This window comes from Danio rerio, chromosome 6 (assembly GCF_049306965.1).
Source record: "Danio rerio strain Tuebingen ecotype United States chromosome 6, GRCz12tu, whole genome shotgun sequence".
Taxonomy (NCBI): Eukaryota; Metazoa; Chordata; class Actinopteri; order Cypriniformes; family Danionidae; genus Danio; species Danio rerio.
The window spans coordinates 47,283,763-47,572,120 of record NC_133181.1 but is presented as its reverse complement, the minus strand read 5'-3'; the positions used below and the strand labels follow the sequence as shown (position 1 = coordinate 47,572,120).

The window sequence follows — 288,358 nt, the reverse complement described above, 5'->3', positions numbered from 1 at the left end:
ATCAATTAAAATGGTCATACTTGTTTATTCTTACATGGTCCATTATGTAGTGTACGATTAAAATGGGAAAACATTTAAATGAAGAGTGCAAAAAGTACACTAGTTTCTAAGTGCCATCTTAAAGGGGTAGTCCACTACCATATTATATTTTAAACTTTAGTTCATGTGTAATGTAGCTGTGTGAACATAAATAACATCTCTGAATGCAGGGAGAGAATGCAAAGAAGGACATTGACTTTTTACAAAGTTAGCTTAGCAAAGCCTACAGCAAACAAAGTTTAAGGACAAAAAAAAAAAAAAAAAAAAAAAAAAAAACAAGTTAATGAGATCACAAATACTTCAGGTTACACGCATTACCAGGGCAGCAAATGTGGTGTGGCAAGAGGCGCTGTATTGTTATCATATAGAAAAGTAAAATGCTATCTAAACGCTGCTATTTTTACAGAGCTTGTTCTGTTTCTGTATTTGGGCTTCCAAAGGACACGATAGAAAGAAAGATGGGGAGATGGGCTTACATTTTTTTATGTCCCAGAGAGTTAAAAAAAATATATATAGCTCTAGCATTTGACAAAGAGCAGCTTTCAGAATCTCTCTCAGTTCAGTTCTGGATTCAGCTAAAAACTCCTCAAAGAAGGAGCAACTCCTACCATAATAGACAAAGCTGTGGATTGTGAGCCACAACCTGTAAGTATTTTTAAAATGAATCCATTACATGCATATTGTCTAGCTTTAATGGTATGTTGTAGCATGGATGTAAACAAGGATGTAAACAACAGGAAATGCTGTTTGGCAGTGTTAACAATTTAGCTATGAATTCAGATTTATCCGTCAAACCATTGTAAACACTCACAAGCTTCACCAGCACTGCAGCGTCTCTTTATGCGGCTGTTTTCCCTGCGTTCTATATCTCAAATAACAAATTCGCAAAGGTAAAGTCAACTAATTGTTCTTTACAGTCCATGCTAATAAATTTTACTTTTCTTTGTCTAATTGAAAGCTTTTAATTTTTGATTACCTATTGTTGCATTATAAACGGTCATATTTTGGTTTAGGGGTCTCCAACAACAGGCTGATATGCATGCAAGCTAAAAAAAAAAAAAAAAAAAAAAAAAAAAAAACTTTCATTGACTTATAATATGCATATATTTTTACCTATTATTGAAATGACTCCCATGATCTGCGTCCCTCCTTTGTGTGATGCTAATCTGATTGCTCTGATGACTTAGTCTGTTGTGATTAGTCAACTGGGTTCTGCGCGAGATGGAAAGAAACGACCACCACGTTTATGTAGTAGTGGTAGCCAGAGTGCAGAGTATATGTGGGAGGCCAATGCAGGAGTGCAGTCTTTGCTGATCCTTCCTTTAATATCAAACTGCTGGCAAATCCCACGTTGCAGTGTAGGTTATTGTATCAATCATCAAAGAAATGACAGGAACAAACACAGCACTTGGTTTATTGTGGTATTGTTGTGAAGATGAATCTCTGGTCATTTCTCAGTGATGGTAATCTTTGTGTCATGATCAATCCCATGATCCCCTGCACTCCTCTAGTGTTTGAAGGGAAAGGTGCGTTCATGTTTTACCAAAAAGGCACCGCATATTTGATGTAAATAAATACGTAAACAAATATTTGACGTAAATAAATCGGATACTTCTGTATTTTTTGTTTTATTTTTATTTTTTATCAAAAACACTATAGTGAAACATCAGTTACATATCTGATATGGGGCACATAATTATGCAAATAATCAGTTATATATTTATAATATCAGTTATAAAACTAACACTTTAATGCACACATTAATAAAGATCTATGGATAAATATTTGACTGTTTTGCCTTTCTTAGAATGGCTTAACTTGTAGTGCTGTAAAAAAATAAATAAATAAAAAATAAAAATGGGGGACATTTTTTAAGGTACTTTGTGACATGTTTCCATATGGAAACAACATCCAATAGTGGATCCAACTAACAATTTTCAAATTTAGATCTTTCCTCGTAATTAAAATATGTTGCTGTTTGAAATTATGTAATTTGTGTTGGAGTATTATAAGCTATAACACAGAACTTTTAAAGAAACACCTTATACATACTTTCCATCAACTGATATTACAACAGCTTTCATTTATTCTATTCTTTTTTTGCTGAATATTATTGAAAACAATCATAATATTGTATTATCATGTATACAACATACATTAAATATAAATATTTTCTCCTGTAAATATTTTAACAAATAAATAAATAAAAAATCTAATACATCCAAATGCATCAGAACAATGTAGCTACTAGCTAACAATGTTTATGAGCAATTCCAGCGTTATGAATGTGACTTTTGCAGTAAAATCTTGAAACATAAATTCATGTAGAAGGTATATGTTTACATTATATTGAAACATCTGTTAATTTTTTTCCAAAACAACTAATCACAAAGTAATGGGAGCAGAATAATATCAATCTCTAAACATACTTTATATTTTAAATGAGGGAAATTAACATTCGTTATGGATGTAATGAAAAAAGTCTGAGTTTACAGTACACATCATGCTTTGTAGAAATTCTGTGAAGTAAACTTCACCACCCAAAAGAAATAATGCTAATCAAAAGGATAAGAGTCGGCTCACTATAGAACAAAAATGTTTGATTTTATTTTATTTGACATATTTAGGAGGAAACGCTCCGTTATTGATGTGATGTCTCTCCGTTATAGATGTGACAGATGTGAAATTGGCACTTGTGTGATTTTAGTAAATCCAATATAATCGCTTGAAAACATTGACAGAGACCGTTTAGAGTATTTTAAAAGCACTGTAAAATACTTGTCTATTCAAAAGAAAAAAGAAAAAAAAAACGCAGAATCAGTTTCGATATTTTGGCAAAAGCGTAATTTTTTGAAGGCATTTTCGCAAGGATTTACAACAAAAAATGATACTACAATATTATGCCCAAGTCTTGTATGCCTCTCTAACTCCATCACTGCTCTTATTAAATGTCCAATCTACATTATCAGAACCCAACCCGTCATTAAATCCCATCTCATCCTCACTTTTATCTGCTGGAAGAGCCAGTTCTATTTTACCATTGTATTATTACCATTAAACCTTGATTTTATCCAAAATGCAAATGCCATTAACATACAACTAATCAACACTATATGGCATTCATGTTGATATTGTTACAACTTAAAAGATCACAACTGACCTTGCTAGCTAGCTAACCTATTGCAATATTGTACATTCCATTAATGCACAGTTTTGTAATTTGGCAACACAAACATTTGATCGATTTACAAAAAAACTAAATTGGTAAAAACTTTGAGTTGTGGATGTGTCATCATAGCTTACTAGGTGATGTCTCAGATTTTTTTGTGGATCTGACCTGAGTTGATCCTTTGTTTTTATTGTTTTTATTTGCATTCAGCAGCTAAAAAAGAAAGACACTGCATGTCATGTGGCACATCATTGGCTAAACTAAACTAAACTCTTCTCTTTCCAAAAAATCTGAACATTGGTCTTAAAGAAAAAGTGGCAGGGAAATGAACATAAATATCATATTGCCATATTGCAACACCATATGGGTTAAAAAATGTATATGTTGATCTGATGCCAGTGTTTCAAGCTTTTCATTCCATTCAATGTGCATGTTATTGAAATAATAAAATAAAATGTTATTTTACCATATGTTGAATAAAATAGCCTGTAGTGTTTTCATTGATTTCACTAAATTTCTCCATCTACACCTGCTTTTTCTCTCTAGTGTACGGGCTATTGAAACACCAGCTGTGTCAAATGTCAAATTTACGGAGGCATAACTTCTATGAAGAATCCCATATTGGCCTCTCGCTATGGCAGTAAGCAAATTAGAAGTGTGAACAGGGATTTAATTTGTTTTACAACCCAGCGGTGACATGGGACATTTGGGTCATAAGCAAAGACTAAGTGAATGGTGCGATGCTAACTGCATCTGGGAATGTTGACCTTGGAAAAGAAACTAAGAAGCATTGGAAAATCCGAGAGCAAATAACGATAAAAAGAAGCAAACAGCAGATGGCTGTCAATCCGCTGTGTATACTTTTGTTTCCAAATATGCTGTGGAACTTAATTTGCAGCATTTGTCATAAAACCTTCAAGCTGCTGCATCAGAAGTCCAACTACAAACACAACACCACCACCATAAAAGCAGCAAACAGAACAATGTTTGTTCTTTTATTGCTATAGGCTCACTCCGGGGATGGGACGAATATTAGAAGACTGGTTGAAATAATATTCTGTGATGGTGGACTTTGAACCAGCACAATTTCACAATCCTCCTCTGAGACCGAGGAGAATCAGGTTTTTGATTTATAAATTTTATTTATTTATTTATTTATTTATTTATTTATTTATTTATTTATTTATTTATTTATTTATTTATTTATTTATTTATTTATTTATTTATTTATTTATTTATGATACTCATATGATTATTTATTCATCTGATTGTAATATTTATGTTATATTTATGTATATTTTATATGATTGGTATATTGATTTATTTATTCATATATTTTATTTTTATTTGATATTTATTTATATGATTCGTTCATCTGATTGTGATATTTATTTATTTATTTATTTATTTATTTATTTATTTATTTATCATATTTATTATGCCATGATGACAGTAAATGATTTTTGATTAGATAGTTTTAAGACACTTCTATGCAGCTTAAAGTGGCAGGTTAGGGTAATCAGGCAAGTTATTGTATAATGATGGTTGGTTCTTTAGACTATCGAAAAAACAAAGCTTAAAGGAGCTAATAATTTTGTACTTAAAATGGTGTTTAAAAAAAATGAAAACTGCTGTTATTCTAGCCAAAATAAAACAAATAAGACTTTCTCCAAAAGAAAATAAAAAATATTATCAAACATAATTTAGGAAATATTTAAAAAAGAAAAAATTAATTCAAAGTGGGGGCTAATAATTCTGAAATAAATAGCACAATCTAGCACAATCATTGCAATAAATAAATAAATAAATAAATAAATAAATAAATAAATGTGACGCAGTAAATAAATAACGCAATAAATAAATAAATAAAAAAAAAAAAATATATATATATATATATATATATATATATATATATATATCATTCATTCAACTTTTTATGATTGTGATATTTACTTATCTTTATGATTGTGATGTTTATTTATTTATTTATTTATTCATTCATTCATTTTCTTTTTGGCTTTGCATTCCAGCATATGTTTTTTTTTTTTTTTTTTGCAGTGGATGCCCTTCCAGCTGCAACTCATCTCTGGTAAACATCCACACACACAATTTAGCCTACTCAGCCATATCACTCTGCAGCCCAAGACCAGTTAATCACTGAAGCTAACCAGGGCTGAGCCTGGTCAATACCTGTATGGGAGACCACATGGGAAAACTAGGTTGCTGTTGGAAGTGGTGTTAGTGAGGCCAATAGGGGGCGCTCAACCTGCAGTCTGTGTGAGTCCTAATGTCCCAGTGAAAGTGAAGGGGACACTATACTGTCTGTGGATGCCGTCTTTCACATGAGACTTTAAACTGAGGTCCTGACTCTCTGTGGTCATTAAAAATCCCATAGCACTTTGGACTGTGAGGGAGACTGGAGCATCTGGAGGAATCTCGCACATACACAGGGAGAACATGCAAGCTCCACAAAGAAATGAAAAAACCGACCCAGCCGAGGCTCGAACCAGCCACCTTCTTGCTGTGAGGCGACAGGACTACCTACTGCACAACTGCGTCACATTTATTTATTTATTTATTTATTTATTTATTTATTTATTTATTTATTTATTTATTTATTTATTGCAATGATTGTGCTAGATTGTGCTATTTATTTCTAAGATTATGATATTTATCCAATTATTTATTTTGTATGATTGTGATAATTATTTATTTATATGATTGCGATGTTTATTTATTCATTTCATTGTAATGTTTATTTATTTATTTATTTATTCATTCATTTATCTGTTTGTTTTATGATTGCGATATTAAATTATTAATGTATTAATATAATTGTGATATTTATTAATTTATTTATATGATTGTGATGTTCATTTACTTACTTATTCACATAATTGTGATATTTATGTATTTATTTATATAAGTGATGATTTTTATTTATTTTAATTTTTAAATATATTATACAAGTAACATTGAAATAAACATTGCATTTTGTCTGACTCAAATTAGATTTATTTTTGTATCTGTAGGGTCTATAGTAATGCAAATCTCTAGGCAATAAATCCTATGATTAAAAAGTCTTTGCATCTGATTATTGATTTGTAAGACACATTTGTTGTGTTGCTGTTCAGTGCTTTAAATGCAAATCATCCCATGTGGAACATGTTGCTTTAAAAACTCACAATCTCAATGACGGCAGGAATTTCTTAAACAACTCAATGTTCCCGTTCACTAGAGCTCTAGTTTTGAAAAAACAAGCTTAGCGTTATGATGTATGATAGAGGCGGCCGGGTTCTGCTCGTCGCCACATCAGAAACTGTGACGAATGAGCCTCGGGCTGGTGATTGGAAAGCAAAGTCGATAGTGCTACCGCTGCCATGGCTTTATCCACATGACCCATCCCTCGGTCAACGCCTATTCATCTTATTCACGCCATGATGAAACTGCTGAAACATAAAGGATATATTGTGGTTTAGCTCATATGGGCAAACGCCAGCAGACGGACAGCCCATTTATTCTCTTACTGTCTTCTAGGACCACAATCAACACTCTGAACCCCTAACCCTGAAATAGGAAACCAAAAGCCATTTTCAAGTGAATCTCATGCTATGAGAACTGATGAGTGGAAATTTTGCCGTTATTTCACAGTTAGAAAATAAATGCAATTGGCACACCACCTTTGATAGAGGTGCAATTTCCTGTAAGGACTTGGGAATAACCAAACTTCACAGACGAATCGATAAAATTGAAATATGACTTTTTTTTGTCATTTTCAGGCTCATTAGGCTGTATAAAATCACATTAGAGAGGCAGCAGCTCATGACTAGATCAATGGGATCAGTGTTGGAATTGGTTTCAGGTGTTGCATCATGTTTTTAGAAGCAAACTCCATTATACATCTTATTATTTTGTTATACTAAATTGAACTTTTCTTTAATTTTTATTATTATTATTTTTTATAAAATACAGTGTATATGATTATATTATAGATGTCTCAGTCAAATTTATATATATATATATATATATATATATATATATATATATATATATATATATATATATGTGTATGTATGTACAGTATGTATGCATGTATGTATATATGTATGTATGTATGTAAAACTAATTCCTCATACCTTGCTACTATCCTTCAAACTATTACGTTTTACCCATTGGTCAGTGTTATTACTGAATCAATAACTTTTTGTTTGATAATTAGTTGTTTCATACAATATAACCGCGGTATATAATATATATATATATAAATATACACACACACATACATACATTACATACATACATATATATATACACATACATACATACATAAATACATAGGTGTCAAAATTAATTGTTTCTTCAGTGCACCGCGATACAGACGCAGACAATTCGGTATCGGTTCAGTAATAATCATAACCGGTTATTATGTACGGACGTCATTTATCTCCTATGCGCTCTGTCGCGAGGGAGGCGAGCGCGAGTATTTACAACACTCAGGCAACTCAGGGCAGGCCCGTGGCATAGGCACCATAGGCATATGCTAAGGGCGCTGTACATCCAGGGGGTGCCAGAAATGAGCGCGGTTCAGTAGGTTTTGTTTTCAATTTTCCTGACACACATTCAGTTACAGACGGCAATAACTCAAAAACCTCTTACCCTAAAAAGATCTAAAGTGTGTTTCCTACAAAAAGACAAAGCTGGTTATGTTTCACAGCTGTCTTTTTTTTTTTTTTTTTTTTCGCTCGACATTACGAGCACTGCTCCGTTTAAGCCCTTGCAATATGTGTTTAGCCGGTAGAGCTCGCGCTGAGAGGATCTCAGTAAGGGACCGTCGGGAACGTGCTTCTTTTTTTTTCATTTTTCTGCTCTGCTTAGCGCTAGCTCTCCCTGTTGCGAGGGCTTAAGTGTGTGTGTGTGTGTGTTCGTGTGTGTGTGTGTTTGGTGCTGTCTATTTTTGTGTATGTGTTTGAATGAGAGACAGTGTGGTGCTGTGTGTCTATACAGACAGCTTATTATTTTTTATTTAAATTATATATATATATATATATATATATATATATATATATATATATATATATATATATATATATATATATATATATATATATATATATATATATATATAAAATTTAAATAAAAAAATGTATAACCACTCTGTATTTTAAGTTGTATGTGTTTGATTAAATATTCTTTTATTTTTTTTCTTACCTAAAAAAGTTTAATTACTGTAAAAGTGAATTTATGGAAAGTTATTGAGTAACATTTTCAACTATGGCTCCAGTAACTTAAAAAAAAAAAAAGCAACACTAAAAAGCAACAATACACAATGGAAGGAATATTTTCCATATTGAAATAAGTTTTTGTCCCAATTAACACCTGAAATATATACTTTAAAAAAAACGGCTTCTGTTTCTTGCAGCTGAACAACAGAAAACTGACAATGATCACATCAGACACACCTCATGTGCTTTATTCAGTGTTAAATTCTGATAATGTGTTTGAATGCCATTTACATGACATTTATTGCCATACTACTGAAAGCAGCAGCAGATAGTTCACCACAGATCTTGAAAATAAACTGTGTAAAATTGAAGTTTAGAACTGTCACTCCGAACTGTACATTTCATAAATGTTAAAGAGCTTTAATATTATGCAATAATTAGATTGTAAACCTTACGATTTTATTGGAGTACAGTGAGTGCACTATTCTTTGCTTTTGAATGGCTGTATTTAAATTTCTATCCTGCTCAATGTTTACGTTTGTAATATTTATATTATTTGCTAATTAACAAAAACTTTAAATCTGTTTCTCACTTTGGAGGCTGTCACTGTCTACCGGAGGTCACATTTTCAGTTACGGACGAATGTTTTGAAAGCCTTCATGACGGAATGAATCACACCAAGGCAACCATGCGTGCTGAAATTTAATTGATATTTATCAGATAAACAAGAATGTTCACTTGGCATGTTTCTTAAATATCTGCAAATATATCATGGTATTTCTATGAGTCAGAATTGTCCATACAGCACCTTTAAATATTTGTATGTTGGCACTTTAAAGTGCGCACTGTCTATCCCTAAAGGTTATGTGTTGTTTTATGTAGTTTATTTTCATTTGTATTATTATGTGTCGTGTATAGCACTTTGGTACACACCAGCTCATAATAGTAATAAACTGACTTGACTTAAAAAGATTATTAAAAAGATTACATCCTTGGGACATAATTTTAAAGGAGGCAGGAGATGATATAAAGTAGGTTTGCAAGTGCAAAAACAATATTTTATGAAAAAACGTTTTCTTTTCTTTATAAAATATAGCAGAAGGTCAAAGAAATTCCTGCGTAGTGGAGTGTGTTTTCTAAAATTATTATAATATATGAAGAAAAGCATTCCCGTCATCCATCAAAACTGGCCACATAACACTAATTATCTCTAAGGTGTGCTTCAGTTGACGAGTGATCAAGAATGTTTTCATCCAAGGAATTACTATTGTTCCCTTAAATGATGGTGTCATTTATCATGGCTTTCACACCCAATCATTCAGCCCAGAGCTATTTATATATTCTCATTCATTTCATTATTGTCCCAGGACTAGAAAACAGCATTCTAACACACAAAATAAAATAAAACTCGCAGTGTAATTCCTGCTCAAACATTTGCGGAAGGGCTTACATCGCAAAGAAGCAGTCGGATGTGCTCGACAACTATCAGCTCAGTAAATTATTTTCACAGAAGATTCTCTCGAGTTTATTATCTCTGATATGGATGCGGGATCACACGGTGAATGAAAGCTGACAGCTCTGAGGTGGAGACAAAGAGGTCTTGCTCAATCTTTAAATGTTTGCGATTTTGTGTAAATACCTGTAGGCCAAAGTATGTGACAGGTATTGTTAAAAGAGAGAGGTGACCTAGTTAATGCAGATTCGTTAAAGCAATAGCTCACCCAGAAATGACAAATCTCGTATAAGGCTCACTCATCCTTCATGACATCCCAAAACATGCATGAAATTTTTCTGGAGAACAGAAATTTGAGCTATTACATCTTAAAATGTTAGCAAAATCCCGTGTTTTGTCCTCACTTTTGACATTAAGCTAAAGAACCAATCAAAAACTACTGTAGCTGGTGACGTTGATGAAGTTTCTGCTGTTTTGACATCAGCTGCAGATGTGAATGAACATCGAAAGTAGTTCCTAGTACAAAAGAGTTGTTGAGACTCTCAGTGTTTGATTGTCTTTTTTTATACATGCAATTGTGCCGTGGAACTGTGTATAAATGCAATATCCCACTTGCAGCATTGCGATGTGGCTGTATATCGGCACTGGTGGGGCCATGCCTCCCACCAACACTTCCACCCAAAATTTCCTCAGACCTCCTAGCAGTATTTTTTTTTTTTCCTGGGTAATTCAGATAGGTCACCTTCAGCATGCAGTAAGGTAATAAAATAAAAATGGCAGAATTGTGGAAACGTGCATACATTTTTTTTTGGTTTTGATTCAAGTGCTGGTCAGTTTGTCAACTTGACAATCCCATTTTTCACTGCAGTAATATAATTGAAGGGAGATAAACTGAGGAATCATTTTTAGTTTAGTTCAAACAGATGCAAAGTTTTTCTTAGAGGACATAATTTGAATTTGTAACAGTCTGAATATTGCTAAATTTTACAATGACAATACTATTGCATCATACAGACTCTGGTGATTCACAATCCTAAAAATGATATTACAATTTTTTAAGATCTTTTGGTTTTTGAAAATCTGTTCAAATTCTGTAATTCAAGTAAATTGACATCAGCATCCCCCAGCTCAATTTTAAAATGTCCAACGTACTTGTCCAAGAGACAAAATATGCAATATTAATAATATTACAGATAAGTGGCACTTCTCTCAGATATTACACAGGGGCCCTGAAGTCCACATGACTCATTCATTACATTCAATGTCTTTCTGTTGGAAACACAGGGAGTCATTAAAAGAGAATTTGAATGTCAGCGCTCCAACCATTCTTTGTGTATTTATGAGAGAAGTTTTTTTAATATGTAAAACAATTTGTATGCTTTACACTTTAATGAAAGTGCTGATGCAGCACAGAATAAATGACTGAATGATTAATTTACTGATCTGACAGTGAAATTAGATTATTCATGGTGTTTTGCTGTCTAGTCTAGTCTAAAAATGTATATAACCACTGCATTGCATGAACAGTATGAACTTAAAATAGTGAGGTGGATATCATTTAATACAGGTAATGTTTAAAATTGTCCTCGGTGCAAGATCACACAATTTGAGACAATTCTATGCGTTCTGTCCCATTAAAGCAGGGGTCAATAAACTTGTTCCTGGACAGGCCGGTATCCTGCAGATTTTAGCTCCAACCCTAATCAAACATGCCTGAACAAGCTAATCAACGGCTTAGGTATACTTGAAACACCCAGGCAGGTGTTGAGGCAAGTTGGAGCTAAACCCTGCAGAGACACCGGCCCTCCAGGATCGAGATTGGTGACCCCTGCATTAAAGTCAACAGAACACTAGTGAACCCCAAGGGCAGGCTCATGTTTCAAGCTATAGTTAATAAATGTTTGCAGAAATCTTCAGATTCATAGCACAAAACCTGCAGGATTGAGGAGAATGTGCAGAACCCACAATACATAAACCAAATCCACTTCAAGAAACCTGCATTCTGCAATACAAGACTTTTTGCTTGTGTTTCAGGACAGCTGAAAGAACTAGAGATGTGCTGATTTGAAAATATTAACCATGTACAATTATTATTTTTTTTTAAACCTGGCAGAAAACAAAGAAAACTGTGGTCCAGGAAAATTTCTGTTTCAAGGGCTATCTAGCCCTTCTCTTTAGCCCTACGCCCTCTTGCTAAAGAGAATTGAGATACCCCTACCCCTTCACGTGAATGCACAAATGAGGTGTAAGGGGAAGGGCTAAGGGGTAGAATTGGGATTCTGCATATTTATCATTCCACTACATGTGTGGACAGTGGAAATGTCATGTTTTGCAGAACCATGGTGCTTTGTCATAAATAAGTACACTACACTGGACGAAATAGCTCTAAGCCTATACATTAGGGGAAGGGTTTCAAAATTTGCCCGTAAGAATTGGGACAGCACTATAGCACCTGCACACGTCATCATGTCATTGTGAGCTTTTGCTACATTTAAAATCGACGATCATGACTGCTGTAGTTATTCCAGTAGCGTTATTTTTTGGTGTTAATCTTCAGGAAATCACTGAAGGCATATATTATGTTATCATAATGATATCCGCTTGTTAAGTGTGACGTCACGCGGAGGGGCTCCCGGGTCCAAGCGCTCTTTTCAACTGAATAGGGAGATCCATGAAATGGTAATAATAAATGTTTACAAAGCAATTTAATACTTTCGAAAGTCACGATCGCAGTATATAGGTCCATGCCTAATATCCGATGGCCAGAAAGTGATTCATTGTTTTATAAATTGTTAACATGTTGGTATTTGTTATGCAGCAAGCCCAGAGATTGTTGTGTACACTATAACTTTATGTAAAATTAACTTTAATGTGTGATTTGAAAAAAAAGTGACCATAAACGAATGATTTCTCCACTCAAATGAATGGCGGCTTGGACCCGGAAACAGTACTACATATGTCAAACACGTCATCACTTAACAAGCGGATGATGCGACAATAAGATCATAACTGTACTGCTCATTTACACAGTGACCATATTCATCTATGTAAACATGCCAAAAACAACATTAACATTATAGCAGACGCTGTAACAAGCTCATTCCCAGCCACTAGACTTTTCTGACAGGGTATTCCAGTGTAATTGAAACAGAATGTTGTGGGAGTTATTATTAGGGATTACAGATAGCGAAATTTAGAAGCTTTCGTTTTAGCGTTTTTTTTTTTTTTTTTTTTTTTTTAAAGCATGACGTAAAACATACAAAAACAAACAAAAAAAATATTTCTTTTCAGGGCTATCTAGCCCTTGCTCTTATCCCTACGCCTTCAAGCTAAAGAAAACTAGGATACCTTACCGCTTCACGTGAACGTGCAAAACAAAGGGGTTGGGATAAGGGGAAGGGCTAAGTGGTAGAATTGGGATTGGGCCTTAAAGAGGCATGGGTTTGGATGGCAGAGGAGTGGAGAGGCTTCAATTTCTAAGCTATTATGCTATAGCATTCTGGCAGATCACATATCTCTAAACAGTTAAACAGCTGGCAATACATACATATGGGATCTGTACATTCAGCCCTAAAAAGCAAACAAATTACTAACTGCTTAACTCTTGACTGAATTTAGCTCATGAATTATTCTCTCTAATCTCAACAGAATAGACTATCCATTGTTATTTTACATTCGCATTTTTCATCTAATATTCTTTTAGTAATTATCTATATGTGAATATGCAGACTCAAACAGTATAACATTTTTGTGATAAAATACATAACTTACATAGGTTGGCATGCTCCTACATTTTGCATGGATTTTTTATTTATTTATTTTTTTTTTTTAAGGTGGGAGCACTAGTGCTACCAAATCAAAACCTAATTTTGAGTTCTGCTTTGAACTAATTTACATCGAACTGTACAATGTATTTCAATTCCAAGATAAGTTCAGTCGTGGGCTTGAGATCAAGACTTAAACTATTTTTTGTGCAGGCCTTTCATTGCTCCATGGCGAGATAAAGGTCATTTGCTGCACTAATCCTCGCATTGTCTGGGATTAGTTCTTTATCCTGTGTAAAATTGCTTTCTCTGTGGTAAAGAGGAGCTCACCGGATCCTGACAAGAGAGCCTGCCCTTGAGCTTTACAAGTTTGGCCTTGACTTTAATCTGGCTAGTTAAAAGATCAAGAAGGAAATCACAGCCTTGACTGAAACTGTGTGATCTGGCAAAGAAGAAGAGCATTTCAATAATTTTAAATGATTGCCGTCACATCATTTTAAGAATATGAATCAAAGCATCAAAGGAATGGGTACAATACTGCACAAATGAAAACACTTCATCATTTATGGAAGTCAGCTTCTGCCACTGAATAAAGAAAAAAAGGTGACTGCCTGATAATGCACAATTTGCTCCTTGCAAATACATGCTTATGTCCCACAATTCTGACTTTTCTGTCTGTGTTTGACTCTGGACCACAAAATGTTATGTTGCATGGGTATATTTTTAGCAATAGCCAAAAATACATTTTGGATTTTTTTTTCAATAATTGATTTTTCTTTTAAGCCAAAAATCTTTATAATTCATTCATTCATTTTCTTTTCGACTTAGTCCCTTTATTAATCCGGGGTAGCCACAGCGGAATGAGCCGCAGCACAATTTTACGCAGCAGATGCCCTTCCAGCTGCAACCCATCTCTGGGGAACATTCACACACACACTCATACACTACTGACAATTTAGCCCTATTCACCTGTACAGCATGTCTTTGGACTGTGGGAGAAACCGGAGCACCCGGAGGAAACCCACTCGAACGCGGTGAGAACATGCAAACTCCACACTGACCCAGCTGAGGCTCAAACCAGCGATCTTCTTGCTGTGAGGCGACAGCACTACCTACTGCGCCACTGCATCACCCTAAATCATTATAATAATCAATAAAAAACATGGAAATAGTCTACTTTAAATATCAAGAGGTTTTGATTGGTAACAGGTATTGCTGAGAACTAAATTTGGATAACTTTATAGGCAATTATAAGTTTTATATATTTATTTTTCTAATTCTCAGTTGCATATGTAACAGGATTAAACAAATAAAGGCATCGATCAAAAACACGGTAAAGCAAGACAATGGAAACCTGTTGCAATGTCTTTATAACAGATAACAAAATTTAGCAATAAGAGTTTCAAAGTGATCCGAATATATGTGTGTGTAATCAGTCATTAAGCAGCATCAGCTCTGAGAGTGTAATCAGTCAGGATCTGGAACCGGTTGTCTGTGTGGTCCATTATGAGGCAGGATTGTAGCTCATGTAAGTGTGAATGTTTTCCAGCGATCTCTGGTGTTTTAGATCCCTGGCGATTATGACAGTATCTCAGTCAAATATTATATTATCCTGCCATAAATAAATAAAAATAAATAAATAAACACACACACACACACACAAACACACATTTTTATACTCCACATACACACCAAAAGTGCACACACTTTTTTTATGCTGAATTGTCAGATTTTGTGTATTTGTAAAAATACATGCAACACTCAATTTTGATTTTGAAATCTGAAACATTGAAAGATATGAATCCAATTTTAAGGGAAAAAAATAAAAATCTTATTATTGCTAATTTATGGCTCACAGTTGTAACTTCTTAACAAGCAATTATATTTTATAAGATATATAAATATTATACGTGAGAATATTTAATTTGGGATTTTTCCCCTGATCTCTCAAAGTTGATTTAGATTGTTTTACCATTGTGAAAAAAAATCAGAAAAGAGTGAGTAAAAAGCATTATTTTATTATGTTATATGTTGTTATATGTTATGCTATATGTTATATATGGTGTGCTATGTTATATGTATTGTTTTATGTCATGTTATGTTACATGTTATGATATATGTTACATGTCATGTTACATGTTGTTATATGTTAAGTTACATGTTATATATTATGTTATATGTTATGTAAGATGTTAAGTTATATATGTTATGTTATACATGTTAAGCTATGTGTTAAATATGCTACATTATATATAAAATATCCACCTGTAGTTTGTTTGTGGTGAGCACACTGGCACTGTTGTCCTGTGGCTGCAGTCGCATCATCCAAATGGATGCTACATACTGGCGGTGGTGTGGAGATATTCCCCTCATGAAGCGATTTTGGTGGCCATACACAATAAAAGCGCTATATAAATACACATTATATTATATTATATTATATTATATTATATTATATTATATTATATTATATTATATTATATTATATTATATTATATTATATTATATTAGAAACAAGCTTCCTTATCCTTCTATCTTTCCAGTCCTGACTAATTTTGATAGTTTTATTTTTCTTTAAAAGATTAATTTTGAACAATGCATTATATTATTATATTGTATATTATATTATTATACTATAATTTTTAAAGATCATTTGAAGACAAGACCTTTCAAAATTGCTTTGAAGGAATTTATCTAAAACGTGTGCCACTCTTAAACTTAAAAAAAATACGTAACACATTCTCAATTTATCAAACCATCTAAATTGTAAAAAAGGAACAAAATGTACATTTTCATCATGGTCTGGAGTTTCAAGGCTCACAAATAACTTCAATAAAAGCCAACATTATCACTAATAAACACATACAAACAAAATCCTGACTAAAGATTGATATAAAAAGGATCTAATAAACAAGGTCAGTCTTTCTGCAGAATTGCTCGTTCAGATTTTCTTTCTTTTAAGTGCCATCAAAACACTAAATCAAAAAGGTAAGTATTCACTTTTCCATGTTTTCCTATTCCGCAAAGCCCTTATTATAATAAATCATGTGTCAGGTGAACAAGGCAGGATAAATCTTTGACATTTCATAGAGGTTTGGAAAAGCACAAACTTTGAAGGATTTTTGGTCTTGAGGGATTCCTTAATGAGTATCTGTTGATGCCACAACTGTCCTTAAAAGAAAATTACTATATCCTTGGGTTAAGGAAAACACATGGCAATTGCAGAGCCAGGTACTGTAGACCTAATTAAGATTTACTTGTTTTGGAACTATTTTATTCTATGTGACTTATAATAGCTTATCCTTTGACCTTGCATAAATTCTGTCACACAGGAATGAGTTATAAATTATAGGATATAGCAGCAGAGTTGGACTTATGCCAGGGAGTTGGAAAAAGGCATTTTAGGGTTCTTTCAATGTATTTAATTTTCTGAATGATTCATTTATTCAAATTTGCATTGGGGGAAAAAAAATAATGTTCTCATTTTTTTAATAACAGATTATTAACAATAAATTAATAAGAATTATTTTCAAAACCTTTATGACTTTTTTTGTCAAAATAAATCAGATATTTAGAAAGTATACTTAGTTTATTATTTATTTATATATTTTCTTATTTTGATTACCTCACTTGCAGATTATCCTTTTGCAGTGTAGAAATAAAATGGTCAAACTGGTTGTCATTGACATGCATAGGGAAAAAATTACTATGGAAGCCAATGGCTACCAGTTTCCAACATTCTTAAACAAATGTGTGTGTGCCTTCAACAGAAGAAAGAAACTTAAACTGGTTTGGAACAGGAGGAGGGTGAATAAATGACATAACTTTAAATGTCAAGTATACTACTTGGGTGTGTGAGAGTCCATTTACTAGTCCAATGAAGGAACTAACAGCATGCATGAAGGTTAAATGTGTGTAAGCCTTTCAGCACATGCGAAAATAAATATTTTTAGTTGCTAAAATTTATTTTAATTTGTTTCCAACTCCCAAATTTAATCTGACTCTAGTTTATAATAATTTACATTTAGATTCATCCAGTTCAAGCTGATCACCATACAGGTTGTGATTTGGTATAATTTAGATTAACCTAATAAATCTTTATTTTCAGTTAATGGTCCATCGTTTAACTGAAGTCGCTTAGAGTCAGTATGCTGGCCATTTTCATCTGCTCACAGACACATCCTCGCCAGTTCTGGTTCTTAGATAGAATATATTTCCTTTAACTAATATAAAGCCACCCCATGCCTGTACATACAAAGAAAGTTTGATTTAGCCACTAGATTATATCATACCAAGTCAGTGATTGTCAGAAATCAACACGTCTCTAATGCTGTGCCTATGCTCCATCCACTGAGCCTGATTGTATGAACAAATCCTGGTCGTAGGTTGTAAAAACATCAGCCTAAACAATTTATTAGTTACAATGATTTCAGGAAATATTAAACAAGAATTTTACATTTATTTGTCAGGTAAATATTTTCCATTCCAATTCAGATAATTAAACAAAATAAGTCAATTCAGAAATGTACAACTTCAAAGAGTTGATGTGAAGACCATTTTCCCTGGAGTGGAGCATCTGGGAAAAATCTTATCAAAGCCAAAACCCAGATCAGCAAGTAGACCAATTCAATGTGGTCATGTCCTTGGCCCATGAACATTTCCTGCTTGCAAACTATTTCATAACTGTAACAAGAGGCAATTCAATCATAACTTAATGTTACAACAGCTTTCATAACATTATTTATCATTATGTTGATCTTTTTGGATTCTCTGAACCTATAGAAATTAAGTGTAAAAAAGGAAATATGTTGGGACCATTGTTTTTGTTTACATCCCTCAAAATGGTCTATACAAGTAAAATATTACAGTGAAATTTAGACCAATCACACAGAGACATTTAAAATGACACCAAACATAAATATATATCCACAAGATACACCATATTGAAAGCTTAGACAATCTGTGTTATGTGAGTGAGCTGCTTTGGTGGAGAGGGTAAAGTCGAGGACAGAGAGGGGGGCTCAGGGTGGCGGTGTGGGACAGCTGAACAACTGGTTTCCAAGCTTGTCTTCTCAAATTAAAAAGTTTGTTTTAGTGCCTGAATATTCTTGTGGTCTTGCCTTGTTGATTTCCATAACAGTTCTCAGATTCTGATGGAGAGACTTAGCCATTCTTACAGGTTTAACATTGAACAATTCAATGCTACATGAACATTTAATGAAAAAAAAAAAAAAAAAAAAAAAAAAAAAACAACAGCCAAATAGATATTTAGGCATATTTTCAGCAATGAGTTCTAGCATATTCTAGTATGTAAATCCCATTATTCAAATCTAATCAATTTCTAGCTAATGATATCAAGTTCTAGCCTCAATCTAATAGCTTTTTTTTTTTCCACAGTGACATTCATCAAAATTCAAAAACCAAATGAATTGTGAACAGAAATTCATGTTGATTTTAAGTGAATGTATCGGCTTGTTTCAGATGGCTAAAACTGCTACTAAACCTTTAAATGTGCTATTACTGAAAAATAATGTTGGTTGCATAACATTGTGCACTTTGGAAAGATCACAGAAGTATTGTTAAAAGCTTGACTTTATTGAAAGCTTTTACTTTGATCGTTTCGCTCACAGTTCTCAGCACAATGCCAGATCCAATTTTCCCCAGAATGTCATATTTTAGTAGCCGAGCATCTGAGCAGGCCACATCTATACGTTCCTTTATTCTCCATCACTCCCAAAGAGAAAGACAGCTCCTGTCTGTACCAATTAGGCCTATCTGGGCAAGGCCATCTCATCTTTGAGATGCAAATATGAAAAGAATACCAGAGAGAAGTGATGTCTATTGCCGAGGCGCTTTCAAAAGTATAATTAGGGTGAGTATAGGTCTCGCTTTCAACAGGGAGAAAAAAAAAATGCAATTTCATTTTCAGCCACCCAGACCCAGTTATGGAAAATGACTCTACTTCCTTTTTCACAGTTTCAGTTTTTCCCCCTAGTTTCCCCTTGTGGTCATGAATTTAATTGTTTACTAGGAATCAATAACCAAGTCACAGCTGTTGCGAAGAATCACTAATGTGGGATGCTGTGTGTAAAAGAAAGGACCTTAAATAGTTAAAATATCAACACTTAATGTATCAAGTCTTAATGATTTTTTTTTTTTTTTTTTTGCTTAATTGTTTTATCATCAATCAACTTAAAGTTAAAAAAAAATAATAAGTTAATTGATTTGCGTTGGGATGACATGGAATGACAAGACTCCACACAACAGGAGTTGTGTGGAATCTTGCAATTATTATTATTTTTTTACAGTGAACAACATGAAAAATTATTTAAACCCTTCACCGCATAGTGTTGACATACATATGACAACATGATATTTATGTTCATTTCCCTGCCACTGTTTCTTTAAGACCAACGTTCTAAATTTTTTGTAGGAAAGAGAAGACCTTAGTGTAGCCAATGATGTGCTTTGGTTAAGTCACATGACATGCTATGTTTTTCTGTGGCGTGATTTCTGACAGACTGGCGTTTATTGTGAGTAGCTGCTGAATGCAAATATAAACGTCAATAAATGCAACGGATTAAATTATGTCAGATCCACAAAAATATCTGCGACATCACCTCCAGTAAGGTATGATGACACGAAATTGATAAAACTGTACATGTTCCCAAATGGCAACACTGTCCAATGGTGGAATGTGCAATATTGCAACAGGTTAGCTAGCTAGCAAGGTCAGCTGTGAACTTTTAAGTTGTAACAATATCAACATGAATGCTATACAATGTTGATTAGTCATATGTAGGGCCAGATGGTATCTGCAGAGGTTTTTTGCCATTTCTGCTGAGAAGTTTGGTAAAAATTTTCGTATTTCTGTGGAATTATTTTGGAAATATCATAGCTAAAACCTTAATATGTGAAATAAAAATAAAATCTTAACTTTTATTGATCATTTAAAATGCAAATTCAATTAGATTTACTTTAATTAGTAAAAGCAAGTCTTATATAATATATCTACTAAAATACAGAAAATATTACTGTACAAATTGCATTGTTCATAAATCAGATGAACATTTTCATGTTAGTCAATAATATTACTGTAATTAATTTAAAACGTAATAAATATAGATTTACACACGTGTCACCTTGGAATTATAAAGTCCTATCTGGTATTTTTGTCAAAATTAGTTATTGACATATTCTTATTAAATGACAAATGATTAAATGATATATTTATATTATGTAATGTTAACATCAAAAAGATAAAATCCAAAAAGGAGGCAAAAATTATGTTATTATTATTATCATTATTGTTTGTGTGTAAACATATCCAAAGAACTATTTACTTTCAGGTTTCTTTCCCAAAATGGCTCCCAAAAAGTAACATTATTTTATAATATCAACTTACATTTAAACATACAAAGACAAACCATGAAGTTGAACACATTTAGACTTGTGTGGATATTTTAACCATGCATCATTAGTTATTCCTTGAAAAATAGTTCTAGATAGTGGAAAAAATGTACAATACATTTATACTTTTTTTTTTCTTTTAACAATAACAATAAAACAAATCTACAGTCCAAGGAGCCGGTCACACAAAATGCATTTTTTTCCATTCCACTGCACAATTTTCCTATTGCTTTTGGTAAGTAAATTGACTTATTCGTTAAACAATTGTAATCACGTCTCTTGCAGAAGCTTGTGCATGCGATTTCTAAATATGAGGTACTTTTTTTTTTTTTTTTTTTTTAAAGTTACCTACCCATAAGCTTTTTTTCCCCAATTCAGCTATCCAGATCATTTTTCAAAGCAACATCGTTCTGTGTGAATGACTGCTAAAATGCAATTTCAAGTGCTGTATGCAAAACAGTGCAACCTTAAAAAATAAATACATGACACAAGCATGGCTGCACCATCACAATCAGCGAAGAGATCATATTTCATCAAGCATACTATCTAATAACCTTATATTAACCTATAAAAATTGAAAACGACTTCCATGATTGATTTTTGTACATGCCACAGATGTTGTCAAAACTTAAATTGAACATCTTTTAAACAGAGCCGAAAATCCTTTGAAAATAAGCAACTGCTAAATGCAGTGCAAACATGTCGGTTTCAACACAGCTGCAAAATCGGATGACAAAACAAACAAGCAAAACCATTTCCATTAAAACCCAATGTCAATATGCTAAAGTTACTCTCCATTCTACTACTTGATCTGCGCATTGAATGCAGACGTTTGCTCCCTGTAATCTTAATCAGAAGTCAAGCCATTTGCACAGTAAACAGGTGTGAGAGGTAGAAATGTGGCAGGGAGCCACGGAGTCACATCTCGCGTAATCAAATCTCATTACAGACGTGTATGGAATCCCACTGCGAGTCATGCAAATAAGGATGATTAATATTTAGCTATTTGTTGAGGAAATAATAAGGATGGTAAACACAATCATTCCAGAGTCAAGCATCAAACCACACACAAAATGAGCTTTGGTTGAGTGTCTTATGTGCGGAGAGAGCGCAATCGTGATTGAAATCAGGATCTGACTGCTTTGTTTTTTGTTTTTTTGTTTTTTTCCCTCTCTCCTTCAGCTTGTTTATGGAAGACCTGGGTTTAAAGGATTTAATGGTAAAAATTCTGAGACAACATAATTGCCTGCTTGATGAAACATCAATATTCTATGACTTTAAAATCAGCCATCAAAAAGTGGTTGAGATCATTTACGTAATTAGTTTATTTGCAGTGGTAAAGGCTATAAGCTCATCTTAACAGACAATGATTTTTCTGCCTTGCACGGCTCAAGCTGTACGGTCTATATTGTAATTTGATTGTGCACACTTTGGAGGACAACAAAACAATAACGAAGCATTCATCGACTATTAGTCTATTGGCGTTGTGTTTATTCATGCTCTTATGATCATTTGTATAACAGCAGCAACTGAATTGCAGTCAGATTTCAAACAAGTGTATGCCTGAAATAATGCGACGGTTAATATTGCACCCACTTTCTGATGTTATCACTCGATTGAATGGGAATTATCAGTGGTTATCAGTTGATAGATATGAGCCAGTAGGGGTCTTCTGTTTTTACATTACTGTGGCGGTTGGGTTGGGGTAGAGGTAGACATTAATAAATTACAATTAATAAGAAATGAAAAAAATTATATATATATATATATATATATATATATATATATATATATATATATATATATATTATATATATATATATATTATATATATATATATATATATATTATATATAATATATATATATATATATATATATATATATATATATATATATATATATATATATATATATATATATATATATATATATAATTTCATGGATAATCATACTAATAGAGAAGACTCCAGATCCAGATATGTTTTTTAAACAGTTGGGTTTAGGGTTGAAATAGTGGTACACATTAATAAAATACAATTAATAATATAAATGATTTTTGTTAACTTCTGGCCTCAGCCGTATGTGATTCTTCTGAGCCTACCAGTGGCCTATTTCTATCAGCTGATAATGCACAATAAAATGTTAACATTCAAATCGGCTCAATATTGTGAAAAAAAATAAAATAAAATAAATTTAAAAAAAAACTTCAACACTCATTTGTTAACATTAAATGTAATCTGCTGGAGTAAATAATTATATCTAAAAGTGAGCAATATTATCTTATATTTAGGGATGCAATAAAAGTAAAATTAATAATAAAAAAAACAATGAAAATGATTTAGAAAATGAATGGCACAATAAAATTAATGGGTTTCATAGTGCAGTGCTTCCTGCGTCTGGTGTGAAAGCTACTTCACTCTGTGCAAGGACTACAGATGGAGGGAAGGTGAAACCAGTGTGCTGAACATTGCTGGACTGTGTGGCATAGCAAAATCTTTTTTGGCTGTTTTTTGTTTTCCTTTCTGCCAAAAAATCCTTCTGCCTGAAAAGCCTGCAGAAAAGCATTGTCAATAGTGGTTTCATTGATGAAAATTTGGTGCATCTCTACTTGCGTCTTTTAATGTTTGTTAACAGAAGTAAAAAAACTATTCCGCCAACTATTCCAGAACATGTTTTACACAGTGGATGCCCTTCCAGCCACAAACCAGTACTGGAAAACACCCATACACGCTCATTTACACACTTCCTAGAGAACCCAGAGGAAACCCACACCAGCACGGGAGAACATGCAAACTCCGAACACAGAAATGCCAACTGGCCCAGCTGGGAGTCAAACCAGTGACCTTCTTTCTGTAATAATAATAATAATAATAATAATAATAATAATAATAATAATAATAATAATAATAATAATAATAAGCACTTTTCTAGACACTTATGTTTTTACACATTTTGGGGGTAATTTCCTCATCCACCACCAGTGTGCAGCATCCACCTGGATGAAGCTTTGGCAGCCATATTGCGCCAGACCACACACCAGCTGATTGGTGGAGAGGAGACAGAGTGATGAAGCCAATTATGGTATGGGGATGGTTGGGTGGCCATGATAGACAGAGGCCAGTTGGCAGATTTAACACCCTACTCTTTTTCGAAGGACATCCTGTACATTTTTAACGACCACAGAGAGTTGGGTCCTCGTTTTAACGTTTCATCCGAAAGATGGCGCTCACTGAACAGTCACTATACTGGGGCATTAGGACCATTAGGACCCACACAGACCACAGGTCGGGCGCCTCCTGCTGGTCTCACTAACACCACTTATGGTCGCAACTCAGCTTTTCCATGTGGTCTCCCATTCAGCTTAGCTTCAGTGGGTGAACATGTAAGAGTTGCAGAGAGCTAGCTGCCATTGACAGAGCTAACCACTGAGCCACCGTGGTTCAATGCGGATAAGTAAAAAATGATGCTGTTTGTTACTTCACAGTGCATTAACTAATGTTGACAAATAAAAATGTTGTAATATTTTTAATAAGTATAGGTTATTTTAACATCAAACAGGATAACTCCATCAAAACCTCAAAAATTATCAAATGCATGCTAGGAACATTTCAATTAAAAAAAAAAAAAAAAGACTTTACAAACCATTTAACATTTAATTTATTATTATTATTTAAAAAAAAAAAAACATTTCTTTTGGAAATGTTGAGAAAACAGCAAATACCAAGTCGTCATTTTTTTAAATCCAGATTTTTTAAATGTCTGACCCTGAACACTCAAAAATAGTTGTTGTTTAACACAGCAAAAAGAAAATACTGTATACTACTAACTTGGAGAACTGCATAAAAGCTATCCATAATCCACTGACTGATCTTACGGGCTGTAATAATAATAAAGAATGCATGAAATCAATAAAAAAGGCAATGTCTGTAGAATTTATCATTCCTTCTCCGCAGTGCTCCTCACACCTTGGATTATATCCATCATTGCAAATATAAACAAATTCAATACTCCATCAGCTGTTACTCTTTTCAGAGTCACAATTCATCACAGCTCTTGACATTATTGCCTGAGCCTCGCAGCCATATCCATTTGCTGGCCATTGTCCCTTACAGAGCGTCTCTGCCATGGCAATTAAATCCGTCTTGCTGCTGTTGCAGATTCCGCGTTCGAGTAAAGATGTCTGATGTACATTTGATAGTGAGGGCTCAGCAGTAAAGAGAGGATAAAGGGACTCCAGATCAAGCGTAAAATTACAGATGGTGGCCCCGAATACTTCAAGAGATGGTAAGTGACTGTCTTTCTACACTCGACCTGCGTCATACTTCATTAGCTTATCAATGAAATGTGCCTCAAACGTTGAAAGAACATAACATTTTGCATTTGGTTCTCATTAAAAGCTTGCTTGTTCATTATGTTTCTCTTTTTTGCTATTTATTAAGCTTTAATTTTGTTTACAAAATAACTTTAATCTATATCAGTTCTACAGTGCGATGTAAATACAATGTTAGATTTTAAAAAAGGCTTTGTGGGGGGCCTTATTTTATCTGTAATATATCAATTAAAGATGTAAAAATAAAAGGTGTAATGCTGAAAGTTGTTAAACTTTGGATTAAAAATGCTGTACACCTACTTATGATGCAAAAAAAAAAAAAAAAAAAACTATTCAAACATGAAATTGAACCGTTCTATCTATCTGTGTGAATAAATACACATTTAAAACTGCATCTGTCATTTCACTATGAAGGCATGACACACAGTTTATCTCCAGAGCTGCTCTTCTGGGTTGTTTCTCAAGTATTTTGGCGTTTTATGTAAAGAAAAAAAAAAAAAAAGTAAACAAACATTGCAGTATATTGGATATCACAGTGTGGTCATGAAAACGCATCAAAATAAAAGTTCATTTTTGTTTTAAGAAATATAAAACTGTTACACAGTATATGTACTCCAAAGATAATAAATACAACATTAATTTATTTATTTGTAAGAAATCAATCATCCAAATTATGTTGACTGAAATCTAAATAATCTAACAGGGTACTGTATATACACTGCTAGTGTTTCTTCCAATATCGATAAACTTCCGTTGAACGGTTAATCTGACTTTTTTTTTCTTAATTTTATACGGTTCCTTTTACAGCATCAATGTTGTACTGTTATTAAAATATAATCAGTTAAACAGACTTCAGCTATCTTTTAGCTGTTCAAGCCTTTTAATGTGTCGTCAGGATCAGCAGGCTAGCGAAGAAACTCTATTGAAAATACTGGGGTAAAATAAAATTTTCTTATTTTAAAGACACGGCGCAGAAAAACATGTAATTTAATGCAGTGCTTCTTGTACGTTCTCAGACCCACTTTATATTGTATATCCATCAGGCAGTGAAGATCGTTCAAAGAAAATAAAGCTTAAACGAAATGATTTTAAAATGGTGTACAGTTCACCAGAAATATTGAACTGGGTTAGTGAAAAATTAAAAGTCCTTCTGCATACTTTTGTATTCCATATTATGTTGGACTGAAGCAGTTTCAATTTACTAGAACTGCTTTGACACAATCTACATTGTAAAAGTGCTTTAGAAATAAAGATGAAATGGCATATTTGACCAATACTAAAACCAGAGTAAATAAAAATAATAATGATGCAATTCGTAGGAAGCATTTCTAACTGCTTTTGATAAGAAAAGAAAATTATTTAACATCATACACTTAATAATAATAATAATAATAATAATAATAATATGCTAAATATTACAAAGTGGTTCTTTGGCTTATAAGGGGACCACTTTTTGTGCTACATAGCAGCTTTATCTTAAAAATGGTGCCATGTAGCACTTAACTACACCAGAGAACCACTGAAGAACAATTACAGGCTCTTTATAAGAAATCTTTGTGATTAGGTCCTCACGATATAAAAGATTCTTCAGATTATAGATTTTCAGGCGCTGACAAGCATTTGTTCAACCAGATGTCACATTTTCAAACCTATAAACACAATTAGCACAGCATTAGCCTTTTGTGGCCATACCATTCACACGTCATGTTGTTTTCACCGACACATTTCCACAATTTCATTAACAGACAAGCTATATCCCTAACTAAATGATGGATTGTTTTTTTTTTTGTAGTTTTTTACAAATGTTGACACACCATCCCACAATAGCAAATACAATATTCCAAACCTTAGATACAGTAAAAATCTCTGCTTCTGCAGTTACATCAGTTCAAAAGCATTATCAAAAGTTTATCTCATCTGATAATAAACACACAATTGACACACAGCTGATTTATGTTGGATAAACTGGGCCAACCTTTGCGTAAATCTGGGCAAAAGCTGAGCAAAAGCTTTTTGCTGTTGTTTTTTTTTTTCTTGTTCAGAAAGCTTGTGTGTTTCATGAATATTTTGTTCACTGGAAGCAATACTGTAAAACCAAACACAATCTCACGGCAATTCGTAACTTTTTCATTTAATGGCTAATTCGAACAAATTCGTACGATCTAATTCGTACATTTCAGTACGATTTGCGTATCCCCCAATGACGGTTGGGTTTAGGGGTGGGGTTAGGTGCCACGCCTCCTTTTTAAAATCGTACATTTTCTTACGACTGAACTCGTACAAATTTGTACGAATTAGCCACTAAACTGCCAAAACGTAAAATACTTACGTTTTCTTGTGAGATCAGGCTGGTAAAACCTATTTTGTTCTATCATACTGTGTATTTGTACTGTATCTCCTTTAGTAAACGGTAAAGGAAAAAAAAAAAACTTATTTGCTTTTTAATGGAATGCTTTTGAATGTGAACATTACTGTAAATGTGGACATATATAGTATATATAGTATAATGAAACATTAAGTGTCAAAATGGTGGACTGCATGTTTTGTAAATAGTCTGTAAAACTGAAACAAAAGTCTCTGTTTTTGTAATGTCAACAATAATCAGTATTTTGAAACCTGGTGTACTTGGATTGACTTCATGTACATTGTGAACGTAAAACAAGTGCTATTCTTTGACAGAATCAGTTCATTTTGAGTCAAATTTCCAGTGTTTTGATAATGTAAGTGTGTTCAGAGATGCTCTATTGTGCTCTATTTTGAAGTGTTAGAATATATTTAACTAATTGTTTTTTTGGAAAGAAAATTATTCATTTGGCCAGTTGTGTTTTGTAGGTGTGAGTCTGTGTTAAGAGTTTTGTTTCTGAAAAAGTATCTGAAGTTTTGGTAAGTGCTTGTTAGCAAGTAAAAAAAAAAAAGAAAAAAAAAAGTCCATTACAGCTCTCTGTTGTTGAGCAAAGATGGTTCTTATATGACACTGCAGCACAATACTTCCATTTGGAAACTTTATTTTATTAAAAAAAAAAAAAAAAAAAAAAAAAAAAAAAACTAAAACCCTAAAGCCAAATTGGTCTATCAACACTAGTGCTAGTAAATCCAACAAATCCAAATCCAAAGAAACCTCCAATAAACGGAAGGAAAAGGACCACTCATAACCAAAAATGATAAATAAAATGATGCTAATTGTTATCATCCACAACTCTCCACAACAACACCAAATAACATAGTTTTTTTCAAATATATACATAAGTGCACACTTACTGTAGGTTTGGCGGCCAGCAGCTTTAAAAAAAACACTCAAGCTCTTTCAAGTCAAGTGGATTCTGATTGCCTGTCAGTGTTTTTATTGTTCATCAGCTGGAAGAAGACAAAAACACTGTCATTACACTTGAGGTGAGGACTATTTTACATTTAGAAAGATTTCTTTTTTTTTCTTTTTTTAAGTTTAGTCTTAGGTGTGAACAGGCCTGAACTCGACTTTAAATATATATTTTGTATAGAAGTCACTACATATTTACTAAAACATGGTTAATGGTTAAACGGTAATGGAGTGTTTTCTACTCTAACAGGTAATAGTTTTGTCATTTTAACATTGACATTTTTTGCCTGACATGGTGGACTTTGTAAATGGAAAAACAAAATGCTTTACTAGTGAAGAATGAGCCTGCTCCAATCGATCTTTACTTTCACTTTCTCTCTTTCGTGGATGAGGAAATAGTATTGCATGCACTGATATCCATTAGCCTACATAACTAATTGTGTTTGTTTCTAAATTCAGTTCTAAGTTCCAGCAAACAAATAAATGATCAATAATAACGAAGGGAGTTGTACCAAACACACACAGGACGGATGCGCCATATGGTCCAAAACCTGACAGGTGGTAAAAGCAAAGCTTGATTTTAAGTGGAGCAAATGGATTTGCTATTTAAACAACGTGGCGGAAAATGGTAAAATTAGGGTTGCGCTGTTCTGAAAATAGCAACACATCGGGGCAAATACATCTTGTGCCTTATTGCGCCTTGTATGATAGATAGAGCCCTATATTTTTCAAAGTTTGAAGTGACATTTATTAACATTTGTAATACGGTGTTTGAAAAAGACAGTTACACTGTGCCTACTACAACTATATTAGTACACGACTGATTAAAAACATCCACTTAGAAGTTCTGTAAAATAAAACACCCCATGTTCACATTTATCTCAACATGACATGCATATTCTTGTTCATTTAGTTTGACGTAAGAGCATTGAATCTCCCCCTTTCCCCAATTAAGACGCCATTTGTGACTGTTACCATGGCTGGAGGTCATGAACGTGAAGCATTTGACTTAATTTGCCACATTACGTTTGGCTCCTGAGACTACACAGGGTAATGTGGTAGCTTAGAGCCGTGTATGAAAAATGAAAAATGTCACAAAGCTAATGCGCCCGGACATGAAGCTAAAGCTGAGTCAGTTAACTTTTACACCTTGCCTTTGAAATCTGTTGGTGGAGGAATCACAGCTTATAAGATCTGTCCATCATAAAGAGGGATCAAAGAGGGCCCAACGTGGTACATGATATGAAATGTCGATAGCTCTTGTGCTGAGTATCCAAAGGGAAAGGGAGATAGAGAACGAGTGGATCAACGGTGCAGTCAGTAAGTGCATGGTTAAATGGTAATGGAGTGTTTTCTACTCAGACAGGTAATACTTTTGTCATTTTGACATTGACATTTTTTGCCTGAAGCTGACAGGTGATGTGCACTTTTTTTGCCGATGATTGTCCCATACTGAATGCTTGGCTAATGTGGAAACGCAGATCTATATAAACATGCTTTTGGCTTTGGCAGCAGCTTGACAGCACCAGGCTATAGTGACATTACCCTCAGGAATCCCTCAGGAGTTGGGTTTGCTGGAATACACAGACTACATTTTTGTAACTATAATAGGAAGTTTTAATAACTGACACAAAAGTTGTTTAGAGTTTCTTCTTTTGAATAATACTTCACGTAAGAAATATAAAGAATAATATCCACGGGCTACGTTCACAAAGTCTGTGAGAATGAAGTGAAGAGGGGGAATGAACAGAAAGTAAACTAGTTTAAAATAACAGAAAATAAAGCCTGTAAACATGGGGAAACACTTTTAAATAACCTGAAAATTTTGATCACGACTGAGAAATTGACTTCCGTTTTTTTTTTTCAGTAAAAAAAAAAAAAAAAAAAAAAAAAAATTTGATTTGTTTCTAAAATCAAAATTACCTTTTTTTCATTGAATCAAAATGGAGATTTTTTTTTTGTGGTCCATAAGCAAAAAATCAGTAAACTAGCGGTTTCCCATATTTTCTGATTCATGTTTTTATTATTTGTTATTTTCCTTGCTTATTTATATTTTTGATTTGCATTAATGAACCTTTATCTGTCTTCCAACAACTTTTAGGGCTCTTTATCTTCAATCTAGGCAAATGTATAAAGCGCATGGCGCAAAAGCATTAAGGGTGTGTCCTAATCCACTTTTGCTATTTTAAAGACGGAAAAATACACTTTATGCTGAGGTGCATGGTCTAACAGGGTTGTACTTATTCTCTTAATGAGTTAAAAGTGTGTTTTGAGCATAACATGCATTAAACCAATTAGAGTCTCATCTCACATTCCCTTTAAGAGTCAACTGTGTCGTGCCATGGTGCATTTGCTATTTACATGATGGCCTTTGTAAGTGGAAAAACTAAACGCTTCACTAGCGAAGAATAAGCCTGCTCCAATCGATCTTTACTTTCACTTTCTCTTTCTCTCTTTCATGGATAAGGAAATAGTGTTGTATGCACGGATTTCCATTAGCCTACATAATTAATTGTGTTTCTAAACCGTTTCTAAATTCAGTTCTAATTTTCAGCAAACAAATAAAGGTCCCTCTTTATATTAGGTGGCCCTAACTAATATGGTCTTAGGAATTAATAGTTTGTTACAATGTACTTATTGTGTAAATACATGTATTTACTATGTACTTATTCTTGATTAAATACATGTATGTAATTAAATCTGTATTTAACTTTTGTAATTACATTTGTAAATACACTGTTGACCATCCCTTACACCTTAACCCACCCTTAAACCTACCCATACCACCAAACCCATCCATAACCCAACCTCTATCCCAACTCAAAAGCACCACAAGTGTTCTCAAATACATTATAAACACAGTAAGTACATTGTATTTTTTTTTTTTTTTGATGTAAGTACAAAGTAGTTAAGGACACTTAATATAAAGTGGGACCCAAATGAATGAGCAATAATAACAAAGAGAGTTGTATCCAAACACACATAGGATGGATGCCCCATATGGTCCAAAACCAGACAGGTGGACAAAGATAAGCTTGCTTTTAAGTGGAGCAAATGGATTTGCTATTTAACCAATGTGGCTGAAAATGGTAAAATTAGGGTTGGGCTGGTCTGAAAATAGCAACACATCGGGGCAAATACGTCTTGTGCCTTATTGCGCTGTGTATGATAGATAGGGCCCTTAATATTTCAAAGTTTGAAGTGACATTTATTAACATTTTTAATACGGTGTTTGAAAAAAGACAGTTACACTGTGACTACTACAAATATATTAGTATACAACTGATTTTGAAACAAAACTACATTGTTTAAATACGGTTTAAAATTTTAAAATATATTGTTGGACATTTGTTTCTGAAACAGAATTATTTTCCATAGAGTAAAAATGTATTTGTATCGGTCTCAAGTTCCAGGACATTTAAATAAGTTTTAAAACTACTTTAGTGGTATATGAAGAAATTTAGCCTGAGTGCATGAAGGTTGCTGGTTTAATCCTCAGTTGGGCCAGTTGGCATTTCTGCATGGAGTTTGCATGTCCTCCCCATGTTTGTGTGGGTTTCTTCCAGGTGCTCCAGTTTCTCCCACAAGTCCAAAGACATAAGGTACAGGTGAATCGAATAAGCTAAATTGCCTATAGTGTATGTGTGTGAATGAGTGTGCATGGATGTTTCCCAATACGTTGTTGCAGCTGGAAGGGCATCTGCTGTGTTAAACATATGCTGGATAATTTGGCGGTTCATTCTGCTGTTTCGACCCCTAATAAATAAACAGACTAAGCCGAAAATAAAAGGAATGAATGAATGAAGAAATGTAATACAAGTTTTGTTATGTTTTGAAACTCTAAGACATTGATTGACTTCTTTATAGAAAGGAAAAACGTATTTGAATGTGTGAAGTTTCAGACAAGTTTCCAAAAATTATTGTCACTGATGGGACAAAGTCAGTTATAAATGACAGCAAGTAAAACAATGATTAAAGGACAGGTGTACAAAAGAAAGTACAAAATAATTTTAGCCTTAAATACTGTAGAAATAAATAGTAGTGATATTTTTTAGATGTGATTTCATAAATAGTCCCATAGAGGGTTAAAGTGAAATATTGTTAGGGTTGGTGTTATAGTATGGCAGTCTTTTAATAGACTGCCAAGAAATTGTATGTTATTTTACAGACTTATTTCTTTTTATATTATGTATTATACATTACGCAATTTCAAACTACTAAAATGTTAATAAAAGTCACTTAGTCAAACTAGAGTTCCATTTTCAACATCAGAAGTGACAGAGCGAGATCAAGGTCTCATAATGCAATCAACCGTAACTAAATGGAAAACACTTTTAAATCGTAAAATAGGGAAACTGTTAATTAACACTTTAGCACTTTACAGTACAACAGTCTATTGAAGTGGATCAGAAAGGGGTTTTCAAAATGTTCCTACCCAGCAGGTATCTTGATGCCAATAAACAATTTCAAAAATGCAAATTGATTTAACATCCACACATTAATGCCCCTTTGACCACCAAAATGACACAAACGTAAATATAATATATAAGAAAAGTTGTATTCATGTAAAAGCTGCAATTCTAAAATTACAAATTTATACAGATTTCGTCACCTTGGAACAATAAGGTTTTATCTGTGTTCTGAATGATGTTGAGATATTGAGCTTCAAAGATTTTGTATTCCATAGCAAACAGTATGTGTGTAACTTTTTTTTTTTTAATAAGAAGTCTTAATGTAAACAACTTATAAAAAAAACATACCATAATGTAAATAAGTTTTCATTAAATAAGAATGTCAATAACTCAATTTTGACAAAAATGTCAGATAGAACCTTAAAATTCTAAGGTGACGATTTGTGCATCACTACAATGCATATAAAATACCTTGTTGTCAAAAGACATCAAATTAACATCTAATATTGGCATCTGAATTCTTAGATGTCAATTTGATGTCATTTTGAAATAAAGTTAATCAATTGTCATTGAATATATTTGCATTTTTGACTGTTGTTTTGACATCAAGAAAAGAATGGATGATGTTCAATAGTTTTGGGACAACTTTAATGAAAGATTTTCATTTACTTCAAAATGCTGAATACTGATTCAGCTGAATTCACACTGAGAAGAGATGATCATTCCAAACTTGAAAAATAAATGATTTGTCATCAGATTTTCTGTCCAATCAAATGCTTTCAAGAACAGTGTCACGCCTCCTACAACATAAAGTGTTTTCACTTCCCAGCAAGCATTTTTTGTTTTTAAAAGGTGTGTAATAGACATCTAAATGTAGTCGTCTTGGCTAAATCAAGGCTAAATTTGGCCTGTCAGTGAAAATCTAATAGACGTCCAAGAATAGGCCAAAACTAGCCGTCAAATATACAGAAATGAATGACTACACATATAAAGTCTGTCTCATCTGTCTATTTAATGACTAGTCTAGTTTTGGACTACTTAGGCGTCTGTTAGATTTTTACTGACAGCCTAAGTTTAGCCTTGTTTTAGCCAAGATGTCTACATTTAGATGTCTATTAGACATCTTTTAAACACAAAATTGTTTGCTGGTTTACATCATGATTTTTTCAGATTCCAATTTGCACGGCCATGCTGAAGATACTCTGATATCAACAACACCATGAATCCTCCACTACCAAATACATTTTTCTGTTAATGTAATGTATGCTGTGCACAGTAAACCACAGAAAACTATTGTCATATTGAGAGGTATAAATAAGCCAGAACATGTGCAATATTTTGACCAATCAAATTTATTATGCTTCATTCAGTTTGATTTAGTACTCAAAATGTAGTCTGACTAATTAGTACAGGCCAAACATGAAATACTTGATCATTTGAGCTGCAGTAATCAGCAAAATATGCATGTTTGGTTCGGTTCAGTGGCAATATTTACATTCTGCTCTCCAACATGGCCGACAGATGACAGTTCGTGAAAACACTGTAAATAGATGCCAAATCTGCTGTTGAAATTGGTCACTTGTTTGCACACAATTACCATTTCAAATTGTATAAGGTAAACGCAACACATAGTCGACTATATAGGGCATAATCAATTCAGACAGTACTATGCTTTCCTCTGGGATGACTGAACTGCCGCAGTGCTCCCACAGACATGATAGCACAGAGCGAATCATGTGCACGAGTCGGCACAGACCAGATAATGTATCGTATCTTCAGGGCACCTTTAATGAACATGAAGTGTTCTCAATGACCACATGCTAAAGGTTCAGCAATTTGCATAAACGCCCATGGGCTATAAAAACTGTTCACACCTGTTTTTCTCCAGCCTTTAGTCACTATCAGCAAACATATGACATTCTCTAAAGACACACTCTCACCTAAACTCACGCACAGCAAGATCCTAAGCAATGCCAAGCGTGCTTTTTGTTAAAAATGCTTTAATTAGACATACAGTAATACAGACCTCTGATTAGCCATGCTTATCTCTGGTTTTGCGTCGAGAATTAGGCGCTTTTGCTATAGCACACAAATTTTTTTTTCTTCATTTTATGATGAAACTTAAATGTTTGTATAAATATTTACTATAAAACACACAATATCATTTCAAGATTATGATTTTTGTGCACAGTGAGTTGCCAATGTTGTTCATTCTCTCATTTTTTTGATTAACTCAGAATACGTCTCTATATAAAAACGTATTAATGAACCATAATAATTTAGTGTAATCATGATTTAGATATGTCTAAATGTTCCTGGGGTCAAATGTATTCATGCTGCCACAAAAGACCAACTTATCTTCTTACAGAAGTAACTTATTATCTTCATATGTGCAAATCAAAAGATTAAAAATAAAAAAAAAAAACACATGAGAAATACGGTACAGTATGTGAAACGTGGTGTTGGAACATTTCCATGTGAAACTCAAGTGATTTGTGAACAAATGTGGATGTGTGTGGAAACATTATCCCATACAGTAGGTATCACTATTATTATTATTAATTTGTTTCCAACATCATGTTTCCAAGGCATGCAATTCACATGTATTCAACATATTTCATATTCAATTCATCTTTTTTTTAATAGTGCTTTTATAGTGCTTAGATTGTGTCAAAGCAGCTTCACATAGAAGATGATCGTAAATTGAAACAGTGTAGTTCAGTTTTCAGAGTTTAAGGTTAGTTCAGTTTAGATTAGCTCATTTCAGTTCAATGTGTTTTAATATTCACTGCTGAGAGTCTAGACACTGAAGAGTAATCCATTGATGCTACAACTATGCAAGCCAGTGGCAACAGAGGCGAGAGAAAAAAAAAATCCTTACCTATGGGCGAAAGTGAAGAAAGAAAAGAAAGAAAAAAAAAAAAAAAAAACCTTGGGAGAAACCTGGCTCAGTTAGCACAACCATTTCTCATATGGCAAAATGTCTTGTGGAGAGCTGCAGTTTAGGCGCAGGAGGCTGGAAAACGCAGGACATCAGCAAAGACTCCCTAGAGTCTCATAGGAGTCAGTCTCAGGCTTTCTACTCCTCCATGACCACCACAGCAGTTGCTACGTCCTGGTCAAGGAATGTGGAAACCTTGGGATCATCTCTTCCCAGGTCTTGAATCACTTCAGTGGCACTGCATAATCTCTAGGAGCCTTAGGATGAGTATACCCAGATGGAAATGGAGAATAAAGAGAATAATTAGCGTAGCTGCTGTTTATAGTGTAAATAAACGAGATGCAAAAACCTGCATGGAGCACATTCATGCATCATACCGCTGTGATGCATTGAGTGTATGCTTTGCTAAAAAGATTTTTAATCTAGTTTTGAACTGTGAGAGTTTGTCTGAACCTTGGACATTATCAGGAAGGCTATTCCAGAGTTTAGGAGCCATTAATGAGAAGGCTCGACCTCCTTTACTCGACTGTAGTAACTGTTCTAGGTACTACAAGAAGCCCTGAGTTTTGAGATTTTAAAGAGTAGGTTGGACTGTAGCGAGACAGGATGTTGGTTAGATAAACAAGAGCTAGATCATTTACAGCTTTATAGATAAGTAGTACTATTTTATTGATTTTATTATTCATATGAGAAGTATCAATTCTCACTATTAACCAGTGACTTGTCATCTGGGTATTATTAAGGTATTGGCTGTTCAGTAGTACTTATAGCACATATTCTGAATTATCTTATTCTACCTTACCAATTCTAAAACTTTAACTTTACTACCAATCAATAAGCAATAAATTAGGAGTATAGCAAAAGTAATAGTTGTCCTTAAGCTTAGTCCCTTTTTTCATTAGGGTTTGCCTTATAATGAACCGCCAAATTATACAGCAGATGCCCTTTTACAGTTTTACACAGCGGATGCCCTTCCAGCTGCAGCTTAGTACTGGGAAACACCCATACACTCTCACATTTACACATACACTATGAACCATCAAGATTATTCAATTCACCTACAGCGCTTGTTTTTGGACTGTGGGGGAAACTGGAGCAACTAGAGGAAACCCACATCAACACAGGCAGAACATGCAAACTTCACAACTGACCCAGCCGGGGCTCAACCCAGCAACCTTCTTGCTGCGAGGCGACAGTGCAAACCACTGAGCCATCATGTTGTCACCCAGAAAATGGTTTAAGCAATAATAAGTAACTTAAAATAAAAAAAGAGGTTCTGTGAAGTGTTGGCTAGACGGTTTCAACAATGTATAGCTGAATTAGCTGATTTAATTCACTTAAGAGTTTTTGAAGCACGCTCGATAGACAGGATTTAAACTTTCATGTCTGAAACCTTAAAGGGGTGGTCCAGAGTGCATTTTTAAGGCTTGGTTGTGTTTATACGATGCAAAGCTTTGTGTGCTCATGCTTCATTTGTGTGTATATACATATATATAAATCATGTTATTTTATCATACATCTTAGTTTGATTATATGCTGCTATTCAGCTGACATAAAAACGACTGTCATATTTTCTAGTTCCTCTGAAAGACCCGTCCTCAAGAGGCTTTGATTAGTCAGCTAACAATGTGGCGACCCACGTATCAGCTCCACGTCACCAGGAAGCATCACACTTCTACACGGGATGTTACTTTTATTAACACTTACAGTAACCCCACATCAATCCTAAAGCCAACAGTCACAGTAATGTAAAAATATGAATTATTGTTATAAAGGGTTACAAAAGTAATGCTATATTGATGTGTGCATCTGCAGTTCCATCCCATCTAGACTTTGCCGTTGCATAAAAACTGTCAGACAGTCTAACTGTTAGCCATAGTGTGAGCCTGAATCAGACAGAAAAATGAAAAGGACACAGCTAAACCTCATGCCTGCTCTATAAAATAAGATTTGACAAGTGTCTTTCATAATAATTGGAGTTATAGGCATGTGCACAGTAAGTACTATGAAATGTTCACATATCTTTTGGCAGTTCTTTATTTGAGATGTAGAACACACATCAAGAGTCTGCATAGAAAGACGCTGCAGCGATGCTGAAGATTGCAATAGTGTCTGGATGCAGCCTTTATGATGCAAGCTGAGATTGAATCACTGAGCGATGCAATGTCAGACACAATGCACTTAAATGGAGCTAGTGACATCACTGTGATGGGTAGGGTTAGGTGAGCCCATTAAAAAGCACTGGATGCAGCCCAGATTGCACTGCACCAGGTCTGCAGCCAGATTTACAGCGATTTGATGGATAAATATATGTTTGTAGCTAAATTGTTAACGGTGCCAAACAGCATTTCCTTTTGTTTACATCCTCGCTACAACATACTAATAACGCTATAAACTGTGCATGCAGCTCGTCCTGATTTTGCCAACTAAGCCACAGCGCCTGATATTCAGAGATGTTTATGTTTACAAATCTACATTACACATGAACTACAGTTTAAAATCTGATATTGTAGTGGACCACCCATGTAAGATTGATTTGAAGAAGAAAGAAAAACAAACATCTGGAAGGTGGCCAGACAAAAAGAGATGGATTAAAACACCAGGTATAAAGTTGCCTCGCTTGTCTACTTGTGATCCGATCAAACAAAAACATCACATCAAGCGTAAACACCACATTACTGAATGAACTAGCAGCACTAACTGTGGTTTTTCATTCTTTATTCCCAGGAGCACCATATACTGTACTTTACTCCCCGATTACATTATTTACCCATGCATGTTTAATGTAAAAAAAATACTCATCTACTCACAGTCTAAAGAAAAACAGGCTTCAGTCCACACAATGGTGCAGTTAAAGCATCTGCCAGCAGGGGATTACGGTCACAGCTAACCAGTTCTAACTGTTCACAGCACATTCTTAAAATGTTCTTTGTTGGAGGTTGCCGTAAGGTAGACAGTGGGTGAAGGCATCCAGTTAGGTAATCTGAGATGATTACAATCCATTTTCAGAGCAATTTTCTCTACAATGGTTTTGTCGCATCTAATAGCATCATTTCACCATGAAGGTCAGAAACAGGATTTCCAACCTGTGAAACATTGTCCCAGACATAATGAAGCTGATGTGTGTCTGAGTGACAATGTCCTACTGCCTTCGTGCTGTAAATATTATATAGAAAATATCATTTGGTGACCCCAGGTGTCTTTAATTCTGTAGTCACTGGCTTGTAGCCTAAATAGGAACACATATGAACCATGTGGAAAGGCTACAGGGAAATGAAAATGTGGTGCCAAGATTTATGTCTGGTCTATAAAGTTTTGTGGGAAAGAAGAAAATCGCATATGTAACATGTTAAACAATAAGAAGAAACAATATCATAATGGATGAGTGCTAATCTTTCAATTTTGCAATTCAATTGTTATTTGGGTAAATGCTAAAGCTGTCAATCTGAGTGATAAACCCAATCTACGGATTTTTCCTGCCATTTCTTCTCAGGTCCATAGCCAGGTGGCTATGCGATCATAAATGGTAAAAATAACTCCTTGAAAAAGGCTTTCAGACTAAGCGGAATCCTGTGTTGGAGCCCAACATCCATTTCTGCAAGAACACATTCTGATGTAAGAGACCATCTTTCGCGACAGTATTGTTTTAAAATGGAGAAAACATTTTACAAGTATTTTTTATTAAAACAACCTTTTCTTAACAAAAACGACCAATAAAAAGCACCAAAAGCGGACCATATTAAAACTGATTTGAATACTATTGTTGTAATCCATTAATTTTTAAATGTACTTTACAAGAGAGACTAGAAAATTGTGAAGCTCTATTATTATTATTATTATTATTATTATTATTTTCATTTAATTTAAATTATCAAATTCTGACTGAGAAAATTGAATTTACTGGCCAGTTTGTTATTTGCCTAATAAATGACCAGAGGCCAGTTTTAATTTAAAACTTTAAAAGATTCCCTTTTTTTTGTTGTTGTTGTTTAATGATGTATGATGTTATAAACTTGCATAAAAAAATAAACAAATCTTTTTCAAAATTATTTATTCTAAATCTTTAGGAAATATTGTTGGTGTATCAAAAAGTGTGGTTACGATGACAACCATCAAGTTAATCCACAAACTAATCCAGTATTGTACTTAAAATGTCACTAAAATGCAGTACTTAATTATTATAAATAAATAGTAAATGTGGCTTATATCCGCAAAAAGTCCACTTTTTGAGAAAAGAAGAAACACCCCTTCCACCAGGCTGGCTACAGGCCTGCTCTTTGTTTTTGTTTATAAGCCCATTCCATACCTACTATGTATATATATATATATATATATATATATATATATATATATATATATATAAAATACAGTTCATGTAAAATGGTTAAGTTATAAATGCAGCCCAAAATGTCTTTACATATTATTGCTACACCTGTGGTGTTCAAAAGTGACCGCCATAAGAAATGAATGGGTATCCAGACTGTATTCAACCATCAGACACAAACTCACATATTTCAGACTGAGCAATCTCTTTTGCAGATACACATCTCTTTTACATGCTTTTGCCGATTCTCCAGCCTGATCTTACAAGAAAACATTTGATGTTTTGTCAGTCTCCATTCAGCCAATATAGCAGGAGTAATTTTAGCTTAGCATAAATTTTATTGGATTAGACTAATAGCATCTCACTCAAAAATGACCAAAGTATAACTAGTGCTAGTTCTGTTTCCAGACTCACCATCCAAACCCTCAGTCTCTATTACCTACACTAATCTAGTCCAATTGAAGGACTGAAAAGTCAAGTACACAGGAAAGTATACAGTTTTATTTGTGCTTTGCTGATTGATAAATCATTTAGATGAATTAAAATGTCAGTTTCTTTTTGGTCAGACCCTCTGATCATTATTTTAGCAAGCTGTCTATTGGTAATAAAACAAACTATTTAGATTTCTTTCAACTATTGTTCATTTCGTAATATATTTTTAGCACCTATTTGTATTTTCACTGCAGCTATTATAGGTCTAATTCTGTAAATTCATGTTAAACACTACTTTAAGACATTGTTCACAGCTAAAAAAAATGTTGAATAAAAATTTGGTGGTCAAAAATGTTTTTGTGCTAATTTAAGAGCAGTTAAAACAGAGTGGTCAATTTTGACTGCATGGGAACACTAAAGTAAGGGGTGGGATATGAACATGAGTCATGACACAAGAGTTAATTTATATACTTATAACAAACTGAAGTAATCAGTTTATGTTTTTAGCCCCGTCTTCTATTCATTTTCAAGCTGACTGTATTCTGACAGTTTTTAATAATGTTTATTATTTTTAAATGATTTTCTAAACACCGTGATCTACATTTCTGTTTTGATCTTAAATTTCTATCTGAGTTTAGTTATAATAATGGCAGGTGCTGCTTGGCTGTTGCAGGTATTGTGTACAGTCCTTGAAGCATGTGACCTGATATCTACAATCTTTGCTTCAGGGGTGCTCAATTTTGGAGACAATTTGTCTAGAGCAAATCACCTGAGCTATTAATTGCATGTGACAGATTACTCTATATTACAAGCGCTTGCAGCAGACAGGGGAAAATCAAAATAACTGCTTTACCACACTGGAAACAGCTCCATAAAAATCGGTCACTGGTGAAACATCTTTATAAAAACACCACATTCAATTTGTATTGCTTTTTCTTAAACTTAAACACAGATCTCTGTAATATAATCATTTTGCAATTGGTATGACTTTTTAAAATGCATATTTACAACATACAATATATCTGTATAACTAAACATACCAAAATGCTGTGTTGTGTGGCAAAATGGAATAGTTTTGGCTTCAGGTATGGTAAAAGTCTAAAAATCAATTAACAAAAATGAATCTAAAAATGAATTAACAAATTAAATTATTTCTTTTACATGAATAGTTTTATTTTAAAGCGCCCCTGTTATGCATTTAAAAGGTCATATTTTGGTTTTGGGGGTCTCCAACAACACTTATTTTCTTATAATATGCATTTATTTTTTACCTAATTATCCCAAGAACTCCCATATGATTTGCTCAGAGACTCATTTGTTCCCAAACTCCTTTGCGCAATGCTAATCTGCGCTGATTGGTCCGATGACCCAGTCTGTTGAGATTGGTCGACTGTGCTCAGTTTAAAACAGAGAGAAACACCAACCACAGTTTATCAACATTGTTGTAGTAGTCAAAGCACAGTGTATATGTGGGCCCAATGCAGGAGTGCATTAAAGCTAACACCAGCATATTCTTAACCATGACACACATTCAGTAATAATCCACAGTATCAAAAGCTGAATTATTTTGAAACCTGACTCCTGCGTGTGTAAGAACAGCTGATGGTGGCCATAGTGATAACAAACGGTAGAGGATCGTGAGCACACACATTTAAATCGGTAAAGAAAACGACATGTGTTGCATTTTCAATGTGGCTTTAGACACGATATGTGAATATAATTGGCAATTGAGTGGTACGGTACGATACGGTATGCTTTTATGGCCGTTTCCACTGTCAAAAGCCGCACCGTAACACTTTTTTGGCAACCATTCAAAAGGGTACCATACACGAGAAGCATGCAGCTGAACGCTGATTAGTAACAGATTTGTTACCAATTTGTCTTGTGGAGTTAACCAGAATGAAAACAAAGGAACCATCATGTTTTAAATACACAGCCATTACACCATGAAACTACAACAAGCCATGGATGACCCAAGCTTAAACAAACCTTGTCGTTGTCTTGATGTACAAACACAAATCCAAGAAAAACAAAATCTGCCGTGTCCTGTTGTTGTTTAACAAGTCCATCTAAAAGTGGAGTGGTTTCGCTTTGTAGAAGTTCAAGTATAACAAACTTCTTGAGCTGATGATAATAACATGCGCATGATTATTGAAGTTTCTCCGTCATCTGATCCATTCAGAAAGAAAAGGACAAATGTGAACAAGCAAAGGAGAAGCCCAACAAAACACAGGAGCAAACAGTTTCAGTAACCTGAATCCCAAAAAAGACAGCCATGTTTATCTTCGCCTTTTGGACTATTATGAACTCGGAATGACAGAATTACTCTCTAACAGAGCTTAAATGTGCTGGTGAAGGAACAGACACAGATGAAAGGGTTGCTCTGACTATGGGCTATGTTGAGTGTTGTTTTTGAACCTTAATAAGGACTAAATGTTTGTTGTGTGTAGTTTATCAGTGATTGGTAACATATCGGAGACTGTAAGGGTCTGTACAGTATGTGTTCATATACTTTATGTTGCATGGTACCAGTGAGTGGAAACGGGCCATTAAGGAGTTACCCAGATACAGTACAAGCCGCGAGCAATTAAGAGTAACAGAACACAATTCAATACATGATTTGCAAGCTAGGAGCCAAACATTTTAAAATCACACTTACTTACAATTGTGAAATGAAGGAAGAAAATGATCCATGAACTGTGTACTGAAAGTCCCATTCATCAACAGTCTTTTCTGATCCTGCCTTCAACAAATGGCCGACAAATTACTTGTTGCAGGGTAGATTATGGCATTAATCACCTTAACGTTCACTTATTAATGTGCACTCATCTTCAGTCATGATCAATTCCACCCAAACAGAAAGAACCTATATAAACATATGTTTTAATATAGGTTTTGAATATATGTGACATATATAAAATTGGCCATTTTCCTATATTACATGTACACATTTATGTACATATAGTATAGGAAAACGGCCAAGTCTAATCTTTTATTAAAAATCTAGGTTTTTAAACAAGGTGCACTTTCAGATTTAAACTTCAGTTGGACATTTTTATTCACTTAGAGCTGATTATTTATATACATAGAGAGAGAGATTTTGGTCCTTATTGACATGATAGCATCACACAGTTGCTGCAAATTTGTCGGCTGCACATCTATGATGCGAATCTCCCGTTCCACCACATTTCAAAGGTGCTCTATTGGATTAATGTCTGGTGACTGGGGGACCTGATAAAGGGATGGACATGGTCAGCAACAATACTCAGGTAGAAGTTGGACAGGTGTACATAGTAGTGGTGAGTGCATATAATTATATATTGAAAAAAAAAAAAAAAAAAAAAAACACCCGTGTATTCTGGGATTATGGTCTCCTTTCTCTGTTCAAGTGATGCTTTGGAATCGACCCAAAACCAGCATTTTCATATATTTTCAACGCTTTAAAATGTTGCCTCATAAGCAGTGCACTAAGTTTTAGAGCAGAACAAATGAGTTTCTGGCGTGAGGACTTCACACAGAACCTGAAGAGCCTGGGAGTTGCTTTTGAAATGTTGAAAGCGTATTTCTTCAAAGCGCAATAATACATTACAACACCCTGTTAAAATGACACTTTGCATTGAAAATACACCCACTCGGGGGTTGTTTCTCTTTATGACAGTGGACTATATGTTTTGGTTGCCTCACCACGGCACATTTATAACCCCCTAATACTTTTGACTGGGCCCACACGTTAATTGCAGGAATTAAGTAGTCTTGTCGCAGCCTCCAAATTCCCGTTTTGCTTCTTGAAAGGAGGAGGAGGGGGGCATCTGATTTATTGTTCAATAAAGCCAGGACCTGTTTTGCTCAATTAGCTCTATTTATCTGAGTAATGGTATTTTACTGGGTTTGCCCTTCCCTCTCTGTCGATGCAGTGAGCTATGCGTATGGCATCAGAGCTTGACTACATTTCCCTTGTGAATCAACAAGACCATATTAGAGAGATGTGGCTTACATAATGCTAAATATATTCTCCCTCTTATTTTCAAAGGCGACGTAATGAAATAATTTGCTAGTCATGTTGTCTAGTCATTTGTCAAACAGAAGCAGGTGTTTATTTGTATGCCGTGCAGCATAGCGGAAACAGGTTCATCATTATGAGGGATAGACACTGGTCGGAATAATGAAAGTATACATACACAACCAACATGAGAGCACTGCTAATCGACATAGCATTCATTTTCTATCATTTATTATTATTATTATTATTTTTTTTTTTTTTTTTTATCAGTTGGCTAGAAACAGGATTAATATTGAGTCCAGGTATTATGTTTAAATAGTAATTTACAGCTTTAGATAGACATAGCCCTACACTAAAAATAATATTTCATTTGATCATCAAGTGGCTGCAAACTATTTACATGGGATGCCCATGTTTAGCATTTATAAATTGTTTGCAATTTATTTTTATCCAAACAAATAATACATTTTGTAAAGCTAACAATCACTTTTATATTTATTATTATTATTATTATTATTATTATTATTATTAATAATAGTAATAATAATATTAATAATAATAATAATAATAATAATAAAAGATTTGTTAAATATTACAAAGCCACATCCGTGCAGGCACCCGACATCACACAGATGTAAAATTGACGTTGGATCAACGGCAAATACTTAGCTTTTGACAATGTATGGACGTCACATTTTGACATTAAAGTGACGTTGAGATTTAGTTACACAATTACACAACATAAAACCAACCAAAGATAAACGTCTACTGTTTTTAAACTTTGACATTGTATAAATGTCATGTCATGACATTAAATTGTTGGATTTTAGTTAGTTGATGCCACAGCCTAAAACCAACCAAATGTCAAGGTCAGATGACATCAGTATTAGATAGTGTTAGACAGCAAATGTACATAAAAGTTCAGTAACCTGACGTCACAACCGAAATAGAACTAAAGATCAACATTATATGACATTGTGTGACTGCTAAGATGACTTGTTTGATGTTTAGCACAGGCCACTGGACATACAAAAAACATGAACAATGATGCTTTCACTATATGCTTTCCATCCAAAACCCAACGCCAGACCGACGTCAATGTCCAGACTTTAGATTTTAGTCACTTTCCAACACAACCTTAAAATAACCAAATATCAACATCTAATGTTAAGGCTTGACTTTGTGTGGACAAACCAATATGACATCTATCAGAAGTTGGATTTTGGTTGTCATACCCAACAAATGTCTGTATTTGACGTCATTATAAAGTTGGTTTAAGATCACAAGCTATAACCAACACAAGCTATAATCAACCAAATATCAATGTCATTTCACTTCATTATTAGACATCAACATAACGTCCTTAGACTGAATTTTGGTCACCTGACTTTATGACCTAAATCTAACCATATATTAACAGCTTATGAAGTTGTGTGCTTGCTGGGTGATGATAAATCAAATTAACCTTTCTAGTAATCTCAACTTACTTCAAACAGACTACAAATATTTAGTAAAACTTTGCATTAAATTGTTGACATGGCTCATATATTTTTAGTATACATTAAATGTATAAATACATTTCAGTCTTTATTCCAATAACTAACAAGCACTTAACAATATTTTAGAGTATTTCTATACTCTTAACAAACCACCATCATAACCTAAATCTAACCATATATTAATGTCTTATGAATTTGTGTGTGGCGTCATATGGACCATTGGCTAAATAGATTATTTTATTCTTAAAAATACATTTAATTAAATGTGTACCAACTCTTCATTTTAAAATAGAGCACATCTTTCTCTGACTTTACCAAAACACTAGAATCTGACTCAAAATGAAATGATTCTGTCAAAGAATAACTCTTGTTTTCAATTCTCAAGGTACATGCAGCCAATCAAGTACATCAGGTTTCAAAATACTGGCTATAAGAGATGGGAAGTAACAAAGTACAAATACTTAGTTACTGTACTTAAGTAGATTTTTTTTTTCCTGGTATCAGTACCGTACTCCACTATTTATTTATCTGACAACTTTTTAGTTTTACTCCTTACATTTTTACACAAATCTGTACTGTCCACTACTTTTAAATCTGGCTCGTTACTTTTGTTTTATTGTGTTTTGTGGTGTGATCTATATTATTTCTTGTCATTGTGCAATTTGAACGCCTTTTTTGATTCAAAAGTAAATCGAAAAGTAATTATTTTGCTTTCATAATAATGTATCATTTGCAATCAGTTTCAAGCACTTTATCCAAAATCTAAGCAATTTTCAAACCTTAACAAAAAAATTAAAGTAGATTAAAGCATTTTCGAGGATTTCCAGAACACATTAGCACCCTGGAGACAAGTGATACTCCAAGTAAGCCTATTTCAATTTCAATATATATAAAATGCTTAATTTTGCCAAACAGAAGGAAATTCCTGTCTTTACAAAAAAATAGATGATTATGAGGTAGACTTTCGTGCTGATAACTTTCATTTGCAATCATACGCATCTGTTAAAATACAAGTCTAATATGCTTGGTGAGATCATGCATTCGTAATGGTATGAACAGTTATAGGGGTGGTCAAATGTATATTTATATGCTCTTTATGTCTTTTTTTAATTGTTAGTATCATTATTTAAGACACAAACATGCGGGATACTTTACATCATTTAACGAGCTGACCAGAGAGTTATTTTGTATAGATATTTGATGCATAGTGTAGTCATCACCATGAAACTAAAATAGTTATAGTAATGAATACTTCTTACTTTACTTTTACTTGAGTACAAAAGCGTAGTCAGGAGTTCAACTTTTACCAGAGTCATTTTAAACATTTGTACTTTTGCCATTTCTGCTGGTTAGTGTTGACATAACAAAAAATGCAGAGACTTTTATGTTTCAGTTTTACATAAAACATGCAATCCACCCTTTTGACAATACATTTCTTGGTTGGGAACTGTACGTCCACATGTACAGTAATGTTCACAATTCAAATGCATTTCAGTAAAAAGCAGATACTTTTTTTTCTTTACTAATTACAACAGGAGGTAAAGTAGAAACACAGTATGATAGAATAAAATATGTTTTACAATATAGCTTACAGTGAACAAAATATTCATGAAACACACAAGAGCTTTCTGAACAAGAAAAAAAAAAAAAAAAAAACAGCAAAAAGCCCAGATAAAAAGGGGATCGAAATTTAAAAAAAAAAAAAAAAAAACTGATTCTAATCTCTGTGATCTTAAGGGTTAGGAAAACTAGTTTTTATCAACATCACTCCTCAGAGTCCTCCTTTTACTGTATAAGTGTAAATGTAATAGAAAAAAATAATCCAGACTGGAATGAGCTGTGGTTGGCCCATTTTACCCAACATAAATTATTCAATGTTTGTGTATTATCAGCTGAGAGATATTTTGATATTATATTGTTTTTGAACTCATATAATTACAGAAGCAGAGGTTTCATACTGTATCCATGATTTTGATTTTTTTTTTTTTGTGGGATGGTGTGTGTTAACATTCGTAAATACTACAAAAACAATCCATTTTGTTGGGAGGTATAGCTTGTCTGTTTAAAAAAAAAAAAAAAAAAAAAAAAAAAAAAGGTCAAGCATTATGGAAATGAGTTCACTGACTGCATATTGTGTAAAAAGAAAATTACATAAAATGTGTGATAGCCACAAAAGACTGACGCTGTGCTAATTGTTTTTAGAGGTTTGAAAATGTGACAACCTGTAGGACAAATGCTTGTTAGGAACTGGAAAAAACTGTAGTAAAATAACTGACTTGTAGGTAATCATCCGAGTCCGAGAGAGGTGCCAACTTGCTTAACATTTCAGAGTGAAGTAAACAGCGATCTGATTAACACACATTGTGTTGTGTTTATCATTATTGTTGTTATTTTTACTTCTTCCCTATTGTTTTACACACCATTAAAAACACACACGATGTGTTAAAATATCCATAACACAAAAAAAAAATGTGTTGTTAATTAACACATCATGTATAAAAGGCCAAACTTCAGCTGCTGAAAACTTCCTCCTTCAACCTTTTATGGTCTTCTTTACACACTTTCGGTTCAGTCTTTCCTCAGATTGATGATAAACACATCCAATTTCCCATCAGAACCAAATAAAGTAAACTTTGTTAAAATAATGAACATGAATAAATCGTTGATCCATAGGCGGAGGTGACGTACTACAAGTTTTACGTTTATATTAGTTTTATACCTTTAAAACACAAATTTTTTTCACTGTTTTGGGGCACACTATTATAGATATCTTAAAATTAACAATACTAATTCTAACATCTACACCTATTATATTAATTTCACGGGATCTTAAATTACTAAAATAGATAGCAGGCAGTAATCGGCCCGAGCTCGGCTGCCCTCCGGCGCCTCCGGCTCCGACTCGGCATCGGCGAGTGTTATCCGGGCCGAGTGCGGCCCGCAGCTCGCTCGCGCACATGCGGTTGTGATGCGGCTGTAAAGCACTGGCCCGATTCCGGTCAACCATATCCGGCCCGAGTCTGTCTGTAGAGTCCTGGCCGCTTCTGGCAAGGACTCGGCTGATGGCAACCGATTAAGTTCTTATTTTATCTAGTAATCTGTTAGCTCCACGTTTAATGATAATTTGAGAAAATATTCATGGTACATAGCAAAAAAAAAAAAAAAAAAGAATATTTAGTGTGGATGGTCGCAATGTTTAGACGCAAACAAAACAGTATTATTTATAAATAGATTATACATGTCATCTAGAGAAAAACTATGTAAAATTCGCTTATTTTTGAGATAGCACGCTCCTATGCTGACTGTTTTTTTAAAGCAGAAGTTGGTTTCATAATAAACACATGCGTGACTAAACTCATGATCCAAACTCCAATCCAGACGGTGGCGGTAATGCTCCAAAAAGCTGGTTGTCAACCACCATGCCACGAAGATCACAAGAAGAAAAAGTTTGGATTTTCAAAGAATTCTCGTGGATTCCGGTCAGAAAGGTAAGCTTTTTACTGCTTGTGTACTGTATAATTAGCGAATTTAGAGCTTAAAACATTTCCACGGTGTTTGGTTGTAACAGCATTTAGTAATTTAAAACAGTTTGATACGAAATGTAACTTGCTTTAAGAAACACGACTGGAGCTAATGTATGCTAACGCTAACAGTAACAAACACGTCTGAAAGTTCCTTTTCCTTTTACACAATGTTAGATTGTAACGTGTGTAGTAACTGAAAACTATTTTAATTATTTTAAAGAAACATGAAACGAATTTGTGTGTATGCTAACTTTGCGTTAAAGAAAGTTTCTGTAGACGAATCCATTAACTAACATGGCAACGTGTTTTTTTCCTGATTTAACATTATAAAGTACCGTGGATGTTGAAAAAATCATTGTACAGGCGTATACTTATCCAACAGTATTAATTCTGTGATTATGTGTAAATAAAAACTAATCGTTTTGGATTAATAAAATATTATTGTTTATCTTGTTTATGCAGTTAGTCACGAAAATGATCGAAACTCGACTGTTTAACTTACTATTCTCTTTAAATTATCCAAGAGAAATATATTAGTGTGCACTTTAATTCATATGTGTTAGCCTATGTGAATCAATTATATCTTTTGTTCAAGCTGTAATGGTCAGTTAATGTAAAACTGAACGTCTTAAAGCAGATTTTGATGTTTTTTTTTTTTTTTTGTTTTTTATGTTATTGACAGTGATAAATTCTGATTTAAATGAATGGGTAACAATATTTGTTGGTTAAGTCTCATTGTTCTTGTTTAACAAAGGTTAGTGAGATCATTTTGCAGTACATCACGACCAAAGAAGTCAATGGCACACTCTTTTGAACGTGAATAGGCATGTTATAGTTGTGTGCTAAAAGTCCATTATAAGCTGTAAACTGCTGATACATTTTCAACATAGATTGAGCTTTTCAGACTTTACATTACTAATTGCTTCACAAACAGCTGAAATGGTTTATTGTTATTGGCTATCATCATCAAACATTTTTCACAATGGTAGGTTAATCTTCATGGTAACAGAATAATGCATGTGCTTGGCCATCTTACAAATCTATGTCTCAGATTCATAAGGCTGTCACTCTGCATGAATCTCCGAATAAATCTTGTGCAACCTTCAGTGTACTGATTATTTACACTATAGGTATTATATGCATTAATTAACTTTGATAGTATTTCAGGATTTGAACTTTTCTTTACGGGAGGTTAACAACAATGTGATGTTTTATTATAGATGCATATGAGGAAGCTCGACTCAAACATCCACACGCAACTGTGATTTCTGACTGGTAGACAGATGAGGATGATGATCGCCTGTCATACATCTAAAGACAGAACAGGTTTGTTTGCAATTATTTTAAACACATACTGTCAACATTATGTCATTGATCTATTACAACCTGTGAGTTTTGCCCTGGCACTATACTAAAGTGATGTTTTGTTTTGTAAATGTATCTGATTAAGGGACAGTATAGACACATCTATACCGTGATGAAGAAAAATTACTTGGAACAAAGAGGCTGGATAAAAGGCAGGTATGAAGATTTCAGAAATCAATGCAGCACCACAAGTCACATCACCATCAATGACTATGGCAGAAATCTTAAGACCACCATCAAGATGCACAGATACTGTACATTCCAGTACACCAGGCGTGTCCAAACTACGGCCCGCGGGCCATCTGCAGCCCGCGAGGCTTTTTATAAATATCAATAGAATCTGGCCCGCTATACAAAAATGAACGTAATTCAATAAATAACCATCGGGTGTCGCTATTACATGCATTCAATTAAGCAGCAGTTCTTGTTATGATCTATATATCTATCTATCTATCTGTCTGTCTGTCTATCTGTCTGTCTGTCTGTCTGTCTGTCTGTCTGTCTATCTATCTATCTATCTATCTATCTACACACAGTTGAAGTCTGAATTATTAGCCCCTCATTGATTTATTTCTTCTAGCTAGAATAAAAAGCGGTTTAAATTTTTTTATGAACCATTTTAAGGTCAAAATTATTAGCCCCTTAAGTCTTCAGAACAAACCATTGTTATAAAATAACTTGCCTAATTACTTTAACTTGACTAGTTAACTTGATTAACCTAGTTGAGCCTTTAAATGTCACTTTAAGCTGTATAGAAGTGTCTTAAAAATATCTAGTCAAATATTATTTACTATCATCATGGCAAAGATAAAATAAATCAGTTATTAGAAATGAGTTACTAAAACTAATATGTTTAGAAATGTGTGGAAAAAAATGTTTAACTCTCTGTTAAACAGAAATTGGGGAAAAAATTAACGGTGGCTAATAATTTAGGGGGGCTAACAATTCTGACTTCAACTGTATTTATATATATATATATATATATATATATATACATATATATATATATATATATATATATATACATACATATATATATATATATATATATATATATACATATATATATACATACATATATATATATATATATATATATATATATATATATATATATATATATATATATATATACACACACACACACGTGTCTGTGTGATGTATGTAAAATTTGGCCCGCGACAACGTTTGTTTTTTTGCATCTGGCCCTCGGCCCAAAAAGTTTGGACACTCCTGCAGTACACCTATGAACATTTACAGTCTTTGTTCTAGTGCAGTTTGAGATCAAGACAGAACTTATTGCATCTCGTGATGTCTTTGTAAGAATTGAAGACATCACTAAATTTGTTAAGGTTTAATGCAGCTAGAAAGTAAAGATCAACTAGAGAATATCAGCAGTGTCTAACCCACTGTTGTATTTACAGAAGTTGTATGAGAATAAGCTACAGGTTGATTTATACTAATCTGTTATTTTTCTTTTTTAGCACGACTGACTGAAGTTTTAAAATCATGCAACGTCATAAAGCAGCAGCTGGGCCTGATTCTCACAAAACCAAAACAGACGTGATGAAATTCCAGATGTAAACACATTTGACCTTGCTTTGGCCAATTTGATTTGGAAAAGCTTGAAAATCAACTAAAGGAGCAGCCTGAACAAATGAAGAAACTGGTAAGTTCAAGCTCTTGCTAATTTCAAAGTGTTTTAAGTTTATTAGGGGGTCAAGCGCGTAGCGCTGAAACCCTATTGTATTTGTTAGGATTTTTATTATTATTATTATTCTGCCGAAGTCACTATTGCCCAGACCAAACCGTAAGGCCGAGAGAGCTGAAACTTGGCCAGATCGTAGTACCCCGGTACACTACATTCTCACCAAAGATCAGCCAAATCGGACCATAGGTGGCGCTATGGCGCCAAAAACCAAGATTTTGGACATTTTTGACCGCTATACGTTCACCGTTTGTCGTAGACTCAAAAACTTTACATTTTTTCAATCCTTGAGTTAGCCCCAACAAAAGTGCACAGCTGCACTTTTTGCTCTACGACGCTCCGTTTTCCCGCTACATCGCAATTTGTCCGAAACCTACTTTTGCGAACTAGTCCTAGGTTTTTCACTCAATCTAAACCAAACCAGCTCTCAAATGTTCTCTGGACACTGAATATCAATAATTATCAAAAAAAAGTTGACATTTTTATTCTGACGCGAAACAGTGCACAACAATGTTCAATGCTAATTGAAGCTAAATGCTAATTGGAGCTATAACTTTTGAACAGAATGAGATATCATCACCAAACTTGGTACACACATGTATAAGCTCAATTTGAGGTGACACTGCAAAACCCGCAGACTTTGGCCACATGGTGGCGCTATAAAGCTTAAAAACCATAAAATGACCCTAACCTTACAACTGTTAGTCCGATCAGCTTGAAATTTGGCATGCAGTGTCTTTGACCAATTTGCCATGACATATTATAAGGACATTGGCACATCTCAAAAAACATGGCCGCCATTGGCCAATAAAGATTGAGCAGCCATTTAACAAGGTTAACGATCAGCGATCGGAACGAAACTCGCTGGGTATGTTCGACTCACGGTCCTAGAGGTCTGTAAGAATTTTGAAAGAAATCGGCCACTAGGGGGCGATTTTACGCATTTTTAAGGTGTAATGGGTTGTGTATCACACAACCTTTTGCGTAACCACACAAACTACATATCATATGATAGGCCTGCTCATACCGAACAGTTTGACACTCAAACCACTGCTGTCACTTACACCGTTCGTTAAATATTCATCAATATAGGAAAAACCTACTTTTGCGAACTAGTCCCTGGTTTTTAGTTCAATCGCAACGAAACCAGTGTTGTTAGAATCTCTGGACTGTGTAGATCAATAATTATCAAAAAAAAGTTGAACTTTTCACTTTGGCTTGCTGTAACAGGCTAATTTACAAAAGGGGCGTGTCCACATGAACCTACATGCCTGTAAACCAATAAGGAAAGCCCAAAACAACACAGAAATTGGTGAGCACATGTTGCATATCAACGAGATGAAACTTGCAAAATTTTGTGAAGATCAAACCATAGGTGGCGCTATAATAGCAAAAATAGTCTTTAAATAATGCTGAACCGCTTAAAAATAAAGTAAATTTGCTTCATTTACATACTATTTCACAAAAAACGCCTAATCTACATATCATATGATAGGTCTGCTCATACTGAACAGTTTGAGACCAAAACCACTGCTGTCACTCAAACTGTTCATTAAAAAACCATCAATATAAACAAAACCTACTTTTGCGAACTAGTCTCTGGTTTTTAACTCAATCGCAACGAAACCAGTGTTGTATGAACCTCTGGACTGAGTAGATCAATAATTATCAAAAAAAAGTTGAACTTTCCATTTTACATAGCTGTAACAGGCTCATTTACAAAAGGGGCGTGTCTACACGAACCTAAATGCCTGTAAACCAATAAGAAAAACCCAAAACATCACAGAAATTAGTGAGCAGATGTGGCAAATCAATGTGAATAAACATGCAAAATCTTGTGGAGATTGGGCAATAGGTGGCGCTATATTAGTGGAAATGGTCCTAAAAACATGCTAAAATGGCTTACAAATGCAGTAAATGTGCTTCATTTACACACTTATCACTGAAATGATTTACAAGTTAATTTTTTTGCCCATCTTGGATGTTTAAAGGTCTCATAAACACATATTTTCAATATTCTATCATTTTAGCCACTATAACACAGACTTTTAACTGTCACCTACCATTTCTAACCACTAGATGTCACAACAAGACCACTTATTTATTGTTCATAACATTTGCATACCTTTGTTGTTTTACATTTTTTGAGTTTAAAGTCAGGGAAATTGCATTTAGGATCATTCTGAATCACATTTTGACCTGATGTAAACACTGTTATGTATTAAACATCTAATTTGGTCCCAGTTAACCTCTTCATAATAATTCTAATTGGCAAAACTGGTTCTATAATTAAACACCTTGTTTTAAAACATATGTAAAGAAAATCACAACTGTGGCTTCTAGATGGCAGTAACAGACCACTTATTGTTTATTTTACTGCTCTGTAGCAAAGAATGTAATGTAATGTTATGTAATGCATTCTGAATCCCAAACTGACATGGCATGAACACAGTTAATCCATTTAAGATCAAATTTAGTCAAAGCTTTTCAAACTTTTTACTCTGTAGATTTTTAATTATTTTAATAAAATACAAATTTTTCATTTTATATAGTTAGAACATGCTCAATCATAGAAGGGATATGTTTATGCACACCTAAATGGCTGTAATCACATAAATAAATTACACCGTGGCCACTAGATGGCAGTAGGAGATCATTAATAGCTTATTCACTGCTCTTTTGTCATTTTTATTAAGAAGAGCTAAAATAGCCATAACTCCTGAAGGAATTAAAATATCTTCACCAAACTTTTTACACATATGCAAGAGGTCAGTCTAAGGTCATAGCATAAAACTCGTAGAAAATGGCCACATGATGGCGCTATACATTGTAAAATCACTATCTGAGTAACCATTTATCTGATTAACTTAAAATTTGACATGTCGTGTCTTTGTCTAAGGTGCCATGACTCGATCTACACATTATATCATAGGGCTGCTTATACTGGTCACTTTGACATAAAAGCGGTCACTCGAAATGTTCATTAAAAATTTGTCAATATGTAAAAATCGAAGTTGCTTCTCTGGAGTGTTTAATCAAACATTTGTTAGCTCAATCTATGAACTCGCTGCTTATACTGGACACTTTGACATAAAAGCGGTCACTCAAAATGTTCATAAAAAATTTGTCAATATGTAAAAACCTAAATTGCTTTTCTGGAGTTTTTGATCAAACATTTGTTAGCTCAATCTATAAACTCTAACACACTAATCGTACATTTTATTGTCGAATAAACTACTTGCAGGCTTCCTAACTGCTATATAACCTTACCCTGCTAAACTGCTTGACCCCCGTTAATTGCTGCTTGCAGCTATATTTTGTTTTTTTTATTGTTTTTTTGCTTCGTAGGTAGCCTACTTTTTTTTCTAATTTTTTCTTTTTTTTTTTACATTTGTACTTGTTCACTACTAATTATCTGTTTATCTTTTAATCACAGATGTAGTGAGGACAAATGTCCATACCACGCCACTGATAAAGAAGTGGAAAAATGCATTACAAGGTAGCTACAACTTGCCCCTGACAGGGATGGAGGAAGAAAGAAGAGAAAGCTAATGTGTCAAATGTCTACATCACTATTTTGTTTTATTTTTTAAACAACATTTTAAGTGTATTAGGATGTTCCCTGATACTTGAACAATTTGTTTCTTTCATTTGCATTTATATATATATATATATATGTATATGTATATATATGTGTGTGTGTATATATGTATGGTATGTATGTATGTATGTATGTGTGTGCGCCAAATTCTGAAGAAACATCTTGATACATTTTTAATAAACGTAATACAAATAAAATTATAAATATAAAATTGCACAAGACGTGTATATATATGAAATGTATAATCATCTCACTCATGTCTTGCTGTTTGTGCAATTGATTTTGTTCAAGTTTATTTAAAAATAAGTTTGACTTTATACTTCTGCAATTATATATATATATATATATATATATATATATATATATATATATATATGTTTGTTTATTATTATTTTTATGTTTTATTAAAAAATGTTTCAAGATGTTTCTTCAGAATTCTGCAGTACTTTTTACAAGTTTGACTTGGATATTTTACGGATTGTCATTGGTATTTTTAAGATGTTTCTTGTTATATCTTAAATTGGTTTCTATATTTAAGTTTATATAAAATTTAGCTATTTGTACCAATTTTTAATTCAAGTCTATTGGGAAAACAGGGTTGTTTTAAAAACATCTGTGTTTGTGTGTAATTTTTAGATTTTTTGTTTAAATCTTTCTGTGTGTCTTTATTGTGTTGTTTTTATATTGATATTCTTGTGCACTACAAAATTATTTATAAAATTTTAGTACTATTTTTTTTTTGCAATCAATAAACGTTTAACATTTATTTATTTTGTCATTTGTCTGATTATTTTCGTTACAGAATATGTATGCAGTTTGCACTTTATTCAAAGGTTAAACACAGTGCTTACACTTTGTGTTTACATTATAGCCTGTGTTTGCTGTTGTATAAATTCAAATGGTTGTAATACCATATATCAAGTACCAATGTAATACCAAAAGGTTTTATAAGGTTTATAAATACGGAGTCGCGCCAGCTCCGGGCCGCAGCGCACATTACCCTCGCGCCGATTCCGGCGCGGATGCGCAGCGTCGGCTCGCTTACGGCCGCCGCATCTGGCCCGCTTGATTCGGGCCGGAATCGGGCAGTGAGTCCACAGGCATCCGGCCCGAGTCCGGCAGCCGGAGTTGGGCCGAGGGGTAAGTCTCCGGCAGGCTACAATCTAGCCGGAACTGGCCCGAGTGTATTTTGCTATCTGGGGAACTGTCCACACAGCATGCTAAATGTTGAAACACTGTATGCCAAGATTCTTACCTGTTTTAGAGTTCAACTTCTTGAGCTATTCCAGCTGAAGTGTTTAAGATTGTGTGCATAATCCAGTCCTCTTGGGTTTGAATGAGTGTTCCTGTAAAGATTCAGTACTCTAACAATCACAGATTTGGACAAGCAACTTTTCTTGCTATGGCAGGAAGGTTCATCCCTTGGCTCTTTATCTGGACAACCTGCTGTCAGGGGGTTTCAGTAACTTTAGAACAGCTCGACAACTTGGAAAAGTTCAGTTGCCATGAACAGAGTTTGTCAGATAATTAAGAAAATTTGCATCAGGTGGCAGATTCACAGGATGTTCTCTAATTTAGATCAGCGATCTCTTTCAAATAACTCATTTAAAAGGCACTGTCATTCAGAACACAAGTCATGAAATAAACTTAAAACTGCTCAAATGAAACTACAGCAATTACCTTGACATGTAGACTGTTTATTTGATGCCATTAAATTTAGGTCTACATTATTTTAAGCTTTCTTCAGATCGATTTAAACTGTAAAGTGACGCAATTCCGATGTTTTTTCTCGCCCATGTATAGTACGTGTAAGCAGGAAAAATACATGTATTCCGATTTACTCAAATCAGTTTTAGGCCTTGTTCATACGTGGGAATTTCTCCGATATGAATCGGATCCGTGCCCCCGTGTCAGCCGTGTAAGCAGGTAGATCAGATTTTTCACCTGTACGTCGCGCTTCATTGAAAACTATAGCTGTCAACTCTGACGCTTTCATTTCGGAACAGACTTCAGCAGAGTCCCAAACTTTAAATCTTATACACAAGGTCTGAAAAAGATGTTATATTCTAACCTAGCACAAGTACTTAAGCGTTGTAAGGAGAGAGAGAGAGAGAGAGAGAGAGAGGGAGAGAGAAAGAGAGAGAAAGAGAGAGAGAGAAACATCCGCCACGTAGGGGAGAGCGGGCACAAAATCACTTTTTGGTTTCGGCCAAATAATAAACAAAGTTATGGGGTACAAACCCTTTGTCTTTCACTATCAACACACGCGCCTCTCCTACAAATGAGCACTGGCTGTATGGTCACCGGACTTAAGGTTTCTGTGCAGTATTGCCAAAAATGCCAGGAGTGTAAATGTTACATTTTACCCCACATACGGGGCAAGTTGTAACAGTCAGAGGGTTAGTTGTAACACATGCCTAAAAAGGCAAATTTTACACAATTAATTTTAATCCACTTTACTTTAAATAGTAGCTAGCCTATATATCCTCAGTTCTTAGCTCAATTATTTTATTTATTTTGTTTATTAATTTTCTGGATAAACACATTTGGATTTATTTGGGCTATTATCCATTATTATAAAAATGCATTTATTTGTAGTATAAGCATTATTTTTTTTCTGTCTATTAAAAACATTTTTTCTAATAAAAACATTTTATTTAAAAAGTTTTTAACATTACACTCAAAATTCAAAAAAATAGTTTTGTGTGGCTTACTAACCCTGCTGTGTCATGTTTTCCTCAAAACTGGCTAGCAGTCACTGTGTTTTTTTTACATCTTTCTAAATGGTTCCATCTTTTAGCCTAGAAGACATTGATCATAACAATATAACATTTTACTTATGCTTTCTTTAAAATAAAAAAAAATATTAACTATAATAAAAAATAATTGTATGTTACAAAAACGGTTTCCCCTATGTTTTTCCATCCAAATTTCTCCAAACTTTTTCAATAATTGGCAGGAAGACGTCTGCCAACACTGTGGTGAAAACCTCGGAAGCATGTCATGGTCAAATCTGAGCAAATACCTTAAAACTCTGTTACATTTAACCCTGCGTTACCAATATAAACTAAAATCGTATAAAAATTGCATAACGTGCATAAATCACGTCGTTGACATTACATGAAGATGCCTACTGGTTTAAAAAAGTCCTAGATTCAAAGAAGAGGGACAAATGAGAACTTTTAATACAGGAATGGAGAAAAGAGCACTTTAATTAGGCTATCAGCTGTCAGTCAGCGCCCACTCTTTTTTCCTGGTCATTGTGCCTTTGCTGTGTGCAGTGCAAACGCAGACAATCAGATAAGAGTGACTTTTAAAAGATGATGTAAACAGGTCATCAAAAATATTAGATAGGCTACAGTCACAAAATTGCAATTGACCGTCAAGATTTGCTGTGTAAATGCAGCCTAAGAGGATGTTAAAAATGAAGTTTGATCAATTTACACTTTGTAGTGTTGACATTCTCACTGTGGTTTGTTAATTCAGGTAGACTATTGTTTAACACAATGAAATAAAGAGTCAAGTGTCTCAACGAACACAAGTGACCACAAGAAGCATCACTTTTCTTCGGTTCACGGGAAATGCATGTTAATAGCAGTTGGAAACAGGGCCATATAGACTTCAGTTGGTCCCAAGAGCCTTTCAATCTGATGGTCACAACACAACTGTCTTTAAGGTTTCTTGGAGCCATCATTAGTTGAAACCTCAAATGGGAAACTGACAATGTCTTCGTGAGTAAAAAGGTTGCAGAGCCTGAGACAGCTGAGGAAGTTCAACTTGCCCCAGGCGCTTCTCAAGTTCGATTTTCACCTCATCATACGCATCTGGTAGGCGTCAGTCACGCCATGTGTTCCGGAAAAAAGTCTTGGGTTGCAGTCTGCTCCTGCTTTTATAACCTAAAGTATATGAATTATGAGCTTGCAAACTGGTTATGGAGATTATCAGTGTATACATTTACATAAACATTAGTGGTATAATTATGTACTATTTTTTAAATAAGGTTACATTATACGATTAAAGTCTTTATATGACTTTTATATGACTTTTCTTAACTTTTTAAAAGATTGAACACCTATGAATTAAACTCCAGTTGTTGTTTTGGCAACTCACCCTGGTCTTGTCTCAGTGTCTCAGATCTTCCAATAGTGAATAGGAACCAGAATAAAGCTTATTGTGAGTATTTTTCAAAGAAAATGCTGACATTGACTGTTTGATGGTGGCTCAGTGGTTAGCACAATTACCCCACAGCAAGAAGGTCGCTGGTTCAAGTCCCGACTGGGCCAGTTGGCATTTCTGTATGGAATATGCATGTTCTCCCCATGTTTGTGTGGGTTTCCTCCAGGTGCTTCGGTTTCGCCCATAGTCCAAAGACATGCACTATAAGTAAATTGAATAAGCTAAATTGGCCGTATGATGCATGTGAGAGTGTGTGGGTGTCTGTTTTCTCATTCAATTGTGCATTACATTATCTTTAACACAAAAAGATATTTTGAAGAATGTTGGAAACATTCAGTAACCATTGACTTTATTTTCATCTCGTACAGAAAACCACTTTTGAAAACCACTATTGACGATGGATCTTTTTTAGCCAAGAAATGTATAAATGAACTTGGTACTATTTTTACATCTTCATTTAGTCAAAATTTGTAAAGGTCCATTATCCTATGAAAGTTCAGTTCATGCAAAACAAAAATCATGACTTAGTCAAAATGATGATTTATTTAATTAAAATTACGAGATAAAATATAAAAAAATTTAACTTTGAAACTGTCTAAATCATGAATTAAATTAAAATGTAAATGTCAAAAAAATAGTCAAAATTACAAAATATAAATGTTGATTAAAAAGTCAAAATCTAATTTAAAAGTCTGAATTAGGATTTATTAAATCACAATTCCAAGATAAAAGGTCTAAATTATGGTTTATTTGTAAAAAAAAAAAAAAAAAATTAACTTGACTTCAATAATTTTTTTTTTTTTTTTAACTATTTAAGGCATGATTTTGTTTCTTACCTGGCACAAATTGGCTTCCATGGTCAAAAAATGATTTAAATGATTTTAAAGTTGAAATTAGGATTTACTTAATCAAAATTCCAAGATAAAATGTCTAAATTATGGTTTATTAGTCAGCTTTTTCACTTACTAAGTCATAATTTGGACTATCTTGTAATTTTGACTTCAGTCATGTTTTTTTTTTTTTTTTTTTTTTACTTTTTAAGGCATGATTTTGTTTCTTACTTGGCACAAATCGGCTTCCATAATTGCCAGTATAAAGATAACAATTCTAAATTATGACTTAAAAGTCCAAATTAGGATTTACTAAATCCCCATTCTAAGATGAAAAAAGTCTAAATGAGGGTTTATTAGTAAAAAAATTGACTAATTAAGTCATCATTTTGACTTTTTATGCCACAATTTTTTCTTACCTGCAGAAATCGGCTTCCATAATGGCCACTATTTTAACAAAATCTAACAACAAAAATGCACATACAGTAGTTCCAAATGCACAGCTTTCTTAGCAAAATTTTTCAAATATTTGTATATATTTATTTTTTATATAATTATTCATATGGGTATATATCTGATGCAAATTCAAAGTATGTGTAACCTTGGGTGAATAAGCCTTCATTTTTATAAAACCTTAATACCCTTATGCCAGATGCACAGGCTTCAACACTGCCGTAAATAACACTGAACTTTCAGCCATCTTTGACATTAATTTGATGCTTTCGCTTTTATTTTAGGTATCACATTTTAAAGCACAAGAAAATATGCATTGCTAAGCTTCAGCACGTAATGAAGACAGAGAAGACAGAAAATCCAATCAATACACTGTCTGTGTGAGTCCCGCACTGTGGCCTCGTCTTCACTTAACGTTTCTCTCTAGCTACATGAAAGAAATAGAAATTAATTAAATACACAAATATTTTAGCCTCTGTAGGTCAGGCTGCTGTACAGACTGCTAATTGTTGTTGAAAACCAAACGGCTGTTGATTGGATGCTTTTTTATCTAATGTCTTTGTGTAATGCAAACCTCATTACAGAAAATGTAGACATGCGCTTGCATCTGTATGCGTTAGTTTCCAGAAACGAAATAAATGCTAACAGGGGACAAAGCAATTATAATTCCGTATGCGTCGTTTGAAAGATAGTGGTAATTAAATTCAGCTCACATCGAAAAATGTGAGAATTTGAGGAGTGCGAAATGTGAAGTTGTGAATCATGCAGATAGTGTATAAAGAGATGCAGATCTCCCGCTGTTTACTGTAAAGCCAAAAGCATAAGTACCCAGCTAAGGGTTGGATAGAGAAAATAAAATGCTAATTTCTTTGACAGTTTTTACAAACAGTTGACGGAATCCTAAGAATAGATACTATGAAAAATCTGATCCAATCCACCATTTGAAGAGTCGTTCAAGAATAACAGGGAGGTATGATAAATAAAAAAGTAGTATATACACACAGTATAAATAACTGAACTTCTAGTTGATTATTTGGTATCAAAAAGGGCTTATATGAAAGGCAAAGGCCTCTAGATTATGCTTATTTTACCAAAAAAAAAAAAAAAGAAATTACAAAGAAAGCAGGACTCACAGAGTTTATCAAGATTCTTTGGATTCATCTTCAATGCCTACCCCTTCATCTGACCCCAGACATGCTCTATAATGTTCACATCTCATTACTGGGCTGGCCAATCCTGGAACACCTTGACCTTCTTTGCTTTAAGGAACTTCCTCTTTTGTGATTTAATGCAATGGGCAGCACAAAGGTTTTGATTCCTCAGGCTGTTAATGTTGCCATCCACTCTGCAGATCTCTCGCACTTCATTTAATTCATTAGCAGGTGCTACCTAGATATCATTAGATCATGTTGATGTCCAACAAACAATACTTATTGTATCCCTCTCTCTCTTTCAAAAAAATAAAAAATAAATAATAAATAAATCATACATATTTATATTTTATTAATTATTGATTATAATATATTTATTATTAAAATAACTGTAAAACCCACTGTCCTTAAACTAAGCTGAAGTGGCTTCAAATACAGCAGGAGAAAATATCTCCATCATCTACTTATCTGTTTGTCTTTCTGTCTATCCATCCATCTATTTCTGTTTATCCATCATCTATCTATCCGTCTGCCTGTCTATCTATCTGTCTGTTTTTTTACCTGTCTATCATCTATCTATCTGTTCGTCGAACTGTCTGTCCCTGTCCGTTTATCAGTTCATCATCTATCTATCTATCTATCTATCTATCTATCTATCTATCTATCTATCTATCTATCTATCTATCTATCTATCTATCTATCTATCTATCTATCTATCTATCTATCTATCTATCTATCTATCTATCTATCTATCTATCTATCTATCTATCTATCTATCTATCTATCCATCCATTCAGCTGTCCGTTCGTTTGTCTTTCTATTTGTCTGTCATGTTTTTATCCATGCATCTGTCTGTCTGTTTATCTGTCCATTAAATATCTATCTGTTTGTCGATCCATCTGTCCTTCTGTCTGTTTATCAGTCTATCATCTGTCTATATGTCCATCATTCTGTCTATCTACATTAACCTGTTTATCGGTCTATCTATCGGTCCATCTGTCCATCTATCTGTTTGTTTGGTAATCTGTCCGTCTTCTATTATTCCATCTATCCATTGTCCATCCATCCATTCGTCCATACTCTATATCTGTTTTTCTGTCTATTATTTATCTATTATCGTCCATCCATCCCTCATTCCATCCATTCACCTATCTATCTATCTGTTTTTTGTGTCTATCATCTATCTGTCCATTCATCAGTCTGTCTGTGTCTGTCTATTTGTCAGTCAATCTATTTATTTGTCAATCATCTATCCATCCATTCATCCGTCTGTCATTCTATCTGTCTGCCATCTATCTGTTTGTCTTTTCATCCATATATCTGTATGTCTGTCCTCCATCCATCCATCCATCCATCCATCCATCCATCCATCCATCCATCCATCCATCCATCCATCCATCCATCCATCCATCTATCTATCTATCCATCCATCCATCTATCTATCTATCTATCTATCTATCTATCTATCTATCTATCTATCTATCTATCTATCTATCTATCTATCTATCTATCTATCTATCTATCTATCTATCTATCTATCTATCTATCTATCTATCTATCTATCTATCTATCTATCTATCTATCTATCTATCTATCTACCTACTATCTATCTATCTATCTATCTATCTATCTATCTATCTATCTATCTATCTATCTATCTATCTATCTATCTATCTATCTGTCTGTCTGTCTGTCTGTCTGTCTGTCTGTCTGTCTGTCTGTCTGTCTGTCTGTCTGTCTGTCTGTCTGTCTGTCTGTCTGTCTGTCTGTCTGTCTATCTATCTATCTATCTATCTATCTATCTGTGTATTCATTCATCTCCTTGCTCGTCTGCCTATTTACAGTATGAATCCATCAAAGCTGCAGACAGCGTGACTTTATTCCTCCACTGAGGCAGATCTTTGAGCTTTCTAATACAGTATCAGCTTTTTATTTAGTGGAATTCATCTATTGTGTCCTCGGGCTGCCCACTCAGTGAAAAAAAAAAAGAAAAAAAAAGCGTTGCATTATTGATATGTCGGTGTTGCTGCAAGATGCGCGGTGTGTATATGCTGAACACATCATAACGCTCTTTCTTTCAGAGTGGCTGACCCCTCTGTTCTTTACTCTCATTGTCTCATTTCCAGCTGCTCCACCACTTTCGCTGAGGTTATTTCCCTGACAGAGCACATCCGTGTTCTTACAGCCAAATACATAGATTTCCTCTGGGATGAAAGCTTATTGAGCACATTGTCTGATATGCTTGGTATAACCATATTCCAGGAATATAGTGGAATCTATGGAGCGTAGCTCTCAGACAGATGTACTATTTTATAGATCTTTACTTACGATATATCTTTTCACAGACTCTGCCTGCAGTATCCAATACTTTTAGCTGCTTTAACTCCAGTGTTTTGTAAAGTCCTTGTCATCCGCAGTCTGCTTTTACCTTAATGTATCCAGCGGTAGGCCTTGAGCTGTGTAAAATGTTTCCCGCACTACAATAGGACGCATGCATTTAGGCATTAATCAGCACTGAAGACTCAAGACGCACGAATAAGCCAGAATGCTGCATTCAGCAAACCCAGGAGGAAGAAAGAAATGATACAATTTAATGTCAAATCTGCACACAGACCTCTTTCAACATGCAAACAGAATTCACAGAACATTGTACAGAATCTGGCTTTGACTCTATATGTGGAGCCATTGCAAAAAAACATACAGAATTGTTCAAACAAGACTTGTTGGCTTTCAGAACTGTCCGTTTGTGAAGAGAAATATTTCAAAGGATGCCAATGTGGAATTTGTAGAATTCCAACCCTGTATCACGGAATCCATGAGAATGGGGTATATGCACAGCTAGTGTTTCCAGCCAGACATTCTCAGTTTCATAATGTTCCTTTTACAGCATCAATGTTATAATGTAATTCAAATACATTCAGTTAAATAGACTTATGCCGAGTTCAGACTGCAAGAGTTTAGCCCAGATTTTTTGCCGACAGGTTTTGAGAAATCGCAGACAAATGCCTGAAATCAAAAGTGAATCGTTGCTCATTCATGTGAGTAACAATCACACAGTATGAACTATCAAAGACGCGATCTGAGAGAATCCCAGATGAGTCGCTGACACCCTTGAGATATTTGGCGTGCTAAATATTTGGGTCTGTCGGCGATTCAAATCATGCTGTGTGAAATGTGTTCTGATTGAAAATAACATTTGCGATTACCTGCAGCCAATGAGAGAGCTGCATCCGCTAGTATGGGTATCAGCAGGGAGAAGTTAAAAGCGCTCAATCTCAGTTTATTTGGATCCAAGAAAAGGAGGAAAACTATGGAAATTTGGCAGGAGCACACGCATCTGTTTGACATGTCATCTGAGCAACACCACAACTGGATCGATAAAGAATAAAATGTTGAGGAGAAATAAGTACATTTGCTACCCCACTAAAGGCATATGGTTGATAACCCAAGATACACTACGTGTTGTAGTTAAATCAATAGAGCATAATCATGCAACAGAACTCAAGAAGAAACAAAGCTTGAAAGAATAAATTACGTGGTTGTTTTAAACGACAGGCTTCAGCTACTGTTTAAACTCGTCTTTCTCCAACCAGGAGTACTTACATTTTCTCATTTTGCCGTCTGTTTCGCTCTATGGTTTCGCTACATGTGGAGAGCATCACCTTCCCGTATTTGTTGCAAATTACGTGACATCACTCGAACGGAGGAGCTTGGCCGGACATACCCCGGCCTGAACCAATCGCGTGGATCGAGCCATAAATATATTATACTTTTTGGAATCAAACACTTTGGACAATGCTTGAGCTAATTTATAAAACCTCGTAAAAGTGTGATTAAGACTTTTTAAATACCTTTTAAGCTTTAATTTTCTCTTAATTGATTAATCAACTTTTAATACATTTTAGGACCTCGCGGACATCCTTTTCCATGTCACTTCTCTTGTGTGTTTGATTGTGAGACAAAGTTTGGACAAAGTCAACGGCGATTCTTCCTACTGTAAAGTCATGCAGTGTGAAACCCCCTGTCGCCAATCCATCCTAAAATGTAAACACATCACTAACAGAATGCTACCCTAGATAGTCATGCAGTATGAAAACATCTGTGACACGCCATCAGTATCAGCAGGCTAATGCAGAAACTCAATTGAAAATACAAAAATTAATTGTACATATTTTAAAGACATGGAAAGGGAAAATGAAATTAAATGCAGTGCTTCTTTTTTCGATCTGAGACCCTCTTCACATTGTATATCTATCAGGCAGTGAGGATCACTGATTTCTAACGAAACCAGATCTTAAACGTGGCGATTTTATAAAGGAAAGACAGTTCACCGGAAACACTGAGGCTGGCTGGCTGAAATTAAAACTCCATGTGCACATACCCCATTGTTATATCTTACTTACCAGATTCAAAGTCATTATAAGGCAATTGAGGCATTTTTTTTTCTTTAAATGTATGAACATTAGGTGTCTTTTTGATAAAATACTGTATTATACTGTATGTAAAGGGTTAAAACAGCAGCAGATGCACTGTAGGGTTTATGTGGTGCTGAATATGGCTATTAAGCTTGTTAGTATAGCTCAATGTGAAACTGTTCATCAAAGCATTTTACACTAATTGTAAACCCTTACATCGCCTTACGCTTTCTTTCATTTTTTTTGGATTTTAACAGAACTTATGATTATTTAAGCAACAACTCCTTTTGTACACATAATAACCCACATTTAATGAACGCACAGTATACAGTGTCTGAAATATAAAATGTCAATAATATTTGCCTGGAATGAAAAATAAAAATACAAAGTTCATATACCCTGACAGAAAAACTGGCTTGGCTACATGATGACGTTGAAAGCAGAACTTTCCCGGCAGTCATCAATGATTTGCAAAGATTTAATACAAAAACACCTCACAAAAGTATACACAACTGACATGATTGATCAGTAACAGCACGCAGAAAAAAATGGAAACAACTAAGCCCTGTAAAAAATGATGTGAGTATGACTGAGGATTTGACAATAACACATTAATTGCAAAAATGTCCTTCGGGTGCTGTTACGCCACACTTTTATTCCCTCCGCTTCCTTTTGACTGACCTTTTGTGAGAGCTTGTCCAACAAATAAATTGTCCGTGGTCCATTACGCTGTGCTCTGATTGTTTCCCTTGATTTCCATGGAGGCCCTGTCCTTGCGTCCAGAGTATTCTCCGATAAAAGAGCCGTCCTCGTTGAAGTGAGCGTCCTCATCACAGTAGTCCACCATGCTGTCTCCGCTGTCTCCTCCTTTCAAGTCGCCATTCAATGAATGCTGGCTGCTTTTCAGCGGTTTCTCATCATTATCACTGTGTCAAGGAGAGAAACATGACTGAGTTTGGCCATCTTTGTTCTTGTTAGATTTGCTCGCTCTAAAGCTAATACAAAACCTTCTAGTGGATTTAGAGGATCTAGATAATTATTCACACATTTGGAATTTGTCACACTCATCCAAATCATTTTCTGTCATTATGTACTCACTTGCATCTGAACATGTGTGGTTTTATTGTTTTCTATGAAGGGCAGAATGAAAATGAGAAACACATTTTTGAAAAATATGTGCCTGTAAATTTACAAACACTGAGCAATCTCATACAGTAGTGCATACTTGCATTATAATACTTAATACTGTTCACAAATGATGGGTCAGTAAGATGTTTGTAACAAAATTAATGCAATTATCAATGCAATTATTATATAGGTTAATTTGAAGTCAGAATTATTAGCCCACCTGTCTATTTTTCCCCAATTAGTTTAACAGAGGGAAACACATTTCCAAACATAATAGTTTTAATAACTCATTTCTAATAACTGATTTATTTTATCTTTGTCATGATGACAGTAAATAATATTTGACTGGATATTTTTCAAGACACTTTTATACAGCTTAAACTGACATTTCAAGGCTTTACTAGGTTAAGTTATTGTATAATGATGGTTTGTTCTGTAGACTATTGAAAATATATATAGCTTAAAGGGGTTAATAATTTTGACCTTAAAATGGCTTTTATATTGAATGGCATATTAAAGTAATTTGGAGATAACTACCCCAGGTCTACGGCCCTTCAGGACTGAGTTTAGACATCCCTGGCCTATTGCATTTGTAAAAGTTTCCCTTTCAGATTCAAAATTTATGAGAACCTGTTATTTAAATTAATCATGCTGTAACCAATTTACCAAGATTAATTTACTCTTGTTTAGAATGCATCTAACTCATCATCATTGCTTTTTTTCTAAACATTAGGAAAATATGCTTATATGGCCATATATATATATATATATATATATATATATATATATATATATATATATATATATATATATATATATATATATATATATATATATATATATATATATATATACTAATATATTAATATTTACTAAACTATCTGTAACAGGCCAAGGATTTTTATTTTTTTTACAGTATTTTCAATAATATCTTTTTTTTTTTCTTTTGGAGAAAGTCTTATTTGTTGTATTTCACTCATTCATCCATTCATTCATTTTCTTCTCAGCTTAGTCCCTTTAATAATCCAGGGACGCCACACCGGAATGAACCGCCAATTTATCCAGCATGTTTTTACACAGCGGATACCCCTCCAGCCGCAGCCCATCTCTGGGAAGCATCCACACACACACACTCATTCACACTCATACACTACGGACAATTTAGCCCACCCAATTCACCTGTACCGCATGTCTTTAGACTGTGGGGAAAACAAGAGCACCCGGAGGAAACCCACGCAAATGCAGCGAGAACATGCAAACTCTACACAGAAATGCCAACTGGCGCAGCCGAAGCTCGAACCAGCGACATTCTTGCAGTGAGGCGACAGCACTACCACTATTTCGCCACTGCGTTGCCTTGTTGTATTTCAGCTAGAATAAAAAGTTTTTAAAAGCCATTTTGAGGTCAAAATTATTTTATCACACAAAAAAGATAATTTCTAAAAACGTGAGGCGCACCAAACGAAGCTTGGTGCGCTTTTTATGTCAACGACTGAATCAGCTGCGTACTGTGCCAGAGTGTTGCAGTTGATATTAATTTAATTTTAAAATATAATAATATTGTAATATTCAAGATTTTTGAGTCATACAGCACTGTTTAACTCAAAACAGCAACCACCATCATCAAAAGTCTCCGTAGTTGTCTTGACAACACAAACACTGCTTTCATTTGATTGTAGAATGAAAAACGCGACTGACGCAACACCCTTTTTCTGCTCAGAGTTGACTTTTTTTATCGGCGAGCGCTCAGTGTGCAACGGAAAAAACGTGATGCGCAGCAGGAGGTTAAAATGAGAGACATGCAGGGAGCATAAGCAGTGCACGAAATGCTCGCGGCCATTTGTAAATCTTTCAAAAAAGGTGTCTCACCAGGCAAAAAACGTGTTCGGAGTGATTGACCCCTTAAGCTATATATATATATATATATATATATATATATATATATATATATATATATATATATATATATATATATATATCGATTGTCTACAGAACTAACCATCATTATCCAATAACATACTTAATTACCCTAACCTGCCTATACCTAATTAACCTAGTTAAGTCTTTAAATGTCACTTTAAGCTGTATAGAAGTGTCTTGAACAATTTCTAGTCAAATCTCTTTTAATGTCATCACTTATCATCAAAGATAAAATAAATCAGTTATTAGAAATTAATTATTAAAAGTATTATGTCAAGAAATGTGTTTTTTCAGAAATTGGGGAAAAATAAAAAAGGGGGGCTAAGAATTCAAGGGGGCTAAAATTCTGACTTCAACACTATATATATATAAAAAACTGTCACTCCCATCAGTGCTTACCAAAGACAATACTCTCATGTTAATTTGCCCTGTTTAGTAAATCTGGGTCATAATACACTAAAGAGACTGTATTTAGCTCTTTATTATGCCAACAATTCAAATCTTGTTTACACCAAATGTAAGACCTAATGCCATTTTGCAGTCAATTATGTTAATTTCGGCGAAGGGACTAATTTTCAGCAAGTAATGACTTGGTCTTTTCACACAAATCTGCTTTTTGTCTTCAAAGACGCTGAACGCCATACATGTTCCCGTTGACACAAGGGTGAGTGAATAATCACAGAACTGTCATTATTGTGCGGATAACTCATTTAAAAGAGAAATCTCTCCAACATGAATCATTCCTGTTTCAAACACACAGTGCATGAAACCACCAGCCTCAACCCTGATGGAAAGGCTAATATTAGAGAAATATTCAAACTTGGGAGCATCTGAACATGCATTATCTTCACTCAAACGGTGACGCTCATGCATTCAGACACTGTTTGACTGCATAAAACAAGCTTTGTGTTTCAAACAGCGCAAGCACATCCAGAGTTCGACCTCATTTATCACTGAGCCGTCTTGGAGGATCAGCACAAAATATTTCAGATTTATAATTGTCAGTACAAACACTGGTCTCAATGAGATTATGAATTGGATCAGCGAATGATTAATGAAGCAAGAAATGCGTTTATTGTTGGCCTGAAGATAAGCGTCTTTCAGCTGTTTACTCGGGACTTATTGTTCGCTCGATCTCATTTTCATATTTTTACAGCGACGCCATTGTTTCTAATGGGCTACATGTGTACTAGCTACTCACAAAGCACCACGTGAAACAGGAACACATCAATGGCATTGATGTGTGAACAACATTGGTTTTGTTGTTATTGTTTAGCACATACGTGTGGTGGTTACTTTAGCTCGCTGCACGTCCACAGCTCGGGCTGGTTTGGTGCTGGCTTTCAAACCAAAGGAAAGAATGCAAAAATTAAAAGGAAACAGTGTCATTCGGCCACTATTTGAGCTGTGAGGGGTAAATGTTGGCTGTGGTTTTTAAATACCTGTATTCACAGAAGGTGTCATCATTTATGCCCTGGGACTCCAGGTCGGGGTGGAGGTCTTCCTTCTCTTTTACTGAAAACACACACACACACATTTTTTTCCAAAATTTATTATCATTCATTAATTTATTAATTTTCCTTTAGGCTTAATCTATTATTTATCAGGTGTCACCACAGCGGAACGAACCGCCAACTACTTCAGTATATGTTTTACATAGCAGATGCCCTTCCAGCCGCAGCCAAGTCCTGGGAAATATATATATATGTGTGTATATATGTTTGCTTGTTTTTTTTTGTTTTGTTTTTTTTTGTTATTAAATGATTATAAAGTATTTATTACAATATCAATGCTGAAAAATGTCTTTTTTGAAATATTTATTTAGATTGCTATGGTATTTTTTTTCTTTTTTGTATTTACTGTCTTTACTGAACACTTTCTACAGTAATTACTGTTCTTTAACTCTGTAAGTAACATATAGAACATATATTTTAGGGCAAGCCTATAACTGCTTTTCATGCCAGCTGCTTCATTGGCTTTCTTCATTAGTTTAGATTATTATACTGCTTCAGCAGACACATTCATATTAACACATGTAAATGAACACATTTGGCTCGTGCTGTTTCTGTACAGTAATTATAAAACATTCACAATTGTAGAGGTCACAGTGGTTTAGGAGATTCAGTGAAAAACACAACAATATTGCTGGGTAAAACCTTAAATCAAACCCAATTTACAGCACCCAACTAGCATGTGCACAATGTTCTAAATATAAATACACTAATGCATACCATGTGTTAAAGAGATGATCGAGGTGTGAAATTGATATGCACTGATTTTCCTTCTTACTTTCAGTGCTTTTTGTTGAACTTCTTAAATCTTTTGGCTTTTTCATTTTTTAAAATCAGGTGGGGCATACTGAGTAGCTCCTCCTCTTTTTAAAAATGATTGATAATGTTTTTATTTCCTACCACATTTTGGCTAACCTGAGTTCTTGAGCTTAAGCACATCTTACTCACGCCAGCCACAGTCTATAGACAATAGACAATACCAATGCACATAGACATACATATAGACAAACCAATGCAAATCACCACAGAAAATGAACCTATATGACCTAAATGATCTATCTATCTATCTATCTATCTATCTATCTATCTATCTATCTATCTATCTATCTATCTATCTATCTATCTATCTATCTATCTATCTATCTATCTATCTATCTATCTATCTATCTATCTATCTATCTATCTATCTATCTATCTATCTATCTATCTATCTATCTGTCCATCAATCAAACTATCTATCTATCTATCTATCTATCTATCTATCTATCTATCTATCTATCTATCTATCTATCTATCTATCTATCTATCTATCTATCTATCTATCTATCTATCTATCTATCTATCTATCTATCTATCTGTCCATCAATCAAACTATCTATCTATCTATCTATCTATCTATCTATCTATCTATCTATCTATCTATCTATCTATCTATCTATCTATCTATCTATCTATCTATCTATCTATCTATCTATCTATCTATCTATCTATCTATCTATCTATCTATCTATCTATCTATCTATCCATCCGTCAGTCAATCCGTCCGTCCATCCATCCGTCCGTCCGACCATCCATCCATCCATCCATCCATCCATCCATCCATCCATCCATCCATCCATGCCCATCCATCCGTCAGTCCATCAGTCCGTCCGTCCGTCCGTCCGTCCGTCTATCTGTCTATCTATCTATCTATCTATCTATCTATCTATCTATCTATCTATCTATCTATCTATCTATCTATCTATCTATCTATCTATCTATCTATCTATCTATCTATCTATCTATCTATCTATCTATCTATCTATCTGTCCATCAATCAAACTATCTATCTATCTATCTATCTATCTATCTATCTATCTATCTATCTATCTATCTATCTATCTATCTATCTATCTATCTATCTATCTATCTATCCATCCGTCAGTCAATCCGTCCGTCCATCCATCCGTCCGTCCGACCATCCATCCATCCATCCATCCATCCATCCATCCATCCATCCATCCATCCATCCATCCATCCATCCATCCATGCCCATCCATCCGTCAGTCCATCAGTCCGTCCGTCCGTCCGTCCGTCCGTCCGTCCGTCTATCTGTCTATCTATCTATCTATCTATCTATCTATCTATCTATCTATCTATCTATCTATCTATCTATCTATCTATCTATCTATCTATCTATCTATCTATCTATCTATCTATCTATCTATCTATCTATTCATCCATCCACCCATCCATCCATCCATGTCCATCCATCCATCCATCCATCCATCCAAGTCTATGTATTCGTCCATCCATCCATCCATCCATCCATCCACCCAACTAACTATCTATCCATCCATCCATGTCAATCCATCCATCTATCCATCCATCCATCCATCCATCCATCCATCCATCCATCCATCCATCCATCCATCCATCCATCCATCCATCTAAAACCAAATTCAAATCCAACACAAATTAAGGTGTTTATCATGTCATTTGCATGTATTTCAATGTGTCAGATTTCTACAGTATGGGAGTGCACAGTGATGTCATATAACATCTTTTTGAATTTTACATGCACTAAATGCAAATTGTGACATTGTTTTGGGACACACTAGCTTATAGAAAAAAATAATTAAAATGTTGACACTATTACCCAAAAATGCGAGAGGGTGCTCGCTGCAGAGCCATTTGAGCAGAGCTGAGCTCCAGCGAGGGGGAGCATGAGCTCTCGTTCTGCCTCCTGTAAGCTGTTTTAATGCGTACACCAACCCCACCCCTAACCCTACCCCCAGTGACATCACTCGTAGAAGAAGTGCAAAAAAGGTGGAGCTCAAGCTTAAGCTCCCCCTCGCTGGAGCTCAGCTCGCCCAAATGGCTCTGCAGCGAGCACCACTTGAAAAATGCTGACCTCTTTAAAAGAAATTCTCAAGTTCTCATTCATAAAAGAACTCTGCATGTTTCCAAAGCAGCTGATGTGTCTCATTGTGTAGTAGGAATACCTGAGTATTTGCCGCCTTTGTTTCGGTTGACAAAGCACGCTATGAGCACAATGAGGGTGAGAAGCGCTATGGCACACATGAGTCCGATGAACCATCCCTGGTTTGAGATGCTTCCATGAATGCTGGCCAGACCTGTAAAAGACAAATCAACCCTTAATTTGACACTTCATTCAATGATTCAATGTTGACATCCACCGAGAACATCTGACACTAAATGAGAGATACCAGGCAAACTCTCAAATGGAAATGTTCCCATATTAATATTAAAATGCCAGACTGCATGTCTAATTAATCGACAGCAGAGGCTGATAAAGCATAATTCTTTTATAAAGTCCACCGAACACATGCTCTGGGATGGACACGAAGCACACCACGCATGATAATTTGATCACAGGATGCTGTTTGCACTCTTGATGAGAAAGAAGAGACAAGAAGAAGATTTCAGTTTGTATGTCTGTCATCTCGGAGACTATATGTTCTCCTCACCTTTGGCCCTGGTCCTGATAACGTCTTCGAAAATACTAGAATTATCAACCCAGCTTTTTGTCATAAGACGCACTGTGTATTCGGTTCCAGGTTCGAGCCCTTCAATGATGTGGAAAGTCTTAGAAGAGTTTAGCATGTCGGATATCTTCCAGTTACCTTCACCTACACAGGATGTACATAGTGGGTGAAGGGGTGTTAGTAGACTACAAAATCTCTACAATAAATATGGGTCAAAGACATTTTGTTTTAGTTTACAAAAGAGATTTTACATACTGTATGTGTAATTCATATAATTCATACATGCATGTACTGTACCAAATGTCAAAACATAGATTAAATAATTGTTTAACAAGCTTTAGATAATTTATTATCTTACATTTAAATGTGACCTCTTTAATTGATATCTGATATCCCGAAGACAAAAAATGAAATGTCATTCAGTCTAATGATAGTTTATACACTAAAATGTATTCAAATATCAATAAATATAAACATATATAGAGTAATTTTTTTCTTTTCTTTTCAATTCTTCATACTTGGCCATTAGCCATCAAACCACTTGTTTTTTTTTTTTTTGGTACTTGGTTTTGGTGTGACAGAAATACAATTTAAAATACAGTAAATCGCAAATACAGTAAATTTTTTTACATGAATGCATGTATATTTATATAAAACATTAAAGTTAACATTTAGCATTTAACAAGCTTTCTATGTATATAAAAACACTTTTATAAAATTAATTTAACATAAAAATGTCTTTGACCCATACAGAGAAGTACCATACTGTTTATCTAAATTTAACTGAGAGTTACTAATTTGTTAGAGTAAAATAACAATAAAAATGTTTTATACATTTTAATAAACCCCTTGACAGCCTATTAATTAGGGCTGGGCAATATATGTGTCTGGTTCTCGAATCTGATTGGCTGATAGCTGTGCAATATTCTATAATAACAGCACTCGTACAGCCTCCTTACCCTTCAGTATTACTCCACCCACATAGAGTGACAGCAGATCAATAAACTCACTACAGTTTGACAAATGTTGCAGCTGTTGGAAAACATAATGTACTTTTGAGGGTTTTTAGATGAGAATGTAGTTGTTTAGATTACAATTATGCAGTTTATTTAAATGGATAGTCCCTACTTGAAATATTTATAACTTCAGAGATCGGCGGCCATCAGCCCGTTACCGCCCCATTCACACGGGGCTTCAGCGTCAACGCTTGACTGAAGGCGTGTCTGAAGTTGGGGCTGAAGTGTTCGTCATAGAAGCGTCAGCCAATGAAATTCAGTCAGCAATAGGCCACTGTCTGAGCTGGTGTATTTGCATACAGAGATCTGATTGGCTGACGCTTCCGTCGGCACTTAAAAATTTGAACTAGTCTTTAGGAAATATCTCTAAACTGATGACATTTCATGCCGTTCATCATTATAATCTTAAAGCGTGAGCAAAATGACCTGTTTTTACTTTAGACATTACGCTAGAGAATCCTTTAAACATTAGCTCTAAAGTGACGTGTCAAAAAGCATTGATTTCTGCTGTTCTGACGGTCAACTGCAGATGTGAATGAATGATGGAAGAAAGTAGTTTCTCTAACAAAAGGATTTTTGAGACTCTCAGTGTTTGATTTCTTTTTGTATATACACGATTATGCTGTCGAACTGTTGTATAAACACAATATACACACTGTATATTGTCACTGGTGGGATATATAAATATATATATTTAAATGTGCTACATTACATAATCTGACTTTTCATTCTATGCATTATAAATAGGTAGTTGGAAAAATACCAACAAATGTAGGTTGGTCTATCTTAATTTATTTTTTAATATTTTACTATTTGTAAAAAGTTTACAGTTCATATTTAGAAATACCAGTAGGATTTGCATTAAATCTATATTCACTGAATCTAATCAAGAATTGACAACCAAATCAAGGATCTAATTTATTTAAAGTAAAAGCTCATGAAACTGAATCGAACAGAATCGAAATATATCTAAATTAATACCCAGCCCTACGAATACTAAATTATTATGTATAATACAAATTTTAATATTTATATGTCTTAATATTCGTAACTTAAAAAAATGCTGGGTAGTTTCAACTCAAATGTGGGTAAAATTGTCTGTAGTTTACCCAAGTTTGAGCTGAAACAACTTAGCATATTTTATTTTAAATCAAAATATCTATTAATAAATGTAAAGAAAACACTAATCAAATCAATAATTGTTAACTGTCTTATGTTAAATTCACTTTAAACACTAAACAAATACTACAGAGAATTTCGATATAATACTGCACCTCAAGGCTTTATTTACAAGAACAAGCATGGAGAACAGTAAGAAGAGCTTACGGTTGTTCATAAAGGCAACATATAACTCTGACTCCGTCTGTTCTGTGCCTGGAATCCAGCTGATATTTGCATAGTTGTGACTAACTGAGGTGCTAATATTCAACACCGCTGAGAGAAGAGAGAAATGACAGAGGGTTAGTACTGTAAATGACATGAGAAAGGGTTGCTTGTTAGACTTGAAAGGGAAAGAATGTCTTTTTTCTATTCACTGTAACATATGGAGGTTCCAAGAGAGTACTTCAATGAAATGTGGCGTAGTTACATATTTTCTCATTTGTGATGGAGATGAAATGTGCACAAATGAAATGGGAGACACTATTCTAACTATAGGTGCAAAATTGTTCTTTTCATGCTCATGGTGACATTCGATTGGTGCAAAAGCTTTCTCCACAAGATGGAATATTGCAACATTATGTTGTATCAATCAATCAATCAATCAATCAATCAATCAATCAATCAATCAATCAATCAATCAATCAATCAATCAGCAGCAAGCTAATCCTTGTAGATTGCTGGTAAACACGAAGATCGATATAGAACTACAAATCTGCCATTCGGGGAATTCAAGAGGATCCTAAACCCCTGACTATTTAGAGGATTTCGGAGGCACCCCTAGCCATATGGGGGGTTTGGGAGGATCTGGCGTCCCTGGCCATTCAGGAGGATCTGGCAGCCCTGGTAGTAACAGAGGATCTGGCAGCTCTGGCAGTAACGGATTTTCCATCACTGCCAGATCTCCGAGACCCCAGATCCTCCCGAATCCACCGAATGACCAGGGGCGCCAGATCCTCCTGAATCCCCCAATTGGTCAGGAGCGCCAGTTCCTCCCAAAGCCTCTGAATAGCCAGAGGCGCTATTTCCTCCAGAATCCCCTGAATGGAGGATGCCAGAACCTCCCAAATTCCCCGAATGGCGGATTTGTTGTTCTATATCGATCTGCGTGTTTACCACCAATCTACAAGGAGATTGCTGATGATTGTGACACAATCAAATATCATTATAGAAAAACCACATGAGCTTCAAATTTGCAATAACATGTTTGCAAAAAAACATGCAAAACAAAAATTTAAAAAGATATCACTTTTTCATAACTCATTCTATGTGTGAAGCTCATATGGTCGTGTTACAAAACTATATTATAATAAAATGTTTAAATATAATGTTATATAATCTAATATATACATTTGATTTGTTTTAAAAAAATCTATGTACATATATATCAGATGTACATCAGTGAAGAAGAAAACCTAGAGCTTTTACACAAATTCAAACAAGTAATTACCGGTTTAACAGAGACAAGGACATTTTTTTTTACTACTAAGGAGCTTGTAATTACTGTAATTTTGCCAGCTTTACACATTAAATGTGTTTTGACTGGCTTGAATTTTGTTACGACGCACACCAATTTCACTTTGAGTGTGGTCAGACTAATTACTTGTCATCAGAAACCTGAGAGTCGCGGCTGGATAGGACACAGCATTCAGAAATTAACGTGATGGGATGTCACAAACAAATGGCGGATGTTCAGATACTGGAATGGAGAGCGATTTAATTTCCATCAGAAACATAGCTGCGAGTCTTCTGTAATTAAATGACTAATTAACGACCTGAAATAATGATGTGCTCGTTACACTGGGCGAAAGAAGAAATAATAAGAGATAATTTTAGACGGTGTCGCAGAGTAATAATTACGCAGTCGCCGAGTTCTGAAAGAGCTGAACACAACCAACGCGCCTTTCTATTCAGGAAGCCAAAAGTATTCGACTTGGACAATTGCTACCTACACGGCATGCCACCGGAGCTGTATCAATCACAGATAACTTGTGTTTTCATCACCTTCAGGTGTAGCAATTAGGCAGACTGTTGTCTGCTGTCAAAACTCATTACCACACATCTCAATCACACAACTCCTCTCCCTTTGGGCAAAAACATGCAAATGGAACACATTTATTCTCAGGCTCTTTTCAGGAATCCATCTGCACCCAAGGACCGAGTCTGTCCTGCCCAGCGCTGCATGCTTGAATGACATCCTCTAATCGGGATGCCTTTCCATCCACCCTGTTATTCTAGAAATTGCGTTAATCATTGGTGCGGTGTGACACCTTTGCTTGACACAGAAATGACGCTATAAATATTGAGCGAGCTGGCTGGAGGTTTGTCAGTCTGCATCTGCCTCCACAGCGGGAGGGAGAAAAGCTCACGCTACGTGTGTCCTGCAAGACTGCTCTCAAAAGCGGAGGAATGAAGGTGTTGAATTTAAACGGCTTCCTCTTATTCACTTAGCAGCCGTTTAGAACTGTTCCTCTGTGCTTCAATAAGGCACGACAAATCAGATTTTGACACTTGGCCACATACACATTACTGTTTGGGGTCAGTAAAATTGTTTTATAAAATGTCCTTTTTGTAATACCTTTACAAAAAAGTAACCTTGAAGTGTAATAAATTGAGTTTATTTAAAGGTGCAGCAGGTGACTGATTCAGTAACATTTTTGTTAAGCTGGTTGAAAGTCTCCTCACATTCCAATAGTAATGGTTAAAGTAAATGATCTAAATGTGTTTATATGCAATTTTATATTCTGGGTAAGGCAAAAGACAAAAAAAAAAAAATAAATAAAATAAATAAATATATTATATATATATATATATATATATATATATATATATATATATATATATATATATATATATATATATATATATATATATATATCTTTCAATTAAAATTTGTCAGGCTGAAAATTCCTATAATTCTGATAAGTAGCCCAAACTGTCTGTAAAGAAATGTAGATTTGTTCATCTGCACACCTGTTTACGCAGAGCTGTCATTTGCATGTGCAGCATTTTTTTCAACACCTTTCTAAACATAATAGTTTTAATAACTCATCTCTAGTAACTGATTTATTTTATTTTATCTTTGCCATGATGACAGTAAATAATATTTGACTAGATATTTTTCAAGACACCTCTTTAAGACACCTTAACTAGGTTAATTAGGTTAACTAGGCAGGTTAGGGTAATTAGGCAAGTTGCTGTATAACAATGGTTTGTTCTGTAGACTATCAAAAAAAAAAATAGCTTAAAGGGGCTAATAATTTTGACGTTAAAATGGCTCATAAAAAATAAAACTGCTTTTATTCTAGCTGAAATAAAACAAAAAATTATTTTTACAGAAGAAAAAAATGTGTTAAACATCATTTGGGAAAAAATAAAAAAAAAAAATAAAAAAAAAGGGCGGCGAATAATTCTGACTTTAACTGTACATATAGGTTATGTGTATTAGATAGCCTACTCTGCAAATAATACTTCATATGAATGCCATCCTTGTGAATTCATATACATATGAACTGAAAAAAGTAAGAATATTGTTTTATTCAACCACCAAATTATCACATTAGAAAGACTTCTGTAGAATTTTGTAATAGTGACACTAAGCTTTGTTGACACAAGAATCAATTGCACTTTCATATGTAGAGAAACTTCTATATTACAACATGTACTGTATTTTTGAACACATAAAATAAGATTATAAAAACATTTAAAAGTCTTACTGACCCCAAACTTTTGAACAGTTCTGCAGAGCACATTGCTTGACCAAAGCAAATTCAACATGGGAATAAATGTGTTTCCATTAACAACATAATTGACTAGAACACAGGCATAAAAAAAAGCCCATTTTGTTCCTCATTTGCTCATTCAGACTTCTTGTTATGTGGTTTAGTACCTATAGAAGAAAGAGTAGCATTAGCCACAGGGGAAACAGTGGTTTTTCTTGGAGGAAATCGTGAGCTGGATTTTCCTGGAAAAAAAAATACATTTTTGTAATTTATTCTTTTTAAAGGAGCTGAACTATTTCTAGGAAAGTGATGAGACTAAGCAAGAGTTAGCTCTACTAAATAAGAGGGTGCTATACATGTAGGTGAAAAATAAAAACTGCCTTTGTTAGCTCAACCATAATGCAGCATTATACAAGAAGGAATTGGGATGGAATTGAGCTAGATTAAATGGAATAAATCAATTAGTTACAGCTATGACTATGAAGCAGATGACAGTTTAATAATGAGATTGATCTAATTTAGCAACTATATGCTAAATCTATGCTCTCAGCAATGCTCACGCAAGGATATAGGGCAAAGAAAAGCATTATGCGGCTACAGTATATGAAAATGAAATGATTACCCCATTATGAACACATGCATTTTGAAGATAGAGCTCTATAATATGGCTAGAATTGTATCCTCTATTCTAGTGCTAGCTAGCTCTAATGCTAAAGAAAACAAGACTTCATACTGATGTTGAAAGAGGCCACATCTGTTGAAGCTGGCAAAACAAAAGCAATAAAGCAGTGAAAAAGACATATTGCAAGGAACGATGGGAAGACACTGAAATCATGACAACTTTAGTTCATAAGACAGCTTGTTTATAAGACAGCAGTGCCTTTTACCCAAGCATTAAAGCGAGTATGCAATAGCAAGAAACCTGGGAAATTTCATTTCAAAATATGATGTAATATTTTTAAATGCCTCACTAGAGATGTGTAGGTATTACAGAAGGGATGAAAAGTCAAGTTTTTTATGATGCCAGCATGGTATTGGATTAAAAAAATATATATAAAAATTATTTTGAAAATTATATATTTATGCATTTAACATCATAGGTAGGTGCTGTTGAAGCCCCATTTTCAGTTTAACAGAGAGATTTTTTTCAACACATTTCTAAAGATCATAGTTTTAATAACTCATATCTAATAACTAATTGATTTTGTCTTTGCCATGATGACAATAAAAAAATATTTGACTAGATATTTTTCAAGACACTTCTATACAGTTTAAAGTGTCATTTAAAGGCTTAACTAGGTTAATTAGGTTAACTAGGCAGGTTAGAGTAATTAGGCAAGTTGTTGTATAATAATGGTTTGTTCTGTAGATATGAAAAAAATGCTAAAAGGGGCTAATAATTTTGAACATAAAATGTTTTTTTTTTTTTTTTTTTTTTTTTTTATTGACTCATTTTACATGCCAAAATAAAAACAATAAGACTATTATCAGACATACTGTAAAAATCTCTTTGCTCTGTTAAACATCATTTGGAAAATATTTAAAAAGAAAAAAATAATTCTGACTTCAACTTTAATACCAATGTACTGTACATTTAGGAATACAATGGATTCACTATTGTTAATAATTTTCCACTACATTTACATTTAGTCGTAAAGCAGACGTTTTGTCCAACACGACTCTACAATTGAGGAGGTATTCAGCAATTTAACAAGATAAGGCAATACATACAAGAAGTGCTATTTATTTAAAGTAACTTGTTTGTGCTCAGAAAATTTAGTGCTAGTAAGAGAGGGAGAGAGAGAAAGAGAAAGAGAAAAAAGTGCTTATATATATAGTCAGTCACCCCCTGGTTTCACTGGGGTTCGTGACATAAAATTTAAGTAAAAACTACAATACTTTAAAAGGAAAACATTAACCTTCTCCAATGTCCTCTTTTCCCTAACTGTTCTTCAAATCAACTCATTTTCTTTGACACATACTGCTCACGTTTAAGTCTACAGCAGCCGATTGTTTCCTATTGACATATAAAGATATCTCGCCTCGCATCAGAGCACTCATTTATTTTCTTGACTGTTTCCTATTACTCTGCGAATATTGGTACCATGCCTTGGGATTTTCATCTCGATCATATTTCTTCCGTAAATACAACTTCCTATACGAACCCTCAGTGAAACGGAAATAAACAGCACTTTATCAACAATCTGCTAACCGCCGATGATAAGCACAGCTCCGTGAACCATTAATCACGACAAATGTGCTGTAAATTCACGCTTGCGTGGTTTTACTTTTAATACATATATATTTTTTGGAGGGTGATGCTGATTACCAACTTATTTCCACGTCTGTAAATAATAACAATACGACATTTCCATCCCCAAAAGGCAACGTATTATTTCTTCTTCCTTTTTCGCAAGCCAGCTTTTACGCTCAAATCAATAAGCGCTTGCTCTTCCTAGACAATGATGAATGCAGCCCGGTCGCACACTGTTATGATATTGTTTAGCTATAAAGAAATGCTTAGATGGGCATATGAAAAGCTTGGTGAGATGGGAGGTCGAAATAATGTCCCCTGCATTCGCCGGGTCGATGCCCATAACAACAGCAGCTTGGTCATCCATGCCAAAGAGGCAGATTCCCCAGAGAGACCCACCCCGAAGCAGCTGATGCCCATCTGTACTCACTGGCTTCAGGGACGGTGGTGCGCTCCTCGCTGACCGCAGGACCGCAGCCCACCCGCGTGCAACACCGAAGGTAAAATTTGTATTTGCTCAGGGCTTCCAGGTTTTCGAGGTGCTGCTTATTGCTGTCGGCGGAGATGTTGAGTGTCATCAGAGGGCCTAGTTCCTCTGTGTTGTTTACTAAACAGGAGAAGGAAAAAGAGGATATGTCAATGCAGAGAATGGTCTTCAAAATGAATGTTCTAAACCTAACTTTTAACCATTTTTTTTTTTTGAAAATCTGAATTTCCACACTGAAAAAAACGTTAGTCAAGTTAAAAAGCTGTGGATTGTGAGCCTGTAAGTATCTTTATTTGTTAAAATTGATCAAATGCATGAACAGTTACTAGCATTAACGGTATGTTGTAGTGAGGACGTAAAACAAGAATGTAAACAACGGGAAATGCTGTTTGGCACCACAAACAATTTAGCTGCAAATTCAGATTTATCAGTCAAACCAATATAAACACCCACAGTCGTCAACAGCCCTGCAGTGTTTCTCTATGCGGTCACTTTTCTTCTGGAGAAAGTTTTTTATTTTATTTTATTTTTTTATTTATTTTGGATAGAATAAAAGCAGTTTTTTATTTATTTATTTTTTTAAACATTTTAAGGTCAATATTATTAGCCCCTTTAAGCTATATATTTTTTCAATAGTCTACAGAACAAACCATTGTTTTACAATAACTTGCCTAATTACCCTTACCTGCCTAGTTAACCTAATTAATCTACTGTAGTTAAGCCTTTAAATGTCACTTTAAACTGTATAGAGGTGTCTTATCTAGTTAAAAATGAGAAATGAGTTTTGAGAAATGAGTTATTAAAACTATTATGTTTAGAAATGTGTTGAAATCTCCGTTTAAATTTGGAAAAAAATAAACAGAATATACACACACATATATATATATATATATATATATATATATATATATATATATATATATATATATATATATATATATATATATATATATATATATATATATATATATATATATATGTGTGTGTGTGTGTGTGTGTGTGTGTGTGTGTGTGTGCGTGCGTGCGTGCGTGCGTGCGTGCGTGCGTGTGTGTGTTTTACCAAACAATTACAAATAAATTATAGGTTAATTATAACTAAGATGCTGCAGATATACTTTTTTCATTATTAGTTAAATATGCATACATATACACTGAAGTTTTTATGTCATGTGTAATTTCTGCAAACCAATACAATTTATTTGATAAAAAATATTTTCAAAATAGAATATAAATATTTAGTCTAGAATAGAAAAACAGACATATTTTAAGATGCATACATTTGACATGGTGCATTTATATTCTTAGAAATAAATCTTCCAAACAATACAATACTTTTTTTGTTCCCTGATAACCTTTTTTTTGTGTGTGTGTGTGATGAACTTTTTGATATATTTAGATTAGCCAGTCTGACAAAATGACATGTTGTGGAATGCGAATCTTATAATAGTGTGACTAAACTCTGCAAACTCAACGCCTCCTTCTTTATCACTGCCTGTTTAGCTCCGCCCACCGATTCATGCATAAGTAAAGAAATAACAAGGTCAATGCAGATTCTGCTGTAAAGGCACAATTCAAAGCAGGATTTTCAGAAAAGTTGAAACTAAAAGATGATGCTGTGCTGACAATATTGGATCTGACAGAAATGTTGTACCAAACAAGAGCTTTTTTTTTTTTTTTTTTGTAACGTATTCACTATTGCTTTGCTTGTTATTACTGATTGATATATACTCAGTATATATGCAGAATTCTGTTAAATTGAAATATACAGATGGTAAAAGGAAGAGAACAATGTGCAGGAAAGTGACGTGTTCATCATGTGTTATGGTTGGTCGCTCAGCTGGACGGGTAAAGGGAAGGCCGTGTCATTGAAATGTCAGACGTGTTTAGTCAGCCAGAGGTCATATACACTTTTTTTTCTTCCTAACACAGACTGACAGTCTGCACTAGGAATGTCACAATACACAAGTTTCAGTAGTGGATGACAATAAGCTTGTCACAACACTATGACTTATCATGCAATTTATGTTGTTTAGATGTGTTTTCGCACAGATGGCATATTGTGGTTATTGGGTGTTACCATATACGGGAAGCGCATCCACTGCGTAAAAACTTGGTGGATAAGTTGGCGGTTCATTCCGCTGTGGCGACCCCGGATTGATGGAGGGACTAAGCCGACAAGAAAATGAATATATATCCAAGAATTTTTTTTTTTCCGTTTGGACATTTTTAATAATGTCCAAGTATTTTTTATTGTTATTTAATATGAAAATAAAATAAATAAATAAAGTAGCCAATATATTTCATAATACATACATTTTGTTAATAAATGTTAAATAAAAATAAACCAAACCACTGGATTTTTTCGATGGAAATATAATTTGTGAAATTGCAATTAACTGTAAAAAAAACTGTTTTAATTTTATTATATTTTTAAAATACTATTTATGCCTGTGATAGTAAATCAGAAATATTTTAGAAGTCATTACTCCTAAAATAAGTTTTCAGTGCCATACAACCATTTTTGGTTCAGTTAACAATAATTTAAGCAATTATTTGTAAACAGTTAGCAAGAACTACATGAAGATAATTTATTTGGAAATATCTGTTAAATATTGTGACACAATTTTTAATTTTATTTACTTGTATTTTATTTGTATTTTTAAATTAAATTAAATTAAATTAAATTAAATTAAATTAAATTAAATTAAATTAAATTAAATTAAATTAAATTATCTTCAGCTTAATCACTTTATTCATCCGGGGTCGCCATAGCAGAATGAACGCCAACTTATCCAGCATATATTTTACGCATATGGTTAACACAGTACTGGGAAAGACTCATACACTCTTATTTACACACCCACTACGGCCAATTCACCTATCCCGCATGTCTTTTGACTTCGAAGCACCCGGAGTAAACCCACGCAAATTTTTATTTTATTTTATTTTATTTTATTTTATTTTATTTTATTTTATTTTATTTTATTTTATTTTATTTTATTTTATTTTAATATCACAAAAAAGTGCTTGCATTAATGACCCTGGTAAGAACTCCATTTGCTATTTGTATGCACATAGATTACACCAAGGCTTAATTTAAATGTTATAAACAATCATGTAGACATGAACGAAAGTTTGCATTTAAAGATGGCATTGAAATACATAACAAAAATCCATGTCACTGATTAAAACACATGTTTTGTGCATGCCATTTAAACGGCTTTAAAAAGTAAGTCTGCAACCTGTGCCGTTTCCCCTTTCCTCCCAGTAATTCTCCACTAAGTCTGTCAAATAAAAATAAACTATGTGCAAATTGTTAACTGTATGCAATTTCAGCGTAGTTGGATCTGGCTGCAGGCCATCTGTGCAGCGGCTCTTTAATCCCAGTTGCTATTTTCCATTCGACGGGTACAGCTGTGTGCTCTCGCGCCAGCATTTTACACACCACTTTCTTCAAGGGGACTTCAATGAGCACACTTCAAAGGAGGCACAATGGTTCTAGCAAGCTCTCCTGATGAAAATGTCGCTTCTTTTAATACGCAACCTGACACTTGGCCTCAATGATCAGCCGCAGCATCAAACACAATTAGCTGACGAGGCCTTGTGGACTGTATGCATCATAATCACCTCCGTCACCATTCCTGCTGGGATATGGTTGCGTGTTGAGTGGTTTGTGTGTTCAGTCTGGTGTTTTACTGTGATACGGTGCATGTCAAACAGCATCGGGTGTGTGCAAGAAATTTTATTCCATTGTTTTATGCTATATATTGATTTATACCATTGTTTCCTAAGCTGAAGCAAGTGAGCACTTTGATAGGTTTATTTATTTATTTATTTATTTATTTATTTATTTATTTAACAAACATTTATTTATTTATTTGCTTGTTTATTTATTTATTTATTTGTTTGTTTGTTTGTTTGTTTGTTAAATAAATAAATAAATAAATAAATAAATAAATAAATAAATAAATAAATAAATAAATAAATAAATAAATAAATAAATATTATTTTATTTGCTTACTTGTATTTTAATTGATTTTTAAATTATCAGACCTTTGAATGTGCTAATATTTGTAAAATCTTTGAATAATTAACTTAAATTCACAGGCAAAGCAACTGAACATTCATTAGGTCATAAAAGGTTTGACTGACATTGACATTCAGGAATACATGGTTTAGACAAAGATAAATAAAAACTAAACTAACTTTCTAAAAACTAAAAAACTTTCAGAAATATGTAAAAATATTTATTTATTTATTTATTTATTTATACAATACATTTATTAATTAATCAATTAATAAAATATAATTATATTTTTTTTTTCTGTATTTCAAGTGATAATTAAATGATTATATAATATATATTTAATATATATATTGTTTCAGGGACTTCAAGGTATTTTATATAGAGAAAAAGCTTTAAAAAAGAATTACTATATATATATATATATATATATATATATATATATATATATATATATATATATATATATATATATAATTATTCATTAGCTTATCAATATTATTTATTTATTTATTTATTTTTTATTTATTTATTTATCTCTGTAATATTTATGTTTATTTAATACAACAATAAAACAATACAACAATACACATAAGTTTCCTATTTTCATGGTCTTCTACAATTACACCTACGTTTATCTTAAATATTAAAATCTACAGCCTGAATAAAAATATCTCTCACTATTTACTTAAACGCTTCACAATGTTTCCCATTCCCCTAAAGTGTGTGACTTAACTATTAATACGATGTGCATTGTTAACCGACTACATTTCTGTAATCAGTGGTCCTACTCACTGTAAATCCCAATTAAAACCAAAGCATAGCCTAATGGCATGCACTAAACAAATAGCGGTTTAATTCACTAGTGTGCTTTCAGTTTGGTATAACAGGACCTGTATAATAAAAAATACGCAAATTGACTGAGGCAACTTAAACCAGTCAAAGTAATTGTTTTCCATAAATCATTTAGCAAATATACAACTGTGTCTTATTGAGGTCCTGTGCAGTTATTTTCATAATACTGGAGTCTCTGCTCCATATAAGATGCAGCTGCCGAGCATAAAGTAGGTGGCACAACAATATCTCCTAGTGGTGAGATGTAGACATGACTTGATGTAATGAGAAGTGAACCCTAAAAGAGCTTTTGGATGTTTTTGTATGTAAAATCCTCATCTGTATTATGGGGAACATGCTGGTACAAAGCAATATGATTTTATCTGTGCCATGATAAAATAATTTCCTATCCACCTTTTTTTCTGCATATGACTACTGCGTTTCAAATTATGGGATGCATTTCCAGTTATGGAATTTCTATTTGAAAGAACTGAAATAAATCAGTTTAATATATATATATATATATATATATATATATATATATATATATATATATATATATATATATATATATATAAGGTTGTGCTGCAAATAATCCATATACATAGTGAACGAATTTAAAGAGTGATGTGCTTTATTTGTATCCATGATGGAAATAATGTTATAAATAATGTTATGCTTAGAATTTTAACATTACAGGTTTCGTCAAGTCAAATTTAAGACTTTAAGACCGTTTTAAGACACTTATGAATGAACCTTCAGACTTATACAGAGTTACAAGCACATTTTCTTTTTTTCTAATAGCCCTGTTTGTTTATCGGAAAGGATAAAAACTATAATAAACTAAATATATGCACATGCGACAGTCTATATAAATATAAACAGTCTATATCCAGGTCAATTACTTATTTTGTATTTAAACAATGCAACAAACAAGCAAACAACCCCTAGTTTTACTTATTTTTGTCAACAACTTTTCTTAAAAAAATAAAAAAATAAACTCTTTAGGAACTAAAATAAACTAAATGTATGCACATACGACAGTCTATATATCCAGGTCAGTGTCCAAATTCCATTATGAATACAATAGACTTATAAAGGGCTAAATACTAAAGATTTTATTTTTATTTATTATTATTGTTTTTTTAATGTCCCAGTTTGTCTAGCGGAAAAGATAATTTAAAAAAAAGCTTTTTTCTTACCCAGATATTTTAAATAATGTGTCATACAAACCCTAGTTGTTTACATTTTTTATTTAACATAACTTTTCTAACAAAAAAAAAAAAAAAAAAAACTCTTTAATAAACTAAATGTATGCACATTCGACAATCTATATATTCAGGTCAGTGTTCTCAACCTATAAATTCTATTATGAAAAAAAATGTCACACTTATACAGGGATAAACGCTAAGGATTTTATTTTCTAATAGCTTACTTTGTCTATCAGAAAAGATAAGAAATGTAATTACGTATTTCTTAGCCACATACCCTAAATAACATGTCAAACAAACAAACCAACCGTAGTTTTATACACATTTTTTTTTAACTTTTCTTAAAAAAAAAAAAAAAACGCTTTAAAACTATAATTAACTTAATGAATGCACATTCAACAATCGATATATCCAGCTCAGTGTCCTCAACCTATAAATGCATGAAAAGCTTTCCAGCAAATGTTATAATAAGGTAGATGATTAAAACATATTGGTTAGAAAGCTATTATAATATTAGTAATAATTAGAGTTTTGCTAAATTTTTCTTGAGATGGATTGTTGGAGACTGGATGAGTGTTTGTCTGACTGATTAGCTTTACATAGACATAGAAAAATCAAGACTCTTTTAAGATAATATAAATAAGACTATATAATATATCAGTGAATTTAAGACTTTTTGAAACCTAAAATTCTGTTTTTGAAATTTTAAAGACCCCAATGGACCCCTAAAATTAGTATTGCAAGTATATCTGTGGCAAAAGTTCACTGTTTTATACCTGTAGATTTTTTTCTATACTCTACAATGCAGTATTATTTAACATGTCCGTAATATTGCAGGAGGTAAGACTCATTGTGAGTCCTTCAGTCTATTAAAAAAGTAAACAGTTAATGGACTAACCACTGGACCTGTTATTATTCTTCTTCTTCTTCTTATTATTATTATTAATATTAATATTATTATTATTAGTAGTAGTAGTAGTAGTAGTAGTAGTAGTAGTAGTAGTAGTAGTATGAGTATTATTGCTGTTATCATTATTTAAAAAAAAAAAAAAAAAAAAAAAAACACTTCACTGATTGTTTACAGTTTAACTAAAGCTACTCCCATATTTTAAGGAAAGCATCATGGGCATATGAAAAAGAGTTACAGTCTGGCCCTTTAAGTGACATGACCTAAAAACAAATCCAGTGGGTTGTGGTTTTATTCTAGAATAACTATAATGACTAGTAATGCCGCTGTGTCATGGGCCACTCCAGAAATGCATATCAGGAAAGCTGTTTACTCAAGCCCAGACGCATAACCCTTACAGTAAGACGTAGAAATTTATGGTGAAGGTTATGAACAAAATGGAAATGCAATGTTCACATACTTAGCTGATATTGGAGGATGTAGCCAATTAGGACTCCATTTGCGTCAACTGGAGGAGACCAGGTCAAGGTGACCTTGTGCTTCTGGATGTTTGTAGCACTGAAAGCAGCTGCTTGACCAGGAACTGCAGGTAGACAGAGAAAAAAAAAGAGTTGACAGGTATTTTAATAATTTAAAGAACCCTTTCGTGCACACAAATGAAGATAACAGTGCTATGGTGTCTTGCATTCATCTATTCTTTAAAAAAAAAAAAAGCACCAGCGTTAATAAACAACAAAAGTTTTAGAGTCAAAAAATTTTAATATTTTGATGAAATGCTTCAATATATACATATATATATATATATATATATATATATATATATATATATATATATATATATATATATATATATATATATATATATATATATATATATATATATATATATATATATATATATTCAGAATAATTTAACTTATGCAGCATTCAAACACTATAATGTCTCATTTGTAATGATTCTGACTTTGATATTAAACAAAAATGCTGGATATCAAAAACAAATGCTGGATAAGCTTGCGGTTCATTCTGCAGTGGCGACCCCTGATGAATAAAGGGAGTAAGCCGAAGGAGTATGAATAAATGAAATGAAACCAAATTAACAGCATGCCAAGACGTCTTTTATTTACACACAAATATGGACATCTCACAAATGTAGCGTACATACATAAAAATGGGTATATATATATATGATTAAAAGTATCTAAAAGTAACTTGAGTAATTTTTTTTTAATCTGACACTTTTTTAATCTTACTTGAGTAACTTTTAAGATGGCTACTTTTCACTTTTACTTGAGTAAAAAAAAAAATCAAGTGCACTGAAAAAAACATTATGTCTGCAAAATTGCTGCAAACAATTTATTCAATCATTCATTTTCTTTTCGGCTTAGTCCCTTTATTAATCCGGGATCACCACAGCGGAATGAACCATCAACTTATCCAGCTCATGATTTACGCAGTGGATGCCCACTCATTCACACTCATACACTACGGACAATTTAGCCTACCCAATTCACCTCTACCGCATGTCTTTGGACTGTGGGGGAAACCGGAGCACCCAGAGGAAACCCATGCGAATGCGGGGAGAACATGCAAACTCCACACAGAAACGCCAACTGACCCATCCGAGGTTCAAACCAGCGACCTTCTTGCTGTGAGGCGACAGCACTACCTACTAAGCCACTGTGTCACCGCAAACAAACAATTTATGTTGGTTGAATTTAAACAAATGAAATTGAGTAATGTTCAACTTAATTTGTGTGTTTAAATTCAGCCCCAAAAATTGTTTACAACCACTTAAAAAAAACAAAAAATATGTATATATATATTAAAGAAGTAGTCCACTACGATATCATACTTTAAACTTTAGTTGATGTGTAATGTTGCTTAGTGAACATAAAGAACATCTCTGTATGTAAGATGCTCAAACTTCAATGCAAAGGGAGAAACTGGCTTTTACAGAGTTAGCTTAGCAAAGCCTACAGCGAACGAATTTGGGGACTACAAAAAAATACATACAGGCTAATGAGATCGCAAACATTCCAGGTTACACACTTTCACTGCACACACACCTCGCTCAGCAAAGGAGCATGGCCATAGACGCGTTAGTAGAGAAAGCAAAATGCAGTCCAAACGCTGCTATTTCTATGGATCTTGTTCTGTTTCACTATTTGTCCATCCAAGGGATGTGACACAAACAGAAAAGGGCTTACATTTTAATTTAATTATGTTCCAGAATATTATAAAAAAGATAAAGCTCTCTGTGCAAAGCATTTTACAAAGGATAGCTTCCACCAATGGTCACAGTTAAGAGTTGGATTCAGCCTACGATAAAGAAGCTGTGGATTGTGAGCCACAACCTGTAAGTGCTTCTTTTTGTTAAAATGTATATCTTACATGGATAGTTTCCAGCATTCATTGCAGGCTATGTTGTAGTAGGGACGTAAACAAGGATATAAACAATGAGAAACGCGGTCTGTTAAACATATATGTATCTGTTTTCCCCATGTAAACATTTGCAATCGTCACCAGCGACTGCAATGTATCTGTATGCGTCAGCAATCCATGAGTTTTACTTTTGAAATAATGGAGTATATTATGTACAGACATCCCAAGTCTCCCCAAAGCGCTGCCACCACCACTTCCTCTACCTTATTTACTACATAAGGGAGCAGCACTTCAGTCAAGACAGCAGCAATGCATTGTTGGGCACGTGTATTACTTTTACGGTAATTTAGTCAACCGTTTTACTCAAAAAAAAAAAAAAAAAAAAAACACATCATATCATTTATTCATTTTTCTGCAACATGTTTCATTATTTATTTATTTACAAAAGTGTGTTGCTTTCAGAATAGGGTTGTCCGTGTTTTCAGTATATTTTCATTAATTTGTTCAGCATAAACATACTGTTTATAAATACCTTAAGTGTGTTTTAACTTGTCCAAGCCTTACTACAGTACAATGTCATTAAGACTGCATTTTTATGACGTGGTTAAACCTCAGATAGTGAACGAAAACCCAAAGTAGACTGTTTTACCTGCTATCTATTAGAAACGAGACTTATTATAATGCACCATTTCCTATTTACACTAGAATGGGATGCTGAAATGAAATGCTGATGGCTTGACCACATTCTTCCTCTAACCAACGAACAGAAAAAAAACCAAAAAAAACATACTATTCAGAAACATCTAGCAAGATTGTGTTTGCTTGGGTTCAGCTGTGTTATCTTCATTTTCTGTGTCTGACTCAGACTCAAACTGATACAGCCTCACTGACATTATTTACAGTCTATGGCAAGCCATTTTAGCATTTAAACCTTTGTTCTGACAATGGATAAATATAATACGGCAAGGGGTATTTAATGGTAAAACGGTTTACCATTACAGTCTGACAGACAGCGCGCAAGAGAGGCATGACGTTTTCTGGTGACGTGAAGCCGATCTGTCAATCACAACACATTAGGTTTGCTGACTAATCAGAGCCCTCTGAGGGCGGGCCTTATAAGGAAGATAAGATAAGTAAACAAATAATGTGATTTTTTACAAATGAATTACGAACACACATTGTTTTGCACCCCATAAACACAATCAAACCTTAAAAAAAACATTGTGAACCACCCCTTTAAATCCAAGGAATCATCTTTGAATCATTTTCTTCAGTGTACTTGTATTTTTACTAAAGGATACATTTCGGATACTTCACCCAGCTTTGGTTTTTAAAGAAAAAACTTGATGTTGAGTATAATTTCTGAAAACAAGACTAGAAAATGCTTTTTGATTTAAGAATTTTGAGATATTCGGACTAGAAACAACCCAAACAAGGTGAACAGAATACAAAAAAAAAAAAAAACACAGATCCATTGTAGACTATAAACCTTGTACCTGCAGTTCTTATAAATTATACACTAAAGAAAGAGGAAAACCTTACAAAGCATCTCATGGCCTCTTAAAGTAGACACATTGTCCTCACTCACCTCCCTCAGGGGTTTTGAAGTTGACCGAATGACTGCCAGGACCGTTTCCTCTGCTGTTAAAGGCCATGACAATGAGGCTGTATTCGGAGAACGGCTTAAGACCTGTGACCACCGCATGGTTCCTCTCGCCTGAGAATGTCAATGTGTGCTTGTCGCCGTGTGTTTTCTTTGAGTCCAGCAGACTACGAAGCCTCCACCAGCTCACCTACAAGTACATGAGATTAGATTAGTCAAAAAGAACGGCGATTAATACATGTGGATAGTTCTGGCAGCTTACTGAGTAACAAGAGGAGCTTCAAGGTCATAAAAAAAGGGGTCGTTGGCATTTCAACCATGGCTAAAAAGTGAAAGGCATGTTGAATTACCCTGTAGCCACCCAGATGTCCATGTATTTTGTCCTTGTGAACATGTTCCCATCTGACCTTCACCATAGTGTTGTTCAACACTTCTACGGCTACATCATCTGGAGCTGCTGAGGGGACTATGGGATGAAAAACATGCAAATATTAGAAAAAGCTTTGTATGAAATACACTGTTCCTACATCAAGATAATGTGGGTGAATTAGATATCAGATATGTTCATAAAACAAGGAGCAAGAAATGCTGTGGGTAATCATGAAGGGAACAAATTGATTGGGGTAATAGTTGTTTATGTGGAGTTGTGGACTATAATATTGTTTTTATGCTTATCAAACACTTCCAAAATTGCCTACAACAGCCATTTACCATACATCACACAATCTATGTATAAACAACACTAAACATTCACAAGTTATAGACACTTGCTAATGGAGAGAGATTTAATTATAATGGGAAAAAAACAGTGTTGGGGAAACTACAATTGAACTGTACATTTTCAAGAAAAGCTACAGTACATTAAATTAGATATACTATTTAACTTACAAGTTCATATATACTTTTAAATAAGATTCCAGACTTTTTAAATAAGGTTCATGGGATTCAAGACTTAGATCCAATTTGTACACATAATGCACCATTTTAAATGTTACAATAAAGTAGATTTCAGTCTTTTAGATGCCATTGCAATGTTATCATTCTTGAGTGGAAGACTTCCATCCTTAAATTTAAAAGTGTTTATACATATTTAACTCCAGAATGGAGTATATGCACACAGACTTTTAATTTCAGCCAGCCAGCCTCAGCACTTCTGGTCAACTGACTTTCCATTATAAAATTGCCATGTTTAAGGTCTGATTTCTTTAAATATCAGTGATCTTTACTGCCAGACAGTTATACAATATGAATTGGGTCTTCGACCGGACAAGAAACACTGCATTAAATGCCATTGCCCCACGCCATGTCTTTAACATATGGCAGTTTATTTCATCCCAGTATTTTCAATGGAGTTTCTGTGCTCGCCTGCTGATTCTGATGGCACAAGCAGTTACACAGTCTTTCATCTCGTTTTACACTTGAACTACTAAATGAATCCTTAAGTCTATTTAACTGAGTGTATTGTAATCACATTACAACATCGATGCTGTAAAAGGAACCTTATGAAATTGAAAATAGTCACATTAAGCTTTCACTGGAAGTTTATTATTGGCTGAAAAACACTGGCTGTGCATAGCCTACTGCTTCACAAATTCAACCTAAACATTCTAGATCAATGCGTAAAATGTAATACAGAGATATGCACTCTATGTCATGGTTTACGGAACTGTCCTTTGGTTGGAAACTTTTTAATTATTGAATATTGGCAAATGTCCAAAACTATATATATATATATATATATATATATATATATATATATATATATATATATATATATATATATATATATATATATATATATTGTCTTTCTTTATCTTTTATCAATTTTGTATGTTTTGTTTTGTTTTCTTTACAAGTTCCTAAAAAATTAATAAAGACAGTGTTTAAAAAAATATACAGTTTCTTGAATAAAGACTTAGAGTTTAGACAATGATACTAATAAACATTAAAATAATACTAGAAATAAAGCATTTACTTCATTACATTATTCATTTTTTTCTAATTATTATAATACTGCATTTAACTTCTACATTTATTTAGTTATTTTAATTATTTTGTATTATTAATTGTAATCTAATTAGTTTTAATGTGTTTATTATGATCAAAATTGTGTCTATATGTATTTTAATATTAATAAAAAACTACTCAAAACTACTTTTGTGAATATGAATTTAGCCTATTTGGATTTTTAAGTACAGTAAGTGCTGAAAGAATCATTATTGAAACCGTTAACTGCTAATAAACCTTGTCATTCAGTAATTTAAACAGTTAATTTACCATAAATAAACTGTAATGAATCATCCTATTATCCCTTGAGCTTACTCAGCATCATAAAAACAGTAACTTTTGTTTGGCAACACATGACTAGCAACTCCCCAACACTGGTAACCAAATGCTAAGCTAAAAGAGAATCACTAAAATAGGGTAACAGAGGAAGAAAATCGAACTAAACTAAAAAGCATACTACACAAAAACGTAGTGACCTGAGATAACATCGGGAGGACAACTCCAAAAGAAAACTGAAGGCAAGAGAATAATTATAGCCGCAAATATAAACAGCTCATGATAACATTTCATGTACGAAAACTCAGAGTGAGGAGAATCATTCCCACTTTGTTCCATTTAATATTCTCAATAAGGCTAAACAAGTCGCTGCCGTTTGGAGATTGTGTATTAAAGCAAAGATGCTATTTCATCATTGTTCTCTGCCCTCCAGGTTTGTTGATATTCTCATCACACATGTACTGCACTTTCGCTACAGGGAGGGGTGGGTGTGTTTCCATTTACAGCCATTGCTTATTTGCGGCGTAACAAGAGCCTTTACAGATGAAGAAAAGGTTAGAAACCACAATGCATCTTTCAGAATGTGCTACTTTGTATGCTCTCACAGGCACGACGCGCGATGCTTGACAGTGAGTGAAATGTCAACGGTATTGGCTTATTTGAATGCACACTCATCTTCACGGCTCAGGCACAATGGAGGTTGTTTCTACTTACAATCCTCTCCCGAGTACGCTGTTATTATTTTAGGGTCCGGACCCCAGCCCGCGTGGTTCTTGGCCTGAATTTTGATCTCGTAAAGGACGAACGTCGGGGTGTTTTTGACCAGAAATGAGTGCCTCTTCACCATGCGCTCCGTCCAGTCTTCATCGCTGCCATGTCTCCTGTAGCTCACTTTGTACTCCAGACCAGGCCCGTTGTGTTCAATAGGTGACAACGGCTGTGACAGGAAAAACAAGAGCTTGGTTAGAAGACAGGAAAGAGTAAATCAAAAGAAAATAACATTTAGTTGTTTTCTTGTTCTAAATACTAATACTTTGGGTAAAATGTATTAATAGATTATAAATCTATTAGCCTGATTTTAAATCATTAAAACATTTATAATTAGGCTGGCTGATTTTGTATGTATGTATAAGAGTAAGAATAATTTTGTAAAAAAAACAACAACATACATATTGCAAAAAATTATTAAAACAAAATAAAAATTATATTAAATTTTATATATATATATATATATATATATATATATATATATATATATATATATATATATATATATAATATGTAAAAATATTAAAAAGTTGATTTTCATTAGCTATTTAGCTGTTATTGTTATTGTTATTATTATTATTATTATTACTATTATTATTATTATTATTATTATTTATTTTTATAATTTTAAATTTTACTAAATTTTGATAAAAATCACAAAAAGGTGAGGATTTAAATAAAATAGAATCATTAATATGTTTATATATATTTATATATTGGTATAATGAGGTATAAATAGTATTAATCTGTTCTATAAATAAAATAAAATAAAATAAAATAAAACAAAATAAAACAAAATAAAATAAAATAAAATAAAATAAAATAAAATAAAATAAAATAAAATAAATGGGTGTAACCCCGGTGTCCAGGCTATATTCCCTCCCATCGAACCTTTACGATCAAGGCCTACCAATCATCCCCATCCACTGAATTGGCACTATCACTGCCTCTCCACTCCACCTGTAGTTGATGTTTGGTGAGCACACCGGCGCCGTTGTCCTGTGGCTGCCATTGTATCATACAAATGGACACATTTGCTGTGCCATGCACACTTGTGGTGGTGTGGAGAGGCTTCCCCACATAATTGTGAAGCGCTTTGGGTGTATGGCTATACACAATAAATGCGCTATGTAAATACACATTACCTACTTACTTAAATAAAAAAAATAATAATAATACAAAATTTGATTATATAAAAAAATAAAATAAAATAAATAATTAAATAAAAATAAATAAAAAAATGGAAATAAAATAATAAAATAAAATAAAAATCTAATCAAATCAAATAACATAAAATCAAATAATAAAATAAAATAAATTCATGAACATACATACATACATTCATACATACATACATACATAAATACATACATACATACATACATACATGTATATATAGATGAATACATATTATAGATTTTTTTAAATTCTATTTCGTGGGATCAGCAGCACTTTTGATTTCACACATTTTTAAGCTATAATTACATAATTCATAATTTTTTTGTAATCTCATGCAGGTTTATTATTGTTGTAACTTACTTAAAATGTTTAGTGCTGATCGGTTTCATTATCATCAGTTCATAATAAAATCCAATAAAGCGATAACATTTATTAACACATCTCAGAGCTATAACAGCTAACTTTCCTTTTACGATCATGTTACAGAAATGAATAGCAGTTATTCACTATACAGTCCACTATTAACAATGAAAATCCTAATCATTTTTTAGAAGCACAGGTGTATTAGCATGAAAAGCCAGCCAAGTAATAGCCCAGAAACTGTAAAAGAGCTTCATCTTTATGTGGAAATCTTACTTTATGTATTCCGCTCCTTATTACTTTTTAATCAAAGACTCACTCTGGGCTCTTTTGATGGGAACCTGTGTCCAGCCAGATCTATTTCAGCAGGGCTTTGTAACTTTCCCAACAGCCCGCCAATAGAGATAGCCATGTTTTTCTATGCAAGAATCCCTATCTTTGCGAACACGCTTATCGATAATTGGAAGCTAACAACTGACGCTGCTCTCCCCCCTCTGAGAACTAAATGAAATTCAGCATTTGAGAGCTTGTCTTTATCCTCTCAGCCCTTCCAGCTCTTTGAACGTTAGATATTCCTGAAGACTATTGGAATTGAACATTTAGCATCGTACCTCCCAGTTGATATCCATTTCATGTGGCAAATGAGCTTCGATCTTGATATTTTCTGGGTTCTTGTCGGGTGCTTTCGGAAAGAGCAGAAATATGGATTTTGTCGGAGGTGAAATTGTTAGTGGAAGAGAGAAAAATGACCTGTGAAATATGCACTTTATAGACTGCAGCTTAAACGAGAGGGGAAAATCAATTATCTCACAAGTTTGAATGTTTTAAAGTTCAGGAGAGCTTCTAGATACCTGATGCTGGAGTTTTGTATCTTTCAGTGGACTGGCTTGGCCGACCTTTGCCCACCTCGTTGATGGCGGAGACTCTGAAGCGGTAGTCCACATGTCCATAAAGCTTCAGCGGAGCTGAGTGATGGTTTCCTGGGACTCTCATCATCTCCCTCCAGCTGCCTGGCTCATGTTGGCTTTCTTCAAACTCTAGAACAAACTCTGCACCAAGTTGAAAATGAGAACCTGCTGTCAACACTTGCACCATAACTCATCCTTTGTCAAACACCAACAATGTTTTTCAGTGATTTTAAATGTATAAAATCTAAAGTAACTGATTTTTTTTTTCCCATGATGTACTGTTTACATTGACATACTCAAACCTGGCTATGTTCAATTTAACCAATATAAAATGTTTTTAAATAGTAAATTGAGTAGAAATTGTATATTTGAGGTAAAACCTGATTCTTTCTACTGTTTTATAATGCATGAGCAAAATTCATCGATACACAAATTGCATCTCGGTGTAGCTGAATACTATTTGTTTTGTATGACATGTTTTAACAAACTAAATTATTTGCATGCATTTAAACAATAGATTGCACTACAGTCCAACTGCATTGAGCCAGTAATAAACATTTGTTCCAAAAAAGTATTATTTTAACTTAATTATGGATTATGGATTAATTAGTGGAATAATAGCTACTGCAAATTGTCACCACTAGTTAATTCACTTTTGCAATCATAATGAATAAAATAAAATAAAACAAATTTTATAAAATAAAATTTGTAAAATAAAAATCAAATAATTAAATTAAAATAATATTTAATGAAATAAAATTAAATTGAATGTAAAAAAATTATAAAAATAAATTATATATATATATATATATATATATATATATATATATATATATATATATATATATATATATATATATATATATAATCACACTTGTAGCAGTTTAATATGGCTGTATATTAGCACTGGTGGGAGGCGTGCGTTCCTTAGTGCCCCCACTAGTGCCGATATACAGCCATATCGCACTGCTACAGGTGTGATATTGCGTTTATACAACAGTTTGTATATATATATATATATATATATATATATATATATATATATATATATATATATATATATATATATATATATTCAATTTCATGTCACATTTAATAAACTAAAATAAAATTAAAATTATTTTCATAACATGTATTGCTAATGCATCACTGCATAAATCCTAACAGTATTATTATTATTATTATACACTCACTGGACACTGTTAAATACACCTGTCCAACTGCTCATTAACGCAAATTTCTAATCAGCCAAATGGTCAACACGATCTGCTGCAGTTCAAACTGAGCATCAGAATGGGGAAGGAAGTTGATTTAAGTGACTTTGCGTGGTTGTTGTAGTCAGATGGGCTGGTCTTTCAGCTGCAGTATTTCAGAAACTGCTGATCTACTGGGGTTTTCATGCACAACCATCTGTAGGGTTTACAGAGAATGGTACGAAAAAGAAAAAAATCTCTAGTGATAAATGCCCTGTTGATGCCAGAGTTGAAATGAGCATGGCCAGACAACAGTAACTCAAATAACCACTCGTTACGACCGAGGTATGCAAAAGAGCATACACATCCAACCTTGGGGCAGATGGGCTACAGCAGCAGAAAACCACACCGGGTGCCACTCCTGTCAAGAAACTGAGGCTATAATTCACACAAGCTCACCAAAATTGGATAATAGAAGACTGGAAAAACGTTGGTCTCGATTTCTGCTGTGACATTCGGATGATAGGGTCAGACAACAACATGAAAGCATGGTTCTATCCTGTCTTGTATTAATGGTTCAGGCTAGGGTGGTGGTGTAATGGTGCAGGGGATACTTTTTGGCACACTTTGGGCCCATTTGTACCAATTGAGCAATGTGTCAACACCACAGCCTACTTGAGTAGTGTTGCTGACTATGTCCATCCCTTAATCACCACAGTGTACCCATCTTCTGATGGCTGCTTCCAACAGGATAACGTGCCATGTCTTTCTTTCATTCATTCATTCATTCATTCATTCATTCATTCATTCATTCATTCATTCATTCATGTTCTATTTGGCTTAGTCCCTTTATTAATCCGGGGTTGACACAGCAAAATTAACCGCAAAAATCTCTGAGGAATATTTCCAGTACCTTGTTTAATCTATGCCATGAAGAATTAAGGCAGTTCTTAAGACAAAATGGATTCTAAACTGGTGAGTGTATATATTTTCAGTATTATTATTCATACTATTATTATTATTATTATTATTATTATTATTATTATTATTATTATTATTATAATTCATATTATTATCATCATCATCATCATCATCATCATTATTATTATTATTATTATTATTATTATTATTATTGTATGTCAAAAGAAGTTTGCAATGGCAAAATCAGTTAGTAAGTCTAGCTCAGAGTCTATAATATGTACTCTACTAATATGTGAACTGAATGGGGGTTTAGACGATGTTACCGGTAATGGAGCTATTATGGTCATCTCCCGGAGTCCACTGCAGTTTCACACTTCGGCCATTATGTTCAGACAGTATCACATCCTCTGGTGGATCAGGAACATCTAAAGAAACAACAAAACTTATTTAGGGCTGTCAATCGATTAGGAATCTCAATTTCAATCAGATTCATTATATTATATTGTTTTTTTTTTCCCTCTGCCATCTTATGGGAGAGCAGGAGAACAGATGAAAATGATAGAGAGAAGAGAGGAGGACGGCCCTGGAAAATGACTCCAGCTGGTTTCAAACATGTCAGAGCTCAAGCATTACCTGCCAGGTCAGCTCTCCAGCTTGTTCATTTGTACAAATACAGTGTGCTGCTGTCTTATTAAGGGCTGTAATTCCAGCCACGGCACAGCAGGCAGTTCAATCCCACCTGTGTCATGTGCCAAAACCATTTCAGCCCCTCAAACTTCAGTCTGTGTTTATTTCTCAAAACCATAAAGACTAAAAAAGCACATTACTCACCCACGACTGAAAGCTGTGCCACTGCAACGTCTTGGTCAACGGGCGTTCTGGCCACACACGCGTAAAAGCCCTGGTCTCCGAAACTCACATTAATGATCTCCAGCACTCCGTCTTCCAGGATATATCTACACACATTGGCAAAAAAATGGCTCAGAATTCATTCCACTGTCGGGCGACCATGCTAGTGCTCAAAACACACTTTCAGACATCAGCGCCTGCCCTGATTGCAATCTAATGTGGATTCTGATCGCAGAATGCATTGCTAAAAGCTACTTATGCTAAAAATTGAAATATCAAATGCACAACATGCTTATAAAAAGACGAGAGAGCACTTGAAAAACTTAGAGAATTGTAATCATGTTTTTATTTGTATATTTCTTCCCTGTGACTTTGTTGATATCTGACTTTTACATCTACAAAAACAATCAATTTAAAGGAAAAATACTAATAGAAATGCTAATTTATAACAAAGAAATGTGGTACAATGAGAATCCGCTAGTTAACTCTGAAAGACATAACTTTAGAAAAACAAAAAAATATCCTATATAGCCCTATCATACACCCAGCGCAATAAGGCGCAACACTTGTCAGGCGCAATTTGTTGCTCTTTTTAGACCAGCGCAACAGTAATTTTCACATTTGGCACCACGTTGTTTAAATAGCTAATCAATTTGCGCCACTTTGTGGACTCATGGGTGTTTCGGTCTAATAAGGAAGCGTGTTAAGTGGCATTGTTGGCGTGTTGTCAGCCTGATCACACAAGAAAACGTAAGTATTTTATAATTTGTCAGTTTAGTGGCTAATTTGTACGAATTCGTACGAGTTGTGTCATACGTGAGAATGTGTTGGTGTTGCTATTCTGAGAAACTGAAATAGACAGCGCCATTGATTAACTAAGCTGGTAAAGTCCAGCACAGAGCGCGTTAGTTATGCGCTGATGTGAGTCTAAATGCTTACACATTGCTTAATAAACACAGGATGTACAGCAATATAAATATGAAAACCTCTACCTCCATGCTTTCTTCATGTTGGGGGGCTTTTTCAGTTTATTCAACGATTGTCCTTTGTATAATGTTATTAATATCAGCAATATTATTTATTATACCCATATGTTTCGTTATTGAAACGAGTTCAGATTTCTTCATCTGTCAGGTTTTGGAGACGTATGCATAACCTTATGAAGCATAAGAATAGGACGTGTGTTTGGATATAACTCAGTTTTTTTTTTTTTTAACACATTTCTTTATTATTCATTTATTAATTGGCTGTAAATTAAAACTACATTTAGAAACAGTTTTGAAACAAATCTTTGTGCTTACAAAATGAAATTATAAAAGTAGACTAATGAATGTCTTCAGTGGAGTGAGTTTCCACCATTTCCTTATCCACGAAAGTAAAGGAGTAAAGTAAAAGTAAAGTAAAGAGAAAGTAAAGAGGCCAAATGTAGGAGGCTTGTTCTTTATTTTCACGCTGCAGATGGTTTGTTTATTTATTTTTTCTCGCTAGTGAAGCATTCAGTTTTTCCACTAACAAAGTCTGCCATCAAATAGCAAATGCACCATGGCATGAGGCAACTGACTAAAAGGAATGGAAGATGAGATTCTGATTGGTTTAATGTATGTTATGCTCAAAACACATCAATAACTCTTAAAGAGAATAAGCACATTCCTGTTAGACCATGAGCTTATTTTTCACAGAGCTTATTTTTCCATCCTTAAAATAGCAAAGGTGGATTCGGAAACACCCTTAATGCTTTTGAGCAATGCGCTTTAGACTTTGCGCCTAGAATGTTAAAATAGAGCCCTTGGTGTTTTTTCAAGCTTAATAATTTTGAAGAAAACCGTTTTACAGACTTCACAGATTCCACGATGCCCACAATACTGTCTGGCTATTTTATTGTTCTCTACTTATATGCTTATAGCACTACTGGCCAAACATTACTGACCATTATCACCTGTTGCTCAATGCAGAAGACAAATAGCTGGAAAAACAAGTTCAGTATATTTTATGAATGAAAAGAAACTAATATGATTTACCTTCCAATTATCCAATTGTTTGTTTCATAATTATACTTATTAATTTGCAGTAATTACATTGAGTTTAAACTTAAAATATATAAAAAAAAGCACTTTAAAACCTGTATGTGGTTGTACACTATACATTTCATGCATGAGAAATTTCAAGAGAAATTCATGCATGTAGTGTGTAAGATGCCTTGTCAAATCCTGCTACCCCTTTGGCCAAGCGCTGTAAAATTACAACATTAACACAACAACCTCAAAATCTCATATGATAAAAGCATTCAATGGTACTTAAATACCTGCATGATCTAGACATACTACTAATCACAGAAATATATATATATATTTTAAGGCATTTTACTTACTTAACTCTGGATTTATTTATTTATTTATTTTTGTAAAACAAGATGCTATGCTTCAAGGGAAGTTGTCAAGTTGTGTCAGTTCATTTCAAATTTAATATATGCCTATTAACAAAATTTACAATTTAATAGCATTGCGAGATTGAACATTATAACCCTTTAGTTGTGAATGTGTGGTCAAAGAGAGAAAAAAATATGTGCAAATTTATTCATGTACAGATAAAAATAATGTTGTAATAATACAACAGTGGGTCTTACACTGTTAATTATAGGAGTAGGAGTAAAAGTGATTGTAGTATAAAACTACTTGTGGTTTAGTCAAAGGATACTCACTCATGGCCTTTAGTGGTTGAAGAGATAGACTTGTTATTTAAAGGTTAGATGTGTGTACATATGTCCTTTACTGTGTGTGCAGTTGTATCAGTAAATTAATTCCCAAATTCTGAGCAAGATACAAAGTTCATAAATGAACTACTTACCAAAAGTGTACTCCTACAATGTATACTCATATACATATACATTTCATTTGCACTACAAATGAAAAACTTTGCTCCAGTTAGGCAGGTTAAGAGTCGGTTTTAAAGCAGTACTCTGAGGTTACAGGTCAGACAACTGGAAATACACTTATGATATTGTTTTTTATTTCTTTTTTTGCTCCAAGCCTATTGTAAGCCCTGGCTCACTCTGGCCCAACAGTAGAAATGAGACATGTTCTAAACTCACCTTCCATCTTCGCTGCCGTTGAGGGCAATGCCATCTTTCTCCCACAGGACTTCAAAGTCATCACCAAAAGAGGGATCAAACTCTGGCTGGCATGAAAACTGAATAGTGGTTCCCGCCAAAACCCGCAAATCACGTGGAGGATCGACTATTCTGGTGGGATCTGGGAAGATAAACAGTGGATCATTTCCCTTTTCCCTACAACCCATGATATTCTTAGTAAATTAGGTAAGCAACATTTACTTATTAAACTGTACACAATCTGGAGAGTAATTTAACTGCCCTGTAAAACATTGCTTGAAAATTTACAGTATTACTGGCAACCAAAATAGCAAGTGCACTGTAAATTAACTGTAGATTTACAATTACAGTTGTGCTGTAAATCTACAACAATTTAGCTAGTGATTCTGTCAAAATTGCCAGAAATACTGTAAAAAATTACAAATGCACTGTAAATTAGCAATTACAATTAGTTTTACAGCACAGTTGTAATAGTGTTTATTTACAGTGTGCTTGTAAATTTAGCTAGTGATACTGGAAAAATTGCCAGAAATACTGTAAAACCTATGAATGCACTGCAAATTGGCAATTACAATTAGTTTTACAGATGCAATTGTTCATTTACAGTGCTCAGTAATACTTATTTTGGTTGCCAGAAATACTGTAAAATGTACAAGTGCAAAGTCATTTAATAATTACAATATATTTGTTTCAAAATGTAATTTACAGTGCACTTGTAAATATTTCAGCATTACTGGCACCTTGCCAGTAATACTGTACATTTTACATAATTTATTTTACAGTGTGGGTACAATAAGGTGGTTTTATTTAAGTTTAATGTGGTATAATTTTACTTTAAGTTCTTTCTTTAGATAGTAAAAGGCAACTTAGTAGAATTAACAAACCTAGACCAACATTTTCCCTTAGAAATACTATGTATCTATATTGAATTTTACTGTTCTGGGGAATACAAAAGCACTACAGGGAGAACGAAATAAAATAATCTAAAGAAACAAAACACAATGAACTTATATAGAGTTATATATTGAAATATGTTTGTGGTATCACAAAATACTAAGTATCTGTTTTATGACAGATACAAATAAAGCACAAAGCCACACTTACCAAATTTAGAATACATTGTATAAAATCAGTACATTGTATACAATCAAGCTCGAAATTACTTACAAATACAAATATTATTTTATTTTTTTTATTTTTTCCCCCAAAAATTATAAGACAATGTGCATCATTGTGGAAAAATATATGTGTTTAAGTAAAAGTATTTATTTAAGTAACTTTTAATCAGAATTTGACGGAGGTATGAATAATTTTCACCTTTATTTCTGTAAATAAATTTAAATAAAACTCTAAATAAGTTTTATTTCAATAAAATGTATTTAAATAAATGTAAATAAGGTTAAATAAAAAAAAATAAAGTTTTCACTATGCATATGGGGGCATTTAAATGTAAGTTAATTATTTAAACTGATTTGTTTAAGTTTGATTTTAATTAAAGTTTCCCAACAAGGATCCAATTAGGGTTGTGTAAATGAAATGAATCTTAAGAGCAAATTTCTCTTACCTTTGACTTCAAGTGTTGCAGCAATGGCAACTTTGCCTTCGGTGTTTTGTGCAAAGCAAGAATACTCTCCCATGTCCTCTTTCATCACATTATGGATCTCCAGTGAACCATTCTGGTGAACAGTAAACCGTTCTCCTTCCACTGCATTTGCACTGTCAGCTTTACTCCTGGGTAACCAGAAACCAACTGGGTCAATCTCAGGCCAAATGTGTGCATAATGGCATTGTTATGACTTATTTAAAATAACAAGATACAAAACTACTTAGTCACGTGAGTTTATAGATTCTGTTTAGTGTGCCAGAGACACAGCCTTTAAACATAAATATGGTCACACTTTTTTTTTAATGCACAATTCATGCTATTAACAAACAGTTAATTAAGAAAATAAACCAATAATTAGCTGCTTATTAAGAGTTAGATTTAAAATAAGATCATACATTCTAAGTACTAATAGACAATTAATATCTTTATAATAAACAGAAAATAAGTCACTAGTTAATAGTGTGAATTGTTACTTAAACTAAAGTGTTACCATTAATATTGATTTTGTTTTTATTTTTTAATTGTGCAGGTCCCAAATTAATCACAACTGCATTTAAATTGCACATTAACACAGTTTGAAAGAGTTAGAAAGAATTAATAAGTTTATGCTATGCTCTAAATCTGGGGTTCCCAAACTTTTGAGCTTGTGACACCCAAAATAACAATTTGTGACCCCCACTATCTTCGGAGATGAGTATAAACATACAAGCATTGTACACAATGGTGCAGACACCAATAGGCCTAAAAACACAACCATATTGACAAAACAAAAAAGAGCAACAGAATAAGAATCATATATATATATATATATATATATATATATATATATATATATATATATATATATATATATATATATATATATATATATATATATATATATATATATATAATTTATTTATTTATTTTTTTTCATTTCTTCATTTGTTTAATTTAATATTAACCTCATCTAATGAGACTGGTGGGCACAATATTTATTGCACAAGACTATTATTGGTTTCATTTTGGAGACTGCCACCTAACGATCATCCTCTATCTTCATTGTGAATGATTTTTAAATCTTTTTAATAAACATTTATTTTTTATTGTACGTGACTGCCTTAAAAGTGTTAAAGGTTATCATTGAGCTGTAAAATCAATCTGCTGCAACTGATGCTATTAATATAAAATATTGCAATTGTTATTATTAATATAAATAAACTTCCCAGGGGTCACAATATAAGGGAAAAAAATGCATGTTGTTGTTGTTTTTCTTAATGTAACTAATAAATACTATTTGTTTAGGTTTTAAATAAAATATGATAATTCTAATAGTTTAATCAGGCTTATTTTATTTATTTATTTATTTTTTAGTCACCCAGCGACCCCCACTTTGGGAACCACTGCTCTTGTTTATATATATATATATATATATATATATATATATATATATATATATATATATATATATATATATATATATATATATATATATATATAGTTAAAGTCAAAATATTGCCCCCCTTTTTGTTTATTTCCCCAATTTCTGTTTAACTGAGAGAAATATTTTACAAAACATTTCTAAACATACTAGTTTTAATAACTCATTTCTAATAACTGATTTCTTTTATCTTTGTCATGATGACAGAACATAAGATTTTACTAGATATTTTCAAGACCCTTCTGTACAGCTTAAAGTGACATTTAAAGACTTAACTAGGTTAATTAGGTTAACTAGGCTGGTTAGGGTAATTAGGCAAGTTATTGTATGACGATGGTTTGTTCTGTGTAAACAAAACATATATACAAAATATATAGCTTGAAGGAGCTAAGAATTTTTTCCAGAAAATCTTTGTTAAAAATAAATAAATAAATAAATAAAAACTGATTTTATTCTAGCCAAAATAAAACTAATGAAACTTTCTCCAGAAGAAAAAAAAATATTATATATAGATGTATTTATGTATATTTATACACTGTAATGGCATTTTGGAATTAGTGTTCCCTAATTTACCATTTACCATTTACAATAATAAACAGCATGTTTTCAACACTGACATCTCAGAAATTAATTACATTTATTTTAGATAAACATTTAGATAAATTAAATAACAATAATAATAATAATAATAATAATAATAATAAAACTTAAATATCTGTTTGCTGGTTTGTCAATATAATAAATCCAGCCATGGCATTCATAAAAGACCACAAACTTACGAACGATGTACCTTTTATGAACACATTAAAAAGCTCTGTTTGCTTTCTCTCATGTGCAACCACAGTCAACACTTCTGCTGTTATTGCTTTAACCTAACAGCAGTCCATACTTACAGATGCACATGAGTAGTTTAGCTCATTATCACAGAGCTGAACACAGCCTGAGGGCTCCACCCTTGAGTAAACTACTTCATCAATGCAAACAAAATGCTGATGCAGACTGCCTCTAGAGCTCTGCTGCCCTCTGCTGGGCCTAAAACAAACAAACAAATAGAAACACAAACTCACCACGTAATGCTGGAGGCTGGAGAGCTGAAGACCTTGCAGTGCATGACCACACTTTTCCCCTCCACCGCCATATATTGCAGATTGTTTTCTGTTAAGATCAGCGGCTGGATGTCTGGGAAGAGAGTTATCAGCATTGCACCATTAAACACGACAAAACACGATTGGATTAGTCTCTTTATCTCTTGTCTTCTGATGCACGCTGTTATCAGTTTAGTTTGAAAAAGGTAAAAAAAAAAGTTATTGCCCTTGGAAAAGTAGCGTCCTGCTCTGTCTAGCAGGGTTTCAGAAATATTTAGGCTTTTGTTTCTTTTCTTTGTTCTTATTATTAATGCAATGTGATCATTATGAATAGTTATTAATCACTTGATAGTTGAAAATGTATTATGTACATAGATAGACATCATGTTTTTGAAAAGTACACTTAATTGTTTAACTGCAGGTTAATTATGTACAGTATATACTGTACACCCTGTACACAACAACCCAACTCTTTCTGATTTTGCAATGTAAAAACTTGCAGCTTTTGCTTTAGAAGGATAATTACTGAAAAAAAGAAACTATACACATAGACTTCATGTTTCATTTATTATATATATATATATATATATACGCTCTCGGAAATAAAGGTACGCGAGTTGTCACTGGGTGGTACCTTTTAAAAAGGTAAACATTTGTTCCTAAAGAGTCCATATTGGTACCTAAAAAGTACATATTACTACCTAAAAATTTAAAGAGGAACACTTTTGTACTTTTTAGGTACTAATATGTACCCTTGAGGTATTAACATGGACACTTTAGGTACAAATGTGTACCTTTTGAAAAGGTACCACCCCAGTGACAGCTCAAATACCTTTATTTCTGAGAGTGTGTGTGTATATATATATATATATAAAACTATCCAATTAACCTGTACCGCATGTCTTTGGACTGTGGGGGAAACCGGAGAACCCGGTGGAAACCTACGCCAACACGGGGGGAACATGCAAACTTCACACAGAAATGCCAACTGGCCCAGCTGGGACACGAACCAGTGACCTACTCGCGGTGAGGCAACATTGCTAACCACCGTGCCACCCCTTTATGACAACTTGACATAACCAAATACATCACAACCTCTCTTAGTCATGACAACTTGGCATTACCAAAATAACAAAACGTGTCAGTGTCTTTGCCATTACAAGTTGACATTACAGTATCAAATCAACATAACTTGTCCTAAATCTGTCAGAAATATGATTGTCATAAGCTCAAAATTGTGTTTCTATTAAGTACAATGAACTTATTTTTGGCACTTCTGCCTTTATTAGGCTAGGACAGACTTTAGACTGAAAGCAAAGCTGGAGAAAGAGGGGGATATGATTGGGAAAAGTCTGCTAGCTGGAACTCAATTTAGCACAATAGTGAAAATATTTGAGTTTAAAAAATCAACAATTTCACAGTCTGGCTTTCTAGCACGAGGACTCATATTATCTTTCTGATGAAAGCAGCACATGCCTTGGTTACAGAAAGTGAATATGAATGGAACAAGGTGAAATTGTTGCCACATAAACGCATCAGACTGCCCGAGGGAGAGTGTGTGTGGAGAACAGAACTGACAGCAATGCTCCTCCCCGAAGCCTGTGTGCCATCATGAAGACCTGAACAAAACCCATATCACACCTCTGCTTATAGCTCTTTCCACACCAACAAAAAACACATGCTCCTTCATGGATAGGCAACGTCACTGATTTTTTAGGGGGGCTGAAAATAAATGAAACCATGAATATCCCAGAAGGCGAAAAAAAAAATGAGAATGCCACTAGTCTTTTTTTATTTGCTGTAGTATTAACCATATTTAATCCATAACATAAAAAAGTCAGAAAATGTGTATTGTACATTGAACTGCATAAAATAAAATAATAATAATAAATGTATTTGAGTATTATATTGATTTGCTCATACTCAGACTGATTCATTAAATCTTTTTATAATAGCACAAACTAAATAAAAGCTATTCTTACATTTATTTCATAAAAAAATCAGCAGATTAATTAATTAATTATACATTATTAAAAAAATAATGCATGAATAATTAATTAAAATATTTAGATTGATTGATTGATTAATGTATTCATTTTATTTATATTTTGATTGATTGATTGATTGATTGATTGATTGATTGATTGATTGATTGATTGATTGATTGATTGATTGATTGATTGATTGATTGATTGATTGATTCATTCATTCATTCATTCATTCATTCATTCATTCATTCATTTTATTTATTTTTTATTTAAATAAAATTTTGACCATATTTATCATATTGAGGGATCAGAAATATGCACATATCAGTGCAACAAGTGCCTTTATAAGTTTAAGAATGGTAACATCTGTACTAGAAAACAATAACTGCTCATTATTATGGAATGCAACTCTATATCAGAGTTCAGTTCCAAATTGGAAGACTCTGTGCAATTTGAACGGAACTGCGAGTGAAATACTCCACAGCTGTGTACAGTTTACTCACTCATAATCATGATGTTGGCATTGGCCAGGATGGTGCCGTGTTTGTTGGTTGCCTCGCATTGGTAAACAGCACTGTTTTCTGGGTTTGCATTGTGGATGGAAATTGTGCCATCTTTCAAGATCTTCCTGTTGGATGTTGGGACCTCTGAAACAGAAATATAGGATACAAGTTAAGTTAAAAAACAGAATTGCAGGATGCACTTGTGTTTGGAAGAACTTTAATAAAAAAAAAATAAAAAAAAAAAAAATATATATATATATATATATATATATATATATATATATATATATATATATATATATATATATATATATATATATATATATATTTTTTTTTTTTTTTTTTTTTTTTTTTTTTACAGAAGAAGAAACATTATCAAATATACTGTGATAAATTCCTTGCTCTGTTAAACATCATTTGGGAAAAAAAAATCTAATATCAAAGGGGGGCTAATAATTCTTACTTCAACTGTATGTGTATATATATATAATTTTATTTCAGCTAGAGTAAAAGCAGTTTTTACATTTTTAAAAAAACATTTTAAGGTCAAAATTATTAGCCCCTTTAAGCTATTTTTTTTTCCGATAGTCTACAGAACAAACCATCATTACACAGTAACTTGCCTAATTACCCTAACCTGTCTAGTAAACCTAATTAACCTAGTTAAGCCTTAAATGTCACTTTAAGCTGTATAGAAATATAAAAATCTAATAAAATATCTAGTAAAATATTATTTACTGTCATCACAGCAAAGATAAAATAAATCCGTTATTAGAAATTAATTATTAAAACTATTATGTTTAAAAATGGGTTGAAACAAAGCTGCTCTCCATTAAACAGAAATTGCAGAAATAAATAAACAGGGGGCTAATAATTCAGGGGGGTTAATGATTCTGACTTCAACTGTAAAGACAAAGAAAAATTGGTGACAATTTGTATTAACAAAGTTACCTCATGTAATGCTTGACAAGGCATTGAGGAAGTAATAAAACCGCTCTGATTTATGCTCTGTATTACATGTCATAATCATAATTGTCAACATTTTAAGTCATATATACACCTTTGAGTAAACTTAACTTGACAATTCTTTGGTTACTTTGGATTTACCATTTCAAGTTATGCATTTGGGTAAATGGTATTTAAATTGTATTCTTTATTCTTTAACATATTTTTATAAACTACTAGAGACATGTCCTCCAAAAACAACAACAACAACAAAATAAATAAAAAAAAATAAAAAAAAAACATCAGTGCAAATATGCAAATGCAATATTTGACCAGATAAAAAAAAAAAAAAAAGTGTTGCTTTGACAAATTCATTTTATTTTTTGCCAATAAAGGTTATCAGACATTTATACATATGGAGTATGTATAATTTCGGGTTTGACTGTATTTATGCAGTTGAATTCAATATTATTAGCCCTCCTGTGAAATTTTAATTCTTTAAAATAAATTCCCAAATGTTGCTTAACGGACAGAAGATTTTTTCAACACAATTGTATACTATATGTAATCCAAATACAAGCCTAAATACTGTACAGGACAGAAACTGAAACTAGAATTTTTTTCTTAATTTAATTCAAGTTTTTTTTTAATTATTATTATTTAATATAATAAATAAAAAACTAAAATAAAACATAAAACTGTTACTGTAAGATTGTAAGAAACATGTATCTACCGTTCAGTGGCCGCCCGTTAACTCTCCATCCTACAGTAGGTTGAGGATTTCCTTTCACGACACACTTGATCAATACATCAGCTCCAATCGTCACCAGTTGGCTTTGAGGTTCAATCTCAAACTCAGGAGGCTCTGAGTTACATAAAACATTATATTATACACATGACAAGATAAATGCAAATCACAGTATTAACAGCAGAGTCAGTCTAGTGCTTTCTTTTTTGCAAACGCTTTTAAAATATAGACAAAATTAATAGTATATCTATGCCTCAAAGCCTTGATTTTATTTTTTTTTTATTTTTTTGTGTTAAAGGGATAGTTCTCCTGAAATGAAAATTTACTTATTATTTACTGACCCTCAATTGGTTCCAAACCTTTATGACTTTCTTTCCTCTGTTGAACACAAAAGTAGACATTTTGACGAAAAGTGGAAACCATTGACTTCCATTGTATTTGTTTTGCTTAGTATGGAGGTCAATAGTTACATATTTCCAGCTTTTTTCCTGAATATCTTGTGCTTTTATTTTATTTATTTGTTTTTCCACACAAGAATTAATTTTGGAAACAGCTGCGGGAGAATAAATAGTTGGGAATGTTTAATTACTAGTTGACTATCCCTTTAATATCAATATGACATCCACCTTGACTAAAGTACAGAACATTATATGTGATAAAAACAAATAAACATTAAATATAAAGCAAATCAGAAATATTCTCAGACATTAAAAAAGAAAAATGTGGTTGAGGTAATTAAAAAAAAATAATTGATGTAATTAAAGGATTCTATTATTACTGTTGGAAAGTTTTTTCTTCGGACAGAAGATGGCGCTCTTTTACCACAAGAAAATAAAACCATGATATTGAAACCATTCATAAAGCAATAGTGGCATATTTGCTGTGGTTATAAAATGAGATTAATGATGTGACTCACCCTCTACTGTCACATGAAAATGATGCACCACCTCTCCGTGGGGATTTTTGGCTCTGCACATATATTTGCCTTCATCCTCCTCATTCACCATCTCAACAGTGAGCAGCTTCCCATGACTCTCCACAACAACCCTTTCTGGAAGCTTGTTGAAGCCTATTTTAACCCATTCCACCTTTGGCGTGGGGCTGAAAAATGGTAAATATTATAATTAAAACACAGAGACTGTTAATTAATGTGCTGGTTTAGTGAGAAAAGAAAATGTAAAATCACTGTGCACAATAAGTAAAAAAACTAATAAATAAATAACCATTTTAGATCAAGAATGAAGGATTCACAATCACTTGTGTATTTTTTAATGGGACATTCTCCTAGAAATGTACATTATCTGTCCCAGAAATAAAAACATAAATACAGTGAATAAAAAGTATTTCATTGCAAAAACTTCTAAAATGGACTTATGGTTGATTTCTGAGTTGTTTCACAGAGGAATAGGCCATTCCTTTACATTTTCATTTTCAGATTTCATATTTCTTTGTTAAAAACCTTACAAATTTACATGCCATGTCATTGTCCTTAAACTGTTATTTAGGGGGGAAAAAACATAGCTAATTTAAGTTGTTATCATTCACATCATTTGATCAAAAGCATGACATTATAAATCAATTCTGCAAATACTAACTATTTTACAATTGTCCTAATGTTTCTGTCAGTCCTGTCACATTTGCATTAAATGTACATCTTTAAGGCTATGACTCAGAGGAAGTGACATCCTTTGATGGAAGAGAAGCTGACAGTGATCAAAGATGGGTTCTGTCATTGAATTTTATGATTGTATGCTTGTTTTGTATGATTTTTTTGAGGAGGACAAGTCTAAAGGTCAGGCCCTGTCACAGCAAAAATATACGTTTCTGGTAGAATGTTCCTAATATCAGTCCAAGACCCAAATAGCTGAGTATTCTTAATTAATTTTTATTTTTAAATTATTTTTATTTATTAAGCAATAAAAAAACCCTATTCAATAATATAATTGTGTGTTCACTTTTGCAGTTTGGCAAAAAATAAAAAATAAATAAATAATATTAATAATAATAATAATAATAATAATAATAATAATAATAATAATAATAATAGTAGTAATAATTTGGTCGTGGTTCACTTCACGTTCAAGTGTTTTTTTGTGTTTTTAAGATCAAACCTAACACACAAATAACTATAAAAATATTTAAATAATATTAATTACAATTGATTACAATTTCTACACTGCAGTACATGTGTTTTTGTCTTATTTTCTTATTTTCTAGACAAGTAAAAACATTGTTTTTTTTTTTGTTTTAAAAAATATTAATTCAAAATGAAATTTTAACGACATTTTGACATAAGAAATGATAAGTCAAAATGTTGTGAGATTTTCCTTACAACAAGCTTACTTGTCTTAAAAACAATTTTGGAATTCTTGGAATTTGTAGATATTTGGACTAGAAAAAAGTCAAAATTTAGCATTTTTTATAGCTTATCAGAACTCATGGTTGGCTTATAAAATGTATAAAAGAGTCAAAACAAGTAAGAAATCCTCTATTAGAAACAAATGTCTGTTGTAAAGAGATGTAATTATGATGCCTGTATTAAACTATAATCAACAACACTATGATTATAAAAAAGAAACTAAAAACAGCATCTGTCCTGTTTACGATAGTATTTAGTGACTTCTCGCTCCATTTTTTATTTGTTTAGATGTTTTAGTGCATGTTGTATTCATATTTCTGTTGAACTCCACTAGAGATTGTCTGGAAAGAGAACATTAGTTGTCTCTGTAAGCTTGTTTTGTTATCTATGGTTCAGAAAACAATGTTTCCAATTTTTAAAAATAAACCACAACAAAAGAGCTGAAGCTGCCATATGTGAACACACCTATAATTACAATCTAAGCACTTTATATTCATGCAGCTTGATTCTGTTAAATACAGATTTCATACAAGAATTGATGTTGAAGCATCTCCACTAGATTTGAAATGCATTTCAAGTGATGCAATAAACTGTAAATTAATGTCTTAATTAGATCAGATTAACAAATCAACTGAAGTAATAAATCAAATGAGACAATGACACTTACAATCCCTCTGCTATACACTCCAACTGAAGATCTTCACCTTTCACCAGGCGTGTATGTGACTCCATTCCTGTAGGCGCCAACAGGCTGGGCTTCCTCTCCAACAGGGAGTTTGCTTTAGAACAGTAAAAAAATATAATATAATATAATATAATATAATATAATATAATATAATATAATATAATATAATATAATATAATATAATATAATTTAATATAATATAATATAATATAATATAATATAATATAATATAATATAATATATAATGAAAACTTAATGGAAAAAAAAATCACTTACACATTTGAGTTATTTTTTATTATTGTATTATTGTATTGTATTAATATTATTATCTACTGATGAAATGTAAAATCAAACAAAAAGTGCTCAGGGGTAGCTTAAATAATTTGTCAGTGCTCTTTGGATAATGGATTCATCAAAATAAACAGCAAAAAACAATAAAAAAAAATAAAAAATATAATATACTATAAATATTTACCGGTTCATTCTGTTGTGGCGACCCCGGATCAATAAAAGGACTAAACCGAAAAGAAAATAATTGAATGAATAACTTTTTTTTTTTTTTTACATTTTGCGAGTTCTTTGAACTGATTTTTGCTGTTTATACTGAAGAAATGTGTTTCAAATTTAAAATGTATAAAATGTTGTCATTTATAAATATATAATATATAATTTAATATATATATATATATATATATATATATATATATATATATATATATATATATATATATATATATATATATATATATATATATATATATATATATATATATAATATATATACATACACACACACACACACATACATATATATATATATATATATATATATATATATATATATATATATATATATATATATATATATATATATATAAAGGGCTCTAAAAGAAATTTTATTATATAACAAAAAAATTGAAAAAATGTTAATATAATATTTAAACATACTTAAATTCATTTTCAGACAACATATTCCCTATTCTAACTTTAGAAGAGTTAAGAAATGTATTTGTGGAAGAATAATCATAATTTTACATTTTTAATCTGAATAATTAAAGATATTTATTCTCTCAAATTGTCATTTTCTGAAGCAAAAAAATCTAATAGACAGTATTTTTAATTTAAATTGATGAAATGTTATCTGACCTAGAATATAACTAATATTAAAATTTTACTCAAATCTATTCCTAATAAATATCACAAATCCAGCAAAACTGCAAATCTCATACATATTAAATCACTTAAAAATAATGCACATGCGACACTAGTAGAGAAAAAGAGTTATGGATGGCCATATGGATTATTCCAATCATGCTTACAGAAATCCTTTGAGATTTGTACATCTAGGCTAAAGAGTAAGCAAGTGTGATGTGACATGGGATGAGATAATTACTCAGAACTAATTAAAAACAAAAGAGCTGCTTTATGCCCATGAACAGTACTGTCGCATCTCTAATGAACATCACTCACCATAACCTCTGCCGCTACCAGAGCTTGAGTCCTTCATTAACTTGTCTTGAATGAAAAAAATGAAGACAAATAAAGGGAAATATGTGTGGCAATGCAAAATCAAATGAAACATAAGACATAAAACAATATGGAAAGACACCGACAAGTCATCACAGGAAAGAAATCAATGTCTAAGGTGATTTGCTGATGTTCAGCTAATCACTTGGAGATTGACTGCATGATACATCAAAACCGATGTGTTTGAAATCAATGCTGGTCATGTCAGGAAATGATCATGTTCTGCAATCGAAGGATTATTTTTACATACTGCTTTTGACCACCATGGACATAGCGGTTTTCTGGACGATAGTTCGGATGCGAGGGAAGGCAGCAAAGCAGCAATAGTCTCTGCGGCTATCAGTTTCAACGGTGTTTGAGAAGTACAGGTTTCCATTCAGACCCACTGACACTCTTTCGTCCTGCTCGATGTGCTGTAGACCTGTGAAAAATGAAGGTTAAAGCATTTAAAGGGATAGTTTGCTTTAAAAAAAATTACATTTACTCATTTAATCACACTCAAGTGGTTCTAAAGTTTTATGATTTTTTTTTTAATACAAAAAAATTATATTCTGAATAATGCTGGGGGAAAAAAAAATCTGCCATTGACATCCATAGTACAGTAGGTACACAAATTACTATGAAAGTCAATGTCTGTTTTTTCCCCAAAAATTCTTTGGTAAATTTTAGGTAATATTACGTTTGGAACAAGAGAAACAATTAGAAATGATTACTTTAATGAGCAATACATTTTACTAGTTAACTTTTTACACATCTGACGCTAAAGTAGAAATCAGTGATCCATTTTAAAGGGGTAGTTCACCCCCCAAAATTGTAATTTACACATTATTTACTCACCCTTAATTGGTTTTAAACCAGTTTGAGTTTCTATTTTCTTTCACTGAACACAAAAGAAACTATTTCAATGTATGTTAGAAACCAGTTATCATAAACATCCATAGTATGAAAAACAAATACTATGTAGGTCAATGGTTAACAGTTTTCAATATTTTTCAAACTATTTTCTTTTGTGTCCATGTAAAGAATTTTTAGCTACGGGTGAACTATTGCTTTAAAGTGCACCTATTATGTTATAGTAAGTTTCGTATTGAGATCTTCTACATTTAATAGATGTACCATTCCTCCAAGTTCAGAGAAACATGCTGGTTGTCATAAAATAAAAATGTGGCATCACCTCGTTTCTCACAGGCCTTGTTTACACTTGGCATTAAGATTTCAAGCATGGTCGAATACACAATTGATCAGATTGCTTTTAGGTGAGGATGCTCATGTATTTAAAAATTAATCAAACAACTAGAACAAAAACCACTATTCAGAAAGATTACAGCTGTTGATGCACACTGGCCAGGTGAGATTTAAACTTTCAATTTTAATTTGAAAGTGAAAACAAAGATATATTTATTTTATATATACATAAATCCTGAAAGTCTGCTCTGCTGATTGGTCTGATGGCTTAGTCTATTGTGATTGCTCTATCACATACAGAACATGTCAAAAACCAATCGGTCATTACAATATCCGAACTTCAATCTGGTGGCTTCCTAAGCACTTGCAAATATAATGACATAAACAGTAATGATAATTTCACCATATCACTTTAAATCATGCTTCTTCGAAAGTGAACTTACCTTCATGTGGCAGGAAGAAGAAAAAAACATCATTTCAACATATCGCCAACACAAACCAAACTCTTTTAGGCCTCAGATACAACTACAGTTATTGAGGGTCAAAGCATAATATCTATGATGTTTGTGGACAGCCAACGAAGAATATGAACAATATTAATCAGATGATCACTGAAAACACTGCAATTAATTTAACCAAAATAACCTACATTTACTTACTTATTGTCATCCAGTAGATTTGCAATGGAGGGATCCCTGTAGGTGGATTGCACTCTAGAATGACTGACTGACCTTCCATCACCTCAATCGGATCGATGATCTCTTTGGGGAACTTTGGGACATCTGCAGAATCAAACAAGCTAATTGAATCAATGCATGCCATTACGCACCATTTCACAAATTAAGCCACCATTAGGTGGCAGTGTAAGCCAGACATTCACCCTGAAGGCATTCCTTGAAAGAGATTGCTTCTCAAATTTAGACCCAAAGCCTGGAAATATCACATCAGTCTGCTGTTGAAACTTCTGTATAGATGAATGACTGGTTTTGTTTGGTAACTGATTACTTTGTGGCCCGGTTGCATCTTTGGAGATTTGTGTGGTGTATTTCAGAACACCATGAGAAATGCCATGTTGGGAAATGATGGAGAGAGAGAACAAAACTCATTTTTCATCAGCCACCTACTCCAAGGCAACACACACTGTGATGAAAGGCAACAAAAGCTTGAGGGTTTCTAAAATGAATATCCCACTCAGGACCAGAGCAGTTGTTTTATTGGACACCAGTCTTTATATGTACTGTTAGACTTTGCTGAAAACGTACAGTTGTTTACTGCAAAAATGTCCAGTAAAATACCAAATGCATTCTTTACAGTTTACTACTGTATACGCATAGCATTGTGTGTAACTTTAAAACTTTAACAGCAATTTACTGCATATTAGGAATTTGCAGTATTTTCATGTAATCAAAGGACAGCTACTCTAATTGTAGACAGATACTGAAAAAAATATGAACAGCTTGTATCACAAAATGTATTTAAAATAGATTGATGAATGAAACTTTTATAAACCAATTAAGATGGATATAATAACAATGAATGATACAAATACTGTTTTACATGACGCTTTTTTGGAATATATTAAATTCAAAAGTAAAAACTAAAAAATCAAGATTTTGTACTGCCAGTGTAAAATGTAAATAAATAACAGTAAAAATACTGTAAAAATTGTCATACTGTAAACTTTAAATGTGGTAAATGATATTTTACCATAAAAAGTAGTTGCGGTAAGGCTATTTTATTGTAAAAAGCAATTGAGGTAAGACTCTGCTACTGTAAAACGCATTTACAGGTAAGTTATTGTAAAGGGGCAGTTGTGATAAATTGCTGGCAACAGTGCTGCAAAAGTTCAATGAAATGGTACAATATAATTTACAATATCTCATCGCATCTCATTTTCGTCAATTCATCCGGCGCCAGGTTGCGGGAATAGCAGTCTTAGGAGAGAACTCCAGACTTCCCTTTCCCCAGACACTTCCTCCGGCTCCTCCGGGTGGATCCTGTGGTGTTTCCAGGCCAGCCGAGAGACATAGTCCCTCCAGCGTGTTCTAGGTGTTCCCCGAGGCCTCCTTTCAGTGGGACATGCCTGAAACACCTCCCTAGGTAGGCATCCGAAATAGATGCTCAAGCCACCTCAGCTGACTTCTCTCAATGTGGAAGAGCAGCGGCTCTACTCTCAGCTGCTCCCGGGTGACACAGCTCATCACCTTATCTATAAGGGTGCACCCTGCCACCCTGCGAAGTAAACTCATTACGGTTGCTTATATACAAGATCTTGTATTTTCGGTCATGACCCAAAGCTCATGATCATAGGTGAGAGTAGGTTTGTAGATTGACCGGTAAATCGAGAGCTTTGCGTTTCGGCTCAGCTCCTTTTTTACCACAACAGACCGGTATATCGACTGCATCACTGCTGCATTTACAATATCATCAAATACAATAAAATACAATAAGTTACAGCAAAAACATAATAAAATGTGTAACAGTGTAAAAAGCGTCATTACGCAGCATAAAAAAGCATGTTAAGTGTGACGTCAAGCGAAACGGCTCTTGAGTCCAAAGGCTATATTAAACTGATTAGGAAGACTCAACAAATGCTAATAATAAACGTTTACAAAGCGATGTAATATTTTGAAAATCACAATCACAATATATATATATATATATATATATATATATATATATATATATATATATATATATATATATATATATATATATATATATATATATATATATATATATATATATATATCCATGTCTAATATCAGAAAGTGATATGGCCAGAAAGTGATACATTGGTCATTGAAATATTGGCCAGAAAGTGATACATTTTTATTATACTGTAAATTGTCTGTGATGCAGCAAGTCCATAATTGTATATAAAATTCACTTTAATGTGTGATGTGACAACAAAATGGTCATAAATTAATATTTTCTCAATTCAAATGAGTAGAGGCTTGGATCTTAAGTATACCATACATCACATCTTAACAAGCGGATATATTACTCACTAGGAATAATGAACTCAATTTCTTCTGACATGGCTGTCCCCAATTTGTTGGTTGCAAAACAGCGATAAATGCCCTGGAATTCAGTGAGATTTCCGGTATTGGGAATGATGAATGTTCCGGAATCATCTAACGTTATCAATCTGGTGTCCTGATACGGATCAAAGTCTTGGCCGTTCTTTGTCCACCTGAATCTGGAAAGACAGAAACGATCAGTGATTAAATGAAATTACAGCACTCAGCATGTGTCCTTTGAAATGTGATGAAAACAACAGTAGTATGCAAAGAGCACTCTACACTCGGGTCTTCCAATGTAAAATGACATCAAATGCTCAGACGAGGCTTTGAAACGTGCTTTGAAACGACAGTGGGGCGTTTCTGGTGTTCTTTTGGTTTGATTATGAGCGGTTCTCTCAGTCTAACTACCCTGCTGGATTTCCATGCTGGTTTGGTGCTGCTGATCTAGCAGAGCAGTTCACCCACAAAAATAGCTGGTGATGCTGATCAAGCAGCATGACAGCACCGTGATGATGCTCCTGCGGTCGTTCTTCAAGGTCGTTTCTTCCTTCACTGGTCTAGTTTTCAGTGCAAAACTAGCACATGCAGGTAATTAGTGGAGGAAGACAAATGATAATAAGATTTTAGCAGTATATGTTATTAATAAGAAAGTTTAACAGCACTGTAAGTTTCCTACACTGTTAATGATTTTTTGTAAATTACACAGTAATGAATTTAACTGTAATATGACCGGTATTTTACTGTAGGACAGTTATGCAGTAAGTTACTGTATTTTAAAGTTGCATTGTGAAAATGACTATATATGTTACAGTAAAGATACGCAATACTATTAATACATAAATAGAGCAAGATTAATGGTGCTGTAAATATAAATGTAGTATTTTGCTGTAATCGATTTACAGTAAGTTAATGGCGAAGTACTGCCAGTATATTACTCTAGGTTCTACAGGTAATTGTTAACAGTGTACAATTACTTCTAAAATGATTTAAAGGAATATTTTGACCCAGAACTGAAAATTCTGTCATCATTTACTCACACCACACTTATTCTAAACCTCCTGACTTTCTTTCTACTGGTGAACACAAAAAAACACTTTCTTTTTTCAAGAAAGCTGGCAACAGATCACCATTGACTTTCATAGTATTTGTTTTTCCTACTGTGGACGATAATGGTTATCACCTTTCTTCAGATATCTTTGTTTGTGTTCAACAGAAGAAACTCTTGGAACAACCTGAGGGTGAGTAAACAGTGATTAAATATTTAATTTGCTGAGTGAACTATCCCTTTGAATACAATATTTGTAATCAGAATGATGGTGGAAAAACAGGAACTGTCCATAGAATACATCCTACCTTCATCTGGTTACACTAGTGTAGTGTGAAGAAAAACATGGACCCATTTTTATTGATTTATAATTGTTTATTTATTTTTTAAATATAATTTTAGCTAAAAAAAAAAAAAAAAAAAAAAAAAAAATTATATATATATATATATATATATATATATATATATATATATATATATATATATATATATATATAAATATATATATATATATATATATATTTATTTATTTATATATATATATAAGTTGTTTAATTTAAACAATATATATATATATATATATATATATATATATATATATATATATATATATATATATATATATATTGTTTAATTTAAACAATATATATATATATATATATATATATATATATATATATATATATATATATATATATATATATATATATATATGCAGGATATCTGTTTTTTTTTTTTTTTTTTTTTTTTACTTGAGCAAATATGAATAAAGTGATAAGTAAAGCAATAAATTGATTGAATAAAAAATATTTGTAAAAATAAAAACATATTTATCACATTTATTGAGTGCCAAATCTGCATTTTAGAACAATTTCTCAAGGATCAACATGTCTAAATGAACATTTTTGTTTATTGTAAAAAACAATGCTTAAGTCAGATATTCTGCTTTGAAAATATCTGTTAGGTGCCTTAACATCTGTCTTTGTTTTGGTTCTTTTAACTCACCCAATGCCAGTTTAGCCAATTATATTTCAGCAACCCGGTTTTCCTTGTTAAAAAACAGTGTATTTCATTCATTCATTCATTCATTCATTCATTCATTCATTCATTCATTCATTCATTCATTCATTCATTTACTCATTCATTCATTCATTCAGAAAGGTTCTCAAAGCATGTGCTGAGATTTGCAGTGATAAGCAATTTGGCTGTTTGCACAAGATGAAACACAACAGAAATTTGAATACAGCATTTAGAAGCACAGGATATGCTCTCACTCACGAAATGGTAAGATTTATAATCTAATGAATACATATTAAATTTCTTTAACATTATTAAATGTTGATGCTGAATCATTGGTTTGCATTATTTTACAGTTCTAACGTTAACTTTGAAAGGCTAAGGTTTATTTCAATTTTAATATCTGAGGTGAACTGTTGCTGCTTTCAATAGTATAGCCATAAATGTCATGTAAAATAGCATTTAAACTTGCATTCTTAGCATTTGACACTGAATAAAGCACATGAGGTGTACTTGAGATGATCATTGTCAGTTTATCCTGTTGTTCACCTGTGAGAAATGAATGTTTCTAAACAATCAATTCAGGGTGTTGGTTAGAAGTAAAACTTCTTTTAATATGGAAAATATTCCTTCTATCATGGTTTAAATCAGCCATTAGGCTTGAAACTCGCTCCTGTTGGTCATCTGTAAACCTGCGCTTGCATTTGTTTTAATGCAGAAATGCAATACCTAGTTTAAACACTGGGTGTCAAACTTACATACTGCACTTTTAATAGTTTTTTTTTTAAACAAAAAACATTCATATGTATTTGTGTGTGAATTGTATCATCTTTGCATCAAATTGCAAAAAAAAAAAAAAATAATAAAAAAATAATCATAATAATAATTACCGTTTATGTGAGGCATTTGTAATCCAGAGTGTGCGCAGGATAATAAATTTGACATTGTTCTCATTTTTGGCTACGGTTATCAGTCTCACACATTTTTTTTTATTTTTTATTGAAAGTCCTGATAACACCTTAGTGGATTTTTTTTTCTTTTTTTAACTTGAGCAAATATGATTGTAAAACAACTAGACTTTGTTATTCTCTCCATTTTACTGCACTCTAAGTTTACCCAACTATGATGTCTTCCGCTACTGAGAAACCCAGATCCATCCATGAATAAAAATAACTATATTGTCTGGTGTTGTGGATGCTAATATAGTTATAATTCTTGGTGTGAACGAGCCATAATATGCTTACTGCTTCCCAAATATGTGAACGGAATATGTGTGTGCATTCTGCTTACTCTGGTTCAGGGTTTCCTGTGGCCTCACACTTCACAGGGAAGCTCTCTTCGAAAGGGAAGGCGATGAGCGAGGCAGGAGAGTACTCTGTAATTGTGGGCAGCTGCTCCACTAGATAAAGAAACAGCCAGAAATGAAGAGCTCAGTGGACTGTAGAGGAAAAGCATACTGTGGCATGCAACCTGCACGCAATGGTGAAATGGCTTGGGTTCAATCATAATGATTTTCCACAATCAGGTCAGCGATTTTGATCAATGCATACAAGACTAAAGGTGAACTAAATGTTTGTTGGAGAACATAATTAGATATTGAATGATCGACTGCGGTGTTGGTCAAGAGTGAGTTGTTATCAGGCAATGGCAAATAATCTGGTCAAATAATGTCAATGAGAGTTCGTTTGTGGTTGAAAACAGGAAGAAACTAATGGCTAATACAGTTTGAGTGTAACACTGGATATGCTTGGTCAAATCCATGATGGAGTGGTGGTATGGGTTACAATTTGACAGATGTAAAGTGGTTTGCTGGCTCGGTTGTTGGAGGCTGTCCATTATGGCACAAAACACTGCAAAAAAGCTCTAAACGCTTTGGTTTAAGTGAACATACCGGTTAAACTTTATTCTGGCAAAAAAGTATCACGGTACTTTGGTTTTCTGATATTTATTTACCATATACAGTAGGGATGTAACAGATCACAGATACCCACGTCAATCAAATTGCTTGTGTGAAAGCATTTTGGCTTTCCTGTAAAATATAAGGATGACAGAAGAAGTTGTGCTGGCACCTAGCCTGTTTTATTAGGTAATTAGATGTGTTTTCTGTCACTACTTGTTTAGCCTGCATCAATGCATTCAGTGTTTAGCTTCACAATTAATCATTAAAAGGTCAGGATCTGAATTCAAACACCCATGCAGCATAAATGATAAATGATGATGATGATGATGTTTATTAATCCTTCAATTCTGCTGCATTCAAATCTGTTTGATCGAGAAAGAGATTTGAATACTGTGATAACAGTTTATAGATATCCGCTTAGTAAGTGTGTGTGTGTGTGTGTGTGTTTATATATATATATATATATATATATATATATATATATATATATATATATATATAYATATATATATATATATATATATATATATATATATATATATATATATATATATATATATATATATATATATATATATATATACATATATATATATATATATATATATATATATATATATATATATATATATATATATATATAYATATATATATATATATATATATATATATATATATATATATATATATATATATATATATATATATATATATATATATATATATATATTTAGATTGTGAAGTAGTACATTGCTTTGTAAACATGTGGCCAAGAAAACTGTTATATCCAAACACATATCCTATTCTTATGACCCATAGAGTGATGCAAAATCTAAACTTGTTTTTATTCAAACGAATATAAACACGCATTTAATAAATAATACTGCTAATAAGAATAACATTATACAAATGCAAATTGTCATGAATAAACTAACCCCCCCCCCATTTATATGTAAAGATATTTGTGTATTGCTGTACAACCTGTGAGTATTAAGCAATGTGTAAGCGTTTGCACCCAAATAGGTGCATAACTAATGGACTTTGGACCAGCTTTCATATGGTCAATGGTGCTGTCTCTTTCAGTTCTTTAAAATAGCAACGCACCAACGATGCTTCTTAACACACCTTTATTTTACAACAGCAAGTCCATGAGTACACGAAGTGGCGCAAACGGATTTGCTATTTAAACAATGTGGTGCAAAACATAGATACAAGAGTTGCGCAAGTCTGAAAATAGCAACAAATCCTGCCAAACACATCTAGCGCCTTATTGCACCGGGTGTATGTTAGGGTCCAAAGTTTTTGGAGTGAGTTACTGAATCATTAGTGGAAAAATGAGACAAAATGAACATTATTTGTTGTACAAATTATAATGTTAGGTTTATACATTAAGCATTATCAGCAACAGTGGCTCATTTTTCACAGTATTAAATATTTTACCATTTATTTTTATTCATCTAATTATTTATTGCTTTTATTGTTCATAAAATTACAGGTTCTAAGTTATATTTGTTAAAATCAAAAGTTCCAAGCAATGCTGTTTTTGTAATAAATGGAGAGCAAATTGTTGTCTTGTACCCTTTTTGGCTGATCTGAAAAAAATGGTCCGATCTGTGACGCATAAACCGTAATGTGATCAAACTGTGAGATTTGTGTTCCATTACAACACTACTTAAGTACTTTAAGTACCAATATGATAAATATTGAAAATATAACTATATGACTTCATTGTTCTTACACAGTACTTTAGTGTAATTCCTCCAACAAAAGAGCTGATCTTTGCAGCATTTCTGCAGCATTTTGGAAAATAAATACAGAAATGAAAAAATCTAATGGTACAGGTGGATGACAGTGGATGAGAGATACTACATCTATGGATGGCTTGGTATTACAAACTTACTGTTCATGCGCTCTAAAACTAACAAATCCACCGCAGCAGGGAACACACAGAGAAACAAATGTGCAGGGATTTGTTAGAACCGAACAGATATGACTTTGAACTGCTAGCAAATAACTCATTGTCAACAAACAATTAACTCCAGGTCCATAATTGGCTAAATAAAAGTAGAACAGGAGGGGGAAAAAAGTGCCGAGTTCCCTAAAGAAATCTTTTAAGCCCTAAAGATACATTGTGAATAATTTACCAGCAACAAAATAGACTTTTATATGGTTACCATGGAAACGGTGAAATACATAGCCTTAGCAATAAATTATACCTGCTCTCAGCTTGAGTAAACCTGCACACAAACACTAAGTTTCAAACAGATTTATTGTAATCACAGCATTATCACTAAAGAAGCCTGTTTTTATCTCATGTAAAACAAGAATAATCAAGTCTGTAATGATTTGAAATTATTTAATTAAAATAAAAACTATGAAGTTATGAGAAATAAAGTCATACATTAGCAACATATATGAAGCCACTTTTACTAAATAAAGTTGCAAACATAAGCTGTGCATTTTATTCTGAAATCTATGTGCTATCTCCCAGCAGACACACAACATCATAAGACGTTAATTTTAGGTTAGATTTAGATCATGACGTCAGGTGACCAAAATTCAATGTCTAGCCAGCGTCTAAGGACAACGTGATTTTGACGTAGTTTGGGAAGTTCTGAGAACAGTATTTGGATGCAGTAATTGAATAAGTTTTTCCTCTCATTTCTAGTTTAAATATTTACAAATAAAATGTAAATCAAGTAAAAATATTGTTTTGTTTTCACTTTCAAAAGTACTGTAGGGGGTTCGAAAGATGCAGCCCCCACTGACAAAGGTCCAGTATTTGTCCCATAGATGAGTTCATTCGACTGCTTTGCCATCATAAGTTATCACAAAAACCCATCGAAAAAGGCCTTAAGACCAAGCAGAATCTGCTGCAAGTAACGTCAACTTTCACTGCATTGTCAAACTTTTTTTTATAAGTAACTTTTATTCTAAATCTTGGATCAATAAAAACTTGTAAAGTACCAAAAGTGGACTAAATTAATACTTTTTATGCTATTGTTGTTGTCCATGAATTTTCAAATGTACTTTTTTTTTTACAAGAGAATCTAGAAAAACCGTTAAAGCTCTACATTGATATTATTATTATTGTTTATTTTTTTATTATTATTCAAATGGCCAAATATGCAATTTTTTTGGTGCTTAAAATGTCACTAAAATGCAGTATTTAAACCTCATTATTGAATAGAAAATGAGTTGAATAACTGCAAAAAGATCCAATTTTAAGAAAAAAGAACCACCCCTTTCACTAGGCTGGCTATGTTCCTGTTGTGTTCAAATGTTTTAAACTCTGTCAAATCCCATGCAAATGATTACTCTATGATGGTTAAACTTAGCAGTGACTCTACAAACCACATGTGTTCTGTTGCTCCCGGTCAACTTTAATTCAGATTTCTGAATGTGCACTGCAGTATTGATGCTGAAATGATCAATTAGTAACACATAATTTAATATCACTTTGATAAACTTTAAAGGTGATCTATTATGCAAAAATAACTTTTAAAGAGGTTTAAACACAGATGTGTGGTAACAGTATGTAAATATAACCATCGTTTAAGTGTAAAAAAAATATATATATTATTTTTTTATAATCACACTTGATAAAAACAATCTGTGGAAACACTTTGATTGACATTCTCCATTTGTATGTGTCATCAGAGGGAAAACTCCGCCTATTAGTGACGATCTCTCCCTCATTAGCATAGGACATTAGTCTTGTTGTTGAATCTGCTACTATGCTGATGCACAGGCAGTTGTAGCTCCGCCCTCTTTTGAAAATAAGACAATCTAATTTTAATTTAATGCAACAGCCCACAAAATGGCACGATTAGGATTAAAGCCTAAAAGGGGCAGATTCAAAGTGTTATAAAATATTATTTGTGTCATATTTTGAGCAGAAACTTCTCATACACACTTTAAGAATATCAGAGACTTATTTAAAATATTTTTTCTTTACTATAAAAATGGGCTAGAGGTGAAAACAGGCTTCTGTAATTCATTGTTATTCCAGAGAGCATACAATTGAACACATGGGAAACAATTAAACTGAAACAGCATTAAAAATGGTCAGATATGTAAAGTTAAGATATATTGCAAGATTAATACTGCATAAAACAGGAAGCCATTTCTTCTACTTACCATCAAGTGGAATTTCCAGGGCGTTAGTTTGATACCTGCTGCTCATATTAAGGCAAGCAGCCAAAAGAAGCAGGGTTTTCCGTAACAACCGCATGACTGGCCACAGTTTCAGAGGCGAGAGCGGAGGATGACAGGGAAATCTGCAGTCTGCCAGGAGTCAGTGCATCTCACTCCAACCCAGGCTGTGGTCTCGCTACCTGCACCAAACACAACACAGATCTTATTGGCAACCAGACATCAACGGCAAACAAGAATCACTGCCATGCACACCCAGACTTCCCAGCAACCATATGCTAACAGTCGGCCCGCGGTATCTCATATGAAAAAAACAACCCTGTCACCTGCGCAGACACAAAGACTTGCATATTCTGCATGTCTCCTGCTGAGCAACTCGCCTCAATGTCTAACCCAACTTGTAGTTACTTGAAATGCATCTGTGAGAGGAATCTCCATATTAAAGCGCCCTATCACCGAGTCCCCGGAGACGTGAATTGTATTTCTGTAAACTGTTTGTCAGTGCATGTGTGGCAGGCGCATTTTTTTCTTTCCTTTCCTCTTCCTGCTGAATACGAAAAATAAAGTATGAAAAAATAATAAATAAACAGATCCTCCCCTGCAGTTATGGTAATGCACAGCAGCTGTTCCTGAAATTATTCCGAATTATGAATTCATGGCACTATAACAGTGACAGATTTTGATTAGCTGGATGCAGTAGAGAGAGCAGAACCACATGGCTGCTAAATCACAAAGCTTGCAGATGTGCCCAAAATGCGCATATAGAAATTCAGTGCTTTTTGTCTTAGCAAAGTGGATGAACTTTGAGTTAAATGTCATGTTTTCCGCCATTAAACTCGTTCTTGTGCAGTCTCTCGTGATGCGATGTGCGGTAAGGGATCAGTAGTTGCTTTAACCTTTTGGAGTCTGGCGCCAGTCAGACATCTGGCTGGAGACAAAAAGAGTTCACGCCCATTTTCCCCTCAGATTCATAACAGAGCCGGCGATAAAATGCTGCAGTTGATCGGAGCCGCTTTAATGGAGGTCACCTTTACATGGCACATGGGGAACCAACCTTGTACTTTAAAACCTACAATACAATTATGTCGATTATGGAGACTAGCTGCCGTTTTACAAGGCATCTGTTGTCTGCAATACCTGATCAAGCTGCATGTAAACGAATCTACACTACTCTGTAGGATACTGTGGAATGGCTCTGAAAAAGTGAATGTGTTACACTGCACAGTGTGCTGCTGGGTTTATTGGTAGCTGCCATCTCAGAAATAAAGATACAAAGTCTGTCACTGGGGTGGTACCTTTTCAAAAGGTACATTTTTGTTTCTAACCACCTGCTTTGAATGTTATCACTTGATTGAAGAGGCGATATCAGTGGTTATCAGCTGATAGATATGGCACAGTAGGGGCTTTTTGTGCCTACTAGTAGGCTTAGAAGGGTGTAATCATCCATCGACATGGTTAATCAGCTATACTAATAGATTCCAGATCCAGCTCTGTTTTTACATTACTGTGACGGTTTGGTTTAGGGTTGGGGTAGACGTTAATTAAATACAATTAATGGGAAATTTAATAAATAATATAACTAATTCACATTAACCACATTATACCTTAAAGGTACAAAAGTTAACCACGATATTGGAAAAATACGATAATGTGATATGTTGTTTTCTCTGCAATATACATTGCGATATGAAATGTTGTTTTTGGGGAGTCTAACAGTATTCAGATACAGAAATTTAATAATATAATAAATCATATCTAATAATATGTAAAATGTAAATCAAGTTTTCACTTAATAATTAGACTTAATAATAGAAGTAATAATAAAAAAAATAAGTGCATTTTTGTTCACACTTTATTTTGATAGTCCGGTTTTTAGATTTAAGTTACATTGTATATACATGCCAACTAATTTTCATTAGATTATGAGTAGACTTTTATTTAGTTATTTTCTTTCTTAAATCAAGCTAAACAATCTAGTAAGTAAAATAATATTGTTTTCGGTTTGAAATTTAGATATTTTTACCTAAAATATTAATACATGGGACATTCTACCAGAAACATACTTTTTTTGTACTGAAAAACAAACATAAATACAGTGAATAAAAAATATTTCATCCCAGAAATTTCTTCAATAGACTGATGGTTGATTTCTGTGAATTGTTCTATAAAGGAATATGTCATTTATTTAGTTCTCAGATTTCTTTCTTTATTAAAAACACATTACAAATGCCCAAACCCAGTCATTTTCCTTGTCCTAAGCCCAATTGAACCTACAGCTTTAATAGTTTTGTTATGCTAAAAACTTATTTAGAAAAAAACAAAAAAAACAAAGTTTAAGTTGTTATCATTCACAGTAATTGATTAAAAACATGAAATTATAACAACATTTACATTCTACAAATAAATGCTATAAATATATAATACAAATAAACATACAATTGTTCCTATGTTTGGTCAGTCCTGTCACATTTGCATTGAATTGAACATAAAATGCGTGAATAAAACCTTCAAGGCTAGGACTTGGAAGTGATATAATTTGATGGAGGAGATGCTGACAGTGATCAAGGATGCATTCTATCATTAAATTGTATGATTTTATGCTTGTTTTGTATAATCTTTCAGTCAGGACATACTTAAAGGTTGGGCCCTGTCACATTTTTATTTTATTATTATTTTATGTTTGTGGCAGAATTTCCCACATATTAATATCTAAAAAGTACAAATACCACTGGGGTGGTACCATATCAAAGGGTACACATTTGTACCTGAAGGGTCCATATTAGTACCTCAAAGGTGTATAATAGTACTTGTACCCTTAAGGTATTAATATGGACCCTTAAGGTACAAAATTGAATCTTTCTAAAAGGTACCACCCCAGTGACAGATCACGTACCTATATTTTTGTGAGTGTAGCACCTTAAAAGTACAAAAGCAAACCTTAAAACTGCACAAAAGTTTACCCTAAAGGTACTAATGACCCCCTGTATGATACAAATTGTACCTGTTGGAAAGGTTCCGCCACAGTGAAAGATTTTATAGCTTTATTTCTGAGTGTGTGAATGCAGCTAACTGTAATCAATGCATGATCTAAAGAAACTTGGATCAAAGGGAATTTAGTAATGAATTATGAATGATTCGTGTGCCAGTTGGAGTTGTGCAATATTTATCTTCTACAATAATATTGTAAATGTTGATTTAAGTATATGAAAGCTGGGATTATAGAGTATGTCACTCACTTTGACAAGCAAAAACAAACACAAACATGTATTGAGAGTCCAAGGGAATTCATTGCATGCACCAATAATCCATTTTATAAAAGCAAAAATATCACTGTATGTTTTTTTTCTTTTTTTTAACTAAGAAATTACATTGTCTTTTATATACACAACTAGTCAAACATTTGGAAGATGATTTGTTAATGTTTTACAAGAAGCCAATTCTGCTCACCAATGCTGCATTTATTTGATCAAAAATAAAGATTTTATTTTTATTTTTTTACATTTTTAAATATTTGTTTTCTTAGTTATTGAAGTTTCAAATGTCATTTATTTTTGTAATTCAAAGCTGTATTTTCATCATCATTACTGCAGTCTTCAGTGTCACATGATCCTTCAGATATCTTTATAATACAGTATGATCATTTGCTGCTCTGCTAAGTCTACTTTTCACTATACACAAGACAAATAACAAGCGACGGATCAAAAGTCATTCATTTCTAATGGAAAGTGGTCCGGGAGTTCCGATCATCTCTGTATGCAGAAAATGTGGATTTGATTTAAGCTGCGGATCCGTTAAAATATTTGAACTCCTGCGACTAAATCATATGGGACTGGCCGACCGGATGTGACGTATTCCAGTGTTGTTTAAGCAGGTCCATGCGTGCGAGAATTTTTGGTTTTGAGTGAACTTCCCCTTTAAATACCTAGTCTGCTTGAACAGCAGAATTTAATCTCAATTGTACTTCTTCCCAGTGATGAGTTGCAACTGGAAGAGCATCCACTGCGTAAAACATATGCAGGAAAAGTTGGAAGTTCATTCTGCTGTGGCGACCCCTGATTGATAAAGGGACTAAGCCGAAACGAAAGAAAGAATGATTGTACCTCTTTACACATTTTTGCAACAGAGTCTCACTGTTTCTCAATTGCTCTTCTCATTTAGGCTGAACTCTTCACTCATTAGGTCACCTCCTTCTTGACTTTAATTAGTTAAACACACAATAAAATGGATCAGCACTTAACTCAAAGTACAAAAGAGAGAAAGAGAAAGGCCCAAAGCTCACAGAAAACCACTTTATCAGTCACTTCCACCCTTTCAGAAGCAACATATTCACAAAAAAAAAAAAAAAAAACAAGCGGTGACTCTTTGACATCACATGAGGTCATTTATTCAGGTCTCTAATTAAAGTCAGAAGCGGGATTTGTTTGACGCAGACCTGCATGTTCTTTGTGTTCAGCGTTTGGTGCCAGTCATGAGAGATAACCCCACTGTTTTAACCACACCAGCTGCTTCAATCACTACCTTTTTCCGCCAGACTTTTCTAAAGCCCATCCTCCCCTAATCTCCCCCTCTGCTTAACAAATCCGATAGGAAACACTGAGGTCAAACACCAGTAAGCGGAGGAGTAATTGAATAATTGACCACTGTGTGAATGAGTCGATTCCCTTCGTTCCTCAGTGGGGGCTCTTGTTTTCTGATGGGCTTGAACTCTGCTCCACATGCCTGCATTTCTTCATAATGGTATTAACTCCGGCGGGGAGCTTTTGTGATTCAGTGCTGGTTATGGTGACCCCTGAAATGACCTCTAGTGATGTCACTAGCAAAGATGGGATTGTATACCCCTTGACGGTCGTAATGAAAGGCTTCTGGCTACGGTCTGGCGGACTCGGGTACGTTAATGACAATGGTTGAGGCTCCAGTGCTTGCCCTGAGACTGATCTGTCTCCCACAGATGGTGGCTAGCTTTAGTGGCCAGATTAAAATCAAAAGGTAAAGCGGTGAACTAATTGGATTGTGATTTATTGGCCAGTTTGGTGTGTTACTGGTGGCATATGTTTACCTTCCTGATCCAACACAATGTGTCCTGGATTTACAGTCTAACTTACAGGTGCAGTATTTGCAGAAAGTATTTTCTCTCTATTTACCCGACCGGCCTGACATGACAACACTGGCTGAACCAACAGCATGATTTACATCTGAAAACAGAAATTACAGCTTCAGTCGAACCAGAATGACTGTATCTCTAGTTTGTATGATGTTGTAAACACTCTGGTCAGTCTTGTGGGTGCTCTAAATGTGCTATATAAATAAAGTAAACCTGAAACTTCAATGGCAATATGCAAATTGGATATTTGTCTGAAATGCAACTAAAACCTAGTATATTACATTTACATTAACATTTAGTCATTTAGCAGACGCATTTATCCAAAGCAACTTATAATTGATAAGGCATTCAGTGATTCAGCAAGAAGAGACAATACACACAAGAAGTGATAATTATACAAAGTAACTGTTTGTCAGACCCCTAGTTTTTCACGATTTTGTGATCGTTAATGTCGAGTTCAGACTGCATGATTTTAGCCCCGATTTTGACTCGGCGACAGGTTTTGAGAAATCGCCAACAAATGCCTGAAATCACAAGCAAATCGGTGCTCGTGCACGTGAGTGACAATCACACAATGTGAACTATCAAAGATGCAGATGAGTCATCAATGCCTGTGAGATATTTGGCATGCTAAATATCTGGAGCTGTCGGCGATTTAAATCATGCAATGTGAAATGAGTTTTGACTGAAAATAGCATCTGCGATCACCAACAGCCAATGAGAGAGCAGCATTCACTTGTGTGTGTGTGTGTGCCTACCTGCATGCCAGTGGGAGGTTGGGGGAGAAGTTAAAAGCGCTCATTTTCAGTTTATTTGGACCCAAAAAATGGAGGAAAAACTACTGTAAATATGGCAGGAGCACCCGTGTCTGTTTGACGTGTCAAACAGAAAGTCAAAAAAGAAAGTTGAGGAGAAATTACTTATTCCCTTCAAACCCAGGTGAGCAAATATGTACATTTTCTACCCTATTAAAGGCTTCTTTCTCATTATGTAGTTAATAACAAAAGATATACTACGTGTTTTTGGTTGTGAGACATAGTTTGGACGAAGCTGTGGGATATTCTTCCTATTGTAAAGTCATGGAATGTGAAGTCCCCTGTTGCCGATCCATCTTGCTGCGTAAACAAAGCAGCGACAAAATGCTAGCCATGATAGTCATGCAGTGTGAAAACACCTTTGACACGATTATTTTGAAAATCATGCAGTCTGAACTCGGCATAAATCCAATGCAAAATTATCAAAAAGTCTCAAATTTCTTTAGATCCTGCAAAATTCTTAGTTTAAACGCAAAATAATTGCAAAAAAATATTTTAATAATCTAATAAAACATTCAGTTCAATGTTTTGGAATTGGATGTTTTATTAGATTATTTAAATATTTTTTGCAATTATTTTGCGTTTAAATTATCGTGTAATAATCAAAATAATTAAAGATATTTATTTCAGTTTGCAATTATGACTTTGTATACGCAGCGCACATGATGTATTTCAGTGTCTCTTGAAAGCTGAGGTCTCATCTGCGCCCTCACAATCATTACATTACATGGGAGGCGGGGAATTGTTTTCAGCCTGTGCAGTAAGCAGATGCAGATGAAGCGAGAGTGATTTATATGTGAAGTCAATGCAAAGATGGAATTACACATCCTGTGGCGCAGATTGTGCATTTGACGCGCTTTAGATTGCAAAAGAAAGTGCGAGCAAACATCTAACAAATGGAACTTGTTTTTTTCTTGTTTCTTTAATTTTTTTCAAGCGAAGAGTGTTTTTACAGATGGTTTGTCAAGCCCACTTACTTGTGTGAAGCACACTTCGTAAATGTTTAATGTATTTAATATTATTTTAGAAATATGGAGTGACTGTAAGAAAGTGTCCGGTGCAAATTTAAAAAACTAGTGCAAGTGTAGGTTAAAACGTCAGTATACACATCAACTTACACAGTTAAGACCCTAAATGCTTGAACACTGAATCGTTTTGTTGATGTGTTCTTTTATTGAAAGGAAGTCAATCAATTATCAAAACAATTTTCTAGAAACCTGAAGTGGGGGTACATTATTTAAATTATAATAATTCCTTACATTTATATAGCGCTTTTCTGGACACTCGAAGCAATTTACACATTAAGGGAATCTCCTCATCTACCACCAGTGTGCAACATTCACTTGGATGATGCAACGGCAGCCATATTAAGCCAGACTGCACACCACACCCGCTAATTGGTGGAGAGGATACGAAGCCAACTGAAGCCAATAATGAAATGGATATGGTTAGGAGGCCATGATGGACATAGGCCAACGGGGCAAAATTTAGCCACGATACAGGGTTAAACTTCAACTTTTTTCAATGTTCATCCTGGGATTTTTAACGACCACAGAGAGTCAGGATCTTGATTTAACATCTCATCCAAAAGACAGCGCTCACTGAGCAGTATGAAGTCCCCTTCACTATACTGGGGAATTAGGACTCACACAGAACACAGGTTGTGCACCCCCTGCTGGCCTCTCTAACACCACTTCCGGCAGCAACCATGTGAGAATTGCAGAGAGCTAGCTGCCTTTATAAAGAATCACTTAGATAGAATGAAACTGCATCATGTTAGAGAGTCATATTTCATATGTTTTAATTGTTCTAGTTGTTACTGTATATGATGAGGATTTACTTAGTATGAATAAATCAAACTGTACTCTGAAGCAGTTCAAATGAATATAAGAACTTAACATAGCAATATTTTAGAGAGAGTGAATTCATTATATAAGCCAATTGATGAATCCAACCTTACATCACACCACATATGAAAGTCATTCAATGTGAACCTATTCACTAGAATGGATCTCTATAGCAACACCGAATGCTATAGGTTTGCTTGAGAATCATCAGGACATTGTGCTTACTTTTTTATAGCCTTCAAATCAAACTTGTGCTTTCAGATGACACAGATTGTATACTGCCTGACTAGAGCACATCAATAACATGTCCAACGATGGTATAGACTAAAAGGTGGAAAGTAGGTGGACTTTAAATACTGTTTGACACATTCAACCACATGAGCATTTACACTACAAAAACAATCAGATCTATAATGTTTTTGTCCCTGTTCTGTAAGTGATCAAAAGTGGACAAGCTTAAAACATCTATGAGCCTGTTTACAGATTAGCATTGTACATGGGTTGTTTTGATCTTTAATCTAATTTTAAAAATTTAAAAATGTGATTGTATAAAATAGTCAGACTTTAAACTGAGGAGTGGTTGATCGTCAATCTAAAAAAAAAAGTGGATGTTGTAGACTCCCTCTTATTAGGGGAAAAAAAACTGTTAAAAGAGGATGATTATGAGGATTTAAACACCAGGAATAAACAGAGATGCGGCTCACTTGTTTACTTGTTATCCTACCAAAAAATATTTGTAGCAAAATAGAGCGAGATGTTGTTTTAGCCTTTTCAGTGACGTTTCCTAGAAGCTGTTTCCTGGCCATTCCTTCAATTCCAAGCAGTCCGAGGGCTCTCCAGAGTGACCGCCCCGCAATATATATATATAATATTTATTATTTATTTATTTAATTATATTTAATATATTATTAATTAAATATATATTTAATTATTATATATATATTTATTTATATAATTATTAATTAAGCATTGGTTATAACACAGTCTTACCAAACACTAATTGTTATATTTAAGCCAGAAGGCCTGTGAAAAAGCTCTTCAGCTAAAAAAAAATTAAATAAAAAATGAATCAGAAATCTGGCAGTTACAAATAGGGCAAAATGTATCAGAAAAACAAACTTCCTTTAAATATGTCAGTAAGCCAAGATAGCAACTAAAGCCAGCTCCCCTAAACATTTCAATCTACAACATTCAAACTAACAAAGCTCATTCCTATACGGCCCACCTACAAAATACCCTGTAAACACCAAAAGTGGGACTTTCTGAACAACTACAGCCTGTTCTTGATCCCCACATCTTAGTGTAATGATACTGGCAAGGGCTAAAAGCTGTCCAGCGTGGGAAGGTCTGGATGAACTCTGACCTGGCAATGCCTGGGCAAAAGCGGCCTGGACCAAGAGCCAGAGGAGGAGGAGAGGGTGGAAACTGGGCCGAGAAAAATCAAGAGCAACCTTTTCTCCCCAATTGACTGATGGCGTCGTGCCCCTCGCGCACTCCGTCGCCCACCGTGAAGACTCATTTAGCATGGCGGATGAGCGTAAATCAGGACAGTGGAAAAAAAAAAAGGAAGTAAACTGGCAGTGGAAGGGAGGCGCTTGGGTCTTCAAGCCAGTGAGGAAAAAAAACAATCACGTCTATTCCTCACACAACAGGATCCGTCACCACTAAAGCACTGCCAATTGTCTGATTATTACTGGCTGTGGTTTAATAAATAACAAACCGAAACGCATCTACTAGCCAGAAGATAGCATTATAATCCTCACACTCCTATTTTCTCCTGTTTATTTATTTATTTTTTTTCAATTGGATATTTAGCACCTGGCATTGTAATAAAATAAATTCAAATAAATTTTAATTACAATTTTTAATCCAACTCAGGCTCATTCTGATTAAGTACCCCTTAATGCATTTCTGGAGAGCTTGAAATACATCCCAGGAGCTACGTTTTTTGCAGTTTTTGTTTCTTATGTTTCTTCTTGCGTAAATCCACCATAGGCCACTATCAACTGACCCACCCTCCTCCTTTCCTAAACCTAACTGATAGTGTTTTAAAAAGCACCAATTGATCCCCCCACCCACTTCCCTAAACCCAACCGACAGAGTTTTCAAAAGCAATTCAGAATCTACGTTTTCAGATTTTACCACATTGTCATCTTCCTATTTACTTTAATTTTTGGCTTCTGTTTTTGTCCTACCTGCTTTCTGGAGCTATTCTTCACCGTACTGAAACCCCATCATTACAATCAACTCCACTCTGCATCTCACGTCCACCGACATACATGACGAGCCACTAAACAAACCGGTAACAGCGGAAAAGCTGTGCACGTGGAGGTAAGTGCGGTAAGCGCGAAAAGGAACGGCATTATACCAATTTGTTGCATTCATTTTAAAGAAGAAATACAGCCATACGTTACTCTGGCTACATAATTTGCGATCTCCAGAAATGTACATAAAGGTACATTTTCAGAATGAGCCTGTGTTGTTTTAATCCAATGGCTAGAATTGTTCATATTTAACCCCAAAAAGCCATCCACACGGAGGTAAGCGGCAAAAAGGAACGGCATCATACCGCCCCTTAGCGTTTGTTTTAAAGAAGAAATACCGCCATACGCTCCTTTGGCTTCATAATTCGCAATCTCCATAAATGTATATAGGAGTACATTTTCAAATGGATTGTTCATATTTAATCCCAAATGTCCAACTGTATTAAAACTATATAAGCATTGCATTTTAAATATGTAGAAAACACATCAAACACGTTTGATTATTTTTACTATGTTAAATCCAGCATTATGTTTCTACATTTGGTACCTGGTAAGTCACATTTCAGCTGATGATGTTGCAAATTTTTATATATATATATATATATATATATATATATATATATATATATATATATATATATATATATATATATATATATATATATATATATATATAAGATTAATTTAAACAGCATTTTCTATTTAAAGAGACATTTTTTAAAGAGACCTATTTTCTAAGGTGAATTCATTAAGCTTCATTAACTATTTTTGTAAATATATGTTGTGTTTAAAAATGGGTAACACTTTAAAATAATGGTCCATTAATTATTGTTAGTTAATGTATTTACTAACATAAACATTCAATTAGTAATACATTTATTACATCTTTGTTAATGTTAGTTTTTATTACGTTAAATAACATTAGTTCATGTTAGTTAATGTTAAATCGCAGTGCATTAACTAATATTAACAAGCATAGCTTTGAAAAAAAAAAAAACTATGATTAATAAATGCTTTACTAGATTAGACATACTTGATTGATTCTAGTAAATTTAACATAGGCTTATTCTGAAAATGTAACCCTATATACATTTCTAGAGATCATGAATTATGTAGCCAGAAGTACGTATGGCTGCATTTTGTCTTGTAAAACAAGTGCTATGGGGCGGTATTATGCAGTTCCTTTTTGTGCTGACCGCTGACAGCTTTCCCGCTATAACCAGTTTGTCCAGTTAGCCCACCATGTACATTGGCAGACTTGAGATGCAGAGAGGAGCTAACGACAAAGACTAGGTTTAAGTCTGGCAAAGAACGATTCCAAAAAGCAGGTAAGACAAAAACAGAAGCCAAAAAATGAAATTAACAAGTAAATAACAAGCGAGAAAATGTGGTAAAATCTGAAAACATGGTAAAAATCAAGCAGTTTTGCTTTTTAAAACTGTCGGTTGGGTTTAGGGAAGTGGGTGGATGGGGGGGTCAATTGGAGCTTTTAAAAACAGTATTGGTTGGGATTAGCGAAGCAGGAGAGGGCCAGTAAATCGGTCTGTCAGTCAGTCATTCAGTCAGTCAGTTGACAGATTTACATGAGAACAGCAGGTGAGAATGGCACTTGTGAGAGAAATTTTAGATCTCAAAAAGACTACACAGCGACCTCTGGCACATTCGTGAAAACAAAAACTGCAAAAAAAACTTACCCCTTGGGACCTGTTTGGCTCTGTCCAGAAATGTAAATATCAGTACGTTTTCAGAATGAGCCTGGGTTGAGTAAACACTATAACTAACGAACTATTATTCTAAAGTGTAACCCAAAAAAACAATTGTTTGAAACTTAAGGATGAGTAACATAGAAAAAAGTGAGCCGCATCTCTAAAAAAAAGTGAGTCACTTTAAGAGTTCATGTTGGTGGTCTGAATATCTGGCAAGGAAAGAGTGAATGCTAGCAAAGTCGCATGTTTACAGTAATTCTACTTCAGATAGACTTAATACCACGGCACTCAATACCAAGAAGACGGATATCTGCTATTCAGCACACGCTCAGCATTTAAGTGCCTTTTAGTATAAAAACTTAGTGTGCGCACTGTGGAGGCCGCTAATGGGATTAACTCCATCCCTGTCTTGTCAAACTGGATTAATATATTCTGCTGCCTGAAGAGTCTTGATGGCTGTGTATCCCTCTCAAACCTTTGGATAAGACCCCGATTCTGATTTAATCTCTTCAGCACAGTAAAGAATTGAGCGAGATTACTAGCACTAAAGAGCAATTAGCAAATTTTCCTCATTCTGCACTAATTACAGTGCTTCATCCATTTAGTCACTTTAATCTCTTGTTTAGCTTGATTACAGTGGGAACAAAAACTAAAAATGATTACGTTTAGACTTCAGTAGCAAAAGTGTAGAATATGAAGCAGCATTTTATATGTTTTTTGAGTCTAGAAATAATATATATATATATATATATATATATATATATATATATATATATATATATATATATATATATATATATATTCATTATGAAGCAAAGTATGATATTAATTTGTTTAAAATAAAAATAAAAATATTTTGTTTAATATTTTGTGTAAATGAAAACCTTTTTGCATAGAGGACATATTAATATGACATATTATTAATAATGACAGGTTTCAAAAATAAATGATGTTATTTTGATTCCTGACAAAAAATTATTCTGAAAACGTACCGCTATATACATTTCTGAAGAGCGCCAAATACGTCCCAGGAGCTATGCTTTTTTTTTTTTTTTTTGCAGTTTTTGTTTTTATAAATATGCCAGAGGCCACTGTGTACGCTTTTTAAAAGCTCAAATTTCTCTCGCAAGTGTAATTCACGCCTGCTTTTCTCGGGTAAAACCCCCTGTCTGACAAATCGACTGACCCACCCTCCTCCTTTTCTAAACCCAACCAATAGTGTTTTCAAAAGCACTGATTGACCCGCCCACCCATTCCCTAAACCAAGCGATTAGTTGAGCTTACTTTTAAAAAGAGCAAACTCGTATAATTATTAAGTAAACAAAATTATTAAGTAAACATAATTATAAAACCTAAGTTTGGTATATGAGTTTACTGACTTTTTTTGTGAAATTAACTTTTTTTTGGCAATTGGTTTACTCACTTTTTTAAAAGTAAATAATCACTTTTTACAGTGCTGCTAATCAAAAATGTATATAATTTTCATAGCTTTGATATAATTACAGGAGGAAATTTGCTATATATCTTTATAAAACTTGATTTTTTTTGCCATTAAAACATTGATAACTTTCATCCATTCAATGTGTTTTTAGCTATTGCATGAAATATGTGGTCAACATAAGATTCATTTTGTGGTTTAGATTTTACTACACATAAGTGCCCAAACATCTGTAAACTGGTACAGTACATCTGTTAGTCCTCCATCTCGCTTACTGCAATTCACAATTGTAACACGCTGTTAAACTGTAAAAATCCACATAAATAATGCACAAAAACACCTACAGTACAACATCAGCGACACAACATACACATATATAATTAAAACTCCTGTTTGGGCAAGGCAGACGCACAAATCGAAATGTGATTAAGAAGTGAAAGCGATATTAAATAATAACCACGGCCAACTGAGATTTGACTCCGCTTCTGTCTGCTTTAACATGCATGCCAGAGACTGAACGCTTCAATTACAAGTCCATCAATAATACAGCAGCCTCAACCGAGAGTCAAGCGGGAATGGGATGGGACAGGGGGATGAGCGCGGAACGTAGGAACATTCTAGAATAGAAAAGATGTGGGTTGGTTGGAAGACAGCTTATGGAATAGGATAGTGGGAAGCAGAAGTCATAAACCGTCTCTGTCAATGACAAGGCATTGGGAGGGATGTGGGAGTGAGTGAAGGCGACAGAGTGTAGATGGATGGGGATGAGGGATGGTGTGGGTGTGGATCGTGAACTTGCCGTACGGAGAAGTAGAGAAATTGTTTTTTGATGGAGTGAGAGAATGGAGGAGCAAAACGTAGAATGACACGGAGGCGAAATGACTGAGACGTACAGATGGATTATGAGTGGAAAAAAAATGAGTAAGAGAACTATAATCAATGAAAAGAACTCCTAACCTTAAGTCCCCTTAAGAGACATGGTGGATGACATTGTGACCCCATGAACTGCTCTGACAGAGATTAACGTGTCCCTGGTCAACAGTGCAATTTATTTTCAAAAGTGCCATCAAACAAAGAGCAGTTCCTAGTCATCAACCTGTTACATGCTTTTCTTGATTTTATGAAGTGGGTTCCCAAGTGGAAAGGGTCTCACTTCCTGTCATAAATGTTCTTGTCGGGGGAAAATACACAGCAGGTGAAACAACCAAGGGACGGGTGAGTTATGAGCCATGTTGTTTTCATCAACTAGGCATCTGCGCAATTAATGCCGTTTTCTTGCTGCACTTTTAAACTTAATTTAAAAACTGAAAAAGGAGAGCAGATTATGTTCTTCCTTTAAATCGATATCTAAGTCAAGGTGTAAATATACAATTGATATGGCCTAGGTGCACTATTGTAATGTATTTGCAGAATTGAACAAATAAAAGGGTTATTTCAATGCTATCTCATAGCAAATTGTAACATTTTTTATTATTATTTAGTGGCTAATTTGGATAAATTTGTATTGATGGATTTGGATTTCTGCCTTTCAATCCATCCCAGCATGGATAAACTTTTATCCTTTTTCTCATAACTTTATTATTATAGTTATTTAAATAATGAACATGGTTTCTGCTACATTCATCCTTCCATGGTGGGGCTCCATGCCAAAATTGATCCCACCATGGCTACATTGCAGCTTTTCATTCAAAACATTCAGTCCTGTTTTTTTTTTTTTTTTTTTTTTAATAGCAGGTGATAATCGCACCAAAACGTATTAAAAGGTAAGTAAATTACAACAGTGCAAACTTTTCTGTAACCATAGTAGTGCTGTGCGTTATTTGTTAAACCCTTTAAGGTTACGTGCTGACTGACTGACTGACTGACTGACAGGTGCGTGATGCGTGAGGCCAGCAAACACAACCTATAGCCGTTTCGCTTTACTTCAGGATGCATTAATACCGCTCTGTAGGTTTATTAGAGACATTCATAAATATTCCTAGCAAATTTAATAAATGTTGGAGACATACTCGTTACATAAACGCACTAAATCGCACTTCAGCAGCGTTTATTTGAGAGCGCACAAGAAGATCTGTACTTGAGCAGCGTATATTTGAGGGGGCGTGCAAGAAGTTTTGTGCATGACCAGAGGAAATCGTCACTCAAGCAAAGAGATTGGCATGCTCGAAGGGTATAACATAAATGTGATCTCAACTTGTAATACTGCGCTCTCGTCTTTTGTCATTGAAATAACGCCACAGGTAGTAGATCTGTGTAAAAAAGGCCTGCCACCACAACTGGAAATAATCCTAGAGGAAATAATGATAACAGATTGCTTAATATAAGAATGTTTAGTGTTTGCTTGTCTCTTTGTAACTCTATTTTCAGGAGGTCATGGAGAACTCAAGTGGAACTGAAGGGCTTGATAATTGAAAACAACTCTACAACTGTTTTTTATTTGTATTGCTATGTGTTATTACTGTCTAAAGTGATTTTGATATTATTATTATTATTATGTGTTAATTCTGTTTAAAGTGATTTTACTTTTTATTCAAGATAGACTTTGAGTAGTAAGGATTGCTGCTTGAATGTGGATTATACTGGTTTTTAACCATGATAAAGATGGTTGAGAGTACACTCAGCCTGGGGTAAGAAACAGATTGTCCTTTAAGTGTGTGTGTATTTGGCCAAGATACACTTATTTTAATGTGAAAATCTGGAATACGAGGGTTAAAAAAAATTCAAAATATTGTAAAATGTCCTTTATAGTAATCCAAATTAAGTTCTTAGCAATGCAGACTGCTATTTAAAAACTTTGCTTTGAAATATTTGCAGTACAAAACATCTTTATGAAACTTGATCTTCACTTAATATTCTAGTATATTTTGGCATACAATACGAATTATAATTTTCACTCATTTAATGTATTTTTAGCTATTGCATAAATTTAAAAAATCTGTGGTCAACAAAATCCTTGTTTTGTGGTCCATAGTCTCTTTTTACTACTGTTATTTGCTCTTATTTAGTAGGATTTGCTCATCCCTCAATGGCGGTTGGATTTAGGGGTGATGTTTGGTGCCACGTTTAAATGTGTTTAAACTTATTATAACAGCAATAGGATTTTGTTTGTCATCCACTGTATTTTTGGCATACAATAAAAATCTATAACTTTCACACATTCAATGAATTTTTAGCTATTGCATAAAATAAAATAAAAAAATAAATAAAAACCCTGGTCAACATAAACCTCGTTTTGTGGTCAATGGTTACATTTTACTATACAAAAGAGCTGTAAATTACTACATCTGTTATTTGCTCATCCCTCTATGGTAGTTGGATTTAGTGGTGGTGTTTGATGCCACGCTTCTTTTAAAAACTGTATGTTTTTCATATGCTCTTGTATGAGTTCAAATGAATTAGCCACTAAACTAACAAAACGTAAAACAGTTATGTTTCCACCTGAGACTGAGTTGGTTATTTTGTTTGGTTGATTCATTGATTTCAATAAACTGTCAAGAATGAAAGATTTATGGACTCTCTCATAACACACAAAAAATAAACATTTGTCAACATCTGCTGTCATGTTGATTTACCTGATAAATTAATAAATCTTGTTCACCATATTTAAACAGATCACTTGAATGAATCAAATTCCTCCTGGCTACTCTTCTGGATCAGATTCCCTCTTATGTCAAAATATTTCTGTTCACACTGTGTCTCGATTACTGAGACCTGTGAGGTAACAGTGTACTGACATAATGATTTAACCCAGGGATGTCCAAACTCGGTCCTGGAGGGCCAGTGTCCTGCAGATTTTAGCTCCAACTTGCCTCAGCACACATGCGAGGATGTTTCTAGAAAGCCTGGTAAGAGTTTCATTAGCTAGCCCAGGCGTGTATGATTGGGGTTGGAACTAAATTTTGCAGGACACCGGCCCTCCAGGACCGAGTTTGGACATGCTTGATTTAACCAGTAGAATCAATCAATCAAACATTTTTTTTTTAGTCAGCAGGTTCAAAAGAGCAATGAATGAATCAAAATCCTTATAATTGCTACTCTGGACCAGATTCAGAAAGTCTCACTTCACAATATAATCTCCACACAAGGATATGATAGGAGGAGTAGATTAAATACGTTTCACTAAACTCTGCAAATGTTTACAACTTTAAATAAGTAATGAAGATGCCAGCTTTGCTACCAAATCAATTTGTAGGACTTTACGAGAGCTCTCTGTAGGTGTAATTTATATTACAGTGTAAAAACTTATGCTATTCAATTGACCCTACCCACAATCCTAACCCTCACAAGAAACAATTTTTCTTAGAAACAACATTTTTAAAATATTTTTAAAATACTTAAACAGCTTAACGGCTTGTGTTATTTATGATCAGTTTTCTTCATGGGGACCAGAAAATGTCCCCACAAGGTCAACATTTACTGTCATTACTTCAGAGGACATTTTATCCCCACAATGTGAGGAATATAATGAGTAAACTGAAATCAGCACACTGCCACATTTGCTCTTAAAAGACAAATTATTAATTATTAAAATAATGTTTTGACCTACATGGTCTTCATAAAGGTCACACAAGCAATACAAGAGAACCTTAGATATATCTATTAATGATTCACCTAAATTATTGTAACGATCAAATTTAAGTCGACAGGTTCAAAAGAACCACTTGAATGAATTAAAATCCCCACAACTACCTCATTGGATCAGATTTCTTCCTCCTTCTCCATCTAAAAAGAGTTTATGTTTGTAACCTCAGCAAATGTTTACTTCTATAAATTAGAGATGAATGTAACGAGAAGGCACCAGCTTCCCCACCAAACCAACACACACACATATTGGCAATTGCTTCTGAGTGAATTAACTTTTACAAGCATGAATAAACATTCACTTTAACTCCATTCAGGAAATTAACTATCGTGATCTACATATCTGGGTCAACAAATGACAGTCCATAAATGTAGTTTAAATGATCTGAGCACATATTAAAACTTTATATGGCTTGCTTTGACTGATTCATTGCTGTTATCAGGTAAGTTAAGAGTAAAATATTAACCCACTCGCCACATTCATTCATTCGCCACAGCAGAATGAACTTATCCAGCAAGTTTTTACGCAGCAGATGCCCTTCCAGCAGCAACCCATCTCTGGGAAACATCCACACACTACGAACAATTTAGACTACCCAATTCACCTGTTCTGAATGTCTTTGGACTGTGGGGGAAACCGGAGCACCTGGAGGAAACCCACGCGAATGCAGGGAGAACATGCAAACTCCTCACAGAAACGCCAACTGAGCCGAGGTTCGAACCAGCGACCCAGCGGCCTTCTTGCTGTAAGGCGACAGCATTACCTACTGCGCCACTGCCTCGCCCTAACACACTCACTTGTATTAGGTAAATAGTGTACAATAACTTGACAATCTAAAATAATAATGATTTAACCAGTAAAATTAATGATTTAACTATTTTTTTAGAGTGCATTTAATTTCAAAAGTGTTACTTGAAGGAACCTAAAGGCTGATTTATGCTTCTACTTCAAGTGATCGGCGTGACCTACGGCGCATGCAACGCACGTTGCTGTGCATTCATACTTTTCCGAAACGCTAGTTGGCAGTGAGGTGTTTATGTTCCTCTGTGTCGAGTTTCTTCGCTGGTGTTTTTTTTTTTTTTTTTTTTTCTGAACGATTCCTTAATGCACAAGAAGTTCAAACTCGCTGGAACTGGTGCTCGTACAACAACTTTAACCATAATGCTGAGTTCAGACTGCATGATTTTAGCCCCTTTTTTGAGTCGCCAACAGGTTTTGAGAAATCGGCGACAAATATCTGAAATCACAGGCAAATCGCTGCTCGTTCACATGAGTATCAATCACACTTTATGAACTATATCAAAGATGCCATCTGAGAGAATCGCAGATGAGTTGCCGATGCCTGTGAGATATTTGGCGTGCTAAATATCTGGAGATGTCAGCGATTCAAATCATGCTGTGTGAAATGAATTTTGACTGAAAGAGAGCGGCATTCTCTAGTGTGGATACCTGCAGGCCAGCGGGAGACGGGGAGAAGTTAAAAATTGCTCATTTTGAGTTTATTTGGACGCAAGAAATGGAGGAAAACTATTGTAAATTTGGCAGGAGCACCCATGTCTGGCTTGTTTTTGTTGTGTCGTCTGAGCAATATCACAACCGGGTCAAAAAAACTATTTAAATTGCTAATCCCCTTCAAACCCAGGTGAGCAAATATGTACATTTTTTACCCCGTTAAAGGCTTTTTTCTCTTTATGTAATTAATAACTAAACATATACTACGTGTTTTTGGTTGTGACCCATAGATTGGATGAAGTTGTCAGACATTCTTCCTATTGTAAAGTGCAGTTTGAAACCCCCTGTCACCGATCCATCTTGCAGTGTAAACAAAGCAGCGACGAAACGCTAGCCCAGATAGTCATGCAGTGTAAAAACATCTGTGACATGACTACTTTGAAAATCATGCAGTCTGAACACGGCAAGGTAAACACAAAGAAACATTTTTCATCTGGAGCTCCTTCATGGGACTCCAACGGACTCGCGCGGCTCTCGGTCCCGCCCATACACGTCAGTGCTTCCAAGCTGACCAATCACAGAGCTTGCGCTAGATGTTGTTGTGACGTGTAGTTTTTTGAGAGGTGCGCATCAGCGACACCGACGGCCATGGCGTGGGCTGCTGCGTAGCATACGCGTGCTCTTGACGCAGAAGTATATATCAGCCTTAAGTCTTCCTTCAGCTCCCAAAAGTCCTTGTTCATCCAAACTACTGTATGATACATTTATGTCATCAACTGAAATCCCAGCAGCAAATGTTTACTCCTATAAATAAATAATCACTGAGTAATACCAGCTTCACTGTTTTATTCATGTTCTTGCCTCTTTGGTTTTAGTAAACCAAAAACACAAGCAATTGGCACCGGTTTGTGTCTGATGCAAAACAAGAGAAACAGAAGCAAACAACGTTACTGGCTAAAAGCAATTTTAAAGGAGACAAGGTGAAATGAGAAACACATTATCCTCGATGGTGATTCACTAAATAAGCCAGATTGTATTGCTATCAAACAAACAAATCAATGGTATATTCTTATAACATCATTTGCAACAGAAATGCCTTTGAATTTGTTTTAAAAACAGTTTACAAACTGCAAATTGTTGTTTAAGAATACTATTATTGCCTCTATAAACTCTTCTCTGTGATCACTGTGACAATATTGCTATATGTATGAGGACATTTTCAGAAATGAAAAGAAAACTTTTTTTTTTTTTAGACATTTTCAAACATTGTTGTCATATAAATGCATGAAAAAAAATCATATCAACATCAAAAGGTATGCAATTCAAAAACCCCCAAGATGCATTCAGTCATTATATCACAATTTTAGCTACAGTATGTAGAAACCAACTGGCACTATGTTATAATCACTCCCCTTCAAATAGCAAGCTCATGATTGGTTAACGTGGCACAAATGTCCGCTGAAAGTCAAATTTTCCAACTTGAGTGTTTTGCGCAATATGTGCGCTAAGCATGTCAATAGCGCGATATGCACATTAAGTGCATCATACACAAAAAACACTCAACTCGCACCACTTCATTCGTGCAAATCACATAATTCGTGCCACCTTATTTGCGCAAATCGTGTCACAGTATGTCTATTCGTGTCTTTGCATTGACTTAACATGTAAGTCACTCGCGCTTGACACTTCCTCCGCGTCTGGTGTGAACACAGCATTATGCTTGTTTTTGAATAAAAACTATAAAATAATAAATAAATAATATATAAATAATAAAAATAAAATACTATTGGTTGGGCTTAGGTCAGTGGTTTGTTGATCTAGATCAGAGGTGTCCACACTCGGTCCTGGAGGGCCGGTGTCCTGGAGAGTTTAGCTCTAACCGAAATCAAACACACCTGAACGATCTAGTCAAGCTTTTGCTAGATAAATCAGAAACTTCCTGACAGGTGTGTTAAAGCAAGTTGGAGCTAAACTCAGCAGGACACCTCTGGTCTTGGTAATCTGTATGACAAGCTATGCATTCTGGTGTATGTACTTGAAATGTATAATAAAACGTAGCCCAAGTAATGTATTCCAGAAAAGATTTACGCAGAGCCCTTTAGTGGATCTGTCTTCTGAAACTTACAACAAAATGTTCCTGGAGCAAAAAATGTAGACTGAAAGGTGCTGTTGAGCTCAATCTGAGAGCAAATTCTCCATACAGTTAAGGTCATGCAACAGTGTTTTCATCAAAAGTAAAAATTTGTATTCATTTGACAATGGCATTTCTGGCACCTGAAAAAACATTTTTTATTATTTATTTTAAATTCTTTATCTGTTTTTTTTTTTTTTTTTTTTTTTGGCTCTGAGTAAACTACAAAAACACTTTCAGTAATGTCAAGTTTCTTTAGAGACTGACTTTTCTGGCATGCATTATACAAAATTTGAGTAAATACTTTAAATAGATCTGTGTGAATGTGAATCCTTTTAACACTATTTTTATCTGTAAGTAAAAGTTGCAGAACGGTTTTATATAAGAAAACCTTTTTTCCACTTTTTAAAGATGTTTGCTATATAAATGCATCCTTAAAGGAACACTGCACTTTTTTGTAAGTACAGGCTAATTTAATCACCTAGAAACAGTTGAGTTTTACCTTTTTTTTTTTTTTTTATCCATTCAACCAATCTCTGAATCTTGCAGAACTAAATGGATTCAAAATGATAAACCTCAACAGTCTAACTCTAGAAGACTTATGAAATGAGCCCATTCCCATAAAAAAGTGTAGTGTTCCTTTAAGTTTACATATCAGATCCAAACCAAAAGCTATATTTCAAGTGCCTGGTCAATATCTCATATTTCAGCTATTTAAAAATAATCTCATGAGCAGAATGCCATGTTCCTAGTGATGTGTTGTTGAGCCCAACTGCATAAAGCCCAATCTGAGAGCGCGAAAGGAACAAATTGTCCGTACAGCTAAGGTCATAGAAGACGGCTGTGAAGAATGAAAGAGATAGTTCAAATGCTCGGCAATCACAGATGTGCTGTCAAACAGAAAGAAGGGGGAGGAATAGAGAGAAAGAGCGTAAAAATGTCCCAATATGTGCCATTTCAAGTGCATAGAAAAAAATCTGGCTGAGAGAGAAATTCCCTTTTGTGTATTGGCGTTTATAATGTTTTTTTTTTTTCATTACTCTCTTTCTTTGAAGTATTTGAGACGAGAGGGATCCTACGTGCCCTGGACAGTGATCATATTAGGCTGTTATCCGTGTTGAGTGGCCTGAAGTAGAGGGGATTGGAAACAGGCACACCAGGGGGACAGGGGTGTTATTTTGTGGGAACTGACACAGCAAGAGCCCTGGCTACGTTCATTCAGATCTGACGGATGTTGGCAATCTCCCAGGATGAAACTTGGCTGTAGCCAGACAAGATAAATGGAACTTGTGCCCAAGATTATCTCCTTCCCCTGACAAATCTAAAGCTAATTTACTTTTTCCTTGTGTAGGCAATTTTTTTTTTTTTTTTTTTTTGTATTCCTAAGGCAAAGAAATATCCAGTGTTTGTCACTGAGTAAATAGTTCACTAATTCCCTCTCTGCGTATTTTCCAAACACTGGCACACCTGTGTCTATTGACTTTTGAGGGGTGTAGAAAGTGATTCATAAGAGCTATTAATGTAAAACATGCTCGAACTTGTTCCTTAACATCTGGATAATCTTGGTTTAAATAAGCAATTTGACAGTTCCGTCGGAAGTGTCAAAATATTCTGGGTTTCTTCACCATTTCAGCGCTCATATAAAGCATGACGTTTTCTCAGTTTGTTATGAAACAGAACACAAATGTTGAACGGGGACATTTCCAGAGCACATCAAACTATTACATTTAGCCAAATTATGGTGCACGTGTTCACAAAATGGTCCACAGGAAATAAATAAATACATACTAATCCAATAACAGTGCAAAAGAGCAAATAGACCATTCCAAAATCGTATTAAATTATAGCATCACCATAATAATAAAATGTATAATAATAATAATAATAATAATAATAATAATAATAATAATAATAATAATAATAATAATAATAATAATAATAGTGGTAGTGTAATAATAAAATAATAATAAAAACAAAAATAAAAATAATAAAAACAACAACAGCAATAATAATAATAATATTAATAGTGTAATAATAGTAGTGTAATAATAACAATAATAATAATAATAATAATAACTCATGTTCTACTTATACGGATGAGACCTGCGTTTGAGGTCTTAAACATAACTCGCGTAAAAAGAAGTACATAATAAAAATAAAATGAGTTTTAAAATATAGACATAAAATTAATAACCCACGGGTCTTAATACACCCAACATGCTCTGAGCTGGGATCGAACCGGCGATTCTTTGTATAGGAATCGGTTGCTCAAACAAGGACATAGATATATAAATTAGATGTCGCCTACCCTGTTGTTGTCTATTGGAAGGAATGCGTCAATAGAGCTGCCATTTTAGTACAGGGTAGCGCTCCTTTAAAATAAATGTGGGACCAAGGTGCATTGGAAGACTGTGACCATCCAGAGCCAGAGAATTACATATATACACAAATATCTATGATCGGGAGTTTTCCCGGAGGTCAGTATGCAATTATTTTTTTTTTTCAATTATGAAACTTAAAGGGCCCTATGATACACCCGCCGCAATGTGGCGCAAGGCGTGGCGCAATACTTGTTTGCTAGTTTCAGCTTGGCGCAAGAGTCGTTTTGAGGCGTTGCGCCACGCTCTTTAAATAGCAAATGCATTTGCGCTCATATGTGCGCCCATAGGCATTCTGGTCTAAAAAAGCAGGCGTGTTTTGGCGCTTTGCTATTTTGAGAAACTGTAATAGTCTTTTCTTTAGACCAGAACAAACCCGGCTTACACACTGCCTAATACACACAAGATGTAGAGCAATACGCAAATATCTTTACATATGAAAAAATGTAAATATTAAGGATATATAGGATATAATAAGGATATATATATATATATATATATATATATATATATATATATATAAAGAATTCAAATATTACAAAACATATTATTTTCTAGCCTACATGAATTTAAAAACCACTGCCTTGAATTCTTCATCTCGGGAGGCTTTTTCAGTTCATTCAATTTGCTTTTGTATAATGTTATTATTATTAGCAGTATTATTTATAATATCCATATTTATTATTGTTTTATTAAAAACAAGCTTAGATTTATCCACCTGTCAGGTTTTAGAACATATGGGGCATAGCAGGTGTATTTGGAAATAACTCAGTATTTTGACCTCACTTCGTTATTATTGTTCATTTATTCGTTTGCTGGAAATTAAACTGAATTTATAAATAGTTTTGAAACAAATCTTTGCACTTAACAAACTAAATTAATTATTTATAGGCTTATTGATGTCTCTGCGTAAAGATTTCTTTATTCACAAGAGCAAAAGCAAAAGTTAACTTTGCGTCATGTAAATAGCAAATGCGCTTATGGCGCAACGCAAGGCTCTTAAAGGGAATGGGAGATGAGACTACGATTGGTTTATTTTCAAAACACAGCTATAACTCATTAAGAAAATAAACTCAACCCTTTTAGATCATGCGCCACGGCGCAAAGCGGATTTTCCCATCCCTAAACTAGAAAATGTGGATTATGACACACCCTGAATGCGTTTGCGCCCTGCGCTTGCCGTTTTGCGATGGACCGTCAAAATAGAGCCCATAATTTTACATCACTTTTTCTATATTGATGGATATAATCAAATAGGCATTCCTGACAAAAAGCTTGTGTTTGTGTGTATAATGTACTATCCACCCTCCTTGTTAAACTGATCCATGTCCTGAAACACACCCCTCTCCTGCTTTCACTTCTCATACTGATGGAGGGAGCGACTCGTTTGTGAATGAATCTCTGTTGAGTGACTCCTTCACTAGCCGACAATAATACTAATAATAATACTACAATAATAATAAAGTTTCTGGCACCGCAGCATCTCGCTGTCATATTTAGTTTGCATTGTTTGCTGATTTTATTCAACAGCATATAGCATATAGCACATAGCATAAGCCCAGTGTTTAGTGCGAGTTGGTACTACTTGCCTTATGGTGAATGCAGTAAGTGACTGATTATAATAATGTTACCTGTTTAGCACAAAAGTTCGTAACATACAAAAACATAAAAAACTAAACCTTACCTATGAAATGTTCTGCCTTTGTGATTGTTTTCTCTGTTTGCTCGTTACTACACCCGTAGACAGCGCTAAAGTTCAGCATCTTCACGTAGTAACACTATCTTGACTAGTGCGGGTGAATGACACATGTTCTGGGAGCACTTTACAAATATGCAGCCACTATTGACGCATGCTCAGGGTCCTCATGCGATATCTAGTGTATATATCTATGTAACAAGGAGGCTAAAGACTAGCACCTTTTGAGGTCAGAGAAGTGAGGTTTACCTGCATAGCACTTTGCTAGCTGGCCTCTGTTATACTCACCCCCTAAACCTTACTCCCATCCCGGACGAGCCCCGACGTGTAACCCACTGGTCCTACTGCACCCAACCTGCTCTAAGCTGGGATTGAACCGGCGATTCTTTGTATGGAAGTGGGTTGGTCTAACAAGGAGGCTAAAGACCATGGCCTCTAGTGTCTGTTGCTAGAGCACCTTTTGAGGTCAGAGAGAGGTTTACCTGCATAGCACTTCACTAGCTGGCCATATAATTTTTTAACTACATTATTAAAATGTACATAAATAAATAAATAAATGAATGAATGAATGAATGAATGAATGAATGAATGAATGAATGAATGAATGAATGAATGAATGAATGAATGAATGAATGAATAAATAAATAAGTAAATAAATAAAATGGCAAATGATTAAAAAAACAATAGTCATTCAATTATACTGTTCATCTTCATTTTTATTGTGATTTTACAATGCAGCTTGTGTCAAGCAGCAATATAATTATAGTCTCATAAACTCTATTTAAGACTGTATTTCTGCAAATATTAATCACAAATATTATTCCCTTAATTGTGTGTAACATGTTGCCTCGATCTAAATGAAACCCAATAAACATATATTATTAAAGATGCAAACCTCTGTTATACAACCGCATTAATACACTTTTCAGAAATGTAGTGATATTCCTTATAAGTATGAAATCTAGATTTGAAATTAAGAAAAGCTGTTTAAATAAACAAATTATATATAAACTTATTTTATATAAACAAATTTTATATATTTGTTTACCAATGAAATAGAAACAGATCACAGCATGATCATACACAAGCAAAAAAAAACTAATATGAGCATGAAATACACATTAAATCCCATCTGACATGCAAGAAAGAAAAAAAACCTAAAAAGCTATCTATTTTCTAAGCATCAAATACAAAAAATTGTAGATATTGCAAAAGCTATAAACCTTTTTTGTTTCACAAAGTTGACCCTAGTCAGAAATAAAAACTGAATTTACTGGGTGTGTAATGTGTATATAAAATACTTTATACACAGAAAGTAGTCCCTAAGACAACAAAGATGCTTAAAACATCTTAGTAAGTTATACATTTGTTTTAAAATGCATAAAACTAATTTAAATAAACAGCATATTTTTCACCACACATCAATTAACACAATAAAACACTGATATGAGCATGAACTACACATTAAAACCCATCTGTGAGGACATAACTGACAACAAACATGCAAGAAAGAAATAAAAATAGAAAAGCTAGCTATTTTCTAAGCATTTATTAGAAATACATTTATTAAAGCAGATGATGTTAAAGCTATAAACCTCTTCTCCACCACAAATTTAACATTATTCAGAAATAAAAGCTGGATTCACTGGGTGTGTAATGTGTATTTAAAGGTATTTATTTATCTACAGAAAGTAGTCCCTAAGACAACAAATATATGCTTGAAAGTTGTTAAAATTTGTTTCATAAAATGTATAAAACTCATTTAAATAAACAAGATAAACATGTTTTAGTTGTACAACATGTCCATTAACACACTAAAACACTAATATGAGCATGAAATACACATTAAAACCCATCTGTGAGGACATAACTGACAAGAAACTTGCAAGAAAACTAGCTATTTTCTAAGCATTTAATTCAAAGAAATGTATTAAAGCAGATATTGCAAAAACTGTACACCTTTTTTTAACCAAAAAGTTAACACTTTTCAGAAATAAAAGCTGATTCACTGACTGTGCAATGTGTATGGTACTTATTAATAAACAGATAGTAGTGCTTAAGACAACACACATAAAGGCTTTAAACATGTTATTAAGTTAAAATTAGTTTTACAATATGAATAAAACTCATTCAAATAAACAGCAGATACATTTGTTTCACAATGTGACTATTAACACACCAAAGCACTAATATGAGCATTTTTATATATGAAATTGCTCACAAAAAAACTTGCAAAACAGACAAAAACAAAACTAAATCAGCACTTTTCAAAGCACTGTAGAAAATGATTTCGCATAAGACACGTTGTTTACTGTGCCTCTGAAGGCTTTCTGTCATGCACGTGTGAGGTCACAGCTCACACTACTACAGTAGCTACAGTAGTAATTCCCTGCCGGGCTGCTTTTATATCAAGCTCAGACAAACCCATCAAACAGAAGCCTAAATACTCACAGGAATCTGCTTCATTCTAGTCCGCTCGTCCTCAGAAATACAGACAAACCCTTCCTTTTCTGCTCTGTCTAATCCCACAGGCTTGAGAAAGAGAAGAAAATCCAGAGAAACGTCCACCACAGCAGACCCGGTACTAACAGAGCGAGAGAGGCGACTGGGGAGACATATGTTGCCAAAGCCTCTCGCCTGGCAAAGAAGCTCATTAAACGAGTGACAATCACTCCCACAAAGCCAGATCTGAGCGCTTTTCACATGGAGTGTACAAAGAAGGAGAGATGCGGGGAGAGAGAGAGAGAGAGAGAGAGAGAGAGAGAGAGAGAGTGGGAGAGGGAAAGAGAGGGAGAGAGAATGAGTGAATGAAACTGAAGGAATTCTGGATGGAACAAGTTGCATTCGAAGCATGGGGAGACTTGTCCACGTTTTGTGCCATAGATGTCAAGATCCATGCTTTGTCTTTTGTTACACTGTCACTTTAGTTAAATAGGGTTAATATGGGGCTTATTTGAGTCTAGTGGCTATTACAGTGTAGTATATTATAGAAAACCTGCAATGCGTGTCTTTCAGGCAGCTATATTGTATGAGAATGAAATCATTTGCCATTTTTAACTTAGTTTTTACATGTTCAGATGACATTGTGTGCAGTTCTCTGTGAAGGAAAAAAGCTGTGATGATAAGGGTGACTACAAGGGCGTTGCTATGCAGTTGCTAGGATGTACAATGTGGTTTTGAGCATGTTGCTATGAAGTTGCTAGGCTATAAAAAAAAGATAACCAAAATAACCTGTCCACAATTCGATGATATGATCTACCTGCATCACTGAATGACATTTTTTTGCATCTGTCATGCAAATAGTAGAACATTTCTATATGGTAAAACAACAACATCAATAAAAAAAAAAAAAAAAAAAAAAGCTGAATGGGTTAACCAAAACGAATTACCAATTATAGCATGCATCCTCATTATTGATAATAATAATAATAATAATAATGATTTAATAATTTGTTATTATTATTATTATTATTATTATTATTATTATTATTATTATTATTATTATTATTATTATAGTTACTTTAATTATTATTAATTACATATATATTTTTAAAAAAAATTAAATTATAGCTAAAACTTGTAAACCATTATTGTTTTATAATAATAATAATATTAATCAGAATATTATTATTATTATTATTATTATTATTATTATTATTATTATTATTATTATTATTATTATTATTATTATTATTATTGTTATTACTATTAATTCATAATACTATTAATACTACTCATATAATAATAATAATAATAAGAATAATAATAATAATAAGAATAATAATAATAATTATTATTATTATTATTATTAGTATTATTATTATTATTATTATTATTATTATTATTATTATTATTATTATTATTACCATAATATTATGGTTATTATTATTAGTAGTATTGTTATTAATAATAATAATATTATTATTATAAAAAACAATAATTGTTTACTAGTTTTAGCTATAATTTTATTTTCTAATTAAAATAGATATTTAATTAATAATAATTAAAATAAATAATAATAATAATAATAATAATAATAATAATAATAATAATAATAATAATAATAATAATAATAATAGTAATAATAATAATAATAATAATAATAATAATAACAATAATAATAATAATAATAACATCACATTATTTTTATTATTGTTGTTGTTGTTTTTGTTATTATTTTTTTATTATTAATATTGTTGTTGTTGTTGTTGTTGTTGTTGTTGTTGTTGTTGTTGTTGTTGTTGTTATAATTTTTTTTTCAACATACATTTTTAGCTTTAACAACTTTCAATTCAGTGGTTGCTATCTGAGAATAATATACCTTAGAATATTGAGTATTCCACACAGCCGTATATACCAAATCATGGTATCTAGGTTACAAATTCATAGTATTTTGTGATATAAAGGCTACAAAGAACTTTTATTCTTGGCAAGATCATTTGAAGTTTTCCAAAATCTAAAGTAAATATCTTGCATGGTTGTATGGTGTAGCAAAGTATGTTGGAGTTTAGTAGGAGATAAGTTTAAAAAAAAATAATAATAAAATGTCAGCATGGACCTGGAAAAAGAAAAGATGATAACCTTTAATTGACATCAGCCAGTGGGCAAGCAACAGTTCATATGGACCTCACAAATAGGGGTAGATCCCTAGGGACCACATGATTTGCCGACAGAGCAAATAGCACAGAACAGGACATGGTCACACTCTCTAAATACAAACGCCCCACCCCTATCCCACAATGCCGTGGCTGGAAGAATATGATGTTGAAGTGGATGAATGGGTGCGGGGAGAGGCTGAAATCAGAAAGGCTTGACATGTTTGCTTCAATTACGCTGATGTAGGTGCTGCTGACGTGTCTGTCAAATGGAAGAGTGCGCGTATAGGTAAAGGAATAATTAGTCTTTCGGGTTTCCAGGAAATGATACTCTTCATATGTCAGAAGCCTGCCGCGTGAGGTGAGATCATACAATGCACCATCAATTACAAGAAACATCATTAAACGTACAGGCACCATAAACACCCCTAATTAAAATTCTATTAAAATGGATACGTTCACGTGTCCGCTGTTTGAAAGTACCATTAATTTCATTATCTGCGACTCATAGTCATTACAGGGCAAGGGTTTGTTTGAAGAGCATGACGGACTTCCGCTTGTTCGTGTTAAACTCTTGCTCAGCATCTGACAGATATTTTGATCTGCTTCCAGTCAAGATAATTATTCACTTAAGTGTGGTTTCATTGAGCCAAAATCATTTCCCCCTTCCTGTTTAACATGCTCAGAATGTTAACTGCCTATCTGAGGAATGACCATTCGAGTGAGATTGTGAAATATATAGAGTCAAGCCATATATTATTCATACCCCTGGCAAATTCTGACTCAAGTTTTTGTTCAAATGTAAATAAAAACTGTCTCTTGTACTTCAGGACCATCTTAATGTAATTATTAGCCCCTTTCACACATACAGACCTTTCCGGAAAATTACCGGCAATTTTCCGGAAAGGTTGTATGTGTGAACAGGTCCTTTTTGAAAATACCGGTAAATTCGTTCTGGCTATTTTCCGGAAAGAGAAGTTGTAACATTACCGGCAATTTGCCGGAATGCTGCGCTTTGTGAACGCAGAAGGAAGATTTCCGGAATAAGCGCGTGCACGTCTAGAACGTGCTGACGTAAGACTTCTGCTTTAGCCAATCACAACAGTCAGATGCATTTACGTCCGCGCGGTTTGTGAGAATAAAAGCCTTTGAATATTTTTCCAGACATATTTAGCTGCTAGAAGTTAGTCAGATCACGTTTATATGTTCTTCTTAATGCCAACTGTGTAAATAATCATCGATGAGATGCTTATGATAAGCCGTTGTTTGTTTACCTTCAAGCTTTGCGTGTGCCCATGAAACAGCCTGTGAGCGCCTGCACACGCACATATTATGAACATCTCGACATGCGAAAGTAATCCTGCGAAAGTTGTTCACAATATTGATCATCCACAGAGTTTGTAATTTAGTCAAATGTTTACAAATACAGGTGCAGCCGTTTAAAGCTCATTTGTGGTGAATGATGTCAGAATTTACCAGTATTTTGGAATGGATGTGTGAATGCTCTTTTCCGGAAAAATTCCGTAACGTCCTCGCCTGTGTGAACAGCGCTTTTTTCAATATACCGGTAAAGTCGTTCCGTAAATTTTCCGGATATTTACCGGTATCACTGTGTGAAAGGGGCTAATGACTGCATGTTGTAGGGAGCAGATAGCTTTATAAGATAGCTGATGAAAAATCCGATTTAGAGTCTGACAAAAGGATAATTAGAGACAATTAGAGAAGGACAATCAGTTTTAAATCAATTTTATGTTAAATTTGTTTTGGATTAACATAACTTTTTTCGTGTGTGTGTTTTTTTTTTTTTTTTTTTTCATGAGTTCGGCTCTCTTTCAGACTAAACTGCTTTTGTTTTGTTTTTGTTACATTAATATTGGATTAATATCCCTTTACAGCCATATCCTGTAGAGTATTGTTGTCTGAATGGCGGTCGTTTCGTACTAAAATGGTCCTGTGAAAAATTAAAATTAAAAACAAAATGTAAAAAACTCTAAATTGTAGAATTTTTTTCACCCCAAAGGATGTAAAAAAAAAAATGTTTGGGTCTCAGGAGGATATATGGTTGTTTGATCTCAATTTTAACAATGCATAAAGATAAAGGTAACAAAACCAAACAATTAAACTGAAAAAAAAAAAACTGTAAATGTAATTCTACAAAAATGCATATTCTAACTATTTCTAAAGTTAGGATACCCTACCATTTAATAGCTAGTGTTACCTCCGTTGGCTAAAATAACTGCAGTGAGACGTTTCTTGTAGCCATCTACTGTACCAGGCTCGTTTCAGCTCACCCCAGAGCATCTCAATGGGATTAGGATCTGGGCTTTGACTTGATCATTCCATATTTCATTTTTTCCATAATTTATTATTTTTTTTCACATGACTGTACATATTTGAATTGATTATTTGATTTGCCTATGTTAGAAACAGCGAATCTCCTTTAAAACTGTCTGTTTCTTTTAGACAAGGAGATTCGCTATTTCTAACATCGGCAAATCAAACTTTTTTACGAAGATGAGATCATCATATTTGGATGTTTTCTTCAATGTGACTATGAGCCAAATAAATTGGCTATACATACAGGTAACTGTTTTATTTCAGATAATAACTTTTGTTTATTTATTTTTAATATTTATTAATTTATTAATTTTCCTTCAGCTTAGTCTCTAATTTATCTGGGGTCGTCAAAGCGGAATAAATCGTTAACTACCAGCACATGTTTTAAGCAGCAAATGCCCTTATAGTCGCAACCCAGTACTGGGGCACACTCATACACACTAGTTTACACACATACACATTTATAACTTTTTGTTATAAAAGATCATGTGATATTTAAAAAAAAAAAAAAAAGTGTGTAAATGAATAAACCAGCAGGCTGAGCACATTGTAAAACATCTAAAATGTTGTTTTGGTCATTCTAAAACACCTCCTTCCGCAACAAATTTCATTTTTACTTTTGATATTTGGTGCCAGCGACGCAGTGGCGCAGTAGGTAGTGCTGTCGCCTCACAGCAAGAAGGTCTCTGGGTCACAGATTCGAACCTTGACTCAGTTGGTGTTTCTGTGTAGAGTTTGCATGTTCTCCCTGTGTTCGTGTGGGTTTCCTGCGGGTGCTCCGGTTTCCCCCACAGTCCAAAGACATGCGGTACAGGTGGAATTAGGTAGGCTAAATTGTCCGTAGTGTATGAGTGTTTGTGGATATTTCCCAGAGATGGGTTGAGATCTTGAATTTGATACAGCGACTTACAGGATGGTCAATTCATTTTGCAATAAAACTGTGTTTTTTATTGAAAGTAAATTAAGAACGAATGAAAAAAAAAAAAAAAAAAAAAAACCTTTAATTGTAGTGATAATAATATTTGCAGAAAGGTTTTATGGCTAGTAAAAAAAAATATATATATATTTTTGGACAGTACATTTTCTGATGTCATGGCTAAACATTTTACGCCCTGTATTTTTAGCAGGGGGTTCAAACTCAGTTCCTCAAGGGCTCCTCACTGCACGGTTTAGATCCATCCCTGCTTTTACACACTTCCTGCAAGTTTTAAACAAGCCTGAAAGACTTAATTGGTTTCATGAGGTGTGTTTAATTAGGGTTAAAGCTAAACTGTGCAGAGCTAGGGTTAGGGTTAGGAACTGAGTTTGACACATGATATAAAGTATATAACAAAACCTCAAATGGTGTAATAAACCAAAGTAATTTTTTTATTTCTATCTATCTATCTATCTATCTATCTATCTATCTATCTATCTATCTATCTATCTATCTATCTATCTATCTATCTATCTATCTATCTATATCTATCTATCTATCTATCTATCTATCTATCTATCTATCTATCTATCTATCTATCTATATATATATATATATATATATATATATATATATATATATATATATATAAATATATATATATATATATATATATATATATATATATATATATATATATATATATATATATATATATATATATATAATTATTATTATTATTATTTTATTTATTCATTTATTTTTGTAATGTTGTGATTTACCTTTTAATACTTGGTTTGGTTCCCAGTTTATTAGCTTTTCTTATAAAATCTTTTTTTTAAATAATTGAAAAAAACTTGAATGATACATGTTCCAAGCAAGACTATTGTAAAAAAGTGAGAAGGCAGTTTTAGGCCCAATCCCAATTCTATTTTTGTACCCCTACCCCTTCCCCTTGGCCCTTATAACCGAGCGTTGAGGGGAAGGACTTAAAAATGTACCCCTATGAATTGGGACAGCACTACAGCACCTGCACGCGTCATCATATGTCATCGCGATCTCTTGCGTCATATGAGACGATCATGACTGCTGCAGTTATTCCAGTTGTGTTATTTTTATTATTATTATTATTTTATTATTATTATTTTTTTTTTTTTTTGGTGTTTATCTTCAGGAAATCATTGAAGGCATATATTATGTTATCATAATAATCTACTGGGGTAATAAGATTGCAAATATACTGTGCATTTACACCGTGGCCGAATTCATCTATGTAAACACACCAAAACAACATTAACATTATAGCAGACACTGTAAAAAGCTCATTCCCATCCTTTTCTGACAGGGTTTTTGAGTGACATCGAGTGTCAGGATGTTGTGGGACTGTTGTACAAAAGTTATTATTAGGGATTATATATCACGAAATTTAGTGGTTTTTATTGTTGCGTTTCATCAAAGCATGACGGTAAAACACGAGTGTGGTTATAAATATATTAAAACTTATGCTTGTTTGTTGTGAAAATTCGTAATAATGACAAAAAAATACTAATTTGTGGATCTCCTTACTTCCGGGAGCAGCTGTGGCCGGTGTATTCGAAGCGGTATTTACCCCTTGCCCTGAGCCCTATGCCTTCAAGCTAAAGAGAATTGGGACTCCCTTACCCCTTTACGGGAACGCGCAAAATCAGGGGTTGAGGTAAGGATAAGGCTAAGGGGTGAAATTGGGATTGGGCTTTAGAATGCTGGTTGTTAGTTGAGTGATTTTATAATATTAGTAAGCATTACTGAGTAGTTACTAGTGTGGCTGCCAGATGGTCATCAATTTTTAAAGTAATCATTCAATCATAGAAAGCAAAAGTGTGTATGAATTATAAACACTAGGCAGGCTCAATTACAGTAATGTTTGTCTTTACAAGAGCAAAGAACAAATACAACATCTATTATTGATGCTAAGCTGTTCCGCAAAGAGACCATTCATCTGAACTTGGGCGGTAATGCGAACAAGACCCTTTAAATGCCTTCCTTTGCTGGCTGAAGGAGGAACAGAGGCAGGTTTTGGCAGGACGAGAGGGTTGTTTGATAGCGTGAGCAGATTGCCAGACAGAGAGAACACTCAAAGCGCCACTGTGCCGGTGCTGAACTGACGGGGCCCTTCCAGTCCCCCCAGCATGTCCTTTTTAAGTGCTCGGAGGATGAAGCTGCCATTATGGCTGCACAAACAGAAAGACTGCTGATGAACTTCATAGGAATGCTTCTTCCTGAAAGCAACAGGGTTAGAATGGAGTAGCGGGAGGGAGAAAAAAAAGAGAGTGAATCGGAGGGCAAACTGCCAGTTCCACCAAGCTCAGTCTTCACGCAACCAGGCCGAAACAAACCTGACATTGTTTTGGGCGCTGCCTAGGGGATCACATCCATTCTTTCTTTTTTCTCTTTCCTCAGCTCCTCGATTTCATTCAGTGCTCAAAGTTCGAAACCTTTCGCTTTTCCACTTTGGAGGATTCGGGTTGAGGTTGTTTGATCTGCTATTGTCGCGTTCTACACCCACTCGTGTTGTTGGTTTTGTTGCTTTGTAACTGAATAAACTGTATGTGACTCAATAACCTCACTTATGAAAGGCAGTTGAACAAAACAACCCTGTGTTTTTGTGGTTTTAATGTTTGAGACTATTTAGAGGCAAATAAAGAAAATATGATGGCATAATAGTGAGTGTGGCGGTGGGGGATGGCAGAGGGGTGTCACGGACGAAGGATGAAAGTGAAGTGAAAAGCGGAGGTTGTCGCGGACGAAAGTGAAAATGTTTTGGGAGTCGTGGAAGAAAGTAAAAGTGAACAGCGGATGGGAGAGGAGGGCGGTTAAGGAGGGGCATTGGTAAAATCAGGTGCCAGATCAGATTTCAGAGGTGCTGGACCTGGATCCGGCGTGTTTCGGCAGAAATTTTAATAGAGTCTGGCTGCAGATTTGTGCTTGCACCTTCAGACTTGCACTCTCGGACTTGCACGTTCAGGCAACTGCGTTTCCTCTGCAAGTGACGTCACCTGTGGCCGCTTGCATAAAAGTCTTTCGGTAATTTAACATAAGGGTGTCTCGAAGGTGGAAAAATCAGAGGTAATGGATTTCATTAAGATCGTTGAAACAAACTTCTTATCTATCACCTTTACTCAAGTGCCCTTTTTCTAAGCATTTCAATGTAGTTTCTGGCAACATACAGCGGTGGGTGCCACAGTTGCTACGTAAACAGATCATAACAACCGTGAATGCTTGCCTTAAAACAGCCCTGCAGTAATGTTACACATCACATGTGCTGCTTTCTTTCTGTTACGCGAGTCAAGACATTCCCTTATCGAGTCGATCTTAACATTACGTGTGGAGGACCTATAAAACTGGGCTGGGATCATGTAGAGACTGCACTGAAACTGCGATTTCATATGGATGCACTCCTGCGCAGATGTGCTAACTTATCAACACCTATATATTTGTTTATTTATTAAATTGTGGGATTTTGTGGTAAAAGACTTCATGCAAACAAGCCCTGCACTCTCCAGACCACGTCACTTGCATCCATATCTGCATTCTTGTTTGCAATCTGTCATGGTGTACAACTTGAGGACTTACTTTTGGTTTATTTGTGTTGATTTCAAGTGACATGACAGGTGCAGGTGTCGATTGTAAATGACGTCACTTTTATAGGAAACTTGGGTGCCTGAGTGTGCAAGCCCGAGAGTGCAAGCCTGAAGGTGCAAGTGCAACTCTCCGGAAATGTATATAGTAGCGCGTTTTCAGAATAAGCCTGGGTTGGGATAAGTGGAGGAAAATGAAATGAAATGATCGGATTCAAACTGGATCATTTCCATTGCTAAAGTCACCAATAAATGGAAGTAAAGATTCCTTCCTCTGTCGTGACAACCACTTGAAATGGTCCTGAAATTATTTCCTCCTTTAGAAACTAATTGGATTGTCGGAAGATGGGTTTTTAAACAAAATTAAAGAAGATTGACAAACGGTCATAAACAAAGTAGAATTGGGAGATGCCTAATGTGCTTTAATAGCCCCTTCCGAAAGGCATTTAATGTGACCAGAAGTGAAGTCATTTCAAGGGGGAAGGGAAGGTTATGATATTTGATTAATGATTCTGAGGACAAATTATTTTCTACAAAATAATAGAGTGCACAGATACATCGTTTATAACACGCACTACATATAAAAATAATAAGAAAAAAGTACTTTTGATTTCATGCCGACTTTAAAATAATTGAAGAATGAAAAAACAATATTGATGCATGGACACAGCTGATTAAATGTTTTAAACTATATTCAAAGATAAACAATTATAAAAATTATATATATTTTTTTATTTAGCTGATGTTTGAAAATCATTGAAATGCAAACCCAATATATGTTTTCTGTTATTTTCTGTATATTACAAAATCTAAAATAAAATAAAATAAAATAAAATAAAATAAAATAAAATAAAATAAAATAAAATAAAATAAAATAAAATAAAATAAAATAAAATAAAATAAAATTAAATTAAATTAAATTAAATTAAAATAAATTAAATTAAATAAACATCTTGCTATTTAGAGCATTTTTCTTTTCATGAAAAAAAAAAAAAGACAAGTTATCAATAAAAAAAAATGGTGGAACAACCATGATGTTCAGGAAGATGACAACAAATTAAAAATATTCTTACCAACTTTCAAAAATAACATTTAAAAAAATAAATTGAGAAGAAATGTTATCAGACCTTTATAAATAAACCAAATAATACTATTTACTCAAATTCACACCTAATTGATAAATCCAGCAAATCCAAGGGAACTGAGAATTTTTAAGTGCTCTCTTATATTATTTCCATAGCAAATAAACTGACAAAAGTGAAGTAATACGCCCACACCTAGCCTGCACCCAGTTAATTTAACACTTAAACAGAACCATACAGACAGACTAGGAGAAAACGCACAACCTGCAAAAACCACAAACCAGTGAAGGGCACAGAGAAGCACAGGTGCATTCCTCTACAGGACGTAACCCCCCTGTAACCTTCAGGCATTGCTGACAACCTACACAATGAGCTCACCTGGGCCCTGATCAATGCCCTCCGGCGTGTCAGGATGATGTATGCACCAGCATTCAGTGTGAGTCTCAGAGCTGGTGATAGTGTATAGGCTGAGGCGTAAAGAGCGCTGGCCGACGTGTGCTCGGTTAGGGGCAAGACGAAAGCAGTTCACCAGACCGAATAAGGACAGTCTCCTGCTGACTGAACGCTAATCCAGCGTGCCATTATTACAGAACTGAACTCTTTCCAGAACCGCCAAATGGAGTCACTCCATTATCTACAGGAAAACAACTTATTCTATGATATACTATTCCTAAATAATTTTATTTTATTATTATTCATTTTGATGATGGGGTGATAATTTGAGCACGTTTTGTTCAACTGTATTTTTAGGGTTACCCGCTTAGTTAATTTATTTAAGCAAATTTAATCACACACACGCACACACATTTGTTTAGCTATCTTTCAACTATCGCACATGTTATTCCATGAGCATAAGAAAAAATCTGTTTAAAAAATGTGTTAAATGAATTAGATGTAAAATGTAGAGAGACACACACACAAACACACTTGTACAGCTAAATTTATGGGGACTTCCTATTGATGTAATGATTTTAATATTGTACAAACTATACCTACTTCCTTAACCCAGTGCAACGATGCGCCTTAACACACCTGTCTTTATGGAGACATCCCATTGATGCAATGAATTTAATACTATACAAACTTTATATTCTGTCCCCCTAACTCAAACTCAACCCTAAATCCACACTCACAGACAACATTCATCATCTTTTACTTTCAAAATTAATGATGTATGTTTTCCTCATGGGGTCAAAACAAGTCCAAATAAGATCTAAATGTATCTGTCTTGCTATACATGTGGGGACATTTTCCTACTATAAGCATGAGAAATACAAATTAAAAGTGTGTCAATTAATTAGATCAAATTCCTCCCAAAAGTTGCAAACACACACACATGTACAGCTATATTTACTTTCCATTGATGTAATGATTGTACAAACTGTATATTCTATTGCTAAACCTGACACTCACATTAAGCATTCTGCATTTTTTGTACTTTCAAAATATTTAATTATGTGTTTCCCTCGTGGAACCCAATATGTCCTTTTGAGGTTAAAATTTACTGGTATTGCTATATATATGGGGCAATGTTATTTAAAAAAAAAGTTAAAAACTTGAATTAACTAGAGAAAATTCCTCTCAAAAACTGCAAACACAAACACACACACTTATTTTAAGAATAAATTAATAAACATTTTGCCTTTAAATAGCAACTTTGTTTGCATTACAATGGTAATATCTCTGAATCTCCTCTCAGCAATTTTTAGGAGGTATTTCATCTAATTTATTTGACACATTTTTTTTTTAATTTGCCAATCCTTACACTCTGAAACTTTTATTTACTCTTCATTTATTTTGATATTATATAAGCGACTACTCAGTGCTTCAGCTCTACTTTAGTTCTCAAGCTAGCCTTCAAAATGAACCAGCCGGTGATGCAAACAAAAAGGAAAAGAAAGTTATCCAGAATAAGCTTGTTGACATGCTCTACTTACCATTGATCGTGTCGCTGAAATCAAACAACATTGATCAATGGCCTCCAGTGGAGTGGTCGAAAGCGCTCTCCTAAGTGTTTATTTTAAGTAAGGTCAATTTACTCACATAATTTATCAGGTGGGTTTGCTCCAGTGCCCCAGACGTTCATTTGGTTTGCCGCCAAGCACCTCCTTTTGAACTCTTTCAAACATGTCATAATTATCGTTTATCTGATGTGTAGTGAACTCTAACACCATATGCCATTCCAATAAAATTCCCATTGTCTTGATTGGCCATGTTTATAAGCGATTCCCCATTAGCCTTGACACTTTAATAGCAGCTAAATTGTTTCCAGACGCACGTTTCTAGAAGCATCAACGTACAGGACACGATTTACTGTATGCATTCGTTATACAATCCACAAGTGTGGCCAGATGAAAATATAGCATGTTCTACACAGCTGTTGTGAAAGCCATCAGCTCAAAGCCACGTTCGTCTTGAAAACAGAATTAACACAGCTAAGTGCGTTAAAGTGCTCGGTGAGGTTCGGGTGAGGCTTAGTGTGCCATATGGTTAGCATAACTCAACCTGAGAGAGAGAAAGAGAGGGAGAGAATGAGGTCGAGAGAGCTCAGACTCCTTTTTGGCCGCCTCATTCACAGATGGCACTCACTGCAATCACTGGCATCAATGAGCATGTGATCATTCTTCCTGATTAGCCACCACCAAAAGATCTTGAGCAAACATATGTCAATCGAGCAAACGTCTTATGGGCGAGACATCCTGCTTTGGGTGTCAAACAGACAAGCTGAAGTGAATTTAGGTTTAAAACGTGTGTAAAATTGAATACAGTAGCTTTGTATGGTCTCCAAGTGGCATCAGTGGCAAAAAATATATATTACACTTACTTATTTATTTAGAAGTTTTATATAAACAAGATTACTGACGTGCATTTTATGAGAAAAAAAAAATTAAATACTATGGTAGTATTTTATTTCTTCAAAATGTCATGTTTAATGTGCAGTTTCTTTGTAATTGTTGGTTAAATTAATTGCAGATAAGCATAAACTTAATATCAGTAATATATATATATCTATATATATATATATATATATATATATATATATATATATATATATATATATATATACATATATATGTAAGGTCTATTTCTGACCCAACACTGGGTTATGACAACTCAGCATTTTTTAGAAAGTAGTGATGTTTAAATGTATTTGTATTGTTCAATGTTTGCTATATAGATTATATTGAGAACTTAACTGGGCATGCACATGTCTGCGTGTTTTTACATTTAGATTAGCATCACCATCATGTATCCCTCAAATAACTGGGTATTTTAATTATGAAATATATATTTTATTTTATGATGTTTTATGTAATGATGAAATGTAACCTTTGAAAGTTTTCAAAATATAAACTTTCAATAATAATTTTGCATGAAAAAAATATATATATTATATATTGTCAGTAGTTACCAACGAATAATGTATTAAAACTACAAAAGTCAATATTACTGATTCTTATATAGATCATTTTTATTTATTTATAAATAGGCTATGTATATTGTTAAAACCCCTTATTTTTACTTTTTTTAAAGTAAATTCTACATTCAAATTAGTTTTCTTAAGAAAGAGTCATACTGTATATCAGTTCTACATCAGACAATATGTATGATTATTTGTATTGTTCAAATCAGTTTAATTAGTAGAATTTAACTGTACAGACTCATTTCCCCATTTTTCCATGTGGAGTTTATTTTGAGTAAATTTTTAAACTTTTATATAATCTTCTGAGCTTTTCTTTTTTTAAATTATGGTAACTTACAATATTACTGTGCATTCACTGCAAAGGCGGCAAGAGCATCAGAGTAACTGGAAGTCATTGATTTTTTAATGGGAGCCGGTGACAATAAGCGACGAGGAACGATGCGGCACATCTTCGCTGGTGTGAGCGTCGAGAAGAGTTGAAATCAAATCAGCTTTATGGTAATGAGCTATGATGCAGTTCGGCAACAAGCAATCAGAATGTAAAAGTCCACCGCTTGAGAGGATTCCAGAGAACATAGTCCTGTGCACTTTGGTTCCGACAACAGTTTTTTCCTAGGGTTTGAATATTGCGGTTGCCGATTACATTTTCATTTTCACACTAGAACTTTTCTATGCGGGAATGTAAGTGATTTGCTGATATGCTGCAATGGCCTCTTTAAATATGAGATCAATGTAGCAAATTTTTATGCTCTTACCAGTGGAGCTGTGAAGCCTGTCGTCAGTACAGGCAGAGCAAACTCTGACGCTCCCGCCCCATTTAGCGTGAACGCAGTTATATTGGCTAAATTTACTTTGAAAAAGAAAATGTAAAAAACAAGGATAAAATAAAACTTGTTGTTTTATTTATCACTTTTTTTTTTAACAATTTCCTACAAAGCTCTCCTATTTGTAAAAAAAAAAAAAAAAGGCTCAGCAGTGTCCTATTTGATAGGCGGTTCCATTGCGGCTCTTTGTTGCCCCAAGTCTCTCATCAAGTTGACAAGTCGGGGTCTTCCTGAAACCCATTTTAATCATGTTACCCCAGAAATCAATAAACTATTTCCCCCTGGGTCAACCTCGACAATGAAGAGGGCCCGCCGTGCTGAAGTACTCTCAATGTGTACACAAGCCGTCTGAGTGCAATACAAACACAAAGCTGCGAAGACAAATTCATTGAAACAACCACCGTGTCTCCTCCAAATGAATGTGTGTACATGGCAACCTATCCCCGCTTAAACCTCCTATGTATGTACAGCAGCAAAAAAATAAGCTTGAGGGAGTGGTTTTCAAGTTTCTGCACGTCGATAGTAATTTAATGGCACTATCCTGCAGGCAAAGTGCTTCACTGACCATCATCGCATAAAAATTCTATCATAAAGCACTCCAGGTGGAATCCATATCACTCCCACAGACACCACAGTTCCTGTTAAATCAGATTCACAAGTGAGATGCATGATTCTAGGAGGCCTTGATATCAATCCCTCTCTTCTTTTTCCCTTAATAAGATAAAACCCAGCGGTTAGCAAGCCTGTGATGAAGCAAAGGATCTAACTAATGCCTTTTAAGGAGAGGGTAAGCAGTGGTCTGTCTTTGGAGGCCGAGGGGTTTCGGTAGGGGAATGGAAGGGCATGTTGTAATACTGCTGTAATCCTGCGGTGGATAATGTATCGAGGATCAGCTTCGCATGAGAAAGTTTCTCCTGATGAGGTGGAGGTCTTCGTACTCAGAAGGAAAGCAAGGTGTTGCATTGACATGTGGGTCACAGTCGTGTATGACTCTCGAATACACAATCACCTTTACAGCCAGAGAACAGATGAACATTGTGGAGAAGAAGGCAAACTTCCTCATAGCATTTTGCTAATTCTGTTCATAGAGAGAATGCTGCAGAAAAACATCTAGGAAATGCAGCTGATAATACTGTGAACTCTCACTTTTTTATGTGAGAACAGTGTGGGCATCTTAGTAAGTAAAGTAAATTTCTCTGTAAAGTCTGACTTTTTATAAAACCTTTTTTTTTATTAGATTAAAGATAGGTCAATATAAAGATGTATACACTCCCCAGCCACTTTATTAGGTACACCTAACTGCTCGTTAACACAAATTTCTAATCATATTGCAGCAACTCAATGCATTTAGGCATGTAGACATGATCAAGACAATCTGCTGCAGTTCAAACCGTGCATAGACAATGGCCAGACTTTTTTGAGCTGATAGAAAGGCAACAGTAACTCAAAAATCACTTGTTACAACCGAGTAGAGCATCTCTGAATGCACAACCATCCAACCTTGAGGCGAATGGACTGCAGCAGCAGAAGATCACAGCGGGTGCCATTTCTGTCAGCTAAGAACAGGAAACTAGGGCTATAATTTACACAGGCTCACCAAAATTGCCCAATAAAAGATTGAAATGAATGTTGCCTTGTCTGATGAGTCTCAATTTCTGCTGCAAATTCAGATCGTCGGGTCAGAATTTGACATCAACACCATGATAGCATGGATCCATCATACCATGTATCAACAGTTCAAGCTGTTGTTGTTGGTGGTGTAATGGTATGTGGAATTTTTTCTTGGCACACTTAGTTTCAACTGAGCATTGTGTTAACTCCACAGCCTACCTGAGGATTGTTGCTGACCATGTCCATCCCTTTTTGACCACAATGTACCTATCTTCTGATGGCTACTTCCAGCAGGATAACGTGCCATGTCATTAAGCGTGAATCAGACCAGACTGCTTTCTTGAACATGACAATGAGTTCACTGTACTCAAATGGCCCCCACACTCACCAGACCTCAATCCAATAGAGGACCTTTGGGATGTGGTGAAACAGCAGATTCGCATCACAAATGTGCAGCCGAAAAAATCTGCAGCAACTGTGTGATGCTATCATGTTGTTAACTTGTTGAATCTATGCCTCAAAGGATTAAGGCAGTTCTGAAGGCAAAAGGGGGTCCAACCCAGTACTGGTAAGGTGTACCTAATAAAGAGTCCCAGCTGGAACAGTTGGCATTTCTGTGTGAAGCTTGCATGTTCTCCCCATGTTCACGTGGGTTTCCTCCGGGTGCTCCAGTTTCCCCCACAGTCCAAAGACATAGGTGAATTGAATAGTGGCCATAGTGTATGTGTGTAATAGAATGTGTATAGGTGTTTCCCAGTACTGGGTTGCAGCTGGAAGGGCATCAGCTGCGTAAAACATATGCTGGAGTTGGCAGTTCATTTCGCTGTGGCGACCCCTAATGAATCAGGGAATAAGCCGAAGGAAAATTAATGAATGAATTAATGATTGAATGAATGAATGAATGAATGAATGAATGAATGAATATAGCAGTGTTAATTTTGCTGACAAAAAATGTCTTCATATTTGTCGCAACAAACAGATGTCTACCAACGAAAATGTAATGAAAACTAAATTAAAATTAAGTTGTGATTATGACAGCTATGGTAAAAAATATGCTGACATTTTCGTTGACTTTCATCTAAAAAATTAGATGAAAATGTGAATGAGAGATGTTTTTTGGAAAATATCAGAATCAGAATTAGTCTTAGTGGGGCAGCACAGTGGCGCAGTGAGTATCGATGTTCTCTCTGGGTGTTGCATGTGCTCCCGTTTCCCCCACAGTCCAAAGACATGCAGTACAGGTGAATCGGGTAAGCTAAATTGTCCATTTGTATGTGTGTGAATGTGAGTGTATGGGTGTTTCCCAGTGATGGGTCGCAGTTGGAAGGGCATCCGCTGCATAAAACATGCTGGAAAAGTTGGCGGTTCATTACGCTGGGGCAACCTCTGATTAATAAAGGCACTAAGCTGAAAAAATAATGAATGAATTAATTAATCTTGGTGTGTGGTGCGTAAAACGCACATGCACATTTGAAAAGTAACTGATCCACCCATAGCCGCGAGATGTGATTACATCATCTTCCATAAGGGTGTCTGTCTGATTAAACTATAATGAAATGGCAACAGCAGAAAGAAAAAGAAGAGAAGACAATTTTGTCAATTTCACGTTTGAAATTAAGAGAAAAAAGACCAATAGTAAACCGTATGGGGAAGAAATCGCTGATAAAAAAACAACAAATCTAAAGTGCATCTGCAAGCCAGGAAATGATCCTGAAACTCTTGCAAAGGTAAACTCTATTTTTTATTTATTTATTTTTCCTCGAGTGTCTGCTCTTTAGAATTTTTGAAAACTAGAATTAGTTTTTCCTACTATGGAAGTCAATGGTTACAGGTTTTCAGCTTTCTACAAAATATTTTCTTTTGTGTTTAACTGAGGAAAGAATTTCATAAAGGTTAGGAACCACTTGAGGGGGAGTAAATAATGAGCATATTTTCATTTTGGGTGAACTATCCATTTAAATACAAAGTGAGCATCAGAATGGGAAAGAGAGGTGATTTGAGTGACTTTAAATGTGGCATTGTTGGTGGGATAGTCTGAGAATTTCAGAAACTGCTGACCTATTGGTATTTTTACACAAAAGCATCTCTACGGTTTGTTGAGAATAATCTGAAAAAAGCAGATATCCTGTGAGTGGCAGATCTGTTACACAAATGCCCAGTTGATGTCAGAGGTCAGAGGAGAATGACAAGACTGCTTTGAGTTGATAGAAAGCAACTTAAATATCCACACACAACCGATGTGTGCAGAAGAGCATCTTTGCAGAGCATCAAACCTCAAAGCAGATGAACAACAGCAAAACTAAATTGTGGTAAAGTAAACAAAATGATGGCCTGAATATACTGTATGAGTCTCAATTACTTCATTTGAATAGTAGGGTCATATTTGACGTAAACTAGATGAAAGCATGTATCTATTCTGTCTTGTGTCAATGACTTGGGTTGGTGCTGGTGGTGTAATTGCATGGAAATATTTTCTAGGCACACTTTGGTTCCCTTAGTACCAGCTGAGAATTGTTTAAGTGCCACAGAGCACTTTTGATGACCACAATGTACACACTTCTAAAAAAATATCGGTACCACTTTAATTTAGGTCACAATTCATGCTATTAACTACTGGCTCATTAACTACCTATTATTAAGATATTAACTGTTCATTAAAGGTTATAAAGTATGATCTTATTCTACATCCCTATTGCTACCCAAAACCTAAACCCAACTTCTACCTCATTAACTATTAATAAACAGCTAATTAGTAGTTTATTAAACTAATAGTGGTAGTAAATGGTTTGTTAATACTGTGAATTGTGACCTTAACTAAGGTGGTACCAAAATATCTGTTAATTATCATTTAATAAACATTTAACGTTTCCAAATTTTGTAAGTATTTATTTTACAAGTGTTTATTTACAGTTGTAAATTGCATTATGGGATGTTGATCTCTGCTCCGTCGACTTTTGTTGTTGAAAATTAAACTCTACAGTATAACAAAGTAATAATATATGTATAGGGTGGGCCATTTATATGAATACACCTTAATAAAATGATAATGGTTGGTGATATTAACATACTGTTTGTGGCACATTAGTATATGTGAGGGGACAAACAATAAAGTTACGTTAAAACCAAGCACATTGTTTTTCTTGTGAAATTCCCAATAAGTTTATCAATGTGTCTCTATATAAATGGCCCACCCTGTATATTCAATATTTTGAATTAATATAACGTATACAAAAATAAAATAGTTAAATAAATATGTAAAATAGCAGAAAATGTACTGGCAGTTTATTACAAGTTTTTTTTTTTACTGTACTTTACAATATGAACCAAGACAATATAGCACTTTATTACCTATTAAAATGTTGATAAAAGTCATCTTTTTAAGGTTGAAAGTTGTTGGAAGAAAGATCAAGGTCCCATAATGAAATTCAAAAGCATACATAAACTTCTACTTTTAGCAGCACTCTAAGAAATTTCTAGATTTTCACAACGTCACTGCAAATTACATTAGTATCACTTTACAGGATTTAACTGCAACTATTCACAGTAATGTGCTGTATTCGGAATTGTATTGTGAAATTAATCAAATTAGCACTGTACTGTACTGTAAAAAGGCTTTACACCTTTATTTAATTTTATAAAATCAACATGCAAATATGTAATAGTTTTTAATGAACATAACTTTGTGCTTAGCCAAAAACACAATAAACTGGAGCAAATGTAATTGATTCATAAAACCAAACACTGAAACACCGAAATTGATTTCAAAGTCAGAGTAAATGTCAGAATGACTAGCCGAGGAAAGCTTGCTATGCAGTAAAATATAGTTATCTCTACAAGATAATACTGTAAAATCATAGTAATGGACTTACCTACTTTGAAGTTGCAATGTATGGCTGCAATTTCACAGTAATTTAATGTAACAAAATCACAGTAAATTACTGTGAACTAGCTCAAAGTAATTTATTGTGAATTTACATATTTTACTATGAAAGTAATGTAATTATTTGCCAGTAATTTACTGTGAATTTAAGGTCAATTGTATTTTACAGAGAGAATAACTTGCCGTGCCACAAAGTTCAAGTAATCTCAAACTGGGTTATTGAACATTTAATTATATTAAATCTGCCAAAAGAACATGTTTTGGGTGTGATGAAACTGGATTTTTGTATTAAGTTTGTTTCCAGTAGTTCTGAAGGCAATTTATATAAAGACGGTAGGACTTGTTAGGATACTGTACATATTCTAGGTTATAAACAGGTTAAAGAAAATAAACAATTAAATTCAATTATAAGCAAAATAATTAGTAATCCTCTGAAAGTGCCCAGAGCAAATATAAAATGAAAATTCTAGTATTTCTTAGCCTCAGGTGCAATCAATTGTGGGAAAGGTGTAGTCTTGTCTTTCACAGCAAGGTGCAATTTTTTGCCCTCCCTAGAGCCAATTAAAAAATACACACTGAAATAAGCCACCAGCGGAGGTTTCTAAGATGTATTACAAAACTGCATTACTATGCTAATGTACCTGATATCCTAAGATTCATTAAATCTATCAATTACTTTGCAAGCATCAGAATGCATTGCAAAAACTCAATTAGAGACTTTTAATGGAAACGTTTGTCGAAAGAGGTTATATTAATGATGTACTAGTCAAGGGTACAATAATAATATCTTTGTGTTGTAAAGTGCTACCTTAAATGCTTTCTTATATCATATTCACATGCTGTAGACAGCAATTTTAAAGTGCCAACCGTCACCACGAGCATAAATCCTGGGATGGCACGGGGGGATGTGTCCATTCCTGCCCCACCCCCTCCGGCAATTGTTTTTTAAATTGCACTCGCTATAATGAAAAATATATGTATGTAAAAAAAATACTTAAAATAATTGTGTAAGTAGAACAAAAACAAATAGAAACAGTTGAGTTCCCCTCCCCTTTCTTACAGTAGTTTGGCTGACTACCTGCTTTCCCAGTTCTTCTCACCTAATCTACACATACGAGTCAGGTGTGCGGCTGCAGCTCAATTAATGTTAAACACCAGTAAGAAGGGTGTTTTATTCACTTTAAATAATGTGATGCTCTTTAATGTAGTTGATGCAGACTCATTTAGAAATTAGTTGCAGCAAAAATGCTGATTACCGATGGAATTTTCCATGAATCTGCTATATTAGAGATTAAAATATCACTTATCTAGTTACAGTTAGCTTGTAATGGCTTGTTGAATAGTGCACTGCAACTAACACGCCAAAGCCAATTCCCATCCATTGTTTTATTTGTGATGACTTGGCAAAATTTTAACTTAACATTAACGGCCACAATCAGCATATTGTTTAGCTGTGCATTTACCAAATGACTACTGTGCTATAACCGAAATGTCCCCACTGTATTTTTATTTTTTTTGTATATTAAATTGTATTCTGTTCTTAAGGGTCATACTTCTAGAATTTGAACTTTTTTTTAATTCCTTGTTTTTACTGTATATGTGAAGCATGTCAAATCAACAGAAATATCAATCGGTAAAAAAAAAAAATCTCTCACCAGCTCTCCTTTGCTGTCTCTGACTGACTAACGGACCCACCCACCCCTTCCCTAAGCATACATAACGATAAAAGCAATGTTTTTCACTGTGGGAACATATCATTATAAGTGAAATTTCACTAATATTTGTGTCCCCTTTAAAAATTGCTCATGAGAAACTGTTAAATGAAATTTACGCCCATGACCATCACTTTTCCTTAAGAGAAATCAACCAGAAATGGCATATGTTTGTGTCAGACCCTTTAGGATTGTGTTTAAAATATCTTAGGGGAAATACAGGTAAAAACATTCTTATTTAAAAAAACAATTATAATAATAAATAAATAAATAAATGTAAAAAATAAAATAATACAATAAAACAAAAATTAAAATTGAAAAAATAAATAAATGAATAAATAAATAAATAATAACTAAAATAAAATAAAATAAAATAAAGGGGTGACGTAGTGGCGCAGTAGGTAGTGCTGTTGCCTCACAGTAAAAAGGTCACTGGGTCGCTGGTTCAAGCCTCAGTTCAGTTGGCGTTTCTGTGTGGAGTTTGCATGTTCTCCCTGCGTTCGCATGGGTTTCCTCCGGGTGCTCCGGTTTCCCCCACATGCAGACATGCAGTATACAGGTGAATTGAGTAGGCTAAATTGTCCATAGTGTATGAGTGTGTGTGTGAATGAGTGTGTGTGGATGTTTCCCAGAGATGGGTTGCGGCTGGAGGGGCATCCGCTGCATAAAAACGTGCTGGATAAGTTGGCGATTCATTCCGCTGTGGCGACCCCGGATTAGTACAGGGACTAAGCGGACAAGAAAATGAATGAATGAAAATAAAATAAAGTATAAAATAATGGATGACGGACGGACGGAAGGATGGATGAATGAATGAAAGAACAAAGGAAGACTGAACATATATATTTAGTTGCTGAGATTTTTCTGTCAATATATCTCAAAATTAGCATCTAGAAAAACGTTTTTGCCTCAAACTAACACTGGCTAATGAAAAAGGCAAACTAAACTGTGTTTGCTAATTTAAAGTAATAGAGCAGTAGAACTAAGTCCCTTAAACCTTAAGAAACTGCCCCATCTATTGTAATGTTTCCCTCATGATTGACCCATTTACATTTAAACAGCCATAACAGCCAATATTTCATAGAATTCCCAAAATTTCAGACATTCCCATATGCTTTGTGTAACCGATCCATCTATGTTTTCCACTGCAGATACATTCTAGAGAAGTCTAGCTGAAAATATAGCAGCACCTGCAGTGCACATCTGGCATTTGTGAACCCCCTGGGCCAAAAGTGCAGGTTTCCTTACAAGCAGTCTGGGACATGGACATATAACTTTGTAATTGTCCACTTAAGTCATTTCAGAGGGTAAGATCTCGTGCAGTTTTATGGTCCACATGCTGGGTTCTTCCTACTCCAAAAAAAGCTGGTTCATTACATGACTCTAAAACAGCTTGAGTATAAAATTCAACACCTTATCTTCACACTATGATAAAAAAGAGATTGCATTTTTGTGTAGCTTTTTCAGCAATTCTATTCAGTGTCCTCCGCCCTCATGATTTCAAATAATGTGAAGTAATCTCTAAGCTCAACATATGTAAGAGGCTTTGGAGTTTTTCACTGGCGGCCTGCAGAGTGTCTCTCACGTCTTCACTCAAGAACATTGAAAGTTATCTTTTGGGACGCTTGAAAGGAGAGCCACAGCATTAAAGAGCCCAGAGAAAAGAGGGCTTTTACAGAGGCGTCTTTGTCAAACTCATATCAAAGACTGTGTCTGGAAAGTGAATAGTTTGGCTTTGTGTTTGGCAGTGCAGGGGTGGGAGTTTGTTGTGGTGCTGAGATACCCCTGTGTACACGCGGAGCTAACCCTGTTGAAAGAGCTACTGGGAAATCTACAACATTTTACGGCTCTTTGACCAACTGTGTTCCTCACCGCATGATATCATGGTTTGACATCTAATAAAGGGATAGTTCACACATTACAGGTCACAGTACTCTCGTGAATGCACAACCAGAACTGATGCTGAAGAGAAGAAAGTGTGGTTACTTTCATTAAATGTAAAAAATGTATCATGTTAAATAAGAAAAATGTTAATTAAATTAGTGAAAAAATATTTGTTTTTGCAACTTTTCTGGACTTAAAGCGCTCAATATTCATCTAAAATATTGTCATTTGTGTTATAAAGATGAATGAAAGACTTAGGAGTTTGGCACATGAGGGTGATAAATTAATGACAAAATAAAATTGGGGGTGAACTATGCTTTTAATAAAGAAACTAGCATTTGGGACCAAGTCCAAATAATTGGACAGAATTGCACTCTTAAAATGAAAAGGTTCTTTAACGGCATTGAAGGTACCTTGAAGAACCATGAACACCCTTAGACTGCATAGAACACTCATATATGCCAAAAAAAAGTTTTGTTTTAGACATTATTTTGTAATACCGTAGATCGTTAATTAAAATGGTTCATGGACGATTTTTGAAACTTAACTGACATAGTTCTCTAAGCATGGGTGTAATGGCATGTATACACATTTGATATATTCAACTCAAAAATAAAACGGGAAAAGGGGAAAATAAGTATTGTTTTTTCCTGAGAATAACATCTATATTATGTGAAGGAGCTGTTGACATAGAATTAAACCAGATTTTGATAAAAACCCAGACAACACACAAAAATAAAACCAAACTTAAAAATCTGAAACAATAGTTTTGTTTAATTGCAATAGAATGACACAAAGAGAAACTACTGATACATGTTTAATACTTCATATAAAAGGCTTTTATATGAAGTTTTGTGGTTTGTGGGTCTCGTCTATTAAATATAATTTTTACTTTGTATTTCCTTTTGAATTCAAGTCAGGTGATTGGCTTTGCCATTCCACAGCTTGATTTACTTTCTCTAATAGCATTTGAGAGTTTCCTCAGCTGTGTTTTGGATCATTGTCTTGCTGAAATATCCACCCAGGTTTCATCTTGATCATCCTGATAATGTTGATGTTGGACTGAAGCAAAACAAATATTAATTTATAACGACGAAGAGCAGAGCATTGCTGAATAACTACTGAAAAATGTTAGCCTTTCTACACTAATTTTCTTCATATGTTCAATACCTTTTCCATGTGTCATTTCATTTAATTACGGAATAACTTCATTTGTAAACTAATTCGATTTTTTATTTTATTTTATTTTTTTATTTTTTTTGCATATATGGATTATTTTTCCATAAAAAATGTCAATGGCATCCTTAGAAATATGTTTTCAGAAAAATTATGTGTTATTATTATTTGTATTCTTATTTTCCCTGCTGTAAGTAACTTTTTTTGCATATATAAACATCAGAACAATGTCATAATATCAGCCTGATCTCATGAGGAAACGTAAGAATTTTACATTTTGTGAGTTTAGTGGCTAATTTGAATGAAATATGTACAATTTTAAAAAGAAAGCGTGGAATCCAACCCCACACCCAACCCCAACCGTCATTGGGTGATGAGCAAATCATACTAAATTGTACGAATTAGATTGTACGAATTCATACGAATTAGCCACTGAATCAAAAAGTTACGAATTGCCATGAGATTGTGTTGCATAGTATTTATTATACTTGTGTACTTGCATGTTCAAACATGTTTACAATAATAGTAATCAAGCTACTCGTTCATTATTGTTTGCTGTGCATTCTGTCAGCAAAAAAGAAATCTCCATATAATGGAGGCATATGGATGAAGCAATTACTTAAGACGACATTGCAAGCTTAGGAGAGGTAAAACAAGGATTAATAATGACATATCCAAGAGGGAGAACTATTGCAATAAAGTTGGGCTGAAGAGAGATGCTGAACGAGCAAAGTTTTTATTAGACAGGTGAGCAACTTTAGCACACTAAAATGTGTTTTTACAGTTGTATTGGGTATCACACATTACCTTTTTTAACACAAAGTGACCTAGTGAATCAGTAGAAATTTTGCATTTAACATTTTGTATCTTTCATTTATGGCTTTAGTGAGATAAAAAAAATAAATAAATAAATAAAAAAAAAAAAAAAAAAAAAATATATATATATATATATATATATATATATATATATATATATATATATATATATATATATATATATATATATATATATAAAAATAGCTTTAATATTTTATGAATATGAACAGCCGTTATGAATTTTATGAATTTTATGACTTCAGTTTGACTTTTGTCTGTTTTATACATGCATTTCCTCTCATTATTTATTAATGTGAATGAACATATTATTAAACTACTTATCATTTTATTGATAATTCAATAACAGTGACAATAAATTTTTTTTTTTTTTCAAACCTTCAGATAACAAGCTTAAACCTGTCTCTTGCCAGCAACACATTATGCCCACTGTATAATTCATAGATATTACCCGCCAAAATGAGGGCAATATCGCATGGGGGCCCTTTCACTGGCATCCATTCAAAATGTTCTGTCATTGTTCAGCCTAAGGCTGTGGTTTGGTGCCAACACATCGAGCTCAACCCATATCCTCTCTTCATTATTAACAAGAGACCTCCAGCTCTCCAATACAATGTCATTTGGAGAGCAGATGTTGAAACACTGATAGTGTAGCCTATATATATTACCATTCTGGGTGATGTCGACATCCTCAACCAAAGTGTGGATTGAATTAAGGAAAGCTGAGTGAATTTAGTGAATGCTGGTCAGAAGGTTAAAGAGCAGAGAAGGGTTATCTTGGCTGCAATTAGCATGTGCTTTCTATGGATGCTAATAAATGCCGTTTTCAGGCGTCTTTGTGTTATTGTTTAGAGGGACACCGTGTCCTTGAAATAAATCTGTTTCTAGACCAGCAAGACGTGGGGTTGGTAAATTTGATTCGAAATTTGATCCTTGGACTATATACTTTAATTTGCTAAATCACATTTACTTGATTAGGAAATGAACAATGGCACGGGATGTTACGCCTACGCGACATTAGCATGGAATGGTCATTTGTGTAAATGGCTTCCTGAGTCAAAACAGGCCATGAATTATGTGTCAAATGTTAGGCCCCCCTTTTTTTTCAAGTTGTAATATAAGTCTCAGGTCTCCCCGGAATGTGTCTATGAAGGTTTAGTTCATAGAAAAATCCCAAATCAAGTATTATGCCATGCTGTAAATTCACCTGCTAGGGTGTAAGCAAAAACACTTGAAAGTGTGAAAAAATGTGTGTCTCTTTAAATATAAATGAGCTACTGCTCCTTGCACATTTTCCAAAAAGGAGGTGTACCTCTGGTACTCTGATCAATGTTGGGGGTAACGCATTACAAGTAACGCAGTTACACGTTACGTAAAAGTATTACTTTTCTAAGTAACGAGTAAAGCAACACATTACTTTAAAAATTAAGAAATAATTATTGAGGTACATTTTTTTTAAGTGTTAGTTACTTTTTTGTTTAATTAATTAGGTTTTAAAAAGTCAATAAAATTTGCTGAATTAAAATTGAGATTGTATTCATTGTTTTAAACACAATGAAAAAAGGAAGTGCACTTGAAAATAGTTTGTTCTTCACTAATAAGACTGAAGGTATAAAAGCAGCAGACACAATGTCTTGAACTTTTATTAATCTCTATACAGCTTGTAGAGCTCTGGGTTAGGGAGTTCACAGGAGATAACATTATACTACATTAGTATTATTTAATGTTTTTTGGTAAATAAAGGTGTAGGTTATACAGTGTGTTATTAATTCCAGAGCTCTGAAAAGAGAGAGTTCTGAAAGAGATCAAGCCTCAGTCAGGTCAGAAAAAGTAACTTAAAAGTAACTTAAAAGTAACGTGACGCATTACTTACCATGAAGAGTAATAAAGTAACGCAACTATTTTTTATTTTATTTTATTATTTTTTTTTAGGAGAGTAACTCTGTTTAAACCCTTGTCAGTGTAAAGTCCTTATAAACATTTTTCTGAGACATAAAAACACAGAAAGACCAGTGCTATCTCACACCAAATTCGTAACTTTTGATATAGTGGCTAATTCATATTAATTTGTAGGACCTCATTCATACATTTTAGTATTTTGTTACTTGTTCATCCATGACTGTTGGGTTTAGGGTATGTTTTACAAACAATAGCAAACCTCATTTTAAAAATCATATATTTTCATCCGTTTATGTTTTCTCATGTGATCGGGCAGAAAAGACAGCTTCAAGATTTTACATGAGCATTAAACTTCCCTTTCTTATTAGCTGACAAATACACAAAATTCTATTTGAAAAGCACAAAAAGCACAAAACTTAATGCATGCGGATGTAAAAAGTTAAGAAAGAAATTGCATCCATAACAGTATATTGGACCTATAAAACAGCCTCTTTTGGACATTACAACAATACACCAACCCAGCCTCACTTAAAAAATTACCTATCTTCAGGATATTGTGATGAAAACTCAATAATTGAGGTTTTTAGATGAGAAAAAAGGCCAATTAATTACAAATCTGCTACGTTTGATTAAACTGTATGCTTTATGCAAAAATAAAAAAGGGGATAATAACAACCCCTAAACTAGCAGACTATACTCAATATGGCATTTCTGAAAAAAGAGATTTTTTAGCATTCAATATAAGCTAATCTAAAGGTTTTAGCTGCATATGAAACCTTAGACACTGACTTGTTGCTTCACTGCACTATCAGGAAATGACTTTGCAGGCAGCGTTTGCACATGAAGGCACTTCACAAATCTGATTTCAGACAGACCTCTGATAAAGAATAATGCTTCAAAGATCTACAACAAAACTGAGAGAGCTTTAGTGATATAAGTGGTATGAATCCATATATAATTTCTACACCACTACAAAAAGACTGACTGGAAATAAAATCTAAAAATGAATGAAAACCATAGATTGACTTTCATATCAACACAATTTTTCAGAATAATTTAAAGAACGATTGATTTGCCAACCCACTTCCCTAAACCTAATCGACAGTTTAAAAAAGGAATCCAGACAAAGAGTTTACCACATTTTCACCCTGGTATTTACTTGTTTATTTTATTTTTTGGCTTCTGTTTTTGTCCAAGCCGATTTCTGGAATTGTTCTTCACCAGACTCGAACCCTGTCGTGATGGTCAACTCCTCTCTGTGCCTCAAGTCCATCAACTTACATGGCGAGCTAACTAGACAAACTGGTAACAGTGGAATAAGCCATCCACTTGGAACTAAGCGGTCAGCTGGTAAGCGTGAAAAGAACGCTGTCATACCGCCCCGAAGCATACATTTTAAAGATGAAGTGCAGCCAAACATACTTCTGGCTACATAATCCGCGATCTGCAGAAATGTATAGAGGGCTACGTTTTCAGAATGAGCCTATGTTGTATAAAGTATGATATGATTAGTAGATTTGGACATCCTTGTTACCTTCATACATATGTCCGTATACTGCCAGCAGAGGCAGTATTTGTATGCTTTTTAAACAGCACTTATGCATCAATCTGCGCCATCTGCATTACAAATTAATTATGCATAAAGTATCATGGAGCAGTAAGTGTTCGTCATTTCAAACCCCTTTGAAATCCGTCATTGCAAATGGCCTTTGAAGTGGTCAATTTTGACCACTTTTGTTTGAAACAACCCTTTAATATGGCTGACATGATTGTTCTCTCTCCAAAGTGTTTTTCAGAGATGAATTTATCCAGTTGGAACATTGCCCTTAATTTAGAGGGAGGCCTTTTATTTCAACTCACAGGTTGAACAAGTAAAAACTGACATTTTAAGGGGACATTATGGTGCAAATTTGCTGATCAATATGCAAATGTAATTTATTATACAGTAATAAAGATGTAGATAGACCATGATGCTAAGTACTATTTTTCTTGGTGCAAAGAAAACAGTCAGCAGGCCAAATTTTCTTTTAGAAGGACCATTGTGTACATTTTGTAGTGATCCTGACTAGGGTTGGGTTGATAGACAATGCCATAGTCCATCGCCGATGGTTGATAGACATAACAATGCTGAGCCAGCATCGCGATCCTCCGCCCCTCCCCAGTCGCAGCACCAACCTGATCGCTAAAAATACACACTTAACTCATATGCACACATCTGAGCTCCAGGCAGTCAAAACTCCAGAGAGCAGTGCACATTGAACAGTTTATCAAGGATGTACTACTGGATCGCGTCTCACTAGAGTTGTTAAATGTGATATTTAATTAATCTTGTCTCTATCTAACGATTCTTCTGTCATTTGAATATATCAGGTAACGTGTCACAGCTCCAGTACACAGCTTCAATCTTTCGCTTTTACTCTTGTACTTAGTAATTTTAGCGAAAACCTCAGATATTGTTGGTTGGCTCCTGTTGGTTGTGCAGCTTTTTTACCAACCGTTTGTCAACGCCACAGATCACTCTGCCTGTTCATGCCAGAGTCCTGCAGAAAAAGTGATAGACAGGTGGTAGTTTGTGTGTAACTTATCTAGTTGAAACGGTAAGCTACAAATAATTAATTCATCGCCACCTACAACAATGATTCCATCGTCCATCGCGATGTTTCACATTAGACATCGTACGATGCCAAATTCGTCGACATCGCCCTACACTTATCCTGACAGAATTTAAACGATTTTTCAAATGACGCATACATCCATCCAGACCCATCATGTGGTCAAGCGGTTTCACAAAGACTTCCTCCTGCTTTCATATTGAGCTTGACAGATGGACCTTGCGTTGAATAAGGCTCTCTATGACTTTAAGGGCATCTATTGGGACTGTACAGCTGAGCAATCATCAACCTGGCATTCTCAAAAATACTCATTGTGTATAGCCTTCGACAAAGACTTCAAAGATGAAAGCCATACACAAAATAAATATAAGAGCGGCAGGAGCTGAACAGATGTTGCAAGACATGAGTAACACGAAGGGACACACACACAAAAAGTGTGTACTGTTGCAGCCAGATATAGAGTGCTGTAATTTGTTTGTTTGATCTTGAACACTTTTAATCCACCAGACAGTCTTACGCTTGAAAAGACACAGCCAATCACTTTTGCTTTCTAAATATTGCATCAAACAATGCAACATAGCCCCTCAAAATTATATTTGCACTCTTGAGTAAAATATAGTGTATTGAAAAAAAAGGAAGAAAATAGGTTAAGTCTCTTGTTGATCAATTAAAATTCATATATGCTAAAAGAGAAAGCTTTGAGTATTTTGGTTCACTGAATAAAAGACATTTAGATGAAGAAAAATAGAAAGGGAATGCCCTGCTTAGAATATTTATACAATTGACTGGCTTTTTCTTCTGTGTATGACAGATGAAACGCACATGACACGTGAGCGCAGAAGACAGCATCCCACGAGTGTTTGCCAATGATGTCAGATTTTCATTGTTGCCATTTCAGAAGAATCATTTCACCACAATGGAGCCATAATGGCACAGTGTAAAAAAGAAAAGGGAATAATGCAGCATATAATAAACATAAAACTATGTTTAAATGTAATACAAAATAATGGAATACATTAGGTTTTTTTTTAATTTAGTACTAAGATAATCTTTATTTTTGAACTTTTAGTTTGTTTTCTGTAATTTTATTAAATATAATTTAACATCATTATTTATTTTTTGTTTATTTTTTAATTTTTTAATGTCTTATGTATTTTAGCCTATACATTAAATAATTTCCTTGCTACCTACACTCCCCTGTCCAACTGCTCGTGAATGCAAATTTCTAATCAGCCAATCCCATGGCAGCAACTCAATGCACTTGACTTGAAAGATCTGCTGCAATTCAAACCGAACATCAGAATGGGGAAGAAAGGTGATTTAAGTGAGGCTAAAATTAGCACAGACTCAACCAAAATTGAACAAAAGAAGATTGGAAAAACAATGCCTGGTCAGAGTCTCGATTTCCACTGTGACATTCGGATAGTAGGGTCAGAATTTGGAGTTAACAACATGAAAGCATGGATCCATCCAGTCTTGTATCAACAGTTCAAGCTGCTGCTGGTGGTGTAATGGTGTGGGAGATCTTTTCTTGGCACACTTTGGCCCCATTAGTACCAATTGCGCATCATGTCAATGCCACAGCGTACCTGAGTATTGTTGCTAACCATGTCCATCCCTTTATGACCCGTGTACGCATTTTCTGATGATTAATTTCAGCAGGATAACTAACAATGTTATAAAGCGTGAATCATTTCAGACTGGTTTCATAAACATGACAATGAGTTCATTGTACTCAAAAGGCCTCCACAGTCACCAGATTGCAATCCAATAGAGCACATTTGGGATGTGGTGGAACCGACCAATGGATGTGCAGCCGACAAATCTGCAGCAACTGCAAGATACTATCATGTCAACATGGACTAAAATCTCTGAGGATTAATTCCAGTACCTTTTCAAATCTATGCTACTTACGATTAAGGCAATTCTGAAGGCAAAAGTGCGTCCAACCTAGGTGTACTTAATAAAGTGGCAGGAAAGTGTATAACTAAATTTTATATATATATATATATATATATATATATATATATATATATATATATATATATATATATATATATATATATATATATATATATATATATATATATATATATATATATATATATATATATATATATATTCAATGAAATACATATTATTTAAGATCCTGTTAATTTCAAGTGACAATATTGGTTGTAGTGGTTTTTGTTTTAATTAACATTATTATTCTGTTGTTTACTTTGTTGTTTTCATAAGTGGACATGCAACGAGGCTGCAAAATTCATTATGTTTACTGAAATGTGAACATGAGTTAAAATCTCTTGGCTGTACTTGCGGTAAATCATTGCGATCACAGGAGTTCAGCTGCCATAAGCTCTGATCTAGAGTTAAGGAGTGCGCACTCATACATTAAAATAATGTAGTCATGTTCTCTGGAGGGCAGCTTCAGGCCACAGGACTGTCAGACCGAGGGCTTTGAAGTCTAGTATCAGGGTTCCAACCTTTTATACTTTAGGAAATTAGATTTTTGCTCTTGCATTTAGCACCTAGAATATGAAGTTATGTAGAAACTTGCTAAGCTCATTTCAAAGAAGAGCTGGAAGGGGCAAAAAGTGAATCTGGGCCAGATGAAATGAGCAGAGTCAGGCTGTGATCTTAAAGTCCAATGCATAGGAAGTCTTGGTTTGAAGAGCACCCGATAAGGACGTAATTACTTTGACTTTCCATTTCCTGTCCAAATGTTAAGCTCCCGTCAAGCGTACAAAGCACTTTTCCTGATGACATGGTTTGAAAAAGTCCGAAACAATGAACTACCTGAGTATGACTGAGTCACCAGGTATTGTTCAGGTCTACACCGGTTCCTCTTTCCTGAATCATGAGTAAAAAGTAGGGTTGTTGCAATTCCAAAAAATCTATTTCTATCATTATATATGTGGGTAATTCTTCAATTCTTCAGTCACCTTTATATCCTTTGATTATATATCAAATAATATAATAATATAATAATATAATACAATATAATATATATATATATATATATATATATATATATATATATATATATATATATATATATATAATTTGTTCAAATTCCTTTTTCTTTGTTAAACTAACAATAAAATCTACTTTTAAAAAATTGAATACCTTTCCATTATTATTATTTTTTTTTCATATTATTCAACCTCCTTTCAGGTGTCAAAATCACTGTTTTCACCTTGTTTTAAACATAACAATGAAAATAACATTTTAAAATAATACTTATTTGGTATCTATTAATGTATCTTTATTAAGCATAAGTGAAATAATTTATATATTTTATAGTTATTAATGTGAGAATATTATCAATATTATTTGGTGTACAAAATATAGCTTTCACACAGTATCAGTGTCATTTCCATCACAACACTGTAATGTCGCTTTAAAAAGTTTGTGTGAAAGATTATTCAGGTGGTTTCTATGAAAATGAACAGTGGCATCTGAAAACATGTTCAAAAATTAAAGGAGGGAATTAAAATTTTTATCAACAACACTTTTGCTTGATAAGGAAATACATTTATCCTACGTCATTTCCAAACAAGTTGTAACTTCAAAATTTTTTTAAGAACCAAACAAAATTAAGGTAAATAAGAGTGTTTTGTATACATGAACGGCTAGTATCAATCAAAGCTAACCGGTGAAGCTATTTTTCATTGTTTTTACAATAAACTGTTGAAATGTCATATCCACCACTGTCATTTTCATTACCACATACATTTTTTAAAAATATTCAAAAAGTTTTCATCAAACATTAAAAGTGTATTCACAATGTAGTTCATGCTCTATTTAACATACAAATTCAGTTTATTTATTTTCTAATAAGCTCTTAATCAAATTAATATTACATTTTAGAGTGTGGCAGGTGTACAATTCAGCATACAACTAATTAATTTCATTTTCAAATGTATAATTATTAAATATATTGTGTAAAGATTGGTTAAACTAGATACAAAATGATCTTAGACAATGTTTGACTGCCATAATTTATTTCATTTTGAAATAAAAGCTGTATATTGAGATGTGGTGGAATTGACATTTGTTCAATTCACCATGGATTTCTTATCTAAGTTTGTTCTCTTACAGATCTTAAAACTAGACAAATTGTTTACACTTATGAGGCTGTTATGTTAATTTTGAACAAGTTTTTATTTTTATTTTTATTTTTTTATTTAACTTCACAAGGATTAAAGTGCCCGTGAAGAATGGCCCAAATATAATGCTTCATGTTTACTGATGTATTTTTAGATCCTATTCAATAACAGACTGATCTGTTGATTATTAGAATAACAATATGCATTGAAAATCTGTTTAATTATTACACTGAATCAGATCCTGATTCTTTAACCTAATGAAAAATTAAGAGATCATGAACAAGCATCAATCCGCAAATTAAAAAGAATATGAACAATTAAGGACTGCCAATAATCAACGACCAATATTTATCACAAAAGCAGCATCATAAATGTAAGAAATGATAAATGCATATTTTATAAAATATCTAAAATGTAGCTGTATCTGCTCTCACATTAATAAAAGTCCAATCTTTGTCAAAATGAAGAATATCCCCAGACCTCTCATCGCCACAGGAAACCAGCAGTCTTGTTTTTGCCTTGAAAACGCATTCATGTTTACCACAGGATTGAGGCACCACACGCAAGACCCACTGAGGCCATATTGTGACATGGGAACCCCAATAAAAAAAAAGAAAAGTTGTTAAGAGCCAGGGGAATTTGCATTTTGGAAGGCGCTGAATGAAAGTATTTGTTCTTCCTGCGCCTCAGTGAAAGACTCTGTTAAGACTAAAATGCTTTATAGATTCTTGCTCATATTCAGAAGTCAGGATTATGAGGATGTTAAGTCTGACAATTGATGCACGTTTGCTTCAGCGATACTTTTAAAGTCAGGCAGTAAATCAGGCATCTTGTGCTTTTTCCCCGCTTTTCCCTCTATTAGTTCATCAGTCAATTGCGTTCTCTGGCAGGTCGATTGGCGTGTCCTAGAAACGGGGTCTTTATCTTAAAATTATAAGGAGAAAATCGCAAGCGAACAGGACAAACACTTCCTGGCTGTTTTTGTGAATGCAAATGTCAGGTCTTTTCTTTGGCTCGCTTCACAGAAATCGCTTTGAGGTTCGCAAGGTGGCAGTATTTTGAATTCCACTTTAATGGTAGTTAAAGTGCTTGTTAGAACAGAAAGCTATAGATGCGTATTGTCAGTGTATTCAGGAGAAAATGTTAGCAGGAATTATTAGCACTTGGACTAGTTTTATGTTGAAGTAGTAGAAGAAGCATAATGCTAATGGCTAATATGGATTAAGAATCAACAAACATAATGTACATTTATAAATAACAACCCAGACTCATTCTGAAAATGTACCTCTATACATTTCTGTCAAATATGTTCTAGGAGGTAAGTTTTTTTGCTGTTTTTTTTTTGGTCCCACTTTATATTAAGTGGCCTTAACTAATATTACTTACACACTAATTAATAGTTTGTTACAATGTACTTATTGTGTAAATACATGTATTTACTGTGTACTTATGCTTGATTAAATACATGTATGTAATTACATCTGTAACTAACTTTTGTAACTACATTTGTAAATACACTGTTGACCATCCCTTACACCTTAACCTACCCTTAAACATACCCATGCCACCAAACCTGTCCATAACCCAACCTCTATCCTAACTCAAAAGCACCACAAGTGTTCTCAAATACATTATAAACACAGTAAGTACATTGTATTTATTTTTTTATGTAAGTACATAGTAGTTAAGGACACTTAATATAAAGTGGATATACAGAGCGCCATCTGATTATTTTCATGTTAAATATCATTTGAATGTGCGCGTCTGGTGTGTGATACCTTAAACTGTCATGTACGCGTCGTGTCGCGGCGCCGAGCGGCGCTTCTGGTGTGCGACCTGCTTATCTGTCAGCAAATGTAGATTCAGACTTCTGTGCATCTGTTCACGCAGATCCGCCATTCGCTCGTGCCCGTCTGTAGAAGCGCCGCACGGTCACAAGACATACACAGACCGGGAGAAATCAAATACTTAATTGAAACTTTTGAAAACCTTTATCTATATTGGAGTTACTTTAGCACGCTGGAGGAAGGACGACACTATGGCTGAAGTATTACTGTTAGAAAGGTAATGTTCTGTTTTAATCAGGCTAAGCTTATGTTAGATTGTGTTGTGTTAGGAATGACTTATATGCACAGACGTGTTGTTCATCCACTGAAATCTCCCAGTGAAAGATTGATGGGATTATTTTCAGTTTCATAAGGTCCTTTTACAGCTTCTATAATGTAGATTTATATTTAGTTTAACAACAAAATATTTGTAATTAGCGCTATTCCGCCTAACCTGCTTTATTGAGCTGAAGTTGCTTTTATATACACATTTACCATGCTGCTCTGAAATAGCATGTAAGTGTGGCTAAGTAATAAATGTTATTCCTGCACGGCGCTGGCTAAACACTAACTGGCGAATGACATAAACTAGTGGGTTGTCTCTCTGCTGTTGTGACGCGGTGCAAGCGCTCACGATTTCAGGGGGTGTGACTTTGAATCACAGTCCCTGCATCTATGTTTACACTCAGTAAAGAGCTTTGAGTTCGGTGAACTGATGACCTTTACAGCCAATCACGGTCATTTCTGTTGAGCACATGAACACAATGGCAAATCAGTGCTGTTTAAGAACGTGCTCAACATAGCTCAAATGTTAGCGGAAAATGGACGTTTTTAATATGCCAGTATCGGTTGTACCAAATTCCAGTATTGTGACAACTCTAATAGTAATGAGATATATTGTGACTATAGTGTGATGAAACACAACTTTTTTGGTGGTGTTATTCCAATTAACTGCACTGACACAGCAATAGTGAGAGTTTTAATCCAACCATGCCTGTCAAGTATGAACACATCTGAAATCAAAGTTTATTATAGATTGCTTTACAAATGCTGTTGCCACAATGTTTCTACATCAAATTTCAAATTTAATTCAGCATATACATCTTTTTCTTCAGTTTTTCAGTTTAAAATCTACTTCCAATTTCAGAGTGTATGTGTGTGAATGAGTGTGTATGGGTGTTTCCTAGTGATGGGTTACAGCTGGAAGGGGATCCGCTATGTAAAACATATGCTGGATAAGCTGGCAGTTCATATGGCTGTGGTGACCCCAGATTAATTAAAGGACTAAGCCGAAAATAAAATTAATGTATGAATTTAGGGGTGTCAAAATTAAACGTTTCTTCGGTGCACCGCGATGCAGACACGGACAATTCGGTATCGGTTCAGTAATAATCATAACCGGTTATTACTGACGTCATTTACCTCATACGCGCTCTGTCACGAGGGAAGCGAGGGCGAGTATTTACAACGCTCCAACGACTTAAAACTCATTAACTGTGCACAATTTCCCTGTGTGTGTTTGCTGGATCAGTCTTTCACTTACATATACAGCAAAATTCCCTATTTCACTGAGATCGAGAGAATGAAAGTACTCCATTTCTCTCTGTCTCACACACACACACACACACAAACAGTGGCCCATTTGACCTGCTGGCGTGGCTTTTCTTCTCCTCTCGACTGTTTTACAGTGTTACTTCTGGATACAGAAACGAACACGTGTCTGCAGAGTTTTCTCCACTGTGTCAGTCATACATCAGCTGTGATGGCAGCTGCCGCCAGCCGCTTATCAGTTTCACTCATCTGTAAAGTGCGCAGCGCGCAAGAGCCAGTCGCAAACAAGGATCAGAAAGCTATAGCTGGATATGCATATTTGTTTATATTATTTGCTAAATGCTCGTGCTGTTTAAAGATAGAGTTTATATATCTGACTGTATTAAACAACAAAACTGCATTACAAATTGTTTTATTTATATATCATTACATATATTCATACATTTTAATACAAGAACTGCTGCTGTGAAGAAAATATAAAACTGTGTATGAAAAGCACCGTCAATGCACCGTGATGCACCGAAATATCGAATAGAACCGAATCGATGGCATGATAATTATAATTGTAACCGAACCGAACCGTGAGACTAGTGTAGGTTCACATCTCTAAATTTCAGAGTGAAAATTTGCACCATTTCCAATGTGTCAACACACTATTGTGCTGCAGTATGTCATATAGGCAATAATTTCTCACTTTTCCTTTGGAAAATGTAAAAATCTTGCTTTGTTCCCTAATGTAAGCACTTTACATTTCACCAAAACAGCCTTTTCTTATTTCCTGGCATGTCAAGCTTAAGCTCAATGCAGAAAGTTGCACATGATGTCACTTCCATGCTAATGAATACACCTATCCAAACAGATGACATGCTACACTTCCCCATTATATTCCACTTTCACACCAAATAAAAAGCGCCCCACCACAGTGTAGTTTTTAATGGATTCGATCCCTCATATCTCTTAGAAGCTCTGAAAGAGACAAGGCCGACATCCCATCCCACTGCTTTTGGCACTAATGATGGTTGCTATTGACCTGGGATGCAAACCCACGCTGAGTAACACAGCAGGACAGTTTGTTCAGTTGAGGGCCACGTCACACCCTGTATCACCCACAGCTCTCATCCGACAACATTCAAAAGATCAAGTCAGCAAATACTATATGCTTTGTTGTCTCTCTCCCAAAACATGCATAATTTATGACATACCTTCATAATCAAAGCAGTAATGAAAGGTTAGAAATCCACCTGAATTTACATTGGTGAGGACGCTTTGATTTAAATCTAAAACGGGGTTAGTGGGAGAGATCAGATTGATTGGAATGACAGCAGACTAGTTATTCACTCATCCAAAAAGCTGCGAGAGGAGCCGTGTGATTCTGAAAATGGTCCATCTTTTACTGCTGACAGGGTAGGGCCCCTGCCCTTTAGATAAGAAGATTACAGAGTGATTCAGGGGTCTAGCAGATTTATTGTGCCAGAGCTGAGCCATTTAAAGGATAGACGCAAACTCTCTCTTTAGAGGATGCTGCATTCAGGTTTTAATATCTCCTAAACCCAGCTGTTCACCCATCAAATGTGACAGGTGCATGAAATAAAAGAAAACAGAGATTTGCCCTTAAGGTGACATCTTTTTTTAAGCATGGTTGGCTCTGTTTGTGTCAGCGCATTGGCAAAGTACAGCTCGTCCAAATCTCTAATGCATTTTAAATAGATGTTTATTCAATATTCATTCAAGTTTACACCCTTGTTTTGTTAATAAACTTTTTCAGATTTAAAACTTTTCACTTTTTCAAGTTTCACTTTCACCTTTTTGCTATCTATATATCATTCCATTCATTCATCCATCAATCCCCCATCACTCCATTCATTTATTAAAGCCTCCATCCATATTTTTATTCGATTCAACTACTTTATGCATACATATCTACATCCATCTATTCTTTCAATAAAGAATGCATCCATCCATTTATTAATGTATCCATCCACCCATCCACGTATCTCCTTTCATTCATTCATTCATTCATTCATTCATTCATTCATTCATTCATTCATTCATTCATTCATTCATTCATTCATTCATTCATCCAGTGATCCATGCATCCAAAATCCATCTATCATTTCTATCATCTATACATCCATTCTTTCATTAAAGTATCATCAATCCATGCATTTCGTAATAACGCATTCATCTTTTCACACCTCTACTTTCATTCATTCATTCATTCATTCATCCATTCATTTATTCATTCATTCATTCATTTATTCATCCAATCATTCATTTATCCAACAATCCATGCATCCAATCATCATTTATATTTCATCTATTCATCCATTCTTTCATTAAAGCATTCATCAATTCATCCATTAACGCATGCTTTCATTCATTCAACCATCCATCCATTCATTTAGACACGCATCCATCAATCCATCCTATATTCATCCATCTATCTATCCATTTAACCAGCCATACCTCTCTTCATTCATTCATTCATTCATTTATTCATTCATTCACCCATACATCCAACGATCCATGCATCCAACCATCATCTATCTTTTCATCTATCTATCCATTCTTTCATTAAAGCATTCATCCATCCATTCATTCATTTTCTTTTCGGCATGTTTTTACGAAGCGGATGCACTTTCAGCTGCAACCCATCACTGGGAAACGTCCATTCACATTCATTCACACACATACACTACAGACGATTTAGCTTACCCAGTTTACCTCTACCACGTCTTTGGACTTGTGCGGGAAACCGGAGCACCTGGAGGAAACCCACGCGAATGTGGGTAGAACATGCAAAACTCCACACAGAAATGCCAACTGACCCAGCCGGAGCTTGAACCAACGACCTTCTTGCTGTAAGGTGACAGCACTTCCTACTGTGCCACCGCATCGCCCTTCATCAATCCATGCATTTATTAATGCATACATTCATCCACCCATCCATCCATTCACCGCTTTCTTCATTCATTTCTTTATTCATGCTTTCATTCATTTACCCATCCTTCTAATGATGCATGCATTTAACCATCCATATTTTCATATATCAATCCATTCTTTCATTAAAGCATGCATCCATCCATCTGTTTAGTAATGCATGCATCCATCAATCCATCCCTCTATTCATCCATTCATCTATCAATCCATCCGTTCACCCAGCCATCCCTCTCTCCATTCATTCATTCATTCATTCATTCATTCATTCATTCATTCATTCATTCATTCATTCATTTAATGACCTATCCATCCAAAGGTGGATGCATCCAAACATCTACTAATGCATCTTTTTATCAATCCATCAATTCTTTTATTAAGGCATCTAGCCATCCATCCGTCAATTCATTTATTAATGTATGTGCCTATCCATCTACCCAGTCATTCATTCGTTCATTCGTTCATTCATTCATTCATTCATTCATTCATTCATTCATTCATTCATTCATTCATTCATTCATTCATTCATTCATTCATTCATTCATTTATTCATTCATTCATTCATTCATTCATTCATACAAGCCTCCTTTGTATATTTTCGTTCTTCTAACCATGCATTAATTTATCCATCCCTTCCTACATTTATAGATCCATCCACCAATTCAACCATTCCTTTCTTCCTTCCTTCCTTCCTTCATTGACCTATCCATCCATTACTTCAAATCAAATCATTAGTCAAATTATTTGGAACATGAGGGTGGTTATGAGAACAGATTTTTCATTTTTGGTTGATGTATTTCTCTCAATCCTCCAGACAGACAATTTTTTTCCCCCATCCATCTGTCCATTCATTCTGTATATCATATCTCTTACGAAGGGCTGCAAGAATCTGAACAGGAGCCTATCCCAGCATCTCAGGCCAAAGGCAGGGAAAGACTCCGGACAGGTGGCCAGTCTATCACATGGTTTCACACTTTTCTAACCAAACATATGTCCTGAAGGAGAACGATGTGAGAAATGAGAGGGAACACAAAGAAGGGACAGAGACAAATGAGCGATGACCCATTGCTGATACAAGGCAGAAGAGTCAATGAAGCGAAACCACAGAAAGGCATTATGTCTCTGAAGCGATCAAACACAATGACGGGTCACGAATCAAAGGGGGACATGCCATTGCTGGCGCTGTGTCAGATCTCGTTCTGCAGGCCAAAGCTGCTTGTTGATTAAAAAATAAATAAATAAAATATTGATTAGTGACAATGAACAGCTACAGGCTAATCAAAATTGATGCCACATAGTTTCCTTTTAACACTTTAAGGCCCTTTAAGAGTTACTCTTCAAACATTACATGTTATACATCGGTAAAAAAATGAGTATCAAGCTGAAAAACAAAATACTGTTTGCTTACACAGGTTCATTTAGCTCATTCACGTGGTTTTTCCCACTAATCCTTAAGTGGCCTTAAAAGAACTTGGTTTGGTTGGTATGAATCATTACAGTGCACTTAGAGCACATTTATTCTGTGTGCTGATTAGCATAAAAGTTTCATTTCTTAAGTAGCAGGCAACAATCAATCCCTCAAACTGTGTAGTATACAAGTCAGATAAGTTTAAAATGTCCATGCACTCAGTAAACTTATTTTGTAAATTGTATACTCTAGAGATCTGTTTCCATGTAACATAAGATGCCTCCCACCATTTTTGTCCAATGTAATTTGGTATTTCTTGTACATAACTCCCACGTTTTACCAATATGGTTATAAAAGCACTCTATTTTATACTTCATACTAAAAGCAAGTGGGGGAAAGGACCTACACTCTCAGAAATAAAGGTATGCATGCTGTCACTGGGGTGGTGCCTTTTCAAAAGGTACAAATTTGTACCTACAATGTCTATATTAATACCTGAAGGGTACATATTAGTACCTAAAAAGTACAAATATGTTCCTCTTAAAACTATCAATATGGACCCTTTAAGTACAAATGCGTACCTTTTGAAAAGGTACCCCCCAGCGATAGCTTGCGTACCTTTATTTCCGAGAGTGTAGGGCAGAGTAAAAGAAAATACAATTATATTACAGATATATTCTTTAATAAACCAGTCTCAATATATAGTCCTGCTTCTGAAGTAGTTAAAGGAACAGGATCCATCAAAGCACTGATACTGAAATCGATTATAAGATTGTAAGGCAGGAAACAGCCAAAGGAAAGTGTGCAAGAGGAAATGTACACTTGAACTCTGCAACATCCCTTATCTAAGCAGTTGATGAAGAATCCATGCTCTTATCGAAGCGGGCCAAAATAAAGAGTTTCTCCAATACTTCTTATGCTAAGAAAGAGATCCATAAGAGCCTATTTAATTTATTTAATAGCTTGCCTGTGCATGAAATACACTCTCAGTCTCTGGCTTGGGCTGCTTGAATCGATCAACCCACTGAACTGAACTGCAGTGGCTCAATGAGGAGTAACAATCAATGGTATTGCAAAGTGCAGGACAGGCCAAAGCTCCCTCATGGTTTCTGGAGCTGTTAGTGTTGAATCAACTCTCATTGATTGTACGGGGTTAAATTGGATGGGGGAGGGTGGAAACTGGACTAATGAACTACTGGATTGGGGTCGAATAAACCAATTTAAACTAGTGTGGGATCTTTTGACAGTTATTTTTAATTCAATAATTTAATTTAAATTGAATAATACAATTTAGTAATATTTTTTTTGCAATTTTTTTTTTACTAATTTTAACTCTTATTGATTGTACATGGTTAAATTGGATGGGGGAGGATGGAAACTGGACCAATGAACTACCGAACTGTTGTCGAATAAACCAATAGAAACTAGTGTAGGGTCTTTTGACATTTATTTTTAGTTCAATCATTTTATTTAAATTCATTCAATCATTAATTTTCTTTTCGGCTTAGTCCCTTTATCAATCTGGGGTCGCCACAGTAGAATGAACCACCTTTATTTAAATTATATAATACAACTTAGCAGTGTTTTTAATGCAATTTTTAACAAATGCTAAAAATATTTGGTTCACCATTTCTTTCTTCTGTTAAAAACATATTTTAAAGAATACTGGAAACCTATAAGGTCCGTGTATCATTTGTTCATTCGATAATTCTAATTACTCTGGAAAACAGTCAATATTTTGTTTTTTCTGTTTATTCTGTAGGCACAAAAAAGCTTATCTGTTATGCTGTTTTTAACCTAAAACGGAGAAATAAAACAAACTCAAACCAAAAATGAAATAACAAGTCAAAAAATGTGCATTTATTTGTTTATTCGTTTGATCAAAAAACGAACATCAAAAAAAGGAGATTTCAATGTGTGGGCATGCACGAGATGGAGACACCCATGTTTCTGCCAACTAGTAAATAGCTGTAGGATTTAAATCAAACTTCACATGCAAGTGATTTCATATGTGTGTGTGCATAGACTTCTAAAAAGTCATTTGAGTTTCATGAGATCGTTATTGATAATATAAATAATAATTAATAAGCTTATGAAATAGAAATAGTACGATTAATAGAGGAATTACATCCGCTGAATAATAAAAATAGATTATGCTAAATATAAAAAATTTAAATATATATGAACGAATGATACACAGACTCTGTAACCATGGACTTCCATAGTATTTGCTTTTCTTACTATGGTTACAGGATATCAGCTTTCTTCAAAATATCTTCTTTAGTGTTCAACAGAAGAAGGAAATACTTTTAACCACCTTGAGTGTCAGTAAATAGTGAGCAAATTTTCTTTTTTGCGTGAACTATCCCTTTAATGCACCAGCTAACTGGTTAAATATTGAATAAGGGAACAATTAGGTCCAATCAATTCTCTCTTTCAGAAATGGGTGGAATACCTAATCATGTAAAGTCCATCAGTCACCAGTGCTCAGTCTAGTGTGGCACAAAAACTAGATCACAATCAATACTAGCTGAACACGCAACCAAAAATGAGCACGCAAACAGAGAGACCGAAACCCATCCGTGCTGCGTCGCAGGGACAGTTTGAGTTACTCTGCATGCTTGAAGCTTGTATTAAGACAGGCAGCACAATCAGCAACCTCTCTCTTCACGAGTGGGGGATGCAATCCCAATGCTCCCACGAAAGTAGAAACTCTACAGCCATCATCATTAAAACGCCACCAAAGGCCCAGAGACCATAATGCGCCCTTTCTGCAAGCGCTGCAGTTTTATCTGGCTCATTTGAGACCGAGGAGGCCATAGCGCTATGAATTACCAGCAATGGGATGCTCCTTCCCGCTAGCTCTTGGTGGTATCCAGGAACAACCACAAGGAGAAATCATATGCATCTTACTGCAGCAGTTTTTGCCTATTCTTCTTAACCCTACCGCCGTCAGCTATCTAATAGGGGTTTTAGTCTTCATTTATCTTCATTTAGGGCGTTTTGTTTACTGTTGGAAATATTGCACGTTTGGACAGTGGAGGAGGGGTGGTCGGTCTAGGCTGTGTTTGAGCGGGGGGAAGGGGGCTTTCGAAATACTCATAGACTCGCTTTTTCCCCCAGACTCTTAATTACTCTGAAACATTCTTCTGTCGACTCATAGTCAGTTCTGACAACCCTACAGAATTAAAGATCCCGGATGCACACAAATGGCATTAACATGTAGATGCAAAAAATGCGGTGTGCATTTATCATGCTGTCAACCAAGCAATTGAAAATGGAGTGAGTCAATAGAATGAGACAACAATATACATTAATCAATTATGTGTAAAAAAAATACAATAAAACAATAAAAAATACAAGTTATATATATATATATATATATATATATATATATATATATATATATATATATATATATATATATATATATATATATATATATATATACATACAAAACCAAATTATGACCTTTTTTTAATGGATAATAGAGGCTCTTTAAATATTACAATTTTGGTTATTAAAAAAAAAAAAAAAAAAAAAAATATATATATATATATATATATATATATATATATATATATATATATATATATATATATATATATATATATATATATATATATATATATATATAGCCAATAATAAATGCCATTATATATACGTTTTTATTTAGTAAATTTACGTTTTTTTTATTTTATAATTATTTTTTAGTATTATTTAATGAATAATGTATTTTCTATTTGGGCTACTTAAATTTATATTCAGCAAACAAAAACTGAAGAGTGCCTGCCAAAAAGGGCTTCCAGGAATTTAGAAATTTTCCAAGCCCTGATATTCATTATTTATTAATAAAAATATTATATGAATTCATTTATTTTAATAGTTTAAACATATTTTTAAAAAATGCATTACACTTTAAATAAATATAAAAATTGCCTGAGGTTTATTAGAAGCACCAGTTTTGCTGAACAGCTCAAGTACTGCCATTATGTTTCAACATCTGTTCTCAGAATTACCTCTTTTCCTCATTTCCCCTAAAGATATGATTGTTTTTTTCAGAAATCATGCCAGATCTTGCCAACAGCATTCTCAAATTTCCTTTTCCTTTACCAATCCTTTAATACAGGTCTGTATAAAAACACAGGGGAGGAGGGGTTTCATTTCAGGCAGTGTGGAGAGCAATCATGTTGCCAAGCCTGGGACCCTTTATGAATTCCCATCATATCTCCTCACACCAGCTGTCTTCCATTGATAACGCCAGGTAGACAGGGCTCTTTCAAACCCTTATCTTTCCCTCCTCAAGCTCTGTAAGGGCTGGACAAGACCAACTGGACAAATATGTACATTCGCTAAATGAAAGCATAGCTATCTTGTACTTTTGATACACTCCCTTATACTTTGTTCTTAAGCGCTGGCAGATTTGAGACACATTAGAAATCTCCTGCAGGTTTAGAACAGAACCAATCGGGATGGAACAACATTTGCGATAATACAGTATGTGAAGTGGCGTCAAGTATGGTAGTAATGCATGAAGTGATAACCTCAACCCTGAGGTCTTTGCTAGGTGTCGATATGCTAATCTGCTTAAGCTGTTGTATATAGCATAACCAGTGGTTTCGCTCTGAAAATGGATGATATTTGTGAGGGTGAGGTCTGTTGTTAGCATTCACATGCTAGGTATGGTTAAGCTCACTGTATGTCATCCACACTTCACAGCACAAAAGCTATTCAGTGACGTGACTCCACTGCTAATGCTAAATTACCCACAGCTCTGTTCAACAACAAGCCATTTTCTATTATTTATACTACAGTCGTGAATGAGGTCACTCTGGTTACCATAGCAAATACAATTACTATGTTAAGGATAATGCATTATTCAGCATTCTTGAGAAGTTTTGTACATTATTAATAGAATTATGTGGTAGTTATGAATAGAATATCATAAACACATTCACATGTTGCATAATTTCACACATTATGAACAAGTTGCTGACCTTTTCGAAATACAAAAATCAGAAATCAGTCCTTAGAATGTGTACCCGGTCTTGCTGCGCATGAATATGTTTTCTTATAATACATTTTCATTATAATAAATAATACATTTCTTACAATAAACCTTTCTAATACACATTCCACAGATTATTTGGTATTGCTATTTCTATAGTTGTGAAGAAGTCACTGATTAAGGGCCCTACCATACACCCGGCGCAATAAGGCGCAAGACGTGTTTGGCATGATTTGTTGCTATTTTCAGACCAGAGCAGCAGTTTTTTTTTACGTTTTGTGCCATGTTGTTTAAATAGCAAATCCATTTGCGCCAATTTGTGGACTCATGGGTGTGCTGGTCCAAAAAGGAAGTGTGTTAAGGCTAATTGTTGGTGCAGCTGTATGTTATTATTAGTATTATTTATTATATGCATATTTATATTTGTTTTAAAAAAAACAAGTTTATATTTGTCCAAATGTCAGGTTTTGGAGACATATGCATATGGGGCATAATAATAGTATGTGTGTTTGGACACTACTACTCAGTATTTGTCACAATCACCAGCGATTTAAAACACTATAGATCGCTGGAAAACATTCAAAAGCGCTAACGAACTACAAATCTGCCATGTTATGGACTACAAGACCCACTCATGCAACACACACACACACACACACAACCGGTTCCTGACTGATTGCAAACGCACAGCTGATGCTGCTCAAGTACTGATTACACACGCATATCTACCACTCACTTTGAAGCACTCATTGCTGAGTCTTGTTTACTGTTGCAAATTAACATTACAACGCAATTCTACTTTCTTGCTTTGATGTGTTTTGATCCTCGCCTTGTTTATCTGTCTGCTGCCTGCCTTCTGACCATCTGCCTGTGTATATAACTACGACTTTGGCTTGCCTGGATATTTCTGTTTGCCCCTGTGTTGACCTGACCTCTCTAATAAACCTGAATTTGGATCCACTCCCCTGTTGTCAGTCACATCATCATTACAGTATTATTGTATTACTTCGGTATTATTGTTCATTTACTTGTTTGCTGGAAGTTTTAACTGAATTTAGAAATAGTTTTAAAACAAATATTTGCACTTAACAAAAATATGTAGGCTAATAGATGTCTCCAGTCGAGTGAGTTTCAACTGTTTCCTTATTCACAAAAGTAAAGGAGTAAAGAGTAAAAGTAAAGAGAAAGTAAAGAGGCCTAATGGAAAAAGCTCATTCTTTATCCTCGCGCTGCAGATGGTCTGTTTAACTGTTTTCTTGCTAGCAAAGCATTTAGTTTTTCTACTTACAAAGTCTGCCAAGTAAATAGCAAATGTGCCATGGTGCGACACGACTGACTCTTAAAGAGAATGGAAGATAGACTCTAATTGGTTTAATGCATGTTGTGCTCAAAACAAATCCATAGCTCATCAAGAAAATAAGCAGAACCCTGTTAGACCACGCGCCAGGGCACAGTCTGTATTTTTCCTTCCTTAAAATAGCAAAAGTGGTTTCAGGCATGCCTGTAATGCTTTTGCACCATGCACTTTAGACTTTGCGCCTAGATCGTTAAGATAGATATATATTAAAATAAAAATGCTATAAAAAATTATATATATATATATATATATATATATATATATATATATATATATATATATATATATATATATATATATATATATATATATATATTTATTTTTATTTTTTTTTGCAATGATATGCATATTAGTCTTTCCATCCAACAATGTTGATCAAAATTATGCCCAGAATTATAAGTTTATGTGAGTATAAATATTTAATGGAAATGGGGAAAATAAATCAAATGTAGATAAGTGTCAAAAATAAAAAGATGATTTGAAGCATTAAAACGATGATAAAAAAGTCATAGAGTTTTGATTTGTATTCATTGATTATTTTAATAAAAATCTATAATAAAATAGCATATTTCATAAAAACATTTTTACAATTACCATTTTTTACAGAGAACAATCATTAAAATGTAATCCATTGTAACAATAGTTTAAATTAAATAGTTTGTTTATTCATTCATACATAAATTCATTTTCCTTTGGCTTAGTCTCTTTATTCATCAGGGGTTATTGTCACATTTGAATGAACCACCAACTTATCCAGGATATGTTTTACGCAGCAAAAGCTCTTCCAGCCGTAACCCAACACTGGGAAACACCCATACACTTTTGCATTCACACACATACACTATGGCCAATTCAGCTTATTCAGTTCACCTGTACCGCATGTCTTTGGACTGTGGGGGAAACTGGAGCACCTGGAGGAAACCCATGCAAATACTGGGAGAACATACAAACTCCACACAGAAATGACAACTGACCCAGCTGGAAAATAAAAAAAAATAATAAAATAGATCAAAATCTCATTGAGCAGATTAAGAACAATAAATATTTAATCATGTTAAACAACTCTATTTTTGTATCACAGATCAGCCCAAAAATTAAAAAAAATAAACAACTGTCATTTAAGTCTTTATATTTTGCCACTGTACTTATTGAGTTATATATTTATATAGGTTGTGTAATATGTTTAATATGTAATATAATATGTATATAATAATAATATACTGAATGATGATGGAAAATTATTTCACCCCTATTTTGCATATTTACAATTTATTTGATGAAAAAAAAATATATATATAGACACTTTTCTTGAATTTGATATGCTTTATTATGTTTATACATCGACTTGATGCAGACACCAGAATGGAACGTCTCATCTTAGACCCACTTGCATTTAATAATAGAACTTACATATACTATCATTACTTATTTTCACTCAGAAATATCAGGTTGCTGCAATAAAATGAGTTGTAAATGCCAAACTTGCAAATTGCAATACTCAGAATATTGAAGTTCTTCAGAACGATAGAACGCCTTTGACTGAAAGCACGTAGAAGTGCATCTATTCCAAATTAGGATGGTTGAGAATGTTACTAACAAGACCAAAACAGTGTAGCTTCTGTTTGAAGACACAATTCACATAAAAGGCCGGTTGGGTTCAGCAAAGGATGTTCATGTCAAGTGAGAGGAATGCTGAGCACTTGGGGATGAATGGAGAAGAGCTTGCCCAAGTGCCCTTTTTAAGGTGGTATAAAAGACTTGGTGGAATGCGTGTTTTATTGGAAGAATTGGCACACCAGAACTCAGACCCTCTCAAGCCACAGGTGGAAGGACAGGAAAACAGCAGTGGGAATGTTTGTCTATCTTTGTCCAAACAAAAAGTGACATTATATACGGTATCGCTGTGCTATCATAATGGGATTAGATACGGATCAGCGGGAAATGAACATGAGTATGTGCCCTTACTATATGCTTACTCCAATTTCAAATCTGTATCTCTTATATTTTGTTTCAGTGACAGCATGAGGGCATGTGGATCGTACACTGCAAAAAAAAAAAAAAAATGCCAATGGGGTAAGCAGAATAATCTTATTTAATTTTGGCATATTATTTCTTAAAACAAAGAATTTTTTTTTTAATTGTGTTGATGCTTATTGATTTAAGAATGTTTAAATATTTGGACTAGAAACAAGACAAAAAAAAACTAAAGTAGTGAAGTTTTTTGCAGTTAAGAAATCTTAAAACTGAGAACAAACTAACTATAACCTTAAGAATAAATGTTGATTTTCTCCTTAAGCTCAAAATATATAATTTGAAATATAGTATGGCCTGTAGAAAAAAAAAAGCTGTTAGTAACTGGACTGACAGCTTAATTAGAGACACAGGTTAACAAATACATGAAGTTTTAGAGTTAAAAAAGTGAAGTACAGTATATGAAGTCACATTGGATTCATTTAGATTGACAAAAAGTAGTTTAAATATTAGTGATGGGAAGTTCGGATCATTTTACTAACTCTGACCTTTGAGTCTCGTTCATTGAGATAAACAAATCTTTTTTTTTTTAGTTCAATTTGCCAAAATATTATTAAATTGTTACGGTTTGCTTACAAACTTATCTAAAACTACACCAAACATTGAACACACTACAAACAAGTCATAACTAGAGTGCTATAAGATTCATTCATTCATTCATTTTCTTGTCGGCTTAGTCCCTTTATTAATCCGGGGTCGCCACAGTGGAATGAACTGCCATCTTATCCAGCAAGTTTCTACGCAGCGGATGCCCTTCCAGCTGCAACCAATCTCTGGGCAACATCCACACACACACTCATACACTACGGACAATTTAGCCTACCCAATTCACCTGTAGCGCATTTCTTTAGACTGTGGAGACCGGGAGACCCATGCAAACGCAGGGAGAACATGCAAACTCCACACAGAAGCACCAACTGAGCCGAGGATCGAACCAGCGACCCAGCGACCTTCTTGCTGTGAGGCGACAGCACTACCTACTGTGCCACTGCCTCGCCCAGTGCTATAAGAAAGAAAAAAATAATAATAATCATTTATTGTTTACTTTTTGTCTATGATTATGTCAGCTGACCTCTTCTGACAGGTCTTCAAATTTGAGTGGTCTGTTTAAGTCACACTGACAGTCCCATATAAGCTTAACCAATGCACACAGTCTGAGCCGAAAGGAGCCATGATTAGTTCACCTTTCAAGTCTTCTGGTTTTTGAGTCGTTCATTCGTCATGTGACAGCATGTAAACAGAGCAACCCAGGCTCATTCTGAAAACAGTCCCGTGTACTTTTCTGGAGAACGCGAAATACTTCCCGGGAAATACGTATTTTTGCAGTTTTTGTTTTCACGAATCCACGAGAGGCCACTGTGTGCGCTTTTTCGTATCTCAAATGTCTCTTGCGAGTGTCGTTCGCGCCCATGCTGTTCTCACAAAAACCAACCGGAAGCCGCTGTTGAACGAATGTCTGTCTGACGGACTAAATGACTGACTGGGCGACCCCATGTAATTATAAGCCCTAATGTAAGTATCAGTCTGCTGCCCCCATTCATGGTAACAGTTTAAAATAATGGTCCATCAGTTAATCTTAGGTAGTGTATTTACCAACATGAACAAACAATTAGTAATACATTAATTATGATATTTATTCATATTTGTTAAGGTTAGTTAACGTTAGTACATGTTAACTCACCGTGCATTGATCAGTGTTATCAAGCACAACTTTGGATTTTAACAATGCATTAATGTGATTAATAAAAGCTTTACAAAATGATTCAAACTTAATATCAGTAAATACACAAACTAAAATTAATTAATGGACCCTCATTCTAAAATGTTACCGACTTCATATTAACTACTTTATTGAATTTTAATCTGTTTTGAAAAGCTCCAGTTACAGTTTATTATATTTAAAAATTAGAATTTTAAACAAATTTTAATCAGAAATTGTGTAAATTGCACAAATGATTACAGAGAGAACTGAAAAACATTGAATTAAATGTAAATGTATGAAGTAGAGCATCTAAAATTATATATCCTAGTAAACCATATTCCAATAACATTTGTTCAATTAATATTAAAATGTATTTCAAAAGTGCATTTTTTTCAATTAGGTTTCATACAAGATAAGGGTTAGGAACAACATGAGGGTGAATTTGAGTTCAAAGAATGCTCAAAAGTTGCGGTAAATTGCCAGCCTGCTCTGAAAAATTAAACTCAGCCCTTATCAACAGTGTTGAAAAGGCTACAAAATTGCTTATCAAACCAATACGCACTGCATGAATTCTGTCTCATGGTACTAGCCAGATGAAATAGGGTTCCTCTCCGTCTGCTGCTTGCACATGTGGAGAAATGGTGTATTTACGCCACAGGCACCTTACACGCTAGTAGTTCTATCAAGGGTCCCATGTGACACAGGTTGCCCATAGTAACCGGCTTAGCTGCAGTCAATGGAAAATAATACATTAAAGAGTAGCGAAAACAACTTCAAACACAGCAGTGTTGAAAGATTCAGTTAGTGGATGTAATGAATCAGATACGAACCGCTCGGGGCTGTCCTAGCACAACGTGTCAATCATAGCTGATGGCCTGTGAAAATGTAGGCAGGTCTTTTTTTTTTTTTTTTGATTCTCTGCCCCATTTGTGTGATGGACAGCCCCACTATCCAATTATCACCATGCCAGTTCACCACAAGAGTCGATGCAACATGCCACAAATATTTTTTGAATATTTCCACAGCATTATTGTGGACAAGTTTAATATCACTATAGTAATACAGCATGTGACGTTAAACCACAAAACCAGTTACAAGAGTCAATTTTTGGAAATTGAAGTTCATGCATTATCTGAAATGTGAATAAATAAGCTTTCCATTGATATACAGTTGAAGCCAGAATACTTAACCCCCTTTATCATTATTATTGTTTTTTATTGTTATTTTTATATATTTCTCAAATAATGTTTACCAGAGCAAGGAAATTCACAGTATGTGCGATAATATTTTTTTTCTTCTGGAGAAAGTTTTATTTGTTTTATTTTGGCTAGAATAAAAGCAGTTTTTCATAAAAATAAAAAATGTATTTTTTATCATTTTTTTTAATCATATATTAGTCTACAGAACAAACCATCATTATATAATAACTTGCCTAATTACCCTAACCTGCCTAGTTAACCTAATTAACCTAGTTAAGCCTTCAAATGTCACTATAAGCTGTATAGAAGTGTCTTGAAAAATATCTAGTAAAATATTATTTACTGTCATCTTGGCAAAGATCAAATAAACCAGTCATTAAAAATGAGTTATTATAACTATGATGTTTAGAAAAGAAATTGGGGGGAAAGGGGGGCTAATAATTGAAGGAAGCTAATAATTCTGACTTCAACTGTATGTCTATAAAATAAACACATGAATTAGATTTTAAAGCATCCATATCAAAACAAACCTGAACATATAGATGCAAAGAAATCCGATCATGAAGTAAAATGCACAGCTAATTGAGTGAAATTGAGTGAAGCCTAATGATTTTTCAAAAATTGCCCACATTAGTATAAAATCTCAATGCAACTTGTTCAGCTTAGTCAAAATGAAATTTGGAACCTTTTTTTGCGGGATTCTTGACCCCATTTGTGTGATGGACAGCCCCGCCGTCCAATTACCACCACATGCTGCCATATCACCACAAGGGTCGCATTTAACAGACCTCGTGTGTAGGAGGAACACCTGCATCGGGCAATTTACAGCTAGGTTTGTTGACAGATCTGGATCTGTGACATTTCTAAATGAGGAGGGTTCAGATAACCTTTCCTGAACAATTGAAATATACACTATACGACAGGCTACGCTGTGCAGGAATCGAATTGTAATTATTGAAGCAAGAGAACTATTTTGTAAATATATAAACAATTCACATATAAAAAGACGTTACAATGATGCTTGTCAGTGACACAAAAGACCTTTTTTAATCTGAACAATTTATGCAAATGATGTTGACAAAATGCCTAACGCTTATTGTTATGCTGTCATACGCGTTTAGCCCAACACAAAGCCCCTCTATGCATGTAAGAGACACATGAGCATATAGAAAAAGACCAGCTATTTTTTTTATCAAACATCATTAGTGGGAAGGGAAGTGTGCAAAACTGCTTTGTTTGTGTCTCTACTCATCCATGTCACAATGACTGACAAAGAAGTAAAACCATGTTGGCAGCCACATTTGAGGTGAGTCATATAACAGCAGGTCTCTGAGGGGCTTCAGAACTGACACGGATGGATCCCAGCTAGATGCTAATTAGTTAGCGTAGAAACCTGCTCAAGAAACAGGTACTGTGATAGGTAGACAAGTAAAGCCTAGAAGCAAAAAGAAAATTTGCAGAACGGCAAAAAAAGGATCAGTATGCACTAATTAGGGTTAATTGTGAGGTGTTTTGCTTGAAATGTTTTTGTCAAGGACTGGCAGCCAATGAAACCCAATTAGTACTATCCCTTTTCGCCCATTCTCTGCTTCTCTTGCCTTGACAGTTATAAAGAGCCAGATCCTATATGTTAAGTATCCTATATGTTTCTTAAAATAACTGTGTAAAGATGCTCTTTCAAATTTAAATGGGGGCGTTCACACAATGTATAGCACCATCGCTAATAAGAGTGAACACAAAGGGCTACTAGCAAACAAGCTAACAAATAAGACTTGGCAATCACCAAAACCTTGGTTTCTGTGGGGGGTTTTAAGCAACTACAATCAGGTGCCTACACTTAAAAAATAACTTTGCTGCTTGTTCAAATTACTGATTTAAAATGAGCTGGAACAACACAATTCTTAAGATTTTTGAGAGAACTTAATTGTTTAATGCTGAATCAATTTAATTAGTAGACGTTACATGAATGAATTGTGTGAAACCCTGCATTTTTAACAGTGTAAAAACTTCTATGTGTTGTTTATATTACTATCACTGTTACTATGTTATTAGTTAAAAACTTTTTAATATCTTATTGATCTAAAGTAGCTTGATCAATTCCCAGGATATATTGTAGCAAGTGATGAAACTATGAACAGTAAATGTGCTTATTGTTTTTAGCTTTTAATATCTCTTGAGCCAATCTTTTGCATTTTCTCCTTATAAAGAGTGTGTGCATACTGCTTTTGGTAAATCATACTTACAGTTATTAAGGCCAAATCTCAATTCTATTTCTGTACCCCTACCTTTTCCCCTTCCCCTTAGCCCTTGAAGTAGAGTGTGTAGGGAAAGGGCTTCAAAATGCTCCCCTAAAAATTTGCGACCGCACTACAACACCTGCACACGTCATCATATGTCATCACAATCTCTTGCTTTATATGAGATCGATGATCGTGACTGCTGCAGTTATTCCAGTTGCTTTATTTTTTGGTATTTATCTTCAGGAAATCACATATATTATCATAACCATATAATGTGGCAATAAGCTTGTGGCATTTACACCCTGGCCATATTCATGTTAACACACAAAAACAACATTATCATTATACCAGACACTGTAAAAAGCTCATTCCCAGCCACTAGACTTTTCTGACAGGGTATTTAAGTGTCATCGAGTTATAGAATGTTGTGGAACTACTAGAAGTAATTATTATAGATTATAGATAGCAGAAATTATGAATGTATTAAAACATATCCTTGTTTGATGTAAGAAAATGTTTAATAATGACAAAAAAATACTAATAGGTGTATTCTAGGAAATTTTTATGCCTTTTTTCAAAAGTTTCAAGGGGTATCTAGCCCTTCCCATTACCCCTTCACCTTAAAGCTAAAGATAATTGGGACACCCCTACCATTTGGTCCTATGTTGGCCTAAATGTTATTTAAACCAAAACATACGTGCAATATAAGTCAGTTATGTCTGTGAAGGTAAGGAGCTGGGAATTACTACTACTGCTATTTCTTTTTTTCTTGTTCTTAATATGCCTCAAACCTCAAAAGAAAAAAAAATGGAAATCACTCTGCTCTTGAATTAAAGTTCTTAATCTTAAAAATAATAAATATATATATTTTTTTACGTGGAACCAGTGAATCGGATCTTTGCTAATAAAGCAGATTATCGCCAGTGCGGAAATTTCCCGAGGGGAAATCTGGATCAGCCTATCTTCAGAGTGTTTATGATGTATGAGGATTAAAAAACATAGTGGAAGGATTTTTACCATTATAGGCTGTTCAAACATCATGCAAAAGTGAATTTTGCACAATAGCTTCCTTTAATGTGGTGAAAATAGGTTTAAAAACTAGTTTCTCAGACTTTGTGCTGAATTTGTGTCCTATGAAAGCACTATTGCAAAGATAGCATCTGTACAAGTGTGTAAATTGTAATCATTTTGAATCAGTGGATTTCACTTTCCTAATGCAACCTGCATGTGTATAATTACCTAAAGCAATTAAGCTAAAATTACCATCACAAATGCTCTGTTGTCTAGCAGTTTATGTCCTAAACGGTCACTAACCACGATGATTACATGTAGCTTGCATTTACACGTTTAGATTAAAGGATTAGGAGATTTACATTAGCAATTTCTGCATTTTTCAGATGCTTTAGCCAAAGTGATTTGTATATGTTTTATAATTTATATGTTTATTTATTTATTTTTTATTTTTTTAATAAGCTGCGCCATGGTTTTCCAGTTAAATTACAGGAATGGGATGCATAAAACTGAAGCAATAACATTATTTTCTTCACAATTAACCAGATTCAAACCCCTGTTATCCAAGTAATCCAAGAACCCAGTTCCATTATTCCCAGCACTTCCAAATTAGTACCCAATCACCCTTTTGGGAGCCAGCAGCACATCTGTATTCCTTCCAAACGCAAAGATAAATCGAACAAATTGGAATCTGGCTTGAATTTAGTGGATTTCACTGGGACCTGCAGAAGAAAATGTAATGAGGTCACAGGGCTGTGGGCTCTCAGCGGGGTCAGTAAGGGACGTGGGTTTTGGTCCCAGAACGCAGTGTTGAATTATTGGTTTGGCAGCAGTCTCGTACAACAGTTGCCGTTCCTGCAGGATGTGAACATTGAGATCTTGAATATCGCTGTGCTTTTGGCCCCAAGCTCGAAAGGTTCGATCAGTGCCAAGAGTAGACACAAAGATTGTCTTATCCTTCAGCACACTTTTTTTTGTTGTTGTTGTTGTTAGGCATTAAACTGTGTTCTAACCAGAATTAACACTTTCAGCATTTTCAGAGAAATCTGTCACACTAAAAATGTTTTTTTTTTCACATTCGAGTTAAATTCTTGAATGATTAAATTAATTTGAAGGTTGGCATGAAGGTTCAGTGGCAAACAAGAAGCAGAACTGTAATTAATAGTGTAAGAAATCATGTAGGAAATGATTTAAATTAAAATAAATTATGTATATTATAGATGTTTTATTTTATGGATTTTACAAACCTAATTTGAAAGTTTTGAAAAGGGTTATATGGGTGGATGGATAGATTGGATGGAAAGATTGGATGGGAAGAATGGATGGATGGATGGATGGATGGATGGACTATATAAAGAGATGGATGAACTTTTTATAAAAAAAAAAAGGATGGACTATATAACGGATGGATGATATAAAGGGCTTGAAATTAACTTTTTTGATCACCAGCCACTGTGGCCAGTAGATTTCCAACATTACTAGCCACTCGCCATTTTCACTAGCCACAGTTTTTTTGTTAGGAAAATATATTTTATATACATAAATATGACTTTGACATGCTAAAATTACTTGATTTAGATGCTGTGTTATGTCCACATGCCTTCACATTCATTTAACTTCTTGTGTGTATTGTGTATTAGCTTGCTCAGTGTGCAGGAGCAAATGGGTTGTCGCAATGCAATCAGTTTTTAATTCACATGACTTTTCAGGTCTCAAAATTAAGGATTTACCAACCAGACCAAATAAGTATTTCTTTCTTAGCCACAATTTTTAATGTATCAAAACAAGGAAAATATAGCTTTATAGCTGCACTTTTTAATTCAACAAAACTTTTTAAAAAAAAAAAAAAAACATTAAATAAAAAAAAAAATAATGTATCATGTCATGTATCTAAAATATGCACAGTAATCTGTCCTGGCTAAAGATCCCAGATCAACAGTTAACTACACATAAACAGGAAGTAATCTCCCATTAAAGGAATGTTATTGTAAACAAACATAACTAAACTATATTAACAAAAATAACTAAGCAAATAAAAAAGCAGGTAAAACATACCATGTTTGATAATGAAAGGATGATCACGTGCACATGGTTAATATAGGCCTGTTAATAATCTGTTCAAAGAATAATTAAAATGAAAGCAGTGACCGCTGCTGCTTACAAAAGAATATGTGTATTTATTTAAATCCTGAGCTTTTGAAAGCAGCAAGACTGTGGGTGCACGATGATCGCTCTTATTCCAGTCTATTTCAAAGGGAACTGATTGTGCCAGTTGCGCTTCCTCTAGGCACGGTAGCTGAATGCAAGTAAACGGGAGTGTGCGCGGTTTCTAACAGTCGCGCGCATCACATCACCGGTGTACGTGAGTGATTATCCTCTCGTTCGGTATTTACCTTCTTTTTTGCTGTTTTGCTCATCCGAACACAGATATTTTTGTCAGTAGCGCTGCTTCTCGATTCTAAGATCACATTTGCACGAATATTGGGCGATGCTTATTGTCGAACCCTGATTTTAAGAAAACTTCAATTTAAAAATTATTTCCAACCAGCCAAAGTGGCTAGTGGCGGTGTCTGTCTAACCCGCCATAGCTGAAATCTACCCGCATTTGGCGGGTTGGCGAGTGTTAATTGAAGCCCTGATGCTATTTATAATTAAAGATGAATGAACTTTATATAAAAAGATGAAAGGCTGGCTGGATGGATGGATTGAAGGACAGACTATATAAAGAGATGGATGAACTTTATAAAAACATGAATGCCTGGATGGCTGGCTGGCTGGCTGGATGGATGGATGAATGGATTGGTGGATAGACAATATAAGGAGAAGGATGGCTGGTCTGAAAAAGCTTTTATTGTGCTACTTGGACACATCTAGTTACTCAGTGTTTTGAAGACTAATGCAAGTTCTTCTCACATCTACAATGAGTGTTCGCCAAATGACTCTAAACAAATTATTGAGACAATTTAACTAGCTAATCTCATTTGTGTTGGGTTAAATCCAATTACATTTCCACACAAACTTTGGCCATATGTTGGGATTTGTGCAACACTTGACATATAAAAGGCTCAATCTAATTACCTAAAGACGCTTTTCTTTGCAGCAGTGTCTGTAAGGTTTAAGTGCACACAGAGAGACTGACAGAGACTGAAGTTCATTTGCTGAGCCATTTATTATGCACTCCATGCTTCTTTTCTAATCAATGCTCATCAACCCTCTGATGCCCGGCTAATAGTGTTTTACTGCTCTGAGCCAGTAAACATCTTCTCTATATGCACGGCACATACATATCTTAGCAATATGTTTGTAGTTTTATATATATATTTTTTTTTTCTCCACTGGCACGTCTCCATGTAGCACCTAGTACAATGTAATGAGTCCCAATGGGGGTCTTATATATGGGTCTCACACTCTGCCATTCTGACAGACAGGATTTCCGGGTTGGATATACTGTATAGAGAGGCTTGTTAGGACCACAGTGCATGCTAAACAAATAGAAGTGGGCATTAAAGAAGGCTGAAATGGCCTCGTTAAGATGGAGACTGCACCTGCTGGTTTTGTTTTTGTTTGTGTGCACATATGGAGCTCACACCCATTAGGACTGATTTACAATGTGGTGCGAGACATGCTTAAGTCCTTAACTCTGGCATGAAGGTTGACCTTACACGATAAAACAAGTTAATGACCCACAAGTCCTTGCTTAAATTATTTTACTTTTGGCTGTTCTGTTGATGGCGATGTAGTGGTGCAGTAGGTAGTGCTGTCGCCTCACAGCAAGAAGGTTGCTGGGTCGCTAGTTTGAACCTCGGCTCAGATGGCATTTTTGTGAGAAGTTTGCATGTACCCCCTGCGTTTGTGTTGCCAATATGCTCATGTTTATATATGCCTAAAGTTGTGAGTGCAACGTTTGTATATTTATAACTACCTTCAAGAAAAATTTTGGGGGTCACAGGCTGGAATGTTTGGAACCCCAGCATTAGAGCAAAACACTTGTAATGCCAAGTTCATGGTTTCCCGAAGCTCTGAATTCCCAGAGGAAGCAAGAATTGATCAAATATGTACGCTAAATCCAGTAAAGAAAAGCAACAGATATAAATTTAAATAATTAGATTAAAAATTGTAATATTTGCATTTGCAAATATGAGCAAGTATATGCAACATTTCTTTGGCTTGGTCTCTATTTCAGAGGTCGCCACATGTTTTACGCAGCAGATGCCCTTCCAGCCACAACCCAGTACTGAGAAACACGCACTCATTCACTACGGCCAATTTAGTTCACCCAGTTCACATGTAAAGCATGTCTTTAGACTGTGGAGGAAACCGGAGCACCCACAGGAAAACCACGCCAACACTGGGAGAACATGCAAACTCCACACAGAAATGTTAACTGGCCCAGCCAGTACAGCAGCCTTCTTGCTGTGAGGCGACAGTGCTAACCACTGAGCCACCGTACATAAACAATCATATAATAAAATGATTAGCAGCTCAAACAGTAGGGCATGACACTTGTAATGCCAAGTTCATGGTTTCTCAAAGCAATAAATTCCTACAGAAAGCAAGAACTAATCAAATGTGTATGCTAAAGAAAAGCAACATGTATAAATGTAAATTAGAAAAAAAATAGTTATGCATGTTAATTGTATTTAGGAGGCACCATTTGTGCAAATATTTGCAAAAAATCTTATTGTAACCAAAGTCAAAATGCATTAGAACATTAACACAATTTTGTGGAAAAAAGGATGTTATGCATATGCATATACATTCAAAAATAGATGTAAACATGTAAGGGGTGTCAAAATTAATCGTTTTTTTAGATGCACCACAATACAGAAGTGGACAATTTAGTTCAGCAGCACATCATAACCGGTTATTACAAACGGACGTCATTTATCTCATGTGGCGGGAGAATACTATGGCAAGGGAGGCGAGAACGAGTAATTAAAATGCAGAAACTATGCACAATTCGCTGCATGTGTGTTTGCTGGACAGTCATTCACTGACACTAAAGTTACAGCAGAAACCCCTATTTCACTGCTGGAGAAAATGAAAGTAAACTTCATTTCCCTCTCTCTCTTTCTCACTGTGGAATTTTGACCTGCTGATGTGACATTTCCTCTCCGCTGCTTCAGACACAAGCATGTCTGCAGAGCAAGTTTTCACCTTCGCATCTATGTTGAATCAGCTATGATCAGCTGCCATTTATCAGTGACGCTTATCGGTGAGCGCGTGACCAATCATAGGCGTTTAACAACTGGCTCGACAACGCTCAAAAAGCTAGCAGGATAATATTTACATTTGTTTATTTACTCTAAATGCTCATGTTGTTCTGTGCATGTCCTTAAGTTTTGTTTGATGCATTCAAAAAGAGTGTTGTCTTTGAGCAGGTCAAATTAAAGGCACAGTTCATATTACTGACTTCTTGTATTAAATACCAAAATTTTATTACAAATACATATAAAATGTATTTAAAAATTAAAAATTTTAATACAAAAATTATTGTGCTGTGAAGTAAAATATAAAATTGTGTATGGAAAGCATCGCCAATGCATCATGATGTGTCGAGATATCGAATTGAACCGAATCGATGGCATGCTAATCCTAACCGAACCGAACCATGAGACCAGTGTAGGATCACACCTCTAATACATATGAGAGTATTCGACAACCAAAACAATTATAATGGGCTACAATAATGCATATGAGCATTGATATACAGTAGCGTGTCTTTCAGCATCACCAACTACTGATCTGTCATGTATAATCCTTTTTTATTTTACTTTGTTGTAGATCCATGTGAACAGGTATTCTTCTGATTACAGAACAAGAAAACATCATACATCATTTATGTTTGGAAGAAAAACACTTCTAAAAGTTTTAAGGAAGCTTGTTAATGCAACCACTAAATGTTTCTTGATTAAAGGTCTTCCTGCAGGTCCTGTGACTGGTACATCCTTGTTTACATAGTGAGAGAGACAGACCAGCGCAAAAGCAAACCTCTGCATGTTTCATATCACGTCCCTGGACACAATGAGTCTTTTCACTACCATGAACTTTTAGGTCCCCATGGCTGTCACATCTATCCTCCTTCATCCTTTCTTTCCAGCATCCATTCTTTCCCTCCACTCCATCTTTGCAGCGCCTTGCTTGCCCATACCCTGAAACACAACCTCCTTTATAAGAACCCCAGGGACAAAGATGTCGCTATTCCAGAAGCGGTCAAAGCCCATTCATCATTTCATTTTTTATTATGATTTTTTTCTGTCTTTATTTGTATAATCCGCTCACTTCACAGTTTGGGTCTTGCTGATTTGAATAATGGCTTGTATAAATTCCATCAGTCGCATGCTTTGGGTTTCATATCTCTATCACAGGAAACATTATATCGCAGATAGTGTGAGCATGCTATATTTCACACCATGTTTATGGGACATACGCCAGCATGATTTTTTAATGGTGCACCCCATGGCGCAGCACTAGGTACATTGTGAAAAGTTGAGAATCGTATCTCCTGGTGCTTAAATGATACATCTTTCCTCATGAATAAGATTTAAAGTGCATGGGTGGAAGTGGAGATATGTGAAAGAGATAGGACCATTAATCAGACGATGTCCACAGGCATGTTGGGGGAGGGGCAACCTGAAGAAATGTTGCTGCTGGCATTATTTTGCCGCAAAGGCCTGTGCAACACTGAAGCTTTGTTTTAAAAAAAGATGCTGGCCTTTCAACTTCCTATATCTAAGCTAATCTGATAAGGTTACACATGAATAATGATGCAAAGATATGACAGTAATAAGTTCGTTTTCTTTACCACTGTTTTCTTCCTCGCCAAATGATAGATGGGATTAATTTCTATCTCAGATGGTGTTTACACAACAACAACAAAAGGCAATCGAAAAGCAAACACAAAGTGCATTGCTATGATGTAAATGTTCAATAAGAGTAAAACACATAATAAAAAGTGTTAAATAAAATATAAAATCAATAAAATTCTAAATTTTTGAATGCGTTTTTTTTTTTTTTTGTATTCCTTTGTAAAAAATTCATCACATAAACAAACCTTGCACATTGAGTCCGATGCGTATTAATTAATCCCTTACGAAAAAACATTAGTTCTCGCAGTGTTAGCCTACTTCAGTGGTCCTCAACCTTTTTATCTTCAGTGTTTGTCTGAGATAATTAGTCTACCAACATCTCTTTATCCCATACAAGCTGAAGCTGATCGGTCAGTTCTTGTCACGCGACTCGCTTGTGACATTCATTCAACTGATGCGTCTGGATGGTGTAAGCGTGTAAAGCCTGCATGTACGTGTCAAGTATAAAAGCCTAATCTATTTCATGAAGTGCGAGCGCAGTCATGACACCAGGGGAAAGTCAGCCTTTCACACTGCTTCCGCACATAGGTAGCAAACCTCCACTGGAAATAGCGAACTTGCGTGAACTCTAGAAAAGATGCGATATGCGAACGGCCCCTAAAAGGCCGCCCACATTTGCAATCTCCAGCCGTTAATCTTCTTGCACAGACATGCTGGATTCACCTGATTTGTTGACAAAGGGGTTGCGGATCCATTTCTTGGCAGTTCATGGGTCCTTCACTGGGCCTTTTCCCTCTAGCAGAGAAACTTTCCAAAGACGTCTGTTCCTTAACCGTTTTGCTGCTTGTGGGTTAAATTTTGACGCTGAAGTGACCGAGATGTAAGTGAGAGAATACTGTCATTTTTCAAAATAAAAGATTTTTCAAAATAAAAGATCATTCAGCCTCAGATAAATAAAATGGAAATAATGAATGATTTCTTGTGCTGCTCGGTACCAATTGATCCATGGACCGGTACCAGTCAAAAAAAAAAAAATCCTGAACAGAGACTAGCAGTATCTATAGACATTATAATAGATGGCGGCCGCGGTGACGTGACGAAGCAACGGAATGAAAGCAGACCATGCTTTCTATAATAATGTCTATGGGCAGTACTCATGGACACACACAAACCAAACAGAGGCAGTCCAGTGGTGCGCCAGTCACTAAATCCAGTCACGGGTTCTCAACTGTCTGCCATATTCTGTCTATATTTTATGCACTGTGTTTGTTATAAAGTTATTTGTAGCTCAAATTACAGAATTTTGTATTTATCTTTTCGCTTGTACAGCGGCTCCAAATTGTCAAAACACCTCTCAAAGCTCTGTTTCAGATGCGAAAAGAGGAAAAAAATTAAACCAGGTTCAAATTTTTTATGACGGACGAAAGTTTTGAAAATTTTTGATTCAGTGTGCAAAAACCTTTAAAATTCAATTAAATATAAAATAAAAATAAAACAATAAAACAAGTCAGAATTAGAAAATATGAGTTCTTAATTATTATTTAGTTTTCTGTGGCAAAATCAAAACCAGACTCTTGAGGAAACAGTATATTGTCAGAAAAGTGGCTAAATTGAATAAATACATTTTATGCATTCATTCATTCATTTTCTCTTTGGCTTAGTCCCTTTATTAATCAAGGGTCGCTACAGCAAAATGAACCGCCAACTTATCCAGCATATGTTTTACGCAGTGGATTTCCCTACAGCCGCAACCTGGTACAGGGAAACACCTATACACACAGTTTCACACTCATACACTACTCACAATTTAGCTTATTCAATTCACCTACACCCCATGTCTTTGGACTGATGGGGGAAACTGGAGCCCCCGGAGGAAACACACACAAACATGGGAAGAACATGCAAACTCTAGACAGAAATGCCAATATACCCAGCTGGAGCTCGAACCAGTTACCTTCTTGCTGTTAGATGATCCTGCTACCCACTGTGCCACCGTGACATCCTATAAGATTTAATTTGCATGAAAACTTATCATTTTTTTTTCATTTAAAATAAACCCCATCCCTTAACTCATCCGTAATTGGGGTTGAGCAATTAGTACTAAACAAAAACAATTACAAATTGCCATGAGATTGCATAAACTAAAACATATAAATACATAAGGATATATTATTATTAAACATTTTATTTGAATATATACTTATTTGAGATAAAATGATGACTTATGCACAACAGAAATGTACAGCAAATGGGCGTATACAAGGTCAATTTTAAATAAAATAGCAAAGCTTCCCTACTTCTCAGATATACAGTCTGTGTGCATGGCAGATATAATATTACATCGAGTACAAAAACCGCCAAAAGGTACTGATAAAAGACCATTAATTCAAGTATTTAACGATCTAGTGCTTCATAATCCAAAAAAAAGATACACTCAGTGATCAAAAAACATCTAATGCTAGATGAGTCGTACAGAAACTGTGCTTTCCTACAGCCTTGGGCATTAGAAAAAAATATATTGGTCTGATGTTCTCAGTGCTTTTTTGTTTGCCTCTTGGGAAAGGATGGAAGCCCTGAACACGTCTGATAAGACTGACCTCCTTCTCAGGTTTGTCCTTCAGGTATTACCGCATCATGTTAATTCTCCTATTGCTGCGAGTGATGACGGTGACCGAGCAACTCCAATGACAACCAGCCTGTTAAATAAGGTTTAGGGGAGACCCTCCATCACTATAATCACTGCATCTTTTCTACGGCTAACCAATAATCCCCTCCCCCAATGCTCAACAGACAGAATTGATTTTATTCACACCACATTCAAAACCACAGAATACACACAAACACACAGGCGCTGCTCTCCCTCTCTCTTTCTTTCAAAGGAAATAATTTAATTCAGAAATAATATCAGTGGATCTCTGAGATAGTGGCTTCAAGCCAGTGTAGGCTAATCATAAAACAGAGTCTCTATACAGGCGCAGTGAATATGAACAATGTCTTCAGCATCAATAACAGGAGCTTATATTGTAATTTCAGGCACTATATTTTTATTTTTATTCTTTTTTTTAATATATATAATTATTTTTTAGGGGTTTTCACCTTTATTGATAGGACAGTGGAGATATAGAGAGAGGAAAGTGTGGGGAGCAGAGATAGGGTAAGGATCAGCAAAGGACCTCGAGACGGGAATCGAACTCGGGTCGCTGCGAGCACCTCTGTGCTATGTGTCGACGTACTAACCACTAGGCTAATGGCACTGACGACTATATTTTTATTCTAAGGATTTACAGGCATTGTACATGTCATTCCAAAACTGCAAGACTTGGAAAAGCAACCATTTTTACTGTTTTTATATATGTATACATTATAGTATGCTCTATAAGCATTTTGCAAAATGATTTAAAAAGTTATAGGATTTTTTAAATGTTAACTTTTTCATCACTGCATATTTTAATTCTTATTCAAGCATTTGCAAAGATTGCATGGGAAGAGAAGCACATTTCAAGGTAGATTTCGTTGAACTAAGCTAATGTCATTTTTATCACACTTTATTGTATTTTAAAGCTTGACTATCCACTATTTGGCAGTACAAACCTGATCAGAAAATATGATCTGTTAATCATCAATCATAATAAACAGTCTTGTCGCATATTGCTGCATAAGATCTCAACTAGAAGAATACAGCAAGTATAACAGTGTGGAAATCGAACAACACACTACTGTTGGGCTGCATTTTCAAGTGTTCTTAAACAGACAAGATCATAAAAACAGATAAATATGATGTGTAGAGTACATCTTGAGATGATCCTTAACAGATTTTTATTATACATTGGATTGTTAGGGCTATAGAAGATTTGGGATCTGCTCACATTGCGATGGTGATGTTGGAGAGTTTTCCTGCGGCATTTGAACATTATGGGAAATTTAACCAATAGCAACTAGATTTTGGGCATGAAGGGTGGGTATAGTGAATAATGACAAAGTGTAAAAAAAACAATTCAATTCAATTCATCTTTATTTCTATAGTGCTTTCACAATGTAGACTGACTGTGTCAAAGCAGCTTAACATAAAGTTGTAGTGAATCAAAACTGTTTAAGTTCAGTTTTTACAGTTGAAGTTTTGTTTCAGTGTAATGTAAAGTCACTGGTAAAAGACAATACACTGACGAGCAAATCCATTGATGTACAGCTCCACAAGTCCCATACCAAGCAAGCCAATCATAGGTTGTTTGACAGTAGGAACACACTTGGATTGCACTGATCAATCTGATGATTACATTTACTGTTAACGAAAATTACAACACAACCGGAAATTCATTGCTTACCTACAGAGTCTTACTTGTCTTTGCACCCTGGTCCATATGCAGCTTCGCCAGTGCTATAAGCCCAGCAATGGATTGCAATTGACTAAATTGTAAAACTGGTTAAACTTAAACTACAGGACAACTAAACTACAAGTAAAATGATTTAGAACTGATACAGTGTTTGTTACCAAACGTAATCCAATTTGCGAATGTCAAGTCGTTGACATTTCCACAAATGTTGCATTTGCAAACGTCTAAAAACCTCATTCTGAATATCTTTCCTCCCTCTCGAAATCTCTTTCACATCATATCTATGCTTCTTTTCAGGCATGCCACCCTCATTCATTCATGTTGTTCTGCTTTAGAAAACTTCTGCGCCTTCTTTAAGCTGGCATAAAAATGAAAAGCGAGATGCAGCACTTTTTTTTTTTTGCTCAGGGCGCAGGTGTTCATCAATTGAATTTGTATGTCTGAGTAAATGTGGCGTCACACATGGAGATGAGAGGCCTCGCTGTAGGTTTCATCTTTGCCTGTGATGGTTGAAATCCACAGTGAAAAATCAGTTAGCCTACACTGCGCTCAGCCACAGAGGTTATCTCACACATAAAACGAAATCTGAATTGTTTTCTCAACCTTTGAATAACATAAAAGTATATCATGAATAAGAAAAAGGTTTTATCGCACTTCAATTTACAGGGTTGCTAAGAAAGAAAGACAAAACTTGACCTGATAGCATGAAACTAGAATGCTATGCGTGCCTATACCATTCTATACTCCCTATAGATTTGCCTCATTCGTCTCTCCTAGCAGTTTTGTCATCAGTCAAGTAAACTTGCAAAGACAGTGCACATCTTTTTAACAAGCTGCATTATTTGAACCTCACAAGATATAAGTGGCACCTTACTGGCACAGAATAGCTTTCATTACAATGCTGGCATGGTGCATCGTCCATTTACAGTGTTCTATTTGTGGGTTGATGGTGAGAGGAATCTGGCCTAGTTTTCCTAGCAGTGGCCTCAATTGGCAGAATCTGGCAAATAAATAGCCTTTATGCCATGAAGGAGTCCCACTTTGAAGAGTCATGAACATAAAATCCAAAGACAGTTAATCATTTAATTGATTTCTATTTAATTTTGTTTTAAGTCAGAGCTGCAGTTCATTAAATGTTTTTTACAGTACATGCATAATGTAATGCACAACGTGGTCGTTGCTACAGCAAAGTGCATTTAAACTCTTTTATAGACAGGTTAAAACTAGTTTAGCCCTTTGCAGCACAATTTTCAACCACATTTTTGTCAGTTATGAGATCTATTAGTACCTGCTTAAAATCAGTCACAGACAAAAAGAAAGAGAGTGTGTGTATGTAAATGGGCATATATAATATATCATAGTAGCATGAGTTGACTACCTCTTCACAAATAATTTCAGCATATTTGTGATTTGGTTGATCAACATCAGCTCCCAATTTGTGTTTTTGTTTGTTCCAATTGTTTGTTCTGTTTCCTAGGTTTTGCTTCCTTTTTCTTAATAGGTCATCTGTATGACCATTCATTCGTGTTCTTTTCTACTAAATCCCTTTAATAATCAGAGGGGCCACAGCAGAATGAACCGCCAACTTATCCAGCATATGTTTTATGCAGTGAATGCATACCTGCCAACACTCCTGTTTTTCCCAGTAGTCTCCCGTATTTTAGACCCATCTCCTGCCACCCTCCCGTTTTGTCGTTTCTCCCGGAAGACTCCCAACATTGCTACCCACTGTGCCACCACTCCGCCCTCAGTATGCGCAGGTTTGATGTCTCGATGTCGAATTTGATGTCTTATATAAGGAGCTGCAAAGATGTGTTCAGAGACTGCTTTGGAGGATTGATTCCATGCCGCTTTTTGCTTACCAAGTGATTTTATTGTTTTTGTTTATTTTTGAAATCTGATCTTATGTTATCTGCTGTTGTTTTGAATTGTATGGTATGTTAAACATTTAATTTACATATGGGTTAAGCTGGTACCCCTTTAAACATTTATTAGTTTTGTAACCTTTATTCATTCATTCATTCATTTTCTTGTCGGCTTAGTCCCTTTATTAATTTGGGGTCGCCACAGCGGAATGAACCGCCAACTTATCCAGCAAGTTTTTACACAGCGGATGCCTTTCCAGCCGCAACCCATCTCTGGGAAACATCCACACACACTCATACACTACGGACAATTTAACCTACCCAATTCACCTGTACTGCATGTCTTTGGACTGTGGGGGAAACCGGAGCACCCGGAGGAAACCCACGCGAAGGCAGGGAGAACATGCAAACTCCACACAGAAACGCCAACTGAGCCGAGGTTCGAACCAGCGACCCAGCAACCTTCTTGCTGTGAGGCGAAAGCACTATCTACTGCGCCACTGCCTCGCCCCTGTAACCTTTATTTAAATATATTTTTGCATTTTTATTCTATTAGGTTTGGTTCTCTTGTTTGCTGCGTGCTTGAGCCAGCACGTAACAAATGGGAGCTCATCCTCAGGTAAACTTTGGAACCTTGATTAAAAACACCTGTGGGTTTTCCGTGTGGAAGCAGCAGGAGTTTTGTTTGTACGCGTTGGCGTTTGTTTTGTTTTGCAGTTTTTTGTATTCTCTTTGATTACTTTGAGAATAAGTGTGGAAAGTGTGTACATTTATTTTTGATATGTAAACTATCAGTATATCAGCACACCAGTGTCCATCAATATCACAGAGAGTAACTAAGGTTCTTCCTTTCACTGAGTTACTACTAACATTTTAGAGCAGCAAGTTAATTGTAATCTCTGATCAGAACTGACCTTTATTACACTCAGTCCTTTATTTATTTATTTTTTTTTATCAAGGCAGCATTTATTACATGTAAAAATATATATTATTATTAAATATTACTAATAATACCAACAATAGTAGTAATAATAATAATAAAAATTTAATAACTAATTAAAGTAATTTTTGAAGGATCATGTGACTCATGAGTTGGATCATGAATAATGAAGCTGAAAATTCATCTTTAAAATCACTGGAATAAATTATCAAATTAAATTATAAAATACTTATGAACGGTTATTTTATAGTACAATAACATTTCACAATTGTACAATTAGAACTTTATTTTTCATTAAATGAATGCAGCTTTGGTGAGTAGGATAAGCTTATTTTAAAACATTTAAGAATCATACTTACCACAAACTTTTGACTGGTAGTGTACCTGAGCATTAAACAATTTTAACGAGTTCAATCGTACAAAAATGTACAATTTTAAAAAGGAGGAGTGGCACCCAACACCACCCCGAAACCCAACCGTCATTGGATGATGAGCAAATTGTACAAATAATAAAAAAATAACATCATTTGAATTTATAATAATTACCCACTAAATTAAAAAATTATGAATAGCCCTGAGATTGCGTTGCAAAAAGATTTAGAACAGGAATCATTTAATGACATTTGTCCAAATGAATCATTTAAAATATAACAAAACATAGTATGATTACTTATTATTTGCCATACATTAAGTACAGGTCAGATATAACAGTAATCATATACCTGGAATGACAATGGAAAATTATTTTACATATTGCATTATACTTTGATAATTCATTTTGACAGAAGTTTTAGAAACATCAAAGTAGAGCATTCAATATGCTTCATTTGTCTTTTAAATTACTTTTATAAATTTTATTCGACCAAGGAAACCCTAATAGGAATCCTCTAGTAAACTTCTAAGTTCTAAAAACTTAAACTGTGTTAATATGAACTCCACTTTACTATCATACAATAAACATATTTAAATCATACAGGCCCAATTTCACAGTTAAATTGCCCATTAAATAAACACAAATGTGTGACACACGCAAATAAAATTGTTTTGTAATAATGATGACAGTCCACCCTACTGGATATCAAACATAAACAAGAGTTGAATAAGAAATTAATGAAGTCTTTTGTTCCTGGCAGTAAAAATCTAATAGAAAACCAGCAATCTGCAGAGTTCTCACAAGCACAGATGAGCAACAATGCTCATTCCTCCACTGCCACCACTCATTAGTAGCAAATCACACCCACTGTCTCAGTGGACGAACATCCAACTCATTTCTTATCTGGCTTTTCCACACTCTATACTGTGGACGGAAGAAGAAACCAATCGTTGAGTTAATTCATCCTACCAAATTCGCTTGTGAATCCTCAAAGCACGCGAGGCTGCCTTCTGTCTCTAATGCGACTTTAATTGTTTTCATTACAGTAGAGTAACTTATCTTGCTGTCATGACATAGATTTAGAAAGAATCTGATTTTCATAACAGGCGTAAAGGCTATAATCACATCAAAATTTTACTCTGAGGGCTGCCTTCAATATTTTGTACGTTAAAGAGCCTACTTGAGGGGTTTACAGAGCCTCCATGTTATGTAAATGGGTTTTTACAACTAAATAAAATGTAAGGTTCTTCAATGGTTTTTGATGTTACAGTACATCACACTTTCTGTAGAGTAACAGAGCACATTTGCATGACCTTAATGTATGAAAAATTTAATAAAAAGGTTTAAAGGTTATACATACTGATGTCAGCATTGTTAAAATAAATTATGTTTGCCAGGCCAGTAGATTTTTACATAATATTTTGTCAGAAAATAATGCTATTGAAATACATGATTGAATAATCCAAAAATTACAAAGTTATTTTTAAGATAATACAATAATACAAATACTACTAAGTATGAGATAAATTTATGTAAAACTATTAGCATCAAACAAATTAATGCTGTACAATTAGACAGCAATGTGCCACAGTCACACTCGAATTTGAGCATGCGAAAATCTGTAGTATACGCCGCTGTGAAAAGGGGCGGAGATAAACAAGCTGATTAGACATTTAAAAAAGCGAGCGATTGGTCCATATTTTACATAGTTTCTGAACAAAGAGGTCATGTTTTGATCCTCGATTGGTCTTACAGAGTCACTTGATGCGATTTTGCAGGTGTGAAAAGTTTCATGATTCAAGTGAAAAGCCTCATAATGAGAGGTGATTTTAATAGCTCAATGCAATTATATCCATCAATGATATTAAAAAGAGGTGTGGAAATAAGCTTCAAACAATAAAACAACAACTAAAATAAATATAACAAGGTATAAGTAAGTAAAAACTTTGATATCTAATGCTGTACACTAGGGGGGTCAAACTTAATTTCTGGAGGGCCGCAGCCCTGCACAGTTTAGTTTAAACCCTGCTTCAACACACTCAAGCTGTGGTCACACTAGAGTTTGAGCTTGCAAAATTCTGTAGTGCAGCACTGCAAAAAAGGCCGGTATTAAACAAGATGATGAGGCATTTAAATAAGCGAGCGATTGGTCAATATTTTAATTTTCTTTTCAGAGAGGTCATGTTTTGATCTCAATTGGGTTCATGCAGTCAAGTGATGAGATTACACAGGTCAGAGTTCAAATCTTGTCGCACGAGCTTGCATTTCCAGTCTGACACATTCGCATGCATATGAATGGAAGTCTATGGGATGAAAAGTCCAGTATAACCGCAGCTTTACCTGTAGGTTTCAAACAAGCCTAAAGGACCCAATTAGTTTGAACAGGTGTGTTTAATTAGAGTTGGAACCAAACTGTGCAGAGCTGCGGCCCTTCAGGAACTGAGTTTGACACCTGTGCTGTACAAAAATTAGTCACCATTAAAAAAGGTTAAGCATTTAAGGGAAAGTCACATGAGGGGGGGGGGTGATTTGATTAGCTCAATGTGATTATTTTATCAGTGATATTAAAAGGAGCTATCAGAATCAAAGTTGCAAACTGTAAAAAATAGACAACCATATTGCAAAATAAGCGACCTGTACACTCAGACATCTTTACTTTTGGTCACATCTGAATTAAAATAAACATGAAAATGCTTATACGTTAATACACACACTTGTTGAGAATTTACAGTTTACTTTTCTTTGTTCACTCATAGAAAAACATAATTATTAATATTGCCAGATGCATTTAATATTAAATATTGTCAGAAAGCCATTTCACCATCAAATGGAACCACTTAAAGTCTATAAATGCAGGGGAAGGCTTTTGCCTCCTCATTTCCAAAGCTCACCACATACCACTGCAGTACAGATTTCTAAACAACTAAAGAACAGCAAGGCTTTGCAGCCTAAAACTCTCCTCTTGCACAAGCTCTTCCCCTCTTAACTGAAACCTTTATTTTCAAGACCGTGCAGCCGGGGTTCAGTGAGAACCCAGAGCAAGCCAAGCACTCTAAAAAAAGCACAAGAGATCAATCCTGTAGAGGAAAATTAGCATCTATTCAAGTCTAATGTTGGTGGTAAGGATGTCAAGGGCTACCAAGGGCATGCTTTTCAAAAGCACAATATGCTTCAAGCACCACAAGTGTAATGAAAGTACCGCATATAGTGTATAGAAACAGCTGCAAGGCAGTGTGCATTTTAGATTCACAAATTGTAGCATGACTGAAGTCTCATGTTAGCAAAACATGTTAGCATTGATAAACTATTATAAGGATGATCCAAGAAGGAAAGAGTTAAAAATCTAACAGGTTTAGTGTTCGTTATATTTTCAACCCATACAGCCACTTTCATCTTTATGATGCAGTTCTGACTAATGCCTTCACTTAAACGATCACACAGAAAATATCGAATAGTTCTTTATTCACATTTTAGTCGTTTAAACATCCCAAATAGCCGTGAAAGCAGACATTAGGTCACATAAAGACAATCAGCAGGGGTTTCCTGTCACAGCTGGAGTCCAGAGTAAGTACGCTATCATGGAAATAAGCGCTTTGATTTCACCTGTCAGACGGTCAAAACGCTTCGCTATAACTCCCCTGCATCCTATATGAAGCTTTCAAAGTGATAAACCACGCGTATTTAATGATATATCGAGAATAAAACCTTTCGTTTCCGACAAAACACAATAAAATTCCTACCTTTCACAGGAGTTTTTTGCGGGAAGAGCTGGAGCTGTTAGTCAGCGCGCGACAGCAGAATGTCTGGAGCGATGATGCTTTTACTTCAGTGGTGCGTTTCTCTTACAAATACGTTCAGTGAAAGGCTGAACGCAGTCAATAGCTTTTAGAAATCCATGGCAACCGAGAAAACCCCTCCACAACTTCGCTACATTGTGACCGGGAGGGGTTAACAGCACACACCCCCTCTTCAATGACAGTGACTCTACTCTACTACAATATGACAATTGGTGACTATGAATTTCTCAGAGGTCTTGTGGGTATTTATAGGATACTGATTCACATACTGTTCCTCAGTTTTGTGAATAATGGGTTACAACATGTTCACAAATAGTATGAAAATACTTTTTAATGAAATCAGATAGACACAAAACATTAAGATATGCCCTCTTATAAATAATAACAACAATAACAACAATAATAATAATAATAATAATCATGACAATAATAATAACCTTAGCAGTCTTTTAAAAATAAATAAAAATGTAATTTTTAAAATATTTTTTCCACATTTTTTGAGTGCCTTGGACGTTTTTTTTTTTTTTTTTTTTTGCTATTTATTATGATGAATCCCTTGCCCAAAGCACACCGACACAATATTTAAGCTACCCTTGTGCATTTTTTGTTTGATTTTGGTTTTTCACAGTCATTGCTGAGAAATGTTTTCCGCAGTCTCATAAGTAAAGATACAAAATATGTCACTGGCGTGGTATTGTACGTTTTACTGTATGTTTTTTACTAGCAGGTCTGTATTGGTAATACACATTAGCACCTAATTAGGTGTATAATTAAAATAAAACATAATTAATAATAATAAAACTTTTCTACCTTTATTTTTGAGAGTCCACTATAAAGAACATGTTGTTGAATTTGTTAAAAAAAAAAAAAAAAAAAAAAAACTATCTTTATTTTTAATAGTGTAACTGGTTTAGCTGACTGACTGTCTGACTGACTGACTCTTGAGGCTTGGGGACAAGTTAGAGACCAACTCAAACCAGATAAGACCAGCATACTAGTCAACAGTGTTATGTTAATGCAGAGGACTTAAAATATTTGGCCCCTGTTGTGCTTTCAGCACCTTAGACAGCAGCACAATTGCTGGCTTCTGGCATATGTCTGAATGCCCTAACATTTACAGCCACTATATTGTGATGGAAATGTGTTCTATAGTGACCAGGTTTGAGCTTGAATACCATGTACAGTGAACAAACCAAAAAAATGATATTTAAAATGGTTCATTTGATTTGAATAAAAAAATAACAACTAATAACTGATTAATGAAATATAAAATAAAAGTATTAAAATAATTATTAAGATATGTATTGATACAAATAATACTGAACAGCAATTATAATACACAGAAAATGTTTAATGAAATAAAATTAAAAGCTTCTAAAATAAAACTCCAACCTTAAAATTAAACCAAACTTAAGTTAATATAAAAAATGAATAAATAAATAAATAAATAAATAAATAAATAAATGAAATGAAATAATATATATATATATATATATATATATATATATATATATATATATATATATATATATATATATATATATATATATATATTATTATTATTATTATTATTATTATTATTATTATTATTATTATTATTAATAATATATAACTTGTGAGGTCTGCTACACCTACAAAGTTTAATACATTGCTGTAACTTAAAAATTCTAAATTGCTGATTAGATTAAAACTTTTACGTTGTCAGAATAATTGTGTTTTACGTTGTCAAATAAATTGGGTTGATAACTCAAATTTTCCACAAAAATGGAGTTCTGTATTTCAAAGCTTCTCCCCCACTGAACAAGCAAGAAGCAAGTCCTGACACGTTTTAGGCAGACTGCTTGAAAAAAAAAATAATAATAATTTAGCTGAGATATCTAAGTCTGAGTTTTATTTAATTTCCAAATCAATTTTCTCCATTCCACAAGAGTGTCGTCTACTCTTGGTAAATACAGTTAATGTTAGCAATGTTTTTTTGACTCGAAAAAAAAATAAAAATAAAAATCTTGCTTTACAACAATACATAAAAAATTGATGAGGACCTTGAAAGCCAATTGATATCAATTGCCATCATTGGTGATCATTCTACTTTGGAATTGAACCAAAAGACGGAAAGTATCATGGTTGAATGCATAAGAATCCTAAATTGAATGGATATTTCAAGGTGCTGTGCTCTCGGCATAATATATGCTCTGAATCTAAGCTACCTCAAGGAACTTAAATATACTTGTAAAGTTTCTCGAACTTGATGGACTGAAGCCCAGTGCAAAAGTAATGTGTCTCAAAACATTATTTTCTAAAGTCTCTACTTGTTGTTGAATGTATTTCAAGCAACTAAATGAACAATATCAGCTACTTTTAATTTATTTAAGGTTCTAAACTTGAAACTTGAATGTATAATTATGGTAATTAATTACGTAACACTGGATTTATTTTACATTTTAATAAAAATAAAAAAAAACTAGTTGAAACAACCATTTTTTTTAAGTACTTTGCATTAATTTTTAATTTACATTTGTTTATGCTATGTAAATATCCCTTTGATTGAAGAGGAAAAGGTCATTTGGCTAACATAATAAAGTTTGTTGTCTAAATTTAATTTTTTTAGATGTTGTCGTAACTTTATTATATTGATGTAAACTGCTGCGTTAATTTTTATTTTTGTGTTCTTTTATAGTATATAAATAGTATAGTGTAAGATCTTTAGACACAATCCCAGTCCATACTCTTAAAGTTCACTTTGACATTACTAGTGTTGACATCTTTTGTCAGTTAAACCCCAATTATCAATTTGAACCCTCTTAGTTGAGTTTATTTATTACAGCCAACACATTCGAATTAACAAAAGAAATTCATACCTGCTAAACTGGCAAACGGGCGTCTAACTCATTCTACTGGATCCCCTCAAAGGCAGCAAATGACTGGTGAAAATCTAAACTAATCTAATTTGGGCCAATCTAATCTAATTGAGAGGCTTACAAGATCATAGATTCAGCCAGCACAAAATGTAATTGGATCTTTTTATGAGGCCCACTGCCCCTCAGTAGGTGCTCTCTTAAATCCAAATTGATTTATTGTCAGCCGGCGGACACCTGTCACATCTAAGTGTCTGCTGCGGGGCCAGGAAAGTGCTTGCACTACAGCAATCTATAGTGATGAGTATCAGACATGTGATGACTAAAAGGTTAGAGGACTAGCACTGAGTTATGGGTGGTGCAGAACATGTTGCTCAGCGGGATGCAGATTGGTAACACAATCTAAGTAGGATGTTTTATGCAAGCTTAACTGCTCTGCGAATATTGCTGTGGATTTAGTTAGCAGTAGACTGTTTATATGGAAAGAATGTGATTTTTTAAATATATATTTGCTAATTTATGTTGAGAATAGCTTATAGGATGTGTTGTGTGTTTGTTTGTTTCTTCGAAAAGGGTTTGAATTAAAGAATAGTTCACCAAAATTGAAGATTATGTTATTGTTTACGCTCTATTTTGTTCAAAATCTTATGTTGTTGAACACCAAATAATATATTTTGAAGAAATACCTGTAACTATTGAATCCATTTGTTGTTTTTCCTACCATAGAAGTCAATGGTTACAGGTTTTCAGCTTTCTTTAAAACATCTACTTTAGTGATAAACAGATGTTGGAATATCAAGCCAATTCCATTCGTGTTCAATAAGAAAAGGTCTGGAGAGGGTTTTCTTCAATGCCAAAAATACTAGTAATTTATTAGATACGAATGAATAATTCGATGAAAGAGCTTTGGGTTACGTTACCCCAATGCAATACAAGAATTACATTCAAGAGGTTCGCAACTAACATACATTTTCTGACTCCAGCATATATACACAACTGATATTAACAGGTGGAGTTTAATGAAATTCGTCATTTGTCAGTCATTGTTCAGTCCTCCATTGGCCGCACCTTAGACATACTTCCTCTTTTTCTACGAATTCTCTGCACAACAAAAAACATACAGCTTTCTGTGTTCAGTTTTAACACCTCTCTTCAGACAGGAAGTTTCTGTAGAGCTGAATTTAATTTTGGACCCGCATCTATCTACTTCTGCAAAAATGCTAATTAGTATGCACAGCACTCACACACAACAGTAGAAGTTCAGTTAATATAGGACCCATACATGACCAATACAAATAATTGTTTGATTAAAAGAAAAAGAGACAAAAACAATAATTCCTATTTTCCAACACAGACGTAAAATCTCTTTTCTGAAATGTGCTATATTACAACCAAGGGATCATTTTAGGGTTCTTGAGATTGCATTTCATTTTAAGTGGTATAATTGTTAGGAATAGTATGCTTTAGTTAGAGTAAACAATATCAATAAATCTGCTACACAAACTTTTTTCAAAGCAAAACACAGAAGATACAAAAATCCAAACCTTCCTTTACATTTGACTGATAAAAAAAAAGTCTGAAATCTATCATTCTGCCAAACAGACTGGAACTTGTGATTCTCTAAACCTGTCATTTTTGTGTGCAGACATACATTGCATGATGGATGAATAGTCAGTGTAATCCCGCTTCAACTTTCAACCGAAAACCAGACCAGAAATTCATTATAATTAAACTTACTGCATGATTGAACAATGGCAATGCTGAGGTCAGTTTTATGCAAATAATCAGTAATACGCTGACAATCATTGGGAGTACATAGAGTACAGCCTTTACGCTCATGCGAATTGAACACCAAAGAACAGCATGATGTTACTAATACCAAAGTCATGGGTTCAATTCCTTGGAAAAGCAAGAACTGATAAAAAGTGTAAACGTTTAGCGCAACATACGTCACTTTGGATAAAAACATCTACCAAATGCATAAATATAAATGGATTTAGAGGGCATGTAAGGCAGGAAACCTGTCATTTTTGCGTTTAAAGGTGAATTAAAACATACAAAAAAAAATGCATAGTGTAGTGTGCTTTTTGCTTTTAATACAGAGGAACAAAGAGTCACCATTTGGTTAGAAACTAGTTACAACCTCTTTCAAAAGTGTCAGAGTTCACCAGTTCAACCTGAACACAATAATACCTTTTATCTAAGCTTTCTCTCTCTCACACACTGGGGTATCGGTGGAGCAGAAATGGCTCCATTGACATCCTGAGGACTGTGTAATGAGAATAAATGATGTGGAAATAAATATGCAGCCTGTTTGCGGTCTGTTAACCGTATGCTACGTAGGTCTGAATATGCATTTCCCTTATGGGTATACAGTGGTAGAAAGAGTACTGAAAAATCATAATCAATTAAAAGTACTTGCCTAAAAATTTAGTGCATGTAATATTACTTCTAAATATTACTCAGAGTATGAGTAAAAAGACCTTTCAAAAGTACTCAAGAGTAGTGAGTAGAGAGTAGTATGCTGTAAAAGCTGATGCATTTACATGTAATTTGCGTATATGTGTAAACGTAACATTCTATAGTGCATTTAGTTATTGCCCAACGGGCACACAACGTCATAAGACGTTAATATTAGGCTAGATTTAGGTTGCTATGTCAGGTGATCAAAATTCAATGTCTAGCCAGCGTCTAAGGACAATGCTATTTTGATTTCCAATAATGACGTTGATATTTGTTTGATTTTACCTTGTTCTAGAAAGTGACCAAAATTCAAAGTCCAACCAACATCATAAACCAACGACATACCGATGTTAAATACTGACCATATATTAGTCAGGTATGGCAAACAAAATCCAATGTCTGATTGACATCATAATAGTGACATTGACACAACGTCAAGCTGTAACATTATTAGACATTGATATTTGGTTGATTTTAGGTTGGACATTGACATTGGCTTGATATTGGGTTCTGACATCAACCCAAGTTTCATTTTCAAACAAAATGCAACGTTCCCACGACATTGGGGTACAACGTCAACCAGATGACTTGTTGATGTCTTGTGCCTGCTGTGTGTTTAAGGCCATTTTGGTTATCATACAGTAAACATTCGTCATCTTCTTATCAGTAATATGAATCTAAACAGTCTCTGGGTCAACGTGTGTGAAATTGTTTTTGTCAACTTCTTGAAGACTTTTAATGCTTCCAAACAGTTTGCTGCAATTATAAATTGCTCGTATCTCAGCCTGCCTGTTGGATATTTCACACTGGATGAAAGATCATCATCTTCAGCTGAACCTCGCAAAAACGGAAATGCTTGTAGTTTCTGCCAACTCGACTCTACACCATAACTTTTCAATCCAGATGGATGGGGCAACCATTACTGCATCCAAAATGGTGAAAAGCCTTGGAGTAACGATTGATGACCAACTAAACTTCTCTGACCACATTTCTAGAACTGCTCGATCGTGCAGATTCGCACTCTATAACATCAGAAAGATCCGACCCTTCTTATCTGAACATGCAGCTCAACTCCTTGTTCAAGCTCTTGTTCTCTCCAAACTGGATTACTGCAACTCTCTACTAGCTGGGCTTCCAGCTAACTCTATCAAGCCTCTTCAACTGCTCCAGAATGCAGCAGCATGAGTTGTCTTCAATGAACCTAAACGAGCACATGTCACTCCGCTGCTAGTCCGTTTGCACTGGCTGCCAGTTGCTGCTCGCATCAAATTCAAAGCTCTGATGTTTGCCTACAAAGTGACCTCTGGCCTTGCTCCTTATCTGCTCTCACTTCTGCAGATCTATGTGCCCTCCAGAAACTTGCGTTCTGTGAATGAACGTCGCCTCGTGGTTCCATCCCAAAGAGGGAAGAAATCACTTTCGCGAACGCTCACACTCAATCTGCCCAGTTGGTGGAATGAACTCCCTAACTGCATCAGAACAGCAGTCACTCACTACTTTCAAGAAACGACTAAAAACTCAACTATTTAGTCTCCACTTCACTTCCTAATCTGCAATTGCCTCTTTGAATATCACACTAACTGTACAAAAAAAAAAAAAAAAAAAAAATACTAATACCACTAATCTTAGACTTTACAGACCTGAAACTTGCCTATAGCACTTATTCATTGTTGCTCTTAGTTGTGTAAATTGCTTCCTTGTCCTCATTTGTAAGTCGCTTTGGATATAAGCGTCTGCTAAATGACTAAATGTAAATGTAAATGTAAATCACCCATGTCTTGAGGTCATTCATTATGATGTGATTTACCTTTTATGTGTGATTTGATTGAACAGGAATCACAGAACTTATTTTTTTTAATCCCCAGAGAAAAAAATAAATAAATAAAGTAGTGACTGCAGGTTAAAGGAATTAGTGGAGTAATAGTACTAATACTGCACTAAAAATGAACTCAAGGGAAAGTAAAAGTACACATTTTTAAAACTACTAAGTAAATTACAATTTTTATTAGTTTGAGTATTTGTAATTTGTTACTTTAAACCATTGGAGGGATTGAAAACTCTGGACTTTGGAAATGGTTATATTTGCTCCTGGAGGTGAACTGCAATTAGATGCATTTGTTTGTGGGAACTGCTTATAACAGCATTTATATTTGTAACAGAGGATTAACGTCTTAAAACAGCAAAATAGAGATTAACATTAAAAGACTGAACATATTATCCTGACAGTTCAAATAAATGGTATCTATTAAATGCAATTTTCTAAAGCAAAATAGCAAACCACCATTTCATGTAATGCATTTTATAGTTTAAATTTAATGATAGGTTTTTTAAAAAATGTGCTATTAAATCACCTTATATATTACTGTAACTAAAAATATATGCATAGAGTATCTCCAGCTTCTATAAATCCAATCTAGAAACACAAGCGTGAATTTCACACATAATTAACACATAATTATCTTTGCTTCTTAATCGGCAGCACATGTGTTTCTGGTTTGTGAAAGGGATTACACTATTGTCTTTATATGCCATTAGGAACCTTTGAAGGGATTTAAGTAGACCTACACCTCTCTCTCTCTCTCTCTCTCTCTCTCTCTCTCTCTCTTTCTCTCTCTGTCTCTCATTCCCTTTGAGAATGTACAACATCAAGGCTGTATTTTTGATTCATCAGGCTTAAAGCATGTTGGCTCCCTGTGTGAACGTCAACTTCTCCATTACCTGGAGACACAAAAAGATAAAAACAAGTTTCTGTTTGTTTACATTAAAAGAAGAAAAAAGGGAAACCCTACAAATATCCCACTTTAAGTATTAAGATGCATCCATGTTTACTGAAAATGACAGATTAGACATCAACATGGCCATTTTTCATTCAGCCTAATCATTCCTATCTCCTAAAACACCATGTAATGTTCTTTTGCTTCTGCATATCCATCTGATTACAACCAGATTATGAGATGCTCATGTGCCGGGCTATTGACTAGAGCTTCCCTTAATAACCACATAATACCTTTATCACGATTTCATATGCTGCTCTCCTGCACTCCACCCCCCTCCGAAACCCAAGCAAATGTCACTGGAAGCTGAAGATCCTGTCAGCCTGAATCCTATTGGACGATCTCATCATTCAGCCGAAGCAGAGGCCACAACTGGTGGTGAGCTTGTAATTAAAATCTGTGGAAAGGCATTTTCCAATCCCACAGTGGACAAAAGATGCGCAGACACTGGAGAGATGCTTGGTGTTGATGTAGTTTAATTATATGCTTTCAAAGAATCATTAAATGGTAATGAAGCAATGAAGAGGAGGAAGACGGTCAGCTTGAGAGACAGATAAAAAAAATACTGAAACTGTAAAATGCAAAGAATTCACAGCTAGATTAACATTTGAAGTTGTCTCTGGAGCTCTCCAATGTCGCTCTTTGAGAATTAAATGCACCATAATTGTATTTCTCAGTGGATGATTGCTGCACAATGACAGTGTGTTCATGCAAATAATGACTGTCATTTCGTACGCCGATGCGACGAAGCGAGGCACGCATCTTCATATCTGATGTCGGGCAAGAACACAAAGGAGGCTTCACGCTTCTAAAAAAGGAATAAAAAATCTCCAATGTTGATCTGGTACATCTGAACTTATTGTCTCGTGAATGTAGCCACAGCAAATGAACACCCAGAGATGCTGTTGCTGCTCTTCAAAGAGGTCTCGCTTCATCAAAAATTCAGCACGGCCCCTCAGGCATTTCATTGACATGTTTGCTCAATTCCCCTGATGAAATTCAGAGATGTGAAAACACAACAGTTTTGCTGTTTGGCCCCCAAATCCCACTGGTGGCTCAAAACATGGTAATAGATTTTCTCTCCCGGGGGATGAGATTTTGCCACATCTCAGTCGAAACCTTCACCTAGCAGACAGAAGCATAACAGTCAGTGCTAAACCGCAACGGCTTGGAAGAATGAAGAAAAAAATAAAGTAGTTGTTTTAGGGGAAAGTACACACAATCAATATTGGTAGGCCAGGGGGCAGATGGAATCACAATTTAAGCCGTACGGCTAATTAAAGAAAAGAGATAAAAATCAATAGTATTGGTCCCTGGTATATTGTCTCTACGTTTTATGCCCACGCAGTGATTTGTAATTGGATATTAAATGTGAGACAGATGGTTTAGGGGTTTTCAATTGAGGAAAGAAGGAAGGGAGGAAGGCACTTACCAACAGGTGATAAAAGGATCTTTGACAATAGTGACAAAACAAGCGATTTTTTCAGTTTTGTCATTCATTTACATTCATTTACTTGAAATCATCTCAATGTATATCAATCTTAAACAATGTCATATACTCATGTGTATAAGTACTTTATTAAGTAATTAAGCTTGTTAATAAGCTTTATTAAATGAAATGATTGTAATTGACCCTTCGCTAAGCCGCACCCAAAAACCGCCACCCACCAATCGTGGCTTAGCAACTGTAACTACGCGCAGAGGCTCTGTCAAGCTTTAGAGCTAGTGCATTAGTGCATATAGATTGTGCAAATCTGATACCCGGTATCCTTAAAGTTTGAACAGGATGGTGGAATTTTTTTCCCTTTTCAAAACCTAAAACCCAAGGGGAGAAATGCCAGCGTCGATAAAGCTGTGTGAGGGGCGCTAAAGAAGTGGAGTTCAGTTGTTTTTGTTTTGATATTCCTGACACATTCAGTGATAGACAGACGGCAATAACTCACAAACCTCTTGCTCTAAACAGATCTAAACTGTGTTTCCTACAAAAACACAAAGCTGGTCATGTTACCCAGCTGTCTTATTCCTTTTTTTTTCACTCGATGTTGTGAGTAACGCACCGTTTTGAACCTTCGCCATAAAATTAGTAACTTAGTCATACTAATAGCGAATATGTCATAATGACACGAGTTATTAATATGGGAAATACGAATCTGCGAATCTGTTGCTAACTTTACTGAACTTAATATTTTCATCTTATTTTAAGCTACGAATATTTGAAATTACAAATCAACAGAACAAAACCGAGATATGATCACAAACTGAGCATTTGCGATCAATATACTTTACCAGCCATTGTTTTTCAGTAATTTATGAAGAGTACACAAACATGCTGACAGTAATGGGTAGCTTGCTGTACATTGTTATGGGTCAATGATGCTAATATTCGGCACAAATCCATCAGTTTCCCCTTTCTGGCTGCTCTTTCTATTAATGAATTATGTAGAAGCACTGTCCATGCTCGTTTCCCTGCTGGTTAGTAACGCTATATTTCATTGCACAACATTTAATCTATCAGGCTTTTTGCCTAAAAATAGAGAAATCACGGTTTAATTTGTTATTATTAGATTATTTTTAGATTTCACCTCTCCTGCTGAGCACGAGCTAAGCTGTTGAATGGTCACAGCGTATGAGGCGGCTAGGCTAAGCTAGCTTCAATTTTGATTGAATTATTCTCTAATCGGTTGCCTATTATGCCGTGAAAATAAACCTGTAAGGCATACTGCAGTCCTTTTTTGTCTGGCTTTCTCAGATATCTCACCTGTTCGCCAAAAATGACATTATCTATGGCAATGTTTGACACCGGCGCACACAAATTGAAACTGCCGTGCCAGGCATAAAAGCTTGACAGGCGTAGCAACAGTAACCAAGGAGGGTGGGGCTTAGCGAAAGGTCCATTAACTCAAAATTGACTGAAAGTTAATTCCACTCCTTTGAAAAAAAGTTTTGAACTCAGGGTTAATTAAATACCTCATTACTTCAACTTAAATGGAGTAAATTCACAGTACTCATATAGATTAGTTTTTTTTTAACTCAAATGAATTGTAGCAATTGGTTTCCTCAAATGGTTTAAGTTGCCTTAACTAATTAGGTTTTACAGTACTTTTGGTTTAAGTTCATCTTCATTTTACGAGTTTTACTGTGCTTAAATTGTTTAGTTTACTGAAATGGATTAAGTTTACAGTACTCATTACTCATGCAACAAACCATTTAAGTTCACAGTACTCATTAAGGTTAGTTTTTGAACTTGGTTTGTAGCAATCAGTTTCCTCTAATGATTTGAGTTACCTTAACTTTTTGGGTTTTACAGTGTCTGTATGTGTGCAATCAGAAGATATACAACAGAAGGACAGCACTATATGTGCATTCAAAGATGTGTACTGTCTGAGTAGGAACATTTTCCCTATAGCTAACCAAAAAAAAAAATATTAAAAATTACATTAACAACCAAAACTGCTCAGAATGTTCTCAGAACTAAAAAGTACAATTACAACAACACACAGTAATAATACAGCAATACTGATGTACCTGTAATAGAAAGCATTTTTGTAAAAAAAAAAAATTATATAATTATATATATATATAATAAAAAATCATGAGAGTCAATTTTTAGAAACCTTTTTTTAAGTAAAAAAAATCTATTGAATAGGTTTTATTTGTAATTTGTTAGAACTGGACAATATTTGGCATGGATCCTCTTAATAAAAAACTAAATAAAAACCAAAAAACGCACTGAGAAAATTACATTTAAAGTTGTCCAAATTAAGGTCATAGCAATGGATATGACTATTCATTCATAAATTAATAAATATATTTTTGATATATTCATTATTACAAAATATATTAATGGAACTTTACACTTATAATCTCATGTTTTGGCATAAAAGAAATATGTATATCACTTGATTGAAAATCAGTAGTTATCAGCTAATAAATATGGGCCAGTAGGGGCCTTCCGCATCTACTAGTGTGCTCAAAAGTCTGCTATCATCCATCCACATGGTTAATCAGCTATAGATCACATACGGCTGCAGCTGGAAGTTAATGAAAGTTATTTATATTACTTGTTAAATTTCCCATTAATTGTATTTTATTAACGTCTACCCCTACCCCAATCGTCACAGTAATGTAAAAACAGATCTGGATCTGGAGTCTTCTTTATTAGTATTGCTTATTAACCATGTGAATAGAAGATAACAGCATTCTGAGCCCACTAACAGGCGCAGAAGGCCCCTACTGGCCCATATTTATCAGCTAAAAAGCTCTGATAATGCCCATTCATTTAAGTGATAACATGCGAAGCAGGTGTTTCAAACAATGTATTTTGGTTATTGTCAAAAATAGCCTTGCAACATAAAACTGGTTTTGTGGTCCTGGGTCACACATGGCTTTGAATGAGGCTCAACCAATCACAATCAAGTACTGGAATTATTTGTTTTCTAAAAAATAATCCTGAAATACTACCATTAGTGACAGACAAGACCAGTATGTAGTGGCAACAAAATACAGATGGAAAAGACAAAAGGTTTCAACCTCGTATTGTGTTCTGTCTTTTATAGGGCACTGAAAAAAAAACTAAGCATATAGTTTCTCAGTTGAGTGACAAGCACTGAAGTCTGACCTGGTGTTTTCACCCATTTCCTGTCGCCTGCAGTCAGCAGCCGTCGCTCTCTTTCTCTCTCTCTCTCTCTGTATTCTGCACCTGAGTCATTTACACCGGCTGACAGACAGCCATCAAATATAGCCCTTGGCGTGCAGTGTAGCATCTCATAAGAATTTCCTGACATTTATAAAGTGACATGCAAGTAGTTCTTTTAATGGGGTTTAAGTGATATGGCAGTTCTTATCAGCAGGCTATGAAACACACAGTGCAGTATCAGAATGCTCTGCAATATGAGTGAGAATGTGAGATGAGATTTGAGTTCGAAAACAGTATCATAGCTATCAAGTTATTTATTTTGGTGAGATGAAATTTGTATTTAACCTCACTAAAAAATATTTATTAATAGCTACAACACTATTTTAATAACTTTAAATCGGTAAATCAGCTATAAATTTATATGTATAGCTATTAAAACAGTATCGCTATCAAGTTATTTATTTTAGTGAGGTGAAATCTGTATTTAACCTCACTGAAATATATTTATTAATAGCTATGATACTATTTTAATAACTTTAAATCGGTAAATCAGCTATAAATTTACATGTATAACTATTAAAACAGAATTGTAGCTATCAATAAACATTTTAGTGAGGTGAAATCTGTATTAAATCTCGTTAAAATATGTTTATTAATAGCTACATTACTATTTTAATAACTTTAAATCAATAAATTAGCTATACAAATATATTTATAGTTATTGAAACAGTATCGCAGCTATCGATAAACATGTTTTAGTGAGGTTAAATCTGTATTTTACCTTACTAAATATATACTTATTGATATACAATAATGTTTAATTAGTTATATATCTGTATTTGACCTCAGAACAATATCAAAAGAGGAGTTAAAAGTCGTTCTTTGTGGTGGCTGTCTACAATTAAAGATTTATATTAATATATTTTAATTCAAGTAAAGGGTTTTGAGAAAATTTTAAAATGATTAACTTGCACTCACAAAACATTAATTTGAAATTTTGAAAAGTAATCAGATGTATTAAGATGCATTACTGTAAGTTACTGATACTGAACCAGTTAGCCTGTAATATTTAACTTACTACATTTAGAAAGCAACCTCCCCAACATTTTATATCTCAAATGAACTGTGATCCATTGCATCCTCAACTGCTAAAGCTTTGAAGGCAGAAATCACTGCTTTGATATTAAATACTAACCATATGACTGCATGGTACAATATATTATGCAATCAAAACTAGCCATATGGTTTCATTAGCTCACATTGCCAGTTTTGTGGTGAAAAATTCAAACATGATGTCATTAAGATAAAAAAAAAAAATGTTTGCTCTTGTTATCTAAATTTAAAAATTGAAAATTATGTTATTTTGAGGCATTGGGTGTAGCTAACATACTTATCCATGTCCCTCCAACTGTCAGGATTGACAACAAACAGAAAAAGTGTGAAGGAGGTGTTTGTTTAAGGTTGTTATAACTCTCCCGAAGTGTGATTTATTTATAAACTAATTTCGAGAAGATCAAGTGCTTATGATTGATAACAGCTGGTACGAAATCTGCGGGGGACTAAATTTTGAATCCCGCTCCCGCCCGCACCCGCCAGGTTTTAGCCCGAACCCGACCGCTCCTGCTTATATTAAGAATTTGTTGTCCCGCTGCTCAACCCGCCCCGTTTTTCTGGCCACCGCACCCGATCCGGCTAAAGAGCGGGGGAGAACAAAACCGAAAATCACCCAGCTATACAGTCCAGACAGAATCGGGCAGTGAGTCCACAAGCATCCGGCCCGAGTCCGGCAGCTGGAGCCGGGCCGAGTGGTAAGTCTCCGGCAGGCGAGAATCTAGCCGGAACTGGCCCGAGTGTATTTTGCTATCTGGGAAAGCTCTCTCTCTCTCTCATTCGCGCGCGCGCGCGCGCACTAACATACACACACACACACAAGCAACAAGCACCAAGCACACACACAGGCAAAGCTCTCTCTCTCATTCGCATAGCAATATCCGCGATATTGCTAGACAGCCCGCTCCCGTCCCAAATCAAACCTGTTACCAACCGCTCCCGCGATTTATTCGGAAATTTATTCCCACGCCCCAGAAATCTGGTCGGGTCCCGTGGCGCCTGCGGGACAGCCGCAGGAATGCAGACCTCTAGCTGGTACCGCATTAGATCTGCATATTCGCACCAATCATATGAATACTAACACACTATAAATTACCTGAGCTTTCTACTCCAGTCATCTTCGTCTTGAAGAATCCCCCTTCCACCCCCTACTCCTCCCCTTCTCTGATAGGGTGGCATGGTGGCCCAGTGGGTTGCACTCTTGCCTCACAGCAAGAACGCCACTGTTTCAGCCATCTCTGGGTCAGTCTGCATTTCTGTGCGGAGTTTGCATGTTCTCCCCCATGCTGAGAAATATCTCAGCAGTTCACCAGTAGTAGAATTCTCGAGACCCACCTGAAATCAAACTCTCCTCTCGCCCTTCAAATGGGAGGGAGCCCCGGGCTCAAGGATATTCTGAACTCGAGGTTCTCTCCCAGGACAGCATGCCAAACATGCTTTATTATCAATTATCAGCTAAGTGTGAACTCTTGAAACACTTTTCATGATCTTTCTGAATAAATTGCCTACTTTAATAAATCCAATCAGCTTCCAGTAGAAAAACCAAGACATAGTGTTCTCTAGAAACTATGTCATAATACAAAAAAAAAAAAAAAAAAAAAACGGTCGCAGCTTTCGATTTATGTGGACTATAAGTTTCTAATATGATAGCTTTCCCATTCTTGTGAATCTGTCATTTATAAAGTGGCATGCGGTTCTTTTGTTGTTGTATGGCAGATCTTATCATGAAGCCCTCAGAATGCTCCCCAATGCAAGTAAAAAGGTGAGGTGTTATAGAAATGCCATGGAATATAACTCTACTTTTGTAAAGAGAACGTGAATGACTGCTTTTTTTAAAGACAAGACACATCTATGTGAATAGAAAACACACACACACACACGCACACACACACACACACACGCACACAGAACCAGTGAATGGTCATCCTTACGAGAAATAGGATTGGTCAGACATGACTAGATGGTGATAGAATGACATTTGTTTCCGACGGGAACATACGGATCCCACTAGCCAGAGTCAATGGGCGCATGGATTCCCCCCTTTTCTCTCTCTCGCTCCCTTTCCTGCTTTTTCCCCCTCTATACAATGGCCACCTCTGTTTCTCCATCCAGACAGAAGATCTGATAGGTCTGACTCTTTGTGTGCATCTATGGAAACCATGAAGCCAAAAGACAAAGAAAAAAGTCAGAAGACTATTATGCTAGCGTGATGATACACAATTTTGTAATTATAGAAAAAAGTAAATTATTCCATTTAAAGTTGCAATAAAACTTGCAACAATAAAGACAGTGAAATATTACAACAATAAAACCATTTTTAAAACATGTAACTGTATTTTAAATGGCAATTTGTGACAAAACTTGACAAATCTGAACAAAGCAGTGACTGTGACATTGTTTTCTAGTAAGATAACAGCAATTTCTTTCATTTCATTTTCCTTCGGCTTAGTCCCTTTATTCATCAGGGGTCGCCACAGTGGAATGAACTGACAACTTTTCCAGCATATGTTTTACATAGCAGATGCCCTTCCAGCTTCAACCCAGTACTGGGAAATAACAACAATTGCATATACATTTTTTATGTTCTAAGTTTATCACAGCGTATTACTGTATATTTATATATGTATGAGAGGCTTTTATTTTGAAAATGAGGCAGCAGCTCTTAGGTAAACCAAGCAGGTATTGAGTATCTCATCACATCACAGGGTGTCATTAAAAGACAGATTATACCTTTCTTCAGCATTCCCTAAAGAGGCATAAGGTCTGCTTAATTGTATTTTTTGATAGCTTAACATGAACAATGTGAAATGTGCTGCTAATGTTTATAATGAGGCAACAGACACATGTAAGTTTGTAGTGGGACAACAGATACAAGTAACTTGCTAAATGTGTTTTCCAATGTGTAAGTGTTTAATGCACGTTTAAATACTGTAATTTTCTGGAGTAAAAGGACACCAGTTAATTTCATAAAACATGAAGATGTTGATATTTAATCTTTCCTGTGTTTTTATCAGCCTCATCTCACGAGAAAACGTAACTTACATATTGTCAGTTTAGTGGCTAATTCAGTTCAGTTTTACAAAAATGTTGGATTTTAAAAAGGAGGCGTAGCACTCAAACCCCACCTCTAAACCCAACAGTCATAGGGGGATAAGCAAATTGAACGAACGAGATTATACAAATTCATACGAATTAGCCAAAAAAAAAAAAAAAAAAATTAACTGCCATGAGATTGTGTTGTTTTTCATATATACCACAAAATACAACTCTATATACATCTCTGTCCGTTCCTTTAGATGAGTATAATTATAATTTAGCCTGTATCTTATCCATAACACTAGGTTGCAAACTAGGTTGCTCCGATTGTAAAAAAAAATATAGCTCACTCATTCTTTCTAGCTAAAATAAACCTCTATAGCAAATTGCTATTTAACAAGGAATATACTCAATTTGTTTAACTTTTTTTTGACAACTAAAGTATGATTATTTTGCATTCATCATGCTCTGTCTGTGCACGTCATGGCTGTAGGAGCATCAGAACGGAGCTTGGTAATGTTCATGACCCTTCCAAATATAGTCAAAAGTAACTATATCATATTAGGATCATGTCTGGGAAATGGACCTGTTAAACTGTAACATTTCTGGAGAATTTATAATTCAATATCAAGCGGCAACCTCCCGCTCTCCCTCATGAAGCCAATATGGAAATAACTAAAACTGCAATTCATCGACTCGCCTGTGGGGGTTATCTCCAGGAACTCTCTGACTGCAATGCTAAATTTGCCAATTTTACAGCTGATAAAAACATGTTTACAGCCTTGTACAAAAGATGGTTTGGGTGCAAATAGCTGATATTACTCTTCATGACATGAGGGGGACACTTTTTTAAGTCATCCGTTTCATTATTATTAAGTTATATTATGTCTGCATAATTAAGGACGTGGTCATTTAAATGACAGCTAGGTCTCACTGGTCGCCATCATGTCACCTCAGCTGATTCCGGCTGATTAGCTGCTAACCTCGGCATATACATCATATTTTTGCTTTGTTTTATGTGGCTTTACACAGTCAATTGCCTTTTGGCATTATCTCCCACATTTATCAGATAATATGACATGCTAAGTACACTTAATTGTGCTCACAAACCATACCATTATATATTTATACCATCTCTATAAATGTGATATAAGAATAATGCTTAATGGCTCAATGTATTACTACAGTGTTTTAAAAAGACCAAGCTCTTCATTGATATAGTATAATAGCAAGCACATGTGGTCAGAATACAACTGATTCTCAGGTAATGAAGTAAGCGTTTCTCCCAAAGAAAAGCCTGTCTAAGCAAATTGCTAGAAATCTGTAGCTCCGCCTCTTTGCCCTTATTTGGTATCCACCGGTGTGATCACGTGCGAAGAAAATGAAGACGTTTGGCCACGCCTACTTGTAACTTGATTTGCGCTCTTCAGAAACTTATGGGTGACGTCACCAATATTACGTCCATATCTTTTACAGTCTATGGTCGATATTAGATCTCATGTCTGATGTTTCTATGTCGATAAAAGTGAACAACACATTGTATCAATGCATTCTATGGCACCTTTAACAAGCAGATGTGAAATCACTAAAGCCTTCTAGTAAAGTGATTTCATAACTGTATGTGCAGATAGTAGATTTCTTCTATATACTAAATAAGGTTTACGAAGAAGTTGCTTGATTTTATGTAGTTTCTTATTTATTTTATACAAAGCATCACAAATATCGACAAGATCATTACTAATGACAATTTATTGGTTAGCCTTTGCGATTTTTCTCTGGAACACATACATCTTGAACCATGATCTATATGGATAACAAATCAACTGTGATCCATTTGACCCCTAAGTGTTAGAATGTTGAAGGCGGAAACCACAGCTTTGATGCAGTTGCTAAGCCGATAATCAGTCTCTTTAGCATATGTGGTTACTAGGGTGCTCCTTTCTGCATGGTTAGTTATGTATGGATGATCGGATCTGGCAAGTATCTAAATCTTAGCCTATGGCTTGGTTCCCTCATTCAACATAAATCAAAGTGAGTTTCACTTACTATACCCCATCTGCAACCAGAATAAATCAAGTCACTTAGAAAAGTAGCAGCAAAAAAAAAAAAGAATAATCCTGATTTTAGATATTCAGCTAGGCAGAAGCAAGTTATGCATCAATGTTTAGAAGGGTTAGAGGTGTCTTCAAAAGCCTTTGATCAAAAATAATAGTCATACTTACATTAGCAAAGGCCACAAATAATAAGCATTACTGTTCCACTTTTCCCTAACACTTAGCGACAGCCTGTTGCCTGTGGATAAATGGGAGATTAGTACACAAGACCACATCAAAGTAAATGAAATTCAAAGTTGCGGTAAGAGAAAAACTTAATCTTCATTTAGAGGTCTTAAAGAGGGGACGTGAAGTTCTTCATCGTCTTTCTTTCCCTTCTTATATTCTCCTCCCCCAGCGGCTGCCTCAACTGCTTTAAAAGCACACAGGAGTTGCTATAGAAATGCAATCTAGGTGGCATGCAGGAAGTTCATTAGCGATACCATTAGAGCCATAGCATTCGGTTGTGAGGGTGCGATGAATATAGGATTTATTTTCCAGCTTTTGTTTTGTTTTATACTGCATTCCCGTTATAATCGCATGCAAATAAGCATCTGCACCATGCCTCTTTATAGATTTGGGGGCCCTTTTAAAGCTTGTATATATTGCTTTTGTACATCTCCGTTAAGGGCTGAACTTGATGGGCCTTATGTGTTTATTTCAGGCCTGAACGTAAGGAGTAAAACAAGCAGACAAAAGAGCGACTGATAAATCTGTCAGGGTGGAGAAAGTGCCCTGCCCCTTGAGCTCAAAGATGTCTGCTCACACACACAAAGCCAGGCAGTGTTGCGTGAAATTTGCATGTGCCTCTTCTTCGCAATAAGCCTGGCAGCAGCGAGGAAGCAGACGCTCCGTCTCACAACTACTTTCAAATCAAAACAGCACAGCGTGCGACACATTAAACAACATCCTAATCACGGATTCATTATCTACAGTGATGGCAGAAAATATGAAAGATGAATGCTCATTTTTAACTGAATGCTGAATCGAGAGATTTTGAGGAAAATGTGAAGTGGAATTTTATAGTTTGTTGCTAAGATGTTGTATAGAGGCAATTTATTAATTTAATATAAATTAATTTTACTACAGGGTTGTTGAATGCTTGATTCAAGCTGATGAACATTTTAAAAGTGCCATAGAATGCATTGATTCATTGAATTTAAATCTCTGTTCTCTGATTCTCTGATATCTACATACATATAATAATTTGTTTGCTGCTTGTTCAAGCTACTTATTTGGAATTAGCTGAGTTAACACAATCCTTGAGATTTTTTGGGGACAGCTTAATCGATTTATGTTCAGTCCACTTAAATTTATCAAGACTAATTAACTTAATTGATTTGTATTGGGAAAACATGGATTAATTGTGTGTTTTTTACAGTGTAGAAGGTACGTGGTTTTGAGAAAGTGCAAAACAAAATCTCCAGAAATGGTTTTACAAGCACTTTTAGAACCCAAATGATTTTCCCCTAAAATGAAAAGCTCTCTTTTTACCTTATTTGGAAGGGTCATGAATATAATTATGCTCTGTATATGACTCTGGCTCCTGCTCATATCTCTAATATTATACCAGACAAAATAAACTTACAGATATGTGTTTACAGTATAGTATATGTTATGAGTTTAGAGCACTAATGTCAAATCCAGTTCGTGGAGGGCTACAGCACTGCACAGTTTAACCCCCAGTGGTTGAAGACCGCATTTTGATGCGCCTTCACTTTATAACGCCGAAAAGAACTTAAATTACATTTTTAGTTTTGATTGTACAGATAAGACCAATACATCCATTGAATCTGTTAGGTGTCTAGGTTTTTGTGTGTGTGATAGTCAAATATATTTTAAATGAACTGCAAACATGAAAACATCTAAACTTATTTGTTCCTCAGATTTTTGAAACTCTTCAGATAACAGATTGGCTAGTTCATCACTCCGATTTTACACTGTGGAACTGCATAGTAATGAGAAAACAGTGGTACTTGAGGCTTACTGTATGTCATTACTATGTACTGAGCTCGTATTCAGCTATGCCTAAGTATATCCAGTTTTTATTTTATGGCTACTTTAAGGTTCACTTTCAGTTATGCACACAGCTAGGTGTTTTCCATATCACTATGCCTGATTTCCCTTATTTCATATTACACAATTATATAGCCTACAACAGCCAAAAAATCAAATAAAATCATAACAGAAATTCACACACAGGAGTTATTTGAGGACAACAACCTGACAAATGTCTTTTAACATCTGAACAATATCTTTAGGCATGGTAGCAATAGTATAAGTGAAATAATTGACTATAATCATTTAAATTATTGAGACGATCCATTGAATTATCCATATGCATTATATCATATGCGTTATTTTCTAATAATTCAATGGCTTTCGTCAATTATTCCTTACTCATCAACACAACAGAGGTTTTCAAAGGCACACATATTTTAAAAAGTAATGAAATTAAATAATTACGTTACATATATTCTAATCTTGCTTTTATTTTATTTATACATACATATTTCTTTATTGAAACATTGAAATCTTATTTTAAATATTTTCTTTCAGACAGCATGCGACCAATGCATCCAAACTGATTGTTTACGTAGTGATAAAGCAAGTAAAGTCTGCTAAATTATGTTATTATGGACTTTATATTCATCAAAGAGTCCCAAACATACCATTGTTTTCTACTATCAGCTATAAGTGTGTATCAGGCATGTATCAGCTATAAGTATATAAGTATCTCCTTATCATAGATCTAAATCATGGCCTGGAAAGTAAATATATGAAATAAATTCAACCTCCACATTCTCTAATACACATCAAATACGTTGATGTGAAATTGGCTTGGTGCTTCTGGGAAGTCGTTGCCGTTATCAACTCTGATGACATCAGCGCCCCTGGAGCACAGGAGACACGGCATTTCCTCCTCATCACGACAAATAAAGCAACACTTTGATGCCATCATCCAGAGATGAGGCCCTCGCTCTCTGACACTGTCACTCACAGCAAACAGAATCACATTTCCCACTAATCAGGTTCCTGTGTGTGTGTGTGTGTGTGTGTGTGTGAATGCTTCTGTTTGTATGTGGCAGACATGGAGGTCTAGACTGACTAATGAATAAAGTATGCTTGAGAGGATGCTCTTTGAAATGGAATTTTTTTTCTGCTGTCTGCATGTTCAAGATTGAGGAGTTTAAGTATTGTTCAGAAGTTCATGCCTGCTTTTTTACGTTGCAAGAGCAACAAGTCAGTAGTGAGGTGAAAGCGCAACTGAACAGATGTTTGCAATTGAACAGATGCTACAGGAACGTTTGCAAGGCGGTAATGGTCTTGTTGTTGTTGTAATGTTACAATAATTCATTATTATTATTATTATTAATAATAATGAAAATAAAATAACAAAACATTGCTACATCTTTCGTTGTGATATAAAATAATGATGATAATAATAATAATGTGCTGCTTTTACATTTTTTCAGAACATATTATTAACAACAACAACTGCAACTACTACTACTACTACTACTACTACTACAACTAATAATAATAATAATAATAATAGCTATAATAATAATAATTATGTATGAGTGTGTGTGTGAATGTGTGTGTGGATGTTTCCTAGAGATGGGTTGCGGCTGGAAAGGCATCCGCTGTGTAAAAACTTGCTGGATAAGTTGGCGGTTCATTCCGCTGTGGCGACCCCAGATTAATAAAGGGACTAAGCCGACAAGAAAATGAATGAATGTTTTATTATTAGTAGTATAACAAATATAATGCAATTATTGTTATTATTATTATTATTATTATTATTAATATTAATATGTCCTAAAAAATGTCAAAGCAGCACTTAGAAAAGAATAATTAAAAGAATGAGTATTTCTATGTATTTATTATACCAGCATTTTATTGAGAACTATGTATATGAATTATCATTAAATATTTACCTGGTTACCTCTAAGCTCATTTGAATGTGTTCTAGATCATCAGATCTGAATTAAACTGTATTTTAATTTTTTTTACTGATGCATCATACACACATGTTGACAGATTAACAGATTATAAACAAATGGAAAACTATACAAGTATGCCATTATGACTTGAGCCTCTTTCTGTAAACTGTGTGTTATTATTCTAAAGTGGGAATGTGCTGCCATCTTCTGTCTGCCACTAGCAATGCCAGTCTTCCTTAAATATCACAAACCAAAACTAATTTTTTAGTATAGACTGCCCCCTATTGCTGGACAAAATGAATTGTCATGCACCTCATTCCAGAAGACACATGGGCTCCCTATTTCTGCAAGGTGCATAACTTGCTTTAAAAACACTGCAATTTAATTACATAACCACAATTAATAATTACACTCTGCACTATGATGCTAGTTTAAGTGCATGCAAAATAGGTTGGCATCCGTATATGGCTGGTATTACAAAAAAATAAAAATAAAAATAATAATAAATAATAATAATAAGCCGACAACTTACAAAAATGAGAACATATCAAGAATGAATCATTCCTATTATCACCCACTTATGACCTCAGTCACATTATATCTGGACTGACTTTCAATGTCTCATGTCTCTTCATGCACACTTCCCTTATTTTTGCTAGAATTTATAATTAAGACTCATTTCTGTGTGTCAGCAAGGGGTTTTCTGGTAAAGCAATGGCCTGCTGCCTTAATGGTGGTGCATGTGGTCTCTGGAGGACTGTTTATTGTGCCCTTCAGCAAAGACCCTGTCCTTAATTACTTCAGCATGGGTTCTGTCACACCAATGAGACCCAGCATGGGTTTACATTCTGTAATGCATTGCTTTGGCTGAAGCTGATTTTAAATAGAGCTCCTCAGCAGCAACAGAACGTCATTACTTATGCAGGTGCTTTCAGAAGAGACGTGTCGACTGTCTAGTCACAGCTCTTTAGCATTATCAAGAGGCTGTTTGGAAAAATGAGCTTTTCTGCACTTCAAATTATTAATCTGCTTTTGCTTAAGAACCGCAACACAGACAATGGATATCTTCTAAATACATTGCTGGTGCTCTCAAGAGATACATTTGAATTTTAAGGGATTTTTTTTTATTCTGTCTTTATTTTCTCACTAAACCTGTTGAATACAAATAAGATATTTTGAAAAATTCAGGTTGTTGGGATGCATTGACTCCAATCAATGACTATAGAATACACAAGACATGTCACTTGAATCTTTTTGAATGAAGAGAAATGCTACAGTCAATATGGTGAATTAAGCCCGCCTTCTAGTACAGGAGCCAATCATCGATCGCTATGGACTGACAATACTCTGAGGGAGGGGCTCAAACCAGACATGAGTTTCTCCAGATTTTGTGGTTTGGATGTTTAGAAATGAAACTAAAGACAAAGTAGTTGTTTAATTTTATTGTTGATTAATCACTCACCTACAAGAGAAAGCTTCTGATTGGTTGCATTAATTAATAAAACGTAAATGTCTGATGAAGTTCAGATTTTCTAACTCGAGCAATTAAGAAGGTCAATAGTGCAAAACGTTAAACTCGCGCCAATTTATTCGCACAAATCGCGTCATTCACTTCACCTCAGTCGCGCGTATCGCACCGAAGGATGCCTATTTGCATCTTTGCATTAACTTAAATCACTTGCGCTTGACACTTTTTCCGCGTCTGGTGTAAACACAGCTTTAAAGGGACTTTGCTTAATGCATATTTTTTCAGCCTGCTTAGGAAGTCAATGCACAATAAGCACTTGATGTCAAACTAAATCAAATTGAAATTGACATGATAGATTTTGATATTGACATTGAAAAAAAAAACATGTGAAAAATGCTAATTGAATTGACATTAATGTCCAAATAAAATCCACATATTAATGCCCTTTTAAATAAATGAAATGAAAACTTTAAATTCAAATTACAAATGTACACAGTATAAAAAAAAATGTGTCAAAAATGCAAATAGATTCGATGTCAATTAACATCTAACATTGGCGTCAAAAACATGTTAAAATCAGAACACATTGTTGATGTGTTTTTACTCCAATGTTAGATGTCCATTTGATGTCGACATCAAATCAATTAGCATTTTGATATCAAGGTGCCCGCTGTGTGGGTCCTAGCAGTTTTAAGGAAACTCAATATACTTGAACCACATGAAGGAGAGTAAATGATGAAGTAAATTTCATTGTGAACACTCCATCACCGTAAAAAAAATAATGGGTTCCACACAATTGATTTGATCAACTTATTAGTTATTTACAAATTTAAGTGGATTAAACATAAAAACAATTAAGTTGTCCCCAAAAAAACTCAAGAATTGTGATGTTTCAGCTCATTTTAATAAGTAATTTGATCAAACACACACACACACACATATATATATATATATATATATATATATATATATATATATATATATATATATATATATATATATATATATATATATATATGTATATATATATATATATATATATATATATATATATTTTTTTTTTTTTTGAGTGCTTTAAAGAATCATGTTTATTTCTTATTATTCATCTTCATATTTATCTATCAATAAATCAACTTTAAAGGGCACTTATGATTAACTTTTGTAAGCTGTTTGGACAGGACTGTGTGTAGGTATAGTGTGTCCGCAGTCATATTAGAGTAGTTTAAACACAAGAAGTCTCTTTTAAAAATTTTTCTGACGTTAAAATAAGACCCAAATCACAGTGATTTTGAGGCCCATCGCAAGGTGACATAGGAGTATAGTTTACCCCGCCCACTAAATTGATGGACAGGTGGCATGTTTCTATAATAATATGTATACAAATGTCCACAAAACATTAATTTTATGCAAATAAACTGGGATTAAAACATATGTTGTAAAATATTGTGTGATTTTTATACGTTTTATAACTTTAAATGGTTTTTAAAACTGAGCATTTTTGTAAAAAAGATAGTAAACTCGCTGAGCAATTCTTAACCACCATAATCACCAAAGCCGCATGGTGTCAGTAAATGCTAATATGTGTATCTGTACTGCATTTGTGTGAGACTCATTATTTTAGAAAGGCTTGAATAAACTCTACCACAAATACATTGAATACACTTATTTGGTATTATATACTTTGTATTTTTGACTAATGAGCTGTATTTCAGCTTTATCCGTGTATGTCTCTATCACTGTCTGCTGTTCATCTGATATAACGCAGAAGAAGTGGACACGCACATGAAAATGGTGGGCAGGGAGAAGCAGCTCATTTGCATTTAAAGCCACAGTCTACAAAAACAGCTACACTGTACTCAGACAGTAAAATGGGCATATTCTGGAGCCTAAAATTATCTGATGGGTATTTTGAGCTGAAACTTTACAGACACATTCTGTAGACATCAGAGGCTTATCTTACATTTTATAAAAGGGGTAAAATAGGTGCCCTTTAAAATGCAGGAAGCATACTGCAGGTCACAATATGACATAAAATGGTGCGCTGACCACTGAAGCGCTATTGCACAGCATGTGGCCCAATTTTCGCCCTTCATGGTCAGACAACCTCCACAACCCCCTTTATTTCAACATTTATGGCAAGCTCTGTGTTAGATCCAGAAGCACGTTTGATGTCGCTGATAATTAAGAAAGAGGAGGAAATATAGGAGAAGCCATCTTCCTATCAGATATCAGTGATGCCACCTGTCAGCGTTTGGGTAGTTTCATGCCAAGCACCATCTGCTCACAATTTGCCAAATTTAGAAGCCATTGTTCTTGAGGGAAAAAAAAATAATAATAAATATGAGGAGTGAGCTCAGTATTGTCTGTGTCTACACTGCATAAAACCCATTTGTTAAGCAGTATTTTTAATCTAATATTCCACTTAATACATCTAAAAAACAACTGGATCAAGATCAAGATCAAAGAAGGTGCACTTGACAACATTAATTAGATATTCATTAAGCATATTTGTGTGCGCTTGGAGTGCAGCTTGTATTCATTGGACAAGCCTGTTTAGTTCATCAGTTCAATAGTTTCAGTTTGTTTCTTTCTAAATAAGCTTGTAACTATATGATTTTGAACATCTTAATGGTACTAGGGTTCAACTCAAAATTGTGAAACGGTGGCTCAGTGGTTTGCATTGTTGCCTTACAGAAAGAAGGTAATTGAGTTCCAGCTGGATCAGTTGCCATTTCTGCGTAGAGTTTGCATGTTCTTCCAGTGTTCGCGTGGGTTTCCTCTAGGTGCTTTGTTTTTTTTCCCACAGTCCAAAGACATGGGCTATAGGTGATTTGAAAAAAACTAAACTGGCCATAGTGTATGTGTGTAAATAAGTGTGTATATATGTTTCCCAGTGCTGGGTTGCAGCTTGAATGGCATCCATTGTGTAAAACATACGCTGAATAAGGAAAATTAATACACTGTCAACTGCATATAAATATATATATATATATATATATATATATATATATATATATATATATATATATATATATATATATATATATATATATATATATATATATATATATATACAGTTGAAGTCAGAATTATTAGCCCCCCTGAATTATTAGCGCCCCTGTTTATTTTTTTTCACCAATTTCTGTTTAATGGAGGGAAGATTGTTTCAGCACATTTCTAAGCATAATAGTTTAAAAAACTTATTTCTATTAACAGAATTATTTTATCTTTGACATGATGACAGTAAATAATATTTCACTTGTTATTTTTCAAGACACTTCTATACAGCTTAAAGTGACATTTAAAGGCTTAACTAGGTTAATAAGGTGAACTAGGCAGGTTAGGGTAATTAGGCAAGTTATTGTATAATGATGGTAGATTATCGAAAAAAAAATAGCTTAAAGGGGCTAATAATTTTGTCCTAAAAAATGTTTTTTTTTTTAATTAATAACTGCTTTTATTCTAGCCGAAATAAAACAAATAACACTTTCTCCAGAGTAAAAAGATATTATCAGACATACTGTGAAAATTTCCTTCATCATCATCATCATTTTCTTCGGGGTTGCCACAGAGGAATGAACCGCCAACTTATCCAGCAAGTTTTTACGCAGCGGATGCCCTTCTATCTCTGGGAAACATCCACACACACATTTACACACACACTCATACACTACGGACATTTTAGCCTACCCAATTCACCTGTACAGCATGTCTTTGGACTGTGGGGGACACCGGAGCACCTGGAGGTAACCCACATGAAGACAGGGAGAACATGCAAACTCCACACAGAAATGACAACTGAGCCGAGGCTCGAACCAGAAACCCAGCGACCTTCTTGCTGTGAGTCGACAGCACTACCTACTGCGCCACTGCTTCGCCCTGAAAATTTCCTTGCTCTGTTAAAAATCATTTGGGAAAAATAAAAAAATAAAATCAAAAGGGGGCTAATAATTGTGACTTCAACTGTATATATACAAACATACAGTGCTCAGCATAATTGAGTACATTTTGAAAATAATATAGATATACATTTTTTCAGTGAATATAGGCAATGTATGTTGGTGCATTTAAACAAAACAGATTTATTAAACAGATAGACTTATTAAAATAATATTTTAGTCACCAAACATATTTGAAAGATTATACAATTAAATTCTAGCGAAACATTGCGAAAAAATTTTCAAAATTTTTCTACAAAATTTCAACTGAATGTATCTTTTTTTAAATTTTTTTGCTTCTCTTGAATTTTCCTCTTTTTTAAATTTGTATTTAATATTGTTCTATAACATTTAAATTCAGGTGTATTCGTTTTTCAATAGTTTTTGTAAGTTATTTTGTTAGATAAGTTCCAGATTTGGCTTCAGTACTGACTAATCTAATGTGTATGCCCAAATATAGTACTGCTTCCTATAAAAAATCTGAATTTAGAAGATAGATTTGTGAGGAGTGAACTTATATATGCTGAGCACTTTATATAAAGCAGAGATGCCAAAACCCTAACCCATGGGCCAAAGTTGGCTTATGGTAACATTTGATTTGGCCCACCGACCAATCAAAGAAGAGATGAAGAACAAATGATAAAGAAAGGTTAAGGTGAAACCTCAAAAAACAAAAGCTTTAAATGTTTTAATTAAATGTGAATTCGTCGGATTTAAGGGTGAAGGGTCATAAAACCCTAAAACTTTTTTTTTCAGATGTTGACAAATATCACTCAAACTGTTGGTTCGGATCCCAGTGACTTTGAAAAAGCATCTGAGCTAAATGTCAACTCATGTCCCATTTGATATTTGCATGCTATCACCAAGCAACGAATCCCATAATATTATATCCCTGTTGATATTAGAACCAATTTTGAAACACAATAGGAGAGCACTATAATACTGACACTAAACTAGCCAATCAAAATGACACAAAGGCTTCTTCTGACATGACATCATGCTCTTATGCTGTGATATTTTTTGCCTCCTCACAGAAAACAACCATGTGAAGAATGCACCTCGGACTATTTTAGCACCACTAACAAGGCTAACGTTGTCACCAGTTACAACAAGCATGTTTGTAACAGATTCAAAATTGGTTTTGTTTTGTGAAGGGTGAAACTGAGAGTGCATCTGAGGGCACTTCAGAGGGCATCTGATTAATCTGTGAAGTCAGTGTGAATGGCAGGAAAAGCCCACGGGGAATCGGTATCCTGTGTGGAGCGAGAAGTAGATGGAAGGAGATGGAATCAGGGAGCGAGGCTTGGCCAGGGAGCGAGAGAAGCGACTGTTGACAGTCTTTCTCCTCATTAGAGGGGCAGTGGCAGGGCTTGGCGGTTCATTCTGCTGGAATATGTCTCTTCTGCAGCCCTTGAAGCGCTCTGAAGCCTGCTGGCGCACTGCGACCATGTCAGGCTCAAAACGAAGCCACTGCTGTCCCATACCACTGCACTGTTTTTGACATTAATTATCAACACGGGCCCAGCACTGACAAAAGTTTGAGCACAACTTTGTTATTTCCGCTTTTTATACCACATGCTGCTCTTTCCTTCTCTCTCTGCTCCCCCTAGACCTTCGGTTTATTGGCTGCAGTGAGGACAAGAAGATAAAAGTAGAAGCCAGTGTCAAGAGACGACAACAGCAACTGTGGGATTAAGGGCAATGCATCAAAAGTCAAAAAACTAAACAAAACGAGTAGAAAAAAAAACAAAACAAGTGTCCAAGTAAGAGGTTGTGAATGTCCAGGGGGGGTCTGACAAAAGAGGATGCAGTCCTTTTGTGACTCTTCAAGGCAAGGGTTACTTCATGGCAGCTCACTGCCTATGCAGAGGATTGTGGGGTTTATGGTGGAGTAAAGCAAATGCTGAGAATGTCGAAAAGTTGAGAAACGTTGGGCTCAAATGCAAATGAAAGGCGAAGAATGCCAGCCAATCACTATGAGGTGAATGCAAGCCAAGGTTGTCAGAAGAGACCTTGTCAGTCAAAATCTGTCGCTTTGAGGATGCCAAAAAAAAAAAAAAGTTGCATTTTTGCACTGTGATCATTAAGGGTCCAACTTTTGATTGATTAACTATGTACAATCTCAGAAATAAAGGTACGCAAGCTGTCACTGGAGTGGTACCTCTTAAAAAAGTACACATTTGTACTTAAAGGGGCCAGATCCTCAGTCACTACCAGATCCTCCTTCTGAGTCCACGGAGAGGTTGCCATATCCTCCTGAATTCCCTGAATGGCTGCACCAGATCCTCTAGAGTTCCCGAATGGCTAGGGGTGCCAGATACTCCTGAATCCCTCAAACGGCAGGTGCCAGATCCTCTTAAATTCCCCAAATGGCCTGGGGTGCCAGATCCTTTCGAATTCCTCAGCCTATCACCATAAGGTGAACACAAGCCAAGATCACCACAGACGCATGCTTTAAAAGCCTTTCTGACTGAAAGAATGAAATATGCTGTTTTCCAATAAGGCAACCCGGGGTGCTGAAATATAATTGGCTAAACTGGCAGTGGGCAAGTTAAAAGGACCAAAACAAAGACAGACATTCTGGCACGCAACGTCCATTTTCAAAGCGAAATATCTGACTTCAGCATTGTTTTTCAGAGAAATAAGACTGTTCATGTAGCATGTTTCTTAAGGGGCCATGAAACCCCCTTGTTTTAGCAGGGTTTTTTCACACCTCTACTTTGGAAAAAGTCAGGAAAGTGGGCGTGTCCAGCTCTGTTTAGGGGGAGTGTCGGAGGTGGGGAAGAGGAAATGTCCGTAACAATTTGCATAAAAATGTGTGTCGGTTTGGGCACGTGTTGATTTTCACAGAGGCAAAACAAACACACACATACAGGGGAGAACCACAGTGACTTTGTTTACATGGACATGAGTAATCAAAATAATTGATGAATTATTAAATGGTGGACTTTAACTGAAGTTTGACTCTTTCATTGAGAAATTTCATTCATGCCCTTCGTGACAAACCAAATATTTGATTCGCGGAATTGCTGGAAGCGTGTATTTTTCATGCAATGTTTGTTACCGCACAACAAATAAGAGAAAAGAAACTCTGCATTTCTCGGTAACTTAGATGCACTCTGTAGTTAGCGTCTGAAAGCCGTGTGTGTTATTTCTGTCACAAAATGGGGCGAAAATCCTACACGACAGTGAGCTTGATTGTGGTGCACTCAGAGAGCAGCATTTACAGCAGATTTTTAGTCCATAATATTGTAGTCATATTAACGTACGGTAAACTTTTTTTTACTTAGAAATCATTTGACTGAGTTCCGTCTTTAAACACTGAAAGAGTACTGCTGACGATACGAACTAACTTTGCTTCTCAATATACAAACAAAGACCACTGGTCACTCACTTACCAAATCTGTAGACAAGACAATCAACACCAACTGGCGTCTCTCTGCCGTCTGAACACTGTACAGGTACAAACAGTCTTCGAAGCTATCATGCATATTAATGAAGTTGCACCGCATACACAATAGAGCGCGCTGATTGGTTTGAACCAGGTCTTACTCATGAATGAATGCAGCACACTCAGAGACGTAATAAGGTACTCCCAGGTACAGACGTCCAGTCTACATGCTGGAATACACACTAAGATCTCGTGGCTGTGACGCAGCTTCAAACATCAGTTTCAAATCGGAAGTACAAATTTGTTCGAAATAATGCAAAAACAACCAATTTTCACTTTTTAGTGAAATATATGTGTCCTAATAGTGTTTTTAGCAGTGTGGGACACATATATGACTGTCAACAGCTCAAAAAAAATGTGATTTGGTGTTTCATGACCCTTTAAATATCTGCAAACATATTTTGCCCTATAAAACCCAAAAAGTTAAGGTAACTCAAACCGGTCGAGCAAACCGATTGCAACAAACCATTTAAGTCCAAAAATGAATCCTAATGAGTACTGTTAATTTAATCCATTTGAGTAAATTAAGCAATTTGAGCACAGTAAATCCCGATAAATGAGGAGATCTCAAACCAACTGAAAACCCAATAAGTTAAGGCAACTCAAACCATTTAGGGGAAACCGATTGCTACAAACCATTTGAGTAAAAAAAAAAAAAACTAATCTACATAAGTACTGTGAACTTACTCCATTTAAGTTGAAGTAATGAGTTATTTAATTAACTCACGACCTTCAGCACTGAGTTCAAAACTCTTCTCAAATGAGTAGAATTAACTTTCAGTCAATTTTGAGTTAACTACACTCATTTGACTGTTGGGTTTTACAGTGTGGTATTTCTATGCTTTGGAAGAGTTAATAATGTACATACAGAACCTTTAAGGCCTAATACAAACAATCACCCAAAAAGCCTGCCTAAAATTAATTATCTTAAGTTTAGATTCTATAAATAAGAAGTTACAAGCCCAAAAATCCTTTGTAAGTCCAATATGATCTTAAAGTATGAGCAGGAGTGCAGAAATGAAGAAGATCGGATGCGCGTGAAGGAGCAAGATCACTGTATAGAATGCTGCATTTGTAAGATAAAGAATTTTAAATTCAATAGGATATTTAACCCGGAGCCAGTGCAAGTTTAGTAATGTGGGAGTAATGTGTTCACATACAGTATGCGGGTTCTGCAGATAGTCTGTACAGCTGAAATTTGTACTATTTGACATATAGAGAAAGTTTGAAGGTAGATCATAAACAGATGCATTACAGCAATCATTCAAGTAATTAAAGCATACACAATAGCAGCTTTGCTCTTTACAGAACAAGCAGGACAAAGTTGATACCTATAATTTTTTCCCCAATTTCTGTTTAATAAGATGAAGATTTTTTTCCCCCAGAACATTTCTAAACATGAAAGTTTTAATAACTTATTTCTAACTAATTTGTTTTATCTTTGATGACAGTACATACTATTTTACTAGATATTTTTCAAATTATTAGTACTCAGCTTAAGTAACACTTAACGGCTTAACAAGGTTAATTAGGTTAATGCACTGTAAAACAAAGGTTTGTTCTGTAGACATAATGTTGAACAATAATATCTAATAATAATAGCTACAGTAATAATTTCGACCTTAAAATAGTTTAAAAAAAATTTTTTTTGGACAAAATAAAACAAATAAGAATTTCACCAGAAGAAAAAAAAAAAAGGTAATACTGTCAAAGAATTCTTGCTCTGATAAACATAATTTAGGAAATATTTGAAAAAAAAAAAAATAACACTGTTTACATAAGTTTCAAATGACAAAGTACTGTACTACCGAAGGCACAAATACACGTGTAGCCACATAGACGAGAAATAAATCAATATTAACTGAGGCACAATTAAACAAGGAGAGGGTGGCTTTTGAGCCAACAAAGATCATTTCCGTCTTACCAAAATTTTGTTTAAGAAGATTTTCCAGACACAAAACAGCCCATTGTTGGCCTTTCTGAGGCAGATTGTGAGGGATAATACATCAAATAAATAAATAAATAAATAAATAAATAAATAAATAAATAGATAGATAAATAATAACTCTCCCAACATAATCTGTCAACATTTACTCTATAAAGTATATATTTATAGGAGGACAGAAGAGTGAATTAATAATGACCTATTGTTCATTTTTGGGTAAACTATCCTTAATTGCATTCTCATCTGAACAGCATCTCATCATTTCTGCAGACCACAGGATTCAAATGATGCTGACTGAATGTAAAATGAGAGAAAGAGAGAAAAAGACAGTATATAGATATGTGTAGTATAGTAAAATGAGGCATAGACAAGAGAGAAGGAAAGAAGCAAATAAAAAAGATACATATACAAATAACAGTAAAGTCTATATTGGTTCAGAACCAGCCTGTAGATATAAAAAACAAGGAAAATTGCTACTGCATATCAATGAATATATATCAGAATTGGGGGCGTTTGGTTGCATTTTATTTTGCTATTTCACTGGAAAGGAGAGCAGAAGCATATGACCCCATCTTAAACCAGTGGCTATGCCAAGAATAGCGTATTACCATATACTCTTATCTCTTCTGCTGTATCCAATATGTATACTGTGCAGAGTATGCAAATAATAATAAAAAACACTTCAACATTTAAAGTACATACTCAAATGTTAAAGCTGCATTTCTATTAAATGGACATAAATATTTAAACAGTGGTTAAAGGTTAGCAGACTGTTTAAAAAAAAAAAAAAAACATTATGAATGAAAAGAAAAACAGGGTTTGCAGGGTTTAAGTTTGGAAAGTTCATGGAATTGTGTCTTAAAAGAGTTATGCTATATCCACATAATAAACTGGATTTATCTTCAAATTTAGATACAATATATATGTACAGTATAGAATATAAAGTCATGATGCAGTGAAAAAAGAATTAATATTGTGTAATATGTGACTTCCATCCATACATCTCTACAATGACTCATAAAATCATTGGAACTGGCAAAGATAGCTTTCTTGCTGGACATCTAGAGTTCCTCAAGATTCTTTGGATTCATCTTCAATGCCTCCTCCTACATCTTACCCCACATGCTCAATAATGTTCATGTCTGGTGACTGGGCTTGCCAATCCTGGAGCACCTTGACCTTATTTGCTTTCAGGAACTTTGATGTGGAAGTTGAAGCATGAGAAGAAGCGCTGTCCTGCTGAATAAAATTGCCATCTCCTGTGATGTGTAATGTAATGTGCTGCTCAAATGTCATACATCAGGCTGTTGATGTTGCCATCCACTCTGCAGATTTATCGCAAGCCCCCATAGTGAATGTAACCCTAAACCATGATTTTTACTTCACCAAACTTGACTGATTGATGTGGGAATATTGGGTCTATGTGGGTTCCAATTGGCTTCTGCAGTATTTCATGATTGGGATGCAGTTTAACAGATGATTAATCGGAAAAATCTACCTTCTGCCACTTTTCCAGATGATCAACTAGAAGTCAAGTTAGCACTTTATAATAACTACACACTATAAATCATTTATTAAGAATTAGCAAATTGTGAATTTATTATCTGTTAAGCATGAACTCTACATTAATAAACGTTAGTAAGCAGTTTATAACTGCAGCTACAAATGCTCTTATCTTGACTTTTGAGCACATTTATAATGTACTTAATAGTTGTACTTTTATACTTTGTTAATGATTTATTTTTCATTACTAAATTAAGTATCGCATTAATTACAAACTATTTACATTTAAGAGTAGTTGAGGGTTTTTAGGATCATTCAGAATGAATTAGTAAATGATTAAAAACTATTGAAATCAACGTTTATATGTCTTATTATTCAGGCATATACTAATGGTTACTATGTATGTTAATAAATGCTTAATTAACTCAACTTCATCTAGTTTTGTGACTAAAGTGAGGACTATTAATGCTTTATAAATCCCTTGTAGATGACAAATAAAGGCTCAGTTAAATTCTAAACAGGAAAAATGACATTATTTATTCTTATTCATTTAAATATACACAAATGAAACTGTACTTCAAATAAAAAATAAATATTTGCAGCCTTATTTCAAATAAAATCACTGTAGAGTTTAAACAGTGCATCTTATTGTTAAATTGTTATATTGTTGTTGTTTTATAAAGGTTTTATGTCGTATTTTGACACTCCTGTTATTTAAAAAAAAATAATAATTACAGTAATTTCACTTTTTAGAAAAGTTTGCATAGATGATTGTTCATTTGACTCTGAGCCTTTATTTGTCATAAGGGATTTAAAAGCATGAATAGTCCTCACTTTAGATTAGGTCACAAAACTGCGTGAAGTTGAGTTAAAGCATTTATTAACATATTAGTTAACTATTAGTATATGCCTGAATAATAAGTTATATAAATGTTGATTTCAATAGTTTATTAATCATTTACTAACTCATTCTGAATTATCCTCAAAAACCTCAGCTACTCTTAAATACAAATGGTTTGTAAATAATGCAATAATTAATTAAGTAATGAAAAATAAATCATTAACTAAGTATGAAAATACAATTATTAAGCACTTTATATAAGTGCTAATAAGTCAAGAATACAGGATTTGTAGCTGCAGTTGTAAACTGCTTACTTATGTTTATTAATGTAGAGTTAATGCTTAACAGATAATGAATTCACTAGATGCTAATGCTTAGTAAATGTTTCTTAGTGTGTAGTTATTATAAAGTGTTACCTAGGTCAAAATATTATTTGTTAATATTTGTTGCTCTTACAATTGAGATTGACAACAATACTTTTGTCAGGTAGTGTGTATATATATATGGTATTATTTTACCTTTAGTTATTTTAGGATTGGACTTATGTCCGTCATGAATTGATTGGATCATTGAATTATTGTTGCTTGCTACATTTTTCAGTCAAATGAATGCACCTGGGGCTTCATTTATAAAATGATTTACAGAAAGTTTCATTTATTTTATGTAAAATCCATTTATCAAATGTGCATTTGTATGATTTAGTGATGAAATTAACTTCTTAAAAAAAGTGTGTTCGCCTCTCTTCCAGATGTGAATTCAATGAGTCGCAGATGAAATTATGTGCACCAAATGGTTTCTGATCTCCGTCTTATAAATGTCCCTAATTAATCTCTTTAGAGGAGCAATCGATGTCCAAATCCTGTACTTGACATGGTGAACGTCAAGAATGGCTTTGATTTCCAAATACCCAGATTCTGCCCAAAGGAAAAGTTTTTACATCTGATGTGGTGCTAAGCACTTCTCCACATCAAACACATCAAAAAATAATATCTAATCTTTTTGTACACATTTTATAAATTAAAAACTTAGAGGGAAAATATAGGCCTACACCAATCTGTTTTTATTTATATTGCTTCAGGCCAGAAATATTAAGATTATCTATCAAAAGAAGACTGGCAAAGATACTGTAAGTGACCAAACAACAATTTGGTCAATTGTAATCCACACAGCATGTTTGTCCATTTTTGAGTCACCAAAAATGGCTACATATTCTTAAACTGTATTACACTGTATATTGAGAATGTAAAGATAAAATTCACAACATCAAATTAATGATGCATACCCTATAACACAGGCAAACACATATTTATAAAGGTGTTCTATAGGAAATTGTTTAATTGGTCCTTGGAAAAAGTATGACTATATCAAAACATAAATCATTAAAAATAATTGTTAAATAGTTTAATTTATAAAATAACATGTTTAAAATGTGAATTATTTTATTAAAATAAATAAACATATGTATAAATGTAATGTATGAAAAACAAACAATATATACAAAGATTTAGTTGTACAGTATATCAAATTATAGTATGTATATATATGAGCAATATCACAAGAGTAGCAGTGCGATATGGCTGTATATCGGCACTGGTGGGAGGCGTGCGATGGCACAAGGCCACAGACCAAATGCCTTAGTGCCCCCACCAGTGCCAATATACAGTCATATTGCACTGCTACAAGTGTGATATTGCGTTTATACAACAGTTTGACGGCATAATTGTGTATATAAAAACAAAATCAAACACGGATAGTTTCAAAAACTCTTTTGTATGAGGAACTACTTTCTTCCACATTGTATTCAAATTATAAGCTGACAGTTAAACAGTTGAGCGTGCATCTTTGAAACTTTAGATCTGTAGTGTTTGCTTTTTGTTGGCTGTAAGTAGGCTTAGTAATACACAAAGGGTAAAGAGGCTGTAGGAGTTCTGATATTGCAGAATATCGCACGACTATCAGCCAATCAGACTTGAGAACCAGACAGAACTGTTGTATAAATAAATAAATAAATATATATATATATATATATATATATATATATATATATATATATATATATATATATATATATATATATATATATATATAGTGTATGTATAAACATTTGTTTGTTAACAGTTTCTCTATACTGTGATCATAGGTGATTATTATTTTTTTACGCATTATAGGACCTTGATCTCTGTTTGTTGACTTTTGATGTTGAAAATTCAACTCTACAGTGTAACAAAAGACTTGTATTGACATTTTAGTTGTTTGAAATAATATTTAGAGAAATACATCTGTGAAATTACAAAACATGTACTGGCAATTACAAGTTACAAGTGTTACAATGTTTTTGTACCATGAAATACAACACCAACCCAGACAATAAATCACTTTAAACTATAAAAAAATGTTAATAAATAATTAATATAATTATGGATATTTTTTAAGTGTAATATTTAAATTGTATAAAAAAACATAAATCGCTGCGTAAAAACGTGCTGGATAAGTTCATTCTGCTGTGGCGACCCCAAATAATAAAGAGACTAAGCCGACAAGAAAATGAATCAATGAATAACATCAATTGGGTCTTTGTTTAAGAAAGTATGTACCCTAATCCTTACCCTAACCTAAGCCTAACCCCTAACCCTACATTTTAGGTCACAATATTAAGTCACAAGGCTGATTATACACTGTAAACATGTGGGGTTCCACACAATTCCTGCATTCCTGTTGTCCTAACACAAATCAATTAAGCTACTGTAACCTAATAGTTTTTACTAGGTTAAGTGGATTCTACATAAAACAATTAAGTTGTTAAAAAAAACTTAAGAATTGTGTTGTTTGAACTCGTTTCAAGCAAATAATTTCAACAAACAGCAAAAGTCATTTCTTGAGTGCACTGTAAACAATGCTGGATTCCACACAATTCATTCATGTTGTCCCAACACAAATCCATTCAGTTAACCTAACAAATTGAAGTGGATTGGACATAAATCATTAAGTTGTCCTGTTGTTTTAGCTCATTTTAAATAAGTAGTTTGAACAAGCAGCAGCATTTTTTGGAGTGTGTATTTTGTGGGTTTTAGTATATAAAAAAAAAAAAAAAAAACTGCTTTAGAAATGGCCATTATGCGGGGAAAATGGCAAGAAAAAGTCCTGAAAGCAGTTGGATTACATAATTATGCTGCGCTGCAACAACACTAAATATGCACCAAGACAGGCTTCTCTAATGTCCTAAAGTACATTGTGTTTTGCCAGATGTCACGGGCCTCAGAATCGAATCTGGCCATGGTTTGTTGTGTTCATCCAGCAATTTTATCATTGGAATATCTCTCGAAAGCAGACTACCCTGCTAATTGGTTTTGCAGTACAGTCAGACTGCACCTGCGTCCTGTTACACGGCAAGCAGAGCTGTTTTTGAAGGGTGCTTCACTGACTGGTTGGAGAGCTTTAAAATAGTCTGATGTTCCTCCTCGGAGCCGAGTGAAGAGACTGCAGAGTGATCTGTGGAGCGATGCTGCATTTTCAACCGTTATCAGGAAAAAAAAAAGAAAGAAAACCACCACATAAGAGTCACTCGCTCGGCTCCATACAAGCTGTGCTCACAGCAGATGTTCTTCAAGAAGTCATCCATCTTAATGCAGACGTATTCTGTTTGAATGCTAGTGATTAAAGACCTTTTCATTGAACAATATTGGAGGTTCAAATCCTTCTGGATGATGATTAATGCTGTGCAATGATTTGCTCTCTTTATTAATTTGCCAATGGGATTGATTTGATTTGGAGCTCTGTAGAGACGGTGCACTTTTTAGGCTATAAATAACTGAAATAAGGTTTAGTTTGTTGACAGTTCATGCATTAGATATCTGAAACTAACATATCATATAATTTTAGTATGACGCAATTAAATTTTATTTTCTTAATATTATAAATGTAAATACAATACAAGTTACACACTGCTTAGTTTTGTGGAAAGTGTAAGGATTGCGGATGCTTTTATGCTTTAATGAAAAGTTCACAATCTTCAAATGTTTATATATATATTTATATATATATATATATATATATATATATATATAATACAAGTTAAACATTGCTTTATATTGTGGAAAATGTGAGGATTCTAAAATAAAATAAAATAAAAACTTTTTTTGTTGTGAAAAATGTAAAGATGCTTTTATCAACAATCTTATCACGATTACCAGCGATCGTATTCCATTAGATTGCTGGTTCTCACTCTCATAACCTTGGACTACAATTCCGCCATTCCTGGACTACATATTCATACATGCACTTCGCCCAGACACACAGGCTTACTCATCTAGACTGATTACATTCACACCACCTGAGGATTGTTAAAGACTGATTGCACACACTATTTAAGCCACACACTCACCCATTCAGTCATTCAGTTTGCAGAGTCTTGTTTCCTGGCAGTAGTATTACAACGCGTTTCCCAGTCTTGTTATCTTGTGTACCGACCGTTAGCCTTGTTGGCCTCCTTGTTTTAGTCTGCCGCCTGCCATACAACCTATTGCATGTTACTTTGACTACGATTCTGGATTGTCCTCACACACCTGTTTGCATATTGACCACTGCTTGCCTGACTTTGAATAAACCTGCGTATTGGATCTTACCTCAGTTGTTTATGTCATCCCCGTCGTTACAAATCTGGATGGTTTTATCAACAACATTTCACAATCTGCAAATGTATTTAAATAAATAAATAAATAAAATAATAAATATGAGTTATTTATAATAAGCATTACCTTAAACCTTTAAAGATGCCTTTAATTTATTATTATAGATGTAAATACAAATAGAACATTGCTTAAATTTGTGAAAAGAAATGGGGATTCTGGATGCTTATAAACAAAATTTCACAATCAGCAAATGTATTTAAAATAAAAGGTTTTATAAAGTTATGATTAACAACAACAATAATAATAATAATAATAGTAATATTAATAATAATAAACATGAGTTGTTTAAAATGAACATATATTTTATATAGCACAGTTTTATACACATAAACCCATTTGAATTGCATAATCATAATTATGAATTAACATAGCATTTAATAATATATTCCTTTATTCCTTACTTTGCACATGCAGTGTGTATATACTGCACTGTGCAGTTCCCTACGTCGGAATCAGTGAATGAGCAAATGATTCACTGATGTTTGGAACAGCATTGTGTGAATAAATGACATAACTATTAGCGCATGGTGAACTTTCTTTTATCTAAGCATATGTCCACATACAGGCTCAATAGCGTGGCTATCTGTTGTTCCAGCTTGAGTAGGACAGAGCTATCTGCAGGTGTAGGATTGTTTTGAGTTTGTGCTGTTCAGATAAAAAACTGATGTCCAGTTTCAGGGTTCAGTCTCTGCCTCTGCAGCTGCACTCCAAAAAACATAAAGAGAATATTGAAGCAGACACAAGGTGAGCTGTGGAGCTTACTGATTCTGTAAGCTGTTTGAAGATGTGCTGGACTGGAGAAGAACACTGAGGTTAACAGGGTACAGATTCATTTACTGGATTTAGAAGAATGCTGAATTAAACTGAATTGCAAGAAAGACGTGACAAGTTACATGCATCAATTGCTGTGTAAGCAAAAACACATTGTTTTTGAGCAAGTACCTTTAAATGCAAATAAGTTGCTTCTTTAATGGGCCATGTTTTCACACCACTAGTTTGAAAAAAGTCAGGAAAGTGGGTGAGTCCAGCTTTGTTTAGCTGGGAGTGTCGAATGGTGAAAGAGAGAAGGGTTTGCATGAAATGGCAAGTTTCATTACGTGTACATGCTGATTTCATAGCAGCAACACAAACACAGACACAGGGGAGATAGACAGTGATTCGGAGAGCAGCATTTACAGCAGATCTGAGAGCTGTGTGAAAGTGGAGGATTTTCAGTCCATAATATTGTAGTGATATTGCTGTAAACTTAGTAACTAAATTTATTATGACTAAGGTATGTCTTCAAAAACTGAAAGATTACTGCTGACGATACTAACTTTGCCATCTGAATAAACATAAACAAAGAACATTGATCACACACTTACTAAATCCGTAGAGACAGGACAATCAACACGAACTGAAACCGTGTCTTTTTTTTAAAAAAGAAGACAGGTGGCAAATCCAGATTTCACCATTTCAAGATTCGAAAAGCTCTCAGATAAAAAATGTTCCTTACATGTCGGTCCACATGCGAGCTGTGCTCTCCTCGTGAGGAAATGGAAACAACACCTCAGTTGCGGCACATTTATAAACGCAATACTGACAACCCATGTCTCCAAACAATTTGTCTGCTGCATGTTTAAATTACGGTTGACAACCCAATGTGGCATCTCACTGAACTCTGTAACAGGTCCAAGCGAAGCGTTATCATGCTTATTAATGAGATTGCATCTTGTTCATAGTAGAGCGTGCTGATCGGTTCGAACCAAGTTTTTCTCATTAAGTGAAGCTGAAAAGTCAATGACGTCATTTTGTGCTGGTACAGACAGCCAAGCTCCACACTGGAAATTACACAATGATCTCATCGCTGTGAGGTTGCTTCAAAATTAATTTTCAAACTGGAAGGATGAATTTGCTCTAAACTTGTCTGTCAACATCTCAAAAAATGCATGTTGGTGTTTCATGACCGTTTAAAAAGAGGACAGAGCTTTTTCAGGTTGTTCTGATGCTTCAGAAACAAAATAAGCAAATCTTGAATAGCCAAAATGTCAGAATTGATCATAAGGCCAATTAAAATGATTAGATGTTCAATCCAAAATCAGGCAATTATGAAAAGGAAGAGTTTACCACTTTTAGACGGAAACAGAAAGTCTCTGAATGGTTAGTAGATAAATCTCTGTGGTTATGGTGGATAAAATTTAACAACTAAAATGTAATACACTGCAAAATATCTTTTACTCCTGTTTCTTAGTTTTTGTCCTTTTTCTAGTCCAATATCTAACAATTATTAAATTAAGAAACATTTTCTAGACAAGTAAAAATGATTGTTTTGTTTTCAGAAATAATACAGGCAAGCCAGACGAATTTCGCTAGGGGCAAAATTAAGTTTAAAGATCCGCTGGATGAAGAAGAACACTGAGGTTAACAGAGTACAGATTTATTTTCTGAATTTGGAAGATTGTTGGATTGAAGTGCGTTGCAAAAAAAAAACAAAAAACGTGCCAATGTCACATGCAATGCATTAAGTTTCTGTGCATGTATCTTCAAATGCAAATGAGCTCTTGTTTTTAAATGAGGGTGGGGCCTTTTCAGGCAATTCTGACACTTCAGAAACAAAGCAAGCAAATCATGAAATGAAACAGAAACTGATTAAAAATATGACATATTCAATCTAATAGATTGACTATGATGGAGAGAAAGACTAGACTGAACAGGACGTCTCTAAACAGTTAGTAGATAAATTTATGTTGTTGTTGTGATGTTTTACTTATCGACTACCGTGTTACTGCTCTGAATTACTGCCTTTGCCAATGAACATTACATCATTAGCACAATTGTCTTATCTGTCACCTTTCTATACAGTACAAAACTGCATTATTGTATTTGTAGTTTGCAAGTATACTGTTAAAAAAGTGGTAAATTCCATATTCTGATTCAAGTTGTTATTTTTTTCTGTCTTCCAACTGTCTTCTTTTAGGCTTGAAAAGAGAAAAGTGACATATTAACTTTTTTTTTCAAGTGATGTATTATCAGGGTTAGTGTTGTATATTACTCTACAACAACCTTGTCTTAAACTTTCAGTGAATTTTACAGACTTAATTCTCTACAGTATATATTAATTACTATGCATTACAGTATGTCAGACTACAAAAATGTCAATAAAAGTCACTTGGTTACATTGTAGAGTTGAATTTTGAATTGAACATCAAAAGTCAACAGAGCAGAAATTAAGATCTCATAATGCAACTCACAACCGTTAATTAACAAAAAAAAAATAAATAAAAAATACAGAAACCGTTGATTAACAGATTTTTTTACAGTGCATTACACTTATGACTGCTTCTTTCAGGATACAATAATAACAAAGCTCTGGTCTTTGTGAAAACAGTTACAGGCATAATGGTATAGGCATACAACTACAAAAATATTTAGAAAGGAAATCTACAAAATATGAAGTGGTATACTTGGATATGAATACTGTATTTGAATTATACTGGATATGAAATTAGAGCACACAAGTGCAATTCTGTTGAAATGACTACCGTAGATGAAGCAGTCAACAGTAAAAAAATATTTTGTGAAAATATGTAACACTTTGCAGACATGCATCAGCATATTTCCTTCAAAAATTAAACATATCGATTTTTTTAGTGGTTTGAATGTTGGGAGTCTTATGTTTGTTGGCACATCTAAGAGCAGAACATTTGTCATGTTTTTATTTTTATTTATTTTTTCCTGGCACAGACATTGTAAATCTCTAGCTTCTACACTGTGTAAACAGAAATAATTCCAAGAGTGGAAATGGGCAGATTAACGGGTGGTAATATATAATAAGATCCCTTTCATACAGTACATCACTTGGGGAATGGCATCGGAGCAGGTTGTGTTTTTTTTTCTCTATATGCTTGCAGAAAAAGCCTTAGTTGCTGTGGATTTACATTTGACATATTTTCTGTGTTGGTAGCTCTTACAATGTATGAAAAAGTCTGATTTTCATGATTTTGCCTTTTTAGATGAAACTAAGGATTGAAACTTTGCCAGAGCTGTGCACCTGCAGATATGAAAGTTATCATTGTCACAGTTTACATTGCCACTATAAACAAAACAATGCTGAGTGCCGGAAAAAAGTAAGATCTTATTTAAATCTCAGTTCACAACTGAAGTTATTAAAATGGAGAAGTCTGAAGCTTTATAGATTTATCTTCTGAGAAACAGAACCTATACAGTGATATCACATGCTGCTTCTCTATTATGTGGAGTTTCTCTACAGTGATCAGAGAGCAGACAAGCTGATGCTTTGATGATGATTAAAAATAAAATAAAACAAAATAAAATAATGGAATACTGACTATTTTGTTTGTCTTATACACTTTCTTATTTAGAGTTTTGTATTATTTTATTCCAAACATCTAGGGCTTTTTTTAATGATCTAGGCACAAAGTCTAAAGTGCATGATGCAAAAGTAAGTGTCCGAATCCACTTTTGATATTTTAAGGATGGAAAAATAAGCTTTCCTCAGTTTTAAATTAAATTTAACTAGCAATTCAAAATTGAGTGCAGTTTATCTTTAAAACAAGCAAAATAATCTGCCAATAACCTGTAAGCATTTTTTTTATTTTTTTTTTAAACATGATTTTTTACTTACCTTATTGGCAGAATATTTAGCTTATTTTAAAGAAAAATTAATTTTGTTCTGAATTATTTTTTCTGAAAACTGTTTACTTGTGAAGAAAATGTTTTTTGATTTAAGAATTTAGATATTAGGACTAGAAACAAGAAAATATTTTTTTGCAGCAAAATAATTATCAATAGACTGGTGTTGTTGTTGTTTTATTCTAGTTAGTTTGATGTTTTTCAATTTTGATTTTGGATTTAGTTTTTGTGTAATGTTGAGTTATAGTATTTCGCTGGTGTTTATCTTCATTTTATTTATTTATTTTTTATTTTAATTTCGGTTAGGTTTAAATTGCCTTTAACAAAAAGGAGAAACAATTGAGTGGTTCAGATGCAAAAACCTCTAAATACCATCTGAATATTTTTTATAAAATTAGCTTTTTTTTTCTCCACCTCCAAGTATATTTGCTGCTATTTCAATTTAGAGGCAATGCAAATAACATATTCATCACCATAAAATAAAAAAATCTGAATACATACAGGAAAAATTAGAAAAAATATTGCATCTACAGGTTTTTGCATGTAAAGTTTTCATTTGAGTCTAAATAAACGTAACTTTAATATTTTTTACACATTTTACCATACTGCTTACATGTCGTTAGCCAGTTAGCACAATGCTAGCATGATTTACCATAATGCTTGCATGTTTTATTGCGTTGATGACATTGCTAGCATGTTACTCCAAAGATTCAACATTAAAAATATTGTACAAGGGGTGGCGCGGTGGCGCAATGGGTATCTTATTTAAATGTCATGATGCGTAAAGCACATGCTGGAATAGTTCAATCCATTGTGGCGACCGCTGAAATAGAGAGTAAGTCAAAGAAAAATGAATGAAGGCATTTCAGTTACTAATAGTGCTGTTTGTTTCCACATGGTAAGCTGTTTTTTATGCAAATCAGGAAACAAAGCAATTGCAGTCAAAACTTGTGCTGAACCCACTTTGCAGGGAACAAATTTCCAATTATTAAAAGCAAATGCTCAAACTATTTCAGCACATTTAAAGACTGGTTAAAACTGATTGCAGGTATTTTAAGATGGTGTCTCTTGAGCTGCAATACTGCATGCAAAAGCAGTGCAATCATTAAGTTATGGTTAATTATAGTAAACATTCAGAAATTTTAATATGACCTCAAAAACATCTTCAATGATTCGTCCTATCTGAAATGTTATTCCTATTAATTCTCTAAAGAGCATGCCAGTTACTCCACATTTTGCACCTACACCACTTGACAAATGTCTCAACTAGTTGATCATTTGGAAAAGTGGCAGAAGGTACTGTAGATTTTTATGATGGATCATCTGTTGAACTGCATAATCATCACAAATACTGCTGAAGACCTACTGGAACCTGCATGGACCCAAGATTCTCACAGAAATCAGTCAAGTTTGGTGAAGGAAAAATCATGGTTTGGGTTAACATTCAATATGGGGGCTTGCGGGAGATCTGCAGAGTGGATGGCAACATTAACAGCCTGAGATATCATTTGTGCTACCTATTACATTACAAATCACAGGAGAGGGCAAATTCTTCAGCAGGATAGTGCTTCTTCTCATACTTCAGCCTCCACATCAAAGTTCCTGAAAGCTAAGAAGGTCAAGGTGCTCCAAGATTGACCAGCTCAGTTACTAGACATGAACATTATAGATCATGTCTGGGGTAAAATGCAAGAGCAAGGAATTAAAGATCAATCCAAATAATCGTTATGAACTCTGGGAGTGCTGCAAGAACGTTTTCTTTGCCATCCTAGACGACTTTGTTAATAAGTTGAGTTATTGCAGAGATGTATAGATTCAGTCATCCAAGCTCATGGGAGTCATACACAATATTATTTTTTCCACTGCACCATGACTTGATATTCTATACTGTACATTATTTCTATAGACTTTTCTCGATGCAAAGTCAGACCTAATAAAATAAATAAAAATCATGGCATAATCCTATTTTATTTTGGTGAAAAGAAAATCTAGTTTGCCTTTTATATAAGCCATTTCTGATACCAAATGATCAATTAGACATCAAGTTAATATTTGTTCTTCCTAAAACATGAATAGGCGACAAGAATTTTGTCAGGCAGTGTAGTTTTATACATCTCAAACATATTTAGGTAAAGCATCCAATTCAAGACTTCCAGTTCCAAGTCAGCACTTGATGAAACAAACTATCAAACTATCACTGATATTTTTGAGATATAAAGAATTCATTGCTTCTAAGCAATGAAAAAAAATCCTCCTTGAAGATAAAAACACACATTTTTCCACACCATCAAGTGTTGTGCTGTCATATGCAGAAAATGAAACAATTGCTGTGTGTCTATCTGTCTGATCTGAAATATAGGAGGCAGTCACATCCTTTAATATTCTTTTATCACAAGTTTCCTATCAGCTCTTGTTATGTTTTCATGACAGAGTCTCCTGTTTCTGCATTGCTCAATGTCTGGAGACTGGTGTAAGTTGCAGCTTCACTCGATCATATCTGGCTTCAATCCATCCGCAATGCCGAGGAAATGATTTAGCAGCTGTTTCACCACTTCAGTGGAGAATAATAACAGTTTGCCATCAACACCGAAGAATTATTAGACTTAAACAAGCCTAGACCCGTGCATGAAGGGAAAATATTACTGTGATTTAAAAGAATGGAGTCGTCTGGATTGATGTATTGCCGAATGTAATGTTTTTGTATACTCACTGGTATGCTTTCACTTTTCAGAGATGTGATTTTTTTTCTAAGCTGTATGAATGAACCAGAAAGGGAATGAAAGTTGGAATAAATACCTTCAGAATACTTTACTACTATTATTTATTTATTTATTTATTTATTTATTTATTTATTTATTTATTTATTTATTTATTTATTTATTGCAACTGCATTTAAACCTTTAAACATATTTACTGATATTGTAACAACATCTGCCATTAAAAAAATGCTAAAAAATTATTGTGATAGTCCTAAAATGAGGACAGAAAATCCATTCATTGGGTAACTTTATTTTTATCATTAAGTTATAAGGTTTGTCTTAACCCTTGTGTACTGTTGAGGATGTTTTCATCAACTCTGGGTTGATTTTGGTTTATGTATGTAAAATGGTTTATGTCATAAAATGGTTTATGGCCTGTGGCTTACAGTAATTTGGCTCATTTTATATTATTCATATTTCAGAAATGACAGAATATTAGTCAGTTTTGCTATTTTGTATTGCAATGTACAAAAATAAAAACAGGCCTATTGAAATCACACCAATCCACTGATATAAAGATTAAAGAGACTTTACTGTCATTGCAGTGATACAAGCAATAACAATAGCAGCAATGTTTAGAAATAGACAAAACAATAAAAAACTGTAAAGAATGATATAATATATAAGTATATAATATAATGATAACTATATAATAATAAATAATACATACCGTGAATTAATAGTACTGTGTATGTGTATGTACGGTAGCTGGTGTGCAAACAGAATTGTTTAGTATTGCTTAAGTTAATAAAAATCATTGAGTTTGTGTAATTATCACGGGACATAGAACATGTCCTATCGTTTAGATAGCAACATGCACAGCAACAAAGCAACACAGCAACAAAGCAAGAAACTGAACGTAAACAATAACAAATCAGGCAGATTTGATGCAGTGGTGGCAAAGTTTAAACTTTAGCCTCACTAATTTAATTACTAAATTACAACCAAAGATATGTTTTCCAGATTCATGGAAGTTACCTGAAAGTGATGCACGCAATTCATCTTGTACATTTTTCTCTTCTCGGCTCCAGTTGTCTTTTGTCATTGCTGTTGTCTTTTCTCGGGCACAGAGCTGCAACTTGCATCAATTATAATTATATGCTACAGCCGCAAATATACTGGACCGGACAGCGCCACGTGCACGTGGCTATGCGCTTACACGGAAAAATTACGACACATGTTAGTTTTTGCATCCGTCATAAAATGATTATTTTTTTTTTAATGAATTTAACAGCATATTATCAATATATACAGTCGAAGTCAGAATTATAAGCCCCCCTAAATTATTAGACCGCTTGTTTATTTTTTCCCCAATTTCTGTTTAATGAAGAGCAGATTTTTTTCAACACATTTATAAACATAATAGTTTTAATAACTCATCTCTAATAACTGATTTATTTTATCTTTGCCATGATGACAGTAAATAATATTTGTCTAGATATTTTTCAAGACGCTTCCATACAGCTTAAAGTGACATTAAAAGGCTTAACTAGGTTAATTAGGTTAACTAGGCAGGTTAGGGTAATTAGGCAAGTTATTGTATAACGATGGCTTGTTCTGTAGAATATCGAGACAAAATATAGCTTAAAGGGGCTAATAATGTTATCCCTAAAATGGTGTTTAAAAAAATAAAAACTGCTTTTATTCTATCCGAAATAAAACGATTAAGACTTTCTCCAGAAGAAAAATTATTATCAGACATACTGTGTCCATTTCCTTATTTTGTTAAACATAATTTGGGAAATACTTAAAAAAGAAGAAAAAAAAATCAATGGGGGCTAATAATTCTGACTTCAACTGTATGTTATTTAAACTCAGTTTATGTTAATATTAGTAAATAAATATAAACTTTTTTTGGAGCAGCCGAGAAGGTGCCCCCCTCTGGAGTTGAGGCCCTATGCAGCCTGTGTACTCTGCGCATAGGGAGCGGCGGTACTGATTGCAGTAAGCTAAATCGTTAGAACCCTGCTAATGCACTTATAAAGCCTGTTAGAATGGTGTTTATAACTTTCAAACTTATTGATCATAGTAATTAATTGTAGGCCTACCTGCTCTGAAGATGGTCACTAGCTAGTAAAAACGGCTCATAGACAGATTAAAATGGGATACATATATATTATATACATGAGAGATATATATGGGATTATGTTGATTGTTTTGGTCTGAATCTGTCTCTTTTGTCCCTGTTGAATAAACCACACACACTCACCCAGCTGGCTATTTCCCATGATGAATTGTAGGGTTATTTTCAGCTCTTTCTCTTGGCAGAAACACCTGGCACTGATTGAGGATCAGGTCACATTGGCACCCCAGATCAACTCAGAGCAGGAGTCTGGGTGAGACTGGCACTGGGCAGCCACTAAGGGTGCTCGTCTAGGACAACAGATGGAGGATCTGCATATTTCTCAGTGTCTGCTACAGAATGAGAATCGACCAATGGGATTGCTTAAGTATGTTTTTCTTTATTTTCCTTATGTTGATGTATTTTATTATTGTGAGGGCAAAGCAGACTTTTCTGCAGCTATTATTAGAGTCTTCAGGGTTATTAATAATTGTAGGCAAATGTTACTCCAAATTTCTAAATAGTAAGAAAGATAATATATTAAATTATTTAGGCATAAAAATTTAATATTAATAAATGAAAAATAAATTATTTAAATAAATAATATATATACATAATATATAGTATAAAATTTTTCCTTTGCTTGTTTTTTGGTTTGTTAGTTCATTATTTCGATTAGAATTTTCCTCAACATGCATTTTCACAACACATTTTCACATTTCCACATTTTCATCAACACACAATCGTCACCAGCCACCAGCTTATTTGCAGTGTAGCACCCACCAAAAAGTGTGTGTGTGGGCACACATGTGAGCGTGAAGTGTTCCTGACAGTGCGCCCACTTTTAATGAGAAACACCTGGCCCTCATTCATAATGGAGGGCGGATTTCAAATTAATTTGGTGGCACTTCTGTCTGTCCTGGGTGATGTTCAACAGCTGTACAACTCCACTCTCAACTGCATAATGAATCACGCTTCCCTCCCGTTTGAACCCTTTTCATTGTTCGTCTTCTCTGCAATTGAGGGCTGCCACCTCTATAACGTTCAGCGTTACTGGCAGGAAAAAGTTACAAAACTCAGAGTCCGATTTCAGCCATGATGTCTGGGGTAAATGAAGGGTGTCTGAGGAAATCTGTTGTTATGTAGATTGAATGTTGCACAACCTGTCAAGGTGAAAATGTAATGCAATGTAATGGTCAAATTTGACCTCAAAATAATGATAACAAATATATTCTGCAATACACGTGTAACATTTTCTTTTAATTACTGACAATGATAAATTGTTGTGAAACATTCACTAATATATATATATATATATATATATATATATATATATATATATATATATATATATATATATATAATTAATTAATACAGTATATTTCATTTAATGGACCTTTAATAATGAATTTTTATTAACTAACATTAATCAAGGATAAATCAACAGTTACATATTTATTGCACATTTTAATTAATATTACTTAATGTTTAAACCTTTCCAAGTAATGGGTTGCAGCTGGAAGGGCATCCGCTGTGTAAAACATATGCTGGATAAGTTGGCGGTTCATTGTGACGACCCTGGATTAATAACGGGACTAAGCAAAAAAGAAAATGAATGAATGAATGAATGAATGTTTAAACCACTAATTTACCATTAGTATTTTATTTGGACAGCTAAGCTCATTTATTCCATGAGTTTGCATTAATAGTATGCCTTCATTTTCATTTAGGAAAATCCATATATGCAAAGCTAAATTTAACTTGTATGGAGCCAGATCAGTCTCAGAAATAATACATTTACAAAATAAAAACCATACATCCACAACACAATTCACATTTACAAAATCCAATTCGTAAATTCAAAACACGATTCATAAATGCATAAATTCAGTTCGAAATTTCAAAACACGATTCTTAAATGCACAAATCTAATTAGTAATTTCAGAACACGATTCATAAATGCACAAATCCAATTTGTAATTTCAAAAAACGATTCAAAACTGCACAAATCCAGTTCGAAATTTTAAAACACGATTCATAAATGCTCAAATACAGTTTGAAATTTCAAAACACGATTCATAAATGCACAAATCTAATTAGAAATTTCAAAACAAGATTCATAAATGTACAAATCCAGTTTGTGATTTTAAAACACGATTTATAAATGCACAAATCCAATTAGCAATTTCAAAACACGATTCATAAAAGCACAAATCCAGTTGGAAATTTCAAAACACGATTCATAAATGCTGAAATACTGTTCGAAATTTCAAAACACGATTCATAAATGCACAAATCTAATTAGAAATTTCAAAATAAGACTCATAAATGTACAAATCCAGTTTGTGATTTTAAAACACGATTCATAAATGCTCAAATTCAGTTCGAAATTTCAAAACACAATTCATAAATGCACATATCTAATTAGAAATTTCAAAACATGATTCATAAATATGCTAATCCGATTCGTAAATTCAAAACACGATAAAAAAATAAACAAATCCAATTAATTTGCCGAACATATTTATTATTTTTAAATTGTGTGGAATTGGATTTGTTTTTCAAGTTGGATTTGTAAATGTGCTGTGCATTTATGAATTTTATTTTGTAAATATTATTATTTTTGAGACTAATCTGGCTCAATAACTTTGAGATTCACCAGTGATCAAAATGCACATAAACTGGTTGCCTAAAATTGGTCTTTAAAGGATAGTTCATCACAAAATTATGTCATTATTATTTACTCACAATGACTTTATGAATTTTATGACTTGTTTCAAAATGTTATGATTTTTTTCTTAATTTAAACTATAGGTCTGAAAGTCAATTCCTGGAGGGTCTCAGCTCTGCACAGTTTTGCTCAAACCCCAATCAATCTGATCCAAATAATCAAGGTGTTCAAGACTACTAGACACTAGATCGGCTCTGTTTAATTAGGGTTGGAGCAAAACAGTGCAGAGCTGCAGCCCTCCAGGAATTGAGTTTGAGAAAAAATGTTGGAAACCTGTAAACATTCACATACATGATACTTGTTTTTTTTTTTCCCTCTAGTCGGTGGTTAAAGGTTTTCAGGTTTCTTCAAAATATCTTTGTTTAATTTTTAACTTTGCCAAAATTTTACAGTTATTAACTGAAAAAAAAAGTAAATAAATAAAAAACAGTAAAATACCACATACATTCCTTACAGTTTACTACTGTAATATGCACTGTGTTGTGGGTAATTTTAATATATGTTATACTATATGTTCACTTTCTTAGTAACTTACTGCATAGTAGCAAAGTCCCTTTAGGACAAGTTATTCCACTTTGTAACCATCTTTGAAACGCCTCTCGGGCAGTATGCTCAGGCATTCTGTTTGAATGGGGAAACATCAAATTCTCCAAAACTACTTGCCAAGCTTACCATTACATATTTCATATTACAAATAACCATTAAAATTAAACAACAACTGTCTATTTAGTTTCATTTCTAAATGTTCGTATCACACAAAATCTGCAGAAACTCGCGTCTGGTCCGAGCCTCTTCCCCAGAGAATTGTCATTCTATAGCGATCACTGATTGGCTCCTGTACTAGAAGGCGGGGCTTTGTTCACCATATTGACAGTTCCACTTTTCCCCATTCAAAAGTATACAAGTGACATGTCTTGTGTATTCTATAGTCTTTGATATTAGGTATTTATGGTTATCTACTGTAATTGTAATCAAGTACCGTCATCGTAGTTGAAGAAAAGGTCACACTTTACAATAAGGTTCATTAGCTAATGCTAATTAATGCATTTACTAAGATGAACACTAATAAACAATTCATTTACTACTGTATTTGTTCATGTTAGTTAACGTTGGTTAATGAAAATACAGTAGTTCATTGTTAGTTCATGTTAACTCATGGTGCATTAACTAATGT

General features: G+C 34.3%; 1 protein-coding gene and 1 long non-coding RNA gene across 50 annotated transcripts; one reads left to right on the top strand and one right to left on the bottom strand.

The window, feature by feature from the left end:
* The first annotated feature begins 49,746 nt into the window (after positions 1-49,746).
* On the top strand, positions 49,747-56,476 carry LOC137496008 (uncharacterized). 2 transcript variants are annotated; one of them, XR_011016070.2, is made up of 5 exons: positions 49,747-49,801; positions 51,058-51,163; positions 51,288-51,358; positions 52,687-52,871; positions 56,347-56,476. It is a non-coding gene; the product is annotated as an uncharacterized lncRNA (long non-coding RNA). The 2 variants fall into 2 exon arrangements; XR_012408182.1 differs by lacking the exon at positions 56,347-56,476 and having other exon boundaries at positions 51,288-51,354; positions 52,687-52,788.
* Positions 56,477-65,691: 9,215 nt separating this feature from the next.
* Positions 65,692-234,260, bottom strand: chl1b (cell adhesion molecule L1-like b). Of its 48 annotated transcripts, XM_017356692.3 has the most exons (32): positions 159,807-160,045; positions 131,931-132,127; positions 129,691-129,708; positions 127,181-127,289; positions 123,814-124,004; positions 121,462-121,584; positions 119,868-120,038; positions 119,561-119,605; positions 118,073-118,184; positions 115,963-116,147; positions 115,032-115,163; positions 113,354-113,497; positions 110,845-110,956; positions 108,316-108,482; positions 106,734-106,893; positions 103,628-103,752; positions 103,120-103,221; positions 100,626-100,823; positions 100,386-100,456; positions 98,182-98,404; positions 95,535-95,650; positions 95,170-95,374; positions 91,657-91,779; positions 84,164-84,340; positions 82,213-82,242; positions 81,647-81,721; positions 77,926-78,033; positions 75,566-75,727; positions 75,080-75,211; positions 72,027-72,099; positions 71,868-71,924; positions 65,692-68,462 (listed from the first exon to the last, which is right to left on the bottom strand). In XM_017356692.3, the coding sequence occupies exons 2-31, from the start codon at positions 132,022-132,024 to the stop codon at positions 71,882-71,884; spliced, it is 3,726 nt and encodes a 1,241-aa protein (XP_017212181.2). In that variant the 5' UTR covers positions 132,025-132,127; positions 159,807-160,045; the 3' UTR covers positions 65,692-68,462; positions 71,868-71,881. The 48 variants fall into 48 exon arrangements, with proteins under 48 accessions (XP_017212181.2, XP_017212176.2, XP_017212175.2 ...); XM_017356687.3 differs by lacking the exons at positions 71,868-71,924; positions 159,807-160,045 and adding an exon at positions 234,196-234,260; XM_017356686.3 differs by lacking the exon at positions 71,868-71,924.
* Between the last annotated feature and the right edge of the window lie 54,098 nt (positions 234,261-288,358).

Bases quoted from the DNA above. Each gene is read 5' to 3' on its own strand.
- chl1b (XM_017356687.3), bottom strand. From the start codon at position 132,024: ATGCGGTTGTTACGGAAAACCCTGCTTCTTTTGGCTGCTTGCCTTAAT. The intron at 120,039-121,461 runs GTAAGTAAATGT...CATTTTTCACAG, and splicing joins AATCTACTGGATGACAATAA to GTCTACAGCACATCGAGCAG. The intron at 116,148-118,072 runs GTAAGTGTCATT...ACCATTTTTCAG, and splicing joins GAGTGTATAGCAGAGGGATT to CCCCACGCCAAAGGTGGAAT.